The following is a 288,358-nucleotide window of genomic DNA, read 5'->3' on the forward strand; positions in this document are numbered from 1 at the left end:
TAGGAATGCTCAGGGAGTGTGTGTTAGACGAGTGGACAGCGAAGTATATTGAGAACTGGCTGAATGGCAGAGCTCAGAGGGTTGTGATCAGTGGCACAGAGTCTAGCTGAAAGCCTGTAGCTCACAGTGTTTCCCAGGGCTCAGTAGTGAGTCCAGTCTTGTTCAGCCTATTCATCAATAACCTGGATGAATGGACATAGTGTACCCTCAGTAAGTTTGCTGATGAGACAAAACTGGGAGGAGTGGCTGATACACCTGAAGCTGTGCTGCTGTTCAGTGAGACCTGGGCAGGCTAGAGAATTGAGTGGAGAGGAACCTAATGAAGTTCAATAACAGCTAGTGCAAGGGGCCTGTACGTAAGGGGGAATAACCTCATGCACCAGTACAGGTTAAAGGTTGACCTGCCGAAAAGTAGAGTTCTTTTTTGCAGAGAAGAACCTGGGAGTCCTAGTGGGCAACAAGTTAACCATGAGCCAGCAGTGTGCCCTTGAGACTAAGAAGGCCAATAGTATCCTGGGGTGCATTAGGAGGAGTGTGGCCACAGGTAGAGTGAGGTGATCTTTCCCTTCTACTCTGTCCTGGTGAGGCAGCAGCTGGAGTACTGTGCCGAGTTCTGAGCTTCTCAGCTAAACAGAGATTGAGGAACTACTGGAGAGGGACCAGCAGAGGGCTGTGAAGATGACTAGGGGACCGGAGCTGGATCTGTTCAGCCTAGAGAAGAGACAGTGCAGAAGGGATCTTATTAATTCACACAAATATCCTAAGGGTGGGTGTCAAGAGGATGGGGCCAGACTTCTTTCAGAGGTGCCCAGTGAAAGGATAAAGGGCAATGGGCAAAAACTGAAACACAGGAAGTTCCAGCTGAATATGATGAAGAACTTCTTTACTTTAAGGGTGACAGAGCACTGGAACAGGCTGCCCAGAGATGTTGTGGAGTCTCCTTCTCTGCAGATATTCAAAACCTGAACACATTCTCCAGAAGTGTAAAAACAGCAAGTTATTCATATTTCCAAGGTGTTCATCCTGGCAAGGAACTGACAATGACATTTCCCTCAGCCAGAATCTGGGCTAAATGGAGTGAAGGAAAATCAGTTTACAAATTTAAACTGTATTTTGTAACATAGACCAAAACCTGATGGTAGATGGTTTGACTTGCACCAAGCTCTGCATTCTCTACAGCTCTGTCTGTTAAGTGGAATGGGGTGGGTAATGTCCTTAGGGTAATGAAATACTTGCATCAAGACACAACCCTGAACCCTGAGTCTCGCTTGGTAGCTTTTCTTTCTGCTTGTAATTTTCATCTAAAGGAAGGATTTAGAAATGCAGGTCTATATTTTAAGGTGTCCATTGCTATGGATACAACAGACCATCTTTACCTGGTCCCTTCACCCTGGAGTAACTGGATAAACATATTCTTGCTCAGAAATACTCAGACTTTTTTCTTCCAATGATAGCTTCATTTGGTGCCCACTGAGACTCCCATAATTTATTCATACTGAAGTACACTTACCATTATGTATCTGCAACATCATTACTTGAGTTTGTTATCCTGTAACATTAGCTGGAACATTTTATAAACTGCTGTGCAGGTGGCAAGTTTATTAAACTGGGAAAGATAATCATTGTATGCAAAAAGTGTTAGATTGTGTTTACTACAAGTTTCAAAAAATCTTACTATATTTATCCTATTTGTCATGTGACAAATAAGGACTATACTTCCCCATTGCTGAAGGGTCACAAATTTAAACATTCAGACATTTATTTGTTTTATCATCTTAGGTTTTTTAGAGCTCCTGTGATTGGCATTGGTGGAATTTTATTTCTTTTTCCATTGCTGGGCAGAAAAATTGAGTAAATTACAGAGAATCAAGTTCCAAAAGCATAATAGCATGCTTCACTTTCACAGTTACTGCTGCTGTGTATGTACATACGTAGACATACACAGAACTGCTTTATCCAATGTAGTGGTGATTACAAACATTACCAGTGTTAGTTTTCCTGTGGGGATATAAGTGGACTGGAGCAATAAATTTACTAGCTCAGATTTCATTCCTGAGTTCAAAACAGTAGCCCACAAACAATACCATAGCTTTAGTTAAAAGTGTCCTAATTATACTTCTATCGTTTTTCTTTGCATTAAGCATGAAAATTCATGAAAACTCCTGCTAAGTTTTCCTCCTGAAAATAAGGAGGAAAACTCCTACTAAACTGTACCAGGCATTACTTGCTAGAACCCTCCTGACTGAGAGCACATGAAATTAGAAAAGGGCAGAAAACAATATCCCATACCTCTGTTTAGTATTATCTCAAAATCTATCATGCTTCTAATTGTTTAACGTTTGAAAAGCAGCCAGTGATATCCACTTCTGGTTTTCTCTAGAGCAATCCCAGGCTCTTTTCAGTGATGCCCAGGGACAGGACAAGAGGTAACAAGCACAAACTGAAACAGAAGATCTGGAAACACTTTTTCACTGGCAGGGTAACCAAGACCTGGCACAGGCTGTCCAGAGAGGCTGTGGTGTTTCCATCATTGGAGATGTTCAAAAGCTATCTGAACAGGGTCCTAGGCAACTGGGTCTAGGTGGCTATGCTTGAGCAGGGGGGGTGGACAAGATGAACTCCAGGGGTCCCTTCCAACCTCGAATGTTCTGTGATTCTGTGAGTCAAGAAAGAAGTGCCTATAGTGCCTATCAAATACAGCATTGTTTTGCCTTTGTTCAGGCAAATGCTGTATTTTTTTTTGTTTCACTTTTTTTCGGTTGGTTGGTTGGTTGGCTGGGGGCTTGGGGTTTTGGGGGGTTGGTTTTGTGGTTTGTTCACTTTTTTTTTTTCTTGCATCAAGATAATTTCTTTTTTTGCTTGTTGCAGTTCTGAACATTGGCAAGGAAGCTGCAGGAAAGGACTTTAAATCATCCAAATACAGAGGATGCAACTTGTAAGATTTGTATTCAGCTTAGACCCTCAGTCCTACATTCAGAAATCCATAAGGCATTCAGCTCTTTCTGGGCTTGTGCTAAGGAAGAAGAGAAGGCTACCATTGGTCCCCTTACCTCAAATTGCAGAACTAATCAAATAAGATTAACATTCTGATCTATCTGAATATTAGCTTTAATAATTTAAACAGAAATGTCTTCTAATAATACAGGACATAACTTCCTCCTGTAGAAAGACTGCATACTAACATCACGGGTACTAAAAGGGATTTTCAAGTTGTTCAAAGACATCTAACAAACTGTATAATATATTTTAAACTTCTCTCAGCTGAATCAGGCTTTTCACCACAAATTAGACTCCAGTCACCTTCATTTAGATATATACTGAATGTGATACAGTGATAAGCTCACTTTGATTGCAAAGGTCTGGAAACTACCTTAGCATATTATAACTGATAGTAATATTAACAGTAAATCCTCTGATGACAGAATTACTAGCAAATTAATTTTTCCCATTCTTTTAAAATAAAATGCAGTGATTTAAAAACAAACAACAGAAATCACTACTCTTAAAGGAAATTTTTAGGTGACAGGCCTTTTCCTTATGCCTCGTCTTGCTTCTTCAGTGTGTAGTCAAAACTAGTTCATTGAAACTGAGGGTTGAAACCGCAGTTCTTCCTTTAAGATAGTTATTAAAAAAACATTAAACTCCATGCAGGATCTGTATATATGAAATAATTGCAGTCCCCCAGCAAAGAAAACACGTCAGTGACAGAAGCAGAAACATATCTTAGTCTGCGAAAGGTTTTTAAAACTATGTATGAGAATGTTTACCTGTTTCTTGTAACTTGATAAACCTACAAGATCCCATATTTTTAGCTAGCCATATGAGAATAACAAAATTGATTGCTGTAGTGCTTAATAATGTGCATATTGTCTTTCAGACTAAAAATATTTTATCTCAGTGTTCTACTGGAATGGGATTCCAGTCTATGTAGAACATCCAGACTGTTGAATAGTCTGATGGGATTACCTTCTATCAGTGTTTTCACAATGGCATTGCTGCCCACAAGTATGCAGTGCACCCTATATCATCCCAGCTGTGCAAAACCTTTGCTGTTTATGGAAGATACTCTTGCACATGTGAAATATATTTTGAAGTATCTTTAGGGGAAAGAGAAGGCAATGGATAGGAGGGCTACAGAGTCAATTATTTAGCATTTGAAGCATTCATGCTGCAGTGAAATATTTTGATCTGCAGGTGATGCAAGCAGGGAGGTATTCACAACCACATTAGAAACTGGTAACTGCTTAAAAGCAGTGAAGAAGTTCGGTCAGTACTCCTACAAATTACATTAAAGATGTGGAAACCTTGCTTTAATAAACTTTTAACAGTGAAAAGATGGAGGCCCAATTTTTATACAATGTATTCTCCAATAAAATTTTAATCTCTTATGAGTACTCGTTTCTGTCTTGACAATAATTTTAGCAAGCAATTTTGAACTGCCTTATAAAGCTTCAGCAATCACAGTCAAAAACAGAGCTGCAAGTATTGACTCGGGTCAATAAAGCTCCTTCAGAGCTCTGAGACAATATTGTATTTTTAGTAGTCTAGAAAGCACCCAAAAGTGAAGAAGAGACATATAACTAAAAGACCAATTTCTGAAAAACTCGATATATCTAGGTCATGTGACTGTAGATTCAGCAAAATTTATGCCAGAGGTTGACTAAGGTAGTCTGAGTATAAAAGCCACTAAAATAGAGTCATATTTTAAATCCCTGAGTTTTAATAAAAATTATATTAATTAAAATGTTAATAAAAAAGTGCATGCTGCTTACTTTCAACTTGTGACTCATCAAAAAAAGAGCTCGATTTTTTCTTACCTTAAACAAATTTGTATCACTATCATTACACAGTGAGAAAACTACTATTACATCAACACTCATCCCCAAAACATTGCTGACTACACTCATCAGACTTTTCTCATCATCACAAAAATTGTTCGTGACTGAGCATTTATTCTCGCAAAATTTTTATTCCTGCTAAACGTGGAGCAAATTGTAAATGGTCTTGAAATGTCTCTTGAGCAAACAATCTGGAGCTATTAATAAACAAAATGTGACATGAAAAATCAGGGCATTTCAAGTGCCCCAAAAGACATTTCTTGGCAACTGTCTAATGACTTCTTTGTAAAAATATTTATATATTATGTTTTCTGAAACTTACCAATAATCCTGAAAGCTTCATACTCTTATCATTGATTATGCATGATCTTCCATTTTAAAAGTTTCAGGATATATAACGGTGAAAAACAAAATTAACTCAGCTAATCCAGTCACTAATATTAACAAAAGATAGTAAACAGGGAGTATAAACAGTTTTCCAGTAACACACTGAATGCAGATGTGTTCAGAAACTGAACAATTTTTAAAGGTGATGCTCTTTTTTACCCTTTTATGTTGCTTGGGTTTTGTGGAAAATAAAATACCATACTATAAATGGAAATGTGAAACTAACCTTTGAAACATTTATTATTCTGATCACTTTGCTTGTCTAATAAAACTTGTTTTCTCTTGTTTTATCTGTTTGTGGGTTTTTTTTCCTTTTTAATAACATTCTTTGCTTTACAGCATCTGTCATAGGAGGTCCATGACCATAAGGATGATCCTGATTGCAATATTGCACAGGTAACAGAAATGGATACGTAATAGTGGGCAAAACCTCATTTGTTTTTGCTGATCAATGAAAGAGAAAATGAAAAATACAAAATAGAGAAATGAAAGGCTTTTTGTTTGATTTCCTGTTATTAAACATTGAAAAAGAAAATATTTTAAATTTTAGTTAAATCCATGCATGATTTTTGCACCTCACCATAAAACCCCAAATTCTCCAGTAATGTTTGTGTTTGGCACAATGGACGTAAGACTGTATGTGAAATGTTGCTGACTTGACAAGAAAAGGGAGCAAGGTTGCTACAGTATATCATGCAATGTGCCATAGAGAACAAGCTCAGTGGGTGCACAGCATCTGCACAGTGCTCAGGAGCAACTCTGTGATGTAGTTGCACTTCCAGAAATTTCAGTGAATGTGGCTGCTGTACCCAAGGATGGTACCTGTGCCCTCCTCCCAGCACATTCATGCAGTATCAAGAGCAACCACAGCTAAAGGAGTGTTGCCTTGTGTCTGTTCTCACTGACAGTGTTACATCTAGAGCTGGAGGTAGCTGGGTGGGAGCCTACTTGGCCTGGAGGAGTAGGAAAGGGGGCCCCCATCCCAGTGCCTTGGAGTCCTGCCTGCAGTCAGCCTGGTCCTGGGCGACCTCCCCTGAGGCTCTTGATACACCCTGCCGGGAGCACTCGACTGCAACAGCAACCTGACTCAGGATTTGTGAGAGGAGAGAAGTCAACACTGGTGTAGCCACATCTTTATGGCTTGTACTAACACCTCTTTCACCTCTTTCTTGCGAAGACAAGCCCTCAAGCAGAAGGTGTTGTATAGCTTACACTTCCATTAAGGGAGCTCACAGAGCTGCATGTTACTGGCACTTGTCCTGGTTCATTGGTCCTTCCAGAAATTGCCAAATTAAGATGTAAAGCAATGAAAGAATAGCTTTTCACTTCCTTGTCATTTCAGTGGGTTCCTGCAGGGTTTGTGCCAATTCAGATGCTGAAGTCATATTTGATTAAGCTAAGTACAATCAAGGAGGAACATTTCCAGGCCAACTCTAATAATTAAATAACAGAAACAGTACTACCAAATCTGTTGCCCATCATGGTATGCAATCAGAGTGCCTATGCGTGTAAAGTAATTACAACTGTGGTTATCCCAAGCATAATTCTTTACTATTAAAGGCAATAGATTTTGCAACATATTTCCCTAGTCCGTAATCCTACTGTTGATTTTCTTCTATATTCTGCTAGAAATGACATAAAAATGCTGCAACTCAGAGGAGAGAGTAGTCTCAATATTCCATCTGTGGTAATGTTGGTTGAATCTTATAGATCATGTTGATTTCTTTCTGATTAAATATGAATTTTTATTTCAGAGTAAATGTCTACATATTAATAAAATCTTAACAATGCTACCTTGTAGCATCAATGCTAGTAGATAACAGATTGTAGATTACGAATGCATATTTGGCATAGGCAAGAGTGTTCAATGGCATGAGGTATCCTAACAGATTCATCTGGTTTTCAATCGCTTTTGACTGCTTGCAAATACGATACCTCTTTCAGTAGGTGTCAGAGTTTGCAGCTCTCTGCCATGAACTTAGACAAATTTTGTGACAGACTGTTGTCACTCACAGCTGTTTGTGTCTTAAAAGCTGCTAGTAAACAATTGTCAAGGAACCAACCTCGCGTACGCCTAAGGAAAGTGTGTTCTGAGTGAGCCACCATTTGGATGTCTTTATGTTCTAGCCCAGATTCATTCCACAGCTTCTGTTACACTAAACCTAACTTACTTCAAAGTTAATCCTTATTTGATCCTTAACATATTTACAGTTGGGCCAATTTATTTTAGCTATGTGGTCTGTTCAATTCTATTTTTTCATATAGATAATGTATATATAGTCATACTTAATATTTATGAAGGGATATATGTGTGTGTGCATGTTTGTACAGGTGTACGTATATATTTTGCAATTGCAGCTCTGATTTGTGGGCAGTTAGTAAATAAACAGCAAGTAAACAGCAAGAAAAATGATGACATTTTCAGAATAAAATGTACAGGTAATTGCCATATCTTATATGAAGCAGCATCCTTAAGACATTACATCTCGAAACAGGTTGCTGTCTGAAAAGCCAGCATAAGAGTAAGAAATCTAGGATTAGCGTTGTAAAAACCACAGTTGTCATTTCAAATTATATCTGATGACTTGAGATCAGTGTGTGGTGGTGGTAAAGGGCTGATCTTTTCATCAGTATTTGCCTGACATCTCCTATACATTAGAGATTTTAAATACAGCTTATACAGGTGTCTTCTGACATGGACTCTGTCAAAGACCACAATTTAATATAAGCAAATAAGTACATTGTAAGTACAAATACCAGCACTTCAGACTATGGCTTCAAAACAAATCTCAGCTCTAGTTCCTGTTTATGTTATAGGAATAATTCTTACTTAATACTGAATTCCTGTTACACCTTACCCTTTCATATGACTACCTGGAAGCCTTTTAGCCTGACTGCATTTCAGAATGAATGTATTCAGAAACCAGCAAGATGATGAACATTAGTGTGCCATAAACTATAGTTGTCCTCAATTCCAGATTAATTTTAATATTTTTCAGCTTGCTTTATGCCATACCACTGAACATATGGCAGCAATTTCAGAAAAATAACAGGTTCTTAAGAGTATCTGTAGAGATCAGCACACAACAAAATCCTTACATGCAGATACATATGAAGCAGGGTAACTTTCAATTCCACATCCTAACTGCTCAGCTTTAGTGCTCATCTAAGAATGATCTCTCATTGTGACAGATACCCATCAGCTTATAGTCACTCATGTCATCCACTCTTCCAAGCATACTCTGGAAAGATCATGTAGAGTCTCTGTTCATATTGCACTCTGTATATATTGTTTCTGTTGGTAGTATTCTAGCCCCACTGCAGGGTCTCTTGAGAGTGGGCTGACCTAAGAAGCACTCTAAACAGTTTTGTACAGAAAACAATCTGGTCTACTAACATTGAACGCACAGCTTAGTGCCTCTCATATTAAAAAACAAACAAACAAACAAACAACCCACAACAACAACAACAACAACAACAAAAAAACACCCTCAAGTCTGCTAAGAATGCCTCAGTTCAGGATCAACATCTTAGGGACCTTTGTCACTTTGCGTTCAATATTCATAGAATCAAGAAATGGTTTAGATTGAAAGGGACCTTAAAGATCACCTAGTTATAACCCCCCTGCCATGGACAGGGACAACTTCCACTAGACCAGGTTGCTGAAAGCCCATCCAACCTGGCCTCGCACACTTCTGGGAATGGGGCAGTCACAACTTTACTGGGCAGCTTATTCCAGTGTCTCATCAACCTCACAGCAAAGAATATGTAACCTAAATCTACCAAAGAATATGTAACCTAAATTCCCCCTTGTCCTGTCACTACATGCCCTTGTAAGAAGCCCCTCTCCAGTTTTCTTGCAGGCCCCCTTAGGGAGTGGAAGGCTGCTACAAGGTGTACCCAGAGCCTTCTCCAATCTGAACAAGATCACCTCTCTCAGCCCGTCTTTGTAGGAGAGGTGCTCCAGCCCTTCATATTATGATGGAAACATTAAATCTGAAACTTCTCACTTTCTGAATTCAATTCAAACTCAATTTCTGAACTCAACCTTAAGTATAGTATTAATGTCATTATTTGCAAATAAAGAGGGAAACATCTAAGCAAGATAGAAGCTATTTATTTCTCGCTGATTTTCTCTTCTTTTATATACCACTTTTTTACACTATAAATGAGCTCTCCTTTCTCTTTCATAGCATAACTGTGGTGCTGCTGATCCTCCTTGGGATAGTGTTGGAATGTGAACCTGAGATATTTAGTAGTCCTGATACAGCAAAACATTTCAGTGGAAGCAGTAATTAAGGCTGTTCTGAAGGCAATTCATGTTTATCCATATGCTGCAGGAGGCAACTAATGTCAACTTGTTTTTTTCTGAACAAGATATAAAGCCACTTATGTTATTTAAGTGAGAAAACACCCCAAACCAACCAACAAACCCAAAGACAAATTAACAGCAAACTCTCTTAAAGATAGTGGGAAAAAAAGATTTCACACCACTTAATCACAGGTACCTATGTCAAGAGAGTAGCAGACTCTCTCCACCATAAGAAGGAGGAGACAAGTTCTTCCAATGATTCAGAACTCCTGTTTAGGCATTGACCTTAAGCACTTAAGCACTCAAGTTATGTGCCTAAAATTAGACAGTGTGAAACCCCTGAATTCTATTGATAGCCATAATGACATGACTCATATATCTATTGAAGTTAGTGCAGTATTCAGTACAGGCAAGTCTTAGCTGGGACCTTGAGGCTCTAGCATGTTATGTATAGATAACAGAAAATGCACAGGATACCTGTCACCTAAATTTAACCGTGGAAAAGATCAGCATTTCCAGTTAATCTATTCAAGAGTAGGATCTACTTGACCCTTGGAAGTGCCCACTTCTCTACTGACTGTAAATGGAGACTAGAAGATTAGCTTAAATTGGGCATCCACCTTTCATGTGGTTATAGTCAAGTGAGTTGAAACCCACCCAGCATGATTAGGATTACAGTTCTGTTACAAAAAATGCCAGAAGAACTTGCAGACTGGCCTTGATGCATATTAATGACAGAAATAACTAACTAAAAATAGCCTTTGTTTCCAAAGACTTCTGAACAATGATCATATGAATGCTACAATAATAAGGTAGTCAGTTTGAGAAGAAAATAGGTATTGCCATATTCTGGTACAAGTCAGAATGGTACCGTATAATATCCACTTTGTACATGTTTAAGTGACACCAAAACCAGTTTCTCTCAGTTTCTTTTTTAAGAGTAGAGAGACATGCACTGAACCTCTGTAGCACTATTTCTTTCCCTTTCAGGAAAGCTACTTACAGTAACTGACAAATAAAGAATCCTTCTTTCAGTGAGTGGGAAGTAGGAAAGGAAATGTTTGAAGGATTAATGGAGAGAGAAACTTCCTGACCTCCTTCCTGTATAGGCTGGGTTACAGGAAGGTCCTCCTTCAGAGAACAGGTAGGCAAAGAGCCCATCTTAAATAAAACAGGGTAGAAGAAAAAGAGGAAAATTATTTTTAAAAGTGGCTTTTCTCCACTTCCTAGCTATTTAGAATGTAGAGGGCATGCCTGAATGACTACCCAACACATTTCTGGGAAAAAAAATAAAAGACCAACCAAAAAAACGAAACAAAACCCAACAAACTGGAAGAAAGCTGCAACTTTATGAAACCAGTAGGTAAGCAAGAAAAAATATTACAAATCCTGTTGGGCTGAATGACAGAATGGAAGTGCACTAAAGGATGCATGCTGAACAAAGGTCTTAAAGTTTGCTCTAACCTGGTATGAATTCTGATAGCTGTCTAAACACAGATAGACCGTGTCTATCCAAACACGGCCAGTGTTTGGATAATGGTTTCTTGTGTTAGAGGGCCGCATCACTGCAAAACATACACATAAGCACTCAGCAAAATCAAGGGCTGATAGCCTAAGAAAGCTTTTAAGGCACTGTGTGTCTCTAAGAGCTGCTTAAATAGCACTACAGTTAAACCAGTCTGACAGTAGAAAATTCAGCAAAACCAGTAAATTGACATCTTGTTGCAATATGATAGAAATCAAGTGGTGAACTTTTAGCTTGACCTACAGCTGCTACCAGCTGTTACCACTATGCATATCTCCCTGTAATCAAACTGCTCTCTGTGGATGTCTTAACAAACACTGCCAGTGAATCAGTTTTCAGTTCTTTTTCATTCTTTTGGGTGTTTATTTTTGTTTCTAGGAAAGTAACATCCAGAAGTTAGTAACCTGATGGATTAGAGTTGGCACATGTAAAAGAGTGTATCACTAATGCTTAGTATATGACCACACCACAAGCACTGCAATAAGCTGTCAACATATGAAAGCTGGCTTGAAAATTACCTAATTGAAATGCCACAAACCTTCTAGCTAGAAAAACAGGGAGTTCAGCAAGTGTTTCCTGAATGAATTCACCAACCTACTCAGGCAGGCAAAGCTCCATGCCATGCTGAGCTGCTAACTGCTCTTGGTAGTGATATTAACTTGATCTGGTTGTACTTCCACTCTGTTGTGGTCACAGCAGTGATGATGGTAGTGTATACACAGATTTGGCTCATTGACTGAGGAGCACTAAAAGAGTCACAGGTTATTTTTGCTGCAGCAGGCATGTTATGTGATTCAATCCATAGAGAGCTGTCACTGACGAAGAAGGTGCCATTTTAATGTCATCACAATGGAACAGAACTTCATACCAATTTCCAGCACTGGTTCCCTGCATAGATGTTAGGGATGTCAGCCTACATCACTGCTATAATTTTTCAAGAAGAAAAGCTTTTGTTTTGAAATCCAAACATCATGTGTCATTTTTTTTGGAAAAGGAAACTCTCCTTGAGACTGTATTAGATCCAAAGATCCTTGAGGATCAGTATACCTATAATACATGGATCGTTTACACCCTAGACCATATCATCTCTTTCAGAGTCATCATACTCTAATATCAAGGCCTCCTGATCACATACTGCACAGAGCTATTATAGACTATTGTGTCAGGCTTGCCTGGAAGAGTGGGGAGCACTTGAATGCATGGATTATTGATGCAATAGACTGTAATGGTATGTCAATTGTCAAGGCCTATGTGGGGATACTTTCCTATGCGGATCATTAACAAAGAAGCTGACACTCTATCATGTCAGTGCAGCTGCCAAGTGCATGCACCAAGTCTGCATATTAAAACCCCTTATGAAATTCTGAATAAGGAGAACGTGTGCCCACTCCTGGCACTTGAAATTCACTCCATTTATGTATATTTAATAATTACATACGTGCTCATGCTGCAAAAAGCTAGAGCAGCACAAGAAAAACTGGAACCCCTTTAAAAAAAGATAAGCAAGAAAAACTACAGTAATGAGCAGCGCATTGCTCTTCTGTAGCACTTCTCAACGGTGATCTCCGAATGCTTTATAAAGTATCTTATCTTATCCCCAGGTGACTTGTGGTATCCCTATTTCATAGGCAAAGAACTCAGTCACAAAAATTAGTGACAGATGACACTGAAACTGCAACCAAAACTTCTGATACCCAGTCTAATAGCTCGCATTGCTTGCTACATTAAAAATAGGATGTGTTGTGAGAATCTTTAGGAATGCACATGTGTCTCTCTCTTTCCTCTTGTGCAGTTCTGAGCTAAGAGTTCTGGTTTTACTCACAGCTCTTCTGTCACATGTCCCCTTCTAGGCATTTCCCCTTTCCTCCCTCTTATTAATAAACTTAACTCAGAAAATATTTTCTTGCATCTAGTAGTTGACAGCAGAATGATGATTCTCTTTAGCACGGACCCTTATGAAAAAAATGAAATTTCTGATCTCAAAATTTTTCTCCTAATTTGTCTAGAACTTAATACAGTCTTTATCACCACTGGTTGACAAGAGTATATTTTACACCTGCACAATACAGTAACTGCAGGTAGAAGATTTTCTGCTTGTTGAAATGCATTGGCTTACTGAAGGCAGTCTGTTTTCTGTAGGCTGGAGCAGGGGTTGATTTGTAGGGAGTATTAAGAGTAACCTTTCCTTTAAGGTATAATGCAATGACCATCATCTGCATCAAGACATTATATGGACAATCTTCATCCACTCTTCAATACTGGAAATTATTTTGAGTCAGTGACCATGATGCTAATGGAAAATTACATAGAATCATAGAATAGTAAGGGTTGGAAAGGAGCTTAAGATCATCTAGTTCCAACCCCCCTGCTATGCGCAGGGACACCTCACACTAAACCATGTGGTCCAAGGCTCTGTCCAACCTGGCCTTGAACACCTTCAGAGATTGGAGCATTCACAACTTCCTTGGGCAACCTGTTCCAGTGCCTTACCACCCTCACAGTAAAGAACTTCCTCCTTATATCTAATCTAAACTTCCCCTGTTTAAGTTTGAAGCATTACCCCTTGTCCTACCACTACAGTCCCTAAGGAAGAGTCCCTCCCCAGCATCCTTATGGACCCCCTTCAGATACTGGGAGGCTGCTATGAGGTCTCCACACAGCCTTCTCTTCTCCAGGCTGAACAGCCCCAACTTTCTCAGCCTGTCTTCATACGGGAGGCGCTCCAGGCCTCTTATCATCCTCGTGGCCCTCCTCTGGACTTGCTCCAACAGCTCCATGTCCTTTTTGTGCTGAGGACACCAGAACTGTACACAACGTTCCATGTGAGGTCTCACAAGAGGAGAGTAGAGGGGCAGGATCACCTTCTTTGACCTGCTGGTCATGCTCCTTTTGATGCAGCCCAGGATACGGTTGCCTTTCTGGGCTGCAAGTGCACACTGCCAGCTCATGTTAAGTTTCTTATCAACCGACACCCCCAAGTCCTTCTCCGCAGGGCTGCTCTGAATCTCTTCTCCACCCAACCTGTAGCTGTGCCTGGGATTGTGCCGACCCAGGTGTAGGACCTGGGTCCTTGGCTTGGTTAAACTTCATAAGGTTGGCATTGGCCAACCTCACATGCGTGTCAAGGTCCCTCTGGATGGCATCCCTTCCCTCCAGCGTATCAACCGAACCACACAGCTTGGTGTCGTCGGCAAACTTGCTGAGGGTGCACTCAATCCCACTGTCCATGTCACCGACAAAGATGTTGAACAGGACCGGTCCCAACACCGATCCCTGAGGGACACCACACGTTACTGTTTTCCAACTCTTTGCATGTGGCCATTGAGCCAAGATTTTGCCAGGCACAGAGGTGAGGCTGACTGGTCTGTAGTTCCCTGGGTCTTTCACCTTCCCCTTCTTGAAAATGGGGGTTATATTACCCTTCTTCCAGTCATCAGGAACTTCACTTGACTGTCAGGATTTTTGAAATATGATGGGCAGTGGTTTAGCAACTTCATTCTCCAGCTCCTTCAGGAGCCATGGATGGATTTCATCAGGTCCCATGGACTTGTGCACGTTCAGATTCTTAAGATGATCTTGAACCTGATCCTCTCCTACAGTGGGCCTAAGGTCTTCATTCTCACAGTCCCTGCATCTGCCTTCCACGACTTGGGTGGTGTGGTCAGAGCATTTACTAGTGAAGACTGAGGCAAAGAAGTCATTAAGAACCTCAGCCTTCTCCAAATCCAGGATGGCCAGTTCTCCCAATAGCTTCTGGAGAGGGCCCACGTTGTCCCTAGTCTGTCTTTTATTTGCTATGTACCTATAGAAGCCTTTCCTGTTATCTTTCACATCTCTTGCCAGGTTAAAATACTGATATCTCTAATGACATACTGATATGTCTACTGATCTCTGTCTCATACTGATATCTCTAATGCCAAACTCAGAGGCTAAAGCGAAGCCCACTAAGACCAGCAAAAAGCTTCTATTTTTGTCTGACTGTCATGAACTCAAGCCCTGAAATTAGGAGAGATGTTCATACAACAGCCAGATGATGCCAAGAAGGGACTTACTACACCCTCTGAAATCAGTAACACTCTCAAATGTATTTACCTCAGCAACTTTACAGAGTCTATAATAAATGAGAATTTTGTATGTAGCCAGTTAATGTCTCAGTAGAATACCTTGTTAAATTGTTCAGTGTTTGGTTGTTGGTGCTGGTGTTGGTGGATTGCTTGCTGGGTTTTTTGGGAAACACAACAGTATTCTGAGTATGAAGTCAAAAGGACTGGAAAATAGACCATTTTTCATAAATCTGGGTCTTTTTTTAGGACAGTTCTGTCTACGTGGGTAGTTCTTTCTGAATGAGTTTAAATCCAAGTGACTTGTTCAAGATTACAAGAAGAGAACTGACCTAGTTATTGAACAAAAGCTAGCACAAACTGCTAGGCAAGGCAACATGAATTAAAAATATTAATAATCACAACAACTAGCATTTTCCAGCAACCTATTGGGTTAAAAAGAAGAAAAAAAGTAAATCTATACAATGTAACAACTGTCCATCATATTTGAAAAATCCTGGCAGTCAGGTGAAGTTCCCGATGACTGGAAGAAGGGTGATGTAAACTCCATTTTCAAGAAGGGGAAGGTGGAAGACCCGGGAAACTACAGACCAGTCAGCCTCACCTCTGTGCCTGGCAAAATCTTGGAACAGTTTCTCCTGGAAAACATGCTAAGGCACATGAAAAACAACGAGGTGGTTGGTGACAGCCAACATGGCTTCACTAAGGGGAAATCCTGCCTGACCAATTTGGTGGTCTTTTATGATGGAGCCACGGAACTGATGGACAGGGGCAGAGCAGTTGACATCATCTACCCGGAATTGTGCAAAGTGTTCGACACTGTCCCGCATGACATCCTTGTCTCTAAATTGGAGAGACATCAATTTGATAGATGGACCACTCGGTGGATAAAAAACTGGCTCGATGGCCGCACGCAAAGAGTTGTGGTAAATGGCTTGATGTCCAGTTGGAAACCTGTAACGAGTGGTGTCCCTCAGGGATCGGTGTTGGGACCGGTCCTGTTCAACATCTTTGTCGGTGACATGGACAGTGGGATTGAGTGTGCCCTCAGCAAGTTTGCCGACGACACCAAGCTGTGTGGTTTGGTTGATACGCTGGAGGGAAGGGATGCCATCCAGAGGGACCTTGACACGCATGTGAGGTGGGCCAATGCCAACCTTATGAAGTTTAACCAAGCCAAGGACCCAGGTCCTACACCTGGGTCGGGGCAATCCCAGGCACAGCTACAGGTTGGGCAGAGAAGAGATTCAGAGCAGCCCTGCGGAGAAGGACTTGGGGGTGTCGGTTGATAAGAAACTTAACATGAGCCAGCAGTGTGCGCTTGCAGCCCAGAAAGGCAACCGTATCCTGGGCTGCATCAAAAGGAGCATGACCAGCAGGTCAAAGAAGGTGATCCTGCCCCTCTACTCTCCTCTTGTGAGACCTCACATGGAACGTTGTGTACAGTTCTGATGTCCTCAACATAAAAAGGACATGGAGCTGTTGGAGCAAGTCCAGAGGAGGGCCACGAGGATGATAAGAGGCCTGGAGCGCCTCCCGTATGAAGACAGGCTGAGAAAGTTGGGGCTGTTCAGCCTGGAGAAGAGAAGGCTGTGTGGAGACCTCATAGCAGCCTCCCAGTATCTGAAGGGGGTCCATAAGGATGCTGGGGAGGGACTCTTCCTTAGGGACTGTAGTGGTAGGACAAGGGGTAATGCATTCAAACTTAAACAGGGGAAGTTTAGATCAGATATAAGGAGGAAGTTCTTTACAGTGAGGGTGGTGAAGCAGTGGAATGGTGTCATGGTTTGAGCCCAGCCGGTAACTCAGAACCACACAGCCGCTCGCTCACTCCCCCCCTTCTTCCTCCACCCGCTCCCGGAGGGATGGGGAGGAGAATCGGAAGAATGTAACTCCCACGGGTTGAGATAAGAGCAGTCCCGCAACTAAGGTATAATACAAAACCACTACTGCTACCACCAATGATAATAATGATTAGTGAAATAACAAGGGGAGAGGATACAATTGCTCACCACCTGCCGACCGATACCCAGCCCGACCCGAGCAATGATCTGGGCCTTCCGGGTAACTCCCCCAGGTTTATGTACTGGGCATGACGTGCTGTGGTATGGAATACCCCTTTGGCTAGTTTGGGTCAGGTGTCCTGTCTCTGCTTCCTCCCGGCTTCCCCTCCTCCCTGGCAAAGCATGAGACTGAGAAAGTCCTTGGTTGGAATAAACATTATTTAGCAACAACTAAAAACATCGGTGTTATCAGCATTGTTCCCAGGCCGAAAGTTAAAAAACACAGCACTGCACCAGCTACTAAGAAGGAGAAAAATGACTACTATAGCTGAACCCAGGACAGTATCCACCCCTTATTCCATACCATTCACGTCATGCTCAGATCCCACATCTTTCAACACACCATCGCCCCTGTCCCATATATACACATATATATACACCCACACCCACACACAGAGAAAAATATCATTCCCTAGTCCATGGACCAATCCTTGTAAAATTGCTGAACTCATCCAGTCCATGATATCAGGCTCCATCTCTTGTAATAGTCTTTCAGGGCAGGAAAGACGGTATGTAGTGTTGGGTTGTTGCCTGCTGATGTTACTGCCAACCTCGTCTGGTTTCCTCAAAATTCATTCTTTGTTGAGGTGATGATCGGAGGGAAGTCAGGGTCAATTGCTGGCGACCTGAAGATATCTAGCTGGTGGGCTATAAAAGTGTTATAGAGCAGGCAACAGCGTACAATTGAGTTCATTGGCTGTTTTCCCCCAAAATCAAATCCCCTTGAGGTACACATCGGACTTCCCCATCTTCCCGCATTACCCACCAAGTATATCCAGGTCCCTGAGCAAAAGCAACCCCATGAGTGGGTTTGCCTTTACCTGAAGCAGGAATAACCCAGACTGTCTTCCCCAACAAATTCTTTATGTGCACCACAGGAACTTTATCCCCCTCTACAGTACGTAAAAGTTCTGATTGGGCTGGGCCAGCCCTGTTGGCAGATCCCCTACTGTTGACCAACCAGGTGGCTTTTGGTAAATGTGTATCCCAGTGTTTGAAAGTCCCGCCACACATTGCTCTCAGTGTGGTTTTTAACAGCCCATTGTACCGTTCGATTTTCCCAGAGGCTGGTGCATGGTAGGGGATGTGATATACCCACTCAATGCCATGCTCTTTGGCCCAAGTGTCTATGAGGTTGTTCCGGAAATGAGTCCCATTGTCTGACTCAATTCTCTCTGGGGTGCCGTGTCACCACAAAACTTGTTTCTCAAGGCCCAGGATAGTGTTCCGGGCAGTGGCGTGGGACACAGCGTATGTTTCCAGCCAGCCGGTGGTTGCTTCCACCATGGTAAGCACATAGTGCTTGCCTTGGCGGGTTGGTGGGAGTGTGGTATAGTCGATCTGGCAGGCCTCCCCATACTTGTACTTCAGCCATCGTCCTCCATACCGGAGAGGCTTTAACCGTTTGGCTTGCTTAATTGCAGCACATGTTTCACATTCGTGAATAACCTGGGCAATAGTGTCCATCGTTAAGTCCACCCCTCGATCACGAGCCCATCTATATGTTGCATCTCTGCCTTGATGGCCTGAGGTGTCATGGGCCCACCGGGCTAAAAATAATTCACCCTTATGTTGCCAATCCAAGTCCATCTGAGCCACTTCAATCTTAGCAGCTTTATCCACTTGCTGTTTATTCTGGTGTTCCTCAGTGGCCCGACTCTTGGGTACATGAGCATCTACGTGGCGTACTTTCACCACCAGGTTCTGCACCCGAGCAGCGATATCTTGCCACAATGCAGCAGCCCAGATGGGTTTACTTCTGCGTTGCCAGTTGCTCTGCTTCCATTGCTGCAACCACCCCCACAGGGCATTTGCCACCATCCATGAGTCAGTATAGAGATAAAGTACTGGCCATTTTTCTCGTTCAGCAATGTCCAAGGCCAGCTGGATGGCTTTCACCTCTGCAAACTGACTCGATTCACCCTCTCCTTCAGCAGTTTCTGCAACTTGTTGCAGGGGACTCCACACAGCTGCCTTCCATCTCTGATGCTTTCCCACAATATGGCAGGACCCATCAGTAAACAAGGCATATTGCTTTTCACTTTCTGACAGTTCATTATATGGTGGGGCCTCTTCAGCACGCGTCACCTCCTCTTCTGGTGACATCCCAAAATCTTTGCCCTCTGGCCAGTCCATGATGACTTCTAGAATTCCTGGACGACTGGGATTTCCTATTCGAGCTCGTTGTGTAATTAGTGCAGCCCACTTACTCCATGTAGCATCAGTTGCATGATGTGTAGAGGAGACCCTGCCTTTGAACATCCAGCCCAGCACAGGCAACTGGGGTGCCAGGAGGAGCTGCGCTTCAGTTCCAATCACTTCTGAGGCAGCTCGAACCCCTTCATAGGCTGCCAGTATCTCTTTTTCAGTGGGAGTCTAGCTGGCCTCGGATCCTTTGTATCCCCGACTCCAAAAGCCAAGGGGTCGACCTCGAGTCTCCCCTGGAGCTTTCTGCCAGAGGCTCCAGGTAGGACCATTCTCCCCAGCTGCGGTATAGAGCACATTTTTCACACCTGGCCCGGCCCGGACTGGCCCAAGGGCTACTGCATGAACTATTTCTCGTTTAATTTGTTCAAAGGCTTGTTGTTGCTCAGGGCCCCATTTGAAATCATTCTTCTTCCGGGTCACGTGGTAGAGAGGGCTTACAATCAGACTGTAATTTGGGATGTGCATTCTCCAGAACCCCACAACACCTAAGAAAGCTTGTGTTTCTTTCTTGTTAGTTGGTGGAGACATTGCTGTTATCTTGTTGATCATGTCTGTGGGGATCTGGCGGCGTCCATCTTGCCATTTTATTCCCAAAAATTGAATCTCCTGTGCAGGTCCCTTGACCTTATTCCGTTTTATGGCAAAACCGGCCTTCAGCAGGATTTGGATTATTTTCCTCCCTTTCTCAAAAACTTCTTCCGCTATATCACCCCACACGATGATGTCATCAATGTATTGCAGGTGTTCTGGAGCTTGCCCCTGTTCCAGTGCAGTCTGGATCAATCCATGGCAGATGGTGGGGCTGTGTTTCCACCCCTGGGGCAGTCGGTTCCAAGTGTACTGGACGCCCCTCCAAGTGAAAGCAAACTGTGGCCTGCATTCTGCTGCCAAAGGGATTGAGAAAAATGCATTGGCAATGTCAATTGTGGCATACCACTTGGCTGCCTTTGACTCCAGTTCATATTGAAGTTCTAGCATGTCCAGTATGGCAGCACTCAATGGTGGTGTGACTTCTCTCAGGCCACGATAGTCTACTGTTAGTCTCCACTCTCCATTAGATTTTTGTGCTGGCCATATGGGGCTATTAAAGGGTGAACAGGTCCTGCTGATCACTCTTTGGCTCTCCAGTCTACGGATCAGCTTATGGATGGGAATCAAGGAGTCTCGGTTGGTGCGATATTGCCGCCGGTGCACTGTTGTGGTCGCAATTGGCACTTGTTGTTCTTCGACCTTCAGCAACCCCACAACAGAAGGATCCTCTGAGAGACCGGGTAAGGTGGACAGCTGCATAATTTCCTCTGTCTCCAAGGCAGCGATACCAAAAGCCCATCTATACCCTTTTGGGTCTTTGAAGTACCCTCTCCTGAGATAGTCTATGCCAAGGATGCATGGAGCCCCTGGACCAGTCACACTGGGGTGCTTTTGCCACTTCCTCCCAGTCAGGCTGCTTTCAGCTTCCAGCATAGTTAACGCTTGGGATCCTCCTGTCACTCCAGAAATATAAATGGGTTTCACCCCTTGATACCTTGATGGCATCAGAGTACACTGTGCACTGGTATCTACTAGAGCCTTGTACTTCTGTGGGACTGATGTGCCAGGCCATCTGATCCACACAGTCCAGTAAACCCGATTATCCCTCTCCTCCACCCGGCTGGAGGCAGGGCCCCTCTAATAGTGATCATAAAATTCTCCACTTCTGTCTTGTAGAAAGGGATTAGTATTCCTTATCACAGGAGCTGGAGTAAAATCAGCTCTTTCACTGCATCTGGGAAACTGCTCACCAGAGACTGGAGCAGCAGCTTTCCTGGGAGGATCATCCTTGACCATTGTTCTCCTCTTCAGTTCATGCACCTGTTGCTCCAGAACTGAAGTAGGTTTTCCATCCCACTTTCTCATGTCTTCTCCGTGATTCCACAGGTAAAACCATAGGATGGCCCGTGGCGTGTACCTCCTATATTTTCTTTCTCGAGCAGTAAGGTGCCTTCTGTTAATAGCTGAGACATGGGTTGGTACGCGTGGGGAGCTGGATAGATCGGATAAATCGTCTCTCAATTGTTTGAACTCCTGGGACAGTTTTTCGACAGCTGAAATGATGGAAGGGGTGAGATTGTCTTCGAACTCTCGGAGTTGACGAATCAGGCAATCCACTGTTGGTGATATTCCATCATTCCAGGTCATTGATGCCAATGTGTGGGCATATGATGATGGCGCACTCCCTGTAAGTTTCCGCCACGTGGGTCGTGTACATTTGACTTCATCTGGATCTATGGATGTGTTCCTGGCATCCGGCCTACGATAGATCATCTCTATAATGGCTGATTCCCTCAGGGTCTGGATGCTTTTCTCTATCGTGGTCCAGTTGGCTGAGCGACTTGTAATATCGTCTTTGTAGGGAAACCTTTCCTTCACAGCTGCCAGGAGCCGCCTCCAAAGACTGAGGGCTCGCTTCTCTCTTGCAATCGCTTTGTCAGTTCCTCCTTCCTTAGCTAGTGATCCCAGCTGCTTGGCTTCCCTACCTTCTAGTTCGTGACCGTCGGCCCCATTGTCCCAGCATCGGAGCAACCAGATGACAATGTGCTCCCCTGGAAGACAAGTGAAATCTTTTCGCATATTCCGCAGCTCGGTTGAGGTCCGGGGTCGAGAAGTGACCTCTTCTTCTTCTTCCTCTTCCTCTGACCCACGTAGTAGTAACTCTTGTTCAGATGCTGTTCTGTGTAGTAATGGCATTGGGTCTTCATCTTTCTTCGTTTCGCAGGTTGCTCTTTGTGCCTCTCGTCTGCTTTTGCTTACAGGGGCAACAGACATTGTCACAAACTGGCCATTTGGTTTAGCTGCAGTGTTTGTCACTGTGGTTGGAGTGGCTGCAGTGTCTGCCACTAGGATTGGAGTGGTTGCAATGTCTATTGCTGGGGTTGCTGCAGCTGTTGTGCTTGGGAGTGGAGTAACACCAACAGCTGCATTGTTTGTTGCTGTCAGGGTTTGAGTAGCTACTATGCTTGTCACGGGGGTTGATGTAGCTGCAGTGCTTGGAGTAGCCACATTGACTGTTGCTGTCAGGGTTTGAGTAGCCACTGTGCTTGTCACTGGGGTTGGTGTGGCTGCGGTGCTTGGAGTAGCCACATTGTCTGTTGCTGTCGGGGTTTGAGTAGCTGTTGTGCTTGTCACTGGGGTTGGTGTAGCTGCTGTATTTGAAGTTGGAGTAGTTGCGTTGTCTGTTGTGGTCAGGGTTTGAGTAGCTACTGTGCTTGTCACTGGGGTTGATGTAGCTGCTGTACTTGGAGTAGCTGTGATGTCTGTCGTGGTCAGGGTCTGAGTAGCTGCTGTGCTTGTAGTTGGCATAGCTGCGTTGTCTGTTGCTTTGCCATCAGATCCAGAGCCATTTTTTTCCCTTTGAAGGTGCTGGATAGTGTTGAGCAGGGCTCTGTAGGCGTAGGCCAAGCCCCAGCATGTTGCAGCGAGTTGTCCCTCTCTGGTATAAACAGAAAGACAGCACACCTCATTTAAGTGTTTTACTAGTTTTTCTGGATGTTGCACTTGTTCAGTGGTGAAGTTCCAAAGCACTGGAGGGGCCCACTGTCCTAGATACTTGCCCATACTATCCCACACACCCTGCCACTCATGACTGTCCAGCCTCAGGGAAAATCTCTTGGTGGTCCTCCTATATTGTCGTCTAACCCTAGACCAGATTTGAACCCGATACTGCTTAACTTTTGAGATTAAACGAAATAGGATGTTCCTAGGACGGGATGGCCGTGGTTAAAACACACTCCGTATGTTTGCCAACATGCTGATCCTCAGCACAATCAGCAGGCAGGTTTCAAGGGTATTCAAAGGCCATCTAAAACCTTCAGAACTCTCAACTGCTGTTGCAAATAGGCTGGTGGGGGAACGGGGGTGAAAGAGAATGCTTCCTTCGTAAGTTTACCCCCCGAGGAGAAAAAAAAAGATATGCAATTGCTAAAATATTTCATTATATACCTCCCAATGTATAGAGGTGATGGCCACGCTGGAAGCACAAACCAGACCAGTTTCATGATCAATGAGTCTATTGTATTACAAGTCATTACCATGAAGTACAGTGAAACAAGAACCTTAGCCCAGGCCCCCCAGCCAATAAACACTAAAACAGCAAATAGTGGCTGTAAGTAAGGTACAACATGCTGAAACTCTAAGATCAAGCGCAACAAGTCTGAGAGCCAAATAATCACCATTGTGACGAGTAGTAACAATGAATGCTTATCACAAATATGATTAGACACACTCTGGTCAGATCTGTCGTTATCTCAACCTTTCGTGCCCCACGTTGGGCGCCAAAAAGAACTGTCGTGGTTTGAGCCCAGCCGGTAACTCAGAACCACACAGCCGCTCGCTCACTCCCCCGCTTCTTCCTCCACCCACTCCCGGAGGGATGGGGAGGAGAATCGGAAGAATGTAACTCCCACGGGTTGAGATAAGAGCAGTCCCGCAACTAAGGTATAATACAAAACCACTACTGCTACCACCAATGATAATAATGATTAGTGAAATAACAAGGGGAGAGGATACAATTGCTCACCACCTGCCGACCGATACCCAGCCCGACCCGAGCAATGATCTGGGCCTTCCGGGTAACTCCCCCCGGTTTATGTACTGGGCATGACGTGCTGTGGTATGGAATACCCCTTTGGCTAGTTTGGGTCAGGTGTCCTGTCTCTGTTTCCTCTCGGCTTCCCCTCCTCCCTGGCAAAGCATGAGACTGAGAAAGTCCTTGGTTGGAATAAACATTACTTAGCAACAACTAAAAACATTGGTGTTATCAGCATTGTTCCCAGGCTGAAAGTTAAAAAACACAGCACTGCACCAGCTACTAAGAAGGAGAAAAATGACTACTATAGCTGAACCCAGGACAAATGGGTTGCCCAGGGAGGTTGTGGATGCTCCATCCCTGGCAGTGTTCAAGGCCAGGTTGGACAGAGCCTTGGAGCACATGGTTTAGGGCAAGGTGTCCCTGCCCGTGGCAGGGGGGCTGGAACTAGATGATCTTAAGGTAATTTCCAACCCTTGCTATTCTATGATTCTATGATTCTAATATAGTTCAAAGTTCCGATTAGCTGTTGCTGAAATTTATTTGCCGAAAGATGGAGAGGCCATGAGGAAATTACAACACTAGATAGTATAAAAGAAAAATAAGTGACAACTTATTTAAGGGCAGAAGGTTCAAAGATTATTGCTGTTAAGTAGCCACGAATTCAACTGCTTATATGAAGCTTTTGTGATCTAACTGGGTCCAAATATATGCGAGACTCACAAGGAAAAAAATAAATTCATTAGGTTCTTTTCCTATTTAACACTTTAGTTGCTCTAAGAAATATGCTGAGGAAAAATTTCTTCATTGCATCATTTCTGCTTTTACCCCAAAAAAAGTTAGAAAGAAGGAAAGATAGATTCATAATTAACAACCAGAAGTTAAGCAAGCATTTTTCACTTTCACATTTTTCTCAGAGATTTGTTTCTGGAAAAATATTACTTTTTTACTAGAATACTGTTTTTCTATGTAAACATTTTTATCAGCAACATATAGGTATTTCTTAGTTTGTATAAGCAAGTACCCAACGAAAGCTGGTAGCAGTGGGAAATATTTCTTTAAATACTGTTAGGAAAATAGAGCTGACTGATCTCTTTGTGCCTGTAATATTTCCTTGCCGATGTAGCACATCCTCCTACATGCAGAAAACCCCATTTACACATACCTAGGAATGCTTTGGATTAATGGGGTTGTAACCGAAACTGATTGTACAGAAGGTGTCAGGAGAGGAAACCAAGCAGCAACATCTGTATGCAGAAGGAAGTTTGCTGGAAATGTGGCCACAGACAATAGGAATTTCATTTGGCGCCACTCATTTGAGTAAACTCCTCAGACATAAGGATTCCCAAACATCACATCATGTAACCAACAAATTTAACCTTGCTTTACTAGTATCTTCCATTTGTCTCTGTTCATTAGGCCTAGTGTTTGAGAAATGAATCTGTAGGCACAGCATCCTACTCTGCCTCTTCACAAAGTCCTCAGATATAAGGGTGGATCATGACTTTGACTGCTGTGGCTGACAAGATTTCAAGAGGATTCTCTGAGAAGCTAACTTCACACATGAGACTTCAGTCTGATTTGCCTGAGGATGTACTGCTCTCTTTTTAAATAATGAGTTCTTATTTCCAAGATCAACAGAACACAGGAGTGAGAACTGTGAGAACTGGATGTGATCAAGGTTAGGAAAGCTGGAAAAACAAGCAAAACAAGCAAAAAGATGCAAGTGTTGCATCTAAAAAGAATGATTCAATTTGATACACGTTCATTTAAATGTATGAAATAGCAAGAGGTTCTTCTATTTTAATCCATTTAAAGAATCACACATTGCAGAATGGTTAAGATTGAACAGGACCTCTTGAGATCACCTAGTCCACCTTCCCTCCTCAGGTCAGGATTAACTACAGCAGGTCGTTCAGGGCTGTGTCCAGTTGGTTTTTTATTATCTCCAAGGATTACCTCCCAGGAGGTAGTTGGCCTTCTTTGCTGCAAGGGCACACTGTGGGCTCATATTCAACCTGATATCCAACAGGACCCCAAAGTCTTTTTTGCAAAACTGCTTTCCAGCCACTTGGTCCCGTGCATATACTGGGACATAGAATGAGATGCAGGACTTGTGATTTCCTTTTGCTGTACTTCATGAAGTTCTTGTCAGCCCATTTCCCCAGCCTGCTGAATGGAAGCACAGGCATGTGGTATATGAACCACACCTCCCAGTTCTGTATCATCTGCAACTTTGCTGAGTATGCACTCTGTCCTAATCCAGATTACTAATGAGGATATTACCCAATATTGGTCTATCGACCTCTTGAGTACCCTGCTGTTGACTGGCCTCAAACTGGATTTCATGAGGCTGATCATTTGGCAGTTCGGTCAGTTTTCGGTACACCCCACTGTCTGTTTATCCAGTCTGGATTTCATCAGCTTGTCAGTGAGGATGTTATCGGAGATAGTGTTGAAAGCCTTGCTAAAGTCGAAGTGAACAATATCCACTACTTTCCCCTGTGTGTTCTCTGTGTCAGAATTCTTTTAGGAGTGACAACTCACCCAAAATCTGAGCATAGGACGTCATAAATGGCAAGCAATTAGGCAAGCCTTTCATAGCAAACAGCTACAGAGGCTTACCTTATTTATTCACATAAACTTACTGTGTTGCTCTGGGGGAGAGGGGTGGTGTTGGATGTGGCTGTGTCCAACTGGATGGAACTTACTTGAAATAATTTAATGATTTATTGTTCTTCTTTCTGAGAATGAAAGGACCACTTCAAGTGGTCCAGCTTTACACCTGAACTGCTTGGACTCTGCTGGGTTATGATGATATGGAGATTTCTTTGTGAGTTAAATACTAGTTGCTGTTCATCATTTCAATCAAGTGGGGCATGGTTAGTTCACAGCCTGATTTTGACAGTGCCAGTGAACATCCATCCGTGTGAAACTTCCAGAATTCACAGATGTCTAGTGAGAGGTGTCCCTGTCCATGGCAGGGGGGTTGGAACTAGATGATCCTAAGGTCCTTTTCTAACTATTCTATGATTCTAGGTTTCCGTTATTCCCTGGCAGACATCCAAGTGCCCAGCCACATTAGATGCAGTAGACTAACATGTCACAGGAAACCAAATTCACCAAAATATTTGTGGAAAATCCTTTTTATTAATATTATCATTATTTTTTGAGCTGCGTGAAACAGAAACAAAGGAAAACAGCATGTGGTGTATGGGATATAGGATTACCAAAGTGTACGATTTCCAGCTGATTGTGTTTGCTCTCTGCTTACCGTAATATTCAAGAAATGTGGTCTGGTAAAGCACTTCTGATTATCTGCATTTGCTGGAGATAAAGGAAAGTGCTTTGATCACCTGAGCACTGAGACAAGTCCATTAGTTATCTGTAAATCAATACATGGATATTTTGATTGCTTGTTTGTAAGGGTGTAAAGGAATTGTTTACAGGCTGCTAATTCAAGTTCATACCCTCATATCAATTCTCCCTTGTGGCCAGCAACCACAAGGTATTGTGATTTTCAGTAGCAAAAAGCTTAGAAGAAGTACACACTGTACATTGCCTTGAGGCATTAAAAGATTTGAAACACTTGTTTTTTGAAATCACAAGCAACAAACTGCGCTGTGGGCTTTCAACAGCCAACCTGCTTGTTTATGTCAAGCTAATTACAATTCTGTGAAGCACTTTTGGATATATTTATGAGTAACATCCACGGGATCTGATATGTGTTTTTTATAGTGTCTTGAAAACATTTGCCTTTGCCTGTTATTACATCTGTGTTAAAAAGAAATACTTTTCTTTCAAACAAATGGATCACTTGGGCCCAAATGTTCTAAACATCAATAAAGCTAATCAGGGTTAATACTGAAATGAGTATTAAACTGAACATTAAGTTGAGAAAACAAACTGAGAAGCAAGTTCTACTTTTTTCCTCAATTGCAAACTGAAACTGAAGAAGCTTATCATAATCAAGCGACAAGTTGAACTTAGCACTTACAATGTCTAGCCTTATGAGCAAATAGTGATATTTATTGACGGTATTAATGTTTTTAAATAGGCTTAGACCTTTTATAATATCACCGACATTTCATTTTATGGAACATGGAATGTAGAAGCTGTAAATTCATGATTAATATTGCTAACAGTAATAAGTGGAAGTGTAATAGTCAGTTTTGCTCATATTTGCTTATATTATGTGAATACCTTCGGTGTCTGAAGAAACTCTATAGGGATACAATTTTCCCCAGGTTTGGAAATTTATTGACTTCTGAAAATATAGCACAGAAGGACACAAAAGAGTTCAGATTATTTACTTTAACTGTTAACTGACCAAAAGCTGTGATAGTCACTTAGAGGTATGTATCCTAGCTGCATAATTAGCTGTATTATTTAATCCTTCCCAGCATGTGCTGCTATGCAGTGGGAATTTGAAAGTGTTCAGCATCTCAGTTCTGCAGAAAAAAGGCGCTAATCGTCCAAAGACTTCTGAAAGAATATCAGAAGGTCAGAATAAAATTGAAATAAAGTTTTGTGCAAATGAAATAAAGCAGAACAGAAGAAGCGCTACCCTTGCTTAACTTTGTGAAAGCCACTGCCAGATTTTGACTGTTGCAACTGAATAGTACAGTAGGAGTTCTTTAAGTGACTTGCCTAGATCGCCATTTAAGAGGTTCATCCATTCATATGAATAACCAAATTAGTGAAATACTGAAGATTATCTTGTAGTAGAATGGTACAAAAGGAAAAATGTAATAGGACTGTAAAAAGGACTTCTATCATCTAGCCTTCAGGCTAACCTGAAGAAAGCCAATTATCATCTCATCAGACTCAGAGATCTCCATTCTACTTTTTGTTGTCATGTTTCCATTTTCTGGTCAAGTAAATCTCAAAACAATGACAAAAAAATATAACCAGAATCGCATACAAGATTACAGGTTATAGACTGTCCTCTCAACTGACTGAAGTAACAGTGCTTACATTTCAAGACTTATCAAAATTTTTTCTCTTATTTATTTTTTTTTTAATTTGTGTGATTACAATGAGTACACGTAGCAGTTGAGAAGAAAGCCAGAAAGGTTAAGGGACATCTAAGTGACTGCTTGCAACTAAGCATTTTAAGAATTATAAAATAAAGGAAAAAAGATTACGTTATTTTCATTTGCAACATAATTGAGCATTTTTTTGTCTGTTGAAACAGTTAAAAATTTTCTAGAATATCAGATATATGTGCAGTATTTTGCTGTTAAACAATTCCTCTTCTTGAGTGCATGATAATGAAAGCCTGTTTGACATACAGGAAATGCTGTGAAACTGTAGCAAACCACTTCAAAGAATATAAAGAAAATTCTAATTTTTGGATTACCTTCTTCTGTGGCTGTTTTTCAAAATGGAATAATAATCAGGGAGCATCACTGGAGATACAGTACTTTTTGATTTCTTGGCTAGTGGTTCAGCTCTGTCAGTAGTATCTGTACTCCTGTTATGTGCTTTCAACAAGGATTGTAGTTGTTCTTTTTAAAGCAAGAGAAAACTTCTCAAATTTATTCTGAAGTTTGAAAACATCCTAGGGCACAGGCTACACTTTCAATGCATGAGCCTGCAACTCCTATTACAGAATCTTAGAATCGTTTGGGTTGGAAAAGAACTTTAAGATCAATGAATCCAACCATTAACCTAGTACTTCCAAGCCCACCACTAAACCATGTCCCTAAATGCCACATAGAATCATAGAATCATAGAATCATAGAATCGTAAGGGTTGGAAAGGACCTTAAGATCATCTGGTTCCAACCCCCCTGCCATGGGCAGGGACACCTTGCCCTAAACCACGTGGCTCAAGGCTCTGTCCAACCTGGCCTTGAACACCGCCAGGGATGGAGCATCCACAACCTCCCTGAACAACCCATTCCAGTGCTTCACCACCCTCACTGTAAAGAACTTCTTCCTTATATCTAATCTAAACTTCCCCTGTTTAAGTTTGAACCCATTACCCCTTGTCCTACCACTACAGTCCCTAAGGAAGAGTCCCTCCCCAGCATCCTTGTAGACCCCCTTCAGATACTGGAAGGCTGCTAGGAGGTCACCACGCAGCCTTCTCTTCTCCAGGCTGAACAGCCCCAACTCTCTCAGCCTGTCTTCATATGGGAGGTGCTCCAGGCCTCTTATCATCCTCGTGGCCCTCCTCTGGACTCGCTCCAACAGCTCCATGTCCTTTTTATGTTGAGGACACCAGAACTGTACACAGTACTCCAAGTGGGGTCTCACAAGAGGAGAGTAGAGGGGCAGGATCACCTCCTTTGACCTGCTGATCACGCTTCTTTTGATGCAGCCCAGGATGCGGTTGGCTTTCTGGGCTGCAAGCGCACACTGCCGGCTCATGTTAAGCTTTTCGTCAACCAACACCCCCAAGTCCTTTTCTGCAGGGCTGCTCTGAATCTCTTCTCTGCCCAACCTGTAGCAGTGCCTGGGATTGCCTCGACCCAGGTGTAGGACCTTGCACTTGGCTTGGTTAAACTTCATAAGGCTGGCGTCGGCCCACCTCACAAGCGTGTCAAGGTCCCTCTGGATGGCATCCCTTCCCTCCAGCGTATCAACCGAACCACACAGCTTGGTGTTGTCGGCAAACTTGCTGAGGGTGCACTCAATCCCACTGTCCATGTCACCGACAAAGATGTTGAACAGGACCGGTCCCAACACCGATCCCTGAGGGACACCACTCGTTACAGGTTTCCAACTGGACATCGAGCCATTTACCACAACTCTTTGCATGCGGCCATCGAGCCAGTTTTTTATCCACCGAGTGGTCCATCTATCAAATTGATGTCTCTCCAATTTAGAGACAAGGATGTCATGTGGGACAGTGTCGAATGCTTTGCACAAGTCCAGGTAGATGACATCAACTGCTCTGCCGCTGTCCATCAGTTCCGTGGCTCCATCATAGAAGACCACCAAATTGGTCAGGCAGGATTTCCCCTTAGTGAAGCCATGTTGGCTGTCACCAACCACCTCGTTGTTTTTCATGTGCCTTAGCATGTTTTCCAGGAGAAACTGTTCCAAGATTTTGCCAGGCACAGAGGTGAGACTGACTGGTCTGTAGTTCCCTGGGTCTTCCACCTTCCCCTTCTTGAAAATGGGGGTTATATTACCCTTCTTCCAGTCATCGGGAACTTCACCTGACTGCTAGGATTTTTCGAATATGATGGACAGTGGCTTAGCAACTTCATTCACCAGCTCCTTCAGGACCCGTGGATGGATTTCATCAGGTCACATGGACTTGTGCACGTTCAGGTTCTTAAGATGGTCTCGAACCTGATCCTCTCCTACAGTGGGCCTAAGGTCTTCGTTCTCACAGTCCCTGCATTTGCTTTCCAAGACTTGGGTTGTGTGGTCAGAGCATTTGCTGGTGAAGACTGAGGCAAAGAAGTCATTAAGAACCTCAGCCTTCTCCAAATCCAGGGTAGCCAGTTCTCCTGATAGCTTCTGGAGAGGGCCTACATTGTCCCTAGTCTGTCTTTTATTTGCTACGTATCTATAGAATCCTTTCCTGTTATCTTTTACATCCCTTGCCAAACTTAATTCTAGCTGGGCCTTAGCTTTCCTAACCTGGTCCCTAGCTTCTCAGGCAATGCTCCTGTATTCTTCCCAGGCCGCCTGTCCTTGCTTCCACCTTCTATAAGCTTCTTTTTTCCCTCTAAGTTTCCTCAGCAGCTCCTTGTCCATCCATGGAGGTCTCCTGGCCCTCCTGCTGCACTTTCTTCTAGTCGGGATGCAACACTCTTGAGCACGTAGCAGGTGATCCTTGAATACCGACCAGCAGTCTTGGGCCCCCTGCCCTTTAGGACTGTATCCCATGAAACCTTACTAAGGAGGTTCCCGAAGAGGCCAAAGTCTGCTTTCTTGAAGGCCAGGGCAGTGAGCTTGCTGCACGCTCTTCTCACTGTCCTGAGGATCTCAAACTCAACCATCTTGTGATCACTAGAGCCAAGGCTGCCCTGGAGCGTTACATTTCCAACCAGTCCCTCCCTGTTGGTGAGCACAAGGTCCAGCATGGCACCTCTCCTCGTCGGCTCCTCTACTGCTTGAAAGAGGAAGTTGTCTTCCACACAATCGAGGAACCTCCTGGATTGCTTGTGCCGGGCCGTACCGTCCCTCCAACAGATGTCAGGATAGTTGAAGTCCCCCATGAGGACCAGGGCCTGCGAGCATGAGGCTGCTCCTATCTGTCTGTAGAGCGTTTCATCCACAGAGTCCTCTTGATCAGGCGGCCTGTAACAGATCCCCACCGTAATGTCCCCCATTGCTGTTTTCCCTTTGATCCTGACCCACAAACACTCTGTTACCTCATCACCCATCCCCAGACAGAGTTCCATACTCTCTAGCCTATCACTGACATAGATAGCAACACCCCCTCCCCGTCTGCCTGGCCTGTCTTTTCTAAACAGCCTGTAACCTTCCATTCCGACATTCCAGTCATAGGAGCCATCCCACCATGTTTCTGTGATACCAATGACATCATATTCCCGTAGCTTTGCACACATCTCTAATTCCTCTTGCTTGTTCCCCATACTACGGGCATTTGTATAGAGGCACCTTAGCCGAGCTCCAAATGCAGCCGACTCAATGGCTGGGGCAGCTGGAACATCTCTACATCGCTCCAAGCACTTATTACAGGTGCTGGCAACTGACCAGGAGTGTTGGGATGGATCAATGCTCCCCTCCCCCAACACATCTAGTTTAAAGCTTTCTTGACCAGCCTGGCAAGCCTCCTACCAAAACAGCTCTTCCCCTTCTTTGTCAGACCAGCTCCACCAGCCTCCAGTAGATCTGGCCTCCCAAATGGAGCTCCATGTTCTAAACAGCCAAACCCCTGACTATGGCACCAGCATTCTAACCATTTATTAACCTGCCAGACACGCCTAGCTTTTTTAAGGTCCTCCCCTTCGCCCTGGAGAATCGATGAAAAAACTATCTGAGCTCCAGAGCCCCTAACCACCTCTCCCAGGGCTCTGTAGTCCTTCTTAATGTTTTCCAGGCTACTGCTATCTATATCTCTAGCACCCACATGGACCACTAGGAGGGGGTAATAGTCAGCAGGACTTACTAGAGCAGGCAGCCTCTCAGCAACATCCCTGATCCGAGCCCCCGGCAGGCAACACACTTCCCTCGAGACTGGATCAGGCTGGCAGATGGGTGCCTCTGTGCCTTTCAAAGTAGAGTCCCCTACTACTATGACCCTCCTGTTCTTCCTGGAGGCACCAGTAGCGATCCTCTTTACTGGTGCATCAGCAGGGTGTTCATTAGGTGTGGTGGGTGCTTTCTCATTAGCCCCCTGCAGAACCGCGAAGCGGTTCTGGGTGGGGACATCAGATTTAGGAGGAAGCCCCTTGTCGTTAATTGTCCTCTTCCTCCTTTTTTTGTTCATTTTTCTCGTCTACACATCTTTTAATTACCTCCAGGGATGGTGACTCCACCACTGCCCTGGGCAACCTGGTCCAATACTTGACAACCTTTTTGGTGAAGAAATTTTCTCCAATATCCGAACTAAATCTCCCCTGGCACAGCTTGAGGCCATTTCCTCTTATTGCTTGTTACTTGGGAGAAGAGAACAACACCCACCTCACTGCAACCTCCTTGCAGGTAGCTGTAAAGAATGATAAGATCTCCCCGAGCCTCCTTTTCTCCAGGCTAAACAACGCCAGTTCCCTCATCCACTTCTCATAAGACTTGTGCTCCAGACCCTTCACCAGCTTCCTTGCCCTTTTCTGGACTTGCTCCAACACCTCAGTGTCTCTCTTGTAGTGAGGGGCCCAAAACTGAACACTGAAGGATGTGAGGTGTGGCCTCACCAGTGCCGAGTACAGGGGGATGATCACATCCATTGTCCTGCTGGACACACTATTTCTGATACAGGCCAGGATGCTGTTGGCCTTTTTGGCTGCCTGGGCACAAGCTGCTCATTTTCAGCCCTGTCAATCAGCACCCACAGGTCCTTTCCTGCCGAGCAGCTTTCCAGCACTCTACTCCAAGCTTGTAGTGTTTCATGGGGTTGTTGTGGTCCAGCTGCAAGACCTGGCACTTTGTCTTGTTAAATATCCTGCAATTGGCCTTGAACCATCGACCCAGCCTGCCCAGATCCTTCTGTACAGCCCTCCAACCCTCAAGCAGATCAACACTACTGCTCAACTTGGTGTTGTCCACAAACTTACTGAGGGTGCACTCAATCCTTATCTAGATCATGATAAAGATATTAAATGGAATATTAGTACTATTAGTACTAATGGGACTCAAAGGCAATGTGTGCTAAGTTCACAATCCTGAAAGACTAGGCTCTACCAGGTATTTGTCATTGCTTCTGTGTACACAGAATAAAGCTCATGTAAGTCATTAATAAAGTGACATGTTTTAATGTGGTTTCTTAATGCCTTCTTCATATTAGTGGATAGCTATAAATAAAAAGCTTTTCAGGTGGATAATGATCTCATACTTTGTCTTTCAAGCTTAGAATTTTTAACTGTTTAGCTGAGAAAAAAGACATCTGGTATGGGAAGAATCTCATAGAAGTTCTTCAAGGGCACAATATTTATTTAAAAAACAGAAATATTCCTTCCATGGAGTCACTGTCTATCTGTATGGCCTACTGAGGTGTTGAGGTTTAGACCCAGCAAGTAAGTCGGTACCACACAGCCATTCACTCACCACCTCACCCCTCAAAGTCCCCAGAGTGGGAAAGAGAGGAGAATTGGAAGAATGTAAACCTTATGGGTTAAGATAAGAACAGTCCAATAACTACAATCAAGTAAAATATAGCGATAATAGAAAGAATACCAACAATAAAAAAAAAAACAAAAAAAAGAAAAAAAAAGAAACAAGAAGATAAGAAATTAAAGCTCAAACAACACGAGTGATGCACACCAACTGCTGACCGATACCAACCCACACCCGAGTAGCGATCGGTCCCCTCTGGGTAACTCCCCCCATTTTATATACTGGGCATGATGTGCTGTGGTATGGAATACCCCTTTGGCTAGTTTGGGTCAGGCGTCCTGTCTCTGCTCCCTCCCGGCTTCTTGTGCCCCTCCTCACTGGCAGAGCATTACACTGAAAAGTCCTTGATCAGAGTAAGCACTGCTCACAACAACTAAAACATTGGTGTGTTATCAGCATTGTTCTCAGGCTAAAGCCAAAACAGAGCACTGCATCAGCCACTATGAAGAAAAATAACTGTTACAGCTGAAACCAGGAAATGAGGAGTTAGACATTTCACATACTGAGCTCCCATGGTTTTTTTTTTCAGTGATCCAGGTAGTACTTCTTAACAGGGCTATGCATTTTTACATCTGCTAAAAAAAAAAGGTGTTTGGATAAACCCACATATATTTATCTATTGATATATGGATACTTACTTTGAAAACTTGACTTCTGGGCATGGATAAGGGTATCTTTGCAGTAATCCTCTGAGGGAGAGAAATACAATTAGACCCATTTTACAAAGATGAAGGAAAGAGATTAAGGGCTAAACTTAGAATGGTACCTAAGGACTATTCACAAAAAGTAACTGTAGTCAGACATTTCCAGAGCATGATTCACAGTGCTTAAAGTTAGGCTTTGAATCAACCCCTGGAGCTTCTCTCTCTTTCTCTCTCTCTGTGGAGTGTATAGGGATCCTGGGATGATTAGTCCCCCTAGGCTAAAGTTTGCATTTGAGAATAGGCAGTGTAAATCTGAGTGTTTCAACCATGTGTTTTCAACTGCCTGTTCCCTGTGCTGGCATCCAAAACCTTAGCCTACATTTTGTCTCTGTGCAATGCAGAGGAGCCTGGGGGAAGGAACAACCAAAATCAGGACTCTGCTTAGGGAATCACTCAGAGCTATCCAGAGGAAAAAGATGTGCCTTGAATTAACACTCATTTCAGGATATGATTGCTTTATTCACCTCTAGCAGGAGGTCTAAAGACCCCTTTCTGGAACTGCAAAACAAAGATAGAAAACATATGCTTCTTTGACAGGAACCACAAATGTACTTAGTATTTCTCCCCTTTGTCCCTCTGCCTTGCATAACTTCATAAAAAAGTAGCAAGTGGTCTCCACCTTCCTCACCCTATATAGCAGCTGCAGGCTATCAATATCCCAGTGGTTAGGATAGTTCATTTTGGCCTGAAACTCATTCAAGAAGACAGAAGAAATGAACTGAGGAGTACTGTGACCTCTCAGGAACTGTGGGAGAGATAAGAAGGTCATTTCATAGATCACTTTCTAGCAGTTAGTGTACAGAAAGCACCTAAAAGTGTTTGTTGATCTCTCTGCTAATGCTTCTTAAGATCATGCAGAAAGTTTGTGGCAGAGGTCAGAATTCTCTCACTGTCTCCTGAATCTTAATCCACTGTCTCAATCACCAGGTGATGAAGCCAAGGGCAAACATGTTAGAACTGAAATGAAATGGAACTCTTTTCCTTGTGGAGGCTGGAAGAAGTGTCATATGTATGAATAAACCATAGAAACTTGACAACTTTTATACAAATTCAAAAGGTTGAACAGTGTTTTGGATATATTTGCCTTTATAAAAATATTCATTTCAGACCTGAGAATTATCAGCTGTTTTGGTTGCTGTTCTTGAAGCCAGAACCTTGTTTGATTCACTATTATTTTGCCTTTATTAAAATAGAGTTTGATACCAGATTTTTTTTCCATGTGGAAGACATGTAGGAGCAGCTAAAAATCTGTAATGTGCTCACACTGATGAGAACAGAAGTGATTAATAAACAATACTTTATTACAATTTAGATGTAGGACATCAATACTGTTTTGAAAGATGAGCAATATTACATCAAAAGGTGATTTTTTTTCTCCACTAATTCACTCAAATTTCAGTCAAACATAAAATAACACAGTTGACTATCTGTAGGAAGTTGAAACTTGGGATATATCTTACCCCAGGGGTTTGTATATACATGTATATACGTAAACATATATGTAGCCTAGTCAGATCTCAGATGCTGAGCAGGAACTTTTGATGAGAACCACAAAGTAAGTCCATAAAATGATGCCAAAGTAATCATCTAGGATCTCAGACTGGATCCATCCAGCTGAAGAACTCATTTGTTAGTTAAACATTAAAAAAAAAAACCTTCATAAACTTTGCCTTTAATCACAAAGCACTCAAAATGTCGTTCCTTAGCCACACAGCAGAGAGCGAGTCCTCCTGCTCTTCCTGAAGTCCCCCAGCACATATCATTTTTTGAAAGCCCGTGCCACTAAGAATATGATAAAAATTCCTGTTGAAAATAGCAACTTAATCTTAAATTATGATTTGTGCTCTCTTCATCATTCAGACATATAATCTACTTTAAATTCAAAGAAAGACTTGCTTTTATATCGCAGTTTCTTGTTTCATATGTTGTAGGAAAGAAACCCAACAAAACTGCTGGAAGGCATGAAACATACTCCAGGATAGAATCAATCTTCAGTTTTCCAGCAAACATTAATGGTTAAAGAAGGCTATCTTATCATAATCAGGAGTCTCTCTAGGAACTATTTCAGTGAAACACTCTGTTGTAGAGGTTCCTCTGTTTCACTGTAAACAGTAAAGATTGCTTGTATTTTAGTGATTAAATTCCCCCAAAATTCCACCTCTGCTAGAGCATGCTCAGCATTTTCTATCTTATCCTTTGCAAGACATTTCCTGAAATATAATCTCTGTTTTCCTGGGACTGCTTCAGTCCTGAACAGATTAAAAAACCTTAATTTCTACTGTTTCCAATGCTTTCTGTTAGGTCCAGACACATGGAGAAGGAAGCTGCCTGTTTCAAACACAGAAAGAGCAAAAGGTTTTTCTCTTGGACCTGAAACAAACCCAAAGTGCCTGATTTTCACCATGTAATGCTGTTCCTAATGCCTGAGAAATCTAGTATCACATCAAGAACGAACACTTTGGATAACATTTGATTTCTTTAAAAATATCGAGTCTGCCAAACATGAGACATACAATAAGAGATCTCCATGTTAATGAAGTTTTCTTTGGAAAGGGATATAGCTTTCTTCTGGGTTTGGGGTTTTTTTTGTTTGGTTTTTTTTTAAGATAAAAAGATCACACTCTCCAGCCTGTAACGAGAAAAACATATATTCAAGACTTTCCTCTGTATGAATTCAGAGTGCTATGATGAAAAAATATCCATATACCACAAAGCCCAGGAAATCTGACCCAGTTTGGCCAATTCACCTTTCTAATAAGGTATGGAAATTAAAAATATCATCTGGCAATTCAGAAACTTCAGATCCTGATCATTAAATGGACATGCGATACAATTCCATTCTTGTGAACATAAGTGAAGATTTGATTTGTTTTGATGGGTATCAGATATAAAATTTTGGAATATTACATAAAAACATGATTTTGTCTTCTGCTGAGTTTGTTTTCCTTCACTTCTAATGTGGTTGTTCATAGCGTGTGTCCACATGAATCTCTGGATATGGGTCATGGTGGTGTGTCTTCCACCCATCATCCCTTAGTGATCCTATTTGGGAGCTACTACGAAACACATTGTTGCACAGTTGAATTTCACCTAGCTTGTGTACACCACAAGTGCCAATGCTTGTGGGGAGTGGAGGAAGAGTGGCAGGTACTGTGCCTGTGTCCTGCTGTGACAGGGAGAGGAACGCCTCTTAAGGAACCTCAGAGCTCAGAATTACGCCCATGTGCCCTAGGTTAGATAGGGTTAGGATGTTTCATTTTAACACCAGTGCCTCAAATGTGAAGAAGATGCAGAAAATACCACAGTGGAGTTATGATGCCTCTGTAAGATATTCATCATTTGGGAGTACAGGCTTCATACAGGTCATCTGTGGGCACGTGGTCACATTGCCACTGCATAAAACCTAGTGGTTCAAAGTTAACCCATCAATATATTTGGAGCAAATTTCCACAAGAAAATTGAGTTTATGTTAGATCAATGCCTTCCATCATGTAGGTGTTTTTTATTTATTTAAAGTTAGAAAATGCAGACTTGGAATTATCAAACTGTGGCCTGAGTCTCATGACTTTCACAGGCATCACCACCCTGTTACCCATTCCTTTGTCAGCTCGGGTGCCAAGTTTGGGCTCTTTATGAACCAAGTGGATGTCAATATGAGGCCTAAAGAGGAGAAATTGGGATTTGAAAGTTCCTTGAAGATGTACTTTCACTCCTACATGAAAATAGTACTTGACATGACAGGTAGTGAGGATATATATTAAATAATAATATGAATGCTAATCAGAAATCTACACACAAATTTCAGCCTTGCATTAAAGTACGTTTTATAACATATGGGAATGAGCATATTTAATCAACCACAAGGCTACTTTTTTATTAACGCTAGTTTCTGAATGTCATATGAAAACTCCTACAGACCAAAAAGAATGTTTTTCATCTCTACCCTTAAGTAGGTTTGAAGTACCATCCCTTGGGACTCTTTTGCCTGACACCAAATCCCTAGGTGGTCCTTACTCTCTTTGGGGGAATCATCTATTTCTGTGGGCAGCCCACAGAAATGAATAATGACTCTGTCAAATTTATCTTGTGTTTTTTCCACATTCAGTCTCAGATTCTCTGACTTCATTCCTGGTTTTTAAACTCGCACCACATCATCAGTCCTAGGATATCCAGTGTGAGCCTGTTGACATCATACGTTGACCAGAACTAGAACAGCTTGAGAATCATGAATCAGTACTGTTACCCCACCACCATTGTCTTACTGTGACAAACACATTATGGTGTATCAGACTTGCTGTTGTCAAGGGCAGGAGTATGTCTCCTTGGCTTTACCTGCCTTAGTCCCTCCTGCCTTCTCTTCATGCACTCTTTTGTGCGACATCGGACTTCTAGGGCCAATTGGAAGAAGCTGGCAAGAATCAGATGTTTGAGTCCTCTGAGTGGCATGATGAGCATGGGGGTCTTACACAGCAGCAGACTATAGAAGCAGAGAAAACGATTTGTTCAATGGTTTCTAAGATTAATACAAACAATTTGGTCAGGTAAATCTGATCATTGAATTGAGTTTGGATCTCAGTATATGGCCCGGGTAACCAGGATCATGCCTTGCTTCTCAAATCAGAATTGCAAAGATGATGTTCCAATCACATGGGAAGGATGGAGACAAACACTGGGAACACAGCTACCTAGATAAACAGGTATTAAATAACTGCACATACATATCAGTACAGAGGTTGCCCATATTAGAAAATTTCCTACTTTGCTTTCAGTATTTCACAGTACTTGACAAAAAAATAATTGTTAACAGTTAAAAAATTTAGCTTCTCTGATCTGGGTGAAAGACCATTCCCTATAGAGCTATAGGTTTCTCTACTATACTCTGATATCTGTTCTGTCTAGACATATTATGGAGATCATTTTCTCTGGTCAATCTTTTAAGGAATAAATAAATAAATATTCCTTTCATGTCATAAGCATTAGAGTTCTGTTTGACAATATGGAGCATTTAATGTAGACCCTTTCATGCTTTCCTGCATAGCATATTTCTCTTTAGTAAAATTATGGGGTGAGGAGACAAATTGCAGTAATAAGGGTCTGAAAGGTGTGTAAAACATACAGCAAATAAAGTAATTTTCCAGTGAGTCTGTGATATTGCCATTTCCCTTAACAGTGTTGAGTCTCCTTCATAATAGAAGTTGCTGAGGGCTTAGAGTACTAGAAAATATAAAATACCTATGGGACATATTCCAGTACTGTACATTAAATTTGAGGATTTTACATGTGATAAAGTATGTCAGTGTTGCTTACAGGGAATTCCAGTGATACCTCAGCTTTCTTGGACTTATTATAAATCCTTTGTTGGAATTATTGCGGCTGGTTCAATAATTCAGATTAGCCCTCATGTTTATTAATGCACTACATCTGTGCAAACAACATGTCAAGCAGAGAGTTTATTGTAATTGCCTGAGCAAACAGAACCTGAAAGAAGCAATTTCCAGTTACAATGTGCTATGACAAGTAATGAGGTAATTGGCATTCTGTCCTGATTACTTCCACCTTCCTTTTCATCAGGTCTATATTGTGTGTGATAGATAGTTTTATAAGAAATGAAGGTGTTTGATAATATGGTCTGCTGCTGCTTAAGGTTAGTGATTAAAGACAATCATAATTTTCTCTCAGAGATCTTATTAGCTTTAACATTATTTATTCATACGTGTAAGATGTGGGCCCAGAATCTCTCTTTCAGTACTATACATGCACTAAAAAAGTAAACTCAACCACAATCCTATTGAATGCAAAATATCTTTGAGATTGCTGAGCTCATACAACACGTCAACTTCTTGTGATATGTGCTCAAGCAGAAGGATTAAGATGAACTACTTCATGTCTGTGGTTAAACATAAACATTTTTGGTATAATATATTTTAAAGTAGTATCTCAATTACGGTGTATCAATATTAATAAAATAGTTAAAGGTTTGATCTATGATTTTATGCTGAAATTTATTTGGAGGGGTAAACTTTAACTTTCCAGAAAAAAAAATTCTTGTGCATTGGATTTTGTTTAATATTTGATTTTTAAATATTTGCCCTCAACCAAAAGCCAATAGTTACAGGATGTTTTGTTAGACTTTTTATTGTCCTATTGTGAGCAGTGGACATTTTTCTAGCTATTTTTCAATCCTATTGAAAGTATTTTGAACTTTACAGAGAGGAAAAACTTGAGAAAACAGAGAAATATATGCACAATACTCAAAAAAGAACTGGGTGCTTTGTGACTTCAGCAAAAGTAGTTTGGGCATAAAATCACAATGGTTTTCATTTAAGATATTGCTAAGGATTTGGACTATATTAGTTTCATCTTTCTCATTAAATGTATGCATTAAGTGTTCTCAACCCCTGTTACAGAATAAAAAACAAACAAAAAAACCCAACAACCACAATAAACCAAAACAAAACAAAATAAAATAAACCAGACCAAAACAACCCCCCCAATCCCCCCACCCCCCACAAAAAACCACCACAACACCGGACAGATATATTTATGGTAAAAAGCATTGTAGGCTTTAATTCAAAACAAACATGAAAATTTTCATTTTATTACTATCTTTGTGCAACAAAGCGAGAGATGCAATTTGAGAACATAAGAAAACAAGTGGATATATAGAAAGGTAGATCATGTCTGTTCATTCAAGTCCGTGGTGTATGAATGCAGCTATCAGTGAAAACAGTTGTTGAAAGAGGTGTTTCTTCCTAGCTTACTTGAAGCCAGTATTTGCAAAAAATCTGCAAAAACATCTCCATTTATAGCACAGAAAATGAAGCAACATACTTTTATAACACTAGCAAATAGCATGGTGGTATAAGATCTCTCCTACATGGCTACACTGACCATTTCAGGTAGGCAGCTGCAGGTATAAAGAACCAAAAGATAGTAGGACTGAAGTCCAGAATTCCAAAAAGATAGCATTCCATTAAACCTCAAATTGCAAAAGAAGCCAAGCTTTTTATGTTAGCATGTCAGTATTCTATGCAAAGCTATGTCAAGCAGTCCTGCTATCAGCTCTTCTATGTGGTTATTAGTAAGAATGTTTGTCCTTTCCATGGATTTGCCTTTTATTACAGATGTCATCTAAGTCAATACATTGCCAAAACCCCCAAAATTCAGAAACTTTAAATTCTACAAGACAATTTCCGTAGCACTCCTAAATCGTCTGGTGGTGTGGACACAAGTGCTTGTACCCCCATGCTTTAGAGTGTCATCTGTATCTGGAATGCTGTCAATGTCAATGTGACTAAGTGACCAAGGCAAGCCATTCTGAAAAACTGTCTGATTTGGCAGCTTGACTGCCCAGGACTTCTTCCAGGACTACTTTTACATATCAGGCTTAGCAGAGACAACAGTGGTAATATTTTAGCCAAATACTGACAGTAAAATTATCTAATATCTTCTTTCCTTCAGAGAATTAACTAATTTCAAACTGTTTCATGCCTCCAGGTACGTGGTATTATTTTGAGATTTTTCTAATTTTTGTACCATTTATTTATAAAGCAAACTAAACTCATTAACTTTCTTATTTGTTCTCTTTGACAAAGAACTCAAGAACATTTGTGCAATACTTTTAGAACTAATTATTTTGGCTAATATTTTTCAGCACTACAATCTTAAACATACCATGTTTTTGCTAGATGTTTCTTGCTGTTTGTAAGCAAATCAAGACCATGACTTCATTTTTCCTGTTTGCGCATACTAGGTGCTGTTTCACATGCTCTTATGCTGGTCACATATGTGAGGTGAAGATGAGGTAAACGAAGAAAATTAATTATGACACCCTTAAATATACCATCAAATGAAATATAGAGAGTATAGAAAAGTTAACAATTCTAGCTGTTTTCTGCAGACTTGTTGAATTATAAAGATGCAGTGATAAACATAGTAGCTCAATAGCCCCCAAGTGTGGTGTTTGGAGGGGTGAGAGATTTACACCATCAGCCGCTGCAAAAGCCAAGCTTTGGTGGTGTAAGCAAAACTAAGCTAAAAGTTTAGTAGTATGTGAAGTCATAATACCTCACTAATACCCATCTCAGTCTCTGACTCATGTTGCTTTTCTTCAAAGCCCAACAAAAACACAAGTTCCTGTCATCCAGTCTGTCCATAGGAAATTGCCACTGTAGTGCATCAATGAAAATGTTAGGAAGAATAGTGGAGTTGTCAACTTCTAACTGTTCCATTAATGAAAAACTGTTGGACTCTTCCATTTGCATAGCTGTTCTGGAGCCACTGCACAACTTTATGTATTTCTACTGGGATTTGGTCCTTTTTGTTATCAAAAGCAGTAAGCATTTCCTCAATTGATACGAAAGCTAAGGCTTGTAGGTAATGGAGCTTCAAATTGAATTCTGGATTAAATCCATGCTGAGTTGCCAATCCAGCACTTTGTGTTCTTTGCCAATAGCTTTGGCGCAAGTGAAAGAAGCAGGCTTTGTTCGAAACTGGTGCAAATTCCTTGGTTGCTGTGATTGTAGCTTGTTCAAAGTGAGTGATCACATATGTGAGTCTTAAGTAGAGCTATGGAAAACTTGGCAGCTTGAGTGCACAAGGGGTTTGGTGAACCTTCGTTTGTCTTCTGTGTTTATGGGTTTGAATTAGTGCTAGGAAAATTAAAGGATGAAGTAGGAGATGAACTAAATAAAAGCATCTCAAGAAAAAAAAGAGTCACAGAGAGGTGTCAAAAGTAGATGCAGTCAAAAGTAAGGCACTGTGAAAATGTTTGCTGTAATTTAGAGAGTTTCAGTATTTAAAGACATTTGTTGCAGTAGATATACCATGCAAAGATATAACCTTAAAGAGGAATTTGTTTGATTTTGTTAGCTTTATTTTATAGAAGTGAATTCTCCACTCATTGGAAATAAGAGCAAAAGCATAACTTTCCTGAATGAGCACTGACAATGATTTACTTAGTTCTGCACTGCTCATATTATGCTTTATAATTTGTATGTCTTCCTTGCCAGAATAGTCTTACTCATTAACTGTTTTCAATTCTTTTTAATTTAAGATTTATACATTAATAAATTATGTGTAAGTAGTAGGCTATGGTATATGGTTCTGCTAAATAGCTGCTTTATAGCATCAAACCAGCTTAGAGGAGAATAGGCCTTTTTAACTCTGCCTTCACATCCTGTTTCTCCTCCAATGTTTCATTACAGTGATGAAATGGTGGAAGGTGGAAATTCCTTCTTTTACATGGTAGGAGTTTAGGGTGAGCACACCGAGAAACTGATGAAATATACTTCACAATGTAGCTTTTTAATGTAGCTATATTTTGCCTCTTCTCTTCTAAATGCTATCATTAATATCATAATAACAATGACAATGGGATACCCTCTTATAAGTTAGGCTTTCATAAATCATGGCGTTCTCCTTGGAAAAAAATGTACTTCTCCTCCTTCTCCTCTTTCTCCTCCTCTTCTTCCTCCTCCTACTACTGCCACCACCACTGTTCTTGTCTTTAAAATGCAAAATGTAATTGAAAGACTATCACTTTCCACTCGGTCTCCCCATTTAAAATTACTCTTGTGGCATTTTCAACCAGCCCTAGTGGAGAAACCCTGGCCAAGTCAGAAAGATGAGCCAAAGTACTCCTGTCCACCACATCATACTGTTACTTCACGGGACCATTGCAGCTGGTGCAAATGGGTGGGCTACTCTTAATTTCTCCTGAGGAGCAACCTTGCTTGCACAATAATCAGGGAACCCTTAAGTTGCTTTTAAGTTGAGAAGAATGCCAACTAGTTTGTATTAAGGATGTGACTTTTAGGGGGTACATATGGAAATGCCATCAACATGATATAAAGTGCATCTATATTTTCAAGACAAAGCTTTAAGTTTTCAAAACCAATAGTGAGCACTGTAGGGCAAATGGTAAAACAGACGTGGAAAATTCAGGCTATCTATTAGCATCTGATGTTGACTCAGCAGGGGAATCCTTCCTCTGAGCTGTTCTGTAATCAGTGCTCCTGTATTTATGCATCTCATTTTTCCAAGAGCAAATGGAGCAGAGCTGGTGGCTCTTACGAGTCCTTTGCACAGAAGCAGTTCTGAGGTTTTAGCCAAATTTGAAGCAAATCCCTACAAGAAATTATTTCAGCACAGATGTGTAGCATGAGAGTTGTGGTAGAGATAGCAATTTTTTTCCAAGGACCCTTTATGTGAAAGGGGCAGTCATCTGTCAGTGATCATGGGAAAACCCATTTCCACTGACTCTACTAGTTATTGTTTTACTTGCCTGGAAACACAAACCATCAGTCTAATAAGAAGAGAAATTAGGGTATAGTTGTGGGTACAGCTGCAGAGTTTCAGATAGTTACATTGGTTGTTTTTGACTTATAGCATAGAGTTAAGGATTTTATAGCTAAATTTACCACAAAAAGATGAATACTCAGGTATGTCTAATTTTGCATCCAAGAGAAGAGACTTGAATATTACTGTTATTAAGCCCAATTAGATCAAGAGCACATTCTGAGCATCAAAAAAGCAGCTCCCAAACTGAGTTGAAAACATACAGCTAATGAACAAAGTAAAGAGGAATGTAACAGAACTGATATAAAGCATAGTTTTTCTAAGAAAAATCTTTAAAAAATGAATTGAGAATTATGACTGGTATTTATTTTAGGATTGTTCTATTGCATTAACAGAAAAAATATCATCTCTACTACAAAAGGGATTAGGATCATTCAGCAGATGCATGAAAACAATACAGCTTATTTAAATTCTGTATTTTTTACAGTAGTTTACAAAGAAATATTTTTATTAAACTGTTTGTATTTAGTCTCTATCCGAACTTCATTGTGAGAGGACATGTTTTGGTTAACCAAAGAGGAACTATAGGAACTATAAATTTAAGTACAAGTGCTTACAAAATTAACAGGGTTGTGAACTACAGGAACTATGTTTTTTAAGTACCAGTGCCTACAAAATAAACAGGAATGTAAGAAAATCACAGGGTGAAAGGTAATTTGGTTAGCAAGAATATGTTTTTGTGAGGAAAAAGCTTACAAGATACTTTAGGAAGAGTGAAATGATCAATGTAACTTACAAGAAAATAATTTAATTAGTTGAAATAAGCCCCAAAATACATGCTGAGCATTCACCTTAGAAGTATATCCATTTAGAATATGACTTGAATGAAGCTGATTTTGTGACATAATTGGCCAAATGAGAAAGAAGTGAGGAAATGAAAATGGAATTAGCCTATAGTTATGTGCCTGTCCTGCTCTGAGTTTTTTTTCTTAGTACAGAAGCTGTATAAACTTCCATAGATGTTAAATAATGTGAGTTGGTAGAGTCACTGGGGAAATGATGTAGGATGACTTTACAGGGAAAAATATTTAGGCCTTGAAGATCTGAACACATTTTATGCTTTTCTATTTCATGTATTTCACAAGAAAGAGTATTAAATCTTAGTGTAACTCACTATGGCTAGCACTTAGTCATTCTATATGTTTTTAATTATGATATTTCTCCAATCTGATGTATTACCAGTTAACAGTTAATTTTCCAGCCAACTCTTATTCCAACAAGTCATAACTGCCCGCTACTCTGAGCTCTTTACACAGGATCCACAACAAACTTTTTCCTTATAATTAACTACTTCAGGGAAGGTCTCTGGTCAGAATGTTTTGAGAACTATTTCTTGTCTTTCTTCTGCATATAAAGGCCCAAGAAACAGCCCATCATCTTTCCATACATGGTTAAGACTTTGACGAAGATACTGGTTCTAGGGAAAATACATTCTTTGTCATCAATGTGTACATTATGAATATAGATACCAGTTGTTGTCTGCTACTAGTAGAGCTGATAAATTAATCCAAAGTGTATCTTTAATGATCTTTTCACTGAAAGTCAAATGTTTTCAGGAAACCAGACTAAAAATTACATCATAAAAATGACAGATCTAGTTTTTCTGAAAAAAAAAGAAAATAGAAAAAATCACACCAAAACCAAACAAACAAAATTGAAAAACTTGTAACACTTCTGTCTTGTTTGTTTTTTCCCCAACAGCTGTGTATGCATTTTGTGGATCTTACTGATATTATTTGTCTATATGTCTTGTAATCTTTTCATTACAACTCATAACTAAATAATTTGTAGTTTCAAAGTATCCATATAATGCAATTTTGAGTGGGACTGCTCTTCATCCACATTGCTTAGAGGCTTTCCATGCAGTGACTATTCTGTGTTTGCTTTATTTATCCATTTTGTTCTTTTGCCAAAACTTCTCTTTTTTCCTTGCCAGCTACAATCCATCTGAAACTTTCAAGATACTTATATGCTAAGACTGGAATGAATGCAGTTTTACAGCCATATTCATGATGGTTTATCTTTCTACAAACATTTCTGAGAGCAAGATTTGATCATATAAAAGCTCAAGAAAAAATAATTATGACTATCACAAAGTGAATCAGAAATAGCAGCAAATTTACAGTTTTTTCATTATGAAGTTACAGCCTTTTCTTTTAGCGGCTATTGGTTTTCTCTAGCTATTCAACAATTACTCAGATATACACTACATTTGCAATATACCTTCTTTGCTTGTTTTGTTATGATTATCTAAGTTACTTCAGTATGTTCTTGTTATGCATGATCCACTTCTGGCTGAATCCACTGAGGGATTTAAGAACCTATATGATAATTTTGGTATGCAACTTCACCATTTAAGGATTATTAATATTTCTGAAACCCTCAATTTTTTCTTATATCCTAATAGGTAATTAACATCTCAAGACATCTGAGTTCCTGAAGATGGGAAGGGTACAATCCCAGAATGTGACTCCAGGTCCTTGACAGAGCCCCTGCTCTGAGGAGTATTGTGTTAGAAAGTGGGAAGGAGTGCAATGGCAAAGTTCAGTGAAGATCAGTAACAGAGAGAATTGGTGTCAAAATTCTCCAGTGAGCACATACTGACACAAGATGTTTGCATGTGAGCTTCTGCAACTCACCAGGAAAGGTGCTTGGACTGGACATGCAGTCACTTTCCTAAGAAGGCTGTTTCTGAGGTAGGCAGAGTGAAAATTTTTGTGACAGAGCGGTGGGAGCCACAAACCTGAGCTTCTGGACAAGGGGATAGCTCCAGGTATTCATCTCCTGGAAGTATATCTAAGATTTTGTGCTTCCTTTGACCCTAAGTTATTTAACTGAAATTAATAAGGTTTAGTTCCCCAGTCTCTCCTTAATCTTTCCTACTGGTTAGTTTTGGTAGTATCTCATTCCTCATCTGCACATTTCTAGGGATATAGTTTTTGGTTAACCGTCTGGGAACTCAGAATCACAGAGTGGTTGAGGTTAGCAGGCACCTTTGGAGGTTACTTGGTCCAATCCCTTGCTTCAGCAGGGCCACCTAGAGCCACTTGCCCATGACCTTGTCCAGACAGCCTTTGAATATCTCAAAGGATGGAGATGCTACCACTTCTTTGGGCAACCTCTGCCAGTTCTGGGTCATTCTCACAGTTAAAAACTGTTTTCTATTGTTCAGAGGTATACTCCTGTGTTTCAGGTTGTGACCACTGCCTTTGATCCTGGCCCTGGACATCACTGGAAAAAAGCCTGGATTCAGCCTTTTTGGACACTCCCTTTGTGCATTTATACACATGGATAAGATCTCCTTGAGCCTACTCTTCTACAGGCTGAACAGTCCCAGCTCTCTCAGCCTCTTTTTGTATGTGAGGTGCTCCAGTCCCTTAATTATTTTAGTGGCCCTTTGTTGGACTCTCTCCAGTATGTCCATGTTTCTCTTGTGCTGGGGAGCCCAGAACTGGACCCAACATCCTAGACGTGTCCTCACCAGTGTTGAGTAGAGGGGAAGATCACCTCCCTCAACCTGCTGGAAATACTTCACCTAATGCAGCCCAGGATACCATTCTCTTTCATTGTAGCAAGGGCACATTGCTGGTTCAAGGTCCACGAGGATCGCCATATCTTTTTCTGCAAGCCACTTTCCAGTGGGGTAGACTCCACTATGTACTGTTTCTTGGAGTTGTTCCTCCCCATGTGCAGGACTTTGCACTTCCCTTTTTGAACTTTGTGAGATTTCTGACAGCCCATTTCTCCAGCCTGTCAAGGTCCCTCTAGAATGCAGCATGTCTCTCTGGCCTATCAGTCACTCCTCCCAGTTTTATGTCATATGCAAACTTGCAGATCATATGACATGATCTGTTCCATCATCCAGATCATTAACAAAGATGTTAAACAGGACTGAACCTAGTATTGACCCATGGGGTATACTGCTAGATACAGGCCTTCAGCTAGAATTTCTGCTGCTGATCACCTGGCCATTCAGCCAGTTTTCAATCCTCCTTAAGCTGAAGACCAAACTACTTCAAAATGCCAATTTTTTTTTTTTTTTTTTTTATTTAGTTCTTCCTACTAGGAAAAAAGAAGATTAAAACAACTTTTAGATTAGCTTTATCTCAATGCAGTACACATAACACAGTTTGGTCCTAAATACTCTGAAAACTGACTCTTGGTTTTCTTCTAGAATACCCTAAAACATTTAGTTTTCTAAAATGAACTAAGTTCAGGAAGTCTGCAAGCTGAATATTAACTCCCAGGACACCACGAGATGAGATTCATATAATTGGAGAATATACTTAGAAGTCATAGTATCACGCTAGGGAGGAGAAATGGAAAGCAGCTCTGAACAGGTTGTAAATATCAGCACTTTAGGTAGTTTTATCTAACGAAACATTAGTTAAATTCTTTACATGTAATTACTTCCTCCACAAGCCCTGTTTAGAGCAGAAAAGTCGTTTTCTGAAATGAAGATATTATTAATCTAGCTAGTAATATAGACATTTTTGGTTTGCTTTAGCTGCCAGCTTAATTTGCTTTAGTTAGATGAAACAAATGGCAAGGGACATTAACATCTATCAATAAATAAATTAACTATTAAAATTTATATATAAACAATCACTTAGGCATCTTAATTAACACTTCGGAAGAATTTTGACATCTTTGTCCATAATAGTGACTTTAAAGCCAAATGCTGCCTGATCCTGGAGGAACAATTCACTGGGTATGGTGTGGAAGGGGCAGGGGTGAAGAACAGGAGGAAGACAGAAAGTTTTGTCATTTCGCTGTTCCCTAACAATAGAAGTCATGGATTCTGACTTATATTTAAAGGGCTATATCTGAATTTTACAACATCATATATAAATATATATATATTTGCTACCAGAACTGCACAAATGAGTGTCTTAGCCACAAGACTACAATGTTAACCCCCCATTTCAGTTTTCATTTTCTCTTCTTATAAAACCTGAACCTGTGTCTGTCTCATGAGACTTCCAGAAGATCATCTCATTCTCCATTGCCAAGAGCCTCATAGACAATGTTCTCTTACTGGAGAATACTTCTCAATTTGTAATAAAATAAAAAAAAGTTAAGTCCTTTCTTGAAGTCATCCCATAAAACAGCATATCACTAGATAACAATTGGTCTTGATTACATTGATTTTTATATTTAATTGTAATTACTATTTTATATTAATTTTCTTATGTACATTTGTAGAAGCACTCAAATATATTTTCATATTTCTAAAAAAATTATTAAATAGTCAGTATTTTCCATTTATTCAAAAATCAATGAAGTTGTAGTAAATTGTTTCTAAATGGTTTTGTTTCTCCTTAGCAGAAAGCTAAAGTACTGCTGAATAAGTACTAGGTGGTGCTCAGTAAGAATTTAAACAGGAGTAAACCATTCCTTTCCCTTCCCTGCTATGCTATTATGGATTTTGCTGCTAGTTCAGAAGAAACATGCTTTTTTTTTTCTCTGAGTTTTTCGAAATGTTCTGTGAATTTTCATATTGGAGTCATATGAAAACATTTAAGATTTCATGGATAAAGAGAAGCTTGCAAGTGTGGGCTGCAGACATTCCAGAAGCCAAAGGTAAGTTTTAAAAGTGTACTTAGTGTAACAGTAAAAAGTTAACCTAGGGTTCCCTCTTTTCTTCTGTAAATAATAGTAAAAGAAGATAGACAGAATGAACTGAACACTGGAAACCTTACTTCTATTTTTTGTATGTATGTATATTAGTTTCAGTAAAAAATGTGGTTTGTTTTTTTTTCATTTCACCTCTTAATAGTCATGTTGCTTTTATGGTTTTGTTTTTTTTTTTTTGCAAGATATGAGATTATATCTTATAGATCTGAGGCATTCTCTTGAAAACAAAAGATTAGAAAGATTTTGGGGAGGAGAGTCAATATTTTTGTTCTGTGACTGCCAGTATTCAGGAAATTACATAATTGGTGTTTATTTTCACACATAATAAGCCCTAAAAATACAGTAAAGCTCTGTATATTACAAATCTAAAAATGTATACATGTATAGGTAGGAGCTCTTCTATTTTTCGGTATCTGTAGACAGTTAGAGGGCAGTTTGACTTGAGAGGTCAACCAATGGGTAAAAGAAGAGTAAAAGAGATTTTAGGTAAGAAAATAATCTCTTAACTGAACCAGTTCAAGTATTTTAAAACTTTCAGTTTTTCTTCAGGTAATATGCCAAGGTTTGTGACCATTCTATGAACATACTATAGCAACATAGTCTGTATGTACTTTGGGATTGTAAAAGGGGAGTGAACTTTCTCCCAGAGTTTTCTAGGGTACTTACGATGGAAAATTTTAGCTCCATTGTCTTTTTTCATCAGGCCGTTAACATTTTTACAGTAGAAAAAACAAGACGGGTTTGTTTGGTTTTGTTTATGTGTTTGGTTGCTTTAAAGAATGGTATTCTGCTTAAATTTAGTTGGCATTTATGCAAAATAGAAAGAAAGAAACCTGGTAAACAAAACAGCAACCTTTATATAGTAATGGAAACCCTAAACAAAACAAAAAAAACCATTTAGTTCCAACTGCCTAACTAGATTTTGCAACAGAGCAAGAACTGTTATACAGATTTCGAGGCTTACTAGGCCTCTGGTTCAAATATGAGAGGTCAGCAGAGGCCAGGTGAAGGGCCAGTTTGGGATCTGCAATAATTTCTACCTAAGTGAGAGGCAAACTGCTGGATGCTTTTGTTACTGCTATGGCAAAAGCAGCTGAACATTTCTCAACAAAACGAGGACTGTGATATCCTTCACCTCTGACCTTTCATGCTTTATTGAACAAAAAAACCCCACATGGATATTCATCAGAATTCATACCTGTACCTAGCAAAAAGGGAATAACGATCCACTAATAGTGGGTTGTCATTGTACCGGTTACTGTGTTACAGCAACTTCATACATTTAAGTAAAATAAGTAATGCTTTAATTCACAAGCTTTAATTGGGTTCTAATTTAATTCATCTAGAAAAAGAACAAATGGCAGCAATTGTGGATGATAAACGTAAGACAGAAAAGAATAAAAAGAAAATAAAGACAAAGTCCTACAGAGTTTTATGTTATACCTTATTCCAGGGTTTGAGGTTAGTTGGTCCTGACTTTACTCAGTAAGATAATATCTAGCTTCAGACTGACTTCAGTGGACTCTATTTATGAATGGAAAGGGCTATTTTTCACTGGGAAAGTGTCTGAAAACAATCTGTTTCTAAGAGCAACTTGGAATTTAACAGAAAAGAAAAAGAGACAGAGTCATCTGAGATGTTTCCCCACGTGTCTTATTGCTCTGAATTGCAGAGAAAATAAGGAGTCTAATTTTTAGAATGTAAGGATTCTAATACACTACTTTTAGACAAAGGAAGTTTTCTTTTCCATTATATTTTTTTTCCATTATTCCCCATCTGTCTTTTCATATTGTAAGCTCTAGGGGTAAGGTCTCTGCATTCGTATATATTTGTAAAGCACTTGGCATTCTCTCTGTACCTAATGCAAACACTAAAAGCCAACATGGTATAAAATATTAGCTCTTTGGTTATATTAAATCAGAATGATTCACTTAACTCCTCTCTGCTTTCTCTGAAAGGTACTAATTAAAGTAGCCTATAAAAAAAAAAAAAAGTTATGTATTATACGATGGAGGTTTGCTATCATCTAGACTAGTTTTACCCCAGTTAAATTTTTGTATCATGGTGTTGCACTAGGCACTTCTTTATGTAACTGAAACCAGAATCAAGGTTGCACCAAAAAATTAACTAAGAGAAGCTAGTCATGTTGTAGGTAATTTTTTCCCTTGCTACTTCCCCATAACTTGGTAGTACATGTTACAATAGTGTCATTTCCTGGCTCCGGCTAACCTGGAAATACACAGAGAGTATGCAGAATGTTTCCTTCTGAAGTTTTTTCTTCTTATTGTATTGTTTAAAGCATAAACCTCACAAGAAATAGTCCAAATTAAACAAATAAATAAATAAATAAAACTATAGGGAAAAAGAAGAGAGGGGGAAGAGTGAGAAAGAAAGGTGTGTGGGGGTGTTCTACTTCCGCTTTCTTCCCAAGAGGAGAAAAATTCTGTTGAGTTCCCTTCCAAGCTTCCAGTGAATCTTACAGGCAAATATTTAGGTATGTTCTTGACAGCTTCTTAGAGGTCTTATTTTTAGAAAGAGTGAGTCACGCCCATCTTCTGGAAAAGCGAATTATTTTAAAGCACTCTTGGTTGCTGAAAATCACTATTATTCTTGAATATCTTAAGGGCACATTAATTGCCTACAGATAAAGATATATTAATTACCTACTGATAAACTCTTTAAAAATGTTGAGTTCCGATAGCAAGCACTTGAAGATAATTAAGAACTTGGGATAATTGAGAAATGTAGGGCACATCCACACACACTTCACATAAGGTTATTTGAGTGAGTCCCAAAAGAGAGGATATGTGTATGCTACAGTGCTGTGCCACACAGGTATATTATCTCATGTATAGGAAACAGTATAGCTATGTGAATATGGTATTTGCACTGGGACTAATTAGGTCACTTCACTTTCATACTGCGATTGTTTCTAGTTTCGGAGCCACCTGGGTATCTTTTTACAGTGCAGTATCATTCACTATAAACATACCCTTAAAATTATTGTATATATTTCCTTACATATTCATCCTGTGCACTGAATGAATTAGGATCCCAGTTGGTAAACAACACACAATTTTTCACAAGCCCTCATATATTTAAGTATTCTCTATTTCAAGTTTCCTAACTTTAAATGTTAGATTTTGCCATCTGATTTTTGAAGAAAGAAACAAACTGGAAAGTATTTTTTATTATGTTTGTGACTATCCTCCATTCTGTGCTCTAACAAGTATTTGAACTACAACCTTCACAGCTGAGACTGCTATTCCTTGTAGTAGGAGACAATTATTATCTCGGTGGGGAATAGACAAACAGATCATGTTTGATCATGGGTTTGGAGGGACCTCAGAATAAGTTTACTTTCTTTTTTCAGCTTCTAAGCACTGAATCTTTTGGCCAGATGTAAGAAAAAAATTATTTGGGTTACTTTGGTGATAGGAAAAATGGAAAGACCTTTTATGGCTTTTGCTCTTGCATGAACAAATTTTAGCATATTTTGCTTTGAATCAGATTTTTCTGGAAGAAAGGTAAATGTGGGAACAGAGTAGAAGACACATAGCTGAGCTATGACTGGACGAAGACACTATATAACATTGCTTCTTAAACATAGGTGCTGCTGATCTCAGAAAGTCATTTAAGCAATTATCTATTTGGAGCACTCTGGGGCAAATTACATGTTTTCTGATATATAACTGCAGTACCAAAACGTTGCTTGCAGAACTTACAAGTCATTGCAGCAGCATAAGTGCCAAAAAAAAATAATATATTACTAAAAATACTACACAAGAGTAATGAAAATTGTGTTCAGATGAGAGATTCAGGAGTATTGTGCAAGCTTTTTACCTCCCAGTAGTTTAGGATTTTAGCCCTCAAGAAGTTTCTTACAGAAAAATTAAAGATAAAAATATTTTTTCATAAATATGCATTTCCTTTTTACAGAGTTAGCATGAAACACTGAATTTTTGTATCTGCTATGATTGAAGTATGAGTAATTGCACATATAATTGAACTGCCAGATATAATTTCTCTGATTAGTAATGTACAGATTTCAGTTTGGTTTTCTAGCTTGAAACTGATCTAGCATCATAGATTTGTAGGTTAATATGATCTATTGAGATAGATTTCCATTGGTTTCTTTGTGCAAAATAAAGTCAGGCAATTCACAAACATTTAATTCAATTAAAGATTAATTCCATTAAAATGTTGTCATGCTTCTGAAGTGATAAATGTGACAGCAATGAGCTTGATTCATGCCTGGGATACACTGAAATTTACAAGTCATGTCTCTGAGGGAGATCTTTCTGATAGGGAAATTTTGTCTGGATGTGGGCTACAACCACACAAAACATATAATTTCAGGAAACCGGAACCAATCTATTCAGTATTAAACTGCCAGGGTGTTTGACTACACATTAAAGCTGTCAGAAGGTATGGAAATGCTAGAAAAGATAGTAACAAAATCACTGCTTACTTTCTCCTTAACCTGAACCCATCTTCAGCATAGGTTTGCATGACTCTTGACCTTTACTTGTGATACAGACTTCATGACTTAAAGGCTTTTAGCTCAAAGTCGTAATTTTCATCTTCCCCAGGTGAGTTGTTTAGCGCCTGTTTTGTAGTACAGACCAGAGAAAAACTTCGGATGTTTAGTACAGCATACACATCACCCCAGATCTCTGCAGAAGCAGCAAGAGAGGGTCAAAGGTGTTTAGTAAAAACAAACCAAAAAAACAAAAATCTAGAAATGAGGTACCCAGTGCATCATGAGACTTATCCTGATATCGTCAGTATCTTAAACTCCACAGGCTGAGAAGGAAAGTAATTATATTAGCAAAAATTACCTTTGTAATTCCTGCTTTCTGATAGAGAAATCACTAGGCAAAAGAGTGGAGGAAGGATTATTGGAGCTTTTAAATTAAACTAGAAAATAAAAAATAGCACCACTGTCACAATGATCAGTAAAACTTTCCAGTATAGTTCAGACCTACTTGAAAGGCTGTGAGATGTTACCGAAATTAGAAACATTGGTTTTGCTGAATCGAGGTGTAATAACACACAAATTTTTCTAGAACACATATATTCTTCCAAGTACAACCCATATAAGACGCATATAAACTCTGAAAGGATGTGTACAAGATTGGTTTAACTAACCTAATATGCTTCTAATCCATCAACCAAATGGTTCAAATATTTTCAGTATGCTAAATGTAAATAAGAGAGGCAAGGTTCATAAATTCAACATATTACTTTTTTGTCTGTGAAGTTGTGTCAATTTGCCAATTGGAGCACTTACAGCATTATTATTTCTTTAATAAATCTTTTTATTAATTTTTGATGCACATAAATACACAAAAGACATAAATATGAACAAATAGCACAAAAAGAAAATAATACAGAATAAAATGCAAGTTATATTGGTTTATAATACCAACAATAATCTATATTTCTAGAGCATTTGCCTTTCAGTTATCTCCAAGCATCCTACAAATATTAGCTGTTTTCAAGGTTTCTGCAAGAAGAGGAAGCATTAGCAATTCTGTTTAAACTGGTTTCTATTTTTTAAGTGCCTGCTAATTTAGCATACCTGTTTGGAGAAGAAGCTGGCTAAAGGAGAAATGGACTCCCAATATGTAATTCTGAACAATCAATAATAAAAATGCCCTTTTTTATCACTGATTTCCTTAAAGATTTCCTGGGTCTTTGGGAGGAGAATTTCATCTTAAGTATATGTCGAAACAAATATAGTCCAGGACTACTAATTTTCAGCCCCATTTTCCATCCACCAAATCATCCTGTCCTTGTGTTCTTCTTAAGGTTTGAATATCACTGATCTATAACAGCAGATCAAATTCTGCAATTCCATCTCTCAGCATGACACCTTACCTTGAGGACATCCACTCTTTGCAGTCTCAATCACTCTGTGATATTTGTAGTACAGTTCCTTGTCCAAGGAAGACCTTTCTGTAATAACTATTCATACAGTCTTATCCCGCCACCATGAGTGGGACATATCGTCCTCCCCTTTTCAGATTCTACAGAAATTTGTCAAGTCTTCTTTATTTTAGGTTTTAACATTAAATATAAGCTAATATGAATAATAAAACTATAATGTTCTATATACATATTCAGAGGGACGTGTAGAGAGTCTGATAAAACTTCCTCTTTGTGCCAAGCATTTGTCTGGAGAATAATGACATTTTAAATTGTCGGTACAGCTATCTCAATAGATACATTAACAAAGAGAAATGTATTTCAAGAAATGTATTTCAAGAAATTAAAAAAAAAAGGAAAACAGAAAAAAAAAGGAAAATAGCTGAATTTGTATCTGCTATGTATGACATCAACAGACGTGACAGAAAACTGATCCAGCAGTTATTTCAAGACTATGTAACCCAAATTCATATTATGATGTTGGGAAAATGTCCTGCTTTCAAGAAATTAAGCGAGACTTAATCATTTCGACTCACCAGTCTCTTAAGATTTGTTTATATAATTACACTAAGTAGTTTGATACGTTGTTTAAGAATATTCTGTTAAATAAGTAACATTTACAAGAATTTCTTTCCATCTCTGCAGGGATGATAGAACATTATAACAGTTCTCTCACAGAGAAAGCTCTCAACTTCTCGCTCCTTTTCTGTTAAATTTAAATCAACTTGCCTTTCTAGCAGCACTGACACATTTATTCACTGTAGATAAAACAAAGGTGTGTAAAATGACAAGGAAAAGTTCAGGGATGATTGTAATGCTAGAGAAGACATGAAAATCTCTAGAAAGAGGACCTGGAGTAAGAAACCTCCACACAGGCTTTCTCACAACAGTTTGCCAGGATCATTACTTTTCTGTAGGTAATCTGGGGTTTTGTCCTAAGACCTTATGTATCTTCTGCAATGCCCAGGGATCCTGGGAGCTCTGTAGGTAGCCAGAAAATGATATGCAGACAGAGGTTCTAGTGTCTTCTTCACCTGGTCTCCTTTGCTTGGCTCAGTCATAGTACACGATATTGCTTAAAAGTCATAACCTTTCACAAAACTTATTTTGGGAGAGTGATAATGGATCATACAACATGTAAATAGGACTGAAGAGTCCCTTTCAATTCCCATACCTACATGTCCATGCATAAAAAACATCTTGGTGTTGACTGATGATGGCTTCTAAATATGACAGATTACAAATTTCTAGCTCATTTCTTTCTCTTTCATAGAAGATTTGATTATCGGCTATGAAATTTACCTAAATAAAGATTGTGTGTGGAGCAGATTTTATGCCTTTAATTACAAAAAGTTAGTTAGCATTGTTGTACCAGCCTTATCCTCTGTTGCACACTGATTTCACACAGCCCTTACACAAAAAGGAGTGCCTACACAATGGGACTGCAACAAGCAAGACAAGCCTTGGAGAGGACCTGTTGTAAATGTGTAGGTGAGTCTGTGGAGGTTTTCTGGCAAGTTTTTGAGCCTGGAGAGTCCTGGGTTCAAGTGTGTTTGTTGGGAGATCCTGACTGCAAGCCTCTCTTTTTAGAAGGTGAATGAGTGGTTCATAACTTGGAGAGATGAGGGCTCTAAATTGCCTTGCCTTCAGGCCTTCTGACTGCAGCAGTGGCAGGTCTGGCATCGGTTCTGAAAAGAGAGAGGGTTTTTTGCCAAATTTTCTAACCCAAGTACCTGCATTGTTACATGCTTAGCGCTGACATGCAAATACTGACGCTCATACATATGTATGAATATGTCAGTGTCGGTCTTCAGGAGTGGATAGCTGTATGCTTGACTGGCATGTGTGTTGCTGATTACTTGATTCTTGGATTCCAGTGATTTTTTGAGACAGCTGAAACCCCAATTTTTTGCATTTTGTTTATTTAGTGAAATATCAAAAAAAGAAAAGAAGGCGAAGGTTGATTTAAGTTTGGAGTTTTGTTTTTCAAGGCTTTTTTTTTTTCCTTTGGCTTTGGTGTTTTCTCTTAAGCTGTGTTTCAGCTTGCAGCAAGTGGTTGGCCACCCCTACCCTTCTGGTTCCTTGCTTTCTTTTACACTCTTCCAGAACATGTTTCATGCCTTCCCTCTTTCTTGTTTAGACTAAATTAGCCAATGAACAACCTGACCCAGCTGCTTAGCTGTTCCCTGATCTGCATTTTACTTCTTAATGAGCTCAGAGTGACAAGCTATTTAGGCTGCTTGTTCCAGCATCAGCTCTGACTCCATCTGTAACTTTAGTGCCACTTCTTTGTCAGCAATGCCAATTACAAATGTGTGCCTTTCTAATTTACAGCACTCTAGTTATAACGCCCACGCTGTGCTCCGTGTGTTCTCTCTTTGCTTCTACTGTTTGTAGTCACCTGAGCAGACCTTCAGACTGTCAGAGCAAAGGCCTGCTACATGGCTGGCATTGATCAGCTATCTATAGCACCATATACAATTTGGCACTGCATAGATCATTTGCTCCTTTTCATCTGCCCTGAATTTGGAAAGCTCTGTCGGTTCACACGGGGTTCTACGAACCTGTCTGTGCATTGATCCTTCTGTGAACTGGCAATCCTGGAGCAAATGTGTTCCCTCGCATATGATACCACAATATGGGAAAAAGAATTACTTACTATGCATCTGTAGGGTTATATTATATTTTTCTTGGCCTCTCCCACATTCATCTGCAGAAAAATCTTAAATATGTTCCTCTTTTGCCCATGAGCAATAACTAGGACTTGATCCATTTCTTTGTGTGTATTGTTAAAAATGCAGAACATCCTGAAGTCTCTGCTTAGGCAAGCGCAATAGCACTAAGCAGTCTCCATTTCCACTGTTTTATAATTTGGTCTGTTGAGCAGCTGAGAATGCTTTTCTGTTGCTGTTGCTGCTGGGTTTCCATTGTCTTTTGACCAGTCTTCTCAGGAGTAAGACTTAGACATAGAAAGATGTTTAAAGGGATCCTAAAGGAAGCAATCTGTTTGGCTCATTAGATTCTCAAAGAGACAGTTCCTCAGACTTAGTGGCCGATATTTTTTAGACTAATTAAACGAGGTAACTACACACTGTTGATAATCTACTTTTGTTTTTTGATTTAATCATGATTCTGTTGGTGTTCAAATTGGTTGGATGTGGAAAGACCATTATTATCTCTAGGCAGCTGGGCAATATAAGAGCAGTCCTAGACTGTGATTTCATCTGATGACTCATTGTGTGTTTTCTTCTGCTAAATTTTTTTCTCCCTGTCTGGACCTTTTCTTAGAAAATGTGGAATACCCTCAATTTTTGTAAGCAGTGTGAGGAATGAGGGGAATACCAAGAAATGCATCAGGTGGGATTTGGTGCATATCTGTAAAAGCAGGACAATAGGCTTCCGAGAGTTACCAGGCTACATTTCTGTTGTCAGATCCCGTGTGGTGCTTTCAGCTGAAATGAGTGTGCATCAGCCAAGGTATTCCTGAAATGATTAAACCCTTTATCTCCCATGGACAGTGGAAGTAGAATTTGGCTTGACATGTAATACAGAGAAGCAGTAAAGTGGAACATTTATCACCTATTTCTACATTATTATATTCTCTTCAGGGAAAAAAAACCAAAACCAAAAACCAACTGAATCTTGGGACAAAATTATCACTCACAGGGTAAAATTGTTTAAAAGATATGTGTTACATTCACAAACATAACACTCAGAAACTGTAAATCAGAAATTCTTGTGTTAGAAAGTTTAGATCTTGAGCCTTTAAAACTATCCATGTAGACCACTGTAGTCCCATTTGACACAGCTGTGTATCCATTGATTTTGAACCATTTATGATCTGTTTCTAATAACTCTTCATTATTAGAAGAGTTATTCAGCTTTTCAGGACAAAAGAAACAATGATGGACAAACTGCTCAGCATTTAGAATGTCATGAGCAGCTGATAACTAAAATATGCAATTTCCTTAGATTATTAAAAATGCTATAAAATTTTCAAATTTTCTCCAAAATTCTACTCCAAATGCTTCTGCAAAGGAAATGCATCTTTGGGAAAATTCACAAAGGCAGACATATGCAGCTAACATACATAATGGAGAACTGAACATCCTCTCTGGATCCTTATATTAAACAAGTATAGAAAGTGTAAGCAATGTCAATGGCCAAACCTGTGACCTTTAATTTTTAATATTGCAGGATTCTTTTGTTTATCTCTTTGTTGAAGATTCCTCACTGCAAGGCTAGAAAAGCTGTGAAAATTATAGTCATAATTCTAAAATAATATTATTAGAATTGGGGATTGTGTCTCAGGAAATTAGAATTACTTTTCTCCTCCTGTTTTGAGTAGCTCGAGCTCTTCTGAAAAGGAAGAATTATAAATGTTTTAGTCTACTTTCCACATGAGAAATTGTGTTGATGTCTGTAAGTGTCGTAGTTAAATAACTTCTTCTAGATTAATGTAGAATTCTACTCATTTGAAAGGAGTAGATCCTCTCTTTATCTTTTTTAAGTCTACTGCTAGCAAGAGTAAAACAATTTATTTTAACTAAAGTATTTTAGCTGCAATAAGGAGATGTAATTCTGATCTCAAAGTCTGTTTTCTACTGTTGACCTCCTCCTCTGTCTTTTCACCCATTTTTAGGGAACATGCTTTGGAGAGTGCTGGAGGGACAAGTATAGAGGTGTATGGGTCATTTTGTGGCCTGGCTATTCTGCAGCTGGTATAACAACTACAGGACATGATTACAAGCTAGCAAAATTTAGGTCAGCCCTGAGGCTGCTCAGAATTGCACTGGGGCTGAACAGTCCCCAGATGGCCCCAAGATCTGGGACTGCCTTTTTCACCATTTTCCATTCCTGCACTAATACGTTAGTCAAGGAAGGAAAATCTGGCAAGTGAATAAATCTGGAGAGTTACGAATGTGTCATTTTTAAGTAGTCACTTTTAAGATGCATAGGATCAAAGTTTCCTCATTAATTTCCATTGATATTGTATCAGCTGAAGAACTACTCTGTCAAGATGGGTCATTCTTTCCCAACTTTTTTTTTTTTTTTTTTTGGTAGATAATATCCCTTTTTCTTGTGCGATAAAATTAATAAATTAATATGTTTTAAGTCTAGAAATCTGCATGCAAGTATTTTAGTTTAACTTCCTGTATTACATAAGCCACTGAATTTCATCTTGTAATTTTGCACTGAACCCTCTAACTTGAAGCTGAGCTAGAACGCACCTTTTAAAAAGCTATTCAATATTGATTTAAGAACTCCCACTGAAAGAGAATCTACCACGGCCCTTGGTAATTTGTTACAGTGATTAATTACCCTTAGTGTTAATATTGTGCATCTTATTTTCAATCTCTCTCTCTTCTGATCCAGCAGTTTCATTGGGAAAGATAGGAGATTTTTTACAGTGTTCTATGGAGAACTGCTCAGCACCAATCTACCTGAAGCAAATGTATTGCTGCCTTCCAGAGGTAATGATACATCAATAACCTTATGAAGCTTACTGAGTACTACAGATATATTTTAATTAGAAAGGGCTTGAACACACATAAAACCAGATCCTCCTGATGATTACCAGAGGTACACTTACTTTTACACAACTTTTACACAGGATGTGGAGGGTGAGCTGTTGTGTGTGTCAGAAACATTTACTCCCTTGCCCTGTACTTCGCAGCCTCAAGGATGTAGAGGTGAAGTCCTCCCCCTGAGTATGTACCTGAAAATGCCGTGATTATGTTGGTCAGTCTGCAGAGTCAGCATTTTTCAGACTGATTTTTCATATATTTCCACAGAAGTTAACATGGTGATGGAGGTGTCTGGAGGATATCAGCCTCTCCCCTTAATTATAAAACATAAACTAGTGTTAAAAGGAAATCAAAACCTTTGCTTATTTGCAGGCTAACTGATGCTGTAAGAATAACCAGTGGTTAAGAATCGGTTGCATAGCCTCTAGTGCAGGATAAAATTTCCTGTTCACAAATTACACAGTACCATTGGTGTATGTTTTTCTCTTCACTTCTTCATCTCCAAATGTGCTTTAGTCCTAACCTAGAGGGACCACCTGTGAGCAAGAGGGTAGTTTAGTCTCCATGCTTATTCACTCCTTGGTCTCTCTGCTGAGACTGTCAAGCCAAGAATGCCAATTAGTTCCGCATTAACAAGCCTCTTTATGTGTTCTATTGGGCCTAAGAATTGACAGCTTCAACTCTGAATTTCCTCGGTTATGTGGATTTATCTTAAATTCTTGTTCCTCGTGAAAATGCTCTCAAGCCACTAGTTGGGCTGTAACTAATTGTTTTAGAATTAGAAGTGGGTGCAAATCAAAATCTGGTCAGGTTACCTTTGGACTTGGATACACTATCAAATCTAATCTGTACAACTCATGCATAACTGTGTTTACAACACTCTTCTGAAATAAATTGTGTTTTTTTTAAAGCTGGGAAACTTCTTAGTTTTATACTGGTGTCTGTGCATGAGCCTGATACAGAAGCAAAGAGTGGGGTTTGAAGCAAACCCTGTTCAAAGATAAATTCTGAAAAGTGAAATAATTTTTAAACCATGTTTTATATAGACTTCTTTGTGCATTTGGGTCAATATTAGCCCATGCCTGTAAAAGCACTGCAAGTGCTGACTACACAGGGATGTTGTGCTTTCTCCCACATTACTCTACATACTTCTTAGAAAGAGATTTGGGTAATCTCCAGAACACCACGCTGCCTTACTTTGTAGTTCTCCTTCTTGTGTCTTCTTAAAAGCCTCCATCATGAGGACTACAAAGAAAAAAGCTAGCAGTGATTAGGCTTCTGTATTGCTGAAATCACAACCTATCTCAGTATCCTGTATTTTCTCATTGCTTGCTTGTGCCAACCCCTCCCACTGAGCTCTTTTACTAGATGTGGCAGAACTGATATTTTTGTGCCTGTTTGTACAGGGTCCACCCCACACCCCAGGGTACAGGTTTATGGTGCAGGACCCCATGCTTCACAGTAGCACCAATATGCAATAATCTATAAGTGCCCACAAAAAAAGCAAAATCAGAGAGATTGTTTCTAACTCTGAATTTTCATGGGCTGTACAGCAATAGTCAGCACACCTGAAAAATATCTCCATGCATGTTGTTTATAGTCCCCTTGCACTAGTCAGTTTCCGTTAATAAATCAGATACAAGTTGTGACATGTTGTTAATTCGATCACTAATAACCTGCTCAAATTGCAAATCTATGTCAGCAGGTTGGTGTTGATTAAGTTGTAGTCACTACTAACATATTGTTTTAAATGACTGATAAATTTTATTTGCCGCGGTGATAGACTGCCTGCTCTGTTGTGTTTGGTTGTTGGGTTTTTTCTTCTTTTTTTTTTTTTCTTTCTTTCTCCCGTTGTAAGCTTAGAAAAATGACACAAATGGCCCTGAGGTGGTCCTCTATAGGCCTTTCTCTTCTTGTGTTTGCTGCAAAGAGAGCTGGTAGCCACTAGAGGGGAGGAGACTGCCGGCTTTACTGAGCGCTTCACGCTAGAGCTTGAAGGTGCAGAAGCTGTCACAAGACTGGTTGCCCAACGAAATGGTTTAAAATATGTCATGAAGGTTAGTAAAAAATAAAAATAAAAATGTTTTTCCCCCCTGCCCCCACTTCCCTTTATGCATCTTAAATATTAATTTCTCAGCACATTGGCTCTCTTTCGAGTGTTACTATCTCAGGTGATAACTGGGGGAGGGAAAAAGCCCTATGGTAGCAAACATTTAAAATGTTACGTCTGAAGGTAATGTATTAAATCTTTCAAAGCAAATGTTTTATTTTCTAAGCAAGGATACTAGCGAATTAGGGTGTGCTCTAGGATTAGCAAACATGTATCTCCTGTGTGAAATGAGAAGTTTTGATTTTCTGTGTTCAAACTGTCCAGCCATTCTGTCCATTCCGCTTTTCCCCCCCTCCTGAACTATTGATGCTGAAATTACTAAACTAGTAGAAAACTTAAGCATCGCTCTTATAAACTTTTTGAAACATATAGGCTGTTACACGTAAGCAAATCTAAGTCAGAATAGTAGAAATACTAATTTTATCATCTGTAGATAGAAAAATCTATATTTGTGTCTTTATATATACAGTCTGACCTTTTATATTTGTTTTTTAAAACACAGTAAAATTCTTGGTATTGTTAAAGACCTATAATGTAGAACTGTAGCTTGTTACACTTACTCTCCTGAGTGTAATTGCACTAAGATCATTCAGTTTCCATTTGGAAAGCCAGTGGCAATTACTGGAATACAATGTATCATGCATTTGCTCACTGGATATAAAACGTATATACTAATTCGCAATAAAATGTAACAGCTGTCAGTGCATTTTCTGCTCTGTTACTTCAATAAATTGGAACTCTGACTAGAAAATGGGAATATTGCATTTTTACACACTCCGTAATGTGTTTGCTTTTTTGCAAATACAATTTATTTTTTTCATGACAAAAATTGTGGTTTGTTATTACTGCTAGTGGATAAATATTCTTATATCAGAATGAATTACACATGGTATCTGTAAAGAAGTAGTAATATTTTCTGCTTTTTTATTGTAGCCTGTCTCCAGTAAACAAAATGCACTTAACCTACTTCTGTCACATACTGAGTATATTTTTTTTCAGCATTGCAATGGTTGGGGGATGAGGAGAGTGTATTTTACCCTACCTTTGCAGGTATTTGTATAACTGGTTAATGTTTTGTAGGAGACTTATTTCTCTCTTGGATTTCTTTTTATTTTTATAAACCTATATATAGATAAATAGTTCTGGAAGACAGTTGTTAACTACGACTCCTCACATTATGAACTAGTACATCTGAGTTTTATTTAAGATAAAATGCCTGCACATTTGTGTAATTTTGTTACTTGAGGTCAGACTTTTCACAGATAATTAGCCTTTTACACACTATGAAATCAACCTGCATTGGTTATTTGGCTAGACTCTTTGCTTCTGTTCTTTATTTCCCAGAAGGTTAACGTGCTGAAAATCTAGCTGCAAGCACATAGTACTGTCTCTTTGTGTTGCTAATTATCCCGTTGCATAATTATTAATATCAGGAGCAGGAAGAGGAAACAAGCACACCAAATAGTCATGAATGCTAGTGTTCTGGCAGGAAGCTAGTCCTGCATTAATAAAATGTGCCTGTGCCAATATCACAGAAGATAGGAGCGTTCCTCGTTAAGGATCATTTATTAACTGAGATCATCTTTTAGTTCGCCTTGGGGTAATGACTAATGTCAATGGCAAATTTCACAGTTGTCTAGAGAAATGAATTAAATTTGTAATAAAAAGCCCTTCGGCTTGTTGTACATGTTCATTTATTGGAGTAGTTGAACTAGGAGAACTGTAAGGCAACCAAGAACACTGGCTTAATTTTCCTTACATATAATAGTGACCTTTAGCTTCATATTGAAAAAGTTACCTATTATAGACTAGTAAATTAAATGAGAAGTTCCTCTAATGCAAAATAAACTAAGTGACTGAGCTAAGTTAAACGGCCCTTGAGCTTATGAGTTTTTTGGCAGAAACAAATTATTTTTTTTTCCTGCATCTGTTCTGCAAAAGCCTTCTGAAGGTGGTTTGGTGTCTAATCAGTCAGATGTAACAATACAAAGTGGAATGCTAAGAAGCAGTTAGAAGCCCATCCTGATGGATACCAGGATGATTGCAAACTTGGGATAGTACAATGACATTATGCATATTGAAAGTGTGGTTTGGTTTGAAAACTTTCAAATGTTCTCTATATGTTTTCTATTCTATAAAGTCAAAGCAACTTCCACCAATTTATAAAAAGGGTGGGTTGTTTGTTTGTTTAATTTATGTGTGCATTAAAAAACAGAAGCAAGAATTAAAATATTGTAACTGCAGAGAATATATTATGAAATTGACAGGAAAATATAAAATTGTAAGGAGAAATTACATGCATGGCAGCGCAGGTGGAATGAGGATTAAAATCATCCACTGCACCTAGGTCAAAGGGCAAGAGAGTTTCTGATATCAGGTTATATATTTTAGTCTTGAGAAAGATAACAAGCCCTGTCCCACCAGCAATACAATACAGACTGTATTTAATTGTTAGTGTGGTAGGTTTCTCTCTCTCAAAGGTATACCACGCCTTACTAAACACAAGAAAAATATGGGGAAAATCCCAACAGGCAGCAATAGAAAAATCCTGCAGCTGTTGAAAAAAATGGAGGTGGGAATACATTTACCTTGCCATTAACACCTAGGTGGGCTCAGGACACGCTTATTTGGGGGTAAGCCCCCAAATCATACTACTGAGGTGCTTGGAAAATGGTCAAAATAAATACCAGAGTCCTGTCTTAATCTGCATGTTTGTCAAAGTTCATGACGGAATTGCAGCACTGATGTTTTCAAAATCACTTTTGTGTTGTGTATAAATTCTTCATTTAATTCTGTGTAATAGATGCCTTTTTGTGATTTGGTGATAAAATCCTGTTCTTATTTCCATCAAGTTTAATATCATAGTCAGCTAACTTCTTTACTTGAAAGGATCTTGATGTTCTGAAAGTTTTGTAGATCTGAAATTCTCTGCACTATGCAACAACAGAAAATAACTTTCGGATGTTTGGAAAGAAGCTGCATATTTTAATGGATACTTTCCACATAAAATACTTCTAAAATAGCTTTCAGGTGAATAAAAGGATGCTGTTACTATAACTGATGAGTTATTTGGAATTTGGAGTGACTAGTAAAATCATGAAAATGCAAATAATACAAATTCTTAACAGCTCCCAGGGTTGTTGACAGAGATACAGCCATAGGAACTTTTTTAGGAATTTTGACAATACTTGTCTACATTATTGTTGTGTGACCAACTCTAGAGTGAATTATTTCAAATGTAAAATAAGGCTCTGGAAAAAAGGATATAGTCAAGTGTAATATCCAGAAATGGTAATATATCCACAGGGAGTCCGTGTTGCCGGAGGTCTTCTTTGCACCAGTCAGTTAATGGACCCAAACTAGGGAGGAAGAAAATAGGGAGTTAAATGCAGAGGTACAAAGCTGCTAATGGTTACTGTTTATTTTTTCTGACAGAGAAGGTCAACTTTAATTTTGTACCTGTCACATGTCTGAATTCTAATGTATCATGTTAGCAGCTTTTAAGAATATTCCAGAGATGGTTACCAGAAGATAATGCAGGAAGAGAGCATGGTGGTGTTCATAAGTGGGGGAGGGAAATGGTAGGCTTACGTTGTCTTTCGGTGTAAGTCATTGCTAAGCTTAGCAGGACAATTGCCTTTCTTTAAAGTCGAGGTTAATATTCATTGAGCAGACAGGATAATAACTAATTGAAAAAAAAATTGTCATCTACATGGCTCTGAGTAAAATCTGAAAGTTTATCTTTTACTTTATTTTTAAATCCAGAAAATTATTTCAGAGTCTTTTTCTTAAGCAGTGAAGAAGGGGTTTGTTTAGCCTTATGTAGTGAAACTGCACTTTCTCGCTAGTGAGAATGTACAGTAGCAAGAGACTTTCCTTTTAAAAAGGCTCTTCTAAAATCCAGCCATTGAAAGTTGTGAATATGGTAAGCAAGCCCTGTGTTTTTAAAATAAATATTCTAACGCCTACTCAGAATGTAGGCATGGATATGTACAAAAAGTGTGGTTTACATTCAGTTTTTGGTATGTTGACTTAAGGTTTTTTTGAAGGGAAAGAGAAAACGATATAATCAAAGCTAGAACTTGATCTAAGCACGACAAAAAAAAATTGTTAATGTCGGAGGTGATAAAGACAGTGACTGTATACAGGTACTTGTAAATTTAAATATGCTGTTCTATGAAGAGAATTAAGATTTGTCTTTCTGTTTGAGGAAAAGAAGAGTAACTTCCACCTAATTTTCATCACAACTTTTTTTCTGGAAGTTGGGTGACTGACAATATAAAACACTTTTTAAAAAAATCAATCAAACAAATGTCCTTGCAGCCAGGAATATGAAAGTGTGTTGTTATTATGCAGTTAAATGAAATGATTGAGTATATATTTTCTTAAAATTCAAGTGTTATCATCAGCATTTACAAAGTTAATATCTTGAGTACCTGCAGAGCTTGTCAAAATGTTTCAGAAATTTTGGTGTGAGGAAAATATGAAATTTAGGCTATCCTTAAGCAAGCTGGCCAGATATGGATTTAAGCAGCTAATTTTGAAAGTGGTGGCTTGCTTTGGGGTTTTTTGTATTGTTTTATTTTTCTGCAGTTCTGTTAGTCACCTTTAGGAAAAGATCTTTAGTCTCTGCTCTATAAGCTTTCTGTTTACTTAAACTAAATTTAGTATTTTCTTCTGAGAGGTATTTTATTTTCTGCATTTGTTGGGGTTTTTTAATATCCCTCTCTTCCCCCTCCTCCCCTTGTAAACTGTAATATTTACTTTTCACAACCTTATCTGACCAAGAAGTAAAGCCGCATGGGAGGAATAAAGCAGATATGGGTGGGGTTCTCTGAAACAGATTCATTTTCTCTCTGTGCATTTCTCTGCTGTTGAATAGACTTTATGCTTATTCACAGAGAGGGAGTTTAGAAATGTTTTTAGAAATTGCAGATGTGCAAAGCATTCTTAATAAGGATGGGAAAAGAGTTTGCACTCCCCTTTTAACCACTCTCTCACCTCAGCCCTTTTCAGCATGTAACCTTATTCTCTGTGGGATTACTTGGATGAAAACCAATTAGAGAACTGCTCACACAATATAAATGCATACAGATTAGTACAGATTGAACGGTACCAATGCCAACTAATCATACAGTATATAAAGTCCTAAACAATATAGATATTAAGGAATGATGGGGAAATGGACTCATATTGTTATAAAACTGAACACAAAATGGAAGCAGCATAAAACTGTTTATTTAAATAATAAATAAAGTATAGGTTTTCTTTTCCCTTCTCCTTTTTTTTTCCCTTTGTGGCAATCTGCCCATAGACAAACTAAGTATACCAAAGAAAAGTCAGCCTACATGTTTTCCTGCATATTCCCCATGCCTTCATGGTAACATTACTTCACCACTGTTGGTTTTTGTCCTTTAACTGCCTGTCCCCTTGATAACCTCAATTGCAGCGGTTATCCTCCAGCTGGGACAAGAATGAGAAAATGGTCTTCTCTGAGGAGGATGCTGATGCCACTACAAAGGTGTCTGGGAGAGACTGTGAATATAACTGAGTTATTTTAATGTGTGGCCCCCAAGGACTGTACGACCTGATAGGTTTGTTTTGTTGAGTGAATCCTGCAAGAGGATGGCTGCAGAACCATGAGATCAGCCATTGTTTCCCTTTGCATTGGTGTTGTCAATTCCTGACATTCCGGGGAGGATATTTTGAGGAATATATAGTACTTTTTTCCCTCCACGCCTGTTGCCCAGCAGTAGAAATGGAATGATGAGAAAATGCAAGTCTCCTTCAGGTTTCATGCTCCCCTCATGCTACAGTGTTTGTTCTGATACGCCTACAGCTTTGGTCTGGTTTTTTTTTTTTTTTGTTTTTTTGTTGTTTTTTTTTTAACCCTTTTCCTGCTTTTTCTGTTATTATAAATAGGAAAAAGTTTTCATGATTAAAATTAGAACGAGGCTTTCTGACAAACAGCATAATCTTCCTACCTCCCTCCTCTAATGTTTCTTTATTATACGCAATCATGGTGAAACCTTCTGACTTTTTACAGTGATATCACAGACCATTTTCAGACTGTTCATAATTAGAGCCATGTGAAGTACCTGTTATATGTTTTAATATTGAAAGGTCTTTTTAATTCTTGAAAATCTTTTTGGCAACAGTCTTGAAATAATGTGGCAGAATTTTGACTGGCCTGCTTCCTATCTTCTCCTGGGCGTTTGTCTGACTGATGTCTTAGCTGCTGAACTAAACTGTCCACTTACTATTATAGCAAAAGTGAGAGAGTAAGAAGTCTATCTAGATATAGCTACCGGCCAGAAGTGAAAGATAAAAACACACATAAAAGGACTGAGTCATACTCAGATTGGCAAAAAAACCTCAAGACAACTATAGGAAATGGAATAGTTTACAGGAGAGATCAGTGTATACATCGGTCTTCTCCAGAACAGCTGTCATTTTTAGACCAGCAGTGATTATGCATTGAATTTTACTCTGAAAGTGTTTACTATAACATTCAGAAAAAAAAGGCTAATTACTGTAGTAACTCTCTGTACTATATGGTGTCTGTTTGCCTCTAGCTTCAAAGAAAAAAAGAAAAGAAATCTCTGCTACCATGTTTATTAAATAATTATAGCTGGATTTCTGTACTCCAGTTTTAATAGACATGTGCAAGATCTCAGATGCCTGCATTCAATAAGCTCACTGCTCATTTCTGAGGCTGAAACCCAGAGCCAAATCCTGACATGACTACTCAGGTACTATGTCCAAACAGGAGTATTGGATAGGTCCCTGTGCACGTGACATCCTTGTTAGATGATTTCTACATGCCATCATTTCTTTAGCTGGAGTAGTCTAGTAACAATACCCCTATCATGAGATAAAGTAATATTAGAAAGTAATTTTAGAAGTGATGGAGAGAGAGAACAACAGCTAGTGGAGAGTGTGGTACCTAAGTGGTATGACTTCTCAGTGCCACAGAGCAGGAGAGGGCAGCAGGGACCCACTCTCAAATTGAGTTCATGTAATCCACTCCTCCCTCCATGATTTGCTCTAGACCTACAGGCTCTGGGAACTTAACTGATTGCTTCTTTGCAGGAACTTTTCATTTCTAACTATGTTGGGGCTTCTGGATTTTGCCTGGATATGGGATCACTGGGGTTATTCATGCCAAATCCCAGTGAATTTGAAGGAGTACTGACCTTCTCCATGAGAAAGTCAGACCTGACCATTTGAACTTTAAAAAAGAGTAACTTCTTATCATTAATATGAATAATTTCTCAGATTTTCCAGAATGAGATTTATTTTTCTTTTGATTGCCATTGCCTCATTACTGCCCAGCCCACCCTGATCCAGTTGTAGGAAGGAACCCGCTGTTGCTGTTGCATTGCTATGGAATATCAAACCCTGGCCCTCCTCAAAAGGCAAAAACATGCCTGTTCAGTTTATCTGAATGTTTAAGTCACATGAGGAGGTGTTGTCACCTAATGTAATAACCAGCACTGCAGATGGGAACTTTTTGTTTAGAGCGCTTTGCCACATCTCCTATCATAGCAAGTTAAATTAAGCATAATTTGAAAGGAATTATTCCCATCTAATAAGCAGGACTATATTATACATATAGTCACTGAAGGTTTATTTTATTTTCCTATCTGTCACAGATTTGTCAAGGACCAGTCAGGGAACTGAGCCGTCACAAGACCAAAGAGTTTAAAATAGGGGAAAACCTATTAGGTCATCAACTCCTCCCTCCTGCTAGGAGACATTTGTTACTGACAGCGTAGTCCGACGTGCTTTGTCCAGTCCAATTTTTAATGACACTTGCTGTTGTCTAGAAATTCTGGCACGAGAAATAATGTTTTACAGAAAAAAAAAAAAATCAGTGGACAAAGACTACTAAGATATGAAATTATATGGGGGTTAGAGGCTTTATGTGAGTTTTCTGCAGTCTCAGAAAGCACTTCTTCAGAACTGTTGAAGAAAGTCTGGGCCAGCTGAGGGAAGATGCCCAAAGTTTTTGATCTTAAACCATAAATGAGAGCAGAGCACTGATTTAATAACAATTTTATGTTGTTCTATAAAAATGCATTGGTAGGAAAAAAAGTAAAGGATGGAGGGTTGCATTTGAATGGACAAAGGAGAAAATTGGCTGCCAAGGGTAATAGAAGTGCAGTGCAACATTATTTCTGTTGAAAGTACAGGAAGGTGTAAGAAAGCAATACGTTGCTTACTGATTCATATCAAAAAACGTGCTGCATCTTGAAAACCTGCCAGAACTAACAAGACATCTTGAGTGAATTCCTGCTCCCAAAGAAGTAAGCAAGGATCTTGCCATTGACTTCCTTGGGGTTAGGATTTCGCACAATAGTTGAAATTTCTGTTGCGCAGTGCAGAGCTGAGGGGTCGCTGAAACTTCAACTCATGAATACGCATGCACAGTGCTGTACTGGGAAGTGAAATACAGGTTTCAAAGAAACAGAGAGAAGTCAAAGTCTGGGGTGCTTTCTGTACCATCTCCTGAGCAGGTCTCATTTCTACTAGGCTGATACTAATCCCAGACATTTCTTATGAGTTTGCATTCCAGAGAACAATAACCTACCTGAAAGGCTGTATTTTCTCTAATTCCCTTTTAATATCCTGTTCATGTTCCTGAGTGTGTAAGTAAGTAATTGATATGTTATTGTTATGCTTAGATTTCAGGGGTATTTTTGAAAGCTATCTTCAAGGAAGTGGTGTCAGGGCATCATGTGAATTGTGAAGTAAAGGAATGCCATAGCTGACTACCTCCTGTGACCAATAAAGCTCTGTGCCATGCTCATTCAGACTTCACTCTGTCATCGATACTGTCAGCTCCAGGCTTCCTGCTGGTCATATTTACTATCCTGGGCAGAGGAGGAGGGAAGGGAAAACTGCCCTCCAAATAGTAGAGATCTTATTCAGTGGAGATCCTGAAGATTGGGCTGAAGACTGTGAGTGGATTAGTGGTCTATGACTTAGCAGATGGGTGCTGTATTTTGTACTGTTTGGAGCACCTGTATGTGCCATGGATACTTTCGTAACACCTCAGCAATAATTTTCATTGAGATCATTCTCATCTCTAGTTTTAATAATTCAGATTTAATATGGAAGGAATTATAAATATGGCCTCCTAGTCAAATCATGAAAGTGGTTCAGCACATGCATTCATGAAAATCTCACATAGGTTGGCTACCCTCCAATAATAGAAAATCTGGATTAAAGAAAAGAAATACTGTTAGAAACAGTGGAAATAAGGTATCTTTGAGTATAAAGTATTTGAGAGGGCAACAGCTTGATCTCATTTTGCTTCATCATTTTCAAAATCTACAGGTAGTTATTTTTCATTTATTATATTCCCCATATGAAAAGATAAAAAGTCATTGTCCATTTTTATATGTTTCTCGTACCCTGGGAAGAGTTAAATAGAGATTTTTTTTTTATTGGAAAACCCAAAAGTGGAAACTATATATCAAAAGCAATAGCATCCTTTAACAATTGAGGATAATGAATTTCAATACTCAGTAAATTCTCAGCCAAGATTTGTCATTCATGCTAAATTTCTTCTTCCTTTATCTACTTTTCACCTACAACCAGAAAAACTTTTTAGCAGTTTTAGTAATCCATGAACATTCCCCACCCAACTGTTCATGTGAACATAGCACTGCTATAGGGAAACCTTTATACAAAAAAACCCCAGGTTTGTTATATAACTTTCTCTCTTAAAAAATTGTTCAATGGTATGAAGAAAGGGAGACCGCTTTTTCACTTGTCCTTCTGAAGGCAACACAGCTGCTAGACTTGTGGGGTGGACACTGAGGAACAGGATGTCCCTCTAACGAAGTTCACCACTTGCTTTCTACTGAGAATTTAGAATGGCATCCTTAAAAGCAGTTTACAGTATAGAAACTACTTATGTCCCTAACATAACTGAGCAGGTTTCTACTCTGAAGTCATTAGTAGAATTATTGAAAGAATAAGAGCTGACTGGGTCTTGTTCTTATTGAAGTCTGTTGCCAGAGCTGGTAGTCTTGTAAATGTCTGTACTTCAGAAGAAATACTATGGGTGAGCCTGTGTCTGGGGGCAGAATGAAAATACTGCTAGTAGGATTCAGCTGGCCTCAATTCATATCATTGCTCCCAAATGTCCAGTAATGGCAACCTACTGATCATAGTCCAGCTGGCAGCATGAGCATATAAAAGTCTCTGTGGAGATATACAGCAATTAAATCACAGAGAGAGAGAAAATGCAATTGCTATTGAAGAAGCTAATACTGGGAAATACCATGAAACCAAGTTTCTACTGCATGTATAACATTATTTCTTACAGGATTCAAGCTGTGTGCACCAAAGTAGAAAACACTGATCGCCTAAGCTTATTGGGGGGAAGGGAGGGGCAATAGAGCTGGATATGATTTATACTGTTCAAGGCTGCAGTGCCTGTGCTACTGTGATGGAAAGACATATGGTGCTTGCTTGAAGCAAGCTGAATACAAGCAGAGGTCAGTCTTGCACTGGTGAACAGTATCTTGCATGTAGATATACAGTGCTACTGGAATTCAGCAGTGGCTAGCACAGCTTGTTTTCTATTGTGGACATTGTAGAATTGGGGTTACAAGATGAAACTATGCTCATAACTGGAGAGGTTACCCTGAAAAATATATTTGCCTGATGCAATGATAGTATAATTTCTATCATGGGAATCTTGTGCCTTTGTTAAGAATTTGTGTTTCACCAAAATATGATTCTACTAGACACTGCATTCTTGTGGTATTTAAAGGAAATAGAGTGGGTTAATACCCAGGAAATTCCTGCTTAGAGAATGGAATTTACTATTCTGGATATTTACATTGAAGTATTTTTTCTTCTATAAAAATGTCTGTGAAGAAGAAAACATCCTGGAGTGAAATGTTATTTACCTATATAGAGGATTTTTAGAGGAATTTTGTTTTCAGCTAGTTTCACTCAGCCAACATTTCTGTTGGTTAGCATTTGGATTTTGTTAAAAATCAGAATTTATGTTTCTCTTTCTCATGCACTAAGTTTAACTCACATAAAGCCAGTAGATGGTAATTTTGTTTCCATCCTGATACAGTAAAAAATAACCTCTTCGTATTAAGATGACTTTGCTTTTTTGTAAAGATGTGGCATGCAGGTCAAAATCAATATGTATCCAAATCTTTTGTGGCAAGAAAAGATGGATAAAATGCTTTGAGACAAAATTTTAAAAACAAACACTGTAATTAGCTTTTATTTAGTCTTTTTTTTTTAAGACAATGATTTTCATTTCATATGGAAATGTAGATTTCTTCAGAGTAATTTCATGTTCTTTTTGGTTTAAAGCAACTTTTTTCCTTTGATTACTGAAATATGCAGTTCTCTCTATTTAACACGTAATACCAAATCAACATACTTCCCCCTTCCTTTTTTTGCTGATGACAGTCAGCAGAAATCGTGTTCCAAAGTGCCCTGAGAACAAGGGCATTGACCTCAAGTGCGACTCTTGTGCCACCTTCCCCTTGTCACTTTCAGCTGTAATTTGTTAAGATATCAGCTCTAAATTATTAAACACTTTATAAGTATAAATAATTCAGCAGTCAACAAATAAAGTGGCAGCCCATTAATCAGTTTCCGTACATGTACATAGGTAGCATGCTGTGGTGTGTGTTGGGGTATGAATTCTGCTGAGGTCCGTGTGCTTTGCAGCAGTGCTGCTTCTCCTCACCTCAGGAAATGGTTCACATGCATCTTCTAGATTTGTCATTTGTCTGGACAAGATCAAACAATTTCTTCCTAAACTCCACGGCAGGGTCTGTGGTAAACTCTGAGGGTTTTATTGTATGGGACAACATCAACACAGGGTCTTTTGTTCTGGTCTGGGTTTAAATCTTCCGAAGGCCAGCCCAGATTAAGAACACCAGAAGTCAGGCCTGTAAGAGGGTGCACTGCAAAATGACATGATCCTCCTAGTGGCAGGACCACTTCTTTGCTATAGCAGGAATCACCTGAATGAGCGAAGCAGTGTGCGATTCAGGCTGCAATCCTTGTATGCTGCCCATAAACTCAGAAGGCATCCCCTCCTCAGGATTTCAGAAAAGTTCTTGTCACACACAGGCAGCATGTATCAATGAAAGGCTGTCGGTAGAACACTATATTCCAAATGCAAAGTATTATTTGGGTTTTTCAGTACAAAGAAGGCCTGTTTCATGCTCCTGAAATTCTACCAAGAAGTCGTCAGTGGGCAGAAATGTATTTTCCTCCCTGGAAAGTAAAAAAAAAAAAAAAAAAAAATGCCCTTGGACATTGTTATCCCAATATGCCATGAATATTCTAAGTAAACCTGTGCATGAGGATTATGCATTGTGCTTAGCCATGTTGATATTTTGAAAACAAAATCTTCTCTGGAAATGTCTGAAGAAATGCTGTGTGGGTTTTTGTGGTTTTAAATCATCATATGACAAAAATGTATAGTGATCGCCTTAAAGAACCTCGTTTGCAACACTGCAAATTTGGATTGGTGGCAAAAAGTTTCCTCAGGAAGAATGAGAGAAATGGTTGTGTAACACCTTTCCATTCTCATCTTGCATAGAAAGCCTGGGAAATTCTTCTTGTAATGGAGACACTACAAAGAGGCAACTGAAATGATCCTAAGTCAAGGATCAATCCATCACATATAGGAAAAGATTATGTATGTGTCAATCTCTCTTGCTTTTTGATGCAGAACAAATGGATGTTACCCTTGGTAAATGGTTTATATGAATGCCAGTGCAGCGTTTTAATAGAACAGGCCAAGGACAGGGAGACCTCAGACTTCAGCACAGTCAGGGTTTCTTGCTGGATAAAGCACTAGACTGGAACTTGCAAGACCTAAGCTCTGCTCTCACCAAGCTGTTAGATGACCTTGAGCAAGTCACTTTACCCTTACATAGCACCCTTATAAAGCTGTGATAATGATATTGACCTCTTTTGTTTCAGAACTGTGAGGTCTAGTGGTTAAAAGTCCTGCTTACAAGCAAGGTGGTGGTTTCACCCTGTGTGTAGTTGGAACTTGGATGAGACAATTTTTGGACCACATACATGCAAGTGAAGAGATTCTAAATTACACTGGTGATTTAATTTGCATAAGTGCTTGAAAAGAGAAAAGTGAGCACCTGTGATGAAGCTGGTCTGAATAATATGTAGCATGTAAGTGCAATGGCAGTAACAAGAAAATAATGTGGTTCAGAAGCTGAATATGAGAAATGACAAGCAACTGGCAAAGGAAAAACCTTCACTAAACTGAATATGATTCCATGGTGAAACTGGGTAAACTATGCAGATTTTGTAAAAAATAAAACAATATGGAAATTTTTCTTACAGTGGGATCAAATTAAATGTGTTCTTTTATGGAATGCCTAGGCTGAAGTGCTCGCATGTGAATAGGGATTAAGTTCTGATCCTTCCTGCTGCAGAATGGATGCAAAAACCCAGTCTGGTGCAGAACTTACTAGGTGGGACATGGGAGTTTATTATCACAGAGCAAACCGAGGCTAGGGGAAACATGTGAGATATTACTTTTCTGACTATTAAAATATAGTCTCTGGTCAAAGGATCGGGTTTGTTGATAATGAGTGCTTTTAAGGTCTGCAAGGTTAAGATGTTGTGGCATCAGCTATATATAAAATGCTAGTACCGACTCTCTTGAAGCAGAGCTCAAGGTGAAAGTTAAAACTGTCATGGAACAAAGTAACTGAAAAAAGTTGCAAGGCCAATTGACTGGATCAGCAGTATGGTGGCAGTTAGAAAGACAGGCAAACTGATGATCTGCATCAATTCAAAAGACCTCAATAGCATACTAAAGTGCTTATAGTGTTCCCTGCCAACAGCCACTGAAATATTGCCAAATCAAGCGAACACAATAGTCTTTTCAGTCATGGATGCCAGAGATGGCTTCTGGCAAGTGAAACTGGATGCAGCAAACAGCTACTTGACAACTTTCTGGACCCTGTTTGGGTGCTATCAGTGGCTGACAATGCTGTACAGAAAGGGAATTGCTTCAGGGGGTACCAGGAGAGATTGCACACAGCCCCTGAGGCTTGTCTGCTGCAGATATCAGTGCAGATGACATTGTTTATACTCGTGTGGGAGGGCAAGGATTGAGCTATGGCCAACCATGATCACAAATTTGCTCTGCTAGAGACAGCAAGAAAGATCAGTCATAAGTAAACACAGAAATAGCTGTACTGGCTCAGAACAAATATCTCTAACCTCATATCCCGTGTCTAGTGGTGGCTGGTGGAGAAAGTCAGGAAATACAAAAACATGTCAAGTACCCAGTCATAATCCCTAACATTTCTTCTGCACTGAATTTTGGGGAGGCAGAGATGACTGCAGAGCAGTACACATACACATCCCCTGTGCATTCTTACTGGCATCCTCAGGACCACCAGCAGCTTGTGGGACAATATTTTTCCCTCCCGTCTTGTCTTGTCTTGTCTTGTCTTGTCTTGTCTTGTCTTCTCTTCTCTTCTCTTCTCTTCTCTTCTCTTCTCTTCTCTTCTCTCTTCTCTCTTCTTTCTTCCATTTTTCATTTCTCTTGTACCAAGATTATTTTGACGACCTATTTCTTCCTACAACTGTTTGGAAAGATCTTATTACTAGTTTTAGGGGGTGGGAAGCTATTTATCAAAACCTTTTTGGCTTGCCTCAACTTCTAAGCCAGCTTTCTAGACTTCAAAATTTTTCATTTGGACAATCTTCCATTCTTAATTAATTGAAAAAATTGAATTTTTTTTTGCAGTACGGAATAAAAGATTGTAAGAAGGTTTCTTCTTACAACTGAATAATTCTATGATTAGACTATTATCTAAAAAATATCTGTTATTTGCTCATGATAGATTTTAGCTGGGTTTTTTTTTTTTTTGTCTGTATTTGTGTGTGCAATCATGTAAAGATTTTTTTCATTTATTTTAGATAGCGTTTATTTTTATTTATACTTACTGTAACGTTATGTATTTAAACCATCCATCATCTGTATTTTAGTTCTCCAATTTTTACGTTGTCCTCCTGTTTAATATTAAATACAATTGTTATAAATTTTCTTTCTTTTTTAGTTTACATTTCTTGAGTTTGAGTATGTTATGTTCACTCTTTTATCATAACTAATTGGTGTTAAATTTTTGAGCCAGGGCTTTCTTTCAGGACTAAACAAAATATGGCTTCTGCTGTGGATTCTCTGCCTAGCTATTCCAAATGTGTTATATAGATTGTGTTGTGCCTTGATGTTACATTTACCCTCATGATAAACAGGGTCCCCCATCATTGCTGTGCTTTCTGCTTTGACATCAGCCCCTCTGAGTTTTCTTACCATCTCACTGGCGTTTCATAGCCCTACGTAGAAGGATGGTAGAACAGTCTTTTCACTATTTACTTTTTCCATTTTAGGAATGGAGTTGAAATTCTTCAGGATTTTACTTTATTTGCAGACATAAGAAGCTTTTTGGTCTCGTTCGCTTTAGGGTTCTTTAATGCATTGAGTTCTTTTTCTACACATGTGCTTATATTCGTGAATCTATATATCATAAGGGAGATAGATAAAAAATGGTCTTATTAGTAGAAGAATAATTCTAAACATTAAAAAAAGCTTAAAATTAAATGAGACAAATCAACTATAAACAACAATAACAATGAAAACTCTTTATGGCTACTCCAAGATCACTTTTCTGACTTGTAACCACCAATTCTGAATGGAGAATCATGCAGGCTTCATCAGTATTCCGCAGATGCATTACCTTTTATTTTTCCACTAAAGCACAACTGCCAACCTTCTGGCCACTGATTTTTGTAGGAACACTTTGTACATCCTCAACATTTGCACAGCAAATCTTTATAGAAATCAGGCTCTTTCCCATGGAATATTTGTCAATAGTCTCGGCAGTCGTACGCTTTCTCTTACAGGAGATGGAAGCCTGCCTTTCCTAGGATCACTTCTTGAGACTTTTTTTGAGATGGGTTTTGCACTGGCAATCTGCCAGTCTTCTGTCACGGTGGCTTTTTGTAATGTAGCGTACAGATCTTGGCCAAGAGTCCTGTAAGTTCACATCTGAGTTACTTCAGAGCTCTTGGGTGAAGGCCATCCAGTTTAACATCTTACTTTTTACATCTAGTTAATTTATCTGGTCTAAAAATGACTTCAGCTTAATGCCTGTTCAAGCTTTTGCATAAACATCCAAAAATTGGACAAAAAATTCTGTTCTGATGTGAAAACAGACCCTGATATTTAAAATGCTTAAATTCAAAATTAATAAAAAAAAATAAAGTTACGGTGTGAACTGGATTGAAGGGAAAGTTTCAAAACATAATTGAAACAGAAGTGGGACTGTTCATTCACCTGTAATATAAATTGATTCTTGCCTGGCAGTTACAGTCTTTGTGTTTCCTATAGTATTTCTAGTTGTAGCTTTTTTGTGTATTTTGCCACACGTATAATAATTGACCTTGCATCAAGGAATCCGCAATAAATTTTCAGAACTGGTCCATAATTAAAATTACATCTTGCATACCTGGTTTTTATTTGAAAGTATTTCCCTAGGAAGACAGATAGATATTTATACTTGCCTTTTGGAATATGAAGAATAACACCTGGCATGTATTTCTCTACAGAAAATGTTTAGCTTCACATCACACACCTTCCTTGTTAGGAAATGAAGAGTTAATTAATCTCTCCTTAGCTGCTCTCCATTTATAGTTCAATCAGGGAGTACATTCTAGAAGATTCAAATCCAGCACAGTTCATAGACACTGCAGTAATTTTGTACCACTATATCACGCTACCAGAGGGGATATCAAGATTAGAGTTTTAATGCTGAATATTGAACACATCAGACTGAAGATGTGTTCTTAATTGCCAGAGTGGGAGTGTCTATGCCCAGAATAATCTTGCAATGGAAAAAGTTCACTCAGCAACTTGCAAGGCATAAGACTGGCTTCCTTTATCCTTTTTTTTACTTAGTAACATATCTGAAAAAAAAGAAAAAAAAGTAGTTTCATATGTGCTGAAGAGTCTTGGCCACTGCATGGGGAGAAGGGAGGGTTATATTTTCTCAAACCAAGAAGAAAAGGAAGCTTTTTTTTTACCCAGGTCATATTGCTGAGGTAATCACTCAAAACAGAGGGATCTCCTGACTTTTTTTTCTTCTCCTGCTGGAACAATGTCTTAATCATCAATGTTGTTATCAGCACCTTATCCTAGAAAAATCTGCTGTCTCATTTGTAGACCTTCTCTTGGGAGCTGAATATTTCCAAAGGTTCAAGCAGAAGAGGGAATTTGAATTGCATAAAATCCGGAATGGTTAACTAATGGGGTAATGTGTCTTCCAGCAATTTTGCAAAAAAGTTCTTCACTCCTTCAGGTTTTATGTACAAATGCCCAAATGAATACAGCTGAGTTCAGATAGCAAGAAATATCACCAAAATATTTCTGAGTTGTTTGCTCTGGTTTTGGTTTAAGGATAAATCAAAATTCTGTGTTCGATTTAGACTGAGCACCTTTTTTTTCCTATTTTAGTTGATGAACTGCTCACTTCCTCCCGTTCCTCCTCCCAAAAATAACTAAGATTCCCAACATAGTCACATCAATCTTAATAAAGAATGAATGTTTTGTGATTTTTGGAGGAGGCTAATATTATCTCTGAGGGAAATCTATCCAGCTCCTCGTGTTTTATATAAAATATGATAGTATAGTAAAAGGGAAAAAGATGAGATTTTTAGATTAGAGGCTGGAAACAAATTCCATTGTAAATTCCCTTATGAAAAAGAAGGAAAAAAAAATCCTTTCTATCCTGCAGAGGAATAAGGAACTAGCAAAACCAGGCTTTTAGCTCAAAAATGATGAAATTTTCTGCATAATGCTTTGGGCCAAATTATTTTACTCAGTGTAATTTAAATATTTCATTTTGATTTCCTCATTAATGATTTTCTCTAAAAGCAATTTCACTTTGGAAAGAAATTTTGAAATAAACATTCCATTCAAAAAAAAGTTAAATAGGGCACTTGGGTGTTACTGAAATACCTAGCTTTATTTTCAAGCTGACAAGCTTTACAAATGCTATGGTTTTTATTAAAATTTTATGTTAAGCAGTTCAAAGCTGTGTGATTATAAATTTGTGAGTCAGGTCTATTTCAGGGGAAATGTAATTCTCCCTAAAAGAAACAGGTGGCTGGGCACATATAGCTTGCATCGTACTGATCAGGAACTATTTAAGTGATACACGGAGCAGTCTTCAGTGTGCTGATCTGTTTCCAATTTGTGGGGAGGATGCATTCATGTTTTCTTAGGGGGAGGGATAAACTCTTCATTGCAATTATAGTAAGAGTTAATCTTCAATAAGCACAAGATATCTGTGTTCTACAGACTAGGTCCAAACTGTGGGATCCACGCATGCTAAAGGGCTTCCAGGTCTCTAATCCTTACATTTGGAGCGCTACAACTACAGGGTGCATTGTGCTTTGAAGCTGCTGATGGTTTAGAGTTGATGTCTGGAAATGTTACATGGCTGTTGTTGTTTTATTGCTTGCATTCACATCAGGCCAAAGAAACTAGAACTTTACAGTGGCAAGCAGTGCACAGAGATCATCAAAACCATCCTCACTCTGAAGACATGGAGAAATAGATTTAGGTAAATAACCAAGTGCAAGGAAGCAGTCAGACAACTACCTACTGTGATAGGTAGTAGGCCCAGTGAACAATGAAGAGTTCTAAGTTGTACTGCTGAAGATGTCTTTATGAGAAATTGGAAGTTGAATAATGTTTTAATATTTTTTCCAGAGAAATTATCTTTAGCCTAATTGAATGACTTGGAAAAAACCACATCTGTGTCCACACTGAAACTTAACAAATGAGAAAAAGAATATTTGCATCAGTGATTTACCAACTCTTGTCTCTAACAGTAATGAATGAAAATAAAAAAGTAGCCCAAGATAGGCAGTAAGGTGATAATAGAGTGTAAATTTACATTTAATGCAGTAGTCAATAGCGAGCCCAAGGAAGGATGCAAAGGCAAGGGAAGACTGGCAGTGATGAATCTGGCAGAGTGAATCTTACACCAACAGTCTGGGTTGATATGAGTAGGGCAGTGTCTCAAGGCCAAAGTGAATAGTGTGACTGTAATCAAAATTTATGCCCCTACTCAAAAAGGATGATGTCCTGGCTATATCATGCAGAAAATGTATATGGTGACAAACACGGTCAAATTCAAAGATCAAGATGACTAGTATGCAGATGGGAAGTGGGTGAGGCACCTGCATCTACACTGGTGCTGAGAGCCCGCTGGCCAAGAAAGCAGCTTGCTCCTTCATGAAGGAAAGGCTGCAATAGTTGTTTCTGTTGATAATAAAGAGAAAATCTGTGATTACACTATTTTCTTCTAAGTTATCAGAATTCCAGTCTGGTTGGGAAAGTGAGGTAGATCTTTGTCTGATATAAATAATCACCAGTCTACTTGTTTTAATGATTATGGTAGTCATGACAAGTTCACTGTGGACTCTTCAGCATGAGGTTTAACCTTCCAAATTTCAAGGAAATATGCAGACATCTGAACATACTGCAGACATTACCCAAATATATATGAATAATAAGAAGAAAGCAACATCAGTACCAGAAATATAAAATGTAATTTTGTATTAGGAAAAATATTAATCTTACCTACTTTGAAGAAAAAATAATTTTAACAATTTAAAATTGTTGCATTTGTTAAAGATTACGAATTATCATCAGCCACTTTTTATAGCTAATTTAAATATGACTGGTTTTCTGCCATAGTAAAAATCTGAAGCAGGTTTCAATGATAGTTAAAAAAATACAACCTTTAGAAAGCTTTCCACTTTGTATGTATTTAGAGATTTAAAATGAGACAGCATGCTATTTCAGATAGAGAGACATAAAATTAGAAACATCATCTAATGAGATGCTATGTGTTATGATTTTTTAATGTATTATTTATGGAAAACTTTTACCAGGTTATCTATCACTCAAAATAAATGAAAGATAACCATTTTATTAAGCATATTGTTGTTGTGCTTGAGGAATAGGTTTTGCATGTCAAGAGCAAGAAAACATGTATGCTATTTTCATTTTATTCTGCATCAATAAAACTATGCTTCATAAGAAAAAATGATATAGAAGAAATAATTTGAACTTAGGTATAGTATTCTTTCATGTTAGAAATTCAGAACAAGTCAGGCACATTAAAGACATGAGATATGAGAGATAAAGACAAAGAGATATGAGACAGAAGATGCAAAAAAAAGCACAAAGAAGCAGTAGAATACGGAGAAAGCCCAAAGATCTCATCTGACCTTGGCTAGAGAGCATCTTTAACTGCAAGACAGTGACAATTTCTAGACAAAACCAGGGGCATGAAAGAAACTACGAGATTAAAAGTTGCAGGATCATTTTTTTCCACCTAAACTATAGCTGAAGCAACACAATGTTTTGCATACGTGCCTTTCAGTGGTTGCCTTCAACGTTCAGAAAGCCAAATCTCACCACTGTGAGACTGTGAGTAGTCTGTACCAATCTCTCCAGACCCACACCTGCCTGCTCCTATTGCAAGCAGCACAGCAGACACTAAGGGCCTGTGCTGTTACATTTTTAAATATATAGAAGGCAAAAAAAAAAAAAAAAAAGACTGAAATAAACAGAGTGCTTTTGAGCCGCTGGTAGCAGTCTATTGTTGCTTCAGGATAAAGTTTGTCTGAACATATGACTAGACACATGGGATTGAATTAGTTATCCACAGGAAACCACAACTAAGTGACTTTTTATTCCTTATAGAAAAACATTAAAATAAGACATATGCAGCCCAATTCTGTAATGTGTCCAGTAGATATCTGCAGATCTTTTCTTGCTATTTTTGCTTACTTTATAACAAGGGATGTTTTCATGATTCAAAGAAATTTGAAAGAGCAATTATCAGTTATTGCTTAAAGTACATTGAAATGGCAAAAAGAAGATTGCCACAAAATATAATCAGTTATGTAAAACTATTATCCAGTTATTGAGATTTAGGGTATTCATGACACCTCTAGTAGTCATGTAAAAACTTATCCTTCAGAAAGGAGAGAGAAAGGATCCCAAGTACCAGAAAACTTTATGAGCACAAACTGTTTACTTTGCAACAAAGGTATATCACTATTGTGTCATGGATCTTTGTACAATGTGCATAGCAGCCCAGCTCTGTGCAAAATAGAGTAGTGGAAGCCCTGTCCTTGCTATCTGCACTTACAAGGGCAGAGTGGTTAGCAGAAACAAATAGCTATAGCCTGTAATCAATAATTACCAACTGAGGAAACTGAATGTAATCACTGAGCAAAAAAGGTTATTTAATCAGAAGTATTACCAAGTATTATTCAATATTTAAAGCTCTTTGAGAATTTACTTTTCTATTTTGGAGTTATATAGTTGTAAAATATTTTTCACTCAATACAAATCTGACAATCAGTAATTTCCGAGGGTCCCTGAAACCAAAGTGGGCATTCGAACTTGAAGACTCCTCTAAACTCATTTCTTCATACCATCTACATGCCAAAGGCTTCATTTTTTGAATTGTCCTTCAGATCAACAGAAATAGATCTTTGATCCATTATGTTTCAGGCTTGCTCTTCATATATCAAAGTTACAGGTTGGCTTAACAAGACATTTTATCATATTACCTTTTAGTTTTTATTTATTAGAAATCCATTTTATCTCTAGTGATCACTGTTGTTGGGGGTTTTTTATGATGATGTGCTGCCTGTGGGCCACTCTCCTGATATCTGTCACGTCTGAATTTTGACTCTTAGGCAAACAAATCTGTAGACTGATCATCTGGGGTAGTGAGCAGTGTGAAGGCTTCAAAGTGATTCTTTGGGATAGTAGCATAGATTCATTTTTTCATGAGAAACTTAGGACACTGAAGTAGGGCACTCACTTAATCAAATCTCGACATCTATGTTTAAGCTATCTGTCTAGACTTTATAGCCATGGGAGAATAGTTGGTGGTCTAATGCAATACTTGAGTTAATACCCCTGTAAATACTCAAAAAGATTACATGATTTGCACTTTGGAAGTACATTATCTGTAAAGAGAACCTACAGTATCAAGGCTTGATAAAAATGGTCAATGTTAGACTAGACGAACCTTGTTCAAAGACATGGGAGGAGAACCTCCTCCCAAAATCACTGCATTTGTAGTTGTTGAATTAGTAACTAGCAGTTGTGGTACACAGTTTCATTTTTGTAGCTTGTTATGGCTCTTTCATTATTCTAAAATATTGCTGCACAAGTGTCCTCATTTTTTCATTAGGAAGCAGGGCAAACTGAATTTCCTTTGCCCTTCACAAACAAGCCAAGCTTTGAAGGATCTACATGCGAACCCATGCTTCACTGTCTGGACTCCTCTTCCTTCATTACAACAGAGAATTTTGGAATCTGAAAGCAAACTTACAGATTGCAATTTTGTCTTCTGACTTAATTTTGGATAAATGGCCTACTGTGTCTACATAAAAAAACATACTGTGGTTGGTTCTTTACATTTTCCTTTCCGAAGGTCCAAATATTTTCCCGTTCAGCTCTCTTACCATCATGCTTTTCACTTATACAGAATTTGAGTGACCTTTGCACACAATGACATGTCCTTGGCTTTTGGAGAAAAAGTAATTTTTACATACCTTCTTATAACTTCAGTTTTTTTCCATGAATGAAAAGCAACTCCAAAAATTAGGAGTTTGTATTTTTAATTCCACATCTACTTCCATTCACTTCAGTAAAGCATGCCTAACAGTAAAAAGAGTAGTGAATGCAAAGGGCTTACTGAGCAGAGTCTTTTGCAAATGCAACATGCATTTTCTATTACAGGACCTGCTGTGTGTAGAAATCATAATGAAACGATTTTTTAATTTGTGTCTCAGAGAGAAAGTAATCCTTGCAAGTGTTGTACTCTGGCATCTTTGCACTTTGGTATCTTGTGTGCAGTTCCTTACTCATAAACTTGCTTTTTCCTGCCTTCCTGCTCACTTGTTTGCAAAGTGGAGTACACATACAGGGCTGCACTTCAGTCCTGAACTGAAATTTCATGTTTAGTGTCTGTTTTCAGAATCAGCTAAGAAAGGAGATGATGCCTTTTGTCCCTGATGACTGCAGACTGTCAGGAGGGTCATAGGACTAGCAGTGGCATCTTGGATTGTTGATTTCAATGTCCTTATAAAAAGGAACTCCATAATGCAGTCTCTCTGAGATGGTTATCAAACTTTGTCTTAAGACGTTAAATTTCCCTTTATCCCTCACACCCCCTGCCAAATTTCCATTGGAAGATGATTTCTCTAACAGACAGGAAGCTTGTGGTTTCCAGATTAAATTTAGTCACTAGTTTACAGCCATGTATTTTTATTCTCATGCTTTGCCTTGAAAAGGTGGGGGGTTTTATTCCTTCCTATTGTTTATCCACTGTTACATTTATGAACAAGAACTGTAGTCCTTCTACTGTTAGATAATGTAATCTTGGCTTGATTCTCTAGTTTCTTCTTCAGCAGTGAATTCTCCATTGCCTTATTGTATAAATAAATCTTCTCAATAAAAGTTCTACTTAAAATCTGCCTTTTTTGAACGTATCTGTAGAGAGTGTTCAAAACAAGGTCTAATGCAAGGGGTTTGATACTTGTTGATTGCTGGTGGAACTCCCTCCTCACTTTATATACTCCAGAATCACAAACATGTTTGCGGCAGCTGCACAAGATCGGCAGCTTGTTATCATTTTGTGACCTAATAATATGTTTGAGCCTATTTCTATTCATCTACAGCATTCCCCTTTCTAAAAAAATCAGTGCATCTCATCAATGAAAGATGTTGTCCTATTCTAGTACAATGAATGTTTGGTAAATAAATGTGTTTTATTAATGTTTTGCAGTTACATCCATGTTTCTAATTTTTATTTTTCCATTTATGTTTGCTCTAAGTGTGGCATGTTTTGATATGTCTAATCAGCTATCAATTTGCCATATTCATTGTCTCTACCTCTTAAAGGTAAGTGTTCTTTTTATTCTTCTGAAGCTATACAGTATTCAACAAAAACCTTTACTGGTCACAAGACTAGGGTGGATGAGAGTCACAGACAAATTTAAGTTGGAAGGGACTTCTGGAGGTCTCTATTCCCACCTCTTGCCCAAAGCAAGGGTAATCATGTTCTTCAGGGTCTTGTTTTGTCAAATTCTGGAAATTTCCAAGGTATGGAATGGTGTTGTATGATGGAGACTATCCTGTGCTTCAGAATGAGCACAAGTTCATAGGGGCTTTCTTCTGTTAAAGTTGTGACTGTGGAAAATGTAAAATAAAACATCAACAGGCAGACGTTTTTCTCCTTATATTCAGGCAAGGGCAGGTGCAGCTTTGCTCTAAAGATAAGAGGAAAGAGGGAAGCTGATCTCTGCCCAAATAATGCAACGAGTGGATGTGCTGTCTGGAAGCCGGGCCTGACGAGAAGTCACACTTACTTAAGACCTTTTCATAGCAGAGGCTTCCCAAACATAGGACTCTGAATGTTTCCCCTCCCAGATCTCTCTCCAGTGAAGATAATACTGCAATTTTAGAGGCAGAATCACTTCTCCATCCTTGAAAATTCACAGAAGAGCCTAAGAGAAATTTGAATCATGCCAGCATTTGGCAAGAGGATAGGAAAAAGGAAAGGCTTTAGATCCTAGTAGTGGCTAATAAATGAATGATTGTTCAGCATATCTTCTTTATTATCATTTGCCAGATTTTCCTTTTTCTGTCCCTGGAAAAAAGAGTATTACTCTATTATTTCTCAGTTAAAAGCTCTTATTGATCAAGACTGTCTCAATCCCAGAAGGCAGGAAAATGTGAATATGTAATGTTGGAGCTTACATTGGAGCTGAGATTGCTGCTTAGGGAATCTGGATACATAATGTGTGACCTCTATATCCCGTCAAAGCAGCTCAATATATGAGTGCCATTATTTTTTCTACAACAGACTGCTCTCATACGCGTGATCAGGCCAAGAATCACTCACAGAAATTTATACATTAATTTTGAATAACAAATATATTTGAGAAAATTAGCCTGTTTGCAGATAACTCACAGTTACCACTCTGTGATAACTCACAGATACCCCCTTTTCATTTATGGGGAGTTAAAAGGTTGGAAGCAATGATTTTGTGACTTTTTTCTCTAAGTTTAAGGTCATTTGGGGACCATGCATTTATAAGACAGAATTTTTGTGTACTGTGTTTTGGATTTCTTTATTATTGAAAAGAAGTATGCAGTTTTATGGAGCAAAAAATTATTATATCCTAAGTTTCAGGTAAAAAAGTTTTAGGTTTTTCCAGTCTGGAATCTGTGACTTTCTCTCGCATGTGAAAAAATACAGTAAAAAGAGACAGCACATAGCCACTGCAGCAGAAATTGTACAATGTACTGGCATATGCAGTTTGATGCAATAAAGTCTTGAAATGTAACCTTGTGCTGGAGTCCACTGTATCCCATCAGTTTTACACGTCAAACCCACTGAAGACTGTTGGAAATACTTATAAGGGGAATTATATCCTAATGGGGTTTCAGTCTCTTTCTACTGAAATACTACTAGGTATTCCAGGCAATTGCTTATGAACAGAGAAAACGAAACTTGAAAGATGAGGGTCATAATTTTTTACTTAGAGCTCTGTGCATCATCTTTGAAGAAAGAGAAGAAGGAGTTTTTATCTTAGTCTGGCAATATATTTTAATGTAAAGAAAATTTTATTAGGTCTAGAAACTTTCTAAACAGTTAAATGAGTAATACAGATTGAATTCAGATGAAGATTCATTCTATATGCTCCATTATCATTCTCTACAGGAGGGAGATGCTGATAACAAACTACTTAAAACTGCTTGAATCATATCTTCTCACTCCTGCCATCTATCATTAGAAATACTTAAAAATTAAAGTAACATCAGTACAACTGAGGATGAAAAAATCTGATATGCTGATGTCTGGTCAGCAATCTAGGATTTTTCATTTTATTTTACTTAGTTATTTTTTTTTAAGCATTGAACCTGCCTTATTCACAATTGGAAAGCCAGTGGAAGATACTGATGGAACCTTGGAAGGTTTAGAGATTATTATCTGTGTGCCTCCGGCTTTAGGCAAATCTTGAATTGCTATTATACACAAGCAAGATAGAGCTAATCCAGTTTACTTTTGCTTTCTTCCTTTTTTCCTTTATTTTTCTTTTTGAGGTGTTATAGTTCTTCTGGATCAAGTTATGTTCAATTTTTTATTTCCAGATTTATAGGTGCTTCCTTGAAAATCCTGGTTGGTCAAAGCTACTTCTTTTGTCCCCTTCCTGAGTTTACTGCTACACTAAATCAGGCAGAAAGCTTATGCTGACATCTGCAAAAAGAATTTCTTAGAGAATTTCGTAGGGTTTTTTTTTACAAGCTGATTCTGCCTTTTCCTTCAGACCTACAATATGTGCTTTCATTGTTCCCACACCAACTTATGAATATGTTGATGCCGTTTTCTCTTTTTTTAAGCTCCCATCTGAGTTCTGCTCATCACAGATGTTTAGACACACAGCTGTCCATCTACAGTGGTTCTGCATGAAAGACCATGGCTGTTGTGTACAAAAGAAGGGATTCAGGCAAAATGTACTATAAATAGATAGTATTGTCTGCCTCTTCATTCTCCACTGGAGTCCTAAGTTCTGGAATTGGAATATTTGCTACTTTGTCAAAATAGTTTTTGCCTTCTGCCTCCACTGAACTAAAAGATGGAGCACAACCTGAGCATTTATTATGACTGTTATTTGTGAAAGGTTCCCATTCTCTCTGAAGTGAGGAAGCTGGCTATTCTGGCATGGCCCCAGGGTACATGTAGTGCATGGTGAACACAGGCACTATTACATAAGTGACATCTTCACCTGTACGAATTGGCAAACTTCACGTAACATAAACTGTCTAAAAATGCTTCAAGGTCATGTTATTAATGTCTTAAGCATTTGATTGAGGGAACAGATCAGCATGCAGTATGATAAGCCCCTTTGAAAACTGTGGAGCAGCAGCATAATATCTGAGAGCATTGTGGCAAATTGGGAAGTTGAGATGGAGCTGCTAATTATTCCAAGGCATATTTCTGAAAGGACAGGAGGTGTGGGATGTTCTCTGCCAAAAGCCCCTATTTCTTGAATGCTCTCACCATCTCCATATGCACATATGAAACTTTTAAGCTATGCTGTGTGTGTATAAGCTGTAGCTAATGTGGTCTTATCTACTGCTTGAAACCTTGAAAATTAGTAAGATACAATTCAATAATGACGAGGGCAGCAGTGGAATAATTTGGATAAGACTAGATTATCAAAAAACAAAGAAGAAACTGCAATTAGCATCTGTTACAGACCCCCAGGACTATAAGAAAGTGAGGAAAAATATTCATAGAACAACTCTGGAGTAGTTCAAAACCACACAGTACTGTCCCAGAGGGGATTGTAACTGTCCAAACATCTGTTAAATTATGAAGCTACTGTAAATATAGATCAGAGATTCCTATACACAAATGAAAGTGTGTGGATCCTAAAAAAGATTCCTAGCTTTAGTAGTGAAGTACTTTATTACCAAAAATATGGTGCTAACAAGATAATGTGGACAAGCTACTCTGAAACAACAGAAATCATGGTAAGAATATGTGAATACAATAGGACAATTCTAGTGAAAATGTTTTAGTTCAAGTCAGGAATATACCAGTAAAAAAAATCACAACATCCCCAAAAAAGAAATCTTTCCAGTGTGACACTAAACTTTACCCGATGCAGTGCTGTTGCAAGAACAGTCTAAGAAAGAGAACAGTAAAAAAATTGACCAGGAAGAACATTCATGGAGGTTTAAAAATAAGGGTCATTCAATAACAGCTGAGATGTTGTTAAAGGTTTCATGATAGTTGTACAAAGCTTTCCTAAAATTGCTAAAATGGGATAGAGAGGCATTCTCTGAGTAAGAATCTTCCCTCTTTTTTCAAAGTCCTTGTCCCTCTATTTTGGCCTTTTCCTCTATTCTTTCTTTGAAAAATAGGAATTGTTCCTCTCCCATATCAACAAGCATGAGTAGTGGAACATCAGAGGAAATTGTTTGAGATGCTGACTTTTAATGATGTCTACCTTCTGACTCCTTCCTTCATCTGCCAGTCAGGCTGAGCAAATGTTTGGCTTTGCAGATGTTTGAGACATTTGTAGAAGACTTCTCATCTACCTTTTTAAGATATGGTTTCCACAAGAGTTTGAGGCCAAGTGGAAACAATCTTTACTGATGTCCAAGGTTTTCGGTTCCCTTTTGAAGACCTGTGGCACTTTCATAAGATTGAACCAAACTTCCAGGTTTTATCTTTTAGTGCTTCACCCAGGTACACCAGGTGTATCAACAACCTTCATTTCATTGCTCACCAAAGGTAAGGCAAAGAAAATTATTTCAGTGATCAGAGAAAATTTCACTAGTCACTGAGTTACATTTAGTATTTTATTGACCATTTTGGGCTTCTTCCAGCAGTGTGAAAAGGTACATGCTGCATTTTATTATGTTAATGAGACATGAGAGGTACACATAAAAAAGCACTTGGTTCACACTGGGTATCTGTGAGAGGCAGCTATTTTTAAATATCTGTAGGTGGTTCACTAGCACAGGTAATTGAGTTCCAACATATTTCTCCTTTGAGTCCTTCCAGAAGGATGGACTGTAAAGTAAGAAACAAAGAAAAATACTTTTAAGGTGCTGCTGTGTTGGTTTTGTTTTTTTTTTTTTTTTACTTTGAGCCATAATGGAAACATTTTGTCACTCTACTATTTTATTTCCTTTTAAGGGAATATTTACATATCCAAAAAGAAGCCCTCTCCATATTCAAAGATAAGTAGTTTAATACAGCCACTTATTTTGTGTGTTTATGCAGGTGCTTTTGCAGAAGAGCAAAATACTTGCTCGTAACAGGCTTGATGACGTGGGCATCCTGAGTATATAAATTTTTATGAAGAATAGGCCTCTTGGCAATTACAGATGTGTTAGTGACTTTCTGTTTTCACTGACAATGTATAAAGATCCATTTCATTCCGTGAGTTTCTAGTTTTCAGGGGTTTTTACAGAGTACACGTTTTACTGCACTTCCATAAACTACAGTTTCATGCCCTGCTTTTATTTATTTCTAATAACACATTTTTTGTCAGGCTCCAGAGTGGAAAGACATGAATTAAAATGCAGAGCTTCAGAACTCCTTCTTTTCTGTTTATTTTTGTTTTTCCTATGCTTGCTTAGTTAATCTTATATTTGTCATAAAATGTCAGGTAGTCGAGAATTCAGTTCCCTGAAGTCTCAGTAATCTGCCTTCTTCGTTATGGTAAAGGTGCCCTAGTCAACCCCCTCTCAAAGTCAAATTGTCAGGTTGTTCTCGTCAGTCATGGTTTTGGATCTTGTTGACAAAAACCTCTTCCACTATACAGCCGGCCAATGTCCTGGTCATGGCCATCTTTTCCTCTGGAATTCATTTGCACCTGTAGTTGCTGTAGCCATTCCTAGCCCTCTTTTATTATTTTATATCAAGCATGGCCACAGTTCTCCTGGATGTACTGATGGCTTGAATATCGTGTTGCGTGGTTTAGACACTGAATTCCTCCTCCAAGTGCATGTGCAACCTGTAATCCCGAACACCTTGACTGCTACTGCCCCTTTCTTGACTTATCTCTGCCTTTTTAGGCAATTTCTGTTTACCTGATCTACAGTGTTGTACTTCTGTCCCCTGGACAGATGTCTCTCCTTCCAACATTTTATTTTTATGAATCTAGTCGCCCTCTCCGAAAAGAGAGGGGAAAGAATTTATTTGCTGAAGAGATGAAATTTCTGGCAACTCAAAGCTGTTTGTGACTTTAGTTTTAAATGTGTGAAGTAACTGTGCCTGAAGAAATGTTTAGAAATATTCAAAAAGCTCTGCCACTGGCTTTCTCCTAACTGATAAGGCTTGTAGCTCAGACAGCTCAGCCGCCTGAGGCAATTTAGAAGTAGGAGAGGCAAATTCTGCCCCACCACGGGGACTGCTGTTTTCACTCCACTGGGTCAAGGAGGGAAAATAGCAGTGGAGGCAATACAGTGGCCTTGTAGTTGATTGGGATTGGGGCTCCAGTTATCATTGAGAACAGCATTATCAGCAGAGGATGTTAAGAAACCCATCCCCAAATGTCATATGGTCTCATGGTTTTACAGCTGTGACCAGAGGAAAGTCAGTCCACTCAGGAAGATATGCACTGATCTGAACTTGGATCTTCCATGACCTGAGGGAATAATCTAGCCACCCTGACACTGAATAAAGGGGAGGCAAAGGGAACTGGGATCTCCTTAAACACACAGCCCTGGAGGATAAAACAAGCAACCAAGGAGTTTACTAGCAGTAAAGTAACATCTGGTAAAATACATCCAAGTCATAATCACACTCCTGTCTTGTAAGTGAGATGAACACCTATAACTTCTGTCCATGGAGAATGCACAGCTTAATTGACAGAACAAGCAAACGGTGAAAAGGAAAATAGAGACACAAAGACTGCAAAATATCTTGCTGAAAGTATTGTCACAATGACAAAAATGGAAGCATAACAAACTCTTCTGGTTTTTGTTTCAGCTACTGATAAGTCTCTTTCAGGTAGCAGTTAAGCACTCCACTTAGATTATCTTCTTATGTTCATGACACATGATACATAACCTTTTCTCTTGATCTTTCCTACCACACTCCCACCTCCTTGGATTGCAAAGTACACTCTGAATATTATGCAAAAATGTATTTTGTGTGATAATGGGGATTGAATTGTGATATATGAATCATGTTAGAAATGTTTTTGGGCCACTCATGGACATTAAAAATTTTCAAAGGCCAAGTGATTATTAAATGAGATTAATTCAGTTGTGCACTTTTACATAGCATTTGGTAAAGTTTGCAACCCCTATGCAGTTCAGATATTAATAACAGGGACTGATCTCTGTGCCCCAAATGGATGACTTGCCTCTCACATAAGCTGAATGGGTTTTTCCTCCAGATGCCACTCCTGATGTGAAAACCTGAGTCTTATAAAAGCTACCACCTTTCCCTCCTGGATGCTCCAGTGCCTTTGCTCAGCGGTGGGCACAGAAACAATGAGCTCACTTTTGGTGTTTGCAGGCGGGGATGAGGGAACATCAATCTTAGTCACTCAAAAACAGAAGGTTGCATTCAAGATGTTGGTTCAAGAAAAACACAGAACAAAATGACATCTATTTGTGAAGATGAAGGAAAGCCTGTTTCTGCCTAGCACAATAATGAAATTGTTCATGAACAGTTCATACTTTTCTGTGACACCCACAGGATTCATTCTTTCTGCTCCCTGAAAATACTGCAATGGTCAGTGAAATGCAGGATTGTCATCCATACTGCTGTTAAACTTGTACATGTCAAATGAAAAAAAAAAAAAATTAACTTGATTCTTGCATTTCCATGATTGCTTTATCATGTTCACTCAGCCAAACAACTCAGTCTCTGCCATTCTCCTCCTACTGTTCCTTTTTATCCCTCTCCCCCTCACCGTCCCTCACACAAATCTCTTCAGTGTCCTTTTGGACTTGGCAATTCTCTCACTGGGTCTAGCTAACAGAGTATGGCCTATTGAGAAAATTGGGTTGGGGTAATGACAGTTTGAGGGTGATTCTAGGCATCATTCCGCTTTCAAATACGCTAAATCCATGCTTATGAAGCATGACAACTGTACTGTAGCAGAGTGGAGACCATAAAATGGTGTCTGGATGATACGTTTGTAGGTTGCTGCAAGTATTTCAGCTTGCATCTTTATTAAGCCCTTTCAGTGGTGCACAGCCCATTCTGATTTATTTAGATTTTGACTCTACAACATTTTCTCTGATCATGCACTAGGTTTAAGTATTATGAAAAAAGCTTTTTTGCAACTTTTATGTTCTGTGCCTCCTCCCTCCCCAGCCATTAGACATTTTTCTGTGTTTCTTTCCATTATAAAGGAAGGAGTTTCTCTGAAATTACAAGTGTTAGAACTGATGGACCTTGATCAACAGTGAGATCTGCATTCTTCAATGGGACAATTGCGCTCAAGACATTCAATAGGTGTTAAGCAAGCCCTTGTTATCTGTACTACTGGTGATAGCCAAGACCTACCAAAACAGTAGAGGTGCTGTTAGTGCTGCTCATCTTGCTCCCTGCAGCAGTTGGCAAGCACTGCCAGTCAGCAGGGAACGGTTAGGGTGAAGGAGACCCAATCAGGCATGCTGTAATTTACATCTGATTGATGAATGCATGGAGAGTGTGGAAACACCAATTAGAAATAAAACTGTGGCAGTGAAGGATTTGGGATGTGCTATTTCTTATACCTTCTGCCTCCCAAATATAATCAAGAAAACTTGGAAGGGCTGACAGTTAAAAGAAATTTAAAAGACCCACTCTATATTCATCTACAGCTTAATGTGGATTGGATTGTGAAGTTTGCAATGTTTTGCAATGTGGATTGAAAAATGTTTATTTTGCAAAATTTTTACTTATATAAATTTAAAATTAAAATATGCTTTTTAAGTAAAGGTATAAATATAAACCATTTATATTATCATTTTTATCATGGTTCCTGGTTATAATAATTATCTAAAATTAACTTCAGGTATAGATCTGAAAATTTTTATTCAACTATAACATGAACCAGAAATAATTTTAGTGCACATCTTTTTTAAAATATACTGCTTTTAAATACATCAAAATAATTTTCAGCTTGTTCATTCTGAGGGAATCAGCCTCACTTTAATATTGTGTCCTTAAGCCAGGATTGCCAGTGCTATGATTTTGATTCATATGATCTGTTTTATGCAGTCTGAATCCTTCCTCTCTTTCTGCCTGTGTTCCCAGTACAGCATTCAATACCATTTACCTCAGTATAGAAGAATTGGAGTTGATACTGATTATGCTGTTAGATTTACACATTTGTAAATGTGTAAAGCCTCTAAACATCTACCATTCTCAGTACCTTAACAGATTCATCCTTCCTCTGACCGCATAATTGTTAAATTGTGCATGCAAAATGGCTTGAGGATATTCTGTCCCTTTTCCAGCAGGTTATCAGGGAAAACTTGCCAGAGAACATTGTGTTGTTTATATATCCTCCAGGTTAAGAACTCAAAGGTCAATAGTTGCCAAAAGCAGTTTCACTTAGTAACTACTACTTTTTCCAAGCTCTGCAACCTGCCTCACCGGTGATCCTTGTCCTTTATTAGTGAATGTGTACATATGCACCTCCTAGAACTCTACCCATAGGCAAGCAATCTTGGTTTACTGAAATAATCTGTTCACTTCCTAGTATAATTAATCATGATGATTAATTACCTGCATAAGCAAATATTACCTGTAAATACACTGAGCTGATGTTGTAATGTTATTGTTTCTTTCCTAACGCTTCTCACTGAATGAATTTGCCATGCAACTTGGATGACTGAGAGAAAGTTTACGTGGGTTGATTTTAGACACTTTGTTTCATTAAATGCTAAGGATGGGGTTGGTTTTGTGTTTTGTTTGTTTCTTTCTTAGTTTAAAAAAGAATATACATTACACTAATTTTTCTAGATTGTAAGGGTGTTACAAATAGTGTTGATGACATTTGTCTTAAAAAGCTTGATTTTGCACTGAAAATGTCTGATGACATCCTATTGATCTAAAGGAGTTGCTTCTGTTGTATGCTGATGGAATGGAGATGAAAATCAAGATTATCATTTTGGGGGTGCTTTTTCTTTGACTTACAGGCTTTGTAAACTGTTGATTTAAAAACAAATTAAAGAAAAATATATGTATTTCTCATTTTAACAGTTGCTTTAGAGGACAACACTTACAGGCAGGAAGTTCTGTTAAAGTTGATAGATCTTTCTTTAGATAAAAGGTATTTCAAAGTGCTGATAATAGTTTTGTCTTTTGCAACTACTGTTAATACTTCTGTTCACTTCACAGGAGTTCTGCTTTTTCCTGAGCACTTTTCTTTGGCAATTCTTGTGTTTAGCTGAAGTTATCTTTTAGTTGAATCTGTCTAATAATTACTGCTCAAACCAACTCAGTGCTGACAGTACCCAGATGGAAAGATGAAGAACAGAAGAACTTAATTTAAAATTCTTGTAGCTTAAAAAATAAAGGCATTTATGCTAAATCACTTCTTAAAACACCCAAGTAAAATTACCTTGGAGCTGAAACTTACAGAGCATAAGTTAGGAGTTTTGGAATACTGCTGTTTTTAAATTTTTGTGTGTGTGTGTGTATAAAAAATAATGCTGAAGTCTTTATATTTTATCTAAAGTAGAGTGCTTGCAAAGTAAATGTAAGATTCAGTTCAAATAGACTTGGACTGGTTTTCTTTTAATTGTGATGGCATCATCGAATCAAATAATATAGTTAATGAACATTAAAGCCAAAAAAGAACAAAAGAAAACAAATGGGCAATAATGGGAAAGCAATAGCTGCAGTACAAGAAATTAATCTAAGCAGATAAAGCAGATGAAATATCATGGAGCTTCTGAAAGAAATGAAATGAAAACAGATTGTCATCAGATCCTTTCTCTTCCCCAAAAGTTTGGTACCGTTTCTTTGGGGAATAGTTTGCAAATGATATATATAATATGTGTAACACAATCATAAACAAACATGCAATTTGCCTCACTTACAATCTGTTCCATGATCTTTATTCATCCTAAAGAAAAAAGACAAGGTACAGATCTTGGAACAGGAGGATTGGGAAATAAATCAGAGCTGCAGTTAATAGAACTGTGTTGGAACATTACAATTGTAGAGTTTTGCTGGTTTTCCTTTGTGCATATTCCAGGCTTTCTGCTAACTCTTTTTTTAAACTATCTGTATGGAATGTTTGTTAACATATTTTAACATAGGTAATTAGCAACCAATAAAGATAATCTGTAGGAAATTCTTATATATATTTAAATTTTATCTTTTGTTCCAACATAGAAATATTAAAGGAAATTAACTCCCTGTGGCATGTGCAGCAAAGTATTCATCCTCTGATTGTTGCTTGGGCTTTGTTAAATCTGAGTACCAATAAACAAGCAGGATTAGAGAGAAACCTGTAGTGGGGAAAATTATACGTCTGAAGTATTAACTGGTATAGTCAATGCTTCTTACACTCTCTGTCACCAAACAGGTTATCCTCAGGTCTGCAACTGAGCTGTACTTAGCGTTTTATGGCTGTAACTGCCTTCTTTTTAGCTAAAAGGCAGTTTACTCTGCAGTATCCATGTGCAAGAGGGAGTGAATATCTCCTATAAATTGCTGTCAAAATCCCATCATTTTTGTTACCCTTGTTCCACTCCCTTTCATACATACCCCTGCCGTGCATGGCCACTTGTCACTGACCCCTACCTTGTACCGTTTTCTTTACCCCTTTGAGGTCGCACACATGTGACTGCACTGAGAAGCACTGTATTTGGAAACTGATTGTACAACATTGTCTAGCACAAGCCATGCAGAAATGTGAGTGGCTCTGCGCAGGCCCAGAACATGCTGGTCAGCCCAGACATGCGGTTCCTGACAAACCTTATTGTGTCTGCTACAGGCTGCAGGATCACTGGAGTAGAAATGCAGGATGTGAAGCTTGGCTGGGAATGGCTAAGGAGATGTTTTCATCATATCATAGAATCTGTGCTCTTTATGCCATTTAAATTCTGCTTCTTAGTGGGATACAACTATGCCTCTTCTCTACTGTTGCTGTGCCTACACCCTCTCATCGAACAGAACGGTTACTGCAAACAGAGAATTTTGCATTATAAAGGCTGATCCCGTGGTACTCTTGATTCTTCAGATCTGTTTAGTGGTAAAGTCAAATCTTTATTGCAGATAATGACTGTTCTGAGGGGAAGTATGAAAATGACAGCAGATAGCAGGAAACAGTCTTAGCTGAGTTCCTTAATCCCTTTTTAATGCATATCTCAAATTATCCAGTAAAAAATAGTCCAGTGACTGACCTCTCACGTACAAAGCAAACAACAGCACAGTGAAGTGATGGCATAAATGAGAAGAAAAACACATGCCTTGTTTAGGAATTACTTGGTATTGTAGATTTGATTATACTGCCTATGTGTATGCATAGTGACAACTGAAGAACAGTCTGAAATTATTGATACATATACTGGTTGTTAATTTTTATTTTTAAATGGGATTAGGGCTGTGTGAAATGGGAACAGAAAGCAAGCATGCAATATAGAGCAGATCGCACAAATAGTAAGTTATTAAGTGTCTTCCATATGTGTTTAAGCAGGATTTCCAGATGTGTGCTTGCAAATAAATATGCTTCTGTCAGATATAGGTAGCAGTAAAACTCAGACAACTTTTTAAAAATCAGTATTTAAATTCAAAATATTGGGGCTGGTGCCATCTGAAAAAAAAAAAAAAAAAAGTTGACCATTCATTTGAATAAGATTCAGAACTAAAATTTCTGCTTGGCCTCATATTAGAAACAGAAAATGCAAAGCATGTGCTAGATGATTGACTGTATGCACAGATGTTGTGATTTTTGTGTTTTATTTCACGCACACCCCAAAAAAAAAAAAAAAAAAAAAATCCAATAAAACATGAGATTCTGTAACTGGCTAAAATGTAGTAAAAATAATGGCACAGGCTTAAAGTCTTTTTAAAAATATTTTTTAAAGTCACAGAAAATGTATTATTCCGTCTTAATGTTGAACACAGTGTTACTGCTCTGTGGTTATACATACAAAATTCATGAAAAGAAAAAATAATGTGGTTGTCCTAACATTGTTGTTCTGTGTATATGCTTTACAATAAAGTATTTAAATACAATCAGCTTCATAAATATATGTCACATATATCAGCTTCTCAGCTAATATATTTTAATGCAAAATATTACATACTTTTGCATATTAATCCTAGGGAAAAAAATGTCATTGCTGTACACTTGCATTAATGTTGTCATAATCATCTGGTCTATCTTAATTGTCTCAGGGTGTGGCTGAGAGTTGCTTAGTACACTGACCCACTGACTTAGTACACTGTCTTTTTGTAACATTTAAAGATTAATGTAAAAAGTCTTTTCTTTGGCCTGATACACAATTAAAAACACTCTGAGAATAAAGGACTTTGTCTGTGACAGCTACCTTGCATCTGCTCGGATTCTGATTTTTGGGTTTTTTTATCTTTTGACCTTTATTTCATGTTATGTTTCCAACATTGGTCCTATGTTCTGGCATCTCAACATATTAATAAAATTTGCTTTTGTTGATATCTTTTATTGGTGGAAATAGTCCTGCAAAAGGGGCAGTTGGGGAACCAAGAGATACTAAGGACTGGTAAACCCTCATTGATTTTTCTCGCTATTACTCTTTCTATTTTGTCCCTACCTAAGTGACCTCTCAGCATCTACTGTTGAAGTATTATTGCCACTAATCATAGATTCATAGCAAATAGGGCTGGAAGGAAGCTGGAAGGATTTTTCAATCCCTCCTCCTATTCCAAGGCAGGACTAGCTATACCTAAATCATCCCTGACAGATGTTTGTCAATTTTGTTTTTAAAAACCTCTAGTACGGGGATTCCAAAAGTTCCCAAGGCAGTCTATTAATTTACTTCACTGCCCTTAAAATAAGAGAGATTGTTTCCTCTTTTGTCTTTTCTAATGTCTAAAGCTGATGTTCCGTATTGCAGTTTCAGCGTTATTCTTTGTTATGTCTTCTGCAAACACGGACAACAATCTGCAGTCTTTCTCTTTGAGGCCACCTTTCATATCTTTGATTTGAATCAAATATATCCATAAGGCAATAATTGCATGAGACAAAAATGGGTTAAAATTATATGTGGTCAGTGCAGGGCGTCTCCTACAGTGAATGTCTACATCCTCTACACCACCAATGGAAAGGCCAAGCAGCTGGATTCCTGAAAGAAATCCTGAGTTAAGATCCTGAATTTGACCTGAATCAGGTACCTGAACAGTAGAGTAGGTCTTCTGGAGAGTCAATGAACAGTGGTGACTGAAGGAAGAAGAGGGAATGAAAAACATACAAAGTTACCTGTAAGAGAAACTCTTACTGGTAAACAATCATGTAAACAAAATACTCCATGCCTGGAGTCCCACGAAACCATTGTCATCTTTGACATTATTGCCCCAGCAACCAGATTCATGTGCTGAAGAACTGAGGGGGAGAAGATCTATCTGTGACATCATCGCATTACTAGAAAAATTCTGCTAGCTGCAAGGAAAAACCTGAACCTTCAGTTCAGCCCCTGAACTTGAGCTTAGGCAACTGCACTGAATGCAGAGGTTGCTAAATAAAGTGACACTATGTGTTTGCTCAGGGATAAACACAGCAGTTCCTGCCTTATTTGCAGACTAATATTTAACCCATGGGCTTTTTTGATGGGTTTTTGTGGTGGTGTAGTTTTAAAAAAAAAAATTATATGCCCTCTTTTTTCTTTTTTCTTTTTAATGCAGCTCACATATGAAAAAATGGAATTGAATAATTTTTGAATAACCATTAATATGTTACTCACATTTCAGATGATTCTACTTTGTTTTGGGCCTACTAAACTGTGTTCTTTTGATATGTTTAATTTTTGCAGTTGAAGCTTTCTGAACTCAGAGAGAGGTATTTGCAGAAAGTTAATTAGCCCATGCAGATCCACTAACATCTGTTTTCTACTTTAAAATAATTGAATTTGTCTTTTATTGTACAGTTAAAAAAATTAAACCATTAGTAAAATTTTCTGAAATAAAAATGACCCAGGCTGCATTGGAGTCTTCAGACAGGCTTGATCAACTTTCTTTAAGCTGCTGACTGAAGGGGAAAAAAAAATAAACATAAATAAATAACAATTTAAAAACTCAATTTTACTAAATTGAGTACTATCCTAAAGACCCAATAGCTACCTTGAAAGATAAAGACAGGCTATATGGACTATATGTTCCTGTCCTTTTCTTTAAAACACATCTGTCTCAAAGAAAATAAGTCTGAGAGAGCTGGTGTTATTACAGTTTAAACATTGACCTTACCAAATCAGACCATAATCTTGTTATCAGACTGATATAGAAGCAGCTGGACAGCTGAAAAATCAGGAGACAATAGCATTTTCAATAACTAAACCCAACACTATTCATTATTACAATAAAAAAGTTTGTTCTGAATTGATCCTATTTAACTGCAACCCAAAGTGAAAAATGTACCATACCTTTATTCCTTCTGCAAACTATGGACAGAAAATCAGGAAACCTCAGAACAGCATTCAAATTCCAGATCTGCTAAAAATATATATATATATATTTTTTTTTTTTTCTGCTGTGGGCATTCTATTGAACTAATTAAGGAAAGGTGACATAAAACTGGGGCTCTGTCCCTACACCTAAGATGGTATAAGCAACCTGCTAATAACATGGTTGTGTAGAAGTGAAGTCTGTGAAAGCTGTCATAATCCAACAGCTTAGGGATTGGAATCCAGGGGATAGGGTAGCATTTTCCCATTACTTGCAGTTGAGTCCATGTGTTTTTCCCATGTTAGAAAGCTTTCTTAGGAAAGAGCAGACATCAAACCCAGACATCTAGAGATCTGCAGTAAAGGCAGCAAAATTTAGTATTCTTGTGTTTTCTTTAACAATGTGTTTTGCTATGTCTCTTTGCATGGCATCTCTTTGTATAGAAAACTTTTAGCAAAAATGTACTTTTATCAGAAATTTGTCTTAATCTTTCCAATTTTCAAATGAACTTCCTCAAGGACACGGATGTGGTATAGGGTTATGGATATATTCTTATCGACCTATTATAGACGTAGCCTGTAATTCCCTAAAAATCTTCTCTCACAGTCTTTAAAATGTCAATATTCAGTGTAGAGACACCTACCAATGGCAGCAAAACATTCAGGTGAAATATTTCAAGAAATATTTAGAGGTAGAAATCTATAATGCTGTGACAATAAACACTGTTGACCCCTGAAGAGTATTTCTGATGACTATGCCACAAAATAAACAACTGTGTTCTTATATGATTGTAGCATAAAGTTTATAGCCACAAACATGGAAAATGTTCCTGAGAACACAGATATGATTTTGCCAGTTAATATTAGGAAGCAAAATTCCTATCAATTTTTTATGATAGTCATCAGAGGATGGTAGCAGTAGGAGGGGTCTGCATGCTTGAATATACCCTTCCATGGAAGTGCTGCTAAGAGGCTGCCTGTCTCGCAGCCATAGTCCCCCCTTGCAGAGCAGAAGCCACATGTAAGGCATATATAAGCACTCCCATTAACCTATACCATTTGGCAATCAATCAGTTACAGGGATCCACTCAGACAGACAAGTTATGAATGTAACATAGCCCCTCTGCCAAGTGTGTAGCACTTAACTGCAAAGTCTTCGTGGTTCCTAAGAATCTTTAAAAAAAATCTGTCACCTGTTTAGCTCACTCCCTGATTGATAGCTGTATGCACTCCACAGCTTAGAAACATTAAAAAGTGAACATCTGGAATTTCTTGACAGGTGATCTTTTTCCTTACTTGCAAAGCACTTGGGAATCCCTTAGTACATGAATAACGTTAAGTGGGAAACCAGACAAATAACAAGCCATATATTAAAATACTTCCTCAAGAAGTGCATGAAGGTAATGACAATCTTCCTACCTTTAGTTCCTATTATTGTCCAGCTTATAGGTCAAACTCTAGAGGTAGTCAGAGAATGAAATAAGGTGTGCCCTCCTCGAGCCTTTCTGCTGCCATTCCATGAAGTTGGCACTGGGCACCAGCTGCCTCATGATCAGCTTCCAGAGAACTTGGGCAGGTCAGCAGCTATTAGCTATGGGTGTCAAAGCCCCAGTATTAGGCCACCTTTGGCCAGCTGGCTGAAATTAAGGTTACCAGGTTGCTGGACCTCGTGGTGATCTTTCAGGGATACCACCAGATCCATCAAAACCAAGGTTTTGGCAAGAAACAAATGGATGGATTTTAAACTAAAAGATAATGAATGGAGGTGAATACAGACCACTTTATTTTGATTCCTGTTGATGAGCATCTACCTTTGTGGGCCTCCCATGTGGAGACACACGTGCATGTATGACCTAGATTGTGCTGCCATTTCTGCCTTTTGCTCAGATGTCTGTTCACTTGTACTTGAAAACTTGAAAAGTTGATCTCAGTTTTCATTTCTTTCCTCTGGAAATAGGCAGGGAAAAAAATCATGGCCAAAGAACAATATATTTTCTTTTTAAAATGTTTTAATATCTCTAAATTCAAAACAAAACAAAACAAAAAAACCCCAAAACAATGACTACAACAAAACACAACAACCTTTTGCATTTGCTTACATTCCTGTATGGTAAATAACTACTAATATGACTATATATGGAGCTCTGAAGTATGCAGAGGGGGAGACTTAAATTTTTCAAGAATGCAGCTTCACTGGTTCTTGACAGAATCTGAAAAATATGCTACTGTCACTCTTTGTCAAAGGAAAACAAACTTAAATTTCTGATTGTCATGCATCATGTGGCAGAGATCACTGATGCATGATCCTGATGATCTTGATCTATGTTCATTCTTAAAATCTGATTATTTACTCCTGAGAAACTTAAATAACATAAGATTTCTGTATCAACAGATTTTGCAGTGGAAGTTCCAGAAACACAAACCACAAAGATTTTGGCAGTGACTGCCAGCATAAAGAGTTTCTTTAGGCAAGGATCTAAGAACTCTTTTGCTTCAAAGAAGAAATCTGGCACTTTTTTTTTACCTTTTATAGAAGAATTGACAGCAACTTCCAAATTGCATACTGAATTTCAGTGCTTCTAAGAGTCATGAAGGTAAATTAATGGTAACTCATTCATCCTGATCCTTAACCAATGCCACCACTTAAAATTTAAATAGAGAATACACTAAGGTATTGACACATTACGTAAGTGATTTAGGAACACGACTGTTCTTGACTTTTGCATAGACTTCTGTTCTTGAATTATTGTTCTGCTCTTAAAAATCTTCAATCCACCCCTTCTTTTTGCAAACCTGTGCCCTTAACCCTGAAAAAATGTATTTTCTATCCCAACAGTACTAGTCAAGCAGTTTGCAGAAGCAACCGCAGTATGTCTGTTCTACCATTGAAACTAATAGCATTCTTTACTTAAAGCAAATGATATGCACTAATTTTTTAGTGCAAGAAAAAGCGATGAAAACAAAATTACCCCAAAACAGCACAGTATCTTAAAACAGTATAGAATATCCTTAAAAGTTTGTAAATTATGGTTTCATTCACTTTGGAAGGCAATATATCTTCATCAGTGAAGATGATACAAAATGTAAACCCAAGACTGTAATAGCTACTTACCCACCCTTTCACTCCTACACACAGTATTTAGAAACACTAGAAACTAAAATTTCTGCCTCTTCTGTGGAATAGAGAAGTACTTTTTCTTAATTCAGATACCTGCAAAGGTGATTTATCAAACTCATTCTTCTTCATGTGATATTATAAAATCAGATAGCATGTTGAACTGATTGCCATAATTCTTCAAAGTTTGTTTTCCTGAGCATTGCAGATGCATATCACGAGCAGTAAAATATCAAAAAGCATTGCTTGTGGATATGTTATTACATTCCTATACCTGTGTTTCCTTCTTAATGACAAAATATGCATTTTCATAGAAAGTTGTGCTGATTTAAAGGACGTACTTTAAAGTAAGGACCTAATTGTTTTAAAAGCATTTATCAACAGATATCATTAGCAAAATATTTTAATCACTATAGTTTATGTAGACTAAATGTAAGCATTTATTAATACAAGCTAAGCACTCATTATAAATTTGCACAGAAAATGATAAAATATTATGTATGAAATGAATCATTAGCATGGACCATTAAGTCCTCTATTTTCCTTTAATTGAATTTGTCAGTAGTACCCTCTTTAACTGAAAACCAGTCATAACCACAAAATTAAATAATAATTAAAGAAACAACTATTCAAAGAGTTGCTTCATAGCTAAGGTGCCATTTAACCAAAACAGCAATTTAATGTAAATTGCAGCCCATGTAGATGTAGTTCTGAAAATTATACATCCTGTGGTTCATATATGTTTGAATTAGCAAAACATTTTCAGCATCACAGTCTAGATGTTCTTATACTGGTTCTGTAAACATCAAGAAAGACTGAATAAATGGGTGAAAATAGGTATAAATAGACCTATGGCAATTAAAGCTAATTAAGACTTTACAGAAATAAACTGCTGGCTGTTCAGTAAATTTTTAGCAGCTTAGAAAATGTACCAACTTACAGCATATACATTCTGTCACTGTACACAGTCATTCAGCATAGATGTATTGGATGTGCAACAAAAAATAATGCTTTGCCCATCTGTGTTTTTTCCTAACTTTACCCAATAACTAAAAGATAGCTGGAACCTCCTGTTTACAGAGACTTCATTACACCACTGTTTCACAAAAAAAAAAAAAAAAAAAAAAATAGAGTTAGAGAAAAAAAAATGAAAACAAATAACCTCTTCTCCCAAAATAATCAAAACTCAAAACGTGTTAATTGTATCATCACTGAGAGCAAAGTGGCTCTTGCTGTGTCTGAATAAGCAGCAATGCAGCTCGGAGGAGGTCCAAGAGCCTCCAGTGTGTATATGGAGATTTGCCCTTGCTACTTCAGGGTCAGGACACATGACTGGGACTATCCTTTCTTACTGCTGGTGATTCTCTCACATCAGTTACCTCTGGGACGGTGGGGCTTTAGTCACAAATTCTGTTCTGCACAACCAGCAGGGGGAGGCAAGATTTAAGGAAATAAACTGGGAAAACTTCATGGAAGCGAGTAGTTTTAAAAAGGGGAGTGTGGTGGAAAGCTTTGAACAAAAGAGAGAGGTAATAGAAGACATTAGGGTTAAGCTGGTATTTTGATGGCTACTCTCGTGTCAATCAAACCATAACGTACAGTTGCCACACGTGTGCAATTTGAAAGAGCTTGCATCAGTTTGTCCATTTTCCCAATGCAAGCCCCTTTTGCTGTGAATATACAGCTGTAGTAAAAATTATTTTATTTCCATTTTCTAGTAATGTAAGCTAACATGAAAGAACAGAGCTGTAAGTAAATGATGTTACAAGTTTCGAAGAGAATGTCTTTTGTTTAAATATTTCACATAATTGACTACTTGTGTGTAGGAACCAATGAAAGAGATGCACAGCTGGACTGAATGCCCTAAAATTATTTTCAGAAATACATATCTCATTGTACTTTTCAATTCTTACTTATACAGCTTGCATTCTTCTGCAGAACAATTTACAAAATAACTTGCGTAACTATTATGGTTAAATGTTGAATCTGCTAAGAGTATTTCAGGAAGATATTTTCAGACAGGGGACCAAACATCTCAATGTATATTCATATCTTCTCCATGATTGTTATAATTTAGGGGTACAAGCTACACAATGAAGACTAGTAGTCAATATGTGTGCTTGTACTCACACAAGACCTATTTTGTAAAGCAAGAAAGGGTGCAGCCCTGCTGTGAACAAGAGGGACATTCAGCCGCATAACTGTGTTCTGCCCCACTCAGGCAAAAAGGCACAACCAAGCCCTGAGAGATTCCCTGGAAAACCTGCACTTGCAAAGCTGCCAGCTGAATAACTGGACTGCTTACAGGTAGCTGGATGAAGGGCAAAGTACATCATGTGGACGACAGATTAATATCCTGTTGATTAGCTGTGTGGATCATCAAAGAGTCTCATCAGCTCATTGGTCCTTTTGTACCATCCCATAGATCCTAAGTGTTGCCTGCCTTCTAGATGATCTAAATCTATTTGTCTCCATGCAGTCTAGACTTCTCTTTTCAAATATGACTATAATGTATGTGCATGTTTGTTTAAAACCATATAAATGTTATGCATATTTATTTCATATGTATAAATTGCTAAGAACATATAGGCTTGAAAAGGAGGTATATGTTACTGTTTCCAGCTGCAGACCAACACTACAAGAGGTTGCACCTGAGTTCCTGAGGTACAGGGTGTCATTTGCACAACAGATCCTACAGTACAGCATAGTGTAGTATGGTATGTTTTGCCATGGTTTAATTGTCTTTATTATAACTTTCTACTCTCTAGTGATATTCAGTCCCAAAGAAGCATGCAGATATAACAGTTATTCATAATTACAGCTTTGACGAGTTATTTGAATCAATGTATTCCAGAGCACAGGAAAAGTTCCAGCCTCATGGCTTTGATACTGACAGATCTGGTGCAAAGTGGGTGTTTGGATACAATGCCAAGCATAATTGGTGCCAGCAGTGGAGATTACATGTGCTAGCTCTGTGGAAGCTTATAAACTTACACAATTGTTGGGAACAAGGCCATGTATGATAGTACACATGAAGTCAGAGCATAGCCTTCATGTGAAGGCTATATTATTAATTTGGTGCCAGCCTTCATTCTGCTTTTTGGAAATAAGAAGGGATGGAGCCCTTATTGCTTTGATTCTGCACTTCTGTCAAGTTCTTCACTCAAATCAGAGGGTAGATGCTGGCACCATCCTCCAGATTCAGCTGCTTTTCTTCACCAAGTTTCAAATATAGCATCTAGAAATTTTTATTTTACCTCCTCCAGTAAGGCCATCTGTTCCCATAGCTTTCCCTCAAAACACCTGGCATTATCTTTTTCTGAATTTCTGGACTTCTACGTTCTTGGGTTTTTTGGGGTTTTTTTATCCTGTTTAGGGGGAAATAAAGATTTGAAAATACACTTTTAAGAAAAGCAGTACACATATCTCTTTCATTGCATTTCCCCTTCGTCATGCAGGAAAGTCACAGGCCATTCTGGGTGAATCCAAAAGTCCATTTCACCTATAGTCCTGCCAGGATCAGATGCCTAATGAAGATGCTTTACAAAGTGAAAAGGAAATGTGTCTTAAAATTGAGTGACAACAATTCCTCAAAGCTCAAACACAAGATTATTTTATTAAAATTGAGTTCTTAGAGGAAATGGCTTCATTCCCTTTCTCCATAGCAAGCAATCTTGGCACACTGCAACAAAGTATTCCAGAAAACTCATCATCTTAACACAAATATATTATTACTTAAATAACTAAAGGCCTTGATTTAAAACCACAAATTCACAACCTGGAAATACCCCACAAACTCTGATTTTGCAGTTGCATGACAGAGATATGAATGTTTGATGGATCTAAGAAGGGATTTGTGGTCTGGAGAACCCAGTGAAATTCCTTGGACTGTCTTATGCAGAATGTCAGACTAGACTCTGGTGATCACTTAAAATAGAATAACTTAAAACAGGTTCAGTTCCAGCAGTTCCTGAAAGGTCTGGTAAGACTTAGTGAATTAGCATTTGGAAAGTTAGATCATATTCATGCTTCAAGGAGTCATAGTTTCTCTTCTGCAGCCTTTTTTTTATGTGTGAATAACCAGGTATGAGTAATGTTTCTTGACCAGCAAATGGATATGCATTCAAGACACCTGAACTGCACCTGCTCCTCTACAGGCTGTAAATTTGGAAGATGGAAGACTTCTTGGCTGGCAAACTGAAAAGTTTTTGATCCAGTGGCTGTCCCATCATCAGTACCTTTTTCACGTTACACTTCAAGTGAATCTGCCTGAAGTACAGACTTATTTCAGAGATAACATTTGGGACCAGTGAAAAATGCCTGGCTGATCCAGTTGTATAACTTATGCCAGCTACAGAGACAACCCCTAAGAAATTTTGTTACAATCTTGTGCTACAGCACTTCTAAAAAGAGGGAAGGATGCTCCAGAGCCAAGCCCCATCAAACCGATGTCTTTAATACATCATTTTAAAGATAAAGCACTGAAGTAATTTATAAACTGTCTGTCACCAGTGGCTGAACACCACCTTCTCTCTAAGCAAGCTGAATTACACTTGAGAAAGTATGTCCTGGCTGAGTGCTGAATATCATTCAACTTGCTGAAGTTGGGTTTGAAAGTGATACGGGCACAGATGCAGTGTTCAAAGGCCAATCAGCTGTGTCTGACACCATATACCACCAGATGCTTTTAGACAAAATACAGTACATGAAAGAAAATCAATGCATAGTATGACTGATGCAATTTCTATCTAAAAAAGAACAAAATTCCCTGTAATCAACAATGATTTCTATGTTGAACTTTGCAAAAAGCAGAACCGATAGTGGAGACTACAGTATGACCTATGACATGGAAAGGTGCTTGAGTCTGTATCATGCAACATCTACATGAACAACCAAAACTACATTCTCATAGCAGAAGTTTTATTTCTGCAAGCAATGTTTGTATCCCTGCCCAGATTAAGGGCTCCACTTAAGTCCAAACCATATTTATGCCCATGCTCCTCAAGTTCTCAGATTACACTACCAAAACCCAATTACACACCAATCTGACAAAACAGCATGTGTCTTTTTTATTTTTTTCTTGCTGAAATTAAAAGTCCAGTAAACTTAGTGTAATTTGGAACAGGATATAATTTGTCCGGTGTTGCAATCCTGTTTATTTTGTGAACAACTACACTTGCCCTCTCCAGGGACTTAATATGAAAACAAGAAAGGGTCGTTCATGCAGAGAAGTTAGTCGGTGTCAGGAGAAAGTTGCTGGCAGATTACTTAATACCTTAGACTAGCTGAATGGAATAAACTGCCTGGGCTTTGTGGGATCACTCCATAGAAAACCACAGGCAGTGTTGTGAATAAAGTGGAATCCATCCGACAGATTGAAGGCTGAGGTACTGACTTCTGGGGCATGCTGCAGCTGTTGACCAGCTGCTGTAAGATTTCCAACTACAATGGAACCATTTAATAAATCATCAAGGGTTCTGCACCCCATTCACTTTTTTCAGAAAAAAAAAAGACAAAATGAGCACTGACTTTTTCAAATGCCTACTTGAGAATTCAAGAGTAGACTGACCAGTCTGGAGATGTTTGAGTTATGTTCAGAAACTGTTAGTGGCACAAAAGAGCTAAATGAATATAATACTTAGACATGCCAACATTGGGAACCATAGATCAAAAATATCTTTATGTACCATGCCTCAAGAGCTGCTCCACAACTCCACAACTTGTTATGCTGCAAGTCATAACATGCAAATGATTTTGGTAAAACACGCAGTCACCCTAGAAGGAAATGGGAAAAAAACCCCCAGAATATCCTGGTGCTCAGAAGGTTTAGGTTAAAATGTGTTACTCTTCTATTCCCCTGTGCTATAGCATTTCAGTCAGCTTTCATGCTCCATATTCTAAGTAAGACACATGGAAAGATTTTCCAGATAAGTTCATAGAAATGAACATCAACAAAAATGATGCTGTCATGTATTAGATCAGCTCTTTCCACAGCAAGTTCAGCTATTTTTTTATTTTTTTTTTTTTAATTTTGGGAGATACCCGTTTAAATTTGTCAGGGAAAAGTCTTTTTCTCTGTCATTATATGGAGGACAAAGGACATTTGACAACTCACCCTCTGCACTGCATATTCCAGTTGGTTTTACAGGCCTTGATAAAGCAGATCTTGTACTTGAAAAACCTTTTGGTTTCCGTAGTGATTTCACCATTGGTAACAGGCAAATTCCCACCCAGACATTCACCCATTCCACCCCACCTCAGTAAGATAAGAGGAAAGAAAAAGGAAAACAGGAAAAAGAATACTTGTGGAATGAGGTAAAGTCAGGGAGATTGCTTACCAGTTACCACCATTGGCAAAACAGACTTGTCTTGGGAAAAATTAATTTATTGCTGATTAAAATGGATTGGGTAGTGAGAAATGACAAACAAAAATTACAAACATTAAAGCAATAACCTTTGTCCTCCATTTCCCATGCTCTACTCCCTTCTCTTTTACCCATGTCATGTGATGTAGTGGGGATGGAGAATGAGGGCTGCAGTCATTACATAACAGTTTGTCTCTGCTTCTCCTTCCTCTTCACACTTTTCCCCTGCTTCAGCATGGACTTCCCATGGGGCCCTGTTCTTCATGAAATATCCACCAGCTCAACCATGGAGAACCTCCTCCTCCTGCTCTGATCTTGGTATTTCCTCTGCTGTTTCTCCCTCTTGCTTTTTTGTGGGGTTTTTGTTTGGTTGGTGGGTGGGATTTTTTTATTCTTTTTTTTAATCTCTCCTCCTCTGCCTGTCCATCATTTTCGTCATTTCTCAAATATGGTTTCCCACAGATGACATCAGCTTTGCTGCTCGGCTTAGATGTCCCCTGTGTGGCTCCATTGGAGCTGCCCGACATGAGCTGTGTACAGCACAGGGGAGCCTTTGGTTTCTTCTCACAGAGGCCACCCTGTAGCCCTGAAGGGCCAATACCTGGCTACCTACACACAATATGGCTTTATACTGTAGTGTAATGTTGCTGCTTCCGTTGGAGAAACAGAAATCTGAAGGACTGAACTAGTATTTTGTAAGTGAGTTTCTGTTGTGTGAGGTGTTTTTAAAAGGAGTATCGCTAGCAAAATCGTTAATAAAATGCCAAATATATTTTGCAAAATACAGTAGTTTCTGTATTGTATAAAATACAAATAACTTCCAGGCAAATTCAGAACAAGGAGGTGAAATGGAGTCAGCAGTAGAATTCAGTGGAATTACATAATTGCAATAATTATTACCCTGTGATGGGAACACAGGTAAACTGTAGATGTGAAGAATTATTTTGCACCTCAATTGCACCTAGCCATTTGTTGGTTTCAGCTCCCACAGCACTGGAATGGGAGAGATCTTGGTGCTCCCTTGAGGAACAGCAAGATTGAGATCTTCCTTAGGTGGTTGTGGAAGAAGTTGTGGAAGTGCCTGATCCTGTACAGTACAGGATCAGATCCAGTACAGTAACAGAATAACAGTATACTATTTGTTAGTTTGAGTAAAAACATATTCCTCATGATGGTGCATTAAAAAATGGACCATAACAAAAAAGGTAAAACTCAGGCTCCATTTTTTATGGGTACTTAATTTATTAATGGGAGTAAATCCAAATTTCTTTTAATATAATTCCTGAATGTGTGCTCAGCTTGGGCCTTTACTTTAAAAGTTCATAATACATGACATACATATGTCAGGCAGTGACTTTGTAAATGTCAAGCTCTTGATGGAAAATAAGTCTTTCTTTGTTTATTCAACTTACCTTGTATGTCCAGCAGCACTCAGGACTAGATTTGTCCTGCTTAAGCCTTGCAGGTTTATCACAGAAATGTCTCAATTAAGAGCACTGTTGCTTTAAGGTTTTATTTTTTCCAAAAGCAGTGAAGAAGCTAGAAGATTGTAAACAACAATCATGCAGCCTGACTAAGAGCTGAGTCACCTTCAGATCTTCTTTTTTTTTCTTTTTCTTTATTTTCTGTCTGTAACAAGAGCTAAGGGCTATATTTCTAATGTAATCCTATTGACAGACAGATGAATATGAGATACTCTGCATAGCTGTGCTTATTATTTTGTCTATTGCTTCTTCTGCTGGTTGGCTAGGGAAGGACACTCTGCTTGATCTCATGAGGATGATTTTTCCCAGAAATTTTTAGGACTTTGGCATTAGGATAAGTATCTCCTTTTCTCGGAAGCTGTTGAGGAAAGGATATCACACGGGCGTCTTTAATTGATTTCACCTGATATCGGAAAATAGATTAAAAGTAGTAACATTCTGGGCACCAGCAACAGTGAATGTAAATTCTTGGTTGGCTGAGTTCTCTAAGTTTCTTAGAAGTCAGGATAGCTGAACACAGCAGAGAGAAACAGCTACTGAATAGTCTGTCAAGCAGACGTGGATAGAAGGCAAAGCATAGTGGGGTGATGCTTGCTAGTGGTACAGTTACTGTGTGTAACACCGTAGTCAGAGTGAAGCATTCTTGCACAGGAAAACTGTAGTGATTCATATGTGGTTGTGAATGAGTTTCTAATAATGCTCACAAATTCTCTGGAGTTTGCAAAGGAATTCTGGCATTGTTCATTAATAAAAACCAACACATTCCCTGTACTCCCTGCCCAGCACAAAGAAAAACTGATTTGACCATTATTAATAGAGCCCATAATGAAATTACTTGTTTGGGGTGGGCAGTAGAAGTAGTAACACAATAAAGCATAGGCAAATATAGATAAGCATTGACCTAGGAGACTAACTTTAACAAAATAAAGAATTGCTTTCCTCACAAGAAAAAAACAAACAGACAAACAAAAAATAACAAGAAGAAAAAAAAAACCCACAAAAAATCCCACAAACAACAACAAACAAGAAACCAAAAGTGGGCACATGTTAATTAAATTTGGCCAAAAAATCAAGGCTTCCTTGCTTTGCATGATTTATACATTTGGCTTCTGCATGATTTATATACTTATTTTTAGACCAAACCCTTTAAAACCCAAGCAATTGGAAGGAAAATTAGTGTAGAAACATCAAATCTTTGTGGTTTGCAAACAAACCTGCTCTAATAGGTCCATGTCTTTCCTGTACTGAGGACTCCAGAGCTGGATGCAGTACGCCAGGTGAGGTCTTACCAGGGTGGAGTAGAGGGGCAGAATCACCTCCCTTGACCTGCTGGTCACACTCCTTTTGATGAAGCCCAAGATAATGTTGGCTTTCTGGGATGCAATTGCACATTGCCAACTCATGTCCAACTTTTCATCCACCAATATCCCCAAGTCCTGCTTTGCAAGGCTGGTCTCCATCCCTCTATCCCTCCATCTGTATTAGTACCATGGCTTGCTCTGACCCAGGTGCAGGACCTTGCACTTGGCCTTGTTGAATTTGTTGAGGTTTACACTGGCCCATTTCTCAAACCTGTCAAGGTCCCTCTATATGACATCCCTACCCTCAAGCATCTCACCTATAAATACATAATTATTCACATTAACTAAATCATGTCACAGATAATTGCAACTTATTTAGTAGACCAGTAAGGATATCCATGAGGACCTTCATGTCCATAGTTTCATTAAAAGGGGATTTCCATAGATGGCTATAAAGGTGCTGTGTTCTTGTTTAGCATGCTAGTATTTCTTCAGTGTGATTTTTTTTTCCATACTGTCACTTAAGATCCATAAGACCATGAGTTGTTTGCCATGGCTCAAACCATTTCATCACTCAATTCTGAGTACAAGGTTGTTTTCAGGATCTTTGTCTGAACATGGGGTGACATCCCTTAAGACAAATTTTTAAAAAACACTGGTGGTCCCATACTGCTACTGTGAGTTTGGTTCCACAAGGTCTGCTTGCTGATGCTTTGATTGTCACATTGACAAAACTTTGTCTAACAGCCTGGGCAACAATAGTGGCTAATCACTGCCTATACTTTCACTGGGTATTTCAGTCATGTGAAATGACTGTGCATTGGCTTCCACATATCACAAAGAGGGTACAATACTTTCCCATGAATTATGCTTTTATTGAAGTGTATTCTGTTATTCCTGGATGTCCCAGACCTGCAGCTTCACCTTGAAAATACTGTTTAGCTGCTGGAAAATCTGAAGCTGTCAACAGAGTGGAATTAGAAAGAGCACACACGTAAATCTACATAATCCTTCAGAGGTTTTAAATGATCTCCAGTATTAACACCCCACAAATTGTCAAATCTCTTGAACTAGCAACAGGCCAATGGAAAGAGCAGGTTGGCAGTAGAGCTAGTCAGAAGTTTTCCAGCAGAGCAAATACCGATTTTTTTATCCTAAAAGGCTTCATTTGAGGCCTAGCTGGAATGAACATGTGTCAGTAACATAAATTAAGGCATGGCCTCACCTTTCATTCAGTGATGTTCTGTGTGATTTCCTGCTGATCTCAAATTAATTTGTCTAATAATTTGAAGTGATGTCTGAGCCTCCTCTAAAATGACAATTACTGATATGTAGACAAACTTGTTAACTTGCCAAAACTCCTCATGGTTGCATTCATTTATCCTGCAGAAACAAAAAAGATTTATTGGCATCTCTTTCTCTGCATAATGCTTGGGGCAGGAATTCTGTTATACTACTATTGACAAAAAGTTGAAGATTATGTTAGACTTTACTTGCTTGTCTCTTATGTGCCAAGGAATGCTTATGTATTGAAGTCTAAAGTGATATAAGAGATATTTAGAAAGAAGAGGGTTATTGTATCATCAGCTAATAATTAAGCAGTATGAATTGGTTCTGGCCAATTAGTCTGGAAGTGTTTTAATTTTCTAAGCCAATAGAACCTATCTATAGCATTCCATAATAAAACAAATTAATTAATTTAATTAACAAAACATAAATTCTAAAATGGAACATGATTTTGAGTGGGTAAGTACCCATGCCAAATGGTGTCTTATAACAATAAAATCTAATTCAACTGGTTGGCCAGATTATTCATATGGCTTCATGCTTTCCTACTTGCTGGCAAGCAACAGGCATGCTTGGTTACTTTGAAACTTCTGCTATGCGGAGAGATTGCCATTCAATTATAGAGAAACTCTGGTGTTGTGCCTACTTTTCTGTAGCATTTTTAAGCTTTTCATGTAAGACGAGAGCAAGTGCTTTATATTTGTCTGCCTTTGAAGAGAAAAATGCCAGAAAGGTGACAATGCTCCTGCTGTTAAAATCTAATGCAATGTCATAGACTCTTCTTTACATGTACTTGGTCCCAGAGGCTTACAAGCATGAACATGAACGAATTTGCTCAACCCTTGTCTCATGGGGTAAATCTATCTAGAGACATCAGACCACTAAAATGAATCTGCAGGAGCAAAAGGTCTACCAGGTCACTGCAGCAGTTCAAAACGTGCTGGTGCTAGTCCCAGTACAGTTACACCAAACCCAGAAATTACATGGATAAAATAATCTTCTTATTTTCACTTGCAAATTCTCAGTGATTTAAATTCATTATCGAACAGACACTCTTGTAAAGCTTTTTCTTGTGAGCTTGTCCCAGGTGCCTGATTGCAGTTATCAAACATACCATACTAAGTATTTATATAAATATATCATAAAATAATCAAATATGATGAGCTATTCCCTTTGTTCCTTTATGTTGATACACTTTTCACAAAATATTTAATATGTTTCTGAAAATGATGATGCCAGTGATAAAGCTAGTTTGCAGTTTCATAGATAATTTATGGAAGTTATAAAAAATGAACCAAATTGTCATAACAACATGACAATGTGAACATTCATGTTTACATAGTGTCCACATATAATACAAATACTGAATATTAATATGAAATGAGAATTTATAAAATTTGCAATAAACATAATGTAGAAAAAATAACAACTTGATAAAATCTCTGCTTATATTGCAACCTATAAACAGATTTTACTTTATGAATGGCTTTGACATTTCCCTTAATGTGTATTGTTTTATATCTTTAACCACAAATCGTGGTATATTTTAAATGTAAATTAGATCATATCTACTCTGTTTCTCCTTTCAGATAAATAGTCACTCTAATTCAAGGGAAGGGAAGAAAGTCCATAGACAGCATTTTAAACGTACTTGGCACCTATTCATCCCAAGGGGTGCAAGTAGCAAAAAATGTCTGGATCAGATTTTGTCACTTCTGTTCTCAGGAGGTAGTGATTTGTTTGTTCAGTAATCTGTTGGCTTGCAGCAAACTGACACTCAGTCATTTGCCTAAATATAGGCATTTGTTGCTGTTTTGAGATACTCTGAGACATTCCCTTGGGGCAGGCAGATGGTATGCAGGACCTGTGGGAGACCTACAACTTCATGATGCTCCTCTAGAGCAGCAGCTATGGCCAGGCAGCAACCCAACAGGGTATCTCAAATAACACTTGATACTTACTTTTAGTCAAGGAGATCACACCTATATTGATACCCAGTAATAGAGCTCTTCTGAGGCCAGCCTTTGCACATAATCATTGCCTCAAAGTGATGACAGAGGATGTAGTGTCTGTGTGCTATTTGTTAGTCCTGGTGACATCTTCTCTGTAGTTCACTGATATCTGGAGAAAATGAATGAATCATGAGGCCTGTGCCTTTACACCATGCTAATACCCTGAGAGTATTACAGTTATAATACTTGAACCTTGCTGATTTCAGTAGTCTATTAATTACACTACTAGCATCTGGGAATGAGGCCTGAGGTTTTTGTTTTCTTAGCAGCTCCAAGCCCACTTCTTGTACAACCTTTTGCTAAGCAATGCCCTTAGGCATGCTGAACTGCAGGTTTAGGTAGCAAATCAAAGCTAACACAGACCAGCAGTTGCCTGTATGCATCAACAGATTTGAAGCTTTGGGTCAAAATCAGAACATTGTGTAGCACTAGATAACAGCTTATGGTTCCTCCTCAAAGGTTGGAGAGAAGCTGAATGTCACTTCACAGCAGAATTGCTCTTGGGTATCTCCATCTCTATCTCTCTCTTTCCTTCTCTTCATTAACTGTGTAGGGATCCCAGAAAATTGTAATCCTGAAGTTAGGTACCCCATAATGTTTTTTAAATTTAGATGAGAGAAAAGTAATCCTTATAGACTTGATTTCTGCATTATATTTAAGAAATAATATTACGTAAATACATTGCTACTGGTCTCATGACCTGTTAAGTGTATGAAAGCGAAGATTAAGTACTGTTTAAGAGTTTAGGCATTTTTATTATTACTAACAGGAATATGAATTTTGGAATTTTTTAAATGTAAATATTTCAGCTGGATGTTGTAATCAATGTCTTCTAAGGTGCACAGTACACATGCTTTTTATTGCTTGCTTTGTAAATCATCCATATATTTCCATGGCTGAGGGTATCATAAAAATAAGTGCTTTGTGTAATATTAAACCTTGAAATAGTATTCAAAAATCTCTAACCTTCAAAAACACTGCAGAGGAGCAAATGACTGAATTCAGTTACATGGCAAAAGGTCCCATGTACCTTTACCTACTAAATCCTGCACTAGTAAATGAAACACTAGTGAAATCTGATACCACTTTCAGACTCCTTCACTGTGCAGTTCCTGGTATACTTCTTTCCAAAGATAGATCCTATGCAACTTGGCTCAAAGGGAGAAAAGGTAATTTTTACTTCTGATAATTAATTTCTATGCCTGAATTTTATCTTGCTTTCAGTCTAAGTGGTGTGGCTGCTCACAGCTTGTTACTTTTACCATCTATCATGTAAAATTGAATTAGTTATTTTTATTTATTTTTCGTTAATATTGTCTGTGTCATGCGCTATTCATCTCCATCTTAGAAAGCCAGGGCAAAATGACACACAATTAGACTTTCTTTTAATTTACAGAAGCTTTCTAAAGGCTGAAAAACTTTCAGGCGCAAATCAGACTATCTGCAGCAGTCTTTGGCTTATTTCTGTCTTGACAAGTAAGAACAGATCCATGGCAATCAATTCAAAAGGTATTAGAGCCATTATTGGTTGTAATTATCATGACACCTGGGTCCAGATTTGTTAAACAATTATTAAAGGCATCACCAGTGTGCAAAGGTTTTGTTAATCATCGATTTTATATCAGTAAGTGTTTAACGGATTTTGTGACTCTTAATATGAAGCTGAGTGTCTTTCACTGACAGAAACATTAAAAACAAGAATTAAAATTAAAAAACCTGTTATCATAGAGAATAATCAGGAGTAAAGAATTAAGGTGAAGACACCATTGTCCTTTTTAATATTCCAGGGTTTGAAATCAGAACTAACTTGTTTAAAAAATGTCAGTGTTTGTTATATACTGAAATAGCTTTCTGCCAAATAAAATATATGCAACAGGATTTATAGCAAGCGATTAAGGAAGGGGCCTTGGAGTCTTCTTTTTCTTAACGCTATATGTGTGCTTTATTCTTATTATTAATTTTTTACTGTGACCCTGAATTTCAGAAACTGAGCATGTACCAGTCCCTATTCCTTCCTATTGTTGCCCCCACCATGGGGTCAGGGAAAGATAGTAGCAAAGCAAGTTTAGAGTATTTTGCCACATTCTCTCCTTCTGTGGCACCATGAGGCTTTGTTCTGGACATCTCTGTAAGGGATTTTGCTCCAGGCTAATCTGTGTTTCTGTACTGAGTGATTAGAAAAATTGGTTTCTAAGTTGAGCATTGAATGCTTAACACTATGAATATACCCCCTTCTTCTTCCCTTCTGCCTCCCTCGTACGCTATTTTGTTCAATATGTTACTGCGTATGCTGTGTTTGGCCTAAAACTGATGCGTCTATTGATCTTCAGTGATGATGAATGGAACGATGATGATGAATGGGCATCCTACAGAGATTAAAATCATTACACCTGTGGAAGATCAAACCTTCATACGTCAGGGAACTGAGGTCTTTTAACACCTGTCTTCTACGCAGTCTTGACATGCAGTGCTACCTGCCTTGAGCAGTGGGTCACAGTCTTTTATTAGTTAACTTCTCTTCCACCCTTTTGATCATTTTGACCTATTATATGCCTAGTTAAAACTGGTTTCCTGCAGTTCCCATAGCAGAGATCAAAAGGTGCGTTTCGTATCTTATGTGCCTAGCACAATCATCTCCAGCAGCAGTCCTGAAGCCAAACAAGCTGATGTGCAGGTCCCTATAGCTACAGTCACAGACTGTGCATTCTGGTGGATGGACAGAGAGATATTGCTTTATGAGGGTAAAGCACACACTTCTCATCATTTGTTGTGCATGTGTGATACAAAATGTCTGTAATGAGGCCTTTCTTTGGCCATATCTACCAAAAGGAATGTGAAGCATAGATCTAGGGCCCAGCAGTTTTGTTGTCACAGATTTAAGAGAGTGAACCTAAAAGTCAGATGAAAAACCTTGAGAGTAAGAGATAATAGCAAGTAATGTGTTTCTAACCTCTGGTTAGTCAGCAGAGAGAAGTCATATGGAACAGCTTTTGCAGCACTGACCAAAGAAATCCAGCTCTGAAGAAGAAATAGTAGTAGCGATATTTCTGTCTTGTAACTACTTTTAACTAAAGGTCTAATAGATGTGGAAAATATAAAAAAAAAAAAAAAAGAAAAGAGCAAAAAATGTCCACAAAATGTAAATAAACCACATCTGTATTTTGTATCATCTCAGAGGATGTTTCTTGACATCACCCACTGTACCTTTTTCTGTAGTCTTTTCTTTTTTTCTTATTTCCTCATTTCCAGGTGGTTGTTGTTGTTGTTATTCCAGTTAACTTCATTCCTTTTCCAGTTTTTTCCTTCAGAGAAGCAATAAGGTGCCGGAAATAAGTAATGCAGCTGAAACTGATGGTGAGCTGAGTATCATGGGAAAAAAATGATCCTGCATGTATGAGCTACTTCACAGCAAAACACATTAATTGTCAAAATGGAGAGTAGGAGAGAAAAAGTGTGAGTCAAAATTGTAGAAAATGTGTGAATCTAAATGCCTGCACATTTATATCAAACTGATTAAACTGCATAGCTCCAATGAGAAGCGGTGAAAATCCTTGCATGAAGAGAAGGCTTGGTCCTTCCAGTCATCTATGAAATAATCTCCAATTGTCTTGGCCTATGAAATTTTTTAGCAGTTCATCGACACTGTCTCTGTGTATGTATATATACAAATATGCAAGATACATGTATGTGTATATGTACATATATACACATGTACATATATGTATATGTATATACATATATTCAAAAATGTCCCTCAAGAGGGATACAGTGGTCTGGATCCAACTGCTCTTCTGGATTGGGTTCCAGAAGGTATCATCTCCTCACCATTTATTCTGTCACATATAGAACCACCCTCTCTTCCATGTGAAACCGCTTGAAAAAATCACAAAGGTCCTGGACAATGTTGAAGCAGAATTTTGATAACTAGTATATATCTCTCATAAGAGAGGTAAAGGGGTGACACTAGGACTCTTCATGCAGCAGTCTCCCTTTCTTCTCTCCCCATTGTGCTGAATTCAGCTGAGCTGCTGAGAGGGAAGTTGTAGTTCAAATTATTTGTCCTAAGAGTTTTTTTAGTGTGCCCTTCTCTATGTATTCCACATTTATGTGAGCAGTATAAATAAAAATAATTCATTGTGTTAGAAACAAAACATGGCTTACTGAAACTAATCAGAAGATAGGACTAAGGATGGAAAGAATTAGATGAGATTATATCTTTATCATATCTTCTTAATAAGTAATCTGCAAATCTAAATAGCTATTCATTTGCTATTATGTACCATGCAAAATGGCAGCAGTATCTACAGTGCAAGGTTTGCTAGTTGTAAATTCACTAAAGCAGAGAGAGAAAATCCAGACAGGCTGTTTAACCTATTTGACGTTGTTTACCTTGAAAAAAAAAAGCTGAAACATTTTCCTACTTAAAAAAAAAAAAAAAAAAAAAAAAAAAAAAAGTAAGTAAGGACCATTTAGAAAAATGTCCCACTAAAATTACCAAGAGCTGATTGACCCACTACATTGAAAAAAACACCACATTTTGAAAAATAGAAATGCATAAGAATTGTACTATACAGGATCCAAATCAAAAGTAATTGATTGAAAATTTTCAAGCATTAGAAAAATAATTCCATCGGAAAGTATCTGACCTATCCAAATTGGATATCCAAATGGATATGACATTACTTAGCCTTATCAGTATGGATAAGTCAGGATGCAGTAAAATACATACTTTCACCAAAAAGGAGTTCATAGTGAGGACAAGAATGCCACTTCTGTGTAGTACTTCTGTTGAAGAAAGTGACAGAAACCCGTTGATGCACATTTGCAATCATAGTGGATTGCACCATTCTAAGGAAAAGAAACGCCCATGCCTAAGGAAGATAATTACATTAGACATTATGTTTGAGTACATCACATAGGCAAACAGTGAAGCAGTGGGAGTAATACAGTTGGAGAACACCTACAAGTTCAGAGTTTTAGCAACAATGATACTGTCTGGTTACAAAACAGAATAAGGAGAAGGAAAATGATGAAGCAAGCTTAAACGCCTTGGTACTACTGTTCTGGTAACTAATATCTGCCTGTATACCGTTTCTGGAAGAAATCATACTAACATTTACAGCTGACACTGAAACTGGATGAGTGACATTCTAGACAAAAACTATAGGAAAAGTCTACCTTTTTGAACAGCAGAAATATTGTCTGCATCAATGAGACTGGCAGGATGTGGACAGCCTCAGTAATACACAATGGGTGAATGAAATGTTAAATGCAAAGTGAAGAAAAAACATCAAAAGGAAAACTGTTAGCAAACCAATATTGAGTCTTGATACTAGAATCCATAGAAAAGCATTGTGCCCTGAAGAAAAATAAGAAATGGGTTTTTTTAAATGAGTCATGTAGTATCTATAAGATTGTTGCAGATTCAAGACTGCTATGCCATATGCAAACAATTCTGCATGTCACAATGTCTTCCAAAGTCTGAAGGGAAGGAGGACACACTGCAAAGCTCACAATCTTCCAGTGGAGGAAGGAATCAATTGGGGAGTGCAACTCAGCAAATACAGTAAAAAATAGGAAAGTCCAAACATGCACCAATCCTTGGTAAAACAAAACACAGTGGAACAAAAACCAGCAACCTGTCCACCTTGGATCCCACAGACAAAATTTATTTACTGTTTATGATGAGTCTGGAAAAAAAGGTCAGCAATTTAGTTATTTTCAGCACTCTTTTCTGAAGATGGTGCTTTATCACAAAAAAGATACATGAAATAGAAATTTAAAAGTCCATGACACCCAAAGATACCATCCATGGCTCAGTAAGCCCCAGTGCTGGGGGCTGGCAAGTATCATGGTCTGCTTATCCTTTTATATTGCTCCCTAGGTGTCTGCTGTTGTGCACTGTTGATGATGGGAAATAGACCATTGGTCTGACCCAGTCTGGCTGATTTTTTGTGTACATGTAGAGAGTATTGGCACCAATGCAGAAATAATTATTTTTTAATTAAAAAAAAAAAAAAAAGCTTTTCATTGTCATTGAAAGTAAGAATGTTCATTAAATTTCTTCTACATACATGGTAGAATACCAAGACCTGTAGCACATTGCAAAATCTTAAAGAGCATTCTGGACAACGCTCCAGCTTCTGCACCACCACAAATTCTGTACACAATTTTAAAGCCACAGAGAGATGCAAGTTGAAGGTGAACAGAAGACATAAAAGTAAATCCTGGAGCATGACTTTTTTTCCTGTAGTTTCAAAGAAAGAAATTAGCCATCAAAATGGCTTGGGGAAATTACAGTACATGTCACCACAAACAAGATTTTGAGCAACTTTCTTAGAAATAAGAAACTTAGAACAATGCAAAGAAGCTTTCAAAAAACATGCCAAGGTTGGTGTGTCTGTCATAGGCATAACATCTTTACCTTTGTTCTGGACACAGAATTTTTAAAATATAAAAGCAAAGTTGACAGAGTAGTGCTGAAGATAAACTACTTCCAGAGAAAATTATGGCAACTCACAGTCTGTTTTGCTCACTGTCCAAAGTACTACCTTCTCTCCAATACCCCAAGCCTTCTTGTTATGGATTCAGTGAGAATCCCAAGAAAGGTGGAAACAGTATGATCTGCAACAGTGCATCTCAGAGCAGCAAAACACATCTCCCCTTTTGTGTCAGAATTTGGGGGTTACACACTATGGCACTTTTCTCAAGGGCTCTCTCTGAACTCCTCTATCATCCAGATGTATGGCAGCTTGGGACATTCTCATTCCCTTCCCTCGCTGCTTCCGCCTGTTTAGGAAGAAACCAGGAAACTGGAATCTTGGTCTGGCTCTTTGTAGTCCAAAACTGAGGGTCTTTCTGTAGAGCACAGTGCAATTCTGTACCAAAAATGTGATTCTAAGTATTACATCAGTTAAAATTTTAAAGATTTACCTTTGACTATGAAGAGATGTAAATCTAGCACTGCAGGGGGCATGTTTTAGAGAGGTAAGAATTTTATAAAGGTGAAGTAAGAAACTGAGGTGAAAAAGCTTCATCAGATACAAGACACAAAATGCAAAAGCTTGAACTACTCCAATAATGAATTTGAATGAAATAGTAATAGCGATACATTTTCAGATGAACTGTTCATATTTCACATTAGTGAATATTGTAAGATTCCTGAAGGGTTAATAACAGATAATTTATTTCAGAAAATCTTCTAGATACATCAATTCAAGCTGCCATATCAAATTCATACTATTTACAGTTTATCAATCTATCTTTAAAAGTCTGTGAAGATAACAAAGCTCTTCATAGCTAAAAAACATAGTTAAAATAAGATTCAAAAGATTGCTCGTGCTTAGTAGGGTTACAAGTGAAGTTAATTGAGAAATTAAAACAGGAGAAAAAAAAAAAGGGAAGAAAAAAAGTGAAGGAAAGCCATCCTTTTGGCTGCCTTTAGCTAGAATATCACGATGCTTCTTAGAGTGCTCCATCAGGAGTGAACTTTACTGAAGGAAGAATAAAATCTTCAGTGACAAATACCTAACAAGCTTCTGCAGCCAAAGAACTGTGCCTGCCAAGGAACTAGAAGAGAAGGGGGGGGGGAGGGAATGAGGGCAGGGCGGGGGGGGGGTGGAGAGGGAAAATTACAAGCAGGGAGCAGGGTTACCCCAGTTGTAAAGGGAAGAGAACGTGAGACTGGAAACCGGATGTGAGTGGCAGCCTGCCAAGGCAACAGTTACGCCATCTGCAGCAGGGTCAGAAGTCAGAGCCATCCTTGAAAGTAAGCCCCATGGAAGATATCTAAACAGAACATGGGAGGGCACTCTCTTTGCTTCGGGAGGATATCCAATATGCTGCTGACAGTCTTCCTGCCAGGGCTGCACGCAGGGACAGTGAGCGGCGCGGGTGCCCCTCCGCCCTCTCGCGAGGCACTGACACACAGCATGTGGGGTGCTGCAACGGGTCCCTAGGATAGGCTGCGGGTGGCTGCAGTCCTGGAGCACCTTCTGCCCTCTGCTATGGGATAAACCCTCTTCAGTCTGGTCTGAAAATGGGGCAAAATGGCACCAGCATATGAAGGGGCTTGCTGGCAAGCACAGCACAACAGCAGAGACGACCCAGCTATAAAAGGCATTGCCTGGAGGGCAAGGGGGGAATGGAACCTTAAGAAGCACCGTGCTTCAGTGGCAGCCATGGAGTAGGTGTGCCACACATGGATCTTGGGCTTCTCTCTTTGCGGAAATGGCAGAAATAGATATAGAGATTCTGAATTATTGCCAGGTTTTCTTTCTCCCCACTCCTACAAAAAATAAATATTGGAAGATGTAGCATCCAGCAAACCTTGGCCTCTGGTATGTAATCTGTGTCAAATGACAGGGACAGCAGAGTCTAGCTTTACTAGTACTACAGTTTATCATGCCTAGAAGCCAGCCCTATGGAAATATTTTACCTTTTTTTTTTTTTTTTCTTTTCTCTCTCCCCTTCTCCATTTTCTCTGTTGTGGGGTTTTGGTGTTTTGTTTTTTTTCTCTTTCTGTAAGTGTATAAATATTCTGTCTCATTCCAATACAGTGTTACAGGAGGCATACAAGGAGGGGTCTTGAAACATTTCTGTTCTAGTAATCTTCTTCCAGAGAGAAAGAACAGGGCAAAAGGCTAGTGAGAAATTTATTGTCTAGCATGCAGTGTGTAATTACCATAACTTACAATGAAAAAAAAAAAAAAATCCACATGTTGGTGTGTTTGATTTAATGCCATCAGAAGTGTAAGGTTACATGAAATAAATGGCTAATTGGGTTAATTTAATAGCAGGTTAATTCTTTCTTTTATTTTGTGCTAAAGGAACATTAAAATGGTACAGTTTTCAAGTGGTCTTGGAAAAGTAAAGTAGAGTTTCTTGATAAAAAAAAATATAGTGTTCCTACTGCTAGGTTTATGGTGGGAGTTACTGGCATTCTTCCAGTTCACCGCATGAAAATTTAAGCTGCCTGTATAAGTACAGAATTTAGTGTTGGGTCTTAAGGTTTTGGTTGGCATGTTGCCAAAGATGTTATGTATTTAGCTGGGAAAATTGCCTAGAAGTTAATTGAGAGGAAAACACTAATATACATCCTCCACCACCTTAAAAAAATGCTGTGGATATGCATATGTTGCTGATCCTTGATAAGAAATGAGTATTTGCAGTAAAGAATTAGTTTAAAATTGGTCCAAAATTTGGCTAGATTGAGTTTTTCAAGCCTCTCCATTCACTATATCCACAAGTAATATTATTGTTTCCCTTCTCTTTTTAATCTTCCTGCTTGCAGCATCCTTAGATGGGCCAACAGTGGGCCATGACATGACCATGGTCGTCTTTGGAGTGGGCAGAGCTGAGGCGCAGCAGCTTTGTGTCCCTTTCAAGTGCTAGGTGAGAGTCATTCTTCCCACATTACAGAGTGGGCATTCACACTCAAAAGGCTTAAGAGCAGCAGATAATTTTTTCCTGCTATGCAACCAGGCACACTGCACGCTATCACCTAGCAGAGCATCGCAGGAGCAGCACGTGCCTGGAAAAGCCCCATTGCGCAGGGTGGTGAGACCTCAGCAATTCATCGGTTTTTCATATTGCCAGAAAAATGCGGATTTTTTTCATTTCAGTAAGTGAAACGATATCTTTAAACAGTACTGAGCCAGTCTGCAGCAGCAGAGTTTAAATGGTTAATGATCACATCTGTAAGTAGGCTCCAAATCAGACAATAGGCTACCTTTTGGAGCAAGGAGACTGGGATGCAAGAGGCACAGGAAAACAAAATTAGGAGCTACGCTGAAAGCGAATGAGGAAAAGGCTTTCTTCCAATTGTGACCAGCTGTCTTCTTTTGTACACCCACTGGATGCTCCTAATGCACTGGACTAGAAGAGACATGAGCAAAGTAGAAACAATGACATTTTGCTACAGTATGAATTCCCTCTCCCTTCACTTAATCCTGTTCTTATTGGGGCCTTGTGCTGAAAGCTGATAATTTTGATGGCCCCTGAATAAAGCCGGTAGCTTGAATTCCTGCCACCAGCCCCTTTATAATGAATAGGGCTAATGAATGCTCATAAGTGGTAGGAATCTGTGACCAGCTGCATCAAGGCAGGTAATACAGCTTGGATTTAATTGGGAGCAGGTATTGGAAGGCTGTATTACTTTAATTGGTGAGGGGGTTTTCTAAATGGAAAGGACAAAGTATAATGGACAAATTGTGCTGTACAATAGCACTTAAGCTGGGATTGTATGCATTCGTTAATCTGTTGAGGAATGAGGCAATTCTAAACAATTTTCTCAGTGAAACCAACTCCAGAAAGCTTGTCCCTTTTGTTCTCCCTTGGGAAAATGCAAGATTGAAACAGAAAATACCTTTACCAAGGCAATCATTTGCCACGTGTGGAAAGCGGATACAGCTGTAAACTATGAAAGAGGGATCTTTGTAGTACAATAAAGGATGGAAAAAGAGATAAAGCTAGGGATAAGAGTGGGCCTGTCACTGCATCCAAAGGAGGAATAAAGTGATGACATTTACAGTGACAGATGAGACTGTAAAGAGAACTCAGGACAATTTAGAGAGGGAAATTTGATATTTAAAAGAAAGGGCTCTGATAATTAAAAGTAGCATTACATTAAACTGTTACGCATGTCATTAGTGACAGAAGGGAACTGGTGCCTTTTGAAAAGTTAATGATTCGCACAGACCTGCTCTTGAAACTTTGTATGTAGTAAAGTTCACTTGAACACAGCATACTGTATGCAGCACAGCATAAATTTTCTCTGTGTTTCATAGTGGGAAATAAGAAAGTTATATGATAATATGGAAGGTGTACTGTAAATACCATATGCCAATGTGTGTACAGTGTGGGTGTGTATGTGTAGAATCGATGTACACTGGAGGTCCAAGGTAGAGTTGAAAACCCAGCATATATAAATATTGTCAAAAATGCTCATTCTGTGGAATCCTTGGAAAAGGCAGGGTGTCTTTTTCTCAAGGCACAGGTTCACACATTTTATTTTTGCCTTGTTTGTGTTTAGCTAGATCTGTTCAACCTAGTGTGCCTATGGCAACAGAAGACAGCTTAAAGAGTAACCTCTAAAGGTAGAGTGTATTTAAAGTGAAACAGCACAGCACATACAGCCAATTTATGTGAACGTTGCAGCTGTAATGGGTTAAGAGAGCATTTGTAAATGAGTTCTAGCAGAGCTTTTGCTCTGGTAAACTTCATTACAGATGGGAAAACGAGAAGGATTATTTGTCCCTCAGAGTTCATGTAGGCCGGGCAGTGGGAGGAGAAAAACAAAACGAAGCTGAAAGTGAGTGTTGAATGGGCTTTCCCAGGATCCCCAGGATCCCCAGGTGGGTTTCATGTATTGCCTGATGCTGAAAATGAGACAGATTCAGCTTTCTGTACTGGTTATAAAGGCTGAATTATCTTACACTTACTATTGTTCATGACTAAAAGTCAATACACAAAGCTGCAGCTTATTTCAGAAATTCTTTGTCAGTAAGAACTATTTTGTGTTCCTCAACATTTTTTCATTTTTACAGATAAGGATAGAATGTGGTCTCAAGCTCACAAAATATTTATATATATGTGTAAGGTAAATTCTAAATTAAAACTGACATGCAAGAGTAAAATTATTAAATTCTAAAAAGGAGCATGAAGTTAATACTTATCCATTTGTGTGAAGATGAATCAAAATTGTTTTTTGCAGAAATCTGCAGTTACCACTGGGTGAACTGTAGCAGAGTTTGCCTGAAAGTAGATGAGGTACACAATAAAATAATCTATGACAGGAAAACAAAATGATACACAGGACTACCAATGTGATGAGCTATCATTTCCTTAGCTCTCTAAATAAGATGTTTGAACAGTGACAGACACAGACGTATGCAGCTGGAAAATAACTTAAATTTAAAAATAAAGCATTATTTATGGGATCTGAGCAGATTCCTGTGAAATCCTAAAAAGGTGTACTGGTCAATCACTAAAAGAGTCCCAGGATCAATTCAATGCAATTATTATGTTTATGTGATATGGAGAAAATAAGACAGCCTAATGTCACCTTGCTTCCTGTCATATAACATGTGTTATCCCTGTAAAGCATCTCTATCCCTAATCATATGGCATTAAAAAGTATTCAGGGAAACTAACCTCACAGAAGAAAAAGGAGTTTCTTTCAAAACCACCTGTGTTCCTGATCTTTACAAATAAACAACAATAAGAAAGTGCAGTGACTTCAGTAGTCTGCTTGAATGTTGTTAAGGAAGGTGGAACCACAGACTCTACAGAACTACAAATTATCCAGTCCCTCTGAGGGTCAGATAAATATCTAAACACAAAGAAAAAAGAATCCTTTTCTTCTTTAGCCTGAAGAGAAATATCCAAATTTCATTAAAGTTTGTATAGCTTGCTTTCTGTCTGTGTGTGTGCGTGTATACATATTTGTGTATGTGTTTGAAAGAAAACAAAAAAATTATTCAGATATACTAAACTTTGAAGCTAGTTCTGAAAATAGTAGTCCTGCCACAGAGTTTCATTATCTATATCTGCTTGCTACTGCCATTAACTTCTTATTCTTCAGACTAGATCCTTATATTCCCTGTATGACCTAAAGAAACCTTAAGGAAAACAAAAAACAACAGTTAATTTACAAATTGAGAAAGGTCAGAGATCAGTATGCATTGGCACTGAAGTTCTTTAGAAGATGTGCATGTGTTGTTTCTAACGTTTCCTAGTTAAATGTGCATGAATTGTGACTTTGAAAAGACAATTCTGTGGTCTTTGGAGTTAAGAGTTCTCCCTGGCACCCAGCCTTCAGAGCAAAGCTGGAATGCAGCGCTGCATGGCCTCTCTGACACGCATTGAAGCCACCACATTGTTTCAGAGTCTTAAGCAGCTGCTTTGTGGTAGTAATAACTGTTTATTACTCATCTGTGTTAGGTAAGGTTGGAAGAGAGGAACTGACACACAGTGGTTGCTTGTACTCTCGCAAGATCTCAAAACAGATGTTGCCACGCTGCTCTGTGGCCCATGAACATCAATAGAGTTCTTCTGTTTCTGGAACACCTACGGTTTTCTGTGCAAATTGGCATACAGGGTTTCTGACTTATGATTGCTACTCAAAGAAAAAAATTTGTTAATTCATAAATTAAGTATATGAAATAACTTCCTGAAAGAGTATCCTTCATGAAAATTATTAGACTTCCTGTGGGATTTGATGTGGGAAGGACCGAGAGGAGACACTGCTGGTAATAAAAATATGTGGTCTGTATGTTGGAAGAACTTAAGGACACAGTCCCCTGCATGGGCAGCTTAACACTTTTTGTATTCTTGTGCCACTGTTTTTGGAAAAATTGATGGGTTTGACCTCCTTGTTTTGACAGCTACTCCTTAAAGGTCAGACTATTGTCTGCCCCTTCCACTAGTCAGCATGATTATGTGACTGAGTGAGTAACTTCTGAATGCTTGTTTAGCTGCAATTTCTGCAGCTGGGGCAGCAGCTTCCATACAATACCCATCATGTCTGGGTTGCATGGGGAAAAAGGCATGGGAAAATGGCAATCTGTGCCCTCACCAGGATCGCAGCTGACAGTCTGCTGACAGTCCAGCACAGCAAGAGAAGTAGAGTGCCTAAACTGATCCCTGATTTGATTCCCAGAGCCAGGGTCCACTCAGCAGTCTACCCAATGAAGTACCACACCGCACTATCCCCAGGATAGGAATGTTTGCTAATGGCTCAGTTCATCTCAAGTGATTCTCTTTGTAAAGAAATGAAAGAAAGCTTCATGTGTAAAAGTTGTAGGAAAGAGGATAATTAAAATCTGAGGCACAAATGGAAAAGGAATCTATTGAATATAAATCAGTCACTGGAACTTACATCCAGGATTTTTCTCATTGCTACAGATCTTTGCAATTTTGCTATATTCATTTTGCATCAGGAAATTCTTAAGATGGATGCATACTCTTTCTGCCTTAACATACGTAAGATTAAAACAAAGGCGAGTTCATGAGGTAATGCATATTAGTTTATTCCTGTATCTCTTTATTTTCTTGTAGGTGGCAGAGGTAGACTTCCACAGCTTATTCTGATTACTTCTCTCCTGATTTCATAATTTCAAAATAAAGCATAAAATAAAGTAGATTGAGCTTTCCAGGATAGTTTTGGAGAGAAAGAAAGAAGCAGAGAATACCTTTGTACCATAGAAATGAGTTTTCTCTGTCTATACACATGCATTGAGACCATAAAACTAGATCCCATGTCAGTATGTAAACTGTTCAGGAAATGTCATATTTTGTGCAGTTGAAGAATGAAAAAAATGCAAAGGAGAATTCTTTTTTGGGAAGTACTCTTCTTGTCAATGTAGACAATGAAGCATAAGTAATTAGAGGTTAAAAAAGGAAAAGTTTTGTTCTACTTTAGCTCCAACAAGGGTAAAACTGAAGAAACTCTATAGAGGTCACAGGACTTGTACATAGTGCTTTGAGTTCATGAGGACCCAATCAAAATTTCTACACTGACAAATTTTGCTCTGCTTCAGTGTCTTTACTGGAGTTTGGAAACGTCTTCACACCTGTAGACCTATTAGACCCACACTCACTGTGCTTGAGCTATGAAAGTGTGCAGTTATGGATGTGGAAAGGAGGATGAAATATGCCCGAGTATGCCTGTGTAGTGTACTTTGCAATTTAAACTGGGGGAAGGCTCTGCTTACGTGAATGAAAGCTTATCAGCAGTTCAGCAAACTTACTGGGAACAGTTTACTTGTCAATACTACAAGGAAGGCTCTTAACAATTTACTTTCTTAGTAGATTTCTAGGACTTCCTTGTTTTAATTTTAGCTTTATCTTGCAATTTTATCTTCACTTGGCTTAAAAATAACTTTACAGTGCAAAAGTACAGCTGGTAACACTGATCAAAATATAAAAGAAATTAAAATCCCTATGCATTTTAGATGGGGTTTGGATTTTAGAATGATGTTCCTTTTTCAGTTATCATTGTAACAGAGTAAGTCTTGCTTTTTTCTCCTCATTAAACTCCTTCCCAGAAATAGAGGCATTCCAGACATAATACCGAATAAGGAAATAGTGTAGACTTATCCTGCCAACTTGTACCTATGACCTGAGAAGTGGAAAGGCAAAAACTACTTGAGAATCAAAGTAAGTGAATGAACTTTGGAAACCTGTGGGTATTCTGATTATGCAACCTGCCTTTGAATAAGTAGCCATTGCCATGTGATAGTAAATCAAGAATATTTGTCACCTCTGCTTCTAGTGATGTTGTAGGTGACATTTTATTTAAACCACTCTTAAGAGGCTTTTTTCCTATCTGAGTTGGTCTAAAGTCCTTCTCTTCCTACCAGGAAATTATTGTTCTGATTTTAGTTTCAATTTCCAGTTACAATAAGAAAGAGGTTTTTAACTTTTTGGCCAGCATAATTTATATTGTTTCCTGCCTGAGCTTTCTCAATCTAACTGTTGATTTTTTTAGTTTAGAAAAATTTTCTTTTTTTTTGCCCGCTACTTATGATAAGTTTTGAAGCTAACAGAATGATGCTTGACAGGAAAAGAAAGGAAAAAGAAAAAAAGGAAAAGGGGAAAAAAAAATAGAAAGAAGAAAAATGTGTAATAGTCAGCCATCTCCAATCTCCAAACAAGTAAGGGTTTTTGTAAAATGATCTCAAGTAGATCCCTTTTGAAATACAGTATCTGAAGTCCCAAGCATGGACTGTAATAACAGAACATTTTGATAAGCTCAACCACAGAATTAAGTTTAACACTTGCACTGTTTTTCTTCTTGCTCTTTTTTCCAATGTCTTGTAACTTGAGGAAAAAAATGTTATTTCTCTTCATGGCCCCTTATTGGTAGCAGCTAATCCTTATTCACTTAGGTGGACAGAAAAGGCTGGTGTTAAAACATACAATAGAGGTTATTTAAATTTGAGTAGGCATGGAGATGGTCTGTTGTTTGTGCTGTGCACAGGCATTCTGGAAACATGATTCATTGGGAGTATTTAGCAATAACAAATACACTTCATCGGGAAAAAGCATTAATCAGCAATGATCTTGCACCAGGACCCTCCAGTCTTTTCTGTGGCCAGCACATTCCTATCACAAGAGACACCTACCTTTCCTCTTAGTGCTGAACCACATCAGAAAAAGGTGTCTACTTAGAGTGGGAGAGAAGCTCCTTCTTGCTGTATCAATTTTTCTCCTTTTCTTTTTCAGTTTTTGTTTCTTTCTCTCTCCTCAGGTGCCATTTAGATGTACTTTCAATGTGAAAATTTTCCTGTTCAGAATCTTGGACGCTAGCTGAGCATGTACAGCTGGTTGTATTGGAGCCTACACGGCAGTTAGTGGCCAGCTGCTAATGTTTAGCACCAAGCATCAGCTTGTTTCAGCTAGTGTTCAATAGCCAATGCTTCACTCTGCTGGAAAGCTGAGTGCTATATACTCCAGTTCTGTATGGCTACATATTTATCTTGCACATTTCTTACAGCAAAACTCACTGGTGTGTTTCTCTGATGTTCTCGTAATCCAAATACCATGTTTGCTGTCAACAAGTCATCTGAACCTTTGGTTTTTTTTTTTTTTCCTCTTTTTCTTTTTGTGAGAGGAAGGTGACAAGCAGCAATCTTCACATCTTACAATCATTTGTGCCTCTAGGGGCCCAGTCATTATCCTGCAGTAGGTATATTTCAAGGTGGCAAATCAATGGAGAAGATCAGGGATGAAGATGAAAGACCCAGCTAGTCTTGACCCTTGCCATGTCTTTTTTTTTTTTTTTTAAGTGTCCTTCAGTGTTGATCATGCAAAGAGTTGTGCTTAGGTTTATTTTACCACCAGCCAAGATGGAGAAGACTCATCCTTCTTTTGAACTTATCCTTTTCTCCAAAGGCTTTTTGAAACAGCCTCAGGTTTAGGGTTAATGTTTTGTCTTTCTCTGGCTCAAGACTTTATTCTTTGCCTGAAGAATTTGTGAGAATATTTTTTTTTTTCCTGATGTTGTAATGACCATCATGTAATGACAATAATGACATATATGGTCTGGTCTTACAGCCCTAGAAGCAGGAAACTGAGTGCAGGTATGTCTTCATAAAAGCTTTTGTTCTGAAACAGGTCTAAGCATGATGAATGAATAATTTACTTTGGGGATTGCTGGAGATAGTTCTTTTAATGTAGAGACATATTCTGCTGTATGTGAACCATGGAGTGTGAAAGTGTGTCAATGATTAGGAAGAACAAGGCTTCTCCATATGGAAGTGGGCAAATCTCCATTGCTCTGCTAAGCAAATTGTAAAAAGTACAATTTATTTTGTAATGAATGAAGGCTACCTACTATTTCAATTATTGCTTCTATTGGTCAACCTTGTTTAACCAACATACAACGCAAATCAGCAGCATTGTGAACAAAGATAAGAACCAACCAGAATCAAATCTCTGTTTTTAAAAGAGATTACTATACATTATCCTTACTGTGACACTCTGAAAAGATGTTTTAATGGCAGTGAGGAAGATCCCAAAATCAGATTTATGAAAAGTTCGAGAAATTAATTACTGATAACAGTCTGTTGAAGACAGAGAGATATTTTAGTTCCTCATTTGAAACTCCTTAAACTTGACTGATTTTAAAAAATATTGAACACTCCTTTGGAAACATAGTGCCTTTCAAAGTGTCTCCTGTAAACCATCAAATACTACATACTCTAATCTCCTCCATGTGTCTGAAGTTGTAGGTTGGAGATTTTGTAGGGTTTTAAGTTATTTTAGTATAAAAAAATACAGTGAGTCTTCTGACTTTAAAAACTAACCTGAATAAAGAGATATCTATCCTTTCCAGGCTCAGTCCTCATATTGTTGTTGAACATAGAACTCCCTTTTGATATGATGAAGTAGAAGACTTTATTGTTTTCAAAATTAATTCCGCTGAGGAAGGAAACATCTTCTCATAATTAGTCCATTCCTTCCAAACATGCTTTCACAGCAGTGAACAGCTCCTAATAGTGTAGTATTTAGGCATGTCCTTGATCATGTAAATTTTAGCATATGTTTTAACATAAGTGGTGGAACAGCAAGTACCTAGAGCTTGTTAGTCACAGTTTTATATTAATCCTTAGGTTAAACCTCAAATTAGGTTTTAGCAATCTCCTAGATTCCAGATTCTTCATGGTGTGTAAAGAATTTATGAGACTTCCACCATTCTGTAACTTGCTTCTCAAAAGATGTGACCTGATCTCTCTCTATTTGTAACAAAGCTGTGTCTTGACTCATCAGTCCTTAGTGTGGAAGGATGAGAGGAACAAGGATCCCTTGGTAGTTCTGGTAGCAGCTGCAGAATTTAAAGTCTGAAGAAAAGAAATAGCTAGTATGAATTAAGAAATGCTAATGGAGATTAGATTTACTTCAAACCTAATAATTTTGAAAAATGAACTTCTGGGAACTGTTTCAGTTTTGGAGATAACCATGGTACCTTACTTATTCCCAGGTGTGATGAGCCCTACCTGGCAGTTAATTCTACTGCAGTTGCTTGCTTCAGGAGATGTCTGAATAACATATTAGTGGTCTCTCTTTGTTAGATACATATTTTAATCATGCTTGATCTTGTGTTAGTGTGTGAGAACTGTTTATAGACCTTGTAATGTGCAACTGCCTTCTCATGTTATTATCGAGATAGTTTGGTGTTTTTATCTGAAGTTACTGAAATGTGAGTGAATATTGAGTGAATGTGTTGGTGATATTGGCAGACAGCATTTGACAAATACTGTAAAAAAAAAAAATCAAACTGAATTTGTGCATGTTCTGGGTATCTGAAAGGCCATTTCCTTACGTCTGTTTCTATTTTTTCATGTACTTCCCAACAGTGATCTGCATAGCTGTTAATATTCATATTTCTGTATTCCTTTTCAGTTAATCCAAGCACTAGGTGTTTATTGATTCAAGTTGATGACCTTTGGATCTTAGTGGAATTCCATGAAAGAAAAACACACCAAAACCACCTTCTTGTGTTTGAGCACTGTGAGTACCAACTCTTTAGTCTTACTGCTACAGATCTCCCGATGAAAGTATCTCGTCACCTCTGAAATGTAGTTACAGCATTAGAGAATGTGGAGGCAGCATTGTCCCACTGAAGAATGAAAGCAGCTAGATCACTTTAGTGAACTAAAGTGAACTGCATTAATTCACTGCTTTACGCTTAAAAAAATAGCCCTTACTACTACTTCCACACCTTTGTTCCCTCACATATGAGACTGAAATGAGTAATGTTTGTTTTGTTGTTTTTCACTTTTCCAGTGTTTCTTTCTTTAGTGCTTGTATTCAGAATGCATAATATTTTATGATGGGAAGTTCAATGATTCATTCTTGTAACTCGCTGTTGATTCCCATGAGCTTGTTGGCCAAAGTCTTTTACTAATAATGTCATACAAACTTCATCTTCAGCTGTCAGGAGAGGTTTCAAAATCTAGAAACAGAAACAATTATGTTAATAAGGTGTATTTACCTTTTAGACATAAGTACTTTATGATCTGGGAATAGTCAGATTTTATCACTAAGACTGAATTGCTGAGCATGGCAGTATTACTAGTTAGGAGGCAAAACTGATCTGGAAAAAAAAGTTTACACTATCAGTTGCTTCTCTGACAACCTTCTATCTTTCTTGATCAAGAAATGAAGTCCTTGGAAAATGAATATACAAAACAAATGTCTGTTATACGGCAAGATGTTCTTTAATTTACTTCCTTTTGTTTAAAAGTGACGTCTGTTTAGCACATCGGTTTAGATATGATTTAAAGCAGTTGACATGACAGATTGAAAACTTAAAATGTAGCATGAATAATACACAGTAAATTTATGTTGGGATGTTTTTATTCACTAGGGAGCCCTGAATAAGTTAGCAGCACTTGCAGCCACAACTTGTATACAGGAGAATAATTTGTATTTATCATTCTTCCAAGGAGCTAACTGATGTGTGCATGTGTATGTATATATATGCATAATATATGTAGCTATATATGTATATGAATACAGTCATCTAACTGAGATTCACACACACGCAATCCATGCAGTTTATTAACAGTTAGCATATCATCTCTAAATGGAGCTCACTGCAATTTGAGATGTGCCCTGCTAGGAGCTAATGAGCAAACTCCTGCCTAATATTGACAATTAATCAGGCATAAAAGCATCTAGGATCAGGACCCATTGCCAAGCATAGAAGACTCATACAGACTTCAATGAAACATGATATGTGAACAAATTTGTCTAATTGTATATCAGTCCTATGAACAAATTCCCACCAAAACACTTAATTATCTACAGTACAGGAGCAATGCATCCGTCTCAGAATCTCTTAGTGGCTTTTTGGTTTGTTGTAAGCCATTTACCGTAACTAATAAATTGAAGGAAGTATTATAATGTTTTCTTGACAGTGTTCCTGTTTTAATTGGTCTTGTATACTTAAGCCAATATCTGCGCATTGGCTAAAGTAACTGAGTAGTGGTTACACCATAAAAAGTTATCATTATTGTTTGAATACTTTTCTTCTGTTGAGGTGTGAAGATTTGGTCCCAAACTGATAAAAGTAATCTCAGAGATCCAAAAAATAATGCAATAAAAGGGTGACCCTTGCAGTCTATAGCAAAAAAAATAAAACCCATTATTGCTAATACAAAAAATCATGTATTTGCTCAGGTTCTGTGAACTTAATACTGATAATATATCTGGTATATGACTTTTTTTCTTCTAGAGTATAAACTGTTTCAACCCTTTTCTAGTTGAAAATGATGGTAGAGGCTTTTTTGGCAACATCAATAGAAAGCCTGTTATGACACACAACAGAAAATCACTTGAAAAAGTATTGCTGTTACTCACTACAGAAGAATGATTTGTGCAAAGATAAGATGCTTTGGCCTTGAGACACACACAAGTAAATTGGGTAGTTTTCCTAAGAAGCATTCTTGTTGAACTGTTTTTCTTTTCCATTTCAGTTGACAATATGGATCTGTAGTATATTGTTGGATCTGCTGTGTGATAACACAACAAAGCCTGTGTTCTGCTCTCAGCGGTGCTATTTATACATTGTAACATTTTTCAAAGTGCCACTTTAGTGTTCTTCCACTGTTGGTTCCTTTTTAAAAAAGACAAGATAACCTGCCCCTGCCAACAGATAAATAAATAAATAAAAGCAGCTATAAGTCAGATTCAAGCCTGGGTATTTCACTGTCAGTAAAGCCCCCTTTTCAGTTGATTGGTGGATGAAGAGCTGCATAGAATCATAGAATCATAGAATCGTAAGGGTTGGAAAGGACCTTAAGATCATCTAGTTCCAACCCCCCTGCCATGGGCAGGGACACCTTGCCCTAAACCATGTGGCTCAAGGCTCTGTCCAACCTGGCCTTGAACACCGCCAGGGATGGAGCATCCACAACCTCCCTGGGCAACCCATTCCAGTGCTTCACCACCCTTACTGTAAAGAACTTCTTCCTTATATCTAATCTAAACTTCCTCTGTTTAAGTTTGAACCCATTACCCCTTGTCCTACCACTACAGTCCCTAAGGAAGAGTCCCTCCCCAGCATCCTTGTAGACCCCCTTCAGATACTGGAAGGCTGCTATGAGGTCACCATGCAGCCTTCTCTTCTCCAGGCTGAACAGCCCCAACTTTCTCACCCTGTCTTCATATGGGAGGTGCTCCAGCCCTCTTATCATCCTCGTGGCCCTCCTCTGGACTCGCTCCAACAGCTCCATGTCCTTTTTATGTTGAGGACACCAGAACTGTACGCAGTACTCCAAGTGGGGTCTCACAAGAGGAGAGTAGAGGGGCAGGATCACCTCCTTCGACCTGCTGGTCACGCTTCTTTTGATGCAGCCCAGGATACGGTTGGCTTTCTGGGCTGCAAGCGCACACTGCCGGCTCATGTTAAGCTTTTCGTCAACCAACACCCCCAAGTCCTTTTCTGCAGGGCTGCTCTGAATCTCTTCTCTGCCCAGCCTGTAGCAGTGCCTGGGGTTGCCCCGACCCAGGTGCATCTTGCAAATGATGTAATATGAGCCAGAGTCCACCGTTTACTATTGAAGAAGGCAAGAGATGCTCAGATCTTTTTCTTTAGCCAAATACTTTCAATGAACAGCAAGGACTGTGTCTGGCACTGGGCTGAGGATCAACTGTGAGTAGCTGTCATCCAAAATTCTCCACAGCAGTGAGGGCACAAGCCACAGTCTCAAGTGGAAGGCAAGAGCAGTGAAGGAAGCAGGCTAAGAATCTACTCATTTTTATTTGAAGATGTCTCATAGTAAGAAAGCTCAGTATGACTGCTGAGCTTTCATATTGAAGTGTATCTTCATGTGGTCTCCAGGAGAGACCCTTCTGTCCTGGATGCCAATCAGTTGTGCTCAGCCAGAAGCTGAAGTGACACTTACGCATTGCTGGAAATCAGGGAAAGAAGCAGGAGGGGATTTATGCTAGGCAACAGCACAAGGCTTAAGTCATCCTTAGAGAGCAAATAAAGGGGGGGGGGGGGGGGAATGTTTAAAAACTTCATACTGCTGTATTTTGGAATACACAGGTCACCAAAAATAAAACAAGACTAATCAAAATTTTCCCTTATGCTCAGAATTTACATTTTTATGATCAACACTGCGCTGTTTGGCAATGTCTATATTTTAATATTAGCCATTTTGTGTGAATGTATGGTGTGTCTGTGAATGTCATACCTCAGCTAAAAATCAAGAAGAAATATGATGGTCACTTGTTAAATGCTGAATTTCCCTTATGATTAGAGTAGAAAGTGAGATTACAAATCAGGAAGAAATACAGTCAATAAGTTATATTTTTGAGAGTGGGGGTTATTATTATTATTTCCAGTTGTTCTAGTAAGCAAGGACAAGAAGAGCAAGAAAAGGAAAAAAAAAAAAGTAAGGAAGAAAAAACCTGCAACACCTCATTAATTGCCCACTGCTTCCTTTAGCATCCCAGTGTCCTCACAAAATGGCTGAATAGTCTCTTTGGCTCCAGTACAGGTAACATGCTTTTTCACAGTGCAGAATGAATATGTGTTCTGAATAGGTAGGGGAACCAAATTCACATGAAGGACATTATATTCTTGGATATAAACTTAAGAAGTTGTGTGATCTTTCCATTAGGAAATCTTGATTATTTTTTATAGGTAGATAATTTCTTTTAATTTTTAAACATTATTTGTTTTGGCTAATCACAATCAAGCAAAAATATATTAACAGCTATAGTGTCATAGATCTGCTTTTCTCTTAATACACAGTAAATCAGTAATTTTATGGATAATCTGCTGTACCCAAAGCATGCAGACATGGAAACACAGCTATCATAGAAAATGTTCTGCTCAAAGGAACAGGAAGAACAACTTCTTGCTAAAATCATACATAGCACCTTTAAGCTTCTCTCTTTTCATCATATCTTTCCTAAATAGAGCTTTTAGAATTCCTGGAAGAGAAAAGATGATTCCTGACTCACCATTAAAAGTCTTTCCTCAACAAAACCACATTTTTACGATTAAAAGTAAAGATGAAAATATCCTACACTTAGGATCAGTGGCAACGCTCAGGTTGCTGAAACTTTGCTTGCACCTTGGCTTCCCCTGCAGCTCATGTTACTTTGCTGGAAGTGTTTGACATGGTCACAAGTCTTCACAGCATTCTGACTTTGAAAGGGCCATCTGCCTTTGCCCAGCTTTAGATAGCTCAATTTTCCTATAAACTCACTCTCTTACCTATTGTAATGCATTAATTTGAGGCATGTTTTGGAGTACTCTGAATTAAAAAAACTCAAGCATTTCTATAACACATACATTGCAAGCAAAATTGTGAGTGAAAAAACTGTGAGTGTATGTGTAACTATATCTATACATATATATAAATATATACTTATTTATAATAATAAGTACATAAATACCTTTATAAATACATATATCAAGTTGATATCTCAAGGTAGCATAGAATGTTTTCTAAATTTCTGGCTGTTTATTTTTAATATTACTATAAAAGCAATTTACAATTATTAATGAAGTTCATAGAATCATAGAATAGTAAGAGTTGGAAACAACCTTAAGATCATCTAGTTCCAACCCCCCCTGCCATGGGCAGGGACACCTCGCCCTAAACCATGTCACCCAAGGCTCTGTACAACCTGGCCTTGAACACCTCCAGAGATTGGAGCATTCACAACTTCCTTGGGCAACCTGTTCCAGTGCCTCACCACCCTCACTGTAAAGAACTTCTTCCTTATATCTAATCTAAACTTCCCCTGTTTAAGTTTGAAGCCATTACCCCTTGTCCTACCACTACAGTCCCTAAGGAAGAGTCCCTCCCCAGCATCCCTACAGACCCTTTCAGATACTGGAAGGCTGCTATGAGGTCTCCATGCAGCCTTCTCTTCTCCAGGCTGAACAGCCCCAACTTTCTCACCCTGTCTTCATAGAGGAGGTGCTCCAGCCCTCTTATCATCCTCGTGTCCCTCCTCTGGACTTGCTCCAACACCTCCATGTCCTTCTTATGTTGAGAACACCAGAACTGTACACAATATTTCAAGTGAGGTCTCACAAGAGGAGAGTAGAGGGGCAGGATCACCTCCTTTGACCTGCTGGTCACGCTTCTTTTGATGCAGCCCAGGATAGGGTTGGCTTTCTGGGCTGCAAGCGCACACTGCCGGCTCATGTTAAGCTTCTCGTCAACCAACACCCCCAAGTCCTTCTCTGCAGGGCTGCTCTGAATCTCTTCTCTGCCCAACCTCTAGCAGTGCCTGGGATTGCCCCGACCCAGGTGTAGGACCTTACACTTGGCTTGGTTAAACTTCATAAGGTTGGCATCGGCCCACCTCACATGCGTGTCAAGGTCCCTCTGGATGGCATCCCTTCCCTCCAGCATGTCAACTGAACCACACAGCTTGGTGTCATCAGCAAACTGGCTGAGGGCGCACTCAATCCCACTGTCCATGTCACCGGCAAAGATGTTGAACAGGACACTGATCCCTGAGGGACACCACTCGTTACTGTTTTCCAAGTGGACATCGAGCCGTTTGCCACAACTCTTTGTGTGTGGCCATCAAGCCAGTTTTTTATCCACCGAATGGTCCATCTATCAAATTGATGTCTCTCCAATTTAGAGACAAGGATGTCATGCGGGACAGTGTCGAATGCTTTGCACAAGTCCAGGTAGATGACGTCAACTGCTCTGCCCCTGTCCATCAGTTCCGTGGTTGCATCATAGAAGGCCACCAAATTGATCAGGCAGGATTTCCCCTTAGTGAAGCCATGTTGGCTGTCACCAACCACCTCGTTGTTTTTCATGTGCCTTAGCATGTGTTCCAGGAGAAACTGCTCCAAGATTTTGCCAGGCACAGAGGTGAGGCTGACTGGTCTGTAGTTCCCTGGGTCTTCCACCTTCCCCTTCTTGAAAATGGGGGTTATATTACCCTTCTTCCAGTCATCGGAAGTTAATTGACTATCCCTCCATTCATCCTTGTGCCCATGCCAAGCCCACTTGGACAGAGCAGTTATGTTAGAAAACGGCAACCACATCACAGCAGACTATGAGGGAGGAGTCAGTTGCTGAGGTAGCAGGTGACATCATGGGGGAACAAATAAGCTCCCTCAATGCCTGGGGCAAATAAATAAACTTCTGATGCTCCTGGGAGAACAGTCCTCAATGCAAAGTACTGTTTGAAGAGTTAAAAATATTTAGCAATCAAAAGAAACTTTTGAAAACTTATAATTTTTTTTTACATTTCTGTTGAAAAGTTTATTGAAAAAATCAGGAATAAGGAAGCAATCATTATGTCAGAACTGTTTATGTTTCAAAATATATTTGCCAAGTGGAGTGTGGCTGAGCTGTTTGTGAACCTAGCCTCCAGGCTTTGTCAATTGTCCTGAAGACTGATCTAGAATTACAAGTGAAGGCTGGAGACAGAGACAGACAGTGCCTACATAGACCAGCCAATGTGTGTGAGACAGCTATAAACTTTGGGCAACTGTTATCTAGTAGTGCATTATGCTTTTTTTTGCCTGTATGCACTGGTGACTCTTAGCTTTAATTGCCTTAGTTCTGCCTAAAATCATTGGCATTTGGAGGTGAGGGTATTCTCATATTGCTTTTCCCATCTAGTAATGGTTAGTCAATATAAGCTCCTGCTTATTTTCCCTTGAAAATTAGCAGCTGACCAGAATCCGATTGAGGCATCCACTGACACATGAAGCCTTATTTTAAAACAGCAAAAAATCCATGAAGGTAATGTATAGTGAAGTGACAAAATGTTGAGATGGCTACAGTTTGATGGGTACAAAAGTTCTTGGACTCTAGAAGGGAATATAATTTCCCTCCAGACTAGTAAACTTCTTTGGAGAAGTCACTGTAGTAAAAGACTTCATCCAAGCAACACAATGGGTGTGTTCCTCCAGAAAGCCTTGAAGTACAGTCCTAAATGGGAGGATGTAATAAACATATAAGTAGTCATGGGATTAGAGGCAAAGATCTTTTATGAGTTTCAGTCCGGTTAAAAGGGAGAAAAAATAAAGCGTAACAAAACCTGCTTAACTTTCAAGGGGGAAGGAGGATTTAGAAACAAACTGTTCCTGAAAACTGTTTTCCTTTGAGCTGAGTTGTAGTATATGCCTCCAATGGCACGGCATGTGTTTACAGTGTTATGTATATATCATGTGCTATTTTACTTCAAATAATATGCACCTTCTTAGAATATGACACTTAACAACCATAGAGTAAGAACTTAGTGAAATTGCTGACATAACCACAAATTACTGAAAAATTTATCAGAAACATCTATGAAGTTCCTACATTTGAGAAGTTTTAGAAATTCGTAAGATGGCTGAAAACAGACTAGTGTTTTTTGTGCAGATATTCACAGTTTTAAAGGCCAAAAGTAAAGTATATGAAGGAAGAAGCAAGCCCTGCAGAAATCAGTGTAAAACTGTGCTTAGGTCCTGAGTGAGGCTATGGAATAGAAGTTATGAATACTTTGTAAAGATACATTATGCTTTTTGTTGGACCAGCTGATAAAGTTGAAAGAAACAGTCAAACTTTTAGATACGCAAGACCTTTCTCAAGTCTGAAGTAGAACAAATAGAACTTCATAGTAACACAATCACAATTTGTTTAAAGTAAAAGTTAATTTCAATGTTTGTGTGCGTTAGCAAATAATACTGAGGCCAAAGATAGTAAGAGAAACAATTTTTATTAGCATTCATTGCAGTAAAATATCATTTTTGCTCCCAACTTAGAATTATCAAGGAATGTATTAGAAGTCTGAAGAACATAATTTGTCATTGCATATCTGACTTTTAATATGATAAATAACTTAAAAAAAAAAAAAGGTTATGCTTGTAAATATCTGTTAAATCATCTTCAAACATTTCTTCCATATACTGAAGATAAAGTAGAAACTTGACTTCAATATTTTCTTGCTTTTAAATGTCGTATAGAAAAATGTGTATTTATTGCATGGTTAAAACATGTATAAGCTTTACATTTTCTTTTAATATGGACATTAAAAGCAAAATGACATGTTTGTGCAATGTTGCTGCCACAGAAGTACAAAATTTAAGATTTCTGTGGGTGACAACATGAGCATTTAGGTAATTTAGATATGAGCATTACTTACTTTTAGTGTAGCAGTGCAGTGGCTAAAGACAGATGGGTGCTACGTTTGCCCTGAGTGGGCTATGGGAGTCACTGTACATGTTCAGTGGGTGTCCCTTCTGTGTGCAAGAAAAGCCAGGTGAACACCTGATGAATGAAAATTCAGCTCCCAGCAAACAGAGCCCACCTGAATTTGCCAATCAATCAGTGGAAGTGGGTGTCTAAATGGAAAATATGCCAGCAAAAAGCAGGGAAATGAGGGGAAGGGCCTGAATAAGAAAACAATTCATGGAAGGATCCCTTGGACCTGTCCTGTGAAATGCTCCATTCCCACCAAACCCAATTGCATGTAATGCAACATCATAAACATGAATCTGAATCTTTGGAGTATTTATTTGACGCTGTGACACACTTTTGATTTTCTTTAGAAAATTGCAGTTGAATAGAGCTAATTCCAGCTAAAATGATGTGAATTCAAGAAGTGTTCCAACAACATTTATTAATAGCAGAAGATTCAATAAATACGTCCATAGTTCACACAGTTGTAACAGAAGCTTGTATTTAAATCATTCCTTATGAAAATAGAGGGAAAGAAAACAGAATTTTAAAATAAGATTTCTGTAAGTCAAAATAGAAGCTCCCACAGCTTATCATTTGGTGAAGCAACTGTCCATGTCCTTGTTTTGTCTTTGTTATCACAGATGATATATTTAAAGTTTCTGGGTTCAGTTGTTCAACAAGTTCTAATGAAACACATGGGAGGTGACTGGAGAGAATCTATTTTTTCCCACTTAGTTTGTCCAGTCAAAGGTGACTGTAGCAAACTTTCTTGGCCCCTTTTTAGAAATAAAAATCACCTTTGGGCTGGGAAAAAGAATCTAAAATTCCAGACCTTGAGGAACTAATCGAGAAAACTCAAGACAACTGAAATAAATAGGTGATAAAACCAATATTTCCTAAAAGTCTTCCAGAACTAGTGAAAAAAAAAAAGAAGAAAAAAAAAAAAATCTGTGTGTATATATATAAAATAAAATAAAAAAAAAAAAAACACAGAAAAATATCCAAATAACCATGTCAAATATAATTTCTCATTAGCATTATATAGGTAAAAATGTTTAGCAACACTAAACAGTAACATATTCAAAATATAGAACATCTAGTTTAATACAGATTAATTTTTAACAAGAATTCCTATGCAGTAGGCAGATAGTTCCCACATTCCATTGTGATTGACAAGCCTGACATATGGAATAGTTCACAAATTCCCAGGTGACTGACAGATGGAGAATAGAAAGGCGGATAAAGTTGCCTAGAGAGCTGAGGACGATTTCATATTCAGCGGTTTTGATCAAAAGGATTCCAGATCTCACACTAAATTTAGCACCGCTGGCAATTAGTGCATGATTTATTCAGTCCTTTCATTTGCTGGTTGACAAATGGAAAACAAGCACAAAATTAAAAATAAGTTTATTTCCAGCATTTCAGATATTTAAAATGTGTGTGTCTTTGTTTGCACATAAATTAACATGAGATGAATTTATAGTGAGATTAAATCTGAAATGGAGATGCAAGCAATAAATAAGAGCTTTTTTATGTTTCTTTCAGGCAGAACAGGTGTTTGAATTAAGAAATACTAATATGTTTAGCAGCATGACTCCACCTTTAGCATTAGGGAGTTGATGCTTCCCTAAATTTAGAATAATCTTTCCACAATTTGAGATTCTTTCATAAGCTTCCAGCATAGGTGACCATCTGTAAGTCAATACTAATGCTTTTTAGACCAATAATAATAAAGAAAAGCTATCCCCATGTTTTCTAAACACAATTGAAGAACTGCATTTTTCCTACTGATGTGTCTGCATAATTCTTACAAGTGGCAGTTAAACACAAACACAGAGTATGGGACTCTTCTCAGTGGATAGTATCACTCTTTTATGAAAAATATAGAGGAAACTCTTCAGATCTGCAAGTAAAAATTGCTGAAAATAAAATTCTCTCTTCTCATCCATTCTACTCATTTTGGGGTGAAGAGCCATTCACTCCAAAATAATGAGTTCATGTGAACCCTTTGGACAGAATATGGTGTTATCTCATCCAAAAATGGAGAACACAGCATGGTCTGCACTCCTTGGGGAATCTAAGTCAGGAAATTTCAGGTACATGCTTTCAATGCAGAAAACAAACTATCATAGAATATGAAGAATGGTAACAAACATTCATTTCTAAATCTAACCCTGAATTTAGTGTGAGCTTGTGCTCATCTTCCAAGGGCTAATGCAGGCAGATGTAAAACTCTGGGTATATCTTTTGAGCACTCAAATTCTAAATGTCTTGTGGAAAATCCCATAATTTGCAGCCTGTAAGGTTGTAAGCCTGTAAGTCATGGAAAAGGTTCTCTTTTGCAACAAATAAAGAGATATTAAGTTAATATGAATAAAAGAAAAAAAAAAAGATCTCTTAGTAGAAAGGTGGAGACTGCTGATGGTGAAAGTTTTAAATCCTGAGAGATAAAGAAGCTTGTTATGAACTGGGAAAAACCTGCATACCACCATTTAAATTTATTACCTACTTATAACTGAAATTATTCTAATTTTTTGTGTGTGTGTGGCTTCTGAAACTTGGAAATAATAACAGACAGAGGTGCAGTGTAATTCTGTAGTTACACCTATCTTCTAAGAAAGAACTGTGTGTTTCCAAAGTCTCCAAGAAGATTTAGCCCAATTTCTAACTTGTGGCTTTAAGAAGTCAGCGAGTTGGTGTAACACTAGCATAGCCCAGCCCTTGGAGCACAGCACACTTCGTGCTTCACTGCACTCTGTTTCCCCTCTTCACAAGACCCTGTGACTTCATATTTTGCCATTTTCTCCTCCTCTGGATATCTTTTCCTTGCTTTTAGCAGCAACCCAAAGTAGTTCCCAGACAAGCAACCTTAGAGCAGTCATGGTTTTATTTTATTTTACAGAATTCTCTCTCCACTCCCCTCATGAACTACAGCAAAATAAAATCATTGTCTCTCCATAAATGTGAGTCCCCTCAGAGTTTTCTGCACCTCTGAAAGACAATAATTAAACCTCCCATCTCCTCCCCTTCCTTTATACTCCTTTTTATATTTAAGAAGAAAGAAAACAAAAAAACCCACACTATTATATTTCTGGTGTCTACAGCTGTGTGCTCTGGATGGCAACATTTGGGTGAATGTGTTGAGTATCCATATTTCTTGGGGGGAAGGGATGGAAGGGAAGAAGGCCTCACAGAGAAAATACCTGTACTGGATTATCCCTAGTGAGTCTAAGAAGATAGACTTTGTGTCTGCTCATTTGAGTTATGGTATTTCCCCTGTCTTCTGCAAATCCTGAAAGACCAGCATTTGATTCACTGAATCACTGGGGTTTACACATACCTAAAACTTTCACTTGGTCCAAAATAGTTGTCTTCTCCTTAGGGATGGAAAAGAAGGCTGCAGGACTGAAAAGGGAGCACCACATGCTCAGAAAAACCTAGGAGCCTAAAAGCCCAGAAAATCTGCCCCATTTGGGATTGGTAGAGCAGAGATGCGTTGCTCTCTTCTCTATTACATCTAAACAGAAAATGCTACCCTCTTTCCAAAAAGGCAGACTTGCTGCTTTCCTGGACTCAACCAAGAAGTTATCATTGTATAGCAGGCTCTAGGTGAATGGTTGCTGAGTAGGCATTTTTCCAGACATCCCTGTTTTGCTCTTTCCAGTTTTATTTAATGTCTTTCTTAAATTTTTTTTCTCTCTTTCTGGCAGGCAGGAAGACAATGCTTAGTGGTTTCGGGTAAAGCTACATCTCCTTTTATTTGTAGCTACACAGACTAAAGACATGCATTTAAAACATAATGTGAAATTCTGTAAACTCAAATTATACCAGGCAGGTTGAATCCACTCCAGACACTGGATTTTTTATGGTTTTGTCCTGTATCTACCACTGCTTCAAAGTTCTTCATTATTCTGTGATGAGTATTATAGCTAGGTTTGTACTAATAAGCTAGGAAGGGAGTTTTGCTGAACTGGAAATTGAGTTTATCGAATTGCCAAATGGGCTCATCCCTTTTTTATTGCCACCATTGCTATGCGTGGTCTCAGTGGCACTAAGAAGTTCCCAATATCCACATTATGGTATTTTTTCCATATATTCTTCACAAAGCAGATTTTAAACCCTTGAGTTAAAGATCTGCCGCCTTCTTTTGCTGGTGAAGCCCTGCACCTACTGAGAGTATGTTCACACCAGAGCTGGCTGAGGAGTAATAGAGGAATCAAAGAGGCAAAAAATTTTTTGTCTCCTTGGGAGTTACTTTCCCTGCATGGTACTGATTACTGATAATGAATTCTTCAGATTTTCCTGTGTAGTTCAGATGGTTCATTTGGTGAATTGTTTACTACATTTACAGTTTTCACACAGTATTGTTTCTTCGCCATGACTGGATGACTAAACTTTTAAATAGGAGACTGGGAGAATAATGAAGAGTGTGACTCCACTGGTAGCAAAAAAATCAGATTTGCGTCACATCTTCATGAATCTGTCTTTCATTATTTGACCAGCTGGAGTTTATATCCATCACTATTTTAGCCTCTGCTGATTTTTCACTTCATCATAATGTTTTGGTTAGATTCAAGAATCCACTTTCTGGGCCAGATTCTGCTTTTAATTATGTTAGTGTAAATCTGGAAGAACCTCACCAAAAACCAGTGAAGTTATTATTTATTCCAGGGTAAGACAAAATGGAGTCTGACCCCTCTGCATGTGCTGCTAGGTCCCTTATATTCATCTTTACAATCTCTCTATTTGTTTACAGACACTTTACAATTTTCCGCAAGAGTCCTTATCACTTGCTCCGTGTGTGTTGTAAGGGAGGAGAGAAGGGTTCTTGCCTGATATTTTTTTCTTAGCCCTTTTATTTTTCTCTCCAGACACTATATTATGTGTTTAACTACTTAATATTATTTCCTCCCTGTCCACCCATCTGTTTATTTTAGTTGCTTCTTCCTCTTGGCTGGCTTCTGTATAGACTCTCCCCATATGCCTGCTAGGAATGTGAATGAATATGATTAACAAGCACTGAAATGCACAAATAAGATCCTACTTGAAACTCTGTTTCAAGATCTGTATATCTCAGATGTTTCAGACCTTATCTGATTCTTAGCACATTAAATATACTTAACATAGGTGTGCAGATGACATCTAGTCCACAGAATGAGACAGTTTCCTTGCAACTGGTAAGTCTTGTGAAGAGATGCTTTCTGCCGAATAACTGTCTCCATCCATTGTAGCAAGTCAGTGGCTAACAGCTCAGCAGGGAAGCATGTGCTGTGCATTTGTATCTGTGTAGCAGACACACAGAGCGGAGTCCTGCCAAAGCCCCTGGAAGTGTCACATCTTACATGGGTGTTGCAACTTCCTCTGCCTCTGCATAAGCCCTACCGCTGCTGAATGCTTCCAGAACTCTGCTAGCTTTTACATATATAATTTAATCCAGTGTTACTTCTCTGCATGAAAGTACCCTGTGGAGCCCCGCTTACAGGTGGCTTCCTGTTGTATCAGAGATTGCAGCGGCATGCCATAGACCTTACAAGTCGAGATGAAGCAACAGGTTGAGAGAGCTGAGAAATTGAGACTGTAGGAAAAAGATAGCAAAGACGAAGGTTACCAAAGCTGAGTGTGTTGAGTTCTGTGACCGGAAATAGGTATTGCCTAAGCAAGTGATATAAAATAAATCCTGAATCCATGAACCTTGCTTTCTGAATGTCCTGTTTGAGTCATCTTTAAAGATGATTTTCAGAATTGTTTAGCTGTATTTCAGTAGATATTTTTCTCAGCTGTGTGCAACAATAACACACAGTCAGTCCCACAAAGAAAGTTTTCTCCCAGGTAAGGGGTGCTCCAGCTCCCAGACAAGCTGACCTGTTTACGCATTGATACTCAACCAGCAGATAGCAGCTACTCATGACTTTTCTGCCCCAGGAAATGATAGTACAAGTCCTTCATACACTTTGAACTTAATACTAACTGACAGAATATATATAGAGCAAATGGAAACAATATTTATTTTCCACTTGGGTCAGGAAACTGAAAAGGACTCATTTTCAGTCGATCTGAAAAATCATTTTGTACAAATGATCACTGTCAATTATACTGGAAAAACCTTGCTACAAATAATTTTCAGTGATTATTCATTTACATTTTCATAGTAAATTCATTTGGCTGTGTTTGCATCCTCTCTGTGCCTCAACTCTGAGTCTGATTTAGTCTTACTGGCATCAGTGTTTATGGAAAAAGACCTCTAAAATCAGCTGCTGCAGAGTGCTTACACTAGGGAGCCCAATCACAAGGGCTACATCCATCCAACAGCAACACAGAAATGGTGCCAGCAGGCTCATGACTGCTCACTGTTCAACTCTACAACTTAAACAGAAATCCAAAGACATAAAATGTTTGGCTATATTTAAGGGGACAGTGTGTATATTTCATAAACGTAAAAGGAGGTAACTTAGAAAAAAATGCTATTTTCCTGAACAGAATAGGAAGTGAAATTAATTAAACAGACCATTTACCTATGAATAAGTCCTATGTGCTGATGAAATTCCAGAATATGCGCAGGAAAAACTTGGCAAAACCCCAGAGTGCAGTAGGACCTCAGTTAACAGCTAAATGTGAGTCTGGATGGGTGTACAGCTCCATCAACAGGGCTGCCAGCCTGCTGCACAGTATGGACCTTCAGAGAGAAAATTTGTGTGCATCTGAGTGTGTAACTGGTTACATATTTGGAACCCAGATTTTATAATTAATAATAAAGTCAGAGCTAAATGGTTGGTGATAAGATGATGATATTCAGACTAAGAAATTTAAAAACATATGGTAAGATTTGGGTGAATTCCAATGGAATAAAGTAATAGAATTTTGTACAAAGGCCACAGAAGGGAAATGGAAAACGTGCAATAATAAATTAATGTATGGCCAAGGGTTATGTGTCCTCTCCAGCAATATATACACTATAAAGTAAAAAAGGTCAATATGGGTAAATAAAGATGTGAAAAAATAATTAGGGTTGAGACACAGGCATATGATAGGTATAAAACACCCAGGTGTGAGAGAGATCTGAAAGCATTAGAGAATGAATTTCACCAAAAATTATGAGGAAAGCAAAAGTGAAAAATGAAATGAGGATCACAGAAAAGTTTAGATATATATTAAGGCATTTTTCAAGTGTCTAAGGAACTGGAGGTCAGTGAAGGAGAAGGCAGCACCTCAAAGAGAATAGAAGGATAATTTATTGAGAGGTAGACACTTCAGAAGAATTAAATGTTTTCTTTGATTTATTGTCCATAAAAGGAATGGGGGACATATGCCAGGAATAGACAAATACCAAAGGGAAACAAGATCATGCTGGAATAAAAAAAATTAAAAATATGAAAACTTTGGCATAGGCTCTCAGCTGATGAAAATCTGCCAGATTCCTTTGCCCTTAGTAGAGCCAGTTAACCCATTAATGTGGTCAGGAAAGATTTATCCCAATATTTCCCAGATCTAGTTAGAATAGCTTAGAGAAGTAATCAAATGTTTTCATATTCTGTTTTGGTTGTTGCTTTTTTTTTTTCTTTTGACTGACTTCGTTAAGAGCTTGTTGCATGGGGTTGAGAGTAGGCTTTCTATTCCCTAGTCTGTTCACTGCATAAACTTACTGAAGATGCTAGCTACAGGTTTGGTGTATATTGCTTTCTATCATAGTTCTGTTGATAAGAGAAGTAATATATAAATAGAAAAAACAGCCATACTTATTTCAGACTGGAGATTCACAAAAAAGGAGAGACCGTTTTGGCCAACACCAGTGTATATGATTTATGGGGTACAGAATATGTTTTCCTTATGGCATTTTCAGAGCAGGGACTGACTGTGTAAGCCTGCAAGTTTGATAGTGTAACACTTCAGCTGTGAGCAGTGAGACGTGCGACGGTGGAGGAGCAAGTTAGAAGTTCTGTAAAAGAAGACTCCTGTGTGAATTTAACAATTTTTGGTAGCACATTTAATGAGTCATCATACTGACTCGTAGGACTTTGGGATTACATAGCTTGTCAGGATCAGATATACTTCAGTACCCCCTGGGAATCCAATGGCAGAGCAGTCCTAACATAACGTTTTGCGTATGTAGCGCCATGTGTGCACCAGGAAGTGTCTTGCCTTCTTTTTTTCCATCAGTCCTGCTGCTAATGCTAGATGGAGATGAATCTTTTTCTCTTGACCAAAATCCTGGGGTTTTTTCTGTTTTTCTTTGGCATGTTCATTTTCACAAAGCTCTAAAATTAGCCTGCCACTGAAAACTGTAGTGCTTATTTCTACATTTTCTTTTTATTATTTGGGTAAATTGACTTAAGCAAAATATTACAACTGAGCACTAATGATTAAAATCCTGATGCCAGTGATGTTATTGTATATGGGAATCTATGGAAAAACACCTTGTGTTGACACCTGGGTCAGGACTTCACAGTCACACTGACTGGGTGGGGCTTGGGAGAAGGAACTTAAGCAGGAAGGAGGAGGGGAATCCTAGAAACTTAATGCAGTTGCTTCCAGCTTTGTTCTCCTCCTTTAAGTACTCAGTAGGAAGGCAGCAAAAGAGCTACCTTGCTTGTTTCCATTTAATAATACAAAAAAGTGGTGTAAGCCTGTAAACAGAGTGAGCAGAAAAAAGTGCGTTCTGCAGATGAGGCATTGACAGTAACAAAATGGAAATCTACAAGCCAAATTTTTTGTGAAAACATTTTAATCGTTTTCACACAGCTCTAAAATTAGCCCCAGCAATAGAAAATTAAACTTAGTTAATGTATTTGTAGCTGTAAGGTGCCCTGACTTATTTATGAGCAGTGAATATTTTATAGAGTTGAATGAGTATTGCAAAAAAAGGAGATGAATATTCACTTCCGTTTTAGAAATGGGTGTTGTGTTTATGTCTCTTCTATGATCACTTTCTATGAACCTTCTAGTGATTGAAATGCGGTTCCCTTGAGCTGGTATCAAGCTGCACTGTCTGAGGGCATTCAAGGATAGTGAATGTAAAACTCAGTCCGAATGAATCACGTAAGGACTTGACCACATCCATCACAGCTAGGGTAAGGCTATATGCACGTGTATAGTCACTGGATTTGGAAGCATATTTTCCAGCAGAATGCTTGTTTGTTTTCTTTTTTTCTATTGAAAAATTCTGTTTAAGCAGCATAAAGCCTTTTCAGTAAGGCAGGTTTATTTCTTTAAAAATTTAATTTCCAGAAAAAATATTTCAGTAAGGTTGAAATATTCTGGTTTACCACTTGCAGAATGCAAAGTTTCATTTTCTAAACTTTAACATTACTTCCCATATAGAAATACATTCTTCAGACAGTACCCAAATCAGTCACACACTGGAAACAAAGCTAAATATTTTGACTGAACAAAAATTATTATTTTTACAAAAGTCGTTTGATGTAAATTAAAACTACCCCTGCTCTCCTGGAAATTTCAGATCTTTCAATTACTTATTAATCATATTCTGTCAGCATTTGTACACTTTCCAGGAAAAAAAAAAAGAGAAAAAAAGAACAAAGAGAGGTAAAGAAAGAAAAATAGTGTTTTAGGTAGAACATTGCTATTCAATGCAATGAAAATATTATCCATACATATGGTACGCTTGTGTTTGTGCTTCTAACAAAAACCTCCTAGACCAATTGTCATGACAGGATGTCAGTCAGAGCCAGGTGTTTTTTCTTACTAGGTCAAATATTTAAAGTCTTTTCAGATCAATAAAGTAGACGCAAACTATACTGAAAGTGCTTATAGGAAAGAACAATATGAAGAATTGCTATGGATGCTGTTTGGATAAATTAGCCTGGTCAAGCAAAGGGCTACCAGCAAAAGAAACTTTCAGGTAACAAGTATATTGTTTCTCTGGCACAGTGCTCACAGACAATGAAAGAATTTGTCCCACTCCCATGTTTTTCTTCCAGTTATATGAGAACTTTAGTGTGCTATATTACCTATAGTAAAGGTGTAGAAAACGTGTCCATTTCCCCATACCATGCTAAAAACGAGGTCACATACCAGCCACCCGATTTCGTAGCCTGTCATGTTACAGCAAACCTATCTACCCACATTTGCTGCAGCTCTGCTCTAATACACTTGCGCACAACCTGAAGCAGAGGAAGTGGGGAGATCTATGCCATTACCTGTCACCTTGGCAGGTTGGCAGCCTTCAGCGTCAGGGTGGAGTGAATAGCTCAGGCAGTACTGTCCAAACTCTTTTTGCTGAAGTGCCTGGTTTTGGGGGTTTGTTTCTTGAATACTTAAGGCAAAGAAAATCTTTGCATAATCCCTCACTGCAGTTTAACAAGGAGGGTTTCTAAAATTACATGCCAAAACCAAGATGTATGGGCGAGTTAAAAGTGAGAAGCACACAGGGCTTGGTGTCAAGAACTGTGTGTACCTTCAACTTATGCAAAAGGGGGAAATATTAAAGACTTGCAGGCTGCCTTTAAAATTAAAAATTAAATTGAAGATCCTTGCCTTAGAGTGAACAGTGGAGCAGGGAATGATTATGTGTGACAAAGTGTGTCTCCCCAGACCCCGGAGCAGCCGCAGCAGGAGTTAGCTGCAAGATCAGCTGTGCCAAGCAGGCTTTGCCTCTATCTCATCCCCAGAGTGCTTCTCCACCTCTGGAATACGCTGGCCCTTCGGTAAGGGATAAGAAATCTGAGATTTCAAGCTTAATTTTTCTCAGTGCCTTTTTTTAAAGTTGTCTACACCATAATTTTCTGTGATGTTCTAATAAGGATACATCACCACAAAGGGAGTAGGCTGGGCTTCCTAAGCATAAACCTTCAATTGAATCCCTCTTTATGACAAAAATAGAAGAGGTGCACCATGTGTTGACCTTGGCCACTAGCCTGTTAGTCAGTATAATCCAGGCAGAGACACCTTACTAGATATGATCATCAAAAAGTGGATTATGTAGCTGAACTCTGCTCCAATGCTGAAGCATTCAAAATCTATTTGGAAAAGTGTCAGCAATATAGTGTTTGTATCCATGAGAAGCCCCTGGCAGAAGCTTCTGCACAGGTTATTATGCTATCACTTGAAACCGATTGCCTGAAACAAACTGAAATAAGTTCATCCTTAAAGCACCCTACTCTGGATTCTCATTAGGTATTTGGACTAGCTTAGCAGCTGTGTTCAGGCCTTCTTACAGAAACAGAAAGATGATTGCTGGCAGAGGGCTGCATGAGATTTTTGGTTGTTGTTTCTTTGGGGATTTTTAGGTGCCCTCTTGTAATGGAAGCTTTTAAGTTTCCTTAGAAATTAGAGATAAATTCCTGTGCATCACATTTATTTCATTTCTGTAACATGTGTCCGTTTGTAGGACAAAAGATAAAGTTTTAACATAATGATGCATAGCTATGGTCAAGGTTCTTCATTAATTAGCAATAGAAGAGAAACTAATGGCATGTTCACAACATGCAGTGAAATATGTTTAATTAACATGGAGAGGCCTCCAAAAATAGTATCTAACTGAGCTAGCTCCAAAAGCAATAATATTGCATTTACTTGGCAAACCACTTAAGCTAATTAGCCTTGCAATGAGAGGAGGCTTAGTAGCTCAGTTATATTGTCTTTCCTCTCCAAACATATTGCTTCTGGGGCCAAGTGAGGGACTTCTCCTGGCACTGCTTTTCACCCTGTAAACCTGCTACCACACTACCGCTTGCCTCTCTGGTTGTACAGCATGCTCCACTATGCGTGCAGCAGACACACCTGACTTCTTTTTTTTTTCGGGGGGAAATGATGACACAAAACCACCACACACTATTCTCTCCCCCCAAAAAACCCAAACAAACCCAAGCTCAAACGATGATCTTACTAGTGACTAGAAAGAAATCGAGAAAAGTCACTGTTGTTTCAGGAGCTGACCTTGCTAATATCATCAAATTCAACTTGTGCTTAAATGGACAATATATTACGAAAAAGTATGGCTAAAGAAAATGTACTAATAAAGGCTGGGTAAAAAAAAAAAAAAAAATAGAAAGAAATTAGAAAAATACCTGGGAAGAAGAATAACTGATACTGTAACATTACGCAGTCTTTACAGGAAAAGCTGAATACCTTGTGTGAAGGTGGGGGGTGGGGGAAGAGTTACTTGTTCAAGTATCACACACTCAAATGGCAATGGTCATTTTGGATGTCATTTCCAGAGCTGTTGAGGCACTTAGCTGGCAAGCAGAAGAGTATCTCAAATAGGACAGCTGAAGCAAAATTCTTAGTAGGAACATGGTAGTAAGTGCCCAGAGAATTGCAGTGGTTTGCTTCTGATGTCCTTAATGTACAGATGTTTCTTTCCAGAGACACCATAAATACGTTCCCAGAGCTGTGACAGACAATTCTAGATGTGGGAACGTAGGAAACTTTAAACCCTCAGGTCGTCCACATATCAGTTTTTAAAAATATGTGCCAAGGCATTTAAAACTACATACTAAAATATACTGTTCAGGACACGTAAGGTATAGATTAGGGATCCTGTTTTACTGTAACAGCTTTTGAGCAATAATCATGAATGAAAACATAATAGTAGCTGCATAACTTATAGATAAATATCTATAAAGTCAAAGCTTCATAGACAACACCTGTCCTTAGAATGGAGGTGAAGGGGGGGTATTGTGGTTTTGTTTGTGGTGAATGTGCTGCCTGCTTTGTGTGGAAGCAAGCAACAAAAAGTTTTAATTTATAGCAGTATTCGCTTTGGAAAAGTGAAGGCACTACATTTTTACAGTGATCCCAAATTTGAGTAAGTACCGTATTTAGCTAGTGAGTTAAAGCGTCTTTCCTTACTATCTAATCCCTTTGCAAAACAAAGTAGCGGGTGTGGATGAAGATTCTGTATCATTTAACGTTTTGTCAGAAAGACACAGAGATGGCATTACCTCTGGATTATATTACATAATAGAAATTGTATAGAAAAAGGACTACGAATGCCCCAAAGCTTTTTCAGTTTTTCTGTTTTAAAAGCCTGTAGAGAAAAATAAATAAATAAATAAATATTCTAGTATTTTTCTTTTTTTTAAAGGAGGCAATTTGTTTTCGTGCAGATGCCATGTTTGCCAGATTTCATCCTTGAGTGGGTTCTTAAAGGCTAGTTATTTGTTTGTCATAGAAATGACAGCTGAAACTGAACCATTGCAACTCTGGTAGACAACACTATAATAAAGTAAGTAAAATACACCTAAATATAAGGAGAACTGCTTATTGTATTTATTACCTTGAGACCAAATCCAGAAATGAAAGTGAATGTTTTTTTGTTTTAAAAAAATATGTGTAGGCTGTTCACTTATAGTGACTTCATCTCAGAATTCCTTGGGCATGAGAGCTGTGATTCAGCTGGCTTGTGATTTGATGCCAATATTCAGAAAATTACAGACTGAAAACCAGAGCCCTGTCACAAGTGTCCAGATCTTCAGCACAAGGGGTAAAGAATAAAACTTTTTAGAAAGAGTTTCACAATAGAGTGACAGCTGTCACCACTAGTTTGTGGAGATCTCACATCCTCACTGGCACTTGTGAATGACTAACTGGTTGAGACTTCTGATTTATAGACAGGGAAATAAAATTTGTGTAAGAATTTTGAAAACAGCACCCTTACAGTACCAGAAAGATAATCTGGATAAGAAGACAGATCGTTTGGGTATATGAATGACAATTTTGAAGGTATTTTTGGCATATCTGTCCCAACTGTGAGCTAATTTTTAGTTTGAATAAGGATATAATCATGGGTTAATTATAATCAGCATACTTCTCTGTTGTAAGTAATGTCTCCTGCATGCATAATTTGCAATGCAGTCCAAAAAGTTTTGCAAATTAATTAACACACAGGGGCAACGTAACTCAGGACTCCTAAAACACAGACAGTTTCACCAGAGTGAACACAGACTGACAGAATATTTTACTTAGCTTCCAGCTCAAATTTGCAGCACATGTTGATTTTTATGGTATCTCAGATAGGCAGCTATCGATGTCCAATGAGCTAGTTTATAGCTAGCTTACTGGGTTGGGGGAAACCACCAAGCGGAAGGACAGGGAAGCACAGATGCTCCAATAGATACACTGTTAGCATGTGGGGGTTTTACAGGTTAAAGTTTGGTGGCAATTGTGGCAGAAATGACAGTTACAGGTAACAGTCATTGCTGTGAGGAACAAAAATACACAAAGTGATCTGCATCTCAAGCTCTAGAAGTATCTGAGGGTGGTATTGTGAAGTTGCAAGTTACTGCTGAAAGAACACTAGAAGATAAGTTAGAGAAAAAGGTGGTTGCTCTTGTTTTCTTCTTCCAAGTCTAGACTGCAAATCATAAATAACTGATGATAGTAATACTTAAGGAGAGCTTAACATTTTCAAAGTGCATTGTAAGATATTATAGTAGTACTTCAGTAGAGCTTAAATTTTCCAAAATGAATTGTAAGATGCTGGTCACAGCTCTCAGGCCCTGGGAGTTTTAGCCAAGCGAAAGCTGAAGAAGAATTTGGCTTTTCAGCTGACTAACCCTACAACACATTCTCAGGTTGTATTTTTCTCTGAAAACAGCAAGAAGAAACAAAGGAACTGAAGAATGCTGAAACCCTGGCTATATCTTAAAGAGAGAGTTCATTGTTCATTTTGCAACTATCTGTTGCAAACTAAAAAGAAAGAAACTAGGATAACATTACGTTGTTAGTTTTCTGGGTTTATAATGAAGTTTCTAAGCTATCAAAGAAAGAAGTGAATGGTATCTGAGAAAGAGGTAATGAAACTACTGTATACAACAAGTAAACACATACCTGCTTGATAAATTTTACTTTGAGCTTTAAAGATCAGATTGTTCTGTATCAGCCTACTTAGAAATCCAAATACCCAGAAGTTTTTAAAGGCTCACCAGATGCAGTTTGCCTGGGTGCTTTCTGAACTGCCACATATTATGACAGTATATTTCCTTGTCCAACACAAAAACACTTTTTTTCCCTTGTGGATGCGTATGTGTTTGTGTATTGCATAAACTGGTGGCCCTTTCAGAGCCTGTCTTTCAACCTTTACTTCAAGCTCCTTTAAAATGAACAGAATTGCACTCTAAGCTTTAAGCATATAGAAAAAGGATAGTGCGGAATACAAAAGGTTAAATTTTTAGCCAGTAATTACTGTTTTTTAACATTGCCTTTCTCTTTAATCTGGTATTAATTCCATCGCTAACCTTGCTCATGAGATCACTTATTGTCAGTGTAAAACAAGAATCCCTCTTCCTCATCTACACTGTGATCTTTGAATTAAACTGTTCGAATAGGGTATGTGCAAGGTACGGTTCCATAGGGTTTATTAAAGGAAATTGTCTTAGCAAATAGGTCTGTTTCATTTGATTCTGAGGAATAATTGGTTAATGAGGGAGTGATTACTTTGTTCAGACATGATTACTGAAGAAATGTTTGGTCCATATGTTGCTGAATAATGGGAAATTCTCCAGTGAAAGGGGACAATGATTAGAAGAAATAAGATAGCTGGAGAATATATTCCCCAAAGTGTTGCACTAGTTTTTGTTAACAAGCCAACTCTAAGGATAGTGTTTCCCTCAATAGGCATGGAAGTTCAAAATATCTAATCGGTTTAAACTGTTTGTTGAAAAAACACTAGGTAATTTTGTTTGTTTTTCTTAGATCAAAGAACTGTAGCTTCCTCTGATAAATGATGTGACTATCACAGCTGCTTCTCCCCTTTAACGTAATGTTAATTTATCATTGTTGCCTTGATGAGCATAAAATAATATATGTTAAAAATTATTCCACCCCCTCTGCTCTTATTAGTTGCATCTAACCATAGGTATTTAGCATTTTGGCACTATGAAATACATGTAGGGCATATGTGTGCATGCACACACATGCATGCACATATTATAGCTGGTGTACATTGCAAAGCTTACAGTTAATTAAGAGTATTCAAGTGTTTTCATAACCCAGGATCATTTTCACTTACAGATTTCTTTAAGTCTTAGTTTACAGCTAAAACTTGGTGTGCTTGTTTGCAGCCATGAAGTATCTATTTTCCCCCCAATAAAAGTGTTTGCACATTCCAAGAAATGAATAAGATGTAGCTAAGATATATATACAGATAAGTATGTATGCAGGTGTGTGTATATTTAGTAACTTCCTTAGTGATCTAGCAGAAGATACTGAAAACTTCAAAACTGCTAAACACTAAGGATCCTGTTCAGGAATATGCTCAAATGCATATCAGACTTGAAGTCTGTGGGCAGTCCCATGGAAGTCTATGGCAGAGAAAACAGGCAAGCAATGGCAGAAGGTCAGATAAAGGATCCACAGGTACAGATCTCTGAATTTTCAGAAATGCTGGAGTGTCTGACTCCCACTGATTTAAACTGGATTTGAACAGCTCAGTGCTGTTGAAGATGCCTCTCATGCCTAGCATGGAACATCTGCCAGATACCCTGAAAAGCACCTTGGACCAAAGTGACTTGCCCAAGGTCATACCATAAATATGTGTCCTCTTTGCTAAAGTTGGAGGAATGATAAGTAGTTATTTCATAAGAAAAATGTCTTAAATTTAACGTAAGAGGGGAGGGGTGGGGGGAGTTATCCATTTCCTTTTGGCCCAGTTGAGTCTTTTATCGGATCTGACTATGGACAATGAATTTCCAAAATTACACTTCATCAGTTCTGCCGGAAATCTCTTATTTCATTTTCTGTAAGCAGATTAGTCACTATTTGCCAGTTAAATCCCCAGGTAGTTAGTTTCCATACAGTCGAAAATAAATGTTGTAAATGAAACATCTGTTCAACACCATTATTTTATAATAACATTAATTGGCAGATGTCTTTAGATGACAAAGCAAAGTGTATCAGTTCTGATTTGTTCTTTTCCACTGAGCTGAACTTGTGGTCATTGAAAAGCACTTACCTTAAAAACTGTCTCAGCGTGAGCAATAATTCACTGCATTCAGTAATGTGAGATTTTTCCATGTAGAAAAGTATGAATTATAAAGGCCAACTGCCCACTGAAAAAATGTTAATGCATTGTCCAAAAACATACTTGTGTGGAGGAAGTTCCCCTCTCCATTGGCAGGACTGGTACTTAAATCTACATATAGTTTGCACAGAAGTACTGTGCCAATTCAATTACTGTCTGATTAATGAAGTGTAGCAGTTTATTTCAGGGGTCTAGCTAGCTATTAATTAGCATATTGGGGCCTATACTCTACTGTTTTGCCCTGATATGCTTTGAAAAATCCCAATGCAATTAAATAAACTCTAATATGCTTTAAATAGTTACTTGAGAAAACACATTCAGATTTTTTTAAAACCCTTATGGGATTTTTAAGCACATCCAGATTTATTGTAAAGCATCTGAAGTTCTTTGTAAACGCTATTGTGTTGGTTTGTGCTGTTCAGCAAAATAGCACTGCCCTTGCTTTAACAGAAGACTTCCTCTAACACGAGAAGCTGGTATGGTTTCCTTAGGATGCCTTGGAGCAAATAATGAGGATGCTGGTATCCCCAAAACTCACTGAAGCTGCTTGCACTTTCCAGTGGTCTACCTAGTCTTTGTCAGATTTCTTCACTTCTACAGTCTTTTTCTTTTTTTTTTTTTTTTTTTTTTTTTTTCCCTGGCTCTGGGTGGAAAACTGGAAACCTTGTTAAGATAGTGTTTGAGGTCAGGCAATGAAGAGTAGGAAACACCATGTTGCCTAAACTAGAAGTAGCTGAACTCTTTATGCACTGGACAAGGTGCTTATAAATGTGCTATATGTTCCTCAGCTCAGAGGGATTGTCTGAGCAGGCACATTTCAGCGCATACAGATCACAAGTGGGCTGGAGAGATGTTTTATTCAGAGCATTAACTACTTAGTATTTTTGCATTCTGGGAGACAGAGTAGCGTGAGACCAGTTAATAGAGCAATAGAAACATTGGTTAGAGATGTCCCTTATTTATAAATTTTAGAAGTCCACCAATTTCAAATTCTTTCCAGGGTGTCCTGTGTGTCACAAGTGAATTACTCAGTCCTGTATCCCATGAATTGCATAGTCCAGAGCTACATTTATGCTCTTGCCTCTACCGCCCCCTTCTCTTTTGACCCTCCCTACTCTTCCTCTGCCCTACTTCATCCAGACCTCAAAAAGCTCTCCGCTTTTAGTCTGCTATTCTCGTTTGTCCTCTGCTTTAGTTCTTATAAACCACTTAAATCCCTTATCCCCCCTTTTCCTACAAATATCAAATTAAAACACATTTTGCTCAGGAGGCCTTCTTTTGTTTGTTTGTTTGTTTACTCACCAGTGATGTCTGCATGCTCCATTGCCTTGTATTTTCTTGTGCCTGGGTTAATTCCTGCGCTCTTAAAGGCGCCTTTTTACCTCTGGAGAAGTCCATGGGAGCTTTGCCATCTACTTCAGTCCCAATGAGCCTTGACTGTTGGGGTCCAGACTGGTCTGTGCTGTACCAAAGGTTCTGGGCATTTGCAGCTTTGCCTACACATAAATTAAACAAACTACTCATGTTCCTTTAGTCACAGTAAAGATCACTAACAGTTCTTTTGCAAAACAGGCTTACATGAGGAACCTCTGTATTACATCTGCCACTATTCCCCCTATAGTGTCTAAAATATATATTAAGGTATCATTTTATATGGAGCCACGCTTGTGTATTTTAGCATGCTGTTTACATGGAGCAGGCAGCTGTTTCCTGCTGGTTCTAGTTCAGTGAGAAACTGCAGTGAGTTTGCACCAAGCTGCACGTTCATGCCCTCACGCTCCCCCTGGGATGTGCTGCTGTGGGATGTGCTACTGTAGTGGTTTGTGGAGCCACAATCAAGTAAATTTGTAGAAAGAAGCTACTGAAAGGGAAGTGCCATCGCAGATCTAGCATACACCTCCACATGTCTGAGAGGAAGCAGACAGGAAAGGTGAAGCAAAGCCACCTCCTGGCTCCCCAGCCTGTCACCAGCAGATCAGCACACTGAAACCCAGGTCCCCAAGCAGCACCACAGCCCCTTCTAAAGGGCTCATGCCACAGCAAGACAGAGACAGCCAGCCACAGTACTGGTTTCTTCTTTTTCTTGACTTACCTTTTTTATATTTTTTTATATTAATTTTCACTCACTGAGTCCTTGTATACACACATTCCTGAAATCCATCTGACAAACACCTTACTGTGTATTCATGTAACTGATGGAGGCCTTGATACATCAGACAACTCAAATGCACACTGAACTGTAGGCACCTGCAGAGTCCTTTGGAATTGATAGGGTGATTCATGTGCTTCCTGGCTTTGCTGTTTGTATGCAATATATACCATATATATTTTGCATAACCAAACCAAACTACAAGATCATAACGGTGCTTTAAATGGGTGTAAAGTGCTCAATAACCTGAGTTTAGTGATGGTTTATATGAGTGATTCCTAAACAATTGACTGATTGACAGATTGGTCTAACAGGATGGCAGTGAGATGATGTGATAGCCCTATTCCATTACAAATAGTGCTCTTACTCGCCTTTAGCCCTGTCTTTACCACACTCAAACACACACCCTTTTTTATGAGGTGGACTTTGAACTATCATTTCCGTAGTTATTTGGAAAGGCACAATGAATGTATTATGCAACTATTCATTGCAGGAAAGTTAGCACATAATAATTTACAGTTTTATGGAACTGCTAGGATTAGCTATGTATCATCTATTTTTAATACACATCATTGTGGTACATGAGGAATAATGAATGTATTTAAATAAATCAAAAAAACCAAATGAATGCTGAGTTGTTGTCAATCACTTCCAGATGAGCCTAGCCCGGTGAGAAGATATAGTGGAGAATTTTCTGAGAATGATTTATGAAGTCAACCAGCATCACTCTAGAACAACTAATGCCTTTCCAGCATAGGCTACACAGGTAGGTAAAGCTTACTGGGAATATCTAAGTGGCAAATCTGAAGATTAATTTTTGTTTAAATTTCTTTATCTGAATTTCTGGAGTTACAGTGCAGAATGAAAAAAACAAAAGCAGATTCAAAAGGGAGCATAGTCATGTCTCATTTGTAACTTACAAGCACTGGAGAGTTTTTCACCTCTTATGCACTAATGTGTTGACTTTCTGAGACAGAGGAAGCCTTTTTTTCCCTATTCTTTTTCAGGAAAAAAAATCAAAACAAAACGAAAAAAACTTAAGCAGCTTCATAGGAAAGAATATTAAATGTAGGTTTATTGCATTCTCTTTGTGAACTGCATTTTTGCCTTTTACTTGTAGAAAGTATTTTAAGTTGTATCATAATCAGCTATCTCAAGGTAATGAGACATAGAATAATTCTTCTAAATAATGAGATACAAGAAACATAAAGTATTGTGTGTGATGTTCTGTAGTCCTGAAAGGCAAAATGTGGTTTTGCTCGAAAGGCAGGAAGAAATGTGTGCATTTTCTGGGACTGATGGCAGAGGAAACATTTCTATCTCCCTAGCATCTGACTGCATGCCACCTACTCCTTGTGTTCTGATCTCAAAGCTAAGTAAGATTAGACTGGGTCAGTTCATGGATCAGAGCTCCAGGGAAAACTCAAGAGCTATATACAGGAAACAATCTTGATGATCTAACTTTATTGGGCATTATTTCAGTGAACTAGCATGCCAGAATTGTGTCATGGGGCCACTCTGCTGTTAGAGGTGCTGTCATACAATGACATGTAAAGATTTTATGATCACATCAGAAAAAGTGCCAGGGAGATATAGATATAGTTATAGATATAAATATATATAAAGTTAAGTGAGGCTAAGCCAAAATTCCACCTCCAAGAGTTTAAAATTGCCTTTTAGTTTCAACTGGAAAAACACTCTTCATTCTGAAACTGTCACGTAATCATGATGACCACTCTTAAAAGCATGCTATATTTCACATCAGAAATGCATTTCCCTGTTGCTGTTTTTATTCCTTTACACAGTTTGTTAAAGGCCTTGGTCTTGAAAATTGATGCAGTTAAGTGAACATTTTGGGTCAGAACATAAAACTGCACTGAAGTTAATAGCACTCTGCACTGGCCTTGTCTTTTACACATGTAGATCAGACTTCAGTACTAGAATTTCCATTTTTAAAGTACCTGGAGGTAAAAACCACTTATTCCTCTAGTACTGACAGTCAGTGCAGGAATGCCTGAAGAAGCTGAATTTGTGCACTTCTGGTAGGTCTCTTATGCAGAAGTAACTGGTGTCATTTGCACAGAAGGGCTTGCAATGGCAACCAGGAAGTGAGGGGAAAAGAAGTCTGTGAAATACCCCTTATCCTGAGAAGTTGCCTACACTTTTTTCTGGGAAATTTAAGAAACATTGGGTGGGTAGAAGGGAAATAAAAATACCATTGAACAGAACTGTTCTACCTCTTGAGATGGATGAATTTGCGCTCTTCCCACAGCATGCCATCCAGTATGCATAGTGCCACAATCCATTCTCTGAGAGCAAAAATGAAAATGAAGTAAAAATTAGTGTTAATAATGAAGGCGTGGCTTTACAGTTTCACTTTCATTGACTAGAGCAGCAGAGTGCAACTGGAGATGTTGAAAGAAAAACTCTTCACCTGTCCTGTGCTTAATTAAAATACATTAGATACATAGATTTATTTGAGGGTTTGATGTTAAATGAAGATGAATGAAATGTTTTGTGGAAGGCAATGAAATGTTATTTACTTAAATAAGCAATTCTGTTTTATCAATACTTGGGCTCACCTAGAAGAACATGCCCTATTCCTACTTAGTTATGAGTAGCATTTTACTATGCCTGCCTGAAGTCCACTCTAGCACCAATTCTGCCAGTTGCTGAGAGCAGGAAAAGAGAAAAAAGAGAACCAATTTATGAAGGGCAATGCAGGGTATGCCATGGCAGCCAGGAGGCATTATGGCCTGCACAGTGATCTTCACTTCCTAATAAGAACAACGTGTATTCTTTTCTTGTCCAACCAATGGAGACTGCAAAGGCATCTGTCCTGAGGAAATCTGAGTCTCCAGTTCAAGCAGTTCATATGGGGCAACTTTAGGTATTGATGCCTATAGCTGTCTGTCCTCATGCTATGCTCTAAGCCTAAATAAACCTCTACCTCTAATTTTCTCTTAGGTTAAAGTGACATGAGCAAGAGTTGACTATCTGGCCAACTATTCTGCTCTCTTCATTACACAGCTGACAGATTCACTACATCATTCACTAAAATGGTGACAGATGGGACCCAGCCCTTTTTCAGTCAGTGAAGACTGATGAGGCCTATCACATTGTTATCTCACATCCTTCTGCACAATCGAAAGATTCTCGGTAGCTTATGGAAAGAAGCCTTTCCCACCTTAGACATTCATGGAGCTACAATTTATCCCATGGGATGCACATACTCTTTTATTTGTTATCTCAAAGTGCAGTTATTGCGACCCAGACAAGCTGCTTGCAGAAGTTCTATGAAAGGGTGTGATATTTTGGCACACAGTATCCCTGTGAGACACAAAATTCCTACTTAATCCTTAACAGTTTTTTCTGAACTCTCCAGAATAAATTTCAATTTTGCCCTCTATGATGACGATGACCAACTTTTCATCCAACATCCCATACTGCCTCCTTTGAACTAATTATGCTCTGATGGCAGAAATGCTTACATGAAAATTAGAAAACCATGTAACTTCATTGACTATTGCAGTTTGGATAGACATATTAAAGGACGAATCGCATCCCAACAGTGGTAGGGGTTATAAATAATATGTGTGCAGGACAGAATGAGAGAAATGGGCCTGCCTGTGGGAAATGTTGAAAAGCCATTGCTTTGTAGATTGTCCTATATCACTCCTCCTGACACAGTTTTTACAAAGGTCCTCTAAAATCAACTCCAGTTGTTGGCTGGAGTGAGACTGCTATCCCATCAGATCTGTTAGCATTCAGTCTTCCTTGCTTCTGTGTCATCAGCCAGCTCTTATAGTGAAATCCCAGGCTGATCTTACTGCTTTCTGAATCAGTTCTTCCATTTTTCACTAAAATTCAGAATAGAATTGCTGTTAATCACGAACATTTACAGATGACTGGTAAATGGTTTAAGGAAACAATGTTTTCTTTTAAGTTACTAAAAATAGGGAAAGAACGCAGAGCACATTAGTGGCTAAGGGGGTGCAGAATTTCACTCCCAGAGAAAAACGAGCCAATTCCATAATAGTGAAAATTTGTTGTCTTGGCTCTGGTTGAGTTACCAACTAACATGAATTCTGGATCATTCCACACATCCTTTTGACACTACGAAGAGAATGGGATTATTGTCTTAACATTTTCTCCTATTTTTTCTAAAAAGAAAATAATAATTCGTAGCTTGTCAGTCTTTGCCAAGATTCAGCCTAGAGAGATTTTTTTATAGCTGAGATATAAACCCCTGAAGTAAAAATGCAGACACAACTTTAAGTACAGTGTTGCAAATGCAGAGTTAAGTAATGTTAATCTATCAATACACAGTATGTGCAAACATATGTTTATAGACAGAGAGACAAGCATGTATAAATGAGAGGATAAAAATCCCTATTTCTCATTTGGTGCTATGCAATTTCTATCAATTTAGAAATGTGTTATGATTTTATTTTAAGCTGACATACTGTAAATTGCGCTTATTTGAGAATACTTACTTAACTCTTAGGGTTTATAAGACTGAAAACGAAGATGTCTCTGGAAGTTCTCCAGTGACCCAAAATGAACTAATAATGAAAAATGTTGTCTCTTCTTTGGAAACTTTGAACCAGTTGCCATCTTTAAAGTAACCCATAAGCATGAAGATAGTCTTTCAATGATGATGATTTACTACAAAATCTACTAATCAAAGCAGAGGCCGCTTCTTTAGGGGCAAGCTGTATATTATGCTCATGTTACAAGAGAAATTACAAGATCTCTAGGTGAGGTATTTTAGAAATTTGGCAGATGGCTTTACTTTGTATTTGTGGCACAGAATCCTGTTCTAATTTTGTGTTTGATTGGAATATTCAACAGCTTCTGGTGCTACTAGGACTTGCTATCTGAAAGATAGAGTTTGCAAACTATAAATATGAACTTTGAAAATATATATCCTAGAGTTAGTCCAGTAGATTGTGTTTGTAATGCTCACTATTGGCTGAGTGATGCATTTTGGCCCCAGACCAAAAACGATGGCTGCCTGATTGAGCAGTGCCTCCTGTGGACTGGGAAGGCAGAGGGATATTGGGGCAGTGGTTAATATTGGACAGGCATTTAGTGTTAGGTCCTGACAGCTCTCAGTCTTCCCCACACATGGACCCTCCAGTCTCGCCTTCATGCCCCTTGGCCACATGTCTTCTTTGTCCCCAGCTGCTGATTTGTCCTGCTGAGAAACAATTCAGTTGCAAGATAAGGAAGGTTATGTCTACATGAGCAAGGGATTTCAGTCTCAAGCTTATTCACAGCCTGACTGGCAACCCAACAAACAAGGCTGCTGACCTGTGCCATCCCTGTCCCCACCGTAGCAGCAAGGGGAGCCGTGTTTCTGGGAGGAGGCATGGGAGGTGCTTCCCCATCTGTCTCCCCAGCTGCCCCCACCATGCGAGTTCAGTCAAGATGGAGCTGAGTCTGGGCAGAGGTGCAGGCAGGCAGTGGCACTGACAGGCAGGCAGTTCCCAACCAGCTTTGGCCAAAGCAAGGGCTGGAAAGCTGATCCTTGTCCTCTTTCAGCTGTTAGCTACCAGCATCTCCCTAGGGGTTGCTGCTCCAGGAGCCATACCTGGAAGTATGACCTGTTCTGAATTCTCATAGCATGTGAGAGTATATCCCAGCTCAAAGCCGAAACCTCAAGCATTTAACAATAGTGTTGGCTTAGGTGGACAAGACTTCAGCCTTTATTTGTAGCATAATGACTGACTTGTGGATGCAGCTGTGCTCATATAATCTCAATGAAACTTTCAATGACCTATCCCATGTCATGGCCTGCTTACTCATACACCTCCCCAGGCCTGAAGTGTACAGTGTACATAACAGAGGGATTTCCTGCTGCCCCTCACAACTGGATGTGTCAGGAGGCCACAGGCTTGTTTAATGCATGAAACCAGAAAGTAGTTATTTAGCCCTGCTGATAATTTTAACTTTAGGTTAGTGTAATATTCAAGAAGAAATTCTGAATTAGAGCTAAATGAGGGCACTTAGGTACTCCTTGTTGGCATTGCTATTTTTCACACAGGACTGGTTGAAGCTTTCTTCAAACTCTTATACAATCATTATACTCTGTGTCTCTCTTCCCAGTTTTCTCTAATGTAGTGCATATTCCCGGTGGAAATGACAGAGGAATTCAGAGGAGAAATTTAAAAAGACACCTCTGAAGTATATGTGACACCATAACAGTGGATTCCAATTGTGAATTTGTAGGTAGGTGACACTGTAGAGAATTTTCTGTTTTCTGTGTCAAGTGAAGAGCCTATAACTGCTAAGAAAAGGCCAGAGTGTTGTGAGTGGTATCACATTTGAATTCAGGCTTTGTGAGTCAGAAGGGAGGAGAGTAGATAGCAGCCATTTAGCTGGCTTTGTCAGAGTGGATTTTCTTCAGAAAGAAGGATTTAACACTTTTGTTATCCACTGTAATTACACTGTGTACGGTCTGTCCAGTCCTTCTGTAAAAGGTGTTTTTCCTAGAAATAGTATTGAGAAGCTCAGATGTGGGGCAATTGCACTTTCTGGCAAGGGGTGATCATCTTTGGAATACTGGCAAAGACCCTCCTTTTGTACTGTAAATTCTGGCAATAACCAACCCTTTCTACTTAAACTGGTAACTTATGTTGGCTCCATTTGTTTTAGATCCCTTGTTCTCAACAGGCCGTGTAATCAGATTGACAGACTGCTCACAGCTTCCCTGGTGCTCAGCTGCATGTAGGTCATGCCTGAGTCTCCTTTCTGGAAGGATGGCTGTGCACTGATGTCTGGCTAGCTGTGAGTCTGAGCATCTGAATCTGCTCAGAGGCGAGGAAAACACAGCAGCTTAGTGTTTAACACCAATAAGTGTTGAAGGAGTCCGCATCTTTTTCTTTGCATTAACTGTTTTTAAATTGGACCCTCCCTGCTTTCTTTCAGCAGCCCAGTCAAATCTTCTCAGCCAACATCATCATCATTATATTGTCAATAAAAACTTCAAAGCGAAGGTCAGGTATTCACTGAGCAGTAACTGCTCTGTTAAAGAAAAACAAAACCCTTGCTAACACCCGTCCTTTTGGCAAACTCTGTGATTGTTTTGGCTGATGCACCAAGCAGACACACTATTATTTTATTAGCATTACAATTCAAGAGTTTATAAAAAGGCACCAGCAAATACCAACCTGCAAGTTTTTGAAGAAATGAGATTTTTTAAAGAAAGCTAATTTACCTATTTGCATTGCTAGCTGAAAAGTTTGAGAATCATCTCGTGTCACTTTCCTCAATGATAAAAATGAATTATCATAAACAAAACTGCCATACATCATCATTAGCACACAGGGAAAAGTTAGCTATTGGGAATTTATGACCAATTTGAGGAGAAGATATATAATTGCCATCCATTATTGTAATAAAATACCTAATACATATAAAACAGGAAAAATGAAATACAATCCTCAAAAAAACCCATAAAAATTTGAATGTTCCTCTTCCAACTACTTTGCTATTTCATACTCTTGCTGTGTAAGGGCATATAGCTTCAACGTATTGGAGACAATAATTAGGCAGTATATTGATGCAGCTTAAAATACAGTAGAAGCAACATGCTTAAGTGGAAAGTTTCCTTTTCTCACTATTTAGATCATTTCCATGTACAGCTTTTTTTAGATGTTAGGGCTTTGTTTAGTTTTGCTTCATTTACTGAACAAATTTTACTGACATAAGTTTTACTTAATTTCCATGCATTGTCGCTGATGTTTTATGTGACCTTGTCCTTCTTGGCACTGTTTTTTAATGGCCTTAGTTCTTAGCATGCCAGGGTGAATGGGTGGCTTGAAGTTCCGTCACTTCCCAGTGGTCTCTATTTAACTAATGTCCACCAAGGTTTAAACACAAAGCTGTATAAAATCCACACATATATTGTATTCCCTCACCTTAGTGCTATGGAAAACTAATGAAAGTTCTTATAAGGGAAACTTAAACTAATAATAATTGATTTCCCTTTGTGAAGTATTTAGATATTTTTGCTACCCATATTTCATTTAGAGATAGAGATCTGAGCCATCACTATGTATTTATGTAACTTTGGGGATGTTCAAAATCCCAAACCACATGAAAATTTACTGTGTGCTTTACAGGGCTCCTAACCACTCAATGGTTTGAACCCTGCCCATCATCCGAATGCTTCCTCATTTACAGAGTACTTCAGTGCTTTACACAGTAACAAAGGCTCCTATCATGTTGAGGAGAGGAGATGTACAATGTTTGAATGTGTTTGTCTCTGGAAGGTAAAAGAGACACAAAGTGTGATGAGGAGGAATGGATGCACTTTGTTAAACTATTCACTGTGGTCTAAAACTGGTTGCTGCTTCTGACATAGAATTTTTCAATGCTGGGATTTTTTCCTAAAAGATGCAAACTCCCTCTACAATTCCAGTAGAATAAGAAGAGTCATTTTAAAAATGTAAAATAAAAAGAATCAATTTTTTAATGCTGTATTTTTTTTCCTAGCCATATTTAATGACCTATATTTGACAGCCTTTACAGCTGTTAAAGGGAAAAGCATTTTCACCAATGTGTTATATGCTTTACTGTTCAGCTTCCTTTAGATAGTTTTTCTCTCAAAATACTGCAAATGTGTTTTATTTTTAAGCTACTGATATTAATTACTTATGCTACTTCTAGTCTACACCTACACTAGTAAAATAAACATTGCCAGGAAACACTCCCAGACCTTGAAATGGAATCATTTACTGTATTAAAATTCCAGAATTATTTCTTCCTGTTTTGGCTCAGGCCAACTAGCATTGTCCTAGGTGACTCTTATGCACCATATGAGAGTCCGTATAGGCCATATATACAAATTAAATGCAATCATTTGGATGCTAAAATAGTCTAATACTGTAAATGTAAGCTGTTTCATGCCAGTTGGCTTCAGCAACAGGGCAGTCTGAAGCTCTATGCGTACTATAGGACCTGACGAAACTACACTAAGGCACATGGAGGACAGGGAGGTGATTCAAAACAGCCAACATGGCTTCACCAAGAGCAAGTCCTGCCTGGGCAACCTAGTGACTTCCTATGATGGAATCACTACATCAGTGGACAAGGGAAGACCTCAAGATGTCAACCATCTGGACTTCTGTAAGGCCTTTGACATAGTCCACCATAACATTCTTCTCTGTAAATTGGAGAGATAGGAATTTGATGAGTGGACTGTTCATTGGATGAGGAATTGTCTGGATGGTCTTATCCAGATGGTAGTGGCCAATGGTTCAAATCCAGATGGAGATTGGTGACAAGTGGTGTCCCTCAGGGGTCCATACTGGGACCAGTAGTGTTTAATACCTTCATCAGTGACATAGACAATGGGATCGAGTGCATTCTCAGCAAGTTTGCCAATGACATCAAGCTGAGTGGTGCAGTTGACATGCCTGAAGCAGTTGACAGGACTCTTGCCACTCAGAGAGACCTGGACAAATTCAAGAAGTGGGCCCATGTGAACCTCATGAGATACAACAAGGACAAGTGCAAGGTCCTGCACCTTGGGAGTGCAGGACCTTGGGGGTCAGGGCAACCCCTGGAATCAATATGGTCTAAGAGATGAAGCAACTGTGAGCAGCCCTGCCGAGAAGGATTTGGGGGTACTAGTGGGTGAAAAGATGGACATGAGCGAGCTTGCAGCCCAGAAGGCCGACTGTATCCTGGGGTGCATCAAAAGAAGCTTTACCAGCAGATCGAGGGAGCTGATTCTCTCCTTCTACTCTGCTCTGGTGAGACCCCACCTGATGTACTGCATCCTCCACTGGAGCTCTCAGCAAAGGAAAGACATGGACCTGTTGGAGTGGTTCCAGAGGAGGGCCACAAAAATATTTGGAGGGATAAACCACCTTTTCTATTAAGACAGGCTGTGAGAATTGGGGTTGTTCAGCAGGGAAAAGAAAAGGCTGTGGAGACACTGTATTGTGGCCTTTCAATACTTCAAATAGTCATAAAAAATATGCAGACTTTTTAGCAGGACCTGTTGCAATAGGACAACAGGTAATGGTTTTAAACTAAAAGAAGGTAGATTTAGACTAGATATAAGCAAGAAATATTATACGGTGAGGGTGGTGAAACACTGAAACAGGTTGCACAGAGAGGCGGTAGATGGCTCATCCCAGAAGCATTCAAGGCAAGGTTGGACGGGGGTCTGACCAACCTGATCTAGTTGAAGACGCTCCTGGTCTTTGCAGAAAGGGGTGGACTAGATGATTTTTGAAGGTCCCTTCAAATCCAAACTATTCTCTAGTACTATATTTAGCTTAGCAGCATAGATACAGTGCTAGTGCTTCCTAACATAGCAAGTTCCTAGAGGGCCTCATAAAGAAAGTAGGAGAGAATAAGAGAATCCAAAGTTTTGTTTCCCTTTCGTTTTTCATTCCATGTACAATTTCTGCAAAATTAAATCGCTGAATGTGTTAGTATTAATTTGGGACTAGTAAAAGTTTTCTTTATGAAAACAGAAAAAATAAAAATGTTGTCCTGAAAAGGGTAAAAATGAGAATTTTATACTATTGAAAATCAAGAATCGCATCTGTGGATGAGTGTTACAGACCTGGCTTTCAACTTTGGAAATGCTGTAAATTTTTTATAGTTGAAGTGATAACATTTCTGTGTACTGACAAATTTTTCTACCTCGTGGCTAGTGGTGCTGGTGGCTGAGCACTGATATGACTTCATTCTCAATTACATGCAGATGGATAGAATGATAAAAATAGACCTATTGGTGGGGAGAGAGGAAACAAATAAAAATAGTATTCTTTAAACATTTACAAAGTAATTTTCTTTAAGACATATATCAAAATGCGTGAAATGTTTTGTGATATGATAAATTTTTAATTTTGCTTGTTTTGGCCAACCTGAATGTCCTGCCTATATATACACCCAGTTTCTGTAACTATATTCTACCTCCCTACATTTCCATCTGCACTATTCTTTAAAAATTCTTCCCCTAAACTATTGTGTAGGATTTATGTGTTCTGTTAAACAGCTGCCAAGTTTCACTCCATAGGCGGCTGCACTTCAGTGGTGGATGAAATGCTTCTTGTAAAGTTTATAAAGCATTTTGGGCTCTTTGCAGATGGAAGAACTGACTAAATCAGTGATACGCAACTTGTGCTTCTAGAGCTGCACGTGGCTTTTTTTGGAAGGCATATATCTGATAGGAGCTGTTTTGACTTCTTCCTGAGAGGGAACAGGCAGGGTGTTTAGCTGTTCCCTTCCATCTCTCCAAGCAACCAGGAAAGTTGGCTTACGCAGTTATTTCTCTGTACTTATATGCTCAGTACGATTCTGTACATGGCATTTGATAAAATATGTTTCAGAGCCATGTATGTTCAAGAAAAGATATATGTGAGATATAACGAGGTAACGGAGAACGGAACGTGTATCCTATTGTATGTTCTGTCAAAATGATGATCTCAATACATTTCTTCATCCTGGATTGAAGTAATAAACCAGACTGTGAAACTTCAGGAGACTGTGACATCATCAAAAAAACATTATGATTTCACTAGAAAGCCGAAGTTGAAGGAAATCAAAACTGAGCTGTTACCTCAGTCTCTACTGTTAATAGAGACAGAACACAAAGAGTGTGCATGATAAATGAGCAATGCAGCTAACACTTTTAACAGGGAAGCTACCTTTCTTATGTTTCTGACCTATTCACTGAGCAGCTGGCAAATAGCTCTAGTAAAGTCATCCTTTTCTTTTTTCCAACCAAAAAATCTATTGTGTGTGCAGTCTTTCTAATAGATAGAAGAGATATGTCATTCATATCAATCGATCTTCTGTATCTCTGTGTTTTATTCAGCTCCTGAGTAGTATGCTAAAATTCACTCTGATATTCATCAAGTTTTCAAACTCCATAACAGCAACCGAAAGTGAAAAATAGCCCAGGAGTCATTACTGCTTTCCTCAATGACCTGGGAGGGGCTGATTGGCATAGTGTGACTGTGGAACTAGGACAGAATTAGGAGACATGCTTGGGAGTAGGGAGGAACCTGTAGCATCAGTTTATAGTGTTTGAAAGTGTTTTATAGTGTTGAAAGTGTTTTATACTCTCCAAAGTAAAAGTACATTAATCTTAGTGCGGCTGTGCCATCTTTTACATGTTTCTTTTTTATTGGCAGAAATACCAAGAAGTGGATATGGTGATGATGTTCCTTTCCATTATAATTTTTAGGCTTTTTCTTCCATCACTGCGTAAGCAAATTTAATAGCTCATTATCATCATCAAGACTACTACTTCAGCTAAGCATTGCACTGTATGCCTTTCAACTGACAGAATGATTGATGTATCATACATTTAAAATTATAGAAAATAATCTTTTAAGTGATAATTTTATTTAATCTAACTAGTATAAAATGGTCAGGATAACTCTGAAAAATAAACAAATACAGAACAGCAACACATCAAACAAACAAACAAACAAAACTGAAGTCTGAAAGAGTAAGAGTCTAAAATTGCCAAACTCTCACTGAAATGCAATGGTAGCCCTGCAAATTGCAGCCCGATGGCTAAGCATTTCAATGGAGGCATTCTGGCTGTTTTTATTCATTGGTACGGTAACAACGCCTGAGGAACAACTAGGAATATACAACATTGTTGTCAAGACTCACTGAAACTGCTATCAAAGTCACTGCTTTAAAGAACACATGATCCAACAAAACAAGATAGAAAAGGAAAGACAAATGAGATATAATGCACAATAAGAATTAACATCCCCATTTCCTGATTCTCCCTTTTTTTTTTTTTTCCCCTAAAATAGTTTCATGCAGGTTTCTTTTTTTCATTTGTTTTCATCTCACTCAGCCAACGAGTGGTGGGCTCAGCAGATAATTTTAATAAAATGTCCTTCCAGGCAGAAAATCAACAATTAACAGTATTTTGACTATGGAAGAAAAAGAAATATTTGATCTTCTCATCAGCATAATGATAATACATTTCATTTGCAGAGTGTAACTGTATATTGTTTCCGGAAAGATCGTAGGCTGCTCTGCAAATGGGTATTTCTATTCCACAGGCAATACCTTACATTTGGAAAAGCGGAATTTCACTCCTGTTCACTAAGCTTATGAAAAGCCTCTTCATTACTAAGCCTGAAAATAGGTTTACGTAAGGCTTACAAAGTGAGTAAGATTTGTGTGGGTCTCCCTGTAGGAGAACGATTTCATCCAAACTGCAGATAGAAGCAGAATAGAAGGAGGTAGAAGCAGGCTTATTCTTGATGATCACCTGCTAAAGATGTCGTCAAAATCGTAATTTAACTAGTTCCATTTCATTTTAATACAAATTAGGATGGCTATTTAAAAATGAGCTCATAATTGTTGTCATTATAGTTGCAGAACATTTTGGGATGTGGCCTTAATGACCGAGGAAAACATCTGAGAAGAGTTTCTGTTCTGTTTAGGATGTGTGTCTGCGTGTGTGTGTTCATCCAGATGCATCCACATCACCTACAAAGGCATTTTAGAACTGTTTCAGGATTTTTCTATCAGAATGGTTTGCTAATCAAAAATGCCCCTTTTACTCAATCATAAACCAGTATATTCTGTTAGAAAGCTGTAACTTTTTGCTGTTTACAAGGAGAAGATGAAATTAATTAGAACCTGCGAAAAGAAAGCATGTACATAATTTCTCTCAAAACAAAATCTGGGGACAAAATCATTTCAGAAAAGCCTGTGATATTTTTTTTTTCATCCTGATTTAGATTTTTTTAAATGATTTTTCCTTACTGTAAGAAACATCCATTGAATATCATACTGTTTATATGCATATCATCTTGATAATAAAAGTGCAGTAAATCTGCAAACTTATATATGTATTTATCTGAGTGTACTTCAGCTGGGTTTTGGGGGTTTTTTTTTTTTTTTATTTTTATTTTCCCATATTTTTTTTCTTTTTCCTCTTAATCTTTTTTTTTTTTTTTTTTTTTGGTTTTTTTGTTTGTTCTGGTTTGGGTTTTGAATTCTTCCATTGTAACTTGCTCAGCAGAATAACTGTACTGGTTCAGGCCAAAGGTCTTACCTAGCTCAGTATTCTGTCTTCAGCAGTGGACATAAGTGATGTACCATTAGCGTACTAGTAGAAAAAAATTCCTGTTAAGATTGTTTGCTTGGGGTGAGAGGGTCATGGAAGGCCGTATTTTTTATTATGTAGGTACTTTTCATTTTTTTATTTTATTTTAAAAAAGGTGTATTATAAAACCAGTTGCTTATTCCTATTGTAGAAAAGGTTATATTTCTCTGAAGTGTCATGGCTACTGACATGTGCTGCAAACATTTCTTTCTTTTCTTCTTTAATAGAAAAGCATTACCAAAAATAGCGAGAGGGAAATATCTGAGTGCAGCCAGTGATGGTTAGTAGGGACACAGATTACATGAAAATTGCTGCTTAACACTGTGACAACATTTCTGAAAGAAAGTATTATTTCCTTCCTTTATTCACCCATTTGTCTCTGTCTTGGGGTGTGGGGTTGTTTTTCCTTTGAAGTTGATGTTATTTAGGAGTAAAAATATCAGAACAGTTAACTTTTCTACTAGAGAGTCAGGCAAGAGGAAACGTCATTTTTTGGGATTACTATTTTTTACAATTGTGCCTAGATAGGTACCAGATATCACGGTGAGGATTCATCTTAAGTAGATAAATAAAATCCTATTGATAGGCATTCCAGATAGATTCTGTTAGGAAAACTGAGATGGATGTTTATTTTTATCTATGGCCTAAATATAAAACAGCATAAATGACTGTTGAATATCATTTGATATGTTAAATTGCTGCATTTAGCATAAGCTGACCAATAGGTGTACCAATATAATGATTAGTATTGATTAATGACTGTATTTATCTTTTTGACCCAGATGTTATTCAGGAGATCTTAAATGAAATGTTTTGTTTGCAGTAACTACTGCTTTATTTTAAAATATAAGATATGGAGGTTGCTCTATTGTAAACTAGGAAACTTCATTCTGCCCACTGTGAGTTATGACTGCATATCAAATTTTAATGAAAAAGGATAAATAAATTGTCTCACAGTTCACCATCATCTACTATATCACTCAGTTCATCCCATATAATAAGTAATAAACTGAATGCTTCAATTTTTGCTTTATGTGACCATTTACAACCAGTACTATTGCCTGAGAAATTGTCATCCCACAGTATTTCACAGAACCAGAGAGCAGACTACGGTCCTTGCTGTACATCCTGACTGAAGAACACATGCTTTTTAAAAATCTTTAATAAAAGCTAAGACTGGCAAAAAGCTGAGATATATTAATCAAAGTATGTTAACAGTAATGTAGGACCTTATTCCTCAGCTCTGGTCTTCACATCTTCAGGACTTAAATTTCAAACAGAAAAAAAAAAAAAGGAGAAAATAAAATAAATAAATAAATAAAACCAACAAAGGAATAGCCAGTAAAACAATTTATGCAATAGTCGCACTATTCATTCACTATGTCGCCCAAGTAATTCTTCTGTTTACTATTAATGTCCTTACCCTTCTAAGAAGAAAGATCTAACATTTAAAAAAACTGTAGAAATTTTCTGAACACCTGTTTCATTAAGAAACCTCCTGGGCTTTTGCTGGTACATTCCAAAGAAATTAGAGAAAGAAAGTGGACAAAGCAGTTGGGAGGCTAGGCTAATTTTAAAAGCTCTGATTGTGGCAGGAAGAGTTGTTTTTATTTTCAACCTTCTTTATATTCAGCTTACCATTCACTGTACATTGTTCATCTGTGTGCAGGTACAAAATGAAATATCACAGTACAGTTAGTAGTCATTAAAGAAGCTGGTGTAAATTTATTTCTGTTATATCTACAGCCCAGATGATGAAAGTGAGGAACACCACGGAGGTTTACTGGATTTGAGTTAAATATCCTTTTCCCTAGTGAGGACTCTCAAGTAGCTTTCTTATAAATTTCATATCTAATGCTACGAAAAAGACCTACCACAGTTCTTATTTAGTAATGACATGAAAAATTATTACTCCAAGAAAGAAACATGTATTAAACAGACCTGCTTTGCTTGGATTTTTCCCTACTCTTGTTAGTGGTTTCTGTGGGAGCAAGAATGATCATGGTCTAGGTTCTTTCGCTTTGGACAGTCTGTGCAGAACTACGCAGAAGAATCATTCCAGGAGGAACCTTTGATGAGATAGCAGAACAGTTCTTGATATTTTTTGTTTCCTGGAGGGCAGCTGTTTGTCACACATCTTTCACTATTTTATGTGAATAAAAGCTGAGAATACCATGAGTAATTCGAAAACTTAGGTACTATATGGAATCCTGAGCCATTAGCAATTTGTTTTTTTAACAAAACATGAGCACTTGCTGCTTTAGAATCATTCCTGAGAAGAGGAATATTTGTCGTAGTTTGATTCTGAAAAGATATTTTTACATTATGGATGCTCATGTGAAAATGAAAGGTGCAGAATAAAATGTATTTTAAAATCTTTCCTTAATATGAGGTGACTGATGTACTGTAAATGAAAATTAAGGGGTTTTTAACATTCTTTTTCCGACTATCAAATTCCCTACACAGAGTATGAGGATAATTCCATGGTAGTTCCAGGGATCTGAAAGTTGGCAGGGGAGAGGAGGGTGGTTGTATTTATTTCAAAGCAAGGGCACTAGTTAAATTTTTTAAAAATAAATTAATTTTTAGGATCAGATATCTACCTTTAGCCTGACTCCTAAAGTCAGACTTCCATAGTATTACTTAAACCTCTTGGTGTATGTATGCATCTATCTCAATACTATTTGCACCTGATGGCCAATTTTAACCAAATTTGACAATGAATTCCCATTGTTAGTGTCCTCACTGAGAAAGAGGCTGAATCTCAAGATCAATCTTGAGATACCAGAGAGGCTATGCCAGCGTGTACTACTGTGATTCTCCACATTAGGGAAAATCAAGTGAAAGCTTTCACATAATAAAAGCATGAAAGTCCAAAGCTTGAGATGTGGAGACTAGTATTTATTAGCTCTGCTGCTTATGTTGCTATGCATGTAAAACACGTTTATTATGGATTTACTTAATTTTGATGACTTTTTAATGTTTCAAAGTATTTCTTAGACCTATGTGTCTAAATACTAATAAGACTCAAATGAACACACTACTTACTGAAGCTAATGGGAGATAAATGTTGTCTGGGCCTCTTAATGTACAAATGTGTCTTCTTTTTTATGAGTGATTCCATGATATTGAAATAATTTATACCGAGATGGGAGAAAATCCATTGTGACAGATCATGTTTCTACATTCTTGAACTGCATGTCAACAGCTCATAATTTTCTTAAAAGTGTTCATTATTCTAAATCACACCAGATCAATTTGCTGAATAAAACTTGCTGCTTAAGTTGGTCAAGAAGAGTAAGTTGCAAAAGATTTGTATGCAAAATTGGAGCTGTGATGGCTAAAAGTTCAATTTGTGTGCTTAATAACACAGCTACAAACACCGAAAGATTGCCTCCCTAGACTGTTTTTCCCTGCAGTAGCCTGGATAACATTAAGAAGGACTACAGAGCCCTGGGAGAGGTGGTTAGGGGCTCTGGAGCTCAGATAGTTTTTTCATCGATTCTTCAGGGCAAAGGGGAGGACCTTAAAAAAGCTAGGCGTGTCTGGCAGGTTAATAAATGGTTAGAATGCTGGTGCCATAGTCAGGGGTTTGGCTATTTAGAACATGGGGCTCCATTTGGGAGGCCAGATCTACTGGAGGCTGGTGGAGCTGGTCTGACAAAGAAGGGGAAGAGCTGTTTTGCTAGGAGGCTTGCCAGGCTGGTCAGGAAAGCTTTAAACTAGATGTGTTGGGGGAGGGGAGCATTGATCCATCCCAACATTCCTGGTCAGTTGCCAGCACCTGTAATAAGTGCTTGGAGCGATGTAGAGATGTTCCAGCTGCCCCAGCCATTGAGTCGGCTTCATTTGGAGCTCGGCTAAGGTGCCTCTATACAAACACCCGTAGTATGGGGAACAAGCAAGAGGAATTAGAGATGTGTGCAAAGCTACGGGAATATGATGTCATTGGTATCACAGAAACATGGTGGGATGGCTCCTATGACTGGAATGTCGGAATGGAAGGTTACAGGCTGTTTAGAAAAGACGGGCCAGGCAGACGGGGAGGGGGTGTTGCTATCTATGTCAGTGATAGGCTAGAGAGTATGGAACTCTGTCTGGGGACGGGTGATGAGGTAACAGAGTGTTTGTGGGTCAGGATCAAAGGGAAAACAGCAATGGGGGACATTACGGTGGGGATCTGTTACAGGCCGCCTGATCAAGAGGACTCTGTGGATGAAGCGCTCTGCAGACAGATAGGAGCAGCCTCACGCTCGCAGGCCCTGGTCCTCATGGGGGACTTCAACCATCCTGACATCTGTTGGAGGGATGGTACGGCCCGGCACAAGCAATCCAGGAGGTTCCTCGATTGTGTGGAAGACAACTTCCTCTTTCAAGCAGTAGAGGAGCCGACGAGGAGAGGTGCCATGCTGGACCTTGTGCTCACCAACAGGGAGGGACTGGTTGGAAATGTAACGCTCCAGGGCAGCCTTGGCTCTAGTGATCACGAGATGGTTGAGTTTGAGATCCTCAGGACGGTGAGAAGAGCATGCAGCAAGCTCACTGCCCTGGACTTCAAGAAAGCAGACTTTGGCCTCTTCAGGAACCTCCTTAGTAAGGTTTCATGGGATACAGTCCTAGAGGGCAGGGGGGCCCAAGACTGCTGGTCGGTATTCAAGGATCACCTGCTACGTGCTCAAGAGTGTTGCATCCCGACTAGAAGAAAGTGCAGCAGGAGGGCCAGGAGACCTCCATGGCTGGACAAGGAGCTGCTGAGGAAACTTAGAGGGAAAAAAGAAGCTTATAGAAGGTGGAAGCAAGGACAGGCGGCTTGGGAAGAATACAGGAGCATTGCCTGAGAAGCTAGGGACCAGGTTAGGAAAGCTAAGGCCCAGCTAGAATTAAGTTTGGCAAGGGATGTAAAAGATAACAGGAAAGGATTCTATAGATACGTAGCAAATAAAAGACAGACTAGGGACAATGTAGGCCCTCTCCAGAAGCTATCAGGAGAACTGGCTACCATGGATTTGGAGAAGGCTGAGGTTCTTAATGACTTCTTTGCCTCAGTCTTCACCAGCAAATGCTCTGACCACACAACCCAAGTCTTGGAAAGCAAATGCAGGGACTGTGAGAACGAAGACCTTAGGCCCACTGTAGGAGAGGATCAGGTTCGAGACCATCTTAAGAACCTGAACGTGCACAAGTCCATGTGACCTGATGAAATCCATCCACGGGTCCTGAAGGAGCTGGTGAATGAAGTTGCTAAGCCACTGTCCATCATATTCGAAAAATCCTAGCAGTCAGGTGAAGTTCCCGATGACTGGAAGAAGGGTAATATAACCCCCATTTTCAAGAAGGGGAAGGTGGAAGACCCGGGGAACTACAGACCAGTCAGTCTCACCTCTGTGCCTGGCAAAATCTTGGAACAGTTTCTCCTGGAAAACATGCTAAGGCACATGAAAAACAACGAGGTGGTTGGTGACAGCCAACATGGCTTCACTAAGGGGAAATCCTGCCTGACCAATTTGGTGGCCTTCTATGATGGAGCCACGGAACTGATGGACAGCGGCAGAGCAGTTGATGTCATCTACCTGGACTTGTGCAAAGCATTCGACACTGTCCCACATGACATCCTTGTCTCTAAATTGGAGAGACATCAATTTGATAGATGGACCACTCGGTGGATAGAAATCTGGCTCGATGGCCGCATGCAAAGAGTTGTGGTAAATGGCTCGATGTCCAGTTGGAAACCTGTAACGAGTGGTGTCCCTCAGGGATCGGTGTTGGGACCGGTCCTGTTCAACATCTTTGTCGGTGACATGGACAGTGGGATTGAGTGCACCCTCAGCAAGTTTGCCGATGACACCAAGCTGTGTGGTTCGGTTGATATGCTGGAGGGAAGGGATGCCATCCAGAGGGACCTTGACACACTTGTGAGGTCGGCTGATGCCAACCTTATGAAGTTTAACCAAGCCAAGTGCAAGGTCCTACACCTGGGTCGGGGCAATCCCAGGCACTGCTACAGGCTGGGCAGAGAAGAGATTCAGAGCAGCCCTGCAGAAAAGGACTTGGGGGTGTTGGTTGACGAGAAGCTTAACATGAGCCGGCAGTGTGCGCTTGCAGCCCAGAAAGCCAACCGCATCCTGGGCTGCATCAAAAGAAGCGTGACCAGCAGGTCGAAGGAGGTGATCCTGCCCCTCTACTTTGTTCTCGTGAGACCTCACTTGGAGTACTGCGTACAGTTCTGGTGTCCTCAACATAAAAAGGACATGGAGCTGTTGGAGCGAGTCCAGAGGAGGGCCACGAGGATGATAAGCGGGCTGGAGCACCTCCCATATGAAGACAGGCTGAGAGAGTTGGGGCTGTTCAGCCTGGAGAAGAGAAGGCTGCGTGGTGACCTCATAGCAGCCTTCCAGTATCTGAAGGGGGTCTATAAGGATGCTGGGGAGGGACTCTTCCTTAGGGACTGTAGTGGTAGGACAAGGGGTAATGGGTTCAAACTTAAACAGAGGAAGTTTAGATTAGATATAAGGAAGAAGTTCTTTACAGTGAGGGTGGTGAAGCACTGGAATGGGTTGCCCAGGGAGGTTGTGGATGCTCCATCCCTGGCGGTGTTCAAGGCCAGGTTGGACAGAGCCTTGAGCCACGTGGTTTAGGGCAAGGTGTCCCTGCCCATGGCAGGGGGGTTGGAACTAGATGATCTTAAGGTCCTTTCCAACCCTTACGATTCTATGATTCTATGATTCTATGCTAGCTTAAAATATGGTGTTTCCAAAAATATTCCCAATAGTTGGTTCATTTATTAGTGTATTAGGAAAACGTGATTGAAAAAGGTTGTGAACTCCATCCGGTTGTTCCATAGGCCCATTGACTGTATTGGACTTTTTCTTGAGGTTTTCTTCTGCTCCTGCACTGGCTTTTATAATTCCAGAAACTCAGGTGGCTAACCATATGTGTTCTTAATGAGGCAGGGAGTTAATTACCCATCTAGTTTCTTTAAGAAATTCCCTGGCTCTCAGTGAAGAAGCTTCCTTGAAACAATTCTACCTCCTCGCATGTCCTCTAGCTTTTTATGAGTGATAGATATTAAGTGCTGGACATTTCCGAGACTGACATGCAGGAATTAGCAGGAATGTATTTGTGCATTATCCTTCAGAGGTTTCAGAGACTTGCATTGAAAACTTTCATGACCCTGTAGCAACAGAGAAACTGTTACCCAGAGAAACTGATTATCCAAGGAAAAATTGCAAAGTAGCCCAGCGAAGAGCAAACATAGTTTTCAGTAGATTTTTAGTTTCACTTAAAAGCTTTTGAAAGCATTTTCTTCTAGTGACACACCCTTTCTGTACTACTTCATGGAAGCAGTCTAAAAGTTGGCTTCAAAGGATTTTCTTTAAACATGAGAGCACTGAGTTTCCTTGAGTCTTCTGGGACAGATTTCAAATGTTTGAATAAAAGCAATCCCAATCTGGGCCAGTCACTGTTATATCCAGTGTCATCAACGGAATTTAGTAATTGCTCTTAGAAAATAAGTTATATGATGTGTCTTAGACACTATATATTCTGATAATATATACATTCTGATAATGGAGTCACTTTTCAGAAGGGATCTTTCCAATCACTGACTATAAAGGGCATTTTACGTGACTTGCATAGTCTTCCAGGTCTAACACCTAGGCAGCTAAAGTTTGGTAAAATAAATGCTATTTTTCACATGCAAGTATTTTCAAGATTTTGGAATTATTACTCTTCTATCTCAGATCTCTGGCACTATCAGTGGAGAAAGATACCAGAGATTAACAATAATAATAATAAGAAAAAATATATGCAGCCTTAAGAAAAATGAAATCATGTTCCTAGTATTAGTCACAATCACTATTAAGGGTCATATTGCAGGACTTAATAAGACAATAAGCCAGTAGCCAATGTTCTGCATAAATAATGAGCCAAATCAAAATCAGTCATGCATCTAATTGGGACATTTGTACTACACTGCTTGAGGCATAGAATACTTTTCAATGCTAGATATGTGCTTGGCAAAATTAATCAGATAATCAACTCTCAGTCTCATCTCCATTTTATGAAACTCTGTGGCACCAGATATGGGTAAGATAGTATTTCTGCTGACGGTGGTCTTTAAGAGGTTAAAAAAAAAAAGAGATAACTATGTCATAAATATCCATAAAGAAGATTTTGTGAATAATTACTCTTTTAAAAGTACCCAAGCCTAATGCGGAAGGAACCAGACTGGTGATCAAGGTTCTCTTTCTATTTCTTCAGATACCCTGATAGTTGACCATAGCCATATTTATTCCCCTTTTTGTACCTCAGTGTCCTCCTTTCTAAAAGAAAAGTAATGATAAAGTATTACTCTGAGGTCTGCTGAAAGTGCTATTTCATAAGCCCAAGAGATTGTTTTCAAAACATAGCTTACATTGAGAACTCAGTGAATTATTAGAAAAGCCTAGGAATGGTACTAAAATCTTGTCAGGATCAAGTTCCAGAGTTTATTCAGCACAATACTGTAAACAGTACCAAAAAAGTAAGTTAGAGTGTTTTAGGAAGATTAGACAGTAATTTTCATCCTTAAGCTAACAATCCACTGTCAGGGAAGAGATTATTTTTATGCCTCATGCCTGAGATGGACAGAGGCCCAACTGGGCCCCCAGATAAATTAATTCAATTCACCTGTGGTCACCTGAATTATTTTGTGGCTCTTGTCCATGCTGCCTTCACTCCTGTGGGGCATAGAGAACAACAGAAAGAAGATGTGGACACACCCTCTAGCAGGAAAACACCGGAGGCTTTCTGGACCCTACTGCAGCTCATGTGACAAGTACATCTTTGATGACCCTTTCTTCATGTTTAGGGGACAACAGGACCTGGTCATATGGTGAGACATGGACAGGAAATACATGATGGGCAAAAAAGCTTGTTGATAATACATGTGGGAGGAGTAACAACGATGTGTATTCCTCAAGAGATCTTGTGGCAAGGACTGTGCAGCTGTACAAGCACTACTGTCCTAAGCTACAAAAAATAGTATTCATGTCTACATTTATCATAGAAGCAGAAGGGATTCTTTTTTTAAAAAAAAAAAAAAAAACACAACTCAGGAAGGAATATGTGCTGTGTCCAGATATTTTCAGGAAACTGGATTTCAAGACTCTATAAAGAAGAAAAGATACTGAAAAGAACTGATTTCTGAACATTAACATGAATTGGCTATGTCTAAGTTAGGCATTAGTTATTTTACTTTGTTTAGCCTGATAGTTATAGTACAGTAACAAAGAGCTCTGAATAAATATCAGCTTGCTGCAATGCTAATGAGGACTCTTTGAGGGAAGATTTTCAGCCAAGTATCTCTCAACACAATTGGAATGAAGAAGTACGCAGGCTTTCAAAGTGACTATTTCGATGCTTAATTATGTTGGAGAATTTAGCAGATCTCTTTAAATTATACAAATTTTTAACAGGACAAGATCATGAAAGCCAGCTACATGTCCTTTTCTGGGATAGGTTTAGTGTGATTATACTAGCCCATCTTTCAGGAAAGTTTTAATGATTTCCTGTGCGTATGCTTTCAGCCCCAGAAGAGGTATAAACACATCATAGTATGGGCTATCACTGAGGTTTTTATGGTTAAGGTCAAAATGAATATAACAAACCTTCATTCACATTGCTGTTGACTGAAACCCCTTCTGAGGTTTTAAAAAAGTTTGATTAACTTGAGAAAGTTTGGTATTTTTCATGCTTTAGTAGAGCAGATAAATCTATACAATGGGAAACTGACATATTACAAGAGACTATTCTTGCTGTGTTTCTGATTTGGCTGGCATGACTATAAGTCAGTCAGTCATGTTTAAACGCCGTTTTGTAACTCCTTTAAAATAGTGGCTTGGGGAGATCAGTCTGTCCACAAAATCCTCTTAAATTATATAGAGCCACAGGCAATTAAACAGTTAAAGCTGAGTCCAACCTGAAGAGGAAAAACAAGTATTCCCCACAGCACAATAGTTGCTCAATAGTCTTGCCCCTGGGACAGGGCAGGTTGGGGACAACCTGATTTTAAAATAATGCTTTGGCAAAACAGCTGTTCTGGATGCTTACCAGAATCAAAATTTTAAAAATCTCTGTTTCATCAAGCTCAGATATGATCTGCCTGTCAAATAACATTAACTGAATTTAAAAGAGATATAACAAAAATGTGATGGAGGTCCAGCAATTGCAAAACTAGCTTTGCATTAAACTAGAACGTTTAAAATTAGGTGGTTATTTCCCAAAAATAAACTAGATGTGTTGGGGGAGGGGAGCATTGATCCATCCCAACATTCCTGGTCAGTTGCCGGCACCTGTAATAAGTGCTTGGAGCGATGTAGAGATGTTCCAGCTGCCCCAGCCATTGAGTCGGCTTCATTTGGAGCTCGGCTAAGGTGCCTCTGTACAAACGCCCATAGTATGGGGAACAAGCAAGAGGAATTAGAGATGTGTGCAAAGCTACGGGAATATGATGTCATTGGTATCACAGAAACATGGTGGGATGGCTCCTATGACTGGAATGTCGGAATGGAAGGTTACAGGCTGTTTAGAAAAGACAGGCCAGGGAGACGGGGAGGGGGTATTGCTATCTATGTCAGTGATAGGCTAGAGAGTATGGAACTCTGTCTGGGGACGGGTGATGAGGTAACAGAGTGTTTGTGGGTCAGGATCAAAGGGAAAACAGCAACAGGGGACATTACGGTGGGGATCTGTTACAGGCCGCCTGATCAAGAGGACTCTGTGGATGAAGCGCTCTGCAGACAGATAGGAGCAGCCTCACACTCGCAGGCCCTGGTCCTCATGGGGGACTTCAACCATCCTGACATCTGTTGGAGGGATGGTACGGCCCGGCACAAGCAATCCAGGAGGTTCCTCGATTGTGTGGAAGACAACTTCCTCTTTCAAGCAGTAGAGGAGCCGACGAGGAGAGGTGCCATGCTGGACCTTGTGCTCACCAACAGGGAGGGACTGGTTGGAAATGTAACGCTCCAGGGCAGCCTTGGCTCTAGTGATCACGAGATGGTTGAGTTTGAGATCCTCAGGAAGGTGAGAAGAGCATGCAGCAAGCTTACTGCCCTGGACTTCAAGAAAGCAGACTTTGGCCTCTTCAGGAACCTCCTTAGTAAGGTTTCATGGGATACAGTCCTAGAGGGCAGGGGGGCCCAAGACTGCTGGTCGGTATTCAAGGATCACCTGCTACGTGCTCAAGAGTGTTGCATCCCGACTAGAAGAAAGTGCAGCAGGAGGGCCAGGAGACCTCCATGGCTGGACAAGGAGCTGCTGAGGAAACTTAGAGGGGAAAAAAGAAGCTTATAGAAGGTGGAAGCAAGGACAGGCGGCCTGGGAAGAATACAGGAGCATTGCCTGAGAAGCTAGGGACCAGGTTAGGAAAGCTAAGGCCCAGCTAGAATTAAGTTTGGCAAGGGATGTAAAAGATAACAGGAAAGGATTCTATAGATACGTAGCAAATAAAAGACAGACTAGGGACAATGTAGGCCCTCTCCAGAAGCTATCAGGAGAACTGGCTACCCTGGATTTGGAGAAGGCTGAGGTTCTTAATGACTTCTTTGCCTCAGTCTTCACCAGCAAATGCTCTGACCACACAACCCAAGTCTTGGAAAGCAAATGCAGGGACTGTGAGAACGAAGACCTTAGGCCCACTGTAGGAGAGGATCAGGTTCGAGACCATCTTAAGAACCTGAACGTGCACAAGTCCATGTGACCTGATGAAATCCATCCACGGGTCCTGAAGGAGCTGGTGAATGAAGTTGCTAAGCCACTGTCCATCATATTCGAAAAATCCTAGCAGTCAGGTGAAGTTCCCGATGACTGGAAGAAGGGTAATATAACCCCCATTTTCAAGAAGGGGAAGGTGGAAGACCCGGGGAACTACAGACCAGTCAGTCTCACCTCTGTGCCTGGCAAAATCTTGGAACAGTTTCTCCTGGAAAACATGCTAAGGCACATGAAAAACAACGAGGTGGTTGGTGACAGCCAACATGGCTTCACTAAGGGGAAATCCTGCCTGACCAATTTGGTGGCCTTCTATGATGGAGCCACGGAACTGATGGACAGCGGCAGAGCAGTTGATGTCATCTACCTGGACTTGTGCAAAGCATTCGACACTGTCCCACATGACATCCTTGTCTCTAAATTGGAGAGACATCAATTTGATAGATGGACCACTCGGTGGATAGAAATCTGGCTCGATGGCCGCACGCAAAGAGTTGTGATAAATGGCTCGATGTCCACTTGGAAACCTGTAACGAGTGGTGTCCCTCAGGGATCGGTGTTGGGACCGGTCCTGTTCAACATCTTTGTCGGTGACATGGACAGTGGGATTGAGTGCACCCTCAGCAAGTTTGCCGATGACACCAAGCTGTGTGGTTCGGTTGATACGCTGGAGGGAAGGGATGCCATCCAGAGGGACCTTGACACGCTTGTGAGGTGGGCCGATGCCAACCTTATGAAGTTTAACCAAGCCAAGTGCAAGGTCCTACACCTGGGTCGGGGCAATCCCAGGCACTGCTACAGGCTGGGCAGAGAAGAGATTCAGAGCAGCCCTGCAGAAAAGGACTTGGGGGTGTTGGTTGACGAGAAGCTTAACATGAGCCGGCAGTGTGCGCTTGCAGCCCAGAAAGCCAACCGTATCCTGGGCTGCATCAAAAGAAGCGTGACCAGCAGGTCAAAGGAGGTGATCCTGCCCCTCTACTCTGCTCTTGTGAGACCCCACTTGGAGTACTGCGTACAGTTCTGGTGTCCTCAACATAAAAAGGACATGGAGCTGTTGGAGCAAGTCCAGAGGAGGGCCACGAGGATGATAAGAGGGCTGGAGCACCTCCCATATGAAGACAGGCTGAGAAAGTTGGGGCTGTTCAGCCTGGAGAAGAGAAGGCTGCGTGGAGACCTCATAGCAGCCTTCCAGTATCTGAAGGGGGTCTACAAGGATGCTGGGGAGGGACTCTTCCTTAGGGACTGTAGTGGTAGGACAAGGGGTAATGGGTTCAAACTTAAACAGAGGAAGTTTAGATTGGATATAAGGAAGAAGTTCTTTACAGTGAGGGTGGTGAAGCACTGGAATGGGTTGCCCAGGGAGGTTGTGGATGCTCCATCCCTGGCGGTGTTCAAGGCCAGGTTGGACAGAGCCTTGAGCCACATGGTTTAGGGCAAGGTGTCCCTGCCCATGGCAGGGGGGTTGGAACTAGATGATCTTAAGGTCCTTTCCAACCCTTACGATTCTATGATTCTATGATTCTATTCTAAAAAAACAAAGTTTCAGGCTTTATTTTATCAAACCTGATATTTTTTGAATGTGAGAGTTGGTAACAGTTTTCCTTTTCTGGGTAGGAAAAATTTTTATTTATAGGTATAAGTCCATCAGAGAGATCACCTGTGTTTAGTGATCTCTCTGATCATCTAAGATGAAAAATCTAAGAGAACTGATATAAAATTGACAGACCAGGGAAGGATGTGAATTCAGTTGCATTTCTTCACTAAAGATCTAGAACTAAATAACTTCATAAATATGGTTAATACCTTAGAGTCATGGCTATGATTAATTTGTCTCTTAGTTGGTAAATCCAGGCTGAAGAGAAAAGCCTGTCTAAAAGCAATTAATCAGGTGCTCAAGACTACCAAAACCAGCTTGTCTGAAGGGTGGAAAATTGTAATATTAAAACATTTTGGTCTTTGTTACTAAAATTTATTCTGGAGACCTCAACGAAAGCCTCAGAAGTGACTCAAGTCAGAGAAAAAAATTGTGAAATATTGATGTACCTCTTTGTTTAAATCCCAGTGGTTAGGCAATACTCTTCTTGGGTTTGACTGTCACCTAACACAAATTTTATAGAAGTGTGTTTTCACTGACTTCATTGTTGCTCTTTAAAACAAGTAAGATCAGAATTAAATTATATTCAGAGTTCTATCAGTACTGTACATCTGTATTACAAGGGGATAACAGAGCTTTTAATTTTTCTGGTGTTATCACCACCTTTATATCAGGAACAAGAAAGTTTCTATTGCTATGTTAAATCTTCAAATACTTCAGTTTGAATTTCAAGTACATACTGGAGCTGGAACTGTTGTACTTAGTGAATATGATTTTCTTCCTTTCTCACTGTCCAACCATAACTGTTATATCCAGAAGTCTGTATTCATAGTGTTGTTCTAAGCTTGATAAATGATAAATTTTACCTCAGGTGATCACAGGGCTTTTTAACAAGTTCTATGACAATATCTGAAGTAAATCCAACACCATTGTAACTTTGGAGGATTAAAAAATATTAACAAGCAATGGCATCTGAAGCATTGGTTAGTTCTGCTTCTTGCTACAGACCCCCGAATTTCCCCCAAGAGTTTACATACTCTTGGAGACGGGTAGTCAATATGACTAATGAACAAAATGAATGCAGAGTAACAATGAAAGTATTTTGATTAGCATAAGTATGCACAGTTTAGCAGTATATTCACCATTTCTCTTAGCTTTGGGAATGTCATGTGGAAGGAAGATTAATTTTGTGGGGCTCAAACTAGACATCCAAGACCCTGAAATTCTGTCTGAAACAGAGGCAGCAGATTGCCAGATTAGAAAAAAAGTTTGTAATGCTTTCAACATACCATTATGTAAGGAGGGGGACTAGATGACAATTTTAGGTACGTAAATAAACGGAAAGGCATAGGTCTGTATTGCCCAGGAAGGAGCAAGAAATATTTAAATTTGCTAGTTTTCAATCTTGAATGTGTATATAAAATTACACTAGTTTTAGAGTAAAAAATTTAACTGTATTACATCCCCTGTGAGCCATCTTACGGATCATCCATCTCCTATTCTGACAAAATTATTTTTGAGCTTAGCCTTTTAGATTTAGGATGACCTTTTGATTTCAAAGATTTGGAAAGTTCCCACAGACTCTCTCTGGGCAACTTTGTATTGCTTTGCAAATTCTTCCATCACTGGTTCATATCTACATGGTCTACGGCAACAGAGATTTGACTTAAGATGTCACAGATGCTTTACAACCTAAAAGCACTCATAGAAAGTCCATGCATTTGTAATTTGATCTAATCTTTTGAATGTTTACTTTTTCCAACATTATCAGGACAAGGGGTGAAGGAGAGAATAGTTAACTCAAACTAAACTGTATGTTAACATATTTTTTAATAAGTTTTGCTTTTGGAAAAAAAAAACCAAATCCAAACACCAAACTTGAAGAATCTGACAAGGTAATATATATTTAGTTCACAAAAACATTTTGACCTTTGATCATCAATGTGTAACTGAAAAAAGCGTGCTGCACAGTTACACTTTTCTTCACTTTAGAGGTCAGAGAGGGTAGGAAAACTGCTTTTTCATTTAATTGCATATAAACATGTCCCTAGCCACTGCTTAAACCAAATCATACACAGAATGTTAAACTACTGCATGTGAAGTTAGCAGCAAATTAATATTTCATGAAAATCCTGCATTAACGCCTTGATCCTGACCTTCAGGTTTAATGGGGAACTGGAACAAAGATATAGACCAAAGGCTTCAGTGCTGCAGTAACAACAAAGAACACTACTTCTAGAGCTCATCTCTTTCCTCTCTGTTCAAAATATCCATGAAGGTTTGACGCAGTTCTAGATATTTCGTCTTGGCTCCAAAGTTCTGACTGTCCCCACACAGATCCTCTCAGGAGAGGCTTTCATTTGCCAATTTCATTTACCTATTTACCTTGTATGTTAAAGAAAGGACAAAATTATTTCCTGGCCTGCATATCTCTGCTAGGCTTTGGCCAGTAGTTGTACATAGTCATAGGTCTGAAGATACAGACACATCTTTGTTGGTCTTGGCCTGGGTGGTCTGGGACATTGTCATTCCCTGTGACACTACAGTATCAAGTACTGCTCAACAGTATTCCCTATGTCTAGCAAGTGATTTTGCTGAGTATATTAATCTCTTGCTTAGAGCCATCCATCACAGTTCGCTGCTCTCGGAAGCACGCTACAGCAACAAAGCACATGCCCATCCACTGGCTGAGTTGTCATGGTCATGATTTAGGACAACCCCGTAAGTGTTCAGGAGCTGTAGATATGGTGTGGACCAGTCAGAAGATGACATAGGTAGCAACATTACACCTGAAGAAGGGTGCTCATTGCTGGAGATTGGGCTTAGCAGTAGAAAGAGACTTTTAAAGATGGCTGTTGTTGATTCCCATTTCTCAAAACAAATCTAAAGGCCAGAAAAGAACAAAACCGATGTGTGGCAATTTCAGTGCTTGCCCAGGGTTCCTTGAAGAATATATTTACCACAGTACTCCTCAAAAACTTTTCCTGTTCCAATGGGACTATTCTTCTCAATATTTTATGTTATCTGATCCCTGGCTCTTAACGTAAACTAAAAAGAAGACGGCATGGTAACTCCCACATTTTGTCCAACACTTGGCATTCATTAAATTACTGTCCCCAGTAGAGAAAAAATTGATCAGACCATTTGTCTTTTCCATATGTCTATTGTTGTTAGGACCCCTTTTGTACTAAAACTGGCACATAGATACAGAATGGATAACATATTGATATTATAAGTATACCACTAAAAGGGCATAAACACCTGAGCTTTCAAAATCAATCAGTCAATGAGACACTAGCCCCAGTGTGGGTACAGAAATCCTCTGAAGTGGGAGGAAATAAATACAGATTGATGTCATGCTGTCTGCTTTAGTCTGCCAGGAATCAGTAGGTCCAAGAGGCACAACTTTCCCTTTCACTACTACAGGCATCATTTCTGAAACTTCATGATGGCAAATTTAAACATTAACTATGTCTCTGCTAAACATTTTAGTACACTCATAAAGTCCAAGTGCCTGGTCATGGCCATTACAGGACTGCAACAGGAAGCACTTGGATGTTTAACACTGCTAGAGGGTACGCAGGTGAAGAACACAGAACTGAGAGAGGTTCTCCATTTTGATGCAGAAATCTTCCCAGGTTATATTTTTGTATATAAAAGTAAAGACGTCCCTTCACAAATTGTCCTTTGAAGAATTCAAACCACTCTACTGCTAATACAAATGACAAAACAGATATGGGACTTGCTTATACTTTCAATCTCCACAGTAGCACACGTTTCAATTAAAAGTAAAATTATTACATTCTTTAGTTTGTGCATTTTTTTTGATAGAATAGTACATTTATATGTTAATTTTGCTAAGATCAACTTTATTTATCTACAGGAAGCTATTCCAAGATTGTTGTACATTTTCTTCGCTTCTGAAATGTTATCACATTTAATTGCCTGATCTTATTTGGGTTGCAATCATAGTCATTAATTAGCAGGAAGGTGAGGGACAGCATCATATCTAACTATCTGTTATGGCTGCTTTAATGAGGAAAATACCTGCCATCATTTTAAAGGCATCCTGTATACTTCACAAATACAGCTTGCTGTAGCATTCTCATTTAGACTGTGAACATCAAAGGAAATTGATGTCAGGTGTGAACAGAAGCTGTTGAATATATCTGGTGAGGAAGCTGAGTGGTATGTCTGGATGAGAGAGATGAAGGGCAGCTTAAAACATTAACAAAACTACAGGTAATTAGTGTAAACTTTCAAGGGTAAGGTATGCTTGAGGAATAAAAATGTTGTTTATAGCTATTCCCTGTAGTGCCACTATCGCTAAGGGTCTGTCAATGTTTTCATTTATAAAGCTCTATTTTTATAGGATTGTGCACTAGTAATAAAAAATGTGCTTGGGGCTAGAAGTTGACAATTTAAAGAAAAATAAATTGGTTTTGTTGTTTTGGTGTTTTGGGTTTTTTTTTAATTATATTAGTATATAAATAATAGAAGTTTGTCTTTTTTGCATGGTTGTTTTCCTCTGTATAATTCCGCTACTGGTTTAAAATCAAATTAATGAAATTTGGCAACCAACTAGTTCCTAGTATGGACTCATCAGTGTTGGAATTCTTGGGGAAAAAATAAATAGAATAAGATTATTTAGTGTTTCATGGGCAAAATTATACCTTTCAAAGGGAATAATAAAGAATTCAATGCATCTGTAGAATACATTGAATGAATGTTTTCATTCCAAGGTAAGTGTTACAGTATATTACCTGAAAAACGTGCTTAAAGAACTGCCAAAATATAAACAAGTGTGGTCAGTTATAAAGATGTTTTAAGTTTACTGTGCACTATCAGGCTTCTAATGATGTTGTCATATCTCATATCAATAATTCACCATAAATAGAATACAGTAGAAACCTTCTTGGGCTATTAGTACCCTCAGGCTTCTACATACTTAAGAGAGACACAAAGTAATTTTCTAGGGGAAGAAAAGTGCCTTTTGACTCTTACTTTGCAATTATATCAGAATCTCTTTACTGTAAGGAACATTTTTTTTCCTCATCCCATTACAATAATCATAGTGAAATAACGGTTGCATGTTTGTGAAAGGCATCCTTTTAAATAGAAGTTTAAGGGCCAAATGTGCCATGGGTCACAAAAGTGCGTATCTAAAATAGTACTTACTGTTCACACAAATTTTTTTATCTTCCAAGATCTCAGATTTCTTTAAAAGAGAGGTCAAGTAGCATTGCCATTATACGGATGAGGGAACTGAAGGCAAGTAAACAGTTGGCTCAAATGCCTCTCAGCAAAGCAGTGCTAGCAAGGGACTGGAACTCAAGTCTCTTGAACACCATCCTAGTGCTTTAGCACTGTATGAGTATGCCTCTGCTATCTCTTGAAGTCTTGGAAAATAATGGCCCAAAACTCCATCTCAAGAGTTGGTACGTACTCCAAAATGAAACTCTTTAATTTTTTCAAATATTTTAAAGATTGCTATCAAATCCTTAAAATACAACCTAGATAAAGATATGTCCCTTTTTCTTCTTTTTAATGGTGGAAGTCATTGTTTCATCCATATATACATATATATATGGTGTGTTCCTTAATCCTCAAAGGTCATGGTTTCAAACGCACAGTGCATGAGCACTATGAAAGAGATAACATCGTACTCACAAATACTTGCTGCAGCAGCTTTTGGTAAGAGATGACTTTTTAATGTTAGAAAGGGCATTCATTTTAAACTGTGCCTTTCTTAATTGTAAGACCAGGGTTTAACTTCTATGATGATTAATACAGTTGTCATTTCTGTGGGAACACATTAGTACTTTCGTGCAACTCAACTAGTTCCTGGACCTGCAATCATGAATCCGAGTACATATGCCTAAAAGGCAGGGATATGGACATCTAACCTAATCATCTGCATAGCATAGGCTAGAAAATGTCCTAAATGTGATTCTTTGTCTTTAGGAACAGAACACCTCCCAGAAACATCCAAACACAAGCCACCATTTGCTCTGTGTAATTTCATGACTTTTCAGGAGAAAGAGTGAAATTGTCGTTGTCACATTATACCTCATGAGCCCTGGCAAGCCCAGAGTCAGTGTAACTAGGATCTCTTTGTCTAACTAGAGGTGCCTCTGACAGGGAAACTGAGTGGATATTACCAGTCTGGATTCTGATACTAATTTTATAATAAAGCCAGTCTGTGAATCAAGACCTGATCTGGATCGCAGAATCAACTAGGTTGGAAAAGATCTTTAAGATCATCAAGTCCAACCATTACCCCAGGTCTGCCAAGACCACCATTAAACCATCTACACGGTTTTTGAACACTTCCAGGGACAGTGACTCCACCACTTTCCTTTGAAGCCTGTTCCAATACCTGATCACCCTCTCTGTGAAGAAATTTTTCCTAATATCCAATCTAAAACGCCCCTGGCACAGCTTGAGGTCATTACCTCTGGTACTATCGCTTGTTGCTTGGGATAAGAGACCGACCCCTAGCTCACTACAAACTCCTTTCAGGCAGTTGTAGAGAGCAATAAGGTCCTGCCTGAGCCTTCTCTTCTCCAGACAAACAAGCCCTCAGCTGTTCCTCACAGGACTTGTGCTCCAGACCCTTTACCAGTTTTGTTGCCCTTTTCTGGACCCACTTCAGCAACTCAATGTCTTTCTTGTAGTGAGAGGCCCAGAAAAGAGCACAGTATTCGAGGTGTGGCCTCACCAGTGCCAAGTACAGGGGGATGATCACTGCCCTGGCCCTACTTGCCACACTATTGCCGATACAGGCCAAGATGCTACTGGCCTTCTTGGCTGCCTGGGCACAAGCTGGATCATGTTCAGCGGTGTCAATCAGCACCCCCAGGTCCTTTTCTGCAGAGCAGCTTTCCAGTCACTCTTCCTCAAGCCTGGAGCATTGCATGGGGTTGTTGTGACCCAAGTGCAGGATCCGGCACTTTGTCTTGATGCTCATGCTTGTATATATATTATGGTGGGGTTTTTTTTTCCATTCTCTTAATCTCATCACCTGCTGCCCATATATGAAAGGGCTGAATTCTGCCCTTAGATCCCTGACTTCAACCGAGTTTCAGTTTAAAAGGCTGAGGAAAAATTTGGCACAAAAGATTCGATATAGTCACACTTTCTTTTTGTGAGCATGAGGTTATGTTCGGGTGCAATAAACACCTGTCATCTTAAATAGCAAAGAATGTACTGCATTCTGCTTGTGTGTGGTTGGGGGTTTTTTTAGGATAAAAATACTTTAATTTCTAGTTAAATGGAAAGACATAGTGGAAGAACTAACATTTCAGAAAAGATATTGTAAGGAGGACTTCAAGTAAATCCAAATAAATAAAGTGCTAAATATCCTGTTTCATGTAAAAAGACACAATGCTGCTGTTATAATTCAGATGACCTTGAAAAAGATATGACACAGCCATTTCGTTTAATATAATATGCCTAATATTAATATGGAGATGACAAAAACGGTTTTAGACAGTTCCCAATGACTGACAGGTAGTGATATCCTATGAAAAGCTTGAGCAGAACTCTTTCACCGTTTCAAGAATTATCTTTTTTTCTCTCAGAAGTTAAACAAGAGATGAGACCTCCTAATGGCTTTCCATGTGTTCATCACAGCTACCTGCATGAATTTGCAGTAATTAAGCAATCTGAAACACCGACTGACCCAGAGAGAAAGCTATTCCATACCGGTGGTGTCCTTGAAATGTCTTCATCATCAAGCGGTCTCTTCTCTTCATCTCAGTGAAAGCTAATGTCAGCACTACTGTGTAGCAACCCTTCCTTTAAATAGCTATTGAAATCTTATAAGGATGCTTTTTTTATTTAGAAAAAATAAAAAAAAAAAGAAAACACTTTAAAAGGGAAAAATCCCACCAGCAAAGCAGTGTGGGCAGAGAAATGGCCCTGTGAAATGTTTCTGCTATCAGGAGGGGGGGAAAGGGGGCTTGATGGGGATAAAAACATCCTCTCTTTTTTTTAAGGTCCAAAATATAATTAGCATTTGAAAGGATGTGAAGATGCACTACCTCAGGGACCACAATGGCCAAATTTGTGCCATTTAATGTCAACAGCCATTGGAGTTGTGATAAAATTAATAGAGCCTTTTGTGATTGATAACATACCTCATCTGCCATTCCAGTACAAAAATCCCACAGCTTTAGCAGCAAAGAACAATGTTTAGATCAGTTTTGAAAGGAAACTGAAAGCTGTACTTATGCGCTTTAATTATCTTCTGAAACCCGTGACAACCTCCCCTGCTACCACTACCAAAAAGTAAAAATCTATTGTTTTATTATTAACTGTGTGAGGTGAGTTTAGAGCATTTAGTAGCATACTTTGTGAACACTGAAGGGCAAGAGTGATGAGAAAGGGAGGATTTCTACAGTGTTTTTTGAGGTGGAAAACTAGTAATTTATGTGAGGGAAAGAAAGGAGGTGGATTACTGGCAGTGAGATCAACAATGACTTAAGGACTGAAAGGAAGTTAGACATTCTATAAATGTCATACACTTTAACTAGGAATCAGTTTATTTTTCACTTATTGGTAGACTGCACCCATTTTTCTACTCTATTCTGAAAAAGTGGTTAAATCTTTTGGCCAATATGACTTTCAGAATCATGCTGATTAGTTATGTTATGAATCAGAAATTAAAATTTTGCTTAAGGACACCAAGTCACTAGCCTTATAGGGAACATATGTATGATTCTGTTTATTGAACTGAAAAGGCAGCCCGAACATTAATGTAAAGTATTAATTACAAATTTGTTTCATGTTTTTGGGACACCAGGTTTTTTACATTTTAATAAACAGGTTTTTTTATTTGATTTAGAGTCATATAGTGGTACAATTTTTAGATTATTTCGTGCCATCAATCCTCCTTTTATTCTTTTTATAAACTATAACTTATGTAAATCAGCGCAATAAGTTAACAATCTGTCCTGTTCTTCAGTAGATAATATGATACATATACATGTCTAGTAGCACAGCATCTTTTATCCTACTGAAAACTCCCGACAGTTGACTGAAAACCAGTGTATACTTAGCTGAATATGGGCCATTGCACAGCGGCAATTTTTTCATATATCTATACATATTTTCACTATAATTTTATGTCATCAAGATTACAATCTCAGTTAAAAGGTGTCCAGTGTTTAGAGTTGGGTAAGATCTAACACATTATCCCAATAACTTACCTCAGTCTGGAGGAGCAGCAGACTGCAACTCATCACCACCCAATTATTGCAGCACTGACTTAGGAAAGAGTTCCACCATAGATCCTAACGTATTCCTCAACAGTTGCAACAAGTCTATCTAAGCTGTCAAGAGTAGAGCTTGCTAAGAAATCACTGGGGTGAAAGGTGAACTGGTTCACCAAAAACTGAATCTTTCTTTGGTGAAAAATGTATTCAAAACTTAACTGTATCCATCAAGATCACAAAGTTTTAACTGTAGAAGTCACCTAATGCACTAAATAAAGTGCTGAGTCACTATGAATTGCCTCAGTGGTGGAAACCACTCACCAGTTTCAGTGGGGAAAATACATGTCAGAGGAAAGAAGCCGCAGTTATACTGTCCCCAGATGTCATTTCTCCACCACTGCCTCTGCCCTCTAAAAATTTGTACAGAACCTATTGAAAAGTTCTTGAAACCCAATTATTTGCTCTGAAATCAATAGTTCAATGTAGGAGGTCGCTACGTCAGAGTTTCTGTTGGCAAATCTCTGTCACTTGAGCGGTAGCACACAGTATCTGACATCGTGCTCCCTGATATATTGCACAGGCAATAAAGGCATAGAAGAAACAGGTATAGATGCATAATGACTAATAAAGGCAACAAAATCTGAGACATCATTTACTTCACATGATATACATGTAATTTATCATTTCGTGTAACACTTCTGATAAATAAATTTATTCAAGATTTTTAAGTTGATAGGGAAAAGCTTCCTGAATAGTCTAATGCTGTGATAACTTAATGGGACTATCCATAGCCCCGCTGATGAATGCACAGCAATTCCTGTCAAGATACTGGCACTCAGAAAAGCTGATGGACGAAAATATACTTTAAATACCACTTACCTCCGCAGGCTAACTACTGACAAAAAGGACTGACCTTAGAAATTGAGTAACAATGACAGTATCATGTCAAAAAATACATGTAATACCAAAACAACAGAGAAAAATATTTTTTTATCATTATTGTATGTACTTCAGCAGATTGCTGAATGTAGTAAAATGTTATTAATTTTCCTTTTTACGGAGCAGTGAGTCTGTAAAATATGATGTGTTGAGGCCACAGAGATTAGAACTGTTGTACATATATAGTAACACTCATAACTATGACAAGGAGCTCAAACACATAGTTTATACTGCTGTTATAGGTAAAGCAAATGGGAAAGTCTATAATCAAAATTGTCCTTAATTTCCCAAAGAACTTTATTTTAAGCTGGTATGACTATGCCATTGACTTGTTTTAGCATAAAACAATCAGGCTGAAAAAACTCTTCAAAGGCAGATGTCTTAGTTTAACCTGCAATATTTTTCAAACTTCAGCTATAATGGTCTGGTGAGCAGATTATTTACAATATTTTTGCTAAGAAATCTAGTACTTCCAAGCTTTCAGAGAGGTGCTTGAAATTCAGCTCAGAGGAAAAGGGTTTAAGGGAATGAAAAGAGTCAGATTTGTGCCTGCTTGTTAATTTATGATGTAGTTTTCTGACTGTGTCTGTACTGAGCAGCCTTTATTCCTTCACAGCTCTTAACTGCTGAGGGACTGTGCTTGTACCTTCCACACAAGTATGTATAAATGTCCGAATATAAGCCTGCAGCTCACAGTGAGATTTCCCCATCAAATTTCCTTCCAAGCAAAATAGTATTTGCTGCAGCAGTGAGCACCAGAATGGATAGCATGACTTTGCCTTCATTGCTAGCAGCTGTATTTGCTTGCTGTATTGAAGGAAGAACAAGAAATGGGTCAGTACAGAAGCAATGAGTGAACTGCAGCAGGTGTTGGCTGCACCATGCTGGAAGAGACTAACTGGCCAAGATATGGCTATCTTGCTGAAACGACTAGCTTAGTTCTGCAAATATTGAATGCTTAAATGCTTGACTTCAGGCAAATACAGTTTTTTTAAAGACATGGTTCATTTTATACTTGATAACACAGTTGTTTGAAAGACTTCTGGCAAGACATTTCCTTAACAGAACATGACATTTTATCAAAATCAACATTTTCAAAGAAAGCATTGAATTTGTTGAAGTTTTTATTTGACTATGGAAGAAGGATTTTTGCTTTATTATTTCAAATTTATTTCAAGATATAACTAATCAAAATGAGGTTCTGGTGGATGTGGAATGACACACCTCCCCTTTTGCTCTCCAAACTGTGATTCTGCTGGCACTTCCATTTTGCCAACCTTTTTTCCATTGGCATTTAGCAGAAATCTCACCATAAAGTACCACCAGTACAGAAAATATTTGGAGTACTCAGTTTAGAACCACTAGAGAATTGAAGGAGGAATAATGATTATTATACTGCCCCACTAAGTTATTTGCCGAGTTATTTATTTCTGAATATTTTGTATTCACATAGGATATTTTGTTTTGATAATAAGTATCTGAATATGGCAAACTCCATAACGAACATATGTATTTCTTTCTCATTTAAAATTCATTTAAAAACGCCAACAAAAAAGTAGTGATTCTGCTCAGTAATTAGGTTCTTTGTTGTTTAGTATAGACACAACATCTACTAGCCACAGAAAAAACTACAGTAAAGGACAAGGCCTGAAGGACCTTAGAAGAAAAAAATTAGAACTGGTATTAAAATAATGATCAGTAAAATTTCACTAGATGCGCCAAAAAATATATGATAATTCCTACAATAAAACTAACTGTACATTTTTGTGGTGTGTTGACCTTGGCTAGACACAGTTGCCTGCCAGGCTGCTCTATCACTCCCCTCCGCAGTGGGCAGTGGGGCAGAAAAATAAAGTGGAAAAAAATTTGTGGGTCAAGATAGAGGCAGTTTAATAAATCAAAAGCAAAAGCCACATGCAGAAACAAAGGAAAACAAAAGGTTTATTCTCAAATTCCAATCAGCAGGCAGTGTCCAGCTTGTTCCCAGGAAATAGGGCATCAGTACATGTTAGCGGTTTCTCCATAGGACAAATATAGTAATAACGAATGTCCTTCCTCCTCCTTTCTCTTAGCTCTTATTGCTGAGCATCCATCATATGTTATGGAATATCCCTTTGGTCATTTGGGTCAGCTCTCCTGGCTGTATCCCCTCCCAAGCTCTTGCCCAACCCCAGCCTCCTAGTGAGAGGGAATGTTGTAGAGACAGGCTTGATGCTGTGTGAGCATTGCTCAGCAGTAGCCAAAACACTGGTGTGTTATCGACACCCTTCTAGATACCAATGCAAAGCACAGCATTATGAAGGCTGCTATGGAGAAAATTAACTCCATATCGGCCAAACCCAATACAATCTGGTTCATTAACACCATGAGTTCAAAACAGCCATGGATACCTGCCTTGGAGACAGCATGCCCATTTATTGTATGTCATAATTCTTCAGCCTTCTGTAACCTCACTTCTCCACTGAGCTCAAACAATGAACCTGTGACCTCACAAAAGAAAGTAAATATATCATTCCAAGTTATTCTTGTTTCTGTGCCTTCCAGGTTACCTTATTATCTCATTTATGGTCCTGAAGTTGGCCACAAGTATCAAGGTATTCACTGGGAATATGCACTGTGCAATGTTTACAGTCTGTAACATTTTTGGGTTTCCTTTCTCATGGACTGCATCGAGCAGCATGTCAGCAATAGTATTTTTTTGTTTCTTTCTATAATCGTCAATACCCAAAATGTTAACTTCAGCAAAGTTAAAACTACAGTCTGAATATATTGTTAACACCAGAGCAAAATCATAAAAAGTACTTGGATATTAGCCCTTATCTGATTTTACTTTCACTCATGAATCATGAGAAACTGGCTTGATTTTTTGTTTCTGAATGTAGAGCTTTCAGTGAAGATTCTTTTTTATTTGGTTCCTCATTTAGAAGGCTTTTCATGCTTTTGCTATCTGTTTCAAACTGGAGGTGAACTTGACTTTCTATGCTTGGATCAGCTAGACCACACGAGATTTCTTCTCCATCCCTTATTTGCCAAATCTGCAATAGCTCAATGGGTATAATTTTTAGACCTTTTCGCATCTGTATTTGTGTTCAGACTTTTCATCTGGCTGGAGAAAACAGTGCATATTTTAGGAAGAAGAGAAGAAAACAATGCTTTAGTTTGAGCATAAGCCTCTGTTAATTCTGCTGGGAACTGACTTATATTTCCTTTTTTCTTTTTGTACTTGTTCTGTGTATGTGGTACATTTCTTAGAATTTTATATAATTCCTTTTCAATAAAAAGTTTTCCTTGAAGCCTCTTAGCATTCGAGTGTGATTCAGAAGAGCTGCTTAAATATCTACTTACATGTGTACAAGCAAGTATTTCCCCAAAAAACAATGGGGAATTCGTATGCTGAACAGCGGATGTGTGCTAAGGTTAGTTGTTGCAGTAAGGACTATATTAAAAAAAAAAATAAATCTGGAGACATGCACTGATTCCTAGATTATTTTTTTTTTTTTGCAGGGGTTGCATAGGAACCACCTTAAAATTCAATCTCTAATATTTCTTTTATCTTGTAGAAACAGGACCTGTACACATTTTGGAAAGGATCAGTACAGCTACCAATACAGCAGTCAATATCATCTTCTGTTTGGGGTGCAAGGCAAAATCAACTTATCTCCACTCAGCATCATCAGCCAGAACTGGTCAGATAAAGCGGTCATAAAGGTAGAAGACACCTTTACAACTAGCAGACAAGTATGCTCAGATTATAGTTTAAGGGGTGTCAAGATTTTGTCTGGCAAAAGAAGCCACTGTACCTGCTTAACCTGAAAAAAATGAATTTTCAAAAATTAGATTTCAGGAACTTTTTTCAGATGTTTTGTTTGGGGTTTTTTTCTTTTTCTCTTCCTTCTCTCCAGAGTTTGGAATACTGAATTTCCAAATCCTTTACATAGTCTCAATAAAGAGAATCAAGTTCAGCCCTGTGAGCAACATTAGCTTAGTGCTCTGCTAGTCAGAAAAGTCAAATTGGTACTGATAATGTCACTCTTTAACTGCTTTACTCTCTAACGGCTTTTTCTTACCCCATCATTGGGGTTCTAAGTGGAGCTAAATAACAGCAGTAGATGGATGGATGGATGGATGGATGGATGGATGGATGGATGGATGGACGGAAGCAAGCAAGCAAGGAAGGAAGCAAGGAAGCAAGCAAGGAAGGACGAATAGGTGTTCGAATTAATGTAAGTGACAATGAATGAATACTGGAAAATGCACTTGGGTCTGGAATCTGGGGACGGCATAATTTCTATATTCATATATAATTAGCTCTCCATCAGTTTTGCTCCTCATTTTTGATTTTGTGGCAGCAAATGAAAGCAGACGTTCTTAATTGGTAAGTTTTGTAACATCAGCAATGAGAGTTATTGCTCCAGATAAGACCTGGTATTTACTTGGCAATAAATAGCCATTGTTAATTCTTCTCCCAAAACAAGCTGCTGTTCTTATAAAAAATAACACATCATTTCTCAGTGAAAGAATGTTTAAAGGAGTATGTCCTTTCCTGGTATTTTTGTACTATGGAAAATAATTAATATATCTTTATCTGTGCATTTTCCCCTCTCTTCACATGATGCCGTCCATCTGCACAGCTAATGGCAATAGTTTCAGCACTTTATAACCCACTTTTGAAATACTCACCTTTGTTTTAAACATACAGAATATGTAAAGTAGATTCAAAGAAATGAAGGAAAGGAACGTGTAAAAGGCACAAGAGACTTTATTCACAAAAATATGTTGGATCCAGAATCCTGATATATTTTGCCATTGGAGATTCCAGAGCAATCACAATTTAAATGGTGCTGTTTGGAACACTGGCCTGTACAGGCCTTAAGTAACCACCACAGAAATTTTATTGTGGTTCCTACTTCTGTTGTCAGTCTTTGGGAAAGGACAGCCTGAAACACATTTGCTTTTTTGTTATCCAGCAGGTACACATTTATTGGCTGGGCTTGTTGCTGTTTCTGCAAGTCCTGAAACAATTTGCAAATGCACATTTCAACATGCCTCTGTTGAATTCAAATATTTGAATACTGAATAGCTAAGATGATAGAAAGTAATTCCATTAAGATCCCTGATAACAAAAAGGGTTTCAGAGAGATGATTTTGAACATGTAAGTATACTGAAAGTGCATCAGGCTTTATGCTACATAGCTGTCACGTATTTGCCAGAGCTTGGTGTGGAGTGTAAATAAAGATGGTCATTACCTTGTCACCTCTTAACTGTTAATCTGCCCAGAAAAAGCTGGATGTATTGTATTCAGATACTCTTCCTGTTGATTTCTTACCTGTGATGAATAAATAAACAAAAAGACACTTTTTAAATATATAAGCAGGCATTGGAAAATAAGCTGTTGACCTCTTAAACTCATTGGCAGGCTTCTCTGTAGGTACGTAAATAGTTCAAAAAGCATCATTTATCTGATTAATTCCATTAAATTTTTTCAAGATCACGAAAGATTCATGGACAAATTGTGAAAATCCCACACTTATTTGTTATTTAAAATAATTCTCATATTTCTGCAGTAAAGAGTTATTCATTGAATATGCTGATAACTTGAAATTTCCGTAGTTTTTGTTATACAGCAATGGGTCTGATGATAAGTAAAGTAGCATGGACGTGCACCTCTATTTTGTACTGCACATTCCAATTAAAAAAAAAATCCTGTCATCAGTTTTTTTGAATTATGTATTTCAATATCAGTTTTGACAAATATCTGTCATTTAAGTTCATAATTTAATTTTTTTTTCATGTTTGTGTGTTATTGAAACTCACTATTATTCAAGAACAGTTTGAGATCTCAGAGATGGTGAAATTGATCAAATAAATGATTCTGTATAAACAATTGTCTTAGCTGTGGAAAGCCTAAAGAACAAAAAGATTAAATTAATCCCTATATAATAACTGTGTTAATATCAACGTGCAGATTCCCGACACTTTAGTGGCAGCCAGATCAAGCCCAATAATTCTGAAACAAAATGGTGCAACTGTAATTAATATGCATTCATTTATAAACTAACAAAAAAGAACTAGTCTTAAAAACAGATTTTCTGATTTTTTTTTTTTGCCTACTATCTAGCCTTTGTGCTATTTCAGTGGTTAACATTAGTGGAAATATCTATCTATCTCACAGAAAACCTGAAGTTGGAAAAATGAAAAAACCCCACTTTCTTACTTGTTTATGTTTTCAAGAGCTTTATTACTGTTTATAGAAAAACACGAGATTCTGAGCCAACATTTAAGGATTCAAAACACATTCATAAAATACACACAGAAAGATGCATATGCACATATATGCACACAGACACCAAATGCAATCTTACAGAGTAAACAGGAAATAAAAGTAGTTGTGAAGTCCGCAAGTTCACCTGCATTCACTGTTTATGTGTTTCTGAGCTTGTCTGTAATCCTGATAATTAGCCTCCTAGAATTTTTTCTGCTGAAGTGCCTGCAGTGCATTAGAAGTGTCGAAATGAATCATGGTGGGAAACACTATAGAAATCTACAAGTATGGGGGGGAGGAAAAAATTAAGCAAAAATCAAAATACAACTTGATAATTACAGATGAAAAGCAAGGAACTAAAGAGATAAAATTGTGGTAGGAAGTTGAATTGAGAAAAACAAATGTCATTAACTTTCTTTTTTTTTTTTTTTTTTTTTTAATAATAAAACAGAGGAAAGAAACCTTGCCCAGGTTGAAACAAAATATTAATACACTAAACAACTATGATTTTTTCTACTGGTCACATTTAGCTAGGGAGAAATTTAAAAATTCTGCTGGCATGTTTGTTGGGAATAAAAAAGCCTGTAGGTCAAGTCTTTCTGAGAGAATGCCAAATGTCTTTGTGTCCAGTTATTTATGGTTTCAGATAATTGTACAGAAAATATCAAATTTGCATAGTGTGATTATTGCTGATTATTTATCTAGCAGTCAAAATGTTTCAGTGGTTCCTAGGATGACAGATTGACAAGTACTTAAAACTCATTCATTTTTTGAAATTTGCATGTAATTAGGCAATAATGAAGGGGATGTTTGTGGACAGCGGATTATACTACAATATGCTGGAAGCGATTCAAATGCTTGACAAAGTGTTAACATTATCTTCGGTTTCAACTAAGTCTTGAATGTTTGGCTCAAAAAATCACTGGAAAAATGAAATGGGTTATGGAAAGTTACTAAATGTATTGCTAGAATGAAGTATATATTTTTTAGTCCTCTTTGTCTATTCCTACTTATTGAAGCACTGCTGATGAATTGTACTTTAGATATTTAACTCATATCACATTCGGTGCAGCTCATCTGTAACGGTTTTGCTGTCACTGCTGTGGTCATTATCACAGTGAAATCCTATGAAGAGTGGCTTGCTTTGGTTTCTTGACATCTATGTGGGATCTGAATTTTAAAGCTCCTGCTTTGAGGTTCATACAAAAGAATTGATTGAAGAACTGATTTATTACACAAGATATAATTTGTTTCTTAACCAGTTGTTTCCACACAAATACGTTATTTAACTTGATGGTACATGCTTTACAAGTGGAGCTACCTTTACCAGTACTCTGTGATAGCTGACAACTGCAGATGACTCCTGCTTGTACAAAGGTATAAAATTAGTTCAAATGTCCTGGCAGTCACATTTTATTTAATATAATGTTGATTCTTATTTTAATCACATAAGCAGGTATAGCCCTGGTTTTAGAGGATTTCGTGTATATGAATCGAATGCACTTCTACATTTGACTCCATAGTCAGTGCTCACCTTAATACATACATGTGTATGTATTAAACATACTTTGTAATCAGCAGTTTTCAGATATTTGTCTCTCTTTTTTGTAGTATATTCTCTACCTTAACTTAGTATGCTCCCAAAGTAACAGTAAACATGCCATACAACTTTTGTAGAAGAAAGTTGGTTTCTACATATGTGATCCACAAGGTAAATGTGCTTATTAGGGAATTGCCTAGGCTGGTCAGTAGAAGAGGTATGCACCTAGAAAATCTGCCCATGCTGTTTTGAGGAATACAAAATCAATGTCTCTCTTACAGGGTGGTGCACACTTCTAGTGAAGCAGCATACTCTGGAACCCCATCCACAGCTAATGTTTTTTTCACCAAATGATTTGATGATTGTGCTACTCCTGTTCTTTTTTGCTCAGGGTAGTGGTTTAAGCTTCCAGTCAGGAGCCTGAGCATGTCAGATCAGTGTTCCTACTGGAGTTCCATTTTTCACGGAATAACCAAGTTCTATAAAAAGAAGAATTCAAACTCTCTTCTGATGATTAAGTCACTCTCATGAGGGGAAGAGACATGTTCAGTCCCCACACACATGAATGCTCTGACTACTGTGCATTACTCTTTTTCTGTTTGGTCCAGGGAATACTTAAATATCCTTAAAACAGCTGCAACAGATGAGACTGCAACAATAGTAAGTACTGCATGAGATTTCGTAAATTCCTAATGAAGGGACCTCTGATAGGCACAAAGAACTGAACTGAGGAAGAACTGAATGAGCATCAAGTGCTCTGAGTGGCCATCCAGATCTGCAGAGGCAGCTAGCTCCTCTGATTTCTGTAGCTGGTTCTGTGTAGGCTCTATTCTAATATGCCTATTTTGATAAGAATAAGCATCACATTTGAGGCAGGCATGAACACCTCAAGCCTAATCAAAGCCTAGAATGAGGTACCTGCCTGGGTCTCCAGTGCTGTTAAGACAGAAGCAATTCAGTCTTTAGCATGCTCCAGAACTGACCTAATGAAAACATTGACACCTAGAGATTTCAGGCACCTTAAAAGCCGGGGAACTATATCCATATGAATGCCTAAAGTTACTCTAAAGCATCTAAATCCTGTCTAAAGCCTTTTGTAGATTTAACCTCTAGTGTTTGGGGATAACATGGTAGGTTTCCCACTCAATCATGAGTCCCTTCATGATTCCTAGTAACCTCTGGATGGGTAAATTTTCATCCTATTCATCCCTACCTCTCTGAAGCAGTGGTAGATGTCATGTGAGGTTATGGACCTGCTAAGGTGAACTGTATCTGCAAAGACCATGTGAGATCACCTCCTGGGAAGTTTATGTGCATGATGGTGGCAGTTGACAAGTATTCAGACTCCAATATCTTGGTGCAGATCCAAGTCTAATCAATGAAAGGTGTGAATCCTGATTATAAATAATCCAGACCATATTATGGAAGATAAAATGGATGCTATATGACAGCAGATTAACTGAAAGTCATCTGTGTTATGTGAGATTAAAAACTACCCTGTTTTCCCTAGCATGTGTACATACATGTACAGTTGTGCACCCATTTCATCTGCAACACAAGTATGTCATTTTTTCTGTCACTGATCTCCAGGTGTGTTCCCATAGCAGAATTCTTATCAAGAAGTTTAATCTGCACATATCTAATACAAGATCTTTCACCTTTCTTGCCAAAGCAAATGGCTTAAACATTTGTTCAGAAGCACGAAAAAAAACTCTGTACTCACTGATGACTACATATTGAGTTCTATCAAAAATTTTGGGAGCATTTTTTCAGAAACGATTTCACATTAAGGAGGCAGAAATGTCAGAAGAAGGAGGGGGAGAACATTCAAGCCCCTGATGGACCTTTCTCAATGAGTTTTCTGCATAGTATTCTCAAAAGCTTTATGTAACCTGAATTAATTACTAAATCTATCCCCTTCATTATCTAATTAACTCATTCCACTGATTTTTTTTTCCCTGTCTTTAAAAAGCTGTTCAATTACTAACATTTCAGCATCTGCTTCTGTATTCTGATGCAAGGCAGAAGGATCTGATAGTTCTTTTAACTCATTCAGACATGTGAAATTTCAGAACCTTCACATTCTCCCCCAGCATATAGTTAGCTACCCATCTGGTTGACTTTTTGATGGAAGGGTTTTCTAGTGTCAGAAAAGCCATATGAGAAAATGAAGAGGAGTAGGTAGAGCACAACGAGACCATAAGCCATACTCCTAGGCAGAAGGAAAACAAGGTCACCCTTTATAGTTTCAGACAGGCAGCTAGAGAAAAAAGAAGAGAAGACAACAGTTGTAGGGTATGCAAGATGGCAGTTGGAAAGGTTAGGGTATAACACCTAAGCTTCTATGACAGAGAATGAAAAGAAATGCTCATTCTTTCATTCATTCATAGAAGACAACAGTACAAGAAAAATAAAAGTCTTTGTGGTTCCTGGGGGCTTTCCTGGTCTCAGGGGTTATTTCTTTGAAAGCTAAACTGCATCCAAATTGTTTCTTTGCACCCCTTTTTAAAGGTCTTTTATGCTTACAGAGTGGTTTTGGAGCTGTGAAAGGATTACTTATCTTTGAACTATTGAGTTCAATAGTAAAAAGTACTGGATTATTTCTTGTATTGTATTCATTTCTTTCCCACTATTCTATGTGTTAGTTATCATTTTGATTTCTAAAATAAAAAAGAAGGACTTTAAAATAATTTAAAGGGCCCTGACTAGAAATACAGCTCTGAGTTAAAGTTTCTTCTTTGTGAGCTGTCAATTTTAACTGAGCTACAGCTGGTGTTTACTGTTTTTGGAGATATTTGATGGGCAGTGGTACTGATTAGTTAGCTATCTACCCTGGATTATTTTTGGTTTTTAAAAGGGATAGACAGAATGTGGATGGGACTTTCTTTGCTCTCAGATTATATGTTCTTTGTGCTCTAGAACTGCCCCAAGTTTCCTAGCTATCAGTCTCCTTGCCATACTGTTGCGAGTGACTTTTTTTTTCCTGTGTGAGATCTAACCTGCTGATGATTTGGAAAGCCCTTACATCCTCACAAATTCTGCCTTTGCCTGACTATCAGCTTCGTGCACTTCCCCCTGCTCCAACAGCAAAGAAATCAAAGTCATGGTACTCAAAGAAACTGGAAGGGTTCCCCCATCCCTCTTTCCTTTAAGGAACAGATATTATTATCAAAAGAAAGAAAAAACAAGGAAGGGCGGGAAAAGAATGATATTTATGTAACATCTCAGAATACAGTTCTTTATTTTAATCAAGAAAGGAGAGGTCTTCTGATAATCTTCCTGAAAGATGAGATGCATAAAGAGACCCTAAAAAGAGACAATGAGTCCCTGCAGCATTTTATGCTTCATCAGCTCCAGAGGCATGGATGGAGAAAAAAAATCCTTAGGAACTTGAAAAGGAGCAGAGGTAAAGCTGTAATAGCACAAATAATTACTGAGTAGGAAAACTGCTAGATGGAGGAGACAGACAGCATGTACAGCAGGAGTTTATTATTAGGTTGTTCAACTGTAGAATATGGGAGAAAACTAATTTTTGCATGCACTGGATAAAGTGGGTTTGGATCTCATGATCCTTGAACCTTTAGTGTTTGCTAGGAGTCTTGACAGAAACCCTTGACAGCACTGCAAGCCATGCTGTGGCTGCTCTGTCATTTCCTGTGTGCTGGACACCAGCTTCATCACCTGTTCTGTAGTGGCTGGGGCTCTTTCATATGAGTCCAAATGGTACCTGACCAGTCACCTTTACCAAAAGAACTACAGCAATGTTAATTTTCATGCTTCTTTACAATCACAACATGGCAGCAGGATCAAAATATTACTAATGGCAACCATTTCTGCTTAGATTGTATCTGTGCCCAATGTGCCTTTCGAAGACAAAAAGAGAATCTCTGCTTTTTAACACCCTATTGCAATGTTTCTTTCAGATTTCATACACTATATGGGCAGATCAGCTGGCCTCCAGGACTTTGTAGAAAGGAAAAAGACTGAGAGGCTTGACAGAAACAATTATAAGGGTATGCTGTGAGTCATAGAATTGCTGAGTTCTGGAAAACTGGAAAGCGTCTACTTGTGAGTACTGCCCAGAGAAGAGCATAACACAGGATTTCAATTCTCCCCTTCAAGCCATGCATGGCCAGGATGAAGCTAGTTATGACTCCCTGATACTGTGCTACTGTCACCCAGAGCAGGTAAAATAACCTTTCGCCTGCTCCATCTTGGTCTAAGATTTCTTTGGCTACATCTGTTACTGGGTTGAAAGCAGTTTTGTGTTTCTAGATCTGTTTGCACTTCTCAACCACGTTCCATCTTAAGCCCAATCCTCTTGCACATGCTACATGGAAAGGGAGTCTGGTCACGCAAGTCAGGTACAAGCACGCTTTGAGCAGTTTAAATGCAGCCTTAGATAACAGGTATGCAGCAGTAATGGTCTAATATAATTGACAAAGCTCTGACTCATCTCTTCCTAGGACCAAGATTGTTTCCTACCCTTACACTTGGACAGGGGACTAGCTGTTCCTAGAGTTGTTTCTTCCTTCGCTACACCGTTTATGAATCACAGCAATACCAATGACAAACCATGACCAAGTTCCCAAGCCATAATTACCAGTATAAAGATAGGTTAAAAGTGATGGAAGAGGACCCGATGTAGAAGCAAAAGTATACGATCTGATGCTTTTTGACACAATGAAGAGCACTTGATTACTTAGTTCATTGATAATGTTTGTGCAGGAAACTATTCTGCATGAGCAATAACATCAAAATGTGGTTCAAATAGTCAGAACAATTGTGGTTAACATAGAAACTAATGAAAGTGACCACATGGTGGTATCTTTCTAGTTACATTTGTGGCAGTGGTCCTCCAATACAGATCAGGTTGCCACAGGGCAGCAAAGCTTAGGTGGCACGGAACAGAACTCTTCATAGCATTGTAAAATGAGCAGAGGTTTCTCTTTATGATGTGTGACACTTTATCCGCAATGAGGTATGGGCTCCTTGCTCCCCATGCGGGGTCTTCCTTTGTTTATCAACAGAGGTTTTAGGAAAAAGATCAAGGAGAAAAGTCTGCACACGTGAGTATGTGAACTCTACAGCTATGTTTTGTAGCAGCCAGACACTTTTCCAGGACTTATTAGGGAGCTATAATAACCTTTCATTTATAACAACCTGGATAATAATGGCCATGGTCTAAAAGGCTGGGGAACAGTACCTCGATCACAGCAGTACTTATTGTTTGAAGAAAAGAATGGTGTTGGAGTGTTCCTTTCAAATCCCAGGCAGCATTTGCACACATCATTCGTGCTCAAGCACTGTAACTAGCGTAGAAAGAAAAAGGACTGTGCCACAATTATAACCACATGCTCTGAGTCATGCAGTTGCCGAGTTCTGGGAAATTATAAGGCATCCAGTTCTGGGCATTGACCAGACAAGATGACAGTGTCAAGAAAGCCCCCATTGATCATGGGGGCAGAACAAGAGAAAACAGCTGTAACAGCTCAGAAAAAAAGACTTGACAGCTCAATGAAGATCTCTGCACAGTGCTCAGTAGCAGTTGAAAAAATAAGCAAAATGTTGGGATTTAGAAACAGCTAGGAGTTATAGAAGGGGATAGAATGCTGCAGAGCATGAGGTGCTGGGATGAACTTCCCTTGTAGGCATGTTATACCTGCATTTTTCAGAGGCTGCTGCATCTGTCTGTGAAGCTGACGCAAGGAGATACAGAGAGGTGATAAATGATTAGATAGACCACTGATCTGATCCAGTCAGGCAATTTCTCTGTTTCTGTCAGTTGACTGGAATCATAAAGGTAGCCTGTGGCACAGCCAGGTATTAAATCTTTATCTCAAGAGCCCTCGTTCAGTTCCTTTAACCACAAGACCATCCTTCATCTCCAATTTCCTCTTTCCATTTCATCTGAAAATATCAAAGGAACATAATTTCTCCTAATATTGTAGCATTCCAGTCCTGACCAAAACCAGGAAGTGAGCAGCAGGTAAATAAAAATTAAACTGACATTTTCAAACTTCAAACAAAGATCTTTGTGAGGCAAGGAATGGTTCTCTTAATTTAATCCAAGTTGGTTCACTCAGCTCTGGTGATAATCTGATCCATACCACAGCAAACTTGCAGTCAGAAGAACAAAATAGTGTTTGAATTATGCTGAACCCAAAAAAACACATTTTGTCTGTGACCATACATACAGTGTTGCAGGATGGGAGTAGGGGAAGTGGGATGGAGAGGTAGGATGGTGAATAAGACTCAAAAGTAGTTGGCCTGTTGCTTAACAGCAGTTGATGAGAAAAAAAAAAAAAAAAACCAAACCAAAAAAAGAAAGAAGAAAGAAGGAAAAACAAACAAAACTGAGGCATGTATAAATGGAGGCATTGAACCTAAGTCAGAGAAAATATCCTAGCACTAGGTAAGAAACTACTGAAAGCACATTTGGAAAACCATGTGCTGTCCTTGCCCTCTTGTATTAAAGGCATATTATACAAATGGATTAACTGTAGCTAACAAACTTCCTATAAAGAGGCTAGAGACACACGGGTTTTAAAAGTACCATACAGGTTATTGAGAAAAGAGCCTGCTCAGATATGTAGAACATCTGAAAACAAAAATGTAGGTGTTCCAGTAGTGAGTGGGCTATTCATAAATGCACAAACAGAAAGTACAACTTAGGAAATGAGAAGGAACCTTGGAGCCTATTCTAAAGTCAAATTTAAAATTCTTATTATATTTTATTCTTTTTTTATTTGGGTTCCCAGTGATTTCACTGGCATTCATTTGAATAAAACTGAGAACCACAGGTCAGATCAGGCATTTGAGATTTCGATGACTGGACAGGAGTCACTGTACACAGAGCTTTTCACTTCTTCTGTGAGTATTTAGCTACATTCACTACTCCATTTCCCTGCGGTTGTGAGACACGGCAGTTGACTGATTTACATCAAAAATATCTCTCCTTCTCTTTAATTCTCAGCATGCAATGGACTGCATTTCGCACACTACTCCCTGGTGATCTGTGTTCCTTTTGCTTCTCATCAGCTCTTTGGTAAATTCTTACATTTCGTTCTTGCGTGGGGTGTGGGTGGTTAGCAGAAAAATCTTTCAATCTTCCCTACACGCATCTGTGTAGGGCCTGTAAATTCAGTCTTTTGTAGCCTTTTTAAAGTATAACACGAAAAACCCTTAAGATATCTCTCACTAAGCACTGTCAGTTGCTGAATCAGTATTATTATGCATCATTCTAGTTTCCCCAATCATTCATACTAGAGGAATGAAAATGATGTTAATACAAGGTAATCATTCTGCTATCATCAATGTACTAACTAACGCTTTGTAAAAAGTGAAAAATTAGTGAAACTTAGACCTTCTATTTTGCAAGAAAACACCTCTTAACTCATTACATTTGCTAAAACATATTTTAATGTCTGTAAATTGATACAATGATAGCCATAGGAAGGTTACTGTAGTGTTGTTATTTTTAACACAAGAAGTTACTTCCAGCCTCTAGTCAAAACTGTATTGATCCCTTTTCCTATGAACCAAATGCCTTATTCATCTGTTCCAAGTGTTTTTTTCTAACCATTTGTCATTTACATAACACTGAGTAACCAGTCTTGGGAATGTCCTAAACTACAGAAAGCCTCTATAATAATTTCTGACACAGGGGGTTTCATGTAGAAATCCTTACATTCATCAGCTGCAGATTCATTGCACTTTCTGTTTGGCTTACCATTTCCTAGTGGAACACTGATATTTTATTTGGCTGGCAACAGCTTCTAGCACAGGAGAACAGTTGTATTCTTGAAACTGGCTATCAGAAAGAATTTCCTTGCTTATTTTTCCTCTGTGTGTGTTTGTGCGTATGCATGTGTGTAAATGTGTGCACACATGTGTATGCACGTATTTTAATTAAACATATTGGGTGTAAGTTGTATTTGACACATCTGTGATTGTTAAACAGCAAAAACAAAAGTGTGGTATGAGCATGGTTCCTCTGTGTGTTTAAGCCATTTCATTTAGAATGCTTTTTTTCCTCTCATTTTGTGTATAAAGAGATGCACTTTTAGTCAAATATGATTCTTGATTAATATATATGTTGTTCCTGTATTACTTGTTGCTTTTTATATTTTCCAGATTTCTATATATAGATTGATCCTTATAAGCGAGAAAAAAAAAAAAAAATCCATGTGCATTGTCATTAATTACTTTTTCTACCATCCTAAAATATGAGCTCCAGTAAAGCAAGAACCAGTTCTTCACCTATGACAGAAACAAAATGTCACCTAACATTTTATTTTTGTTTCTAGCTTTGTCCCTTTGTCTTTCTAATTATCTTCCCATCTATAAAGTGTTTCTCAGCAGGGAGAAGTATGGGAGGAAAACTGTAAATAAGGCTCCTGAAAACAAGCCTTTCCAAAAATAAAAATAACATTTTATTTTCCTGGGATTTTCAAGATTCATGAAAAGAAAGTGTATGACAAAATCCATCTGAAGTTGAAGGTTACTTCTGTAATGGATTTCTTTGTGGAGTCAGGTTGTCTCTGTCTCTTCAGCAAATCTGGGCATCCTCGGGTTTACCCTTTGTGTACAGATTGACACAATAGAGATGTTGAAATCAGTCATTTACTTTGAGATTCTACTGAATTTCATTTGCATTCTGAAGTTTCTCAACAATTTTAGCACTGGCTCCCTTCTGTTACTACATTTTGGGTCTTAACCTCCTTCTTTTCTCTTTGCTTTTATTTTCCTTTTTATTTCTTAAAGGTTTTGTTGGTAAGATGCCTCAGAAAGAGAGCACATACTTTTGAATAATTACTTCTTCATCCATCCATAAGTATTAGAGGGATTCTGGCTCTCTCACTGTTTATAAAATATTTAACAAGACACGACAGTGGAAGTTTTCAAAGTTTTCAAGCCATTATATGTAACATTACATATGTGGATATATATTCACTCCCTTTCTATTGTTCCTTTGTGTCTGTTTCTTTTTGCTGTTTGGCTGCAAGTTAAATCCAGTTCCATTGTACTAGTCACTCCCACAGGAGTAAAATTCACTCGCCAAATATCTTTTTCTATACACTTAAAATGTTCTGTTTCTGCAGTTATCTGTTTTGTTAAATATAAATACCAGAACAACCTGGTCAGCCAGCATAAAAGGGTATGGGCATAGTAAAAAATGAATTCAATGGTTTTGATGAAAACAAATCTTTCACAGAATTTAACCTGCCATGAGGAAAATTCTTCTGTTCAGTGTTTTAAAAACTTCACAAAAGAAAGGGCAAAATGCTGTAATATTTCCCAGAAACACTAGGAAAAAATGCTGGAAAATTTTAACATTGAAATGGATCAGACAGATCTTCGAACACATGGGTGTCTGTGCCTAACCACGCAATTCCCCTTTTCTCTTGCTGTTATTGGTCAACCAGCTAAACTAATAAAAAATGATGCATGAAGGTGTAAATACGCTTCCTAGAATCCTCAGGTATTTTTTGAAAGTATGTGTTCGTATGTGTGTGTGTCTCCTCCTCTGGAAGGTCTCTCTTCCCACTCTGTGATTATCCAAAGCGGAATATGTCCCTGCCACAGTCCAATGCTAATCCCAGTCTATCTGACAGAATGTTTCACTAGAAGAGTTTAATTTTCCGTACCATTTTCCCCCAGTGGGAGCTTCCTGCTATCCAAACATTATAAATGATCCTTCTTTTGAGTCCCTAGGAAATGCAATGTATCATTCACCTCCAGTCAGATTAGCTCTCATTACTTGATATCTCCTGTGCGAAGTACAGAGGGAATTTCACCAGTTATAAACTCTCCTTATCTTCAGGTGCTTTGGACAAACTTCAGATTTCCCCTGGATCTTCATTTTTAACTTTTTCAAATTGTTTTACAGTTCAACTTTTCAGCTTCATACCTGATTTTTCTGCCTAGCTTAGTTACTTACAGACACTTTTCTTTATGGTTAGAGGATGTTAAGAAGTAGGGCTACAAGACCTTGTTTTTCATAGTGAGAATACATTAAACGTTTTGTCTCCAGATCCTTTGAATCTGGAGGTACTTAGAATGTTTGGTATATCTCAATTTTTACATCAAAATGAAAGAAGGAAGTCTGGGAAAAATAAATACGTTGTTGAACACCGTTCTTAACGTTAGAGCGGAAATTCTCAGGACTGAATGCTACAAGAGATCATAAGAGGTATCTTGATATTCACTGCAGTCTCTTCTTTCTCTCTCCACTACCTGTATCTCACTTACACACACACTTTGCTCTGAAAAATTTAGCAGTTATATAGAGTCATTTGCTCGGACCTACTCTTGGATATACAGTGAACTAGTCATTATTACAGGAACCTTTCCTGAAGTGGAGTAGTACAAGAGAAAAAAAGTGAACTGGCTAAATAGTGCCTGCACCTTACTTTTCAGCCACTTAGACTACCTTGCTAACAGTTTTCAAACATCATCTCAGATAAGACTGACCCAGTGCCACATTCTTTCTTTCCACAAACAATTGTAGGATGTAGGCCAAGACACTTGAGCATTGGGATTATGACAAGAAATCAATAGTATTACAGAAAAAGAATGGTGGAAATCCCTGTTCTGGGATTAAAAAAAACAACAACAAGAAAAAGATAATATGTGTAGAAATAAAATGAGGAAAATATCATCTGCAGTGCACATTTAATGCATTGAGAACAAAATAGTTTGACTTAGCATCTATAGCATCTATATCATAGAATCATGGAATCATTTAAATTGGAAAAGGCCTTTAAGATCGTGTCCAACTGTTAACCTAGTACGTAAGCCCACCACTAAACCATGCCCCTAAGCACATCTAAACGTCTTTTAAATACTTCCAGGGATGGTGACTCCACCACTTCCCTGGGCAGTCTGTTCCAATGCCTGACAATGCTTTTGGTGAAGAAATTTTTACTAACATCCAGCCTAAACCTAGCCTGGTACAACTTGAGGCCATTTCTTCTTGTTCTATCACTTTTTTCTTGGAAGAAAAACTGACACTCACCTTGCTACAACCTCCTTTTGTGTGGTTGTAGTGAACAATAAAGTCTCCCCTCAGCTTCTTTTACTTCAGACCAAAGGACCCCAGTTGCCTCCGCCACTCCTCAAAAGACCTGTGCTCTAGACCCTTCACCAGCTTCATTGCCTTTCTTTGGACGTTCTCCAACACTTCAATGTCTTTTTTGGAGCGAGGGCCTAAAACTGAACACAGTGTGGCCTCACCAGTGCCAAGCACAGGGGGATGATCACTGCCCTGGTCCTGCTGGCCACGCTATTTCTGACAGAGGCCAGGGTGCTGTTGGCCTTCTTGGCTGCCTGGGCACAAGCTGGCTCATGTTCAGCCATTGTCAACCAACACCCCCAGGTCCTTTTCCATCAGTCAGCTTTACAGCCACTCCAAGCCTGGAGCATCACATGTTGTGGCCCAGGTGCAGGACCCAACACTTTGCCTTGTTGAACCTCATGCAATTGGCCACAGCCCATTGACCCAGCCTGTCCAGATCCCTCTGTAGACCCTCCCTTTCCTCCAGCAGATCAACACTGCCACCCAACTTGGTGTCTTCTATAAACTTACTGAGGGTGCACTCAATACCCTCATTCAGATCATTGATAAAGTTATTAAACAAAACTGACCTCAGTACTGAGCTCTGGGGAACACCACTTGTGACTGGCCACCAACTGGATTTGACTGCATTAACCCCAACTGTTTGGGCTTAACCATCCAGCCAGTTGTTTTCCCAGCAAAGAATATACCTGTCCAGGCCATGAGCCAGCTGTGGGAAACAGTGTCAAAGTCAACATCCACAGCCTTTTCCTCATCCACTAAGATGATGGTCCACTAAGAAGATCCTGTCATAGAAGGAGATCAGGTTAGCCAAGCAGGACCTGCCTTTCATAAACCCATACTGACTGAGCCTGACCTGATCACCTCATTGTCCTGTACCTACCCTGTGATGGCACTCAAGATGGTCAGCTTTATAACCCCTTATCACCGTGATCGGACTGACAGGCCTGGAGCTCCCTGGATCCTTCTTGTAGATGGACTTCCAGGGCTTCCAGCCCTTCTTGTAGATGGACATTTACCAACCTCCAGTCAACTGGGACCTCCCTGATCAGCCAGAACTGGTGATCAGTGATGGAAAGTCACTTCCTGAGCACTTCCACCAGCTCCCTCAGTGCCCTTGAGTGGATCCCATCCAGCCCCATAGTCTTGTGTGTGTCTAAGTGGTGTAGCAGGTCACTGACCACTTTCCCCTTGGGTTACAGGGGCTTCATTCTACTCCTTGTCTTTGTATTCCAGCTCAGGGGGCTGAGTACCTGGGGAACAACTGGTCTGACTATTAAAGACATTAGCAACCTTTCACTGCTAATGTATTTATAGAAACATTTTTTACTGTCTTTTACAGCAGCATCCTGGTTAAGGTCTACTTGGACTTTGGCCCTTCTAATTTTCTCCCTGCATAACCTCACAACATCCTTGTAGCACTCCTGAGGGGTCTGCTCCTTCTTCCAAAGGTCATAACCTCTCTTCTTTTTACTGAGTTCCAGCCAAAGCTCTCTATTCAGCCAGGCCAGTCTTCCCCACCGGCTCATCTTTCAGCACACAGTAACAGCAATGGCCTGCTCCGGTGCCTTTAAGATTTCCTTCTTGAAGAATGTCCAGCTGTCCTGGACTCCTTTGCCCTTCAGGACTGCTTCCCAAGGGACTCTGTCAACCAGGATCCTCAACAGGCCAAAGCCTTCTCTCCAGAAGCCCAGGGTAACAGTTCTACTGACACTGTCATATCCAAGAATCAAAAACTCCACCATTTTGTGATCACTGTGCCCAAGACAGCCTCCAGCCATCACATCACCCACTAGTTCTCCTCTGTTCACAAACAACAAGTCCAGCAGGTTGGCTCCCTCACCAGCTGTGTCAGGAAGTTATCTTCTGTACACTGCAGGAACTTCCTGGACTGTTTCTGCTGTATTATGTTTCCAGCAGACATCTGGAATTTGAAGTCCCCCAAGAGAACAAGGGCCAGTGATTACGAGACTTCTGTCTGCTTATAGAATATTTTGTCTGCTTCTTCACCCTGGTCCTTCCTGTTGATATTATAAAATTATAGTGCCTAAAAACATAAGGAGTTGTTCTAGCAGACTAGAATTGATGATGGACTGAGCGTTTGCTGAGCACAGCAAATGTTACCCATAGGTAATAGTTGTGGTACCTGAGACCAGTAATAGCTCAGAGCAGCTGTGTGGGCTCTCTTCTGTGTGCCAGCTGCCTTGGGAACTAGTCCATCATCAGAGAATGAACAAACTGCAGCAGGAACACTCCAGCCGTGCATTCCTGTAATCTACTGTTCTTCTCCCTGCCTCCTCACCATCTAGACTGCCACTTTTATCTGAGGACAGTGGCATAGAAGTCACCCAGACTGTTTCCCGGACTTAGCCGTGGTCTTCTGCAGGCTAGGGCAATCCTGAGATAATAACCTGATGGACTGTGTCTTTCATAGATGAATAAACATGTAAATATTTAATTCTGGCCTTAGAACACCTTTTCTCCCCACCTCCCTTTGTCCCTTTCTCCTTTCTTGCCTCTTTCCTCTCTTTTCTGTGTCTTCACTCTTCTAAGATCTATTTAATTACACCCATAGAAAAGAAAATGCTGATATCAAAAGAGCAATTCCCTCTTTTGGTTTCCAATTCAGTTTCCCCTCTCATTCAAGAGAATAGAAATATACAAAGTAATTTGGTATATAAAATGATTCCCCATAATTTTAATCCTTTTAAAGTGCTTATGGAGATTATCATGGTTTGATTTATTTTGACAAGGGGTGATAAAAATTGTAAGAACAATAGTCTACTAAAAATGTTTTAAGAGCCTGTTGCTGTGTTACGGGAATGAACATTTCAGGTGTTCCATGGGTTTGGTGGATGATTTCCTAATGCAACTAAGTGAATTAAAGTAACACAAGGACAAGCATTCACAAGAAGTAAAATGGACACACTTTTGTTAATGCTGGAAGATTTTTTTCTGGCAGTGAAGCCATCATCATTTTTCCGTTCTGTGCCTTTATTCTGTTGCACTTCCTTTTGCTTTTCACAGGTCGAGAACTAGATGTCTGAGCTACAAGGGAAATCACAGAATTGCCAAAATTTCTAAGACATGGGTCTGTCTTATCAAGGGTTTGGGTGTGGCCATACTAGAAGCATAGAATCATAGAATAGTTAGGGTTGGAAAGGGCCTTAAGATCATCTATTTCCAACCCCCCTGTCATGGGCAGGGACACCTCTCACTAAACCATGTCACCCAAGGCTCTGTACAACCTGGCCTTGAACACCTCCAGGGATGAAGCATTCATAACTTCCTTGGGCAACATGCTCCAGTGCCTTACCACCCTCACAGTAAAGAACTTCTTCCTTATATCTAATCTAAATCTCCCCTGTTTAAGTTTGAAGCCATTACCCCTTGTCCTACCACTACAGTCCCTAAGGAACTGTTCCTCCCCAGCATCCTTATAGGCCCCTTTCAGATACTGGAAGGCTGCTATGAGGTCTCCATGCAGCCTTCTCTTCTCCAGGCTGAACAGCCCCAACTTCCTCACCCTGTCTTCATATGGGAGGTGCTCCAGCCCCCTGATCATCCTCGTGGCCCTCGTCTGGACTCGCTCTAACACCTCCATGTCCTTCTTATGTTGAGGACACCAGAACTGTACACAGTACTCCAAGTGAGGTCTCACAAGAGGAGAGTAGAGGGGCAGGATCATCTCCTTTGACCTGCTGGTCGTGCTTCTTTTGATGCAGCCCAGGATACAGTTGGCTTTCTGGGCTGCAAGCACACACTGCCGGCTCATGTTAAGCTTCTCATCAACCAACACCCCCAAGTCCTTCTCCGCAGGGCTGCTCTGAATCAATTCTCCACCCAACCTGTAGCAGTGCCTGGGATTGCCCCGACCAAGGTCTAGGGCCTTGCACTTCGCTTGGTTAAACTTCATAAGGTTGGCATTGGCCCACCTCACGAGCATGTCAAGGTCCCTCTGGATGGCATCCCTTTCCTCCAGCATATCAGCTGAGCCACACAGCTTGGTGTCATCAGCAAAATGGCTGAGGGTGCACTCAATCCCACTGTCCATGTCACCGACAAAGATGTTGAACAGGACCGGTCCCAACACCGATCCCTGAGGGACAGCACTCGTTACATGTTTCCAACTGCACATTGAGCTGTTTACCACAACTCTTTGCATGCGGCCATCGAGCCAGTTCTTTATCCACTGAGTGGCCCACCTATCAAATTGATGTCTCTCCAATTTAGAGACATGGATGTCGTGCAGAACAGTGTTGAACGCTTTGCACAAGTCCAGGTAGATGACGTCAACTATCTGCCCCTGTCCATCAGTTCTGTAGCCCCATCATAGAAGGCCACCAAATTTCTCAGGCGGGATTTCCCTTTAGTAAAACCATGTTGGCTGTCACCAACCACCTCATTGTTTTTCATGTGCCTTAGCATGCTTTCCAGGAGAAACTGTTCCAAGATTTTGCCAGGCACAGAGGTGAGACTGACTGGTCTGTAGTTCCCCGGGTCTTCTACCTTCCCCTTCTTGAAAATGGGGGTTATATTACCTTTCTTCCAGTCATCAGGAACTTCAACTGGCTGCCAGGGTTTTTCAAATATGATGGACAGTGGCTCAGCACTCAGCAACTTCAGTCGCCAGCTCCTTCAGGACCCACAGACGGATTTCATCAGGTCCCATGGACTTGCGCACGTTCAGGTTCTTAAGATGGTCTCGAACCTGATCCTCTCCTACAGTGGGCCTAAGGTCTTCATTCTCACAGTCCCTGCATCTGCCTTCCCAGGCTTGAGCAGTGTGGTCAGAGCATTTGCCAGTGAAGACTGAGGCAAAGAAGTCATTAAGAACCTCAGCCTTCTCCAAATCCAGGGTAGCCAGTTCTCCTGATAGCTTCTGGAGAGGGCCCACATTGTCCCTAGTCTGTCTTTTATTTGCTACATACCTATAGAAGCCTTTCCTGTTATCTTTCACATCCCTTGACAGTTTTAATTCTACCTGGGCCTTAGCTTTCCTAACCTGGTCTCTAGCTTCCCAGACAATGTTCCTGTATTCTTCCCAGGCCACCTGTCCTTGCTTCCACCTTCTATAAGCTTCTTTTTTCCCTCTAAGTTTCCTCAGCAGCTCCTTATCCATCCAACAAGTAACCCATTCCCCAGGCAGAATCAGAGTGAGAGGCAAAGCCTGGCCCTATGCTCTTACAAGTCCTACACCACCTCCCTTGTCTCCCAGATTCCTTTGTTTTGTGCGGTGAAATTGTGTCTGACCTCCATTTTGGACTGGGTCTAGTAGCTCAGTGCCCAAAAGGACTAAGTGCAGTGACCGTGAGAGTCATAACAACAACAACAAAGAGCTTTCTTGGAGTGAGAATCTACACTCAGAAACTCAGTAACGTCATGGTCCCACAGGCCGAGAATGGGTCACGTCACCATGTAATGTGCTACACGGCTTACTCAGCCATATGCAGCAAGGCTTATTCATCAGCAGCATGAAGACACGCTGCTCATAACCCTACCACAAACATGCAATCATTTGGCCTGATTTGTAAGTGTCAGGATTAGGAGTACAACCAGGGAAAAGACCACTGTGGTAGAGTGTGTGCAGTCTTTCGGGGAGCCATGTTCAAATTGCCCTGTCTCCCTCTCTTTTCATTGCTGCAGTAAAACACATGTGAGTTTCTCCCATTAACTGACCTCCATTACCCAGCTGTTTTGTGACTCCAGTGTCTGTGGTCTTATACCAGAAGAGATCAAAAAAGAGGTGGTTTTTTTTCTAAGAAGGCAAGTAATTCCATCACATATACTGAAATTATCTATCTATCTAATGTGTCATATCATCCTGTTGCAAGAAAATATTAGAAATTCAATATTAAATTTTCATTATATTCATATCCCCTTGTCCTGTGTACTTATTTCTAATTTTGGGTCTAAATTTCGCCCATTGGTGATACTTGTTATCTCTGATGGATAATACACATTGTTCGGAATAAATGAGAGCTTTTAGAAAATGGAATTTATAGAGAATTGAACCTCTAAAAATAGCAAATACTGGACATGCCACTGGAGAGCTTAACTTTGTGAAGTGTGTGTAGCATATAGAATTCAGAAAGAAATCGGCTCCTGTCATAAAATTTTTTTAACTAATAAATCTAAATTTCAAACTGTTTTAAAAGAAGTAGTGATCTTTACAATTGCATTAAAACAGCAGAAAAAAAATGAAAAGAGGAAGAGGGTGAATAACAGGGCAGGCAAATGACTGATCTTTCTGTGTGGTTTTCACTCGAGCACAAGAAGAATGATTACATCCCTACAGCAGTCTTCAAAGTGTTGGAGTCAGAGAGTGGAATAGGAAATGAACTGCAGTTCAGTGACCCTCTGTGGCCTGAACAGTGGGAGCTGGTAAGCACAGCATTTCCACTTTATTCACTTCTCTTTTTTCAGCCACTGTCAGTAGAAGGCCTTCCCCCCCGCGCACTTGTGCATCATTATTGTAACCTGAAAAGAACTAAATGTAGTAGATCTATCTAATGTATACGCGGATGTAATCTGTATGGGTAGATGTTTCAATGCTGTACATACACACAGGCTTATACATGCGTATGGTATGCATATGAATTGCTACAGTTTTCCTGAAAAAGCCTGTTTTCCAATTTGAAATAGAATACATACTGTGCCATGAAATTTTCTCTGCGTTTCATTAGGAGTAAAACCACAAGTTGGTCACCTAGGTCTGCTTGAAGAATAAAGTACAGCTTTCAGCCTAGTCTGTAATTTTCTTTCTAATGGAGGTGCTTCCTTTGTCACAGCACATCAACAAAATACTCTAGCCTCAGCCTCCAGGAGGAGAAAAAGCCCTACATAAACATAGCTGCAGTGTGATGTCACTTAAGAGATGCTCAACCTTGTCATCTTGATCTATTCTCATGCTATATGTAAGAAGGGTAATCTAACGTTTAATAAAAGGTTTAATGCACATCACATAGTTGTCCGCAAAATTACACCTATGCAATGGCATGATAAAGTTACACATAAAAATACCCAGATGTAAACCTGCAAGGTGTTACAGTGTATGCATCTTTATAGACAAGTCAAAAGGCTATTGATGATCCAAGTGAAATTCTTTTTTGCTTTTTTGTTTTGCAACTGGAGATCCATTGATCTTTGAAAGGGAGTTCCAGAATTTTCTGTGTGTTTATTTTAAGAAAGAAGTACATCTTTAATCACATCCAGATTTACCAAACTTTTTTATTGAGGTTCAGAAGCAGCTCAGATAAAATTATCATTTAAGTGCTATAGGAAACTGATGACTGAGGGAACCCTATTGGTTTTTCCAGTAGATTATGATGGCCAATTTTCTTTTCATTCAGAAGATATGACTGGGTGAACCACTGAAGACTGTCAAGAAAAAAAAGTTTAAAATCAAGCTTGTAGTCTCATTTTTCAGTTTAGTCTTTCTGCTTTGAAGCAATCCCTGACCTTCCAAATTTTCTTGGAACCTCTTTTTGCTGTGGCTTCAGTATGGTGTGATGCCACTTTGGTTCCTGCAGTTGGAAAGAGGGTGAACCATTGGTTTTGCCAGCATTATAGAATGATAGAATCACAGAATAGTCTGGGTTGGAAAGGATCTTTAAAAATCATTTAGTTCCAGCCTCCTTGCAATGGGCAGGGACACCTCCCACTAAAACAGGTTTATCAAAGCCCCATCTAACCTGACCTTGAACACTTCCAGGGATGGGGCAGCCACAATTTCTCTGGGCAACCTGTTCCAGTGTCTCACCACCCTTATAGTAAAGAATTTCATCCTATTGTCTAATCTAAGATGTGATGTATGCTTCCAAACAAAATTAAACTAGCATTAACAGTATAAAAGATGCAGGGTGCACAGTACTTACTGCCTGTTACACTGTCTTTAATGTCATTTTTCTTTATTATGACTAAGGACTACAAGGCGATAAGACCTATTTTAGTCACTCTGTTTATAACAAAATTTATCCTCAAAAAAACTTCACAGAGTCTCTTGATCATATTGTGAAATGTGAGCCAAAAAACTCCAAAGCTATTATATCTCTTTGTTTTTTACAAAATCTTTCCAAGATATGAAAAGAAAAATCATTGTTTTATATACCTATTAGAATTTTGTTGGAGTCTTACATATTCTTACAATGTTCTGAAGTTACATTTTTCTTTCTACTATTCCATTTTTATCTGAAAAGACTAGATATATATTTGAAAAGAGACACACAAAGAACATGAAATTTCAGTCTAGCAGTCTGTGGTTTTGGAAACTCATTTTTTTAATTGAAGGTTTGTCTATTTTCATATGGTTTTCACTTTAAATTCTCTGTAGTTTTATAAAAGAGTGTAACTCTTCATTCCTCTTACATTCTAAATCTGCATTTTACAAAAGAAATGCCTAATATAGTACTCCTGAGAGCGCAACAAAGAAACTCCTAAATGAATAATTAAGAGGTGAATTAATGTTTTTATGATTCAAAATCTGGGAATATAAATGGAGGGATGTTGCGTCATCATGTGGGCTGCAAACAGAATAAAGGATTATGTTAAATGAACACTGAAAATAGAAACTTTGCCTTTTCCTCTATAGTTCCTTGTTGAAGCCAACGGCTTGATAATTACTCTTGACTATTTCCAAATCCCATCACAAGAAGTGTCTTTTCCTCAGCCAAGGAATCCTAATTCACTTCTGTTCTAATTAAAGAATCAGACCTTTCTCTCTGGACTCACCCTTTCCCAGACCTGTTGTTACTGTCAAAATTTTCCCACTTCACCCTCATCAACTGGGACATATGAAAATCCTTAGGTCCTACACAGCTTACTTATATTTATATGTAAGAAGACTAATTCAGTCCCTCCCTACGTGTTGTGATCAGGGCCTTAGATCATTCCTTGCACGACTCACACTGCATCTGAAATGATCTTCAAGGACTCCTGCTGGCTTCAAAGAAACAGATTTTGTTTAGCATTTTAGCAGAGCAGCTTTACTAAAGAACAGCTCTGCTGCTTTGGATCATGGTACTCTTTAAAATAAGTGGAAAATGTAGAAACTGTGTCCTTGCTTCATAAAATTTCATTCTGTCTGAACTCCTGATGTGTGTTCACACCAGTGGGCTCTGTCTGTTATTCTTGTATATCCAAAGGCTCCAGCTGATAGGGTCTTTTTGTATGCAGTTTTCTCCAATGGATGTCCCACCCACTCAAAACACCAGTTTCGTATATCACTGAGCACACATTTTATGGAAAGGTGATGGCCGTGTTATTGCACCTGATGTTTATGACGAGAGCTAAGCTCCTGCATCTGTGAGGTTGAAAGGGCTTCATCTGATCAGCAGGGAGCATACCTTATCCTAAATAGCAGGAAAAGTAGCATTTTAGTCCCTTTGTGTTGCCCATAACTAATTCTCAAGAAGTGATGTCAACTGGTAGTGGAGTGTGTTGTAGTTTGCTCTGTAGGAACTCCACTCCAGCAGTCTTCAGAGTGCTTTAATAATAAGACCAAAGGCTATAAGCACCATTGTCTGTACTATCTAGTGCAAAACTTTGGTCCTCATGAGGTGCAAGGACTCAAGTTTATGTCAGCTTTACATATGACATGGTATCAGGAGATTCATTCACCAGGTCCTCACCTGGTCTCTTACAACACAGAAACACGAGAGCTCTGTCCCTGATGTAACACACATATTCTTTGCATCTTATAACTGCACTCATCCTCAGTTTTTCTTTGGATAACCAAAGCATACTTTTTTGGAATTCCCCTCTTCTTGACAGTGTTGGGGGTGTCTTTCCCTAATTTCACCACTAGTTTATTGTAAGTTCTGTTCACCCTTTTGTCCTGGCTCTAGTAAAGGCCTTTGGGTGACTGCCTTATCAGGTTCATATTTCTCACTTCCCCCCAGGGAAGGGGGCTAAATCAAACACCTCTGCTTTTGGCTTACTGGTGTCTGAATTTGGCCTACCATGGCCTCTGCCAGCATGTTTGACCTGCAATTCAAACTCTTCTACTTGAGGAGCATAGCATGTGTCCTTTACAGATTCCTCTGCTAAGCCCATTTAGGCTGTCTCTGGACTAGTGCTGCACTAAATCTTTCTGATTGTTTCTGTTCACTTGAATTGTACAGGAGAAATATTTTTTTTCACAGGCAGTGACATTCATAGGGAATTATGACTCTGGTAGGTGGGTTGTTCAGATCTGTCCTCAAAGGAAGAAGTCGCACAAGGAAGGTGTGTGACATGTTGCATGTGTATCATGTAGAACCAGCTGTGCAGCAGTTTATGACACCGCTTTGAGAAGAGCTGCGTTATGTGTAAAGCTGACCATAAACACATGCCACCCGTAGTCCTGTACAGAGCCCCAGCCCTCCACATTGCACAGTCTGTGAAAGAATTTCACCCCTTACAACAATGCCATAACACACAGGACTTTATTACAATGAACTGGCGTGGCTTTCAGAGGCTTTCTCCTAACCCCCAGCCCTGTCTGTTGTTTTTTTCTCCAGCAGACACACTGTGTTAGTATTGCTCAAGGCACTTCATTTGCTAATGCCAGCCTGCTTCTATCTTTGAAATAGTCTTAAAGTTTCTTTCTTCCCTTCTTACTGTCTCCCCCCGAACCTGAAATGATGCCTCACATTTGAAGCAAATGTTTGCAAGTGGAACTGCTGCTGTGGATGTCGTAGAGGCCCCAGGCTGGCAGACACCATCACTCTGCCGTTGCAAGCCTGTTTGGCTGAGGGTAAGCATAAAAAGGGATACATAACCAAGGCTGGCCAAACAGCCCTTCCCTCCTGTTCATTGTTTTCAGGAAGCACCAAAGTGAACTCAGAATGGAGTTTCTCACTGTTTCTGCTGGCACAAGCAAAGAGTGTCTCTGTGGTACACTGCAAAGCCAACCCTACCAGCTGCCCTAGGAGCAGCTGGAAACCCAGAGGCAAAGAAAGAAATTCTGAACTGGTGAATGAGGATCTGGTGCTCAGGAGCACTGGGATGTTTTAACGTCTGACTGTGGGTTTGGTTTGTTGGGTTTTTTTTGGTGTTGGTCTTTGGTTTTTTGTGGCGGTTTTTTTATTTGCTAAATAACCTAATGGTTTGTTTGTACTGATAAAGGTGTTGAAAATGCTGTCTGTTAAATAGCTGCTACCCCGTAGTTAAGAGATGGGAGTTCAGAACACATTAGCAGGCCCACATAAAAGCCAATTACAGAGAAGATTTTGTGGGTAGAAGTGTGGCTACTAAGATAAAAGCTTTAAAATATTCAAAGGCCTTTTTAATTTTTCTTTTTCTTTCTTTTTTTTCTAGTAGTGGAACTTACGCCTCTGTAAACACAATTTACTAACATATGTTGCTGCTCAGTCTGAAATAACCCCCTCCAGTCTGACTGAAGAAAGGGGCTGTGCCTGAGCCTGCTGCTAGGAGAAAATGAAGACAGGTTCTGAATCTAGGGCTCCCATTTTGCTCCTGAAGGAGCAATTTGAGTAAGCCTCTTTTAGAATGCAGTGCCTCCCCTGTAAGACAGCTCCAGTGGGTGCATCAGTGTCCTGAAGAGTAGTACAGACCCAAAGGCCTGTATTTGTGGGAAGTGAAGGTTACAGTCTGTCAGAGGCTGTACCTCTCTGTCCAGGCACATGAGCCTTTGCAGGGGAATGAGAAGAACATAGAAGAAGTCAGAAATATTCATGTATATGACAAAGTTCACATTCTGTGAAAAGTCTGAAACAATGTCCAAAATGGTCATGTGAGACCAATAGAAAAGAATGATTGCTCTATACATTTATGTGTGTGCATATATTCACAAATTTACAAATGTATATATGTATATCCACCACCAGATTAAGTTGCATGGCAGCTGAGCTCTGCAGAGCTCTGGCCCTAAGTAAAGGCAACCAATGAAGATAAGGAATGATCAGTAAACATGGTTTGACTGTAGTATCTTTTTCTTTACGTGAGTTTATGCTAACAAACTCACTCTCTAGTGTTCAGGACATGGCCGTACTCCTTTTTGCACACTTTTCTCTTGCTTGTAACACCATGAACTTGTTTTATTAGTGATTTCATGAGGTATCTCCAGAGAGGATGCCTTCAACACTGGAGTGAGGGGAAACACAGCTTCCAGGAGCCTCAAGTCTGAGCACCAGGAGCCACCAATGATCTTAGTCCTTTCCAACCCTAACTATTCTATGATTCTATGATTTTAAGACCCTCTTAGGTCTTTCCATGTTAGCCGGGTAAGGAAAAAATAGAAGACTGATTTGCGTGGAAATAATACATGCTAAAAGTGAGCTCAAGCAATTTAAAGAGGGCACGCTGGAGCTAGTTGCCATCATCATAATTTGAATTAGCTGTTGGCTAGTTGTTTTTTCAGATATTATGGGAAATGGGTAATGGAGAGGGTGAACAAAAGACAAATTATTAAGAATAAAAAATACGTAAATTCATGGCACTGGTGTGAACACTTAAACTTAACACTTAAAAGTAACACTTAAAAGTAAAATAATCATTCAGTTGCTTTAAATAAGTAAAAGGAAACAATTCTTAAAAAAAAAAAAAGATACACATTTAAAATTGTTCATCATGTTTTTACCATGTAAATTAAATTCTTTTATATACATATGATACATATGGTATATGGGGATATCCAGCACAGGAGTCTCTTGCAGTATTTTGAAATATATCAGATAAACAACTCAAAAACACTGGTATCAGCGAGTTATCTATGACATAACCAGGTTTACTTGAAACTGGCTTATGAGTTGAAAAGCTGTTGTGGAGCAGAGGAACAGAACAGATGCAGATAGGCATGCACATGTTCACCTGGACATGAAGTACACCTGTTTAGGTCTCTTTTTCTTAGGAGACCAAGAAAATACTTATGCATTAAGATCGGTAGAGGACACCTTCTTTATCCAGCTACTAAAACAGGAAGAAAAGATTATATGAGAAACAGTTATGAAGATTACAAACTTGAAAGTGTCTCTATCTCACCTCTTTTAAAACATCAAAACCCACGAACCCTCTAAAATAAATGAAGCATAAGGAATGTGGAGAACTTTACCCAAATACACTCTTGAGATACTGTAAGACGAAATAAATAAGTGTCCTACTACAGTACTAGGTAAATGTCTTTTCCTGTAAATAAGGAAATTACCTTGTTGGAAAATGATACTAACTTTGGATATGTTGTACATATTTTATGACAGTCCACTCATACCCTATTACAATATGGAGTATTCTCAAAGGTTCACCCTGAAACAAAAAGAGATTCCAGATCCAAAACTTTATAACAGCTGATTTATAATTCATATGTAATTCAAATCTTCTAATTTTACCCTATAGATTTTCCCTTCTCTCTTCAAGCTTCAGACTGTGCGACTGTGCTGTGGAAGAATGATGTAAAGAAAGCACTCCGTCTCAGCTCTCTCAGACATGAGACACTTGTTGAAAATGTGATGCTTACCCTTCTAGCTTCTGAGGTTATACTCCAGTGTTGGCTTTGGCAGTCTTTATGGGTTTCAATCTTCTGTACCTGGAATAGAGCACCACTACTGTACAATGAGGAAAGCTAACATTTTGTCACCAAAATATTGAAAATTCCTTGCTAGTGGCCAGGAGATATAAAGTGGGGCTGCCATCCTGGCTAACATACTGCTGAGTTGAAAATTACTGAATGGAAGTAAACATTCTCCACTAACTTAAACCTCCTCAGAACAGTGGGAGCTGAAGCAGGAAAAGCCTACATTGTCTTCCTGGACTTCCTTTATTTTCCCCTTCCAATGAATTTAATGGCAAAATCTCCATTGATACCTGGACCTGTGTTCTAATACTACACATATATCTGAGCTCTGCCTTATAGAAGAAGAGGTTGGATTCATTTGGGGTCTGCTGTGGAGACTGTGGCACAGCAGCTTGTGCTGATTGGAAATTTCTTACAGAAAACATTGTCAAAAATGTAACTCTGTTATCCCTTTGAATGGACCAATTGGTCCCAAAGGGGTCATGGATGGACTGACTCCTGCCTTTTTAAACTTCTTTTCAATTCACATTATTTATCAAAGTGATGGGATTACACTGCACTACTTGCCCTTTTAGTCAGTGCTGTAGAGACTACGTGGTAACAAGTGTTTGGATAGTGCAAGTGCTTTCCTTGCTTAGATGATTTTATCACATTCTGTAATAACATTTTGAAACAAGAATTTCTTTAAATATAAAAACTCTTGCTATTTTGGCCTGGTGTAGAATTAGCGGGCTTGGGATTTAGCTGTTTCTGTTTCATTTCTATTCAAAATTTACCCATGAGAAATGATCTTCTTGCAAAATCAGGCAGACTGCTCCAACTCTCCAATGGATCATGTTCATTACACACTACCATCACAGGTATAGTGCAAGAGAATGTTTAAATATCACACTTACCAGCGCTTTGATAACATATGACAGTGTAAAATGTAGCTATGTACTTTTCTGGCTTGTGAACATGAACTACCCAGGGCCAATTTACAAATAACATGATTAAAAATCTAATCGCCCTGTGTGCAAGATGCTTGAATATTCATGCTATCCAAAACTAATCATTGTGCAGACATTTTTTTTTAATCTCTAGAAAATTTGTCTTGCTCTTAACAGGAAAGCAGGATGCTGTGTGGGTACTGGTTCGGGGAGATTTCAACAGCAGTCATCTGTTCAGACTGCACTCACCCTTTTTCTTCCTAAAGTTGTGGAGAAAGGGACTGAGGGCTGTGTGCACTACAGCACTGATAAAGCAATCGTGTAGAGAAATCTTTGGCTTTTGGCCAAGATTTTCCAATTTCCCAAATACGATTGCCAAGTCTCAGGATTTCTCATGAATCACTATCCATCATAAAGACCTGCTGCCCCAACCACTGACAATGTTGTATACTTCCTTACCAGGACCTTACAGGACTTGAATCTACTTTTATGCTTCTTGCAATACACTTTAATTTTTAATCTATTTTTTTGATAGAGATTTATCTGTTTCAAAGCTTGGAGTGGGAGCTGGAACAGCACGGTTTACCCCAAAACTTGGTCAGCTGCTGAAAAGTTTTAGAGAATATTTTTACAGTCATGCATAAGGAAAATTATGGTAATTCACCACTCCTTATGTACCATAATATTTTCATATACAAGACTTCATGCTGACAGGGACAGTATTGTGGTATCATGCAGGATGGAAGCATGCCCTCAAAATACATTTGGACATGTTGGACAGTGAGTTCACTCCACAAAGGCATATTTTTGTCTGATTTTGGGATTCTTCAGATTGGTATTGTCCCTTTTACTATGTCAGTCCCTGTTGTGTAATCTCTTGTGGTTCTCTTTAATGTGAGTGCACATTGTCTGATGTACACACCAGCTTTTCAACATAAAATCAGCCTATTTCATGATAGCATCTGCTTTGAGTCTACTGTCTCCTTTTTCCCTCCTTCAAAGCAAATGAGCCCTGTAAAGTTACTGTATGAGAATTTTTCCTTTCTGTTGCAAAATAATAAAATCCGACTATTCAATAGCACATTGGACATAACACTTTAAAAATGGCTTTAACTCTTTTTGTATCTAGAAATGGCTTTAAGTCTTCTTGTATACAAGGAATATCCTTCAACTCTAGAAGAGAGAATAGCTCTTTGGTGACCGAAAATTGAAAATTTCATTAGTTTCAAAATAAGAAATTACATTGTGTACTTCAACCATTGATTTGCAAATGAAAAAACCACAGGTGAGTAAATGATGAGTCTGATTAAGATTTTTTTTGTGCCTTTTAATTACTACCCTTTTAATTTCTGTTAAGTAATTACTGTTACTGTGTGGTTTATACTCCTGCATGGGATTAGTTCATTGATATTTTAATGATAGCACATTATATTTTTATCACGTGAGGATTGAGCTGCTGTTCAGTTACTAAACTATACTAGCTGTAGTTTTGCATTAACGTAAAGTACTTAGCTAAAAATAGTAGAAGGTAATAATATTTAAAGATATCCCATATAAGGAAGTGAATTCTAGTGACTTAGTACTATTTGAAACACTTGTAAAAATATATTGAAAGTTTTGCATTCAAAATGCTCAGTGGTGAATTTGCAGACTGAGCTCTTCCTGGGGCAACACCTGCTTCTTTGTTATTCGTTTTCATGTTGGCTAATATTACTGAGCTTGTGTTCTTGGTGTGAGTACTTTAGGATTTCATCATAATTGGTATGGTAAGTCATAAAAAGGAATATTTTCCTTACACTAAAAGAACAATCCTACAAGAATGCATGTGTGAATTAGTAATTATTACCATTCTTAAAATCCCAGGAAAATAATTTATTCATAGCACTGGGAAAAAACCTCCACTGACATTTCATTAAGCATTTTTTTCATATATAACTGCATTTCACATTCTTGTCTTACATATTTTACAGGGTAAAACCTCTATATTAAGATAAAAGGAGAAGAAACAGTGTTGATGGATATATTGTAGTCTTATCATATTCCATCAATACTTTGTATATGTATAGCATTTTCCAAATAGGGTCAGGGAAATGGTATATACAAAAATATTCTTTTCATACTGCTAGAATATTATCCAGAATTTGGAAGATAAAATAAACAAATAATACTATTCTTTAGTATGTTGGACATTGGAAGAAAAGAGGGGAGGAGGTGTGCTCTTTTTGCAATTGTTAAAGCATGAAAAATGCTCTATAATCAAGCCTCAAATAGAGATTTCATCCCTAAAATGGTGTTGAGGAAGTTGTAAAGGGAGGAGTTTATTCCAGGCTCATCTGTAATTAAAATAAGTTTTAACAGCCCACTCACAAAATGCAGTGATATAGTAAAACAATGCTTAATGAAATGTCGGTGGAAGTTTTTTTCCAGTGCTATTAATAAATTATTTCTCTGTGATTTTAAGAATGGTAATAATTACTAATTCATACATGCATTCTTGTAGGATTGTGCTTTTAGTATAAGGCAAATATTCCTTTTTTTATGACTTACCATACCTATTATGATGAAATCTTAAAGTACTCACATCAAAAACACAAGCTCAGTAATGTTAGCCAACATGAAAATGAATAATAAAGAAGCAGGTGTTGCCCCAGGAAGAGCTCTGTCTACAAATTCACCACTGAGGGTTTGTTGCATTGTACAGCAAAGCTTCTGTTCTACTGCTATATTCCAATGCTACTTTATTTTATTGGGAGATGTCTATTTTTTTAATTGGGCTTTCACACTGAGACAGTTTTATAATGGATAACCCTGCACAGACATGTACATTTCAGTCAAAGTCCACCCTGGACAGGCAAGCACTCAGATGAAGAACTGCTGAAGTGAAAAAGGATATATACAAAAGCAGTATCCTGTTTAACGTGATAAATTTTATTCAATATCCGGTATAGGAATCACCAGAAATTGTTAAGAATCTCTCTGTAGCATTCATTCAGTGAACCGAAATGGTCAGTGTTCAGCAGAACCACACAGCAGTGATGTGAGATGTACCCTCATAGGTATATAGCTAGCTAAAATGCTAATTGTAGAACCATTATAGAAATTAAGAGTGTATTTTCTTCATCATCTGTGAACACAGCAGCAGTCAGACAGCACTATCAAATGTTAAAGCATCTGAAAATGGTGCGAAATGAAATTCTGCTTCTCACAGAGACAGACTTCTCCAGATGCAGCACTCAGCTTCAGCTTCTCTTGAGAGTTGTTCAGGACACAGTTGAGAAGATGGGAGAAGGAAAAGTGAGGCTTTTCTTTACCAGTCCTTCAAACATAACCAGGAACCTTTCTGTCTCCAGGCTAGCATCTGGGCCCTCTTGGTAGCCACTAAAACTAATTGTCTCCTTCAGGTGGTCACCAGCACTGCTGCAGTGCTAAATACTCAGGGCTTAAGCTGTATCATTCTATACAATGACACAATCATTACATATAGACACTGTTTTTTTACTGCTTTTTATTCTTATTCTTATTTATTTTTATTTACTGAAGAAATACGCTGGTAAAATTTCATTAGAAACATGTATTTTTAAAAGTTGTTAAAATGCAAAGTTGACAATCCAAAAGTCAGGAGGTGCCAGTATTCCTGGTGCCCATAAAACAATAATTCTGTTTTAGATTTACATTACAGGTTTTACTTACAGCAATCATAAGGCAGCTGCAGATATAGTGCTCTGTTCTGAGCATTTGATTTGCAAGCAACCAAAGAATTTTATTCTAATCTCATTTACTTACATAACTGTGCAAATAACCTGGGCTTTTTTTTATTTCTCTAAGCAAAATCTTTGCCTATTGAAAAGAGGTGCCAGAGCATAAAAAATATAGTGGGGTAGAAGAGACGATAGACAAAGAAACTCCAACAGATAAAGTTACAAAAAAAAGGAAAAAGAGAAGAGAAATCAGAATTGTCTTTCCAGCTTGATGTTTCTTAGATTAAAAAGTAATTGGGAAGAGCTAGAGAAAAAACTCAGAAGTTTTCATTGTTACATCAGGGACACGAAGAACCTGTGCTTATCACAACTGTTATTTACAATGTGTTCTAAATCATAAAGGAAACTTTATTTTAGTATGGTAACTAGAGTTGGTTTTAGCAAATTAGAGCAAGAGGAAGAATCTGCAAGGTTGTTTTTCCATGGAATACTGAGTCAGGGAGACTAACTGAGTTGCTGCTGTTCTTTTTTGAAACATTAGTGGCTCATTTGCAGGCAAATCCAGTTCTTCTTGATTTGGAGAAGGGATCCGAACTTGAGTTTCCCAAGTTGCAAGTTAGGGCCTTTCCTGCACTGGCTAGGGGGCTTCAGTTGTGTCTTGCAGCTGTTTCACCTTGTACAAGTTATACTGATCACTCCTTATTGTCCAAAGAGAATCATGCTTTACTCCCATGGCTAGAGCATGCACCTCACATCATTCCTAGGATCAAGATCTTGCTGCAGTTATTACTCAGTATTGAAAAGTTTTGACAAAAGATGTCAACTTCAGCATGGTTACGGTAGTCGTTGGGCTAAGGTATTAACATGGGATATGAAGATTTAAGAGGTTTGATCCTGTGTTTTCAGTATTCTAAGTGAGTGCTCCATTGGCCACCAAGCAGGTTTCTCTGTCTGGGAATTCCACGAAGAACGCAAAGGAATGGATCCAAGTGTTAAGATTTGCTGGTTTAATTTGGTTTATTGGTTATTTTTAGCAGCTTCATCCCTATGACAATTTCACATTTTGATGAGCTGAACATTTCTGATGAAAAATTACTTCATGAAAAAGATTCCTGAACAGTTAAAATTAATACACTGTTTTGTATTATGCTGCTTAGTGAAGTTTTGAAAATATGGCCTTAGGGATAATCTTTTAAACAGTTTCTTTTAATTGACAGTGTTATTCAGACATCTTCCTTCCACCCCAACCCTGGTAACATGTGTGAATTATATTAAGACAGTAATTATTTAGATCAGTTTTTTAATTTCCCCATTTTTTGTTCAAATGTTTTTTTTACTTACAATGTTTTGTAATGCTTTTATGTCTCTGACTTCTTCTCAAGTAACAGTTTTTTTCATGTATTATTTGGAAAAAGACATTTTGGATCCCTCTAGAATTATTCGATTTGGAAAACATCATATAGACATAATTTGCTGGAGGCAAGCTAACACTGCAGATTAAAAGTTTACATGAAGAAAACAGACAAACCAGCATCAGACTGAAAGAGAAAAAAAATGCATTTCTGTTAGGCCCAAAAGACCTTTAATTACTATCTCCTCAAAAACTGAAGTATATTATTACATACCCAGTAAACTATTGATCTTCACTCATTTACTATGTATTCCATTAGTATGCTGTTCTTAATGCTAGAAAGTGGTCTCAGAGATTCTCAGAGATACCTTTTAGCTTTGATAGATTTAGGCAAATGATTCATAGGCAATATGAAATGAAATACAAAGGGAAAAAGTGTTTCCTGATTCTTTCTGGTCCCAAAGTACCTAATCTCAGAAAATTAGCTTTCTCATATACAGATAACAGGTCAGAAGCATACTGACAGGGTTAAAAAATAAATAACTAAGTAAATAATTTAAGAGCTTAGAGATGTTCCCTCATGCCTCTGCAACAGAATTCATTCATTCCTGCATGTTACTTTCAGAACATCATAATTTATTTCAGAATAGGCTACACATGTGAATAGCAAAGCAGGTTACTGCTTAGTATCTCCTCTGATTTGTAAGTTTTATGCACTTTGATTTATACACATATACATATATACCCATACATATACTTATTTCTATTTTTTTCAAATGGAAAGGCTTTATCTTACTTCTTTCCTTCGTGCTAAAATAAGATGTTAATTGCCTTTCTTGCTTTGTAAAAAATGTTCAATGGAGTGCATGGTTTTATGTGGTACAACAAATTAGTAAGAATATCTGAATCTTAAAATGAAAATATGAAGTTAATATTGTACTGTCATGCCTAAATCATGAAGATAATTTTGCATGTATAATATTCAAAGAAGTCAAAATAAGCCAGTATTTCCACTGATGATCATGAGACTGGATTTCTTAATTTTTAGTTGTTCAGTTTGAGACACCTAAAGCTTGATTACCCCTCTCAGAGTCCTAAGGACTATGTCATTATCTATTATTGTGTCTGTGCTGGTTTTGTCTGGGACAGAGTAATTTTCTTCAGAGTAGCTCGTACGGAGCTTTGTTTTGGATTTGTGACCAAGTTTTGGTTATTGCTAAGCAGCGTTAACACAGAGTCAATGCTTTTCCTCTTTCCTACCCCACCCCACTAGCGAGTATGCTGGGGAGCACAAGAAGCTGGGAGGGTACACAGCTCTGACAGCTGACCCCAACTGACCAAAGGGATATCCCAGACAATATGATGTCATGCTCAGCTTACAAATCTGGAAAAGAGGAAGGAAGGAGGGGCTTTCAGGGTGATAGTATTTGTTTTACCACGTAACCATTACGCGTGATGGATCCCTGCTTTCCTGGAGAGGGCTGAACATCTGCCTGCTGATGGGAAGTAGTGAATCAATTCCTTGGTTTGCTTTACTTGGGTGCATGGCTTCTGCTTTACCTATTGAAGTGTCTTCAAAGAATCATAGAATCATAGAATAGTAAGGGTTGGAAAGGACCTTAAGATCATCTGGTTCCAACCCCCCTGCCATGGACAGGGACACCTCTCACTAAACCATGTGGTCCAAGGATCTGTCCAACTTGGCCTTGAACACCTCCAGGGATGGAGCATCCACAACCTCCCTGGGCAACCCATTCCAGTGCTTCACCACCCTCACTGTAAAGAACTTCTTCCTTATATCTAATCTAAACTTCCTCTGTTTAAGTTTGAACCCATTACCCCTTGTCCTACCACTACAGTCCCTAAGGAAGAGTCCCTCCCCAGCATCCTTATAGGCCCCTTTCAGATACTGGAAGGCTGCTATGAGGTCTCCATGCAGCCTTCTCTTCTCCAGGCTGAACAGCCCCAACTCTCTCAGCCTGTCTTCATATGGGAGGTGCTCCAGCCCTCTTATCATCCTCGTGGCCCTCCTCTGGACTCGCTCTAACACCTCCATGTCCTTCTAATGTTGAGGACACCAGAACTGTACACAGTACTCCAAGTGAGGTCTCACAAGAGGAGAATAGAGGGGCAGGATCACCTCCTTCGACCTGCTGGTCACGCTTCTTTTGATGCAGCCCAGGATACAGCTGGCTTTCTGGGCTGCAAGCGCACACTGCCGGCTCATGTTAAGCTTCTCGTCAACCAACACCCCCAAGTCCTTTTCTGCAGGGCTGCTCTGAATCTCTTTTCTGCCCAACCTGTAGCAGTGCCTGGGATTGCCCCGACCAAGGTCTAGGGCATTGCACTTCGCTTGGTTAAACTTCATAAGGTTGGCATTGGCCCACCTCACGAGCATGTCAAGGTCCCTCTGGATGGCATCCCTTTCCTCCAGCATATCAACCGAACCACACAGCTTGGTGTCGTCAGCAAAATGGCTGAGGGTGCACTCAATCCCACTGTCCATGTCACTGACAAAGATGTTGAACAGGACCGGTCCCAACACCGATCCCTGAGGGACACCACTCGTTACAGGTTTCCAACTGGACATCGAGCCATTTACCACAACTTTTTGCGTGCGGCCATCGAGCCAGTTCTTTATCCACCGAGTGACCCATCCATCAAATTAATGTCTCTCCAATTTAGAGACAAGGATGTCGTGCGGGACAGTGTCGAACGCTTTGCACAAGTCCAGGTAGATGACGTCAGGTAGACGACGTCAACTGCTCTGCCCCTGTCCATCAGTTCTGTGACTCCATCATAGAAGGCCACCAAATTGGTCGGGCAGGATTTCCCCTTAGTGAAGCCATGTTGACTGCCACCAACCACCTCATTGTTTTTCATGTGCCTTAGCATGCTTTCCAGGAGAATCTGCACCAAGTTTTGCCAGGCACAGAGGTGAGGCTGACTGGTCTGTAGCTCCCTGGGTCTTCCACCTTCCCCTTCTTGAAAATGGGGGTTATATTACCCTTCTTCCAGTCATCGGGAACTTCACCTGGCTGCCAGGATTTTTCAAATATGATGGACAGTGGTTTAGCAACTTCATTCGCCAGCTCCTTCAGGACCCACAGACGGATTTCATCAGGTCCCATGGACTTGTGCACGTTCAGGTTCTTAAGATGGTCTCGAACCTGATCCTCTCCTACAGTGGGCCTAAGGTCTTCATTATCACAGTCCCTGCATCTGCCTTCCAAGACTTGGGTGCTGTGGTCAGAGCATTTGCCAGTGAAGACTGAGGCAAAGAAGTCATTAAGAACCTCAGCCTTCTCCAAATCCAGGGTAGCCAGTTCTCCTGATAGCTTCTGGAGAGGGCCCACGTTGTCCCTAGTCTGTCTTTTATTTGCTACGTATCTATAGAATCCTTTCCTGTTATCTTTTACATCCCCTGCCAAACTTAATTCTAGCTGGGCCTTAGCTTTCCTAACCTGGTCCATAGCTTCTCGGGCAATGCTCCCATATTCTTCCCAGGCCACCTGTCCTCGCTTCCACCTTCTATAAGCTTCTTTTTTCCCTCTAAGTTTCCTCAGCAGCAACTTGTCCATCCATGGAGGTCTCCTGGCCCTCCTGCTGCACTTTCTTCTAGTCGGGATGCAACACTCCTGAGCACGTAGCAGATGATCCTTGAATATCGACCAGCAGTCTTGGGCCCCCTTGCCCTCTAGGACTATATCCCATGAAACCTTACTAAGGAGGTTCCTGAAGAGGCCAAAGTCTGCTTTCTTGAAGTCCAGAGCAGTGAGCGTGCTGCATGCTCTTCTCACTGTCCTGAGGATCTCAAACTCAACCATCTCGTGATCACTACAGCCAAGGCTGCCCTGGAGGGTCACATTTCCAACCAGTCCCTCCCTTTTGGTGAGCACGAGGTCCAGCATCTCAACTCATGAGTTTTCTCACCTTACTTTTCTGATTCTCTCCCCCATCCCACTGCAGGTGAATGGCCTCATGTGGCTGAGCTGCTGGACAGGGTTAACCCACAACAGGTTTCCTACTGGGAGAGCAGTTCTTCAAACATTTAAACCTCATGGAACTCCAGTTCCAGATTATAGAAGTCATTCCCTCTAAACAGCCTTTACCTTGCAATAGGAACATTCATGAAGTGACTTAAGCCAAAGTGAGGAATGTGAAACATGAAATTAGATCTGTTCTTTATCAAAAGCTAAAATATTTTTTTTGTATCTTTTTACTTCAGTGCTTTTATTCTCTTGCCCCTCCTCCCATTTCCTTAAAAAAAAAAGAAAAAAAAAAGTTAAATGAATCACATCAAAATTTGGGATATGACCAGAAGACTTTCTTTGCTAACCAATCCTCCTTACCCTTCCAATGTTTACTTCATATTTTGCTTAATATTAAACTGAATATCTGAAGGGTACCTACTTTATCAAATAAATTCCTAAATCTCAGCAAATCTGCCTTCCTTTCTTCATGTATTTGCATTTCATAAGTAACATCTATGCTAAGCCTAGGGTTTTAATATACTCAGTCTGGTGCTATCATCCATAGTTAAGAGGATGGCTGTGTTTACTAATGGCAAAAATTGTTTCTCAGCTTGTCCTGAAACTGCAAAACAAGCAAGCCTCTGCTTGTTAGTTTTCAGCCTTAGTCTCAGGGAATAGCTGGTCACCCACTCAGTTGTGCCATCCTGCACATGTACACTTCACTGCCATGCCACCTCTGACACCCTACAGCCACACTGCCCAGACAAGACTTTGTCCCTGGCTTCTCTGCTGTGGACGTGGCAGTGTCAAAATAAGACCAAATAAGTCTGAGGATGAAGCACTGAGAAATGCAGGTGGCATCTCGTTTCTCTGTCATTTACCCCAGTATGGCTCAGGAAAGCTCTTACAACACTTTGCCAGCTGTGTAAGATCCACCATCTCACTTCTCCTTTTAATGTGTGAGCTAAAAAATACTAACAGATACCATATGAAACCCATCTCTATTCCTACAGCATCACTAACAGAGCCTACTGAGTCTTTCATGCTGTTCAGTGGACATCTCCTTGTCTGAGGTGTGCAGGATAACCTATCCTCACTATTAATGCTGAGAGAAACACTGACCAGGTAGAAGGGTACCAAGGAGCTCTGTCACTAATTGAGAGGGAAAAGGAATAAGAAAACAGACAATGGGAGCACAGTACTAAATGTGTTGATTTTTAACAGTACTTCACAGTGCCAGAGGAGGGAGGTGGCCCCATGTGGCCCCATTGCCTTATCCCAAAGCCATAGAGAAAAGACTTATGGCATTCTTCTACACCTTCACTGTTGTCTTGGTAGTCTCTCCTGATTTCAAGATGTGGAATTTTCCTCCTTCAGCTGCCTGTTCTGACTCTGTATGGAGCTCACCTCCCCAGTGTGCAGCTGCTCTCATTTCAGGGGGTGTTGCCACCAACAAGAACATTTGCCTTCATGTGATAAGATTGCAGGCGATCTTATCAGCAAATGGGAAGAAAAAGCAAGAAGGCTCCTAAGATTTTCATTTCCATAAATCTTGCCTAAGGCTCCAGCTGGAGCTGTCCTAGAGGGGCCATGTACAGTATAGTACAGTATATTCCCTGACTTCTTCTTTAGCCAAATAAATTTTGTTGATGAGTCATGTGGGCACTGCAGAGCATTTCAAAGACCCATCTGGCAGAATAAAGTCACTCGCCTTCAAAGCGTAGTGTATCTCAAAAGGTTCAGCATTTGGATTTGGTTTGAATTCTTGGATCCTTATCTGAATTCCCTGAGACTGTATAACAGGCTTTCTTGCAGAATTTCCATCATTGCAGCTTCTAGTTAAAGCCACATATTAACACAAGAAAGCTTGTTCTCCTGGTATTTCTGTCAAAAACAGAAGTGCATGTCAGGAGGTGGGGAAAGAGGAAAAACCTGAATATATCAGAACTTTGAGTAAGATTTGGTTCAGGATTTGTTCTAGAAATAAGTTGAGGATTCCACTGTATCACTTTGCTGTTCTTTAGATATTTATGTCATTTTACGGGCTGACTCATTTCATCTAACAACTTCCTTTATCTTTCATTTCTACTAAATTATCAAGATGACTTCTGTTTATGTCTCCTAATGTGGTGATTTAATTTGAATGGAGCCTTGGCTTTGCAAATGGTGCTTATAGTCCATCAGTTGTATTTTACTTCAATTCTTATAAACTATTTCTATGAAGAATGTAAAATGCAATGATTTTTCAAAGAATTAATATTTTAAAAGATTACATTTAGTAATTTGAGGCTCAGCTGAAATTTCACTATGCTAACTTTTTCTAGAAAGATTTAAAGCAACTTACTAATACTTAAATATTTTCTGTTTTCCACTAAATATTTATATTTTTTGTCCATATGACTTTGGCTTAGCTAGAAAATTATTATGTTTTGCTTAGGTTCCTGCATGGAAAAAACACATCCAGAGCATTTATTTGCACTTATAAATCCATGGATGAAATGTACACCTTTGTTTTAAATTCCTTCTCTTGGCTCTATGAATGCCTGATTTTTTCAATTTTTATCACTTAGCAGATTAGACCTAATATAAATCATGGAATATCTGGAAATACATTGCAGACTGTCTTTCATTACTTCATCTGGATGGCTCATTTTGTTCACAGCTGCTGATAGAATCTATAAAACCTGATTTTCAGAAGTACTGCATATCTTCTGGCCCTCAAAAAGTGTAAGTAAGTTCCATAATTTTCTCTTCATTCCCCCACAGGACTGTGTCTGTTATAGTATCCAAATGTAATGAAATATCTACTGGCTAAGAATGATAACAAATTAAAATGTTGAGAGTATTCTTAGGGCTCGATCATGTTCGGTGCTTCTGAAGATAAATGTACACCAAATCAGAGAAAGGCTATACATCCCATTTATAAAAGACCAGGTCTGATCATGGTTTCTCTTCCAAAAGCAGAATGAACTGTTACTTGATAATGTACCAAGCACAGTAAGCTGATGAAGAAAGAAAATATTTTCAAATACTTAATTTCCTATTAGGTGCTGTTGCGATTTTTAAAACACTTTACTGTATTTTACCCTGCCTTAAAACAGCTTCTATGCACTTTGCTCTTGTTTCAGGAATGTGTAAACAAAAGTAACGTATAGAAGCACAGTAGAGGCAAAACAGGACCACCAAAGATTTATAGTCTTCCTGAGAAAAGTAGAAATGGGAGACGATTAGGATGCTCATAAACTAAGCAACATTTTACTTTAACCAGTTATGAAATAATGCACTATTCAGTGAGTAAAGATAGCAATAGCATTGTCAACATGGGCATTTGTCTATACTGGAAACAAATTGTTAGAATCATATAACGTAATACACTGGTCAGTTCTCAATTTGTCATGATAGCAGAAAAAAGGAAGAGAAAAATAGAGGAAAAAGTGTTATAACCTTGATGTAGTCATCTCAAGAAGGTTTATAAATTACTTGTTTCTTTCATACTGTTTGGCAAGGTGCAAGCCAGTGAACATTACAAGTACTGAGGAAAACTTTGAAAAAAAAAAAAAAAGAGACTTCATTTTTCAAACACAAACCATTATGATATTAAGTGGTTTCATGCTTTAGTTTCTTCACGTTATACTCTCACTTCTGAGTGCAAACTTTGCCTATGGCAAAGGGAAATACAAAGTGTTGACAGTTAACTATAGCTGGCCACCTGGCCATCCATTACACCCCAGATGTGAATTGTGAATTTTTTATATTCTTTCTATTTGAGGAAAATGTTTCCTCTGATGTTCTTGAGCAACACTTTTCAACTGGAGAAATCCACAGATTCTTAGTTTGATGGACTCGTCATTTAGTGTGGACCGATGGAAGAATGGTGGGGACACAGAAGAACGAAAGACCACATGGCGTATTTTTGCCATCTGTCTGCTTGTAAGTAGGGTATCCCTTTCAGTAATTGTCTGGTCCATAGAGGTGCATTTAAGTCTGCAAAATTGTTATTTCATAGGTAGATTTTCTTCTTTCTGTACTGATCAGTGAGAAGCCTATCTGGGTTGACAAAAATCCTTCCTTGGCTTGAAATACCCTAAGAGCAAAAATGTATATTTGTTACTAATCAGGATGAAACAAAAAACTTCTGAAGTTAAAAATGCAATTGCACTTCCTGTACTCTGTACAAACGTAGGTATAGCCTCCATCTAACAGAAAGAAGGCCGAAGTACAAGTTCACACTCCATGTGACTGAGACCAGAGACAAGCCTTGCCTCCCACACCCTGCTTTCCCATGCTAGTGGCAACTCTAAGGCTTCCTTCATGTCCATAGTTGGAGCTGATGTACTGGAGCTACCAGCTCCAGTTGGAGCTGGTCCTTAATGGAGCAGTCTGCTCACCAGTTTTAACACCACTAGCAGTCAGCCCAACTATGGCACACTGCTTCGTTGCTGGGTGGGGGTGTTAAAATATTTATAGAAAATGAAACCTCTCCAATAGGAGTGCTCAGGACACCGCATTCTTTATATGACCTGGTGGTGATGCCAAAAACATGGGAAGTAGTTTGTTTTCTTGGTCAGAGCAAGATTCAACACAAATGTGAACCTTGAAGTCCTACCTACAGCGTGAATGATCTTGCCATCAGGGCAAAGTTATTCTGTCTAAATCTCTCTCATAAGTTATAGCACAATATGTGATCCTTGTGGTAATAAGTGTAATATATTCCTGGGAAGAGGTTTGCTATTCTTGAGGGGAAAAAAAAAAAAAGGAAAAAGGAAAGAAACAAACCAACAGCAAACCTACATTTACGAACAGATCACGTACAGAAAAAGACCAGGAAAATGGACAAGAGAAAACATGCATTATCTGATTTATGAATTTGAAATCAAAGAAGTGGCTACTACTCCAGAATGATGTTGGTTTAGTCTACCCTCTACCCTTTCTCTCCATTCAGGAATGTGTGAGAAAAAGCAGTGCCCCTATCAGTTTCTCAGGGTATAGGGAGGGGTGTGGCATGGATGGGAAGAGTGGAAAAATAGATTAGTTTCCAGTGAAGTTTTAGTGAAGTTTGTTTTTAACTCCATCTTTTTAAAATTCAGTTAAAAGAGAAAAAAATAAAAAATAAATAAAACCCCACAACAACTTAACAAACTTTTTCTATTAACCATTTATTACCTCTAAGGCCTGATTCTTGCTTTTTACTAAGGCTCTTCTATATATTTTGACCTCAAACTAGAAAAAATTTACAAGCTTCTTGTCACCATCAGAGTGGCAGAAAGTATCTGTAAAGTAAATGAGAGTTCTTTGGGTCTTTCATTTTTAAAATCCCACAGTCACACGTCTCTTCATCTGCTTCATGCCTCTTCATCCAGTTTTCTTCAGAAGCTCCACTTAGCAGCAGTGGCACCTACAGGATGGAAGGAAGTGGAGGCTTCTGTATCTCAGGCGATCATTTCACATGATCAGAGAGATGCTCTCCTGCATGCTGACAGTACACTTGGCATTAATTCCTACTCATTGCACAAAATTAAAATGCATTTTGTAATTTTGATGCAATATCTGGCACACCAATAGCTTTCTTCTGCCTTAACTCCACGCTTAAGATATGCATAGCGTTTCCTGGAAGGAAAGGCTCTGTTTGTAGGCAAAGCTGAAAATTTACCACAAGACACAAGCATCATCCAACTGTCAAAAGCAGCTTTTTTCTTGCTGGCAATGAAGATTTTTTTGCCCATTTTTTACCTTTCAAACTTAACTATGAAGTATGGCATTTAAAAAAAAAAAAGGGAAAAAGTGCACTGTGGGCTAACCTCATGAGATGTACATCTCATCTGGCAGGATCTTTTTCCAGCCCTCAGTTTTTTATCTTCGCAATAAAGTAACATTTTCCCTGCTGATCACACTACTACTGAAGCATGAATCCTAGGGCTTGTAACATTAGACCATTTTTATTGATCTTCATGAGTTTGCAGCAGGGACTTCAAGGTCGTTTGGTCACTGGGGTTAACTTTGCAGCAATGAAAAGCAATAAACACTTTCAGGATAGGCGGGTATTTGTTACGAGCATTTAATTTCCCCAAAACTGCAATACTTATTACAAAGTATTGAAAAAATAAGTTCTTGTTTCCTTTGACATGTCCTTTCTTTAAGCATTCTTCTTAACTTGCTGCCCCCATGACCTCCTTAGTAGCAGATACAATTCATTTCTTATGCAGACTGACAAAAAAGATGCATGGTATATGGCACTGCATATCTTTACTTCATTATTTCCTCATAGCAAAGACTTGAAACTGTAATGTGTGAGAAAGAAAAGGTGCCAACATGACATTTACTACTGCTAATATGAATCTGATTAATTCTACAACAAGAAACATCATCTTAACTCTTTATCTTCTTGTGTGTGTTTTTTCTTTGAACCAAATTGATAAATCAGAATATTTTGACAAAAAACATATACTTGCAGCCCTTGTTGAAGCAAACAATATCACAACCTAGTCATTTGCAGTAAGTTTATTATAAGAGAATCAAGAGGCTGTCTTTTAACAATATTTACATTTGTCTACTAAGCTGAAATCTGTTTTATATAGTTCATTTACAATATATTTAGCCATAGCTACACTTTATTTTTAGGACAGCACAGTGAAAGTTAGAAATAGTTTCAGTTTGCTTCACCATGCCTTATTCTGCAGTGTTGTGATTCACCATGTTCAATGAAAAAAGACTTTCTCATAAGGAGGTGTTACTAAAGCCTAATTATTCTATTTGTGCCTTTTTTAGTAGCACAGAATGCTTGCTTTCTGTTTTTAACTTGTGCAAGAATTGACCTCTTTATATCTCAATGATGCAGCTTTTTCTTAGTTTATGCCATCAAAATTATTTTAATAATGTATTTTTATTTGGCCTGATGTCTCATTGATGATTTCTTTTGGCTTTGTACTTTAAAAGACTGCTTTTCTCTTCCCAGTTACTGGTGGACAGTATAAGAAAAATGAAATGTATTTTCACGTTCTTCAGTCTGATTTCTTACTACTTGCAGGTTTGGATGAAATGTCAAAAATGTAGAAACTGTGAAAAATACCATAGAATGTGCCGATATATATACTTATAGAAAAAATGTTTTTCATCAAGAGAAAAAAAAAACAAAAACAAAAAACTCCACTTGATCTATATACATATAATGTTTCCCTTATGTATAACATGTATACTTAAACATTTATGAAAATTGTCAAGAAATAACCCAGAACATTCAAACACTGTGATATTTTTTAATGTAGGGTGACAAACATTGGATTCCAATGTTTGATGACCTTATGAGTAAAATATTTTCCTTGGATGCACTTTTTTTTCTTCCTTTATTGGATCAAATTTAAAATGTCCATAGAACTATTACTGTGGAGAAAAATAAGCTGACTGCTAACACAACTGTCTGGCCATAAAAGGCGGAAAAGAAGAGGGAAAAAAGAAAGTGGGAGAAAAAGAATTTATGAACCAGTACTGGAGGAGGATAAACAACAATTTTGCCAAAGTCCATAGACTGTTGGTAAGCAAGTAAGGTTAGTACTGGCTGTTGCTTTGTAATACAAAGGCAATACAAATAACTTCGAATGCAAGCAAATGACACGTAGGTCAGGATTTTAAATGTGAACACATGCTCCAGAGGAAACCATACAGGAATAAAAGTTGTTCCTGTTTTGTTAGTTTAGATTTTGAAAGAAGCTTTTGTGTGTAAAGATGTAACATGATCCTATGCCTGGAGCCATGCCCCATGGTACACAGACTGCTGTGTTTGTCCCCGTGTACCAAAGATAGAGAAACTTGCAGCCTGTCTATCTCCAGGCTGGCACTGGCTTTTGTGAAATGTGATTTATTTTTACAAGAATGATACCAAAAGTGACCTTTCTTATCATTCCTCAGGTGGATTTAGTAGGGAGAGTGTGAGCCCTGCTGAAGGTAAATCTCGATGATCATTGCTTTAAAAAAAAAAAATATATAAAAAATTAAAGAGCAGTTCTGTTTCAGTATTATAAACTCTCCTCTTTGAACACCTTCCAGAAATCTGCTGGTTTAATTTCTTAGTCCCATCTGTTTCCCTCTCACTGGCTATATTTGTTAGTATTTCCTCAAGCAGCATGTTGTATTGCCCTTACTGTGCTGGAGGAAAAGGGCATAGATTGATCATTTTACAGGACAGGGAAATGTTTATTTTGGGCTGGAGTAGAGTGCATTTCCTCTCTTCCTGCCCAGAGTTATAGGAAAAAAAAAAAAACCACTTCTCAGGGAAAAAAAAAATAAATAAATAAATTAAAAAAAAAAAAGAAGAGCCTGTTTTGGTATACCAGGGAAAAAATGAGGCAGCAATGTCAGGAAGGCCATTAGGCTGCTTATCTGTCTTTCTACTTTGGCACATGAAAGCTCCCAGCTCAGCATGCCATGTGTCAAATCTATCATTTGATATGTCAGGAACCATTATTCCCTCTTTTGTCACCAGTTTTGACCAAAGGATGAAAAATTGCTGTCTTACACAGACAAAATTATTGCTGAAAAAAAGGGCAACTATGGCACATAGGAGTAGGCCAAGGTGAAACCTGGGGAAACTCTCCTTAGATTAGGTCTGGGTTAAGAGAATATTGATCTGTGTGCTAAAAACTGTTGATCTCTCTCTGAGCAGAGGATGACAAATGGTAGCAAACAAAAAATTGAGTGTCTCCAAGGACATTTGAGCTGCTCTCTGTTTTCTGTGAGTATTTGTTTGGTTTGTGGGTTCTGCTCTAGGGATTTAGACTAAAATAAGCAAATATTAAACAGAAAGGAAACAGCCACAAAATGATATAGTGAGAAACTCAGGAAAACTACAGTCACTCAGAAATTAGACCCAGTATTAAAACTGATAAATGGCTTAATCATAAGAAAAAGCATGTGCTCACTGCGGAAGTTTAGGGTATTGTAATTTTTAGGTGTTTGGGGCTAATTTCTTTTTTTTTTTCCAATGTTCATGCAGTTTTATTATAGCAAATGGGGTTTTTTAATATTAATTTCTGGAACATTCATTCAAAGCATTTTTAGAAGCACGAATTTCATGATGCTCTGCATGGGTGATTCACAAACAAATTCTGTTAAGGGCAGTAATAAGCAGAGGCTTCACAGCAGCTTGAGCATTTCTTGACACCAGCAGCAACCTCCCCTTTTCTTTATTGAACATACCCAGAGATGAGAAGAGTGGAGGACAGAATCCAGCTCCTGTGCTCAGATCAGAGAAGTAGCTGTAATGGTTGACCCAGCAAGCACCCAAGCAGAACAAGCAACATTTTTCAACTACTAGAAGAGGCAGGTAGGCATGTAGAAATCTCAAAGGAGAAGACACAACTTCATTGGGGGATAAAATTATTGGCAGGCTTTTGTTTTACTTCAAGTTTTATCTGTAGAGCTCTGAGTTTGAATAAAGTTGATAATAATGGTCATGAAAGGCTATTTTGGTCTCAGGGGAGCTAAGGCATACTATAAGCTAGTGCCATGTATAACCAACACTGAAAGGGAGATTTGTTTTCTCAACTTTGAGACCCAGAGCAAGTGTGACTCCCTGAGTTTGTGTTGGCATGAACCTTGGGCCTCCTAAGGCCATCTTGTCCTAACAATGCCGTTGATTCAGAGCCTGTTCAGTGCATGCTCCTCCCCCCCATTCCAGCATACAGCTGCCAAATGTCATGCATCTCCTGCGACCTTTCTGAATTTGGCAGTGCTGGATTGCCATCCATGTACTTTCCCATTTTCTGCTCCTTCCCACTGGAGGTCACTGCGGCAGAGGAGTTGTGGGCAGCTAATCAGAGCTTCCCACCAGCATGGGTACATGGGAGCAGGTGGGGGTAGATGTGGCTGACATGTATCATTTTGAACCACCCAGGGAGCATAAACAGTCAAAAGACACATACAGCTTTTGGACGGATGTGGCAGAATGAAGAGAAAATGCCGTGGAGATGCTCAGCTGAAAGATTTGATCCCTTGAAAAAAGGAAATTTATCTAAACTGAGAGTGAAATATCCCAGAGTTGGTTTCATTTCAATACAGTTGCAGCTGATTCCTTGCTGATTTCCTGACAGATCACCTGCCTCCTTCCTTGGCACCCTGCCCCTAAGCTGATGGTTCCCCAGCTCCTAAATTCCCAGGCTCTTTCACCTTCCAGCTGCTTGCCTGATGAACTGATGCAGAACAGAAACTCCTTCCATGGAGTTAGAATTGCTCTCTTTCTAAGAGAACAATGATATTCTAGATGAATGTTGTGTAGTCTTTAATGCTAAGCATGGCATCCCAGCATGGAAAAGTAATTTAGTCCCACAAATCTTTCACAACTAATATTGGGTTTGACTATTTTGAGACTGAGCAGACAAGTTTCAGCACTCTTTGGAACTGGCCAGAAAACAGAGGCATGTAAATACTGAAAATGTTACATCATTGTGAGCTGTTACTCAGGCATGTCTTGCTTAAAGTTGGTAGAAATTCTTTGAATATCTCAAACATTTTTTCAATGTAAAAAGCATCTCACTTGAAACCAATAATTTGCCCACATAGTTCAGTTGTGACAGTTTCACTCCTCCTCTCTTATTTTTACAAAATAATTAAAATATGTTGGGAAAAAAAAAATTGTTGTGTAAAACAAAATCAAGAAAAATGTCAGTTCAGAATATATATATATATTTCATATCTGGTTTTTGAGACCGGAAAAAAAGTTCTACTCATTTGGTTTCCTTATGTGAAGAAGGAGGTGCAAATCAAGTTTGTGGGGTTTTGGGTTTTGGTTTTGTTTGGTTTTTTTCCACCATCAAGACTGCATGAGTGATCAGCCAGATGTACATACCCTTCTCTTTGTATTGTCTCCAGTGAAGTTAAATCCAGGCAGATAAGGTGGGCAGAGAGCAGCTCTATTTCTACTGAAATATTTAGATTCTCTAGAACATAGAAGCAGTAGAACATCCTTTGTTGGCAGTGGCTCTAGGGATCTGTAAAGTGTGTTTTTTAAGATTTTACTTCCCTGGGAGGGAAAAATACCAGTTCAGTGCAAAAGTTAGTCATATGTTCTTGTGGACATGCATTTGCAGTAGGGTCCTAGTTCTCTGAAAGTTCTGGGAAGCTCTGATTTCAATTGAATACTGTTGCAGAAGTGTAAAACATTTACCCTTTTAACTTAGCATTAACTCACAGGTTAGTTGTCAGCTTTACAGAGAGAGACGAGAACTGAGCCTGTGAAACAGCTCATTACCCTCTAAAGAGGCAGCCCTGCCTCCTGCCCCAACCTGCTTTCTTCTCTGGTACACATTCTGGCATTTGTCTGACCCCTCTGTGAGACAGCTCAGCTCAGTGCACTAGCAAATTTTACACCATTCATGATTTTTTGTGGGTTCACTTTCCATCTAGTCAATGATCTGAACTGATTTACCAAGGACTCATTTGAGCGTCAGAGCCATCAGAGGAAGGTACAGTTAGGGTTAAAACATGGTAGGAAGAAGAGAAGGGGAACAGACAGAGAAGAGCTGACTAGCTGACTAACTCAGATCCCCTCAAGGAGGAGATGAGGGTACTGTGGTACTTGTATGTTGAAGTTGCTCTAACACATTTGCATGATCATTGCCAAATGAGTTTTTTTCTCCATGATGGAAAAATGTGGCTTAACTTCTACTTGTTTACATGGGGATGGACCTAACAATGCAGTTACACATTTGAAAGCAGGGATGAATTTGAGAGGAGAGAAAGGAAGGATCTCCCCTGTCTCTTTTCCTGGTTGTCTCCACAGTAACATGATGCTGCTTGTTGTCAATCTCCCAGGTCTACCCACCTGGATTGGCACCCACAACACAGCAGGGAAACAGCAACAAGGAGCTAAAACCTTCTGGTGCCTTCCATATTAGGGTAATTGCTGCAAAAGCTGCCTTTGAGCAGCTCAGTGGTAATACCGTTCTTTAATCACAGTTACTGTCACAACTGTATCCCATGCATGCCAGATACAGACTAGAGGGTACTAGAAGCAAACAAGTATGATTGTTGGCCACTGGTTTCCAGGTGCGGAAAATTTTAATTTCTGTTCTGAAGTGACTCTGATTTCTCTGTTTTGTTTCTCTCTGGCTGATGGGACCAAGTTCTGAAGAGCAGTCTCATCACCAAGCTAAAAAAAAAAATAAACTTCCTAGAATTTCAGAAGGGGTTAATTCTTCCCATACAATCTTGCCACAATCTTTCTGAGACCTTCAAAGGGTCAGAAGGAGATCACTGCTAGCGATAGGTACAAACATGTTTCCTTATTTAAATGGCAGAAGCAGTCTCCTCAGGTTTAATGCTACTCCACCATCAAGGACTTTCTCACACATGGAGCATCCCTATCTCTACAGGATGTATTGTGGTGTCACATAGAGCATTGATACCAGACAGTGAAAGAGCTTGTGCTGAACTGGTGTGTATCTTAGGAAACTGTTCAGCTTCATACTTTTTAAAATGAGCTTCAGAGAGTCCCCAATTAATGAACGTATGGTACAAATTGAATCTGAAATAAAATTTTCTGTCAGGAGCTTCTGAAATATCATTTGTAAATTACATAAATTACTAGATTTTGGAAAGGATAAATGTGATTAGGTGATTTTATGATTTCTTCTGTGTTTTAGCAAATTAAGATATTCCAATGTTATTGTTATCCTTACATGTGTGAGCATGTTAACTTCTTCCCTTTTTCCCCTTAAATTTCTATCATTGGTCCCAGTTCAAAATTATCATGTCTCCCTTACTGTCAGTATCCTATGAATGACGTGTTTGTTTATAAGTCAGCCCTAGATCACAAATTCCCAAATATTAATATTCAGAAGACACTTATTAGACCATCATGTTGGATTTCCCAATAGCACAGGGTTGTTCTTTCCAGCTTCTTGGAGTGCTTCTATCGATATGGTATCTGAGTGTCTTCTAGAAGTACTTAACTGACAGCTGTCATGTATGAGTCAGAATTTCTTCAGTCTTCTTCTGAAGGAAAATATTTTGTGTTTATTAAAAAAAAAAAAACAAGCAAGCAAACAAAGAAACAAACAACAAAAAAAAAAACCCCACCAAAAAAACAAACCAGAATTGTAAGGAAAAAATGTTAGCTATATAAAGGTAGCATGACCTTGTCTATCCAAGCAGCACATCAATAACCAAACTGCAGCTGTAATGTCACTTCCGATGTTCAAGTTGTAGCTGCATCTTTAAGGCAGAGTATTGTGAACACAGCAGTTCAATAGTAGTTTTCCATAGTTTGCAGTTCACTACTTGAACATTAAGACATACCTTTAATGCGTATTTCCTTATTTTAGGTACTAGTTTATCTCGTTTCTATTTACATGCTTCAGTCTCCATTTTTAGTGTTTTTTATTAAGCAAAAATAAGCATTTCCAGCAGATGTATATACACTCTTTAGAAACCTAAGTTTTCATTAATTTACATGCTTGTATATGTAGATGAAAACCTAAAAAGTCTTCCCAGAATGCCATCCTGTCTCAATTAGCAACATTAAACACAGACACAACTGATATATAATCTTTGACACTCTTCATTGTTTTTAGACATTCCCTCAAAATCCTTTTATATTATGTCAGAATCTCCTTATTCTTAAGCTAACTTAGTTGTCCTAATTTCCATGACAGCCAAAAAATTACTTTAAGCAATTATTTATGTGATAATTATTATTACTCATTATAAAGCTATTTATCTCTTATTCAAACATTAACCAGATTAAGAAAAATTATACTATAAAAATAACTCCTGCAGCTCATGGCCCTTAAACTCTAAGGACATAAGTTATCCATACAGGAATGTACGCTTCCCTTCTGTTCTAGGCAAAAACTTATAAAAAAGTGCTGCACTTCAGTTGATTGCCTCATTTTTTCATCTGTTCTCAAACACTGTATGGAGAGGGCCAGCAAATGGCTGATGTACCACTTTTGGACTATACAGATGCATGATTTCTCCTTTTATTTGTCTGGACTATACAAACGATTTTTGCTTTTATTGGTCTCCCTCAACTCTTGTGCATGAGTATATGAATGTGTTCATACTCTGTTCTGCTTTAATCTTACTACACTAGTGTGTGTTTATTTCCCTATGAAATGTAACTTGATACAGCGTATAGCCAAATGATTATCAGAAATGGTGTATAAAATATTTATGTAAAAACTTGTAAGTAAGGCGAGGAATTCATTAGTATAAAAACTGTATGGGAATAAATTGTTAAGCTCTTTATTTGTGCCTGGACATTTGCAAGATATAAAAATTAATCTAATGTAGCTTTACAAATCAGTTGGTCTAATTTGGCACTACAGTCATTCTGTGTATTTCTGTGCAATACTTCAGAGAGCAGTTAAAGTTATTCATATGTCTTAGTTGCATTTCGGGACCCATATACATTAGGATACCTTTTATGCTTATGTTGAGTACTGAATTTCCTGGAGTTGTGACATCTGGCTTGGGGGAACCTACAGAGCCTTAGATGTAGTCTAAGTATAGTGAAATTACAGATCTGTCTTTGCCTTAAAATGATATTTTGGATTGGATTCATCTCAGCTGATGTTAATTTTCTAGGAGCTGGATATCTGGACCAAACATGATATTTCAGCTTCTTTTCTAGTCTGTGGAAAGAGAGAAGCAGAGGATGGATTGTTCCATCTATTTTAGACACACCTATTTTAGGACAATTGAGCCAGAGATTACTATCTCTCTACATTGATTTCAGAGGGATCCTTGGGGCGTGGACTGGACTTTTAGTGAGTTGAAATGAAGTAAGATTTCTGTTGCTTCAGAATAAAAGTTAATAATGAACCAAGTTCTACTCTCAATTCCAAACATAAAAGTATGAGTATATAGAAGAGTGTTGAATTGCCTCCACTCTACCTGAATACCTGGTGTCAACAACTAGGCTTTAAAATGTAATCTTTTCCCGCATAAATGCAGAACTGTGCCTTTGAATTATCTGAGTAATTTACCTCACCATACCCCCTCTCTTCTTATCACCTGAGATCCATCCAATTTGCTGGGGAGATGGGTTAGTCTTCCCACTGCTGAACACATCTCCTCAGGCAAGTAATTTTTTACAGAGCAAATTAAGTTTGAGTTGTTTTTTGGGAATCTTGGTTTCCTTTCTGTGGCAGAGCTGTGGGCAGTACACCATTCATGCCCAGAAGCCATATTGTGGCTTCATACCACCATGTGCTTTCCCATCCTGCCAGCTCATACCTGGCCCGAGGTATGTGGGTTCTTCCACACATTCTGGTCTGCTTACCCCATTAGCTCTATTACTTTAAATGCAAAGATTGAAGACTGGATCAGAGCAAGCAAAGTCTTTTGGCAGAAGCTTCCATCATGTTGAAGATCCGACACTGTTAGCTGGTAGAGTTGCACTAAGTACAAACTATAGGTCAGTGCAAAATATGTTTTCATTAAAGTACTCAGAGTTCTGTTTTTCTGTGAAGGCTTTCACTAACTTATCCAGTGTGGGTCTTTCTATCAGCACTAGTGTTTCATTGCTGACAAGAAACCTGCAGAACAAGGAGTCCTGCGCAGACATTTCTACCAGTCTAGGCAAGCTTGCTAAACATGAATTTCTTCTGCTTTCACAGAAGTCTTTTGGCCATCATGTTTTCTGTTTAACAGATACTTGTGTTCTTACCATGCAACTCTAGATACTTTTACTGGCTTTGCTATTCTTTGCTAATTCATGGTTTGATGTTCATCTTACCTGATTTAGGTGCCAGAATTAAGTAGTTTAAGCTGGCTAATTTAGCTAGGAATAAATTGCTATCTAAGATAGCTATTTTAGGATGGGATTAATTGCCTTCTGTAAGTGCTTATCTGTATCCATTAATTACAGAGGCAGGCTAGATGACTAGCTTAAAACAAACATTTAACATTAAGATGGTTAAAGGTAAGTGAAATGAATCCTACTCTTGTGCAGGAATAAATGAATTTAGACAATGGAAAAACAAAGCTCTTCCACTTAAGGCAGAGCATTTTTCCCTCTCACACCCTGTGGCTGGTCAGGAAATGCAGTCTGTCACAGAGACTTATCCCAGCAATACACAACTGCCATACATCTCATTTTTGTTGGTACAAGCATATTTCTGATCTTTTCTAAAAATCAGCAAAATGATCCACTTAAGAAAGAATCACTTATCTATCTATAAATTATTTTCACTTGTTTGGTATTGTCCTTGGTTATTCTGAAGTGGATTTTAAGAAAAGCTAAAAATTTACTTTTTTATTCTTCTGACATTGCCTCACAACTTCCTCAGAAATCAATCTGATTTCCTTCTTTGAGCTTCAGTGTGAACAGTGTCAAGATTCCTTTCGTGAAAGTAGAAAGGTTACTCACCTCTTTCTATCAATTACATCTTTGATCAAAAAACTCTCATGAATAAGACAGGAACTTTTGGATAACTTCTTGGCTAATGCTTGCCAAATGTTATATAGTTGAAAAGGACCTTTGGAGTGTAAAGTATACTAATATATTGTAAAGTTTTTTTTGAGTTCTTTTTTATTTCCTAGAATCATAGAATCATAGAATGGTTTGGGTTGGAAAGGACCTGAAGATCATCTAGTTCCAACCCTTCTGCCATGGGCAGGGACATCTCCCACTAGACCAGGTTCCTCAAAGCCCCATCCAACCTGGCCTTGAACACTGCCAGGGATGGAGCATTCACAACTTCCTTGGGCAACCTGTTCCAGTGTCTCACCACTCCTATAGTAAAGAATTTCTTCCTTATACCCCAACTAAATCTCCCCTGTTGAAGTTTGAACCCATTACCCGTTTTCCTATCACTACAGTTCCTGATGAGCAATCCCTCTCCAGCATCCCTGTAGGCCCCTTCAGATATTGGAAGGCTGCTATGAGGTCTTCACTCAGCTTTCTCTTCTCCAGGCTGAACAGCCCCAATTTTCTTAGCCTGTCTATTTCCTGTTTGTTAGGCATGCTAGACAATGAATCTCAGTTTTCTCAGACTGCAATGTTGTTTCAAAAAAATCATGGTTCATACAGCATAATTTTACTGATTCAGTTACTCTGTGGGGCACATTGCTCCCAACAATGATATCTAAGACAAAAACAGATAACATTGTAAAGTTTATTTGAATCAAGGTAGAAAATAATACAAGCCTAAATCCATGCACTTTATACATTTACTCTTCTTTGTTGAAAGACAGAATAATTCAATGTTTAATGGCATATATAAGGACAAAGGTGTTTAAAAAAATAGAGTTCATGTGTGTAGACAGAAAGCTGCCCTTATGTATGTGACTTTGTCTTTCAAGAAGTGCAACTATTGTAATACAGTTCCAGAGAAAATCCTCGTAAGTAAGTTCACAAAAGACTTCTCTTAGGCAAGAAGTATTGACATAAGGTTTTGGTTTATTTGTGAGGTTTATTTATTTATTTGTGCTATTTTAAATTTGATGTCTTAACTCTGTTTGGTTTTCTTTTTCCTGGTTGTACCATGGAACTATACTTAGAAAAAGACTTTTGACTTCCATTTCTCAGGATCCATTTAAGAATTTTTTTTATGAAAAGTAGGGTAATCTTGAGATGTTTTATGTGAAACATTAAAGGGGGGCTGATTTTGAGAAAGTAGGACCTCACAACTTGATATCATTGCAAAAAGCTAAGTTCATAAAATTGCTAAACAGAATTACTATAGTAAAAACAAAACAAAAAAATTGATAGCTGGTTATACCTTAGGTTCAAAACACAACACATCATTACCAGTGTTCTTTTTTTTTTCTCTTTTTTCAGTCAATCACTAGAATATTGAGGGTGAAAAGTAGAATTAGTTAACAAACTTTTTCAGGAGCTTGTGTGGAACTGAGGACAGTGAAAAATGGTAAAATGTGAGCTGAGTTTTTTTATTTTGGAATGACTTCATTTTCTAGATTAGTAGGAACAAAATTAATCCAAGGGAAATGGAAGCCTAAATTGAAAATGGAGCTTGAGATCTTCACAGTCACCAGTCATGTAAAAGAGACAGTCACATGCATACCATGCAAAATAATCATATATGCATAATATTGACAACCATGAAGACATAGAAAGCTTTTTTCTTCCTGAGGGCCAAACAGTTTCACACACCTTCAGCTGAAGTTGCCTATAACATCATCCAAGAATGATTAAGAAACATCCAATCTTTATCACACTTGTGTAGTTCCTAGGTCCTCTTTGATCTCACCACAAAGGCCTGTGAGTTGAGGCTAGGGCAAGAGCTGTACCATCATCTGATCCGAGGACAAATATGTATTGCTTTTCCCCCTGAAAGGTAGTGCGATACCCAAATTCATTTGCAGCTCTTCACTTTCTTCCCATTGTAGTTTGTGTGGACAGGGAGAAGGGTCTACCACTGCAAGAAGCTCTTCACTGGAAAATCTTCATCCATTCAGCTGCAGAGCACTCCTGTGGATAGTCTGTGGACAGCAGCTGATCCTCCGGGGTTCATTAAATCTGAGCCCAATAACTTCTCCTTCAGGAAATAAACTCAGTGCCCCAGAAGGAATACTGGGAGTGAGAGGAGAAACTTCTACTGAAAAGACCAGATATGTTCAGCCTGCCTTTTTCCAGTAGAAGGTCTGTAAGGCTGGTAGCAGAGCAGGTGTTATACAAACATCAAACTAAAACACTAAGCTTTACCAGTGCCACGGACTCTATCTTGCCTCCAGAAAGTTCTTTTTGAGCAGCAGCAAGGTCTGTCTCTTGACCTTCAGAACAGGACCCAGTTCCAGAAAAGAAACAAAAAACCTTGTAAATAATCTCTATCATTTTGCCAGCTGCTCTCAGCATTTAATCTGTCTCTTAAAACTGAAAAATTACTATTGCACCTGATGTTCCGTCTTTTCATGTCAGCTCTCAGTCAGGATGTTGACGTGCTCTTCTTGGCGTAGACTGGCTTCAGTCTTCACTTTTTCATGACAGAAACTCATTTCATTTAAACTGCTATGAAGCGTCCTTCCCTGCAGTTGACTTCCCTGCACAATTCCCATTCAAAACAATGGGAAGTCTGCAGGTGAATTAATGTCAGTGCAGATTTCTAGTTCTAGCAGATTAGAAACCATTAATTGATAAAATAAGGACTTTGTCAGTTCTGCTTGGAATTATAAAGGGGAATTTTGGGGGGAGCCTCCCTGTGCATGTGTGTATGTACTTTTAAAGGAGTGACCACCATGAGAGCCATCCAGCTGTGCAGTATTGCTAGCTACCTACTGCTTTTCATTAGGGGGATTTCTGACACTGCAAAGTCTAGAACTGAAATATAAATGAAGATGATGAAATGCCAGTTGTATCCAGGTTTCCTAAATGTCTAGTACTAGCAGAACTTGTAAGAACATTCTCTCCCTGTTATATTAAGGTCATGTACACAGCATAGCTAAATAATTGCTTCTACATCCGTTTTTCTGGTGAAATTCAGCTTTTCACCAATTAAAATCCTCCTTGCCTTCCTGCTTAAAATATGATGTGAGGCTGCACAAAATCATTTGTTTAAAATGTGAAATGAAATCCTGTCTTGACAAGGTCACAGTCTGAAAGATGGTCACTGTCCATTAAGAAAATCTTCTCATTCACATGGCTCTCACACTGTTGATAGAGCCTTTCCCAGGAATAAATCTATAGCTGCAGCTCTGCTTTCTTCCAACCTGATGTTTATTAGTTCTGCTTCTTTACTTCTACTACCGGCATCATTTTAATGCCTTACTAAAGACAAAACAAGCAGTCAGGCTTCTCTGTTCTGGCCTACCTTCAACTACGATAGGATTCATTAGTAAAGTCTGCCAAAGCTTGATGGCATGTCCTGGGGCCCACAGGTGGTTCAGATCTATTCAAAACCTATGACTGTCCCTGGCCAAACTTGATGCATCCATGCATGTTTTTTTCAGAGGCAATGCATGGGTAATTATTAACTGTATGGACACATAACCATGCTTTCTATGGTACACCGTCTGTAAAATGCAATGCTGAAAAAAAGGATGAATGAAGCTGACATGTAATAGAAACACGGAGAGCACTCTTCCTGGGGAATTGCCAAGGCTGTCTGGGAAGGATGGGGGGGATAGAATATCCGCTTTGCTTCTTGCTTTGTGCTAAAGACGCTCACAGTCTTCAGCAAAATCAGTTCATACATTCTGAGAAAAACAAAAAGGGAAAAAAATGTTCAGTGTTCTTTTTAGTGCTCTTTTTTTCTTTTCTCTTTTATTTTTTAAACTTTCATCCCCAATCTACAGAGATAAGTTAAGCTCTCTGAAATGATTCAGATGCAGATAGCCGTCTCTAGGTCCTACAACATGTGAATGCCTCTGAAGAGCTTTATTTAAAACTGCTTGCAGAAAAAAGGGTGATTTTTACTATGTGTGTGGTTTTCATTATTATCTTATACTTAGATGGCATTGACTGAACAGGACAGGTTCTTTGTTAAGAAAGAGTGAAGTCCACAACATCTTTATCTTGTAAGATTTATACACGTTTAATTATACAAATTCATTAATCTAATCAGATGTCTACCTTTTCTTCTTAAGACAGCTTATATGTATATTCTGTTTAAAATCTTCAAAGTCAGATATAAGCCTTTATTTTTTTCCCTTCTTAACCTTGTGATCAGTCCTTGTATACAAGGGAAGAGGGTTTTCTTGCACGGATTATTTGAACTTACATTCCATGCATGATATACATTATTCAAATAATGTAAAAGCCTACCTGAACTGAACCAACATCCTTGAGATAGAAGTGATGAAATGCAGCTGCTTATAGTGGGTTCTATGTAAAAATAAGAGAGTAGACAATAGGCCTGAATACTATACAAAGAATACTGCATCACATTTTTAAAACACTGATGTCAGAACCTCTGAAACATATGCAAGCTCAAGCAAAGAAGGTCTGGAGCATTCCTACAGGTTTTATTGTACTTTAGATTCGTTTCTGGGAGAATTATATCTATCCATTGGTGGTCCAATCTTCCTTCCATTGAAATCAATGTAAACGTTCCCATTGACATCGATGAAAATGCTCCCATTGACTTTGTTAAGTGCAGAATCTTACTTACTGTTCGTTTGTGATTTCAGATAGGCTCATTACAATGGAAAGTTCACACAGTGACACACAGTTACTTCTTGATACGTGAGAGGGATCAGCTTAGCTCTGTATTTGCTGGACTTGTTCAACAGCTTTTCAGATCTCTTTCCATAGACAAACTTCAGTGTATACCAGTTTACTAGAGTACTGGGAGGAAATAATTTGTTTATACGAGAGTGGCTTCCAGGACAGACTTTTTTATGTAGACAGCATGATCAGAAACTGTTCCTTCTCAGGACCCGAGTCATAGCTATCTTCTACTTCAATACATGAGGATGTTACTTCACCTCAGGATCTGAGTTGTGAGAGCTGATCCAATAACCACAGGAGGCCTGAGATTAGGCCTCTTGTTTTGGGTGAGAAAGAGCCATTGTGCATGTGAATGTGAGGCCTGTGAACTTGCATGTGAACATTTAATACATGGATTAAGCTGATTGGAGTGCACTAAGTTTGCACACAGTTTTGCTGACAAGCAGGAACACTGGAATGGAAGAGGCAAGATAACCTGTTTATTGTTCATGGCAGCCATTTATAAATGTGACACAAGGACAAGTGCCAAAAACTGTAAGAACAAGGTATGTGCTGTTGCTCTGCTTGCCCACATCCTTGAGGACCAACTCGGACAGTGGTGATCTCATGAGTATTCAATACACCTTTCAAGAGGGGTTCAGTCTCATAAAAGATCAGACACAGACTTTAGTGGTGCTCTCCTAAAAATACTTTTCCCTTCATCAGCTTGCCTTTTTATCTGTTTGGCAAACATATCTTTTTATCACCCACATTTTAAAATGAATTAATATTAATCTCATTATTTTTCACCAGTACTCCAATTTATTGTATGTAGTTCTTTTAACACACTTTTTGTCAGTGTGTTAATAGTAGCAAGAAAGCTCTGGAAAAATGTTTGCTAGTCATCTGCATTGGAAAAGCTGAGATAAAATTGTTTAATATAGTCTGATAACTCCTACAAAAACCTGCTATTTTTCTCCGTTACAGTTCTTTTTTATGAACTGTTTGCTGCTGTGGTTAATGGGTATCACTAAGAAGTCATCTGCATTATAACTATTTTAGTCCTAGAGGTTAAAAAGATTAAGCATTGTGAAAATGCTATGGAATGATACTTGCACTCAATTTTCCTTAGTCAGGCTTCTAATGATGAAATTTGGAAAGAGTATGACCTTGCGATGGTTTATCTTTAGTATTAGTTCTGAATCTCAAATTTCTGGCCTTAAAAAATATTGAGATATCCATTATTACACCAGCTTCAGCCTCTGGAACTGTGGATGCCTCTGAAAATGAGGAAAGCTGAAAGAAAGCTTCAAGGGAAGTTGATGCAGAGGACTTCCCGGTATTTGTTTCCAGCACAGGACTTAGCCAGAGAAACTGGATTTGCTTAATTTCTTATACTCTGTTCCCTAGGTATACTTTACTGAGAAAGATAGACTACTTGCAAAGGCCTTGCTTTGACCCCAGGTGGCCTTTTCATACTCATAAAAACTAACAAGTCTGCCAACATTTGAAATTCAGAAACCGATAATTTTGGCAGATTTGTTTGATTCTATTTCCCCTTGATGCCTGGGGAAAATCCCTTGCCCTGAGCCCATGAGACACAGGACCTTTCTTTTTCTCAGTACTCAGAGGAGTACACAGGAGGGTCTCTGCAGCTTTTCTGGTCTACTGCAATGCCAGGGTGTGAATTAGCATACCTAGTAATCCTGACAAATCTTAGGGCTTGAGCCAAGCCAACACAAGAAGGGCATCAGTCAAATTTAAAGTATCTACATTTGAGATAACTACCCCAAGCTCTCTACTAGGGACAAGGATAGTCACTTTTAAAACGTGATTCCTGTGGCCTATTTTATGTACCTATAATGGGCAGAGATGGTTGTTCCAAGCCTCTACATTGCTTACTAAATTTGGTCAAAATACAGGCCTGGCATTTCCAGAATATAAAAGTCTATACAAAATGGATGTGCCTTCCTAGCTTCAATGCACTGTTTTCACAGAGCCAGAAGTGGGCTGGGGACCACATTGATTGCATACTGGCAACCCACTGGTTTGAGCAGCAGGACAGGCAGAGCTATGGTGGTAAGCCCTGTAGGTGAGTGAGCTGTTCTTTGTGTTACCAGAGTCTACTCTTCAGTAAGGAGAAAAACAGAAAAAGCAAAAGAATTGTAGGCAACTTCTAAAAGCAATAGTCTTCTGGGAAAAAAGGAAAATCAGGTAAGTGGTTTTAAGCCAAGTCAAGTTTGGGGATGCATGCAGAGAAGCCACTGGACTTGGGAACAAACTGCAGGTCTAATGGGACAGTGCACCACTTCAGCATACATTACCGTAGCCAGATAAAGACTGAAAAAATAAAACGGTTAACAACAGGGAAAAGTTACATTCCTGAGGGTAGAAACAGTAGAAGGAAAATGTGACAAATACTGTTGAGCCAATCTTTTTTTGGTGAAGATAGCAGTTGCCACACACACGTACTGCACGCATTTGGCAACAGATAAGCCAGATTCATCTAGCAGCTGCCAAATATCACTCTAACTGGAGCTACAAAAAGTACTGAGAGATTAGCTTCAGGCATTGCTGCATATGTGAGGTAGATTGTGTATGAAAACCCAGAGGGGCAATTATTTACCTTTCTTTCACAGCATTTTCCCCTTTTTGAGATCCACATTACTTTGTTTTCAACTGCAGAAAAAAATGAAGCATCTTCCATGAGGCATGCTTTTTGCTCTGTATGCTGTCACATTCCCATGTGTGAAGACATATTATCTATTTAGTAGTCCCAACTGTAACACCTGCTGCCACCCAGACAGTATCAAGGGGACTAACAACACTAAATTGCTCTCTCTTCATTGCTGTGGTTGTTAGGTATATTCATACATCTAATTATTGAGTTATAAACACAATGAATTTATCTGAAGAAAGATATTTTGTTCCGTGCAAATATTAGTAATTTAACTATATTGCCTGTAGGAGTGTGTAGTATTAGTCTCTACCCTGAGACACTGACAAGTAAAAACATATCTTCATTTGTCTCCTGTAAATATTTTTTAAGTTTTACCTACAAAGAGATGATTTGGTATCAGTGCCTATCGTGTGCGAGGGCTTTTTTTTTTTTTCGTTTCAGTTTTTAAAAAGCATAGTAAGAAAGCACTTGAAAGGACCAAAGAAGAGATGCCTGTTGCAACAGGTAGATGTGACACAGGTGGAACACTCTAACTGCAGCAATACTCAGCAATACTAAGGCAAAAGCAATAGGATGCACCAAGATACTTAAACCCAACTGATTTCCCAGCAAATGACACAGGTACGTACTTAAGCTAAGCCTAAATTTAGTAATAGGACAGCCCTATCTGGTAAGGAGTGGAAAGGTGTGGCTGCAAACCATCTTTGTGGATTTATAATTCTGGGACTGAAAACCATCATATGGCTGAGCTAAAAGTACTCTGAGCCACTATAACACCAGGAGCCCAGATAGATAGACTTACACCCTACCTGTCAGTGCTGAGGTTTGCACATCTAGAAACATATATGGTCATCCAAGAATTGCTTGGACTGGTTTAATCACCTAGTGAAATATCCAGGTGTCAAAGACTGTCAAACCATAGGTACGTAGCTGGGATCTCAGTCAGGTGATGACCCCTGTTACCAAGTCATAAGGCTGCAGTAAGAGCCTGTGAAGCCAATAGCAAGGGTAAATTAGCAGTCTCAGATCCTATTCTAGTTAAAAGCGGCCAGTTCTAGCCTGATTAAATATGCAATGTCACAACAGCCAGTGCGATGACACAGAATGTAAATCAGGGTAAAAAAAAAAATCTGTAAAAGGCCAAGCCTTTTTCTATCCTTACTTCTGCTTTCTGATTCTTATATACTGCTTATTGTAATGCTTAACATGTGAAAAACCCTACTGTTATTATAACCTTAATTTTTTAAATAATACATACAATAGCAATGACATTGCTAGCAATAATATTTATTAAATTTTAGATGATGGCAGTCTTATTCAGCTATCGTCAGCACTATGTCCCACAAATTCAAATCTCCTGATTGCCTTGAGGACATTTTTTTACCTTTATCCTTACAATTGTGTGCTGCATTTCTACAGTGCTTATGCTTGATTTCTCACGCTTTTTAAGTGGAGTTTCCTCTGTACTTTGCATTCTTATTTATTCCGTCTCTTCTTTCTAGCACAGTAGTGGTCAGATCAGAGAACAATGAAGATTTGGCTTGAACATGATGTTAGCTCAGAAAAAGATCATTAATGGAAGATGCTGGGGAGAGTTACAGACAAGTAAGCAAAGTTTTCCACAAAATATAATGTATCGGCATCCAGGAAATTTGTTCAGGATATTTTGAAATTCATTTTAATTTTGTTTAACTTCTTTTAATGTCACCCCAGATGAGATCCTTGTGATCCACACATCCTCCTTTCTTCCACTCTTCTTATTCATCATCATGACAATAACAATTTCTCTTTCGTAGTGGTTTAGATGAAAAACAGCTTGATTCACGTTTGTGTGGGTGAAGGGAAAGACAAGTCAGAGATGAGCTTTTCACTGGGCCATGAGTTCTGAGGTAGATCTGCAGTTTCTGCTACATTTTGTCACCAGGATGTGAAACCTGAAGTTTTGATGTAGCTTCTGTGAAGACTGTGTCTTCTACTTCATATTTCCTCCTTCTCTGCAGCAGAGATACCATGACAGGTCATAACTGTGTAGAGGGAGGTGGTCTCATAGGAAGAGAGGCAGAGATCCCGTATCACACAGAGAGGTTTAAATATCAAGATGCAGACCCTGAAGTGGATAAATGTGGCAATTTGCTTCGCTAAACAGACATTCTGTCGTATTTTCCCCCATGTGGAGCTTTTTCAAGCCATATGGCTTAATTTCTAGGTCTGAGTTGCAGTAATGCATCCTGGAGGTCACTAATGCAGGGATAACTGTATGGTATGATTACTGTGCAGATTGCCACATAGCTATGACTCAAAGGGAAAGCAGGAAGCAACATGGCTATTTGGACGTATAGTGGTATCAAGGAATCAAAAAGGATGTGAAAGCTTCAGATGGTTTTCCCCAGATGTTTATGTACCAGCTTCAAGGAACAGTTTATTTAGAAATACATTGTTGTGTTAAACTCTTTTACCTGCTATTATTACAAGAAGCACCTACAGCTATCATCATGGAATATGGAAAAATAGAAGTATTTGTCCACCTTTTTTTAATTTTATTTTTTCTACATTTTTCAAAATTTTGTGTTCACTTTTTTTTTTGCTTTTCTCCTCTAGCAGGTACATGTTCTTATTTTAATTGTGTAGACCTTAGATACCAACCAGTATGAGAAAAAAAAATAAATATTTGTTTTCCAGTTGGAAAATGTGATTCCTCGAAGCTTAAACATCACTGAGAACTTTCAGTCAGTTATAGTATTAAAGCTATATTTAAAATACCTTTAAGGCCACCACAATGATTTGACTGCATTCCAAATTTGACAACATCGTTTCATAATGTGCTTTCAAGAAGTTAAGCTTGGTAAGATTTGTAAAACCTATTCTTCTGAAGATTTACAACAGGGGGGCACCAAATGCCTGAGGAAGACAATAATCTTCCACATGACCTAATATCCTGTAGCCATTTATTTTTGGGGGTGCCAAGAAGAGGGAAATTTATTAATTGATTGTAAGAATGCAGTGAGGATGTGTATAGCTTGCAGAGTCCCATTCAGTGCACCTGGGAGTCTCGATCAGGATGTTTTGACTCATTACTCTGGGCTTTCATCAGCTGATGGAACTGATGCTTTTTTTCTTCAGCTGATTAAGATTCAAGATAATGAGTCAAAACATGACGGAAGTAATTCCCTTCAGGACTGGAGACAGGATGCACACAGAAGAAATAATGAGAAGTGTAGTTTACCAAATTCACCTAACTGGTGAAAAAAAAAAGAGTTTTACATGCGTCTATGAAAAAAAGAAACAGCCTCAAACCAGAGGACAGAGAAGACTGTCATATTTCTAGCAGAATAGAAGAGGGGACAAGACAGGTAAAGGAGCAATAGCAAAACACAGATGAGGAAGGAATTATTGCATGTAGACCAACAAAGAACCTAGGGAAACATAAATTCCAAGTATTTCGGACTTATTACTTAAAACAACAAATATTCTTCAGAATGCTTTTGATCTTTCTTTTTTTCCCCTGCCTTAAAACCATAGAAGTTTTTTGCAACTTCTTTGACTTCCTTTGAATGTTTACCATGCTGCTGAGCGTTGACTTTAACAAAGGAGATCTTTCCACTCAGCTTGAAAACCTTTGCTGTTGATATATACAAATGTCACTATATGTTTTCTTTTGGGAAACATTTGGAATGTTTCCTTCCTACATTATTTAATGTGCAATGTGAATGGGTTTTCTTTTTTTTTGGTTGTTTGGGTTTTTGACAGGGCTTTTTTTTTTTTTTTTTGAGCCGAAAAGTGGGAGTAAAGGGAGATAGGAAGGGACAAGCAGGACTTGTACTGGGGTTATAGTCTGACCAGAAGTTCAGTGCTCAGTTACAGTTAATGGGGTGAAAAGCTGTGATAAGGCATGTGATCTGAATAGTTAATGTACGATTCCTACAGCTAGCCAAATCCAGGGCTTCCTAAATGTGGTTTATTATTCCAGAAGTTGAAAAAGGAGTAGTCTCACAATACGAGCCAAGCTTTTTTAACCTATCCACAGAAATGTCAGTATTATTTTAGCAAGTGATTCATAATATCTGTAATACAAAATCTTGTATTTTGTATATTGCATTTTATATAGTAACTGGCAAATTATAGTATAGCATAAACTGAAAGTTAATGATTTGTACTGCGTATCATGGCTGTGATCCCAGCATCTTCAAACCACAAGGGCTGGAAGTATGTAGCAATTTTAAATGCAAGCCTCTGTTACCAGAAAAGAGGCTGAACTCTTACATGTATGATTAAGGATCACTTCTCCCTGCAGTATGCAGCTGATCTTCATGTTTCTAAAATAATCTTCTTGCTGGAACACTTTGTTACAATTGCATACAAGGTTTTGGAAAAAGGCAAAGTGCTGCAGAGCTGAAAACGCTTATTTTTTGCTTCTCTCCACACAGATATATCTATCCTGTAACAATTTCTAAACTGTCAGCTTCTCCAGACGCTATCAGTAGGTATATTAGAGAGCAGGAACTACTACTATTGTGCAATTTACAATGTGCAATTGAGGCAGAGCAATTGTCATACAATCTATAAAGACTCATAAACCTCTTCAAAGAGGTCTTAATTGCTGCATGATTTACTACATGGAGAATACCTTCTCTTTTGTGTTTGGAAGTATTTTTCTGCAAGAGAAACCTTTTTAGCCAGGCTTTTATAGGCCAGTCTTTACACTGGTAGCATGCATTTACTAGCTGTATAATTGGTGGCACAGTTCTTCTATCATAAACATTGTTATCAGTTAATTAAACTTGAAATGCAGCTTTGTTCCACAACATGTTTTGTCAGATTGTTTTCCTTATTTATTTATCATCATAAAATTTTATTTTATGACTGGCAGCTTCTCAGCCCTCCAATAATAATATAAATCAAAACAAGATTTTAGTCTTCATGCAATTTCCTTTTGGTCTCAAAATATGAAACCAGATGTTTTGGGCATGCTAAAGATGCTTTTCATCTTTTTTTAGATTCCTTCAATGCAGTCAAAGTAAATGCATTTTTAAAACAAACTTATGAAAGTTAAATTTCCTTTGTTCGCCTGGGTGTAGTCTGGTTTGCATTGATGCAGCAGCAATGAGAGACCTTCCAGATAACACGCAGAATGCCATTGAAGAATTACACATGTGTGTCTCAAACCTCAGACAGCAACAGGGATTGTATTAATAGCAGATCAGTAGATTTATATTATAATTTAAAACATTATGAACTCTTTTTTTTTTTTTTTTTGTCTGAAGGACTTAACAAGCATCTAAAGAAAGACTGGACTACAGGACAACTGTGTATCCTGCAGTCTGTGTACAGTAAGTGGCTAACCTACAAAATTTGTTCACATATCTAGCAGCCTTTTTCTGAGTTAAAACAGATTTTTATTTTTTTTTATGATGCCCTAACGAATTGTCATCAGTATTTCCTTTAAGCAGTGAATCCTTTCTTCAGCAGACATGAGATTTGAGCCTAAGGCTGTTACTAAAGGACCTAAACATTCCCAGGTGGGCCCCTCTTCAATAATAACAGCAGCCTTGAAGGGATTTACTGATACTGTAAAGAATAAGAAGCAATAAACAGGAACTGGAGCAAAGTGGGACAGTTGTTATGAACATTTGCATGCCAGTCTTCAGAATCCTGTCCTATCAAAATAATTGTGGTTTCTAACCCCTGAAAGCAAATGGAAAGGCTTTGGCATGCTTGTGCACAGTGGTGTGTTCTGGGGCTTTTTTGTCCGCTTCACAAGCAGGGACTGCAGACCGGCTTATCTGCATCAGTCTCCACCTCTGAACTCAGCGTAAGAACTTAGCAGACATTTGCCATTAACCCTGCCCTGGTCTCAGGCGTTAGAGAAATCCTAAGTTTTCTAGTGAGGCTAAACACTGTCAGCCACACAAAACTGTAAGTGAATCTGAGTGCTGCACAAATCACAGAAGAGATGCACATTTGCCCGTTTGTGGCATCTGTTAAATCTCTGAGCCTTGTTTATTCAGGAAAAATAAGTTGAGGAAGAGATATGTTACTGAAAAAGAAAAAAAGAAGCCTGCAAATTTAAATTAAATGTTATCACTCCAGCTGGTCACTTTATTTATTTGTTCAGATTTTCTAGTTTCATTTTTGGTGAACTCACTTGAACTTTTGTTCTCATTTCTCCTGCTTTTTGAAATCAAATGAGTACCTGTAAAAAGACATATATATGAAATTTACTGCACAAATATGGTGCTCTTACTATTCTGAAAGTACATTTGACTCCTTACTTTAATGTTTTTCCTCTTTGTATTTTTTAACGGTAAAAGATAATTAGGTCTAGCGTAAAAAAGGTTGAGAATCATAGAATGATTTGGAAATAATAAATAAATAGGACCCATCCAGAGGAGCAACTGCCGATGTGCAAGTGTTAGGGGTAGAGAAAATTCAGTCAGGAGGGAATCCAGGGATGTCTGGGCTGTCTGTGAAGAATATTTTTCTTTGATTTGTCTAATCAAAATGGGGGAAGGAGAGGAGTAATAATCATAATTTTAGATCCTCAAGATGGGAGATGAAAGGTCCAGTGACCAAAGTAAAAGCTCAGAAAGGCAACTGGTTCAGAGTGGGTTAATTAACCAGAATAAAATAAGAAGTGGAAGAGAAGGTAAATGTGGACAGACAAATCTGGCAGTTTTCTAAGAGCTTTGATTTTCAGTGCTTTTATACAAAGGATGACATTTAAATAAAACAGTGTTTAGCAACTCTCACTTCTGTTGTTCAGAACTACGCAACCCTCCTCCCTTGTCAGAGTCGTATGGCCACTGTGTTATTTGCTTAGAAAAGTGTGAGGAAGAAATAGGGAAGAGGCATAACTGAAGGACTTTAAGTAAAACATCTTTATGAACGCAAGCTTGGATGATTTCATAATGTGAGTACTGTACAGGCAGTAGGTACTTTCTGGTTTGTGGCTTTTCTTTGCAGTGAAGAAATACATCCATAGAAATGGCTGGAAACAAAAAACACATGACTACCTAATACTGCATGAAGCTTCAGAAATTTTTCCATGGACCGCAGGCCAGGACCTGGTCATCTATCACCCTTAGAACAGCTGGAAATACTTTCTTGTTTAGTTTTTATTTCCCTCTAAAAAGTAACTGCGTTAAATTTCATCTATGTGATTGTAAATGATGAGTAGGCTGCTTCACTGGCCATTAAATATTAAAACTTTTATCTTTCCTCTCACGATTTTTTTGTTGCGCTGTACAAGTACCACTATTGAACCAAAGGAGCCACTAGCATGCATATTGCAGATATGAGAAGTTCTTCCTTTCCCATGCTAAAATGGGAAGATATGTGGATATACAAGATATGTTCTAAGCACTCTCATAATGGCCCTTTTCAGGCTAATAGTGGTGTATGAAATAAGAAGCAAGGAGTGTTGTTTACATCTTTTTAAATGGGTTTGCTTACATCTTTTTGCATATATCATGAAGCTGTACGGCTTTACTTGTAGGAATGGTCACTATCTGCTTCATTTTTCAAGATGGTGTTTCCCAGTCCTTGCCTCATCTCCCTGAACTCACTGCAACACCCTATGCAACACTGTGCTTTCTTTAGGCCAGTGAATAATCACATCATAATTTAACCCAATATTTTAATCTGCTGATATGTATAATCAAGTATAACCTTGGTCGTTAGTGTAAAGAAATTCCTATAGCAAAGATGTGTATGGGTTAGAGCCATTGAATGGCTGCAAAACCTCAGAAAGAGTTTGCTTAGTTTATGAAATGTTCCATTAAACTCTTGCTAAATACACACTGCTGAGTTTTGACATTAACCACCTTCATTCGTCATAATAAACACATAAATTTTCCACTTGGAGTATCAAATCTGATTTTTTAATAAGAAACAACTATGTTTATCACAGTTTTCTGAATGCATTGCCCAGATATCAGACTAGATTCGTAATGTTTTGATATTGTCCAGAATATGTATGTTTTCTTTCTCTAGTAATCTTTTTTTCCGTTTTGCAAAAGTCAAATAAGACTTAACAAATACCTCCTGCCATGTGGTGGTAGGTCAGATACCTGTGTTATATAAATCTTTACGCTAAGAGTTTATGACATTTTAAGCTAAGAGCTTCATTCAACTTGATGGCTTTGGCAGCAGCCAATTATGACATTAAACAGTTCACAGAACTTAACCTAAGACCTAAAATTATATAATTTTTGTAATGACTGATTCGCACCTCTCTCAGTTCAATTAGAGCAATTCAGTTCAAAAGTCTTACCCTTCTTAATTACTTCCTTTTAATTTGAAGCTCCAATGTCTCTCTTCATTCCTCTACTGTAAGTACTTATTAAAAATTATCAATTTAAAAAAAAAAATCCTCCAGGCTTACAGGACCTATATGGTTGTCCATATACATGTTATTGGAACAAAAAGAATAGAAAACTGTTGCTCTTACTAGAGAGGCCAAAGACTGAAAAGCTTTTTTTTTTTTTTTTGACGGTGTTATGTTATTTAAAAGTGTGATGAGAGAGTTATTGCAATTGTGCTTTCTCAGTATAAGAACTGTGAGATTTCAGCAGATAAAAGATGGAGTTTGATGCTGCATACCTCAAAAGTAAAAACTTGAATGCTGGATGGTGTTTAGGCTTTTTCTGAGCATACAATATCTTCCCTATTTTCCTGTGTCCTTCTGCAGACTTGGTGGTTCTAAAAGGCTGTGCTGGACAAGCAGTTGAGCTGAAAAGAGCAGTTTCACAAGTCACTAAGAGTAGATCATCATGTCTGAAGTGGCCTTGATAAAAGTGAATGGAACAGGGAGTTCTGGGTGGGAAAGTAAATAAATGAAGGAAAAATTTCTGAAACCACAGAAACAGTAAAACAGAAGCTGAAAGATTTGTTTGAGATTGGGACGTAAGGAGTGTTGGAAAGACCAAACTCCAGAAGAAATGGGACCAGAGCAAGATGTACAGTCTCATGAAACTTGGAGCAGGAGAACCAGATGAAGAGAGAAAAAGGGTATGCCTCAAATTGGAAGATGCAGCAGCCAGGAAATCATTTTGTGTACCACTATATATTTACCTAGCCCTCTCTTCTGAAGCTTAAATTCACACACACACCCTTTTCTGAACAGTTCCCATTCAGATTCTGCCAAAACATATAGAGTTATTTCCAGTAATTGGATTTTAAAACCAGCTTTACCCTAAACAATTTATATGGCAATGTATAGCTTTGTTATAAAATAAGCCGTATGGAAAAGAAGACATAGAGTTAGCATGTTAACAGTGTAGAGTTGTAATGCTTTGTCTTCTAAAGTAACAACTTTATAGCACTTGCTTTTCACATGTGCTTCAATACGATTTGAAACCTGTTTTGAACATCTGCAGTGCACAGTTTGGCAGATCTTGTGTAAAATCTGTTGCATCTTGTTTAAAATAATGCAGTATCTCAAGTACCTGGGAGAAATACTGAGGAAAGAGAAAACCCCCCCTTGTTAGATATTTACCACTTGAGTCCTGAACATCTGCAATTAGCTAAGAATGGTGATGTCAGTGGACACTTCCCAAGGTTAGCTGCCTCAATATTTGTACAGATCTAATCTGAAGTCCTTTCCTTGAGAAGAGGAACACATCCAAACTCAACAAATTGTCATTGACAAATGACCACAGTAGTATAAGGATAAAAGAAGGACAATACAGAAAGAGAACATGAACATTAACAGAATAAATGTGACCTATTTAGTGTGTTTAACCTTCTGTGATTTCTCAGACTTGGATTATTTATTAGCATGTAAAACTCAGGATTTTTTTGTATCATTCTCACAATTTAGACACCAAACAGCTCCAAACAGCTGCAATTTAACTGTGGGTGAGGTTTTTGGTTGTTTGTATGTTAGGTTTTTTAGTTTAGTTTTTTTCCCCTGAAAGGTTGAGAAAGATTCTCTGTGCACACTAAAATGCAGCATTAGGATCAGGTGCTTTCCAGGTAGCATTTAACACCCTGTGCTAAAAACCTCAATTAAGTGAGTCTCTTTCTATCTTGGTTACATCAGTTTTGCCAACTGTACACTTTACTGTGGAAGGGGCAATGCCAAACCGCCCCAGCCTCACGTTCCCTAGTGCATTGCACGGAATATGAGGGGAAAAAAAGATTGTTTTTTGTCACCACCTGATGGTGAGAGGCTCAGCATGGGTGCAAGAGGTACCTTTCTGGAAGCTATTGGACAAGCAGTAGAGGTGATTTCTGGAGGGCTCACCTGGACACGGCGCCTGCTTAGCTGAAAGGAAGGGGCTGCAAACCAGCCATGGTTGTGATGTGTTATACAAGAAGGGGCAATGCAGGGGCAAAGCAGCGATGGAGCTGGTCCCTACAAACACAAACCTGGTAGCCTAAATAATGAGATTCAGGTTTGGAATCATTGTAGCCAGAGCTCTTTATTCCAGTGGAAAACTAGGTGAAAAAAACAGGTTCATTTAAATTAGCTAATATAACCACACTGCTCCTCGTCTGAGCCCAGCCTGTGTGAACCACTGTGTTTAGCTGTCAGCAGGTGAAAATTAGACCCCTGTTTTTTGATGCCAGTTCATTGGTCAACCAGACTTATGCAGACCAGGATAAATGAGAAATATGGGTGGTGTATGGGGCATGGATGAGTTTCAGATCTCATAGCACTAGAGTTCAAGCTTGTTCTAGTTACCAAGTCTATTAAGGAGCATACAGAGAAGGGTTTTTTTGTTTGAAGCAAGCTCATGCCTGTTTCTGTAATTCACAGAATAGTTTAAAATATTAATAATGAAACAGTTTTGATATTTTAGCAAGCATTTAATATAGCAAATTTTTAACTTGTTAGTGTTTCAGTGCCTACCGTATTTTTAATGTGATTTTAAAATTTGAATGTATTTGACCTGTTAAGGCAACTCCTGTTTGAATCTGTTTCCTAGAATGAAATTGAGCAAAACAAAAGTAACAGAGAAGAAACAAAAAAATTATGAAAAAGCTAAAAAGAAAAATGAAGCAATTTGTTACCTTCATTGTTTATTTGTGGAAAACATTTTCGCCAAACTCTTTAGAGAGTATACTGAACACTAGTCATCAAAATGCGTATATATATGTTATTAAATGTGTGTATGTGTATAAAACAAAAGATTCTTCTAAATCAATCACGTTTGATCAAAATTTCAATCATTTGCTCAACAATATTTTCCTATACCACCTATGAAAGGCTTCTGTCTCAGAATGTCACGCTGTATTTCTTCTTCTATAAGTAAAGTGATTTTTGTCACTGTGCATAACTGTTCAGGATATAAAGCTCCAAATTTTTAAATGTCAGAAGGGGTGATGATTGCATTAAGGACTGCCCACTAACTCTATTGACAGAGCACCAAGTCTATAAAACCATGTATCTGTGGGATGAAATGCTGAAAAGAAGGTGGGTTTAATTGTCTTTTCTTCAGTGTTGACTGTTTATTTTCTTTTCACTGAAGCTCAGAGTAGTTAGCAGTCTATATAAATATGCATTTATTCTTAAGGCTCATATTTAATACAGTTAAAAAAACAATTTGCATTTACAGTATATTTGGTAGAAAGTAGTGTTATTGGACAGTAGCACTGTAAGTAATGATACCCAAGAATTTTTACCCCAGATACCAATTTTTAAGAAAAAAGAGGGGGACTCAGATATTGTGCTAGTGACAAAGCAATATGCAGTTATTTGAGGGGGGGAGGTTCCATTTATTAGAAAGAAACAATCTTTAATTAGAAGAAAAATGTTAATTTCAATAGAGTATTCTTCATATCTTTGCACCCAAAAATCTTTGCACACACCTACGTTCTTTTCATGGACAGTACAAAGGAGGATAATAGACGCCTATAAAAGTAACTAGTGAAATTCTGCATTAGGATAATCTGTCACCCATTTCCATTTTTTCTGAAGAAAGCAAGCATAATCAAAAGCCTAAATGACAAAGAGTTGACAGTAAGATTCTGTAGTAAATGATTCCAGAGTCGCTGGCCTGCGGAGATGCTGAAGAAGTCCCCAGCAGACCTGATTAATTCCAGTTTCTCCAGCTGCCAGGGGAGCAGAGGCTAAGCAGTTTCACAGAGAGGAGCCTATTACCACTACTAGGCTGAAATAGATCTAATCAACTCACAGCCGCTCAAAAGAAAACTTTACAGGTTTAGCTCACTAAGGCAGCGCTTTAAAATGATGACTACAAAGGATCATGGGAGTCTGAAAGCATTTAGTCTTTATTGCAGCTCAAGGAAATTTTCTGCTGTGGTTAGGCCATGCTAATTTACTGAACATGACAATGCCTCCCAGATTGTATGACATCATTTCAATAATGGCCCCAGTACTCTTAGTTAAATATTTCTACTACTAGTTTTTTAATTCTAAATACTGCATTTATTGAAATACCATCAAGTTTAGGATTAATTAGGTTTGCTGTTCCAAATCTATGGGATAGCCTGCTTTATCCTTCAGTTGGAGTGATGATGATGCACAATTTCTCATGGCACTGTCAGAAAAATGATATTTATATGATTTTATTTATTATTTTATTTTCAGAGAATGAACACTAGAAGTACTCCGTACCTTGGCTGTAAATTTTATGTCAGTTTTGCACTGCTTCAAATATTTTAATGGGCTTCACAATGATTTTAAGAACAAAAATTTAAACAGTTTGAGTATTGCTTATTTTGACTGACAACAATTATACATTAAAAACAAAAAAACCTTTAAAATTTTCTAATTTCTTTTGTTCATTCTTTCATTTGGAGTTCATTTTTAAAGTCCCTCAGTCCCTAGGGAGAATTCAAAGCAAGGGAAATACACACGTAATTTGTTAGATTAAGAAAATACTGGAATCAACTCTTTCTCAGTATTCAATTGAAAAACCTTCCTTAACAGATAAAATCTGCTTTTTTTAAAACAATCAATATTTCCAAAACCCTGAACATAAGTAATGTGATACAATACTGTAAAGATGCAGCACAATACATTCAATTTGCAAGGCAGTTCTTTAATGATGGCTAATATATTATTATTTGACCAGCCTCTGAAGTGATTTAAGGTAGAATCACACAACAGAATGGCATTTGGAAAAAAAACAAGTTACTTGTGACCCTGATGGGAAGGGAGAGAAGTATGGTGAACAAGCAGCAGTGGATCTGGTTGTGGAGGCTGGCATCCAGGATTGGGAGCTGAGAGGTTGCTGGAAGCTGCTACTGGCCTAAATACAGCCCAACTCACTAACCGTTGGGTTACCAGCTGCTCTGTCCTTGCTTTTGTGAAATAAGCTTGGCATTTGCAATTTGTGGCACAGTGGAAAAGTGCTGTGTGTTGGAAGTAGCACCATTTGCATGCATTTTAGCAAGGGCCTAAAAGGCAATAGAGGTTGAGCTCTCCCTGCCCCAGGAACATGACGGGCGAGGTTTAAGATCTCATAACAGCAAAGCTCCCTGGGAAAAAAATAAAAAGGTGGAAATAGAATTAACCTTTTCAGTCTTACAACACTTATTCCAAACAAGAAACATACAGATGTATCTTTGATCCAGTTTAAAAATCAGACATTTGTCTATCTAAAATCTGGTCATTTTATTCCAAGCACAGAACTTTGGGGAGTTAGCAGGGGAAAAAAAGAAAAAAATTGCAGCAAGATATATGAAGAGTTGACCAAAAGGGAGAGAGAAGATGTATTCCACACAGAGTTTCTTACATATCTTTTAAAATTATTTTAATAAATAACAAAAAAAGTTCCATAAATGAGAGTAGAACACTGGGTAGGGGCAGCAGGTTAAGTAATTTCTGGAATAGGAAAAAACCCCAAACTGCTCCGTTATCATTCATTCTTCTTCCCATTACTTTTATGAAAGAAGGTAAGGAAAAATACGTTGTACTGTGCACTCTGGGCACTGAATTGCAGTGGGAATGTGAGACAAGGAACCATTTTATCAGAGTTCAGGAAAGTTGAAATGAGAAATGGTGGAGTGCTGCAAATACCGAAAGATGAGCAGTATATCTGTAATGTAATTCTGCAAAATAATTCCATTAGGTAGGAGTGAAGACTGCAAGCTTTTCATGTCCTCAACCAAGTCAGTAGACCTGGGATAGGTTGACTGTAATAGCTGGAAAAAAACAGAGCCCACAACAGGTGAGACAAGGCAGGAAGGGACTTGGGAACAAGAATTTTAAGCATGCAACAACATCCCTGATGAAAGACAATGAAATGAAACTCTTGCCCAACTGGGACAGCCTGTTGAGCCTGTTGGTACCAGAATTTGCTGAGTTTGAGTGTTAAAGCAATGGCAGTACGAGTTGATGGGGACGGTAAAGTTTCTGTTCTCGCTGTTCCACTATCAAGAAACAGCTCTAAACCAGGAGCGTTACTAACTATCCCTTTTGCACTGTATAAATCCTTGTCTCTGATTCTTCTTTTTTTTTTTTCCCCTAATTTGAACTCCCCCTGTATTTTGTACAAGCCTTCTCTGGTCTCTGTGAGAAGCATTCCTGCTGATGCTACGGTGTAAAGAAAATACTTTGACAATTCATATTTTTGCTTGTGTTGGTGGCCTCTCAAAAACACTCACTGCTGAATTTACCTGCTGACATAATATTTCTCATGGCTAGGGACTCATGTTTCTTCCCTGCTCACTGGAAAACTGTAACTGAAAGGGATCAATACTCCTTATGCCGTTTCTACTTGCACAGTCTCAGGTAAAGATTAGCACATTTTGGACCACAGCACTCCAAAGGTTTACACCTATTTCTAGCAATGCAGCTGTCATGCTCTTGCTTCCTGAGTTTTAAGATCTGAGTCAAAGTTCATTAACGTCAACAGAAAGTTTCCCATTTGTTTTAATGGCCTTTGATCAGGCCTCAGAGACAACCATCACCAAAGGCATTGTTGCTGGTGTGGAGGGGGAGGCTGCCACAAAAGAGCTACGTGTTTGGGAGTACCTCGTGTAATGTATTTTTCTACTGAAGTGTGTGAACTACAAGGAAGAGAAATAAAATATTAAAAAAAAAAAACCTTTCAATTTGCTGCAGCGTCACCTGACAACTAGTCAAGGTGCTGGAAAGGCTGTGGGTCCCCAAGACTGAAGGAAGGTTGTCAGGGCAGGACCTACCAGCCAGGAGCCATCCCACCCTTAGCCGTGCCATCTCTGAGCTGGTCCTGACCCTGAAAGACAAACCCCGAGCAGGAGGGATGCCCATGATGCCCCAGTGTGGAAGTTTGTTGCAGGCTATACAGCACTGTGCCCATTCCTGGTATATACAGTGGAGTGACACCTTGCTTATTATGCATGTTGTGATGTCGCTAATGCGTATCCACTGTCTCCGATCAATGTCACACATAGCACAATAGCTAGTGAAGCAATAGAGCTGTCGATGAAGGAAGTGGTAATGGACCACAATGGGAATTTTAGTGCACAACAGGATCCAATACTGGAATGGCAATGGCCAGGATGAAGGTGGAACAACAGATGTCAAATACAAATAGATATGTGTGTGTATATGCACTTACATGTATATAACACTTGTAAAGACTTGAGTGTCCATAATAGGTTTATACACATATACACACACACATCTATAGAAACTTAAAATACTGTGTGCATTGTGTTTTAAGGTACACATTAATTTACCTTGGTCACTGAATTTTGGGGTTTGTGGGGTTTCTTTCCCTGACAATGTTATCATATCATCTGTGAATATGTAAATGAGCTATTATAAACTGTGAATATTTTGATGCGCTTTTAAGAGGCTGGTCTGGATGTACAAGAACAGCGAAAATGATGGAGGGCAATGTAGGACAACAGCATTGTTAAAATAAAAGTAAAATGTGGTGAAGAAAATACCAAACAAAACATGTTCTAAATGAAACATGGATACCTAATTCATAGGCTCTATTTTCTAATATATATAATATATAATATATATTAGTAAACGTCTTGCTTCTGTTTTCTTTTAATGCCCCTTATGGAGGCATCCTACTGGGTATAATACAATAATTTATCTACCCACCCATCTGTCAAGGTTCTTACACCAGTACCCATGACTGTAGTTTCAGAATACTAATATTAAATAGAAAAATGCCCTTTTCCCACAGAATCACTCAAAATACTACGGGGGGGGGGAAGTTTTCTATCATCCTCCCAAATCCTATTTGATTTTATCCCTGTTCATTTCTTTTCTGTATGGTAGATTTTTGTATACTGATTTCACACTATTTCCTATATATGTCAAATGTTTTCAAGCTGCTATTATGAACATATTCTTTTGGTACTAATTGCACATAATAAACACATTAGATCAGGCAACACTATATAGCCTTATTACCTTACATTTGATTTTGACACAACTCATTACCTAAGAACAGCACAACAAACAAAGAGTTAAGTACTTAAGTCATCATTCAGAAAATCCAGGTGCCATGCAAAGTGTTACCAGACAATGTAAAGATTTTCCTTTCCCGTGTAACAGTGGGACTGACAGAGCTGGGACTACCAACATGTGAATGAGTTTCTGCACAAGCATTGCATCTCCATACAGGTTTTGCAGTCTTTCTAGTTTGCTGCAAAAAAAAAAAGTCCAAAACAGATACTAGAAGTAAACCTCAGGTGTATTTTAAGATGCACCCTCCACTGGTTAACACTGTCTCACCAGTGAAGCTTGAGCTAACGCACCAATTTATGTCATTACAAATCATAAGCAATTTTCACAAGACTGTGGGTGTTAATTCCTTTCTCCTGGTTAAGTCCCTCCTTGGGTAATTGTAGTCTGCCTGCTTAACTTCCCCTGCAGCTTCAACTCTAATGTGCTCATCTCTCTTTCTTACCCTTCACTGTGTGCTGCTGAAAGCTGCCAGCTATCATGTGGCCTCACAATTTCTCACATTGCTATCACCACCATATATGTGGTTTAAACACAAGTATTGTGCATTACTGCAAGAATGTCACTTTTCTCCTTCTCTCTCTTGTCACCAGATGAAGGAATACCAAATTTTATGAATTTTATAAGGACTTGGGAGTTAAAAATCAGTATTTTACATGGGATAATTAAACACACTTAGGTGTTATGGACCTTAAAACCTTGTCTTTAAGAACATGAAGTGTGGACTGTTTTCAAGTTAGGTTGAGGAATATTGTCGGATTTGAAAGAGGAGGTAATCCATCAATTTGATAGATGGACCACTCGGTGGATAAAAAACTGGCTCGATGGCCGCACGCAAAGAGTTGTGGTAAATGGCTCGATGTCCAGTTGGAAACCTGTAACCAGTGGTGTCCCTCAGGGATCGGTGTTGGGACCGGTCCTGTTCAACATCTTTGTCGGCGACATGGACAGTGGGATTGAGTGTGCCCTCAGCAAGTTTGCCGACAACACCAAGCTGTGTGGTTCGGTTGATACGCTGGAGGGAAGGGATGCCATCCAGAGGGACCTTGACACGCTTGTGAGGTGGGCCGATGCCAACCTTATGAAGTTTAACCAAGGCAAGTGCAAGGTCCTACACCTGGGTAGGGGCAATCCCAGGCACTGCTACAGGCTGGGCAGAGAAGAGATTCAGAGCAGCCCTGCAGAAAAGGACTTGAGGGTGTTGGTTGACGAGAAGCTTAACATGAGCCGGCAGTGTGCGCTTGCAGCCCAGAAAGCCAACCGTATCCTGGGCTGCATCAAAAGAAGCGTGACCAGCAGGTCGAAGGAGGTGATCCTGCCCCTCTACTCTGCTCTCGTGAGACCTCACTTGGAGTACTGTGTACAGTTCTGGTGTCCTCAACATAAGAAGGACATGGAGGTGTTGGAGCGAGTCCAGAGGAGGGCCACGAGGATGATAAGAGGGCTGGAGCACCTCCCATATGAAGACAGGCTGAGAGAGTTGGGGCTGTTCAGCCTGGAGAAGAAAAGGCTGCGTGGTGACCTCATAGCAGCCTTCCAGTATCTGAAAGGGGTCTACAAGGATGCTGGGGAGGGACTCTTCCTTAGGGACTGTAGTGGTATGACAAGGGG

The 288,358-nt window shown here is 38.7% G+C and overlaps 2 long non-coding RNA genes across 4 annotated transcripts; both read left to right on the top strand.

The window, feature by feature from the left end:
• Window positions 1-64,809: 64,809 nt before the first annotated feature.
• On the top strand, window positions 64,810-209,596 carry LOC115604249. 3 transcript variants are annotated; one of them, XR_003990191.1, is made up of 4 exons: window positions 64,810-64,937; window positions 138,729-138,836; window positions 167,282-167,392; window positions 207,802-209,596. It is a non-coding gene; the product is annotated as an uncharacterized LOC115604249 (long non-coding RNA). The 3 variants fall into 3 exon arrangements; XR_003990190.1 differs by lacking the exon at window positions 64,810-64,937 and adding an exon at window positions 120,937-120,991 and having other exon boundaries at window positions 207,802-208,106; XR_003990192.1 differs by lacking the exons at window positions 64,810-64,937; window positions 207,802-209,596 and adding exons at window positions 120,937-120,991; window positions 172,738-172,854.
• A 61,217-nt stretch (window positions 209,597-270,813) lies between these two features.
• Window positions 270,814-277,449, top strand: LOC115604248. Its single transcript, XR_003990189.1, has 4 exons — window positions 270,814-270,987; window positions 271,869-271,971; window positions 275,628-275,693; window positions 277,327-277,449. It is a non-coding gene; the product is annotated as an uncharacterized LOC115604248 (long non-coding RNA).
• Window positions 277,450-288,358: the final 10,909 nt, after the last annotated feature.

The sequence above is a fragment of the Strigops habroptila genome, chromosome 2 (genome assembly GCF_004027225.2).
Source record: "Strigops habroptila isolate Jane chromosome 2, bStrHab1.2.pri, whole genome shotgun sequence".
NCBI classification, from domain to species: domain Eukaryota; kingdom Metazoa; phylum Chordata; class Aves; order Psittaciformes; family Psittacidae; genus Strigops; species Strigops habroptila.